The sequence below is a fragment of the Meriones unguiculatus genome, chromosome 6 (assembly GCF_030254825.1).
Source record: "Meriones unguiculatus strain TT.TT164.6M chromosome 6, Bangor_MerUng_6.1, whole genome shotgun sequence".
In the NCBI taxonomy this organism is placed as follows: Eukaryota; Metazoa; Chordata; class Mammalia; order Rodentia; family Muridae; genus Meriones; species Meriones unguiculatus.
The window spans coordinates 42,235,461-42,516,038 of NC_083354.1; the positions used below are offsets into that span (position 1 = coordinate 42,235,461).

At 49.4% G+C, this 280,578-nt stretch overlaps 10 protein-coding genes and 2 non-coding genes across 32 annotated transcripts in view; 1 reads left to right on the forward strand and 11 right to left on the reverse strand.

The window, feature by feature from the left end:
• Positions 1-809: 809 nt before the first annotated feature.
• Positions 810-47,815, reverse strand: Pfkfb4 (6-phosphofructo-2-kinase/fructose-2,6-biphosphatase 4). Of its 5 annotated transcripts, none has more exons than XM_060385246.1 (14): positions 47,649-47,815; positions 37,418-37,534; positions 37,165-37,261; positions 30,199-30,265; positions 27,602-27,676; positions 27,234-27,290; positions 26,513-26,634; positions 24,843-25,050; positions 24,461-24,607; positions 8,549-8,653; positions 5,349-5,478; positions 5,191-5,253; positions 4,069-4,133; positions 810-2,624 (listed from the first exon to the last, which is right to left on the reverse strand). In XM_060385246.1, exons 1-14 carry the CDS (start codon positions 47,674-47,676, stop codon positions 2,565-2,567), a joined length of 1,341 nt encoding a protein of 446 aa, XP_060241229.1. In that variant the 5' UTR covers positions 47,677-47,815; the 3' UTR covers positions 810-2,564. The 5 variants fall into 5 exon arrangements, with proteins under 5 accessions (XP_060241229.1, XP_021518988.2, XP_021518980.1 ...); XM_021663313.2 differs by lacking the exon at positions 47,649-47,815 and adding an exon at positions 47,342-47,439; XM_021663305.2 differs by lacking the exon at positions 47,649-47,815 and adding an exon at positions 43,438-43,679.
• A 55-nt stretch (positions 47,816-47,870) lies between these two features.
• Positions 47,871-50,395, reverse strand: Ucn2 (urocortin 2). Its single transcript, XM_021662028.2, has 2 exons — positions 50,086-50,395; positions 47,871-49,365 (listed from the first exon to the last, which is right to left on the reverse strand). The coding sequence occupies exons 1-2, from the start codon at positions 50,110-50,112 to the stop codon at positions 49,015-49,017; spliced, it is 378 nt and encodes a 125-aa protein (XP_021517703.1). The 5' UTR covers positions 50,113-50,395; the 3' UTR covers positions 47,871-49,014.
• A 94-nt stretch (positions 50,396-50,489) lies between these two features.
• Positions 50,490-81,731, reverse strand: Col7a1 (collagen type VII alpha 1 chain). 2 transcript variants are annotated; one of them, XM_021663286.2, is made up of 119 exons: positions 81,615-81,731; positions 81,421-81,509; positions 80,749-80,929; positions 80,047-80,206; positions 79,867-79,960; positions 79,615-79,776; positions 79,293-79,453; positions 79,087-79,216; positions 78,858-78,974; positions 78,461-78,607; positions 78,261-78,374; positions 78,031-78,180; positions 77,818-77,946; positions 76,721-76,864; positions 76,510-76,635; positions 76,268-76,411; positions 75,668-75,787; positions 75,390-75,533; positions 74,942-75,067; positions 74,691-74,837; positions 74,356-74,478; positions 73,856-74,002; positions 73,479-73,613; positions 73,255-73,401; positions 73,035-73,171; positions 72,611-72,737; positions 72,377-72,523; positions 72,116-72,288; positions 71,995-72,030; positions 71,884-71,910; positions 71,753-71,797; positions 71,620-71,682; positions 71,086-71,157; positions 70,958-70,993; positions 70,781-70,816; positions 70,536-70,607; positions 70,353-70,430; positions 69,963-69,989; positions 69,828-69,881; positions 69,677-69,739; positions 69,539-69,598; positions 69,408-69,443; positions 69,172-69,216; positions 69,066-69,101; positions 68,733-68,777; positions 68,601-68,636; positions 68,456-68,488; positions 68,054-68,086; positions 67,852-67,905; positions 67,713-67,772; positions 67,595-67,630; positions 67,416-67,496; positions 67,280-67,315; positions 67,039-67,083; positions 66,748-66,819; positions 66,502-66,546; positions 66,238-66,264; positions 66,014-66,043; positions 65,812-65,883; positions 65,702-65,737; positions 65,592-65,627; positions 65,419-65,499; positions 65,174-65,209; positions 64,729-64,782; positions 64,599-64,643; positions 63,702-63,737; positions 63,596-63,631; positions 63,393-63,488; positions 63,243-63,278; positions 63,115-63,150; positions 62,968-63,015; positions 62,637-62,672; positions 62,397-62,519; positions 62,090-62,290; positions 61,962-61,997; positions 61,823-61,876; positions 61,593-61,661; positions 61,474-61,518; positions 61,296-61,358; positions 61,081-61,125; positions 60,749-60,784; positions 60,600-60,635; positions 60,404-60,448; positions 60,260-60,292; positions 60,122-60,184; positions 59,968-60,003; positions 59,806-59,886; positions 59,629-59,697; positions 59,469-59,504; positions 59,349-59,390; positions 59,134-59,178; positions 59,000-59,044; positions 58,129-58,164; positions 57,986-58,045; positions 57,775-57,882; positions 57,550-57,621; positions 57,394-57,429; positions 57,232-57,291; positions 57,085-57,129; positions 56,658-56,693; positions 56,505-56,540; positions 56,378-56,434; positions 56,158-56,229; positions 55,739-55,810; positions 55,491-55,526; positions 55,163-55,243; positions 54,773-54,826; positions 54,615-54,668; positions 54,480-54,542; positions 54,057-54,119; positions 53,837-53,953; positions 52,985-53,062; positions 52,839-52,892; positions 52,642-52,690; positions 51,991-52,023; positions 51,735-51,821; positions 51,404-51,532; positions 51,112-51,306; positions 50,490-50,850 (listed from the first exon to the last, which is right to left on the reverse strand). In XM_021663286.2, exons 2-119 carry the CDS (start codon positions 81,506-81,508, stop codon positions 50,840-50,842), a joined length of 8,820 nt encoding a protein of 2,939 aa, XP_021518961.1. In that variant the 5' UTR covers position 81,509; positions 81,615-81,731; the 3' UTR covers positions 50,490-50,839. The 2 variants fall into 2 exon arrangements, with proteins under 2 accessions (XP_021518961.1, XP_021518953.1); XM_021663278.2 differs by having other exon boundaries at positions 79,293-79,456; positions 81,615-81,730.
• A 3,225-nt stretch (positions 81,732-84,956) lies between these two features.
• LOC110565565 (cytochrome b-c1 complex subunit 1, mitochondrial) lies at positions 84,957-97,375 on the reverse strand. The gene is made up of 13 exons (XM_021663265.2): positions 97,219-97,375; positions 96,847-96,987; positions 92,800-92,886; positions 90,850-90,979; positions 89,970-90,168; positions 89,383-89,462; positions 87,472-87,587; positions 87,146-87,289; positions 86,856-87,016; positions 86,650-86,735; positions 85,959-86,047; positions 85,584-85,659; positions 84,957-85,140 (listed from the first exon to the last, which is right to left on the reverse strand). Exons 1-13 carry the CDS (start codon positions 97,285-97,287, stop codon positions 85,076-85,078), a joined length of 1,443 nt encoding a protein of 480 aa, XP_021518940.1. The 5' UTR covers positions 97,288-97,375; the 3' UTR covers positions 84,957-85,075.
• A 14,640-nt stretch (positions 97,376-112,015) lies between these two features.
• Positions 112,016-113,007, reverse strand: Tmem89 (transmembrane protein 89). The gene is made up of 2 exons (XM_021661851.2): positions 112,585-113,007; positions 112,016-112,198 (listed from the first exon to the last, which is right to left on the reverse strand). Exons 1-2 carry the CDS (start codon positions 112,876-112,878, stop codon positions 112,016-112,018), a joined length of 477 nt encoding a protein of 158 aa, XP_021517526.1. The 5' UTR covers positions 112,879-113,007.
• Positions 113,008-114,546: 1,539 nt separating this feature from the next.
• Positions 114,547-125,442, reverse strand: Slc26a6 (solute carrier family 26 member 6). 4 transcript variants are annotated; one of them, XM_060385251.1, is made up of 21 exons: positions 125,164-125,442; positions 123,393-123,558; positions 123,169-123,308; positions 122,888-122,998; positions 122,188-122,336; positions 121,909-122,073; positions 121,673-121,825; positions 121,283-121,365; positions 121,058-121,205; positions 120,700-120,813; positions 120,504-120,581; positions 119,972-119,989; positions 119,784-119,890; positions 119,553-119,622; positions 118,325-118,417; positions 118,128-118,232; positions 117,628-117,720; positions 115,826-116,002; positions 115,641-115,695; positions 115,035-115,171; positions 114,547-114,819 (listed from the first exon to the last, which is right to left on the reverse strand). In XM_060385251.1, the coding sequence occupies exons 1-21, from the start codon at positions 125,183-125,185 to the stop codon at positions 114,805-114,807; spliced, it is 2,199 nt and encodes a 732-aa protein (XP_060241234.1). In that variant the 5' UTR covers positions 125,186-125,442; the 3' UTR covers positions 114,547-114,804. The 4 variants fall into 4 exon arrangements, with proteins under 4 accessions (XP_060241234.1, XP_021518917.1, XP_021518924.1 ...); XM_021663242.2 differs by having other exon boundaries at positions 119,972-120,067; positions 125,164-125,440; XM_021663249.2 differs by having other exon boundaries at positions 119,972-120,067; positions 124,533-125,438.
• A 767-nt stretch (positions 125,443-126,209) lies between these two features.
• Positions 126,210-160,002, reverse strand: Celsr3 (cadherin EGF LAG seven-pass G-type receptor 3). 9 transcript variants are annotated; one of them, XM_021663202.2, is made up of 36 exons: positions 148,683-160,002; positions 146,488-147,138; positions 145,902-146,127; positions 145,586-145,701; positions 145,181-145,269; positions 144,910-145,067; positions 144,162-144,325; positions 143,756-143,881; positions 143,492-143,661; positions 142,914-143,099; positions 141,617-141,733; positions 141,120-141,291; positions 140,826-140,967; positions 140,610-140,730; positions 140,113-140,296; positions 139,590-139,691; positions 139,381-139,395; positions 138,257-138,351; positions 137,852-138,061; positions 137,393-137,588; positions 137,030-137,185; positions 136,526-136,697; positions 135,794-135,961; positions 135,466-135,592; positions 135,172-135,378; positions 134,773-134,947; positions 134,453-134,565; positions 133,963-134,042; positions 133,342-133,465; positions 132,735-132,851; positions 132,481-132,629; positions 132,137-132,246; positions 131,629-131,787; positions 130,702-130,902; positions 129,185-130,076; positions 126,210-127,909 (listed from the first exon to the last, which is right to left on the reverse strand). In XM_021663202.2, exons 1-36 carry the CDS (start codon positions 152,779-152,781, stop codon positions 127,882-127,884), a joined length of 10,317 nt encoding a protein of 3,438 aa, XP_021518877.2. In that variant the 5' UTR covers positions 152,782-160,002; the 3' UTR covers positions 126,210-127,881. The 9 variants fall into 9 exon arrangements, 7 of the variants coding, with proteins under 7 accessions (XP_021518877.2, XP_021518870.2, XP_021518895.2 ...); XM_021663195.2 differs by having other exon boundaries at positions 133,342-133,468; XM_021663220.2 differs by lacking the exon at positions 142,914-143,099 and having other exon boundaries at positions 133,342-133,468.
• A 141-nt stretch (positions 160,003-160,143) lies between these two features.
• On the reverse strand, positions 160,144-170,719 carry Nckipsd (NCK interacting protein with SH3 domain). Of its 2 annotated transcripts, none has more exons than XM_021663173.2 (13): positions 170,425-170,719; positions 167,307-167,416; positions 166,864-167,062; positions 166,639-166,729; positions 165,899-166,389; positions 164,535-164,705; positions 164,309-164,395; positions 164,091-164,229; positions 163,924-164,004; positions 163,602-163,730; positions 163,419-163,511; positions 163,104-163,276; positions 160,144-161,056 (listed from the first exon to the last, which is right to left on the reverse strand). In XM_021663173.2, exons 1-13 carry the CDS (start codon positions 170,593-170,595, stop codon positions 160,853-160,855), a joined length of 2,139 nt encoding a protein of 712 aa, XP_021518848.1. In that variant the 5' UTR covers positions 170,596-170,719; the 3' UTR covers positions 160,144-160,852. The 2 variants fall into 2 exon arrangements, with proteins under 2 accessions (XP_021518848.1, XP_021518861.1); XM_021663186.2 differs by lacking the exon at positions 170,425-170,719 and adding an exon at positions 168,207-168,349.
• A 5,413-nt stretch (positions 170,720-176,132) lies between these two features.
• Ip6k2 (inositol hexakisphosphate kinase 2) lies at positions 176,133-202,370 on the reverse strand. Of its 4 annotated transcripts, XM_060385253.1 has the most exons (7): positions 202,215-202,283; positions 196,720-196,810; positions 187,183-187,515; positions 185,080-185,299; positions 183,959-184,134; positions 177,979-178,154; positions 176,133-176,906 (listed from the first exon to the last, which is right to left on the reverse strand). In XM_060385253.1, exons 3-7 carry the CDS (start codon positions 187,382-187,384, stop codon positions 176,406-176,408), a joined length of 1,275 nt encoding a protein of 424 aa, XP_060241236.1. In that variant the 5' UTR covers positions 187,385-187,515; positions 196,720-196,810; positions 202,215-202,283; the 3' UTR covers positions 176,133-176,405. The 4 variants fall into 4 exon arrangements, with proteins under 4 accessions (XP_060241236.1, XP_021518830.1, XP_060241237.1 ...); XM_021663155.2 differs by lacking the exon at positions 196,720-196,810 and having other exon boundaries at positions 202,215-202,370; XM_060385254.1 differs by lacking the exons at positions 196,720-196,810; positions 202,215-202,283 and adding an exon at positions 201,769-202,047.
• LOC132654947 (small nucleolar RNA SNORA28) lies at positions 189,237-189,339 on the forward strand. Its single transcript, XR_009592548.1, has one exon. It is a non-coding gene; the product is annotated as a small nucleolar RNA SNORA28 (small nucleolar RNA).
• Positions 202,371-223,071: 20,701 nt separating the features above from the next.
• Prkar2a (protein kinase cAMP-dependent type II regulatory subunit alpha) overlaps positions 223,072-280,578 on the reverse strand; it is a 62,648-nt gene continuing 5,141 nt past the window's right edge. The window contains exons 2-11 of the mRNA XM_021663144.2: positions 262,521-262,556; positions 258,897-258,949; positions 255,864-255,947; positions 246,045-246,151; positions 241,721-241,874; positions 234,594-234,695; positions 234,360-234,434; positions 230,522-230,587; positions 227,453-227,594; positions 223,072-226,543 (exon numbers count right to left, since the gene is read on the reverse strand). Coding sequence (XP_021518819.1) covers positions 226,410-226,543; positions 227,453-227,594; positions 230,522-230,587; positions 234,360-234,434; positions 234,594-234,695; positions 241,721-241,874; positions 246,045-246,151; positions 255,864-255,947; positions 258,897-258,949; positions 262,521-262,556 — 953 coding nt within the window. The 3' untranslated portion in view covers positions 223,072-226,409. The remainder of the gene's footprint in view (positions 226,544-227,452; positions 227,595-230,521; positions 230,588-234,359; positions 234,435-234,593; positions 234,696-241,720; positions 241,875-246,044; positions 246,152-255,863; positions 255,948-258,896; positions 258,950-262,520; positions 262,557-280,578) is intronic.
• On the reverse strand, positions 251,341-251,465 carry LOC132654943 (small nucleolar RNA SNORA24). The gene has a single exon (XR_009592544.1). It is a non-coding gene; the product is annotated as a small nucleolar RNA SNORA24 (small nucleolar RNA).

Sequence of the window (280,578 nt, forward strand, 5' to 3'; positions counted from 1 at the left end):
CCAGGCTTGGTTAAGAAATCGTGGGCCGGAGAGAGATGGCTTAGTGGGATGAAGAGCACAGGCTGCTCTTTCCGGAGGACCTGGGTTTGATTCCCAGTACCCACTTGGTGGCTCACAATTATCTGTAACTCCAGTGCCAGAGAATCCAATGCCTTCTTCTGGCCTGTGTGAGCACCAAGCATGCACATGATAAACAGACATACAGGCAGGCAGATACCCACACATAAGCTAAAAATAATTAAACTTTAAAAATTAAGAGAGATTGTGGAGTTTGAATAAGAATGGCGCCCATACACTCATACATTTGAATGCTTGGTCATGAGGGAGTGGCACTATTTGAGAGGGATTAGGAGGCGTGGCCTTGATGAAGGGTGTGGCACTAGTGGTTGGTTTCAAAAAGCTCAGAGCCCAGAGCCTCTCCCTTCCTTCTTCTTTGTGGATCCAGATGTGGAACTCTCAGCTACTTCTTTAGCACCATGTCTGCCTGCATGGCACCATGCTTTCTGACATGATGAGAATGGACTGGACCTCTGAAGAATTGTGGTCATGGTGTCGCTCCACAGCAATAGACTGCTGACTAAGAAAGAGATTCTCCTGCCTCTGCCTCCAGAGTGCTGAGGTTAGAGATGTGTGCCACCACACCTGCTGTGTTTTTCTCGGGGGGCCCCTGGGCAGAAGCTGACTGAAGAATTCCAGTACACGCCTCTGAGAAAGCCTACAACACCAGGTGACAACAGAGCAGAAGAAAGACCACCATGCACCTACCCACCCACCCACACAGAGAACTAGTTACAAAATACCACCTCAGATTACTGTTTTTTAAAAATTATTTATTGCAAAGAATGCTGGACACAGTGCAATGTACAACTGAAGCCCGCTACCATACATTCTAGGGAAAGCAGGACAGAGTCGGCAGTTCCTCCCATGAACCATCTCGCTAAAATGGCAGCCACTCCCGCATGCAGCTGCCTTGCAGAGGCCACTTCTAGGTGCTTGGGGCAAGGGGCCGTTCCAGCACACATCCTGCCGCAGACATCCTTCGGCCTCAACCCTCCACTCTTACACCTGAGTCCAACGCTTCCTGTCTTCCCTGGGCACAGAGGAAAAAGGCTTTGGTGGTCTTCGCCTCAAGTGGCATCCAGCTTTTATTAACAGCTGCTGATCACAGGGATCTGCTATGGCTGACAAGTGTGTCCAGATAAAACGACAAACATCACTCAAACTCTGAGAGACATGGGAGCAAAAGCCGTAGGCCCCATGTCCCGAAGGCAGTGGTATGGTCTTCCGGCTCCGGGCTGATGAGACGGGCCCCAGAGAGTCCTGTCCCAGCCCCACCCAGACAGCAGTTTGTCTGGAGCTGCTGGCTGGGGGTAATGGCACCGAGTTCTCCGGGCGGGTGGCATCCGCAAGCTACTCAGCCCAGGGCTGGCAGGGCTGGACTGCTCTGCCACATTTGGGGCTGGAAAGGTTCTTAGGCGCAGGGCCCGGCTTCCCCTTGGCAAGAGCACCAGTTACTGTCATAGGAAGTTTCTTGCTCTGCTTCCTAGCCTGCTTATCACCCTGCTGGGCAGCTGAATTTGCTACCTGGACCCATGAGAAGTCGGAGCATGAGAGGCACCGGGCTTCGTAAGGCGGTTTTTCACTAGGGCTTAATTTGTATACGGAATCAAAACTAGAATGGGGCCGGGGACTCCTCCCCTGGCCAGGAGCTGTCTCTGAGTTTTGTCTTCCTCTTCAGTCCTCTACAGGTGGAGGTCAACAAACAAGGGGACAGCTTGACAGGACCACCAGTTCTGAGCCATTTATCACATGTCCCCTTGTACAGCCCTGTGTGGACAGTGACGGCCAGGGAGGGGAGACCAGCTTCCTTAAGCACTTGGGTGTGTGCACCAAGAAGGTACTTGATGAAGCTGCCCTTACAAGGTCCCCTGTGAGGCAATCCAGGACAAGGCAGCCTGGGCCACAGCTATCCTGGATCTCAGTGTACAGCTTGGTAGACATCAGGAAGGGGCGGCACAAATGCTGCCTTCCACGCTTTTCCAGTGTTTACACCAAAGAGAACATGCTGTTCTCGGTGAGCGCCCACAAATGTGGGTGACAGCTCCTCTGTTCCACGTCGCCTGGGCAGCACCCACCTGAGGTCCCATTACGAGCTAGCCTCTGCCTTCAAGAGTGGCCACACAGAAGACGGCAGGGCTCTTCCAGGGGTGGCCGGGCCACGGTGGGGATGTCCTAGTGAGACTTTTTGCCTCAGTGTCACATGGAAGGTTGCAAACGTCAGGAAGCAGCCAGCCTGGTGAGCGCACTGCTTGGGAGCTGTCACAGAGGGGCTGGCAGCAGGGCACACGGCCAGGGATTCACAGCAGCAGGTCAGCAGCCATACCCAACCCTGTCGTTAACAAGGGGGTAGGTGGGCGAGGCTGAGGGTCGGAGTGTTACCAGCCCCCCCGGGGCGTCAGGAGTGTTCCTGCCTGGTGACGTCATCAGCACAGCAAACACTGAGGAGGCCTGTAGTGACCCCTCTGAGAAGCCAGGGCTTGCCAGGGGTCTTGGATGAGATGTGGTCATTGGTGAGCAGGGACTGTGACAAGAGCTTCCTCTGAAGGCCTGGATATGTCTACATTCTGCACAATAAAGACAAAGAATGTCCCACCTGCACAGGAATAGATGGGGCGCCTCACCCCTGCTGCCCTGATCACAATGGCCAGACAGACACGCTCACCTCAGCTACAGCTGAAAGGCCCTAACTTGCCACCATGTGATGGATGCTCAGATGACAGGACAAGACTGGGTAGGATGCTACCCACTTCCTGCTCCACTTCAAGTAGGTGCTACCCAAAGCAAGGCTGCGGCACCTCCCAGCTGACTGTCAGCTGGGGAGGGGCTCAGCTCCTAAGTGCACCTCCTTCCTGCCTCTAGCCTATGGATATCTCCTAGTCTGTAGCATGGTTCATCTTGTTGGGACTGAGCCACAGGGCCCAATGAAACTCCTAAAGCTCTCACTGTGAATGATCCCTTCAAAGCATCTTTGGCCTGCTGAGCTTCGGGTATCTCAGGCCGAGGAATGGGAGCTTCAGACTCGCCTCAGCCTCATGGGCCTGTCCTGTGCTCCCTCAGTGGCTTCCCCTAATCCCAGCACCTGCAGGAAGGCATCAGGAATTGTAGTGCCATGCGGTATGACGGAGCCAGACCTTTAGGGACAGAGACTTGTTCCTCTTGGCTGACCCCAGGAACTGCAGGAGTAAATAGAATCCTCCCTTTGAGTCAGGGTTGGTCTGTTACTGCTTTGTTTTGAGAGAGTGCCTAATGTAACCCATGCAGCCCTCAGACTCACTATGTAGCTGAGAATGACCTCTAACCTCTGACCCTCCTACCTCCATATGCTAGAATTATAGGCATTGTGTCACTATGCACTCCTGGGGACCAAATCCAGGGCTTTGTGTATGATGGGCAAGCATTCTACCAACTCAGCCACAGTGCCAGGTCCATGATCCTTTTTAAAGTTCAAAGGTGCCCAGCTTAAAAAGGTGCTCATGGGGCTGGAGAGATGGCTCAGTGATTAAGAGTACTGACCGCTCTTTCAGGGGACCCAGGTTCAACTAGCACCCACATAGCAGCTTGCAACTGTCTATAACTCCTGTTCCAGGGGATCCAACACTGTCATACAGACACATGCAGGCAAAACATCAATGTATATAAAATATAACTAAATAAATTGTTTTATAAAAGATGCTCATGATACCTGGACTGGTAAGGGAGTTAAGAACCATTACCTGCCATATGTGGGCAGCTAGCCTTTCCTTTACCTGGGACAAGCTCTGGCAGGGCTGCCTAGGAGCTGTCAGGGAATCAAACACACCCAGCTCTGGGTGCTTCCTGCTGTGGCTCAGCTCCAGGTACCTCCCCAGGCCTGGCCTTGGGAGGCACCTAAGGAAGCCACAGCCCTACCCTGGCCCCACGAGGCCTAAACAGCAACCAGCCCCAGGAAGAGAGTCACTCTCACCCTAAGCTGGCCAGGGACCCCCCCAGGGGAACACATCCACCAGCCCAGTCACCAGCCCGTGCTACCTGAGGCCTTTCTCGGTGTGTGTTCACAGCTGCCACATTCAAGAATATGGACTCCACTTTACAACCTGCCAAAGGAAGAGACCAAAGCAGTCCACACACAGAGGGCAGCCAGAGCCCCACGGCAAAAACTACTGAGGAGGCTAAAGTGCACAGAGCTCAGCTTTACTCTCCTCCTTCCCCACACAGGTCCAGGGACCGTCAGGATGCACAGGAGCCCTGGCAGACTCCCGCTCAACCAAGAGCAACTGCCCACGTGTGCCACATGGGGACCCAAGCAGCCTACACAGGGACTGGGGTTGTAGTTGTGGCCGCAACAGGTCAACGATCAACATGGGATCCCTTACTCTGTTCTTGCCCCCAAGAACAGTGACACTCTCCATCCTGCCACAGAAAGCCCAGTCAGCCTGAGAGGAGGGAGGGACAATGCCAGCTCCCTGAAGCTTCGTTCTCCTCAGGTGTGACCCAGGAGAGTAGGCTGCGGCCCGAGCATCTGCAGTAAGAGGCAGGGGAGGGACACAAATGCCCTGCATCCAGGATATTCTAAGGTTAAGGATTACTGAGGAGGCTTCCTGTGGTTACGGGAACTTTGTTTAAGACAAGGACTCATTCTACCTCACGGTGGCTTTGAACTCACTATGTAACTAAGGCTGGCCTCAAACTCTTGGCAATCTTCCTACCTCAGCCTACTGATTACAAGTATAAGCTACCATAAGTGAATACACCAAGTTGAGTTTTGTTCTGTTTTTTCAAGACAGTTTCTCTGTGTAACAGAGCCCTGGATGTTCTGTACTTGCTTTGTAGATCAGGCTGACCTCACAGAGATCGGCCTGCCTCTGAGATTAAGGGTGTGGGCCAACACACTTGGCCCATACACCAAGTTTATTATAAACTAAAAAGCAACCTAGGTGCAGAATTAGAATTCCACCACTGGTGAGGGGCTGAGACAGAAAGTTCCTGAGCTAAACCCTACCTTAAGACAATGAAAGAAGAAAAACGGAAAAAGAGACTTCAGAAAGGCAATGAGCAGGGAAAGCGGATAAGTCCCGGATGGGGAGACGGGATTTGTGGACCACCACAGAACCCTACAGACACCCAAGGTCAACACGAGGGATGCTCCCTTACCATAAGCCACAGGGGTGAGCTTCAGCACTGTGTGCAAGGGGCATTTGAGGTAGGGCAGCTCTTCTGTGGACAAAAAAGGACAGGGCTGGCATGCCATACATGCCCGGATGTCCCCTTGTCACCCACACAGCCCACCTGCCCTGGACAAGGCCCCTCACCAGCTGCCTTGTCAAGGAAGTAGGCCAGGAGGCAGCGCATCACAGCCTGGTGGCAAATGACCAGCACATTCTCCTGTCTCTCCAGCTCCATGATGACAGGCTCTAGTCGCTGCACCAGGTCTTCATAGGACTGCAGAGACAAGCAAGGAAGGTGTCCTTCAGGCCTGGCTCCAGGGGAGGAATGGAGTCAGAGGTACTATTCTGGCTGGTCTTATGTCAACTTGACGCACAAACTAGGGTTATGGGTTTGTCTGAAAGTAGGTGTGGTGGTTTGAATGAAAATGGCTTCCACAGGACATAGGGAATGACACTATTAGGAGGCATGGCCTTGTGGGAGGAAGTGTGTCACTGGAGGTGGCCTCTGAGGTTTCAAATGCTCAAGCCAGGCCCAGTGTCACTCTCTTTTCCTGCTGCCTAAGGATCCAGATGTAGAACTACCTCTCCTGTACCATGTCTGCCTACATCCCGCCATGCTTCCTGCCATGACGATAATGGGCTACACCTCTGACCTATAAGCCAGCCACAGTTAAATGTTTTCTTTTATATGGTCATTGTGTATATTCATAGCAGTAAAAACCCAAAGACAGGCGGTAACCTCAATTGAGAAAATGCTTCCATGAGACCTAGCTGTAAGGCATCTTCTTATTTATTGATATGGGAGGGTCCAGCACCCTGGGCTGGTAGTCCTGGGTTCTACAAGAAAGCAGGCTGAGCAAGCCAGTAAGTCCCACTCCTCCATGGCCTCTGCATTAATCAGCTCTTGCCTCCAGGTCCTGCCTGTTTGAATTCCTCTTCTGACTTCGTTCCACAATGAACTATAATGTGGAAGTGTGAGCCAAATAAACCCTTTCCTTTCCAGCTTGCTTTGGTCATGGTGTTTCATCACAGCAATAGAAATTCTAACTAAGCCAGGGTGCTGGGCGGGGGCCGCCTGCTAACTCCCGGAGCTGCTCTCCACACTAGAGGTTGTGTTTAAGCTCCCTGCAGCCTAGTTCCTGAGGGAGTGGAGTGGACAGCTGCCCTTCGATGGCTGCTTTGGTGAGATGTCCAGCTTGGGTAAAAGTTGGGGGCAACCTGGGGGGGGCCACCTTCTCCATCCAGGGCTAGGTCCTGGGAGGACTGAGAGAGCTAGGCTCAGACACACCCCAAGAGACCACTGACAGATCCGAAAGAGACCCAGGACAAATGGCTATCCGTAGTGCCCACTGGCACACCAAAGCACATGCTAGCCACCAGGCTCCCTTGTATCAAAAGCACCTGTGGCTCTTCCTACCCCACCTCCACCCTAAACTTCTCCAGCTCATGGGCTCCCCTCCCCCCAGTTTCCCATCCTTATAGTGCTGCTACTTTGGCTATGTGCTCTCTTGATGCCCTCTCTTGCCTGTCTCTTGGTCTTGTCTCTTTCTCTCTCTCCCCAGCCCCATTTTCCTCTCATGGCCGGGTCTAGCCTGCTGGCCACGGTCAGTCCACTGCTTTCTCTCTCTGCTCTGGACTCTTCTAGATGACTCTCCCTCGCATCTACAGTGAGAACTTTCCGCTGAACCCTCCTTGGCGCTGTCATGTCCTCAGTTTATACCGCTACCTCCTGCCGTCCACGGGGACCTCCGCAGCCTTCCAGGACGCAGTTGCTGGAAGCTGTGACTGCAGAAAAGCCACTACCCTCCTCCAGTCCACAGCCCTGAAGCCCACGGGGAGGGCAGTGGGTCCCTACAACTTCCTGGAGTATGACAACTGTCAGGAACCCGAGCTCCCCAGGAACAACCTTGTGGTTGCCTGCTTGCCTGTTCCCCCCCTCACTGCTGCAGGGAACCTTGGGCACCCGCTGGCCCCTGGGGCGACGCCTAGATCCATTTTTACCTGAGAATTAGGCCTGGGGTGGGGACAGTTTCACTTCTCTGCAGTTATCCGTTTTTCAAAACCCTTCCCCCAACAGAGTTTGGCCCCTGCTGTGACTGGGCAGGGGAACAATGCCCTGCCCTGTGCTGACCTCTAGGAGTTCTGGGGTGATCCTGATTAATTCTTTTGGTAATTAATACCATAACCAATTTCCCCTACATTCTCCATGTCTGAGAAGCTGCCTTCTCTGTCTCTCTTTATTATACCTTTATGTGTGTGTGGAAGGGCTTATGCCCAGTGATTATATGGGTGTGAAGGCTTTGAGGCCAACCTCGGATGTCATTTGTCAGGTGCTATCCACCTTACTTGAGGCGAAGTCTCTCATTGGCCTAGGGCTGTGTAGCCTGGGCTGATTGGCCAGCAAGCCCCAAGGATCAATCAACTTGCCCCTACCTCCTCAGTACTGGGATTGCAGGCCTGCACGCCACGTTGGATGTTGTTTTGTTTTTAGGTCCTTTTTGCAAGACAAGCAACTGACTGCACTACCTCCCAGCCTTGTGTTGTTTCTTGCTACTGTTATCTGGGGTTCTGAACCTGAGCTCCGCCTCACAGCACAATGTGAGAACTATTCTCATCACCCAGAGCTACACGAGTCCACACATGAGGCTCAGGGCTTATTTAGTCACCATCCCAGGACACATTCTTGAAGCAGGAGATTCTTCAGCCAAGGTGATCCCTATTTTCTGACCTGGGGCCTGAAATAATAACCAAGGACTCTGCGAGGAAAGGGAGCAGTGTGGCTGCTTTGCCAAGTCTCTCTGGAGAAAGTCTCCATGGGTCTAGAAGCATGGTTGGGGCTGGCACATATAGCTGTGTGGAGGATAGAATCGCCTGCGACAAGGGGAAACATCCAAAGAAAGGATAACGGTCCAGGGCTGAGAAAAAAATGAAGCACCTTGAAGAAGGCCTGGCCACATGAGGTCTGAGCCCATATCACTTAGAGCACTCTGGGAAAGAGTTAACAACTCCCCGAGAAAGGAGCTGGTCTGGGCATCCCGGGAGACCATGACTTAGCTACAGAAGTCCTCAGATGCCAAATCCAGCAGAGCCAAGGACACTCAGCTCAGGCTCTGCCCTTGCTGGGTCTGTACCCTTAGGAAGGGGGAAAACAAAGAGAGAGAGATCAACATGGCTGGTCCCTTTTTTCTGTAGCACTGTCCCCCACCACCCAAGGAAAAACAAAGGTCCGGGGGACAGAGCTGGGAACTGATGGGAAAGAAACCTATGCCTAGGCTGCCCGCTTCCAGGCCAAGTCTCCAAGCCTGGCCACAAGCAGCCGTGCCAGGTGCCCAAATTCCACCTACCTCACCCTTCGGGTACCGGTACCGGTACTTGTCCTGATCCCTCAGGGCAAACTCCAGTGGATAGTGACTCTGGATTTCTTCGTAGGTCATTTCCTCACAGACACCCTAGGAAGATACAGAAGTCATCACACCACCCATGCCAGGCTGGAAAGACCAACCTTGGGTTGGAGGAGCAGAGGAGAACAGCATTTCCTGGGCCAAGGGGACCCTCCTAGCACAAAGCTTACACTGGAAAAGCAGGCCCTCTGCGGACACTGAGTGTGGCAGTGGCCACATTTGTAGGAAACTATTAGAATAGTCCTCACCTATTCGTCACACATCTCTCCAGTGGACTACTGTGTGCCTTTTCCTAAGTCTTAAAAATTGTTTTTTTTGAGGCAGGGTCTCTCTCTATGTAGACCTGACTGTCCTGGAACTCACTATGTAGAGCAGGCTGGCTTCAAACTATACAGATAACTATCTGTTGCCTCTGCCTCCCAAATGCTGATGTAAAAGGCATGGGCCACTTCACCCAGCTTAAAATTTTTTTTATTGCATGTGTGTGCCTATGTGTTCATGACATGGCATGGTTATAGAGGTCAGGGGGCAGCCTGTAGAGGTTAGTTCTGTCCTTCCATTGTGTGAATCCCAGGACAGGACTTAGGCTGACAAGCAAATGCCTTTGCCATTTTTTTTTCCAGACAGAATTTCTTTGTGTTGCTCTATAGAACAGACTGGCCTTGAACTCACAGAGAACCACCTGCTTATGTCTCCCCAGTGCTGAGAATAAAGATCCCACTTGCTGGCCCTCCTGAAGTCTTATCTATTATTTATTTGTGTCCTGGTGGGAGAAAGCAGGTCAGAATGAGTGAGAAAGAGAGACAGAGACAAAACACAAATATACACTATCTATACAAGTGTCAAAACAGATCAAGCCAAGCTGGGCACACTGGGAGGTGGAGTTGTGGGTACCAGGAGCTGAGGTGAAGGTTGAGGTCAGCCTAATCTACATGAGACCCTGTCTCAAAAAACAAAGTGTGGCTGGAAAGGTGGCTCAGCAAGTGAGAGCACATATTGCTCTCGCAGACGACCTGAGTTCAATTCCTGGCACCCATGTCAGGCATCTTATAGCTGCACGTAAGTTCCAGAGGATCCAGTGCCCTCTTCTGGTCTCTGCGGACAATGTGTTCCTGCGTGAACACAGACACACAGACAAAAACACACCCACACACAAACACAACAAACCATTAGCCACCAGCATAGAAGAAGGTGACGGAAAATATCAAAACGTTATATTTAAGGCCCCGAGAGGCACTGAAGAGATGGAACCGTCTTATGAAGTGCTTCCACCTGACTGAGCCACCACCACCAGAAGTGGTATCATGGTGGCCTTAAGAAACTAATACATGTTTTGATATCAGGAAGTGAAACGGTGTTGTAATAAGTCCCTAAGAATGTGGAAGTGGTTACAGAGGCAGGAAGAATGTTTTCGGTTACCTTGAAGAGCTTGTTGACAACAATGAAGATGTTAAAGTTAAAGGGGATTGCGGGGAGACTTGGAGGGAAGCAGGGGATAGTAAGAAAGCCCTGGTCAGGCTGGGAAGATGGCACTCTCAGGAAAGTGCTTGCTGACTCATGAGAACCTGGGTTGGAATCACCAACACCCATGCAGAAAGCTAATATGGCAGCACACATTTGTCACCCCAGCACTGGGGAGGCCAGACAGGAAAAACCTCAGAGCTTCCTGAATCAGTAAGACAAGGTTCAGCGCAAGACTGTCTCAAAAAAGTCAGATGCAGAGTGATTGAAGAACACTTAACACCCAGGAAGACGGACACACACACACACACACACACACACACACACACACGCATCACCATAACCATGCTGTTGATGTAAATGTGAGTTTAGCCCATCATGACAGCAAACACTTGCAATCTCAATACTCAGGAGACTGAGGAAGGAGGATCATAAGATGAGCCAAGTGACAGAGCAAGAGCCTGTTTCAACAGGAGAAAAGAAGGAAATGTCGGGGCGTTTCTGTGATGTCTCAGAAGGAAACAAGGTGCCAGTCACAAAAAACTACACAAAAGGTGGTCACTGTTTGGAAGTGGCAGAGAACTTGGCTCAACTGTTTTCTGGTGTTGGAAGCTGTAACCTGACGCCCTCTTCTGGCCTCTGCGGGCACCTGTACCTGAACGTACACATACAAATACCGCCACCAGAAGTGGTGTCACGGTGGCCTTAAGAAACTAATACATGTTTTGATATCAGGAAGTGAAACGGTGTTGTAATAAGTCCCTAAGAATGTACACATACACACTTAAAGGAAAATACACCAAATGTTGGCTCAGCGGGTAAAGCACTTGCTGGACAGGAATGAGGACTGGAGCTGAGATCCCAGAAACCCACTCACTGCCAGGCGTGAGTGGGTTTCGCTTTCCTGAGAGTGCCTGCCTACAGTCCCAGCCCATGGGAGGCAGGGACAAGAGGATTCCCGGAGCAAGTTGGCTGGCCACATTAGCCAGATTAGCCAAATTAGCAAGATCTGGATTCAGTGAGAGACTCAGCCTCAAAATATAAGGTAGAGAGTGGCTGAGAAAACACTGTGTCAACCTCTGGCCTTCCCAGGCCCCACACGGGTGAACATGCAAACACACATGGATGCAAACTATACATGCCAAAAAGCTGAGAAAACAAGGTACATGGCAAGTAGAAACCATTTCGTATTAAGAAAAAAAAAAGGGGGTTGGGTGGGTGGTGATCCAAATGAACTCAACCCTGAGAGGAAGCCGGTGAGCCTGAGACAGCAGCAAAGAGACAGGAAACAGAAAAAGAGAGGAGCTCACATCGCTAGAACGTCAGAGGGCACCCTCTGACATGAAAGGCTCACTGCCGCCTCCTGCCTGTCTTTCAGCCCGGGGAGGGGCCGTCCTAGCTATATTTCTGCAGTGGATGGAGAGTTGGAATGTTCCTGATCAAGTGGGACAGACAGACCTAGATCGCTGAGCCCTGCAGGCTGCACCTCCTTCCGCTGTGCAGAGGTGACTCACAGGGCTTTGAGACTGTGGCTGGGCAAAGAGTCACAGCAGAAGCCAGCAATGGCGAGGGAGGAACCCACACTGAGGGCCCCAGCCACAAAGCAATAGGCAGCCTGACTCTCCAACGCAGGAATAAAAAGCAGAAGTAAAAATGAACTTAAAAACACAAAGAGCAATAGAAACTATCCACACAGAAGCTCAGTAAGAAAACACAGAAACCTCACCATATCCTAAAACAAATCAACCAGGGGCATGAGGCGATGGTCAGTTGGTCAGAGTACTTGCCGCACACACAGGAAGGCCTGCGTTCCAGACCTCAGGCTGTGGGGCAGAGACTGGAGGATCACGGGGCCTTGCTGGCTGCCCACTTATTCAGTGAAATACCACCTCAAGGGAGGAAGGCAGAGAGTGATGGAATAGGACACCCAACTTCCTCCTCTAGCCTCTGGGTGCACCCATGTGCACACATACATGTATATAACACACACAAACACACACCATCACCCAAACACATCACAGGACACATATTCCACCCCCACCGCCAACACTGAGCTCAGAAACCACACATACACACCCCTCCTACACACAGAAGAAATATTAAAAAACAGAACAGATGCCAGCATGGTGATGTACACCTTTAATCCCTGCTTGGGAGGCAGAGGTAGATCTCTGTGAGCTCCAGGCCAGCCTGGTCTACACAGACTCCATGTATGTCATAGAGAGTTCCAAGATGGCTAGGGCTACACAGAGAGATCCTGTTTCAAAAAGCAAAAATAAAACCAAAACCCCTTGAAGTTAGGTGGACTATGAGATAATGCCAAGTATGAGATAATTCCAGGATGGGAAAGGCTATAGCAGAAATATGTATTGGAGGAAACAGACAACAATAATTTTTTTTTTTTGGACAGTTTCTCTGTGTAGTCTTGGCAGTCCTGGAACTCAATCTGTAGACCAGGCTGGCCTCAAACTCAGAGCTCCGCCTGCCTCTGCCTCTCAAGTAACTGGGGTTAAAGGCGTGTGCCATGTCCAGCTTAGGTAAAATATTTTTAAGACTCAGTTATACGCCTGTAAACCCAGCCTATAAGTTCCGGGACAGCCAGAGCTACATAGCAAGTAAGCATTCATTAAAAAAAAAAAAAAAAAAAAAAAAGTAGAAAAAGAAAGGTTTTCAAATTTTCTATTTAGACACTCTCAAATCAAAATCTGTTTTTACTTTGGAAAGACCCTATTACAACTCCAAGCCTAATCCTGTTGGAAACAAGCAAAAGAAACTTATTCTTAGAACTACCATTTTGTTTTCAGACGCCATTTAATCATAGCAGAAAACTAAGTTCAAGGTCCCAGGACCTAGAGGAGCTGGGGACTTCCCAGTGGCTGAACAGCTTCTGTTGTAAGGAGACGGTTGCCTGAGCCCAGCTATCTCAAGGATGACTTCTCCATCTTGCTGGCAAAGTCAAACTAAGTTCAGGTTCCCAGGCCCAGGAACCAACTCCTCTCCTGATTGGTGGAAAAAATGTAACAATAGCTTGGCACAGATGTTTGTGTTTTGCAAGCTTAAGTATTCTGTGCTATTCTGGCTGGTAGTGGGTAGGGGGTGGGGGTTTGCAGTTCAGTTCCTGAGTCTGTTCTGCAGCCATGACGCTCAGTAGCTGCTTGATTACAATAATTTTTTGTCATCTGCATTGACCTGGTGTTTGAGTTGTTTTAGATCTGAGAAGACCCTATTGCATAGAGATAATCAACCACTGCTTATGGACAGTTGATTAACTACATGAACTCTACCCAAAAGCTGAATTCTCGTCGCCCATGGAATCTAACTTATGGTTCCCAGGGATTATTAGGTGAGTGAGCGTGTGTAAGACACTGAGAAAGCAAGACAGAGACGCTGGTCTTCCTATTACAAGTATTTTTGCCCTAAAGCTTCGCTCGAGGGTTTGTGTGCAGGTGGTGGGGGTGTGACAATAAATGGGAAAAAAGCTTTTAAATTTATAAAAATTCAGGCTAGGGGATGGCTTAGCTGCTAAGAGTACTGGCTGCTCTTCCAGAGGTTCTGAGTTCATTTCCTAGTACCCACATGGAGGCTCACAACCATCTGTACTGGGATCTGATGGCCTCGTCTGGCCTGCAGGTGTATGTGAAGACAGGGCTCTCATATACCCAAGACATAGAAATAAAAAATAAGAAATTATAAAAATTTCCTGCTCTCCCCTAAGTGGGAGAGCAGCAAATTTGGGGTCAGCCTGGGTTACATAATGATTTCAATGCTGTTCTAGTGTTACAGGGAGGATAGAGATTGCCTCAAACAACAGCAAAAATCAAAATAAAAAACAAAAACCCAAAAAATGATGACTGTTGTGTAACAGTTCCTTCCAAGATTAAAACATTGCATCCAAAACACACACACAAAAACCAAACAACAACAACAAAAACAAATAAAACTTTTTTCAAGGAACAGGAAGGTAAATAGCTTCAGGAAGTCCCTAAAACCCACCAGATTTACTAGGCTTCTCCCTGCCAAAGGAAACAATTAAAGTTGCAAAGACTCACCCCTGGGATTGGTGGCAGCACATACCCATAATCCTAGGAGATGGAGGGGAGGCAGGGGCAGGCAGATCTCCATGATTAAGGCAGCCTGGTCTACAAAGTGAGTCCAGGACAGCTAGCGCTACACAGAGAAACCCTGTCTTAAGGGAAAAACAAAACAAAACAACAAAAAATGCTGCAAAGACTCAGACAAGCCAAGATGAAGACTCAGACCAAGCCAGCTGTTGGAAGAAGCAGAAACAAGCTGAGCTGCTTAGAAGAAGAGGCAGAGACCAGCCAAGCTCACTCTCCAAACTCTTGCTCCACCTGCAGGCTGTGCAGCATGCTCCAGGTTCCCAGCTTTTTGAGCGGTCACCCACGCTGGGGTGGGCCTTGGTGACGCAGCTGTCTTTGAATCACTTTTGCTCCTGTAAGTGACCCCAATAAAACTCGTGGTTTACCAAGTTGGCTTTGGTGGTCCATACTTTGGTCTGTGGACAACTCTATATCTGGCTGGAGTAGACACGTGTTTGTGTGTGTGTGTGTGTGAGAGAGAGAGAGAGAGAGTGTGTGTGTGTGTGTGTTTAGTGTCTTCCCAGGAAAAGTTCTGTCACACGACAGTGACCCCCAAGCAAGATATATCACGGTGAAGTCCATATGAAGATAGATCAGAATCAAACCCTGACAACCATCATCAATGAGAATTCAGAGAAGAGAGGAACAAAAGAGCGTGACATGAAGCTTCTCCAACAGAGGCAACCAGGGCAGGAGACAGGCCTTCTAATAACTAATCAATCAATCAACCATTATTACTGTTATTATTTAAGATAGGGTTATGAGTTGAGACAGGGCTTCTCTTTTTGTAGCCCTGGCTGTCATGGGACTCACTCTGTAGGCCAGGCTGGCCTGGAACTCATAGAGTCCTCCTGCCTCTGCCTCCCAAGTGCTGGGATCACAGGCGTGGCCCAGCACACTCTGCTGAAGCGGCAACTTTAAAGTGCTGGGAGCTGACAAGATGACTCAGTAGGGAAAGGCACTTGTTGCCAAATCTGGTGACATGAGTTTTGTCCCCAGGACCTGCATGGAGGAAGGAGACAACAGCAAGCTGTCTTCTGACTAGCACACAGTGTGGTATGTGTCACATACACTGAAAGACAGACAGACGGACAGACAGATAGAGAGATAGATGATAAAAAGATGCCATTTTAAAAACAAAATAAAACAACTTTAAAAAGAGATGTTGGGCTGGATGTAGAGGTCACAGCTTTAATTCCAGTGCTTGGGAGGCAGAGGCAGGTAGATCTCTGAGTTCAAGGCCAGCCTGGTCTACATAGAGAATTCCAGAAGAGCCAGGACTACACAGAGAAACCCTGTCTCAGGGGTGGGGTGGGTGGTTATGCCGGGCTGGGCCATCTCACCTGCACCACCAGATTCCTCTTCCCTCCCCACCGCTCTACTGCAGGAAGGCCATGAGGCATGAGGGCACAGGAAGGGAAGGGAGCTGGCCACTCCCAGGCCAGGTCTTCTCCTGGGCCATCCTATCCCACAGGTTTCCTTTCATCTCCCCTGGACAGCGACAGCAATGGACATGGTCCCTACTGTTCGGTCAGCTCGACACAATGTGCTTCACAGCCTCCACATCGCCTGCCCTTTCCTTCTCGAGCAGTCCTTCAATACTCCCTCGGATTACTGTCACTGCGAAGAAGGGACCAGGTGTCAGCCTAACTCACTCTGTGGTTCTGGTTTGCTTCTTTGATATTTTCCCGCCTCTCTTCTGCCCCTCTCCTCTGAAGCTTATTTTGGAATCCAGAGACAAGACTGACTATGGACATTCTTATGACAAGATTGTCACTACCCCAGGAACAGTGAGCTGTGCAAACACAGTGAGGTCACCTGCCAATGAGGCCAGCGGGGGTGAGGTGCTCCCTGCAGTGTTGACCGGCTAACTGCTTCTCCCGAACCCCTCGCAGAACGCAGAACGAGAGAGGAGCCAATGACCAGACCACTGGCCTGACCAACCAACACTTCCTGCTCCAGCAGTTACGCAAGCCCCAAGCCCTTCCCCTTTTGTTTCCCCTTTTTACAAAATCTCAGAGTTCCTCTCAGTCCCTCGAAGATGGACTTGGGGTCAATGGACCCTGTATCTGTCCATCTCAACAGCCTCACACTGATTGCATCTCTTTTCTGGTTTTCGCCTTATCTCTGATTGTCATATTACAGTGGGTGAGGAAATCCTGTCAGCTAAGACTGCCAGAGCCAGGGCTTTTGCTTTTGTTGAACAAGCAGAAACAAGTATCTGTTTCTTTTTATGGACCACAGACTCCTATCACTAAGTTTTCCTTTTTAGTCCAGGTCTCAGGTAGCCCAAGATGGCCTCACCCTGTAGCCCACGGTTGACTTGAACTTCTGTTCTTCCTGACTCTACCTCCCATGTGCAGGAATTACAGGTGTGTGGCACCATGACTAGGTTCCGCACTGCTGGGGAGTCCACATTGGGCCCTCTGCACTAACTAAGCTATCCCCAACCCACAAGGTGTAAGACTTACATCATTTCATATTTAAAAATTAAAATATGCACAGCAAACAGTAAAATATAGAGCAAAAAATGTGGGAAAAACAAACACAATCCTAATTATAGTTTAAACACTCAACTCTTACTTTATAATGACCTAAGTTCACACACACACACATACACACACACACACACACACACACCCCTAAGGACACACAGAATTTGAAGGATATTATTACAGAAGCTGAAATTGACGCATTGGAGACACAAACTTTTCTTATGGAAATTTCAGCCACAGGGAAAATTAAGAGAGCACAGTAAGATGGCGCCTTGCCTGTAGCTGTTAGCCATCAACAGTAACAACACACAGCAAATGGGTTTCAACTGAAGTTAGAACTGCTTCCTTCCCCACTGCCTACACAACTGGGTAATGGTGAAGAAGATGGCAGAGGGAGAGCGGAAAGAGAAATGGACACAGATAAAGCTCAAGGGCAGAATCCTGCAAGTACCAAGTGAGTCCTGAGGGCCTCCTTGCTGAGATCCCTGCGCACAGGATGCACAAGATCCGAGACCTGTTTCTAAGCCAACTGATCTCAGCAAAGGTGATACCACAGGTTACATTGTATTATAAAGTTCTATTTTCAGGTGCTGGAGAAATGGCTCAGAGGATAAGAACACTGATTGCCCCTCCCAAAGGTCCTGAGTTCAATTCCCAGCAACCACATGGTGGCTCACAACCATCTAAACATGAAATCTGGTTCCCTCTCCTGGCGTGTAGGTGTACATGCTAACACACATTGCATAAGTAATAAATAAATAAATCTTTAAAAAAAAAAAAAGTTCTATTTTCATCAACCAAAGAGACAGAGGTTTCTTCTTACTGACTCTTAAAGAAATACGTTCCAAAAGGGGCTCAGACCCTGGCAAGGGGCAGCTAGGAAAAAGGCCTGCCTTCTCCTACAGCCTTAAGGAGATCCGTTCTGATAACAAGCACTAGCCTTGAGGAGAGAAGAGACAGACTTCCCAGATGACGCCATAACTGCAGACTGATCAACTCCAGGCAGAAAACCAGCCACACCACACCAGGCTCGGAACCACAGCAGCACTGAGGTCAGGAATCCATGCTGTTTGAGGTGACTAAGTATGTGAGGGTCCTTTAGAAGGCTCTTTTTTGGCCTCCAGGGACAAACACACCTTGGTATACATTCACACGGGCACACAAACGCACATGAGTAAAAATAAAAACTTTTTATGGTTGTTGTTGTTTCGAGACAGGGTTTCTCTGTGCAGCCTTGGCTGTCCAGGACTTGCTTTGTAGACCAGGCTGGCCTCAAACTCACAGAGATCCACTTGCCTCTGCCTCCTGAGTGCTGGGATTACAGGCATGCGCCACTGTGCCTGGCTCAAAATAAAAACTTTTAAATAGTGAAAAAGAATACAGAGCTCAGGGGCTGGAGGGATGGCTCGGAGGTTAAGAGCACTGGTTGTTCTTCCAGAGCTACCAAATTCAATTCCCAGCAACCACATGGCGTCTTCTAGCCATCTATGAGATCTGGTGCCCTCTTCTGGTGTATAGGTGTATGTGCAGACAGAACATTGCACACATAATATTTTCAAAAAGAATGCAGAGTTCTACCCAGCCCTAACCTCAGAAAAAGTGGAAAACCCACCAAATCCCTATTGAAGTATCACTGATTCAGACTTCTGCCTCTACTGCTCAGATTCAGGGAAACCCTCCTCGGTCTCTGGTGCTGTACACTCCTCTCTTTTTCTGTGTAATTAACTCTTTTATCCCGTACACCAGTAAGACCCAGTAGCATTTGTCTTTCTGTGCCTGCCTTTTTTCACTTAGCCTAATGTCCTCCAGGCTCATCCAAGTTGCTGCTAATAATGGAATTTCTGGTTTATATTCTGATTCAACCAAAACAACTGAAGAAAATCTGAGACAATTAGTACACTCTTAACGTGGACCAAGTAGCTAACGACCTGCCTTTCTTTTAATTGATTGATTGATTGACTGATTTTTCAGATTGGTTTTATAATATAGTTTCAGCTGGCCTGAAACTCACTATGTAGACTGTGCTGGCCTCCACATCACGGACAGCCACCCACCTCTGCCTCCTAGGTGCTGGGATCAAAGGCATGGCCACTATGCTTATTTCTGTTTGTTTGGTTGATTGGTTTCAAAATTGGCTTTATTTGGGATAGGAGAGATGGCTCAGAGTTAAGAGCACTGGCTGTTCTTCCAGAGGTCCTGAGTTCAATGCCCAGCAACCACATGGTGGCTCACAACCATCTATAATAAGATCTGGTGCCCTCTGCTGGTGTGCAGGCAGAACACAGTATATGTAATAAACAAACAAATAAATAAATAAATGGTTTTGTTGTTTGAAATGGGTCTCACTTTATAGCTGAGGCTGGTTCACAAGTGGGGAATTTACAAGTGTGAACCATCATGCCTGGTCCTAATGACTATTTTTTAAAGACTCCTTAACGAAGGCTGGGGAGATAGCTCAGCGGTTGAAAGCACTGGTTGCTATTCCAGAGGTTCTGGGTTCAATTCCCAGCACCCTCATGGCAGCTCACAGCCATCTGTAATTCTAGTTCTAGAGGATCTGACATCCTCACACAGGCATACAAGCAGGCAAAACACCAACGAACATTAAAAATAAGTAAAGCTGGGGGCTGGAGAGATGGCTCAGAGGTTAAGATCACTAGCTGCTCTTCCAAAAGTCCTGAGTTCAATTCCCAGTAACCACATATTGATGGCCCATAACCATCTATAATGAGATCTGGTGCCTTCTGGTGTGCAGACAAAATACTGTATAAATAAATAAATCTTTTAAAATAAAAAAAAAAAGTCTTAAAAAAGAGGTTCCTTAATGAGGATAAAGTTTTGTTGATAAGAACACAGTCATTAGTTATTTCCAGAAGTACAAATACAAATGATATATTAAGCTTGAATTTGCTTGAAAATAACAGTAGAAAAAGAGACTGTATAGTTAAAACAAGACCAATGCAAGCTGAGCGGGTTGAAGTCAGTACTTCAACTGGGGACAATGATATATCATAATATTTTTTCCTTTTCAATTTTTTAGACAGGGTCTCACTATGCACCCCAGGCTGCCCTGGAATTCACTGGATCCACACCTGACATAATATTCTAAATGAAATTTTCTATAAGAAGCTTTGAAAATGAGCCAGGATCCGCCCAGTGCTGTCACCATCCTGGAGGACGGAAGCCTGAGAGACAGACCCTTTCAATTAAGAAAAGAAGGACATCCCGTCTGCCCATCCTGTGTCCCAGCTAGCACAGATACGAGACAGAAACACAAAGAGAGCTGGAAAGTTGGACCAGAATCACCCCCATTTCTGAGGCTAGCTCCTCAGAAACTTCAAGAGATAATAAACTGAAAAACTACTAGATAAGAGAGTCCAGGGGCTGATGGCGTACAGCTTGGTGGCACACATCTGACACAACCGAAGCCCCCAAGGGGAAAAAGATTCTGGCTACAGGTTTTCTATGGACCTCAATCTATACAATCAACCTCATGGAGACAGTTTCTGAAAGAAGAGAAACCAGATAAAGTTCTCTGAACGCACTTTCACCTCAAACCCCTCCTATACCCAAGAATTTGGGCCCCAGCACCTCTCAGAGCACCCTAAAACCTTATTTCCTCCCTTTCTGCCAGCTACACTTAGCTCACCAAGTGTTCACCCACTCACTGCCAAAGGGCGCCAGGCTCGTGTCAAGAGCACCAGTAATACTGTTATGATATCCCAACAGTCAGCTTGGGCCTGGCCTCAGGCCACAGTGTGCAGCCACCATGCCCCACTGACCACAGGCTTCTTCTGTTCCTTAACTTCCAGGTTTCTCTTCCACCTTAGCAGAAGGCCATCTAAGGCCTCCTACATGACCCTTCAATGCTGGGGGATCCCCAGGTTTGGACCTTCCCCCCCCTCTGCCAGTCACCCGTTCTGCAGGCTCCAGAGCCACGCCTGCGTAGGCTGCCCAAACTCTACCTTCCTCTTGCAGATCAGACTGTTCCTGAATATCTGCTCCTCAACCCCTACTAGGGAAGTTCCCCTCTTACATAGCACACACTTACTGAGCAGCTCCTGTCCTCAGGTGACTCATCATCTTTGCCCCAGAACCCAGCCCAGTGACTGGAAACTATCTTAATGCTACCTGACCCTTTTGTCTCCACCAGGATCCTGGTCCTCAGAACCTGGTCCTAGTTCCTGGCAGAGGGTGGATAAATGGTAAAATAGATAAATCCACCTGCCTCTTTCTTTCCCACTGGCACTGGCCAGGCTCTGGCTGTCGTAACCACTGTGAGCACACCTATTTCTCTTCTGCAACCTGTCCCCTCAAGTAACAAAACTGTTGAAGGAGGCTTAGGATTGTTGGGAATGAACAAATGAAACTTATTCTAAGTACTGCCATTTCCTTTTCAGACTCCATTTAATCATAAGGAGAAACTAAGTTCAAGGTCCCGGGCCCTAGAGGAGCTGGGAACTTCCCAATAGCTGAACGGCTTCTCTTGTAAGGAGACGGTTGTCCGAGTCCAGATGTCTCAGGGACAGTGTGTAAGGAGACAGTTGTGTGGGTTCATACATCTCAAGGACAACTTCTCCATCTTGCTGGCCAGGTCAGCTGAGTTCATGTTCCCAGGCCCAGGAGCCAACTCCCATCCTGATTGAGAGAACTCCCCTGCTCAACCCCTCACGTTGTATATGACTGTAATATGATTAAACAATGCTACAGCCCACCCTGCTCCCCCTTGCCCTATGGTTTCACCCTTTAAATGTGTTGTGCGGTGTCCCTTCAGGGTCGTAGTTCGTTCCCAAGTCTGTTCTATAGCCCTGATCAATCAGTAGACACTTGATAACACTATCTGCATTGACCAGGTGTTTAAGTTGTGTTGGATTTAAGTGGACCCCAGAGCAGGGTGACTGAATATTCTGAGATTCACATCCAACCCATTAGAGACCTCTGCTTCTGGCATTGAAAACCAGCTTGTTTCAATCAACAACCCAGCGGTAGTCGAGTCCACGACTAGACAAAGGCAATCAATCCACCACTGGCTGCCCACCAAAAGCCAAAGCACTCCTCCAACACGCCCAACCCTCACTGAGAAGTTACCAGGCTTGCACTGGATCCAGAATATGTTAACGCCCCCTAAAAACCAGCAACAAAAATCCAGTATGAGGGGACACCAAATAAGATGCTAAGAGAGAAAAGAGCTGTGTGGTAGTTCATAGCTATAATCCCGGCACTCAGAAGGCTGAGATGGGAAGATTTCCATGGTTTAAGGCTAGTAGAGCTAGTAGAGCTAGTATGCAATGAGTTCCAAGGGAGTCTGGGCCACAAAGTGAGAGTTATGTTCCCAAACTTAAAACAAAACATAAAAAGATGATTGATCGATAGACAGACAGACACATCCAATGACTTATAAATAGAGTGAAAACTCCTATAACTAAACCAACATGATACCAGTATGTAAATAGATCCGTATGTTGCATTTAATTTAATATAAAAAGAAAGTAGATCCACAGGAAAAAATATGGAGGGATGTTTAAATGAATTAGCTGATGAAAGATCAGATATTTAAAGTTTCTGTCATAGCATCAAAATAAATTTGGTTGGTCTAGAGAGAAGATGTGTGGGATGAGGGATACAAAAGAGAAACAAAACCTAGATACTTTAAATGCAAAAGAGAGGAGAGGGTGGGGCTAAAAAACAATGAGACGACTCAACAAGTTCTGGTAAACCACCACAAGCTACTTAAAGCTGCCATGCTTGCCAGGAAGCTGCTGTCACAGCGGGGCCACCCTCCCCGCCTTGGTTCAGCATGTTTGTCTTAAAGCCCCCTACAGTCTATGGGTGGCTGCCCCCAGACCTAACAGGGAGGAAAAAGAGCAGCAAAAAACACTGGTAAAAGCACAGGAAGAAAAAAAAAAAGGGTAAAAACACTGTGCCCTTGAGAACAGCTTTAAAGGTCAACTATTTCCAACTCTCTTTACTTTTTTGTTGTTTCCTTGAAACAAGGTTTCTTTACACAGTCCTGGCTGGCCTGGAACTCACTCTGTAGTCCAGGCTGGCTCACAGAGCTCTACTTGCCTCTGCCTCCCAAGTACTGGGCTTCTAGGCATGCGCCATGACACTAGGCCTGCTTCTGTTGTTGTTGTTTTAATTATTTATGGGTACTTTTATCTGCATATTTGTCTGTGCACCAAGTGTGCGCCTGTGGCCCACAGAGACCAGCAGGGGGTGTGAGACCCCCGGGCACTGGAGCTACACACGGTAGAGGGGCTCCACGGGAGGGGGGGAAGGGGGGATGAGAATCAAGCCCAGGTCTTTCTTAAAGATTAGTTTTAAATTTTTATTTTTAATTATGTGTGAGTGCTCGTGTGCATGTGTGTGTGTGCCTTAAGAAGCCAGAGAGGGCCTGGAGAGAGATGGCTCAGTGGTTAAGAGCACTGTCTGCTCTTCCAGAGGTCCAGAGTTCAATTCCTAGCAACCACATGGTGGCTCACAACCATCTATAATGTGATCTGGTGCCCTCTTCTGGTGTGCAGTGTACATTCAGACAGAATACTCATACATTAAACAAGTAAATAAGTAAATCTTAAAAATAAAGAGTCCAGAGATATTGTCAAGTTCCCTGGAGTTAGAGTTACATACAGGTAGTTGGGAGCTGAAATCTGAACTCTGGAAGGGCTGAACCCTCTCTCCAGCCAAGAGGTTACTGCTGTTAATCTTGTGAAATAAAAATGTCTACAGTGGAAAAGGAAAGCCCAACCTTCGGCCACGAGAAGCTCATTCACAGAGAGAGAGAGCTCAGAATGGGCAACCCTAGTTAACTGCCTCAAGTTCCCTGGTCAGTTTCCCATAGCTCTCTCAAACGCCTGATCTGGTGATATTACTGCTATCTGTTGCTGTTTGTTCTTTTGTTGTTGTTTTGAGACAGGGTTTCTCTGTGTAGCCCTGGAGCTCACTTTGTAAACCAGCTGGCCTCGAGCTCAGAGATCTGCCTGCCTCTGCCTCCTGAGTGCCGGGATTAAAGGCACGAGACACCACACCCACCCAGCTTGCTATTTGCTCTTTTCCATGGAGGCTTCGCCTGAGGAGACTAGGGCCCCGCAGCTGACTGCTAACAGGGCTCCCAGACTGCTGGAGCCTGAGCATTCTATTGATGATGATGATGGAGCACTGAGCTTCATTCAATCTGTCTCTCACTTACTCTTTATTCTTTTGCTCTTGGCTTGCAATGTATTTAATAAACTCACTCGTGGGCTGGAGAGATAGCTCAGAGGTTAAGAGCACTGGCTGTTCTACCAAAGGTCCTGAGTTCAATTCCCAGCAACCACATGGTGGCTCATAACCATCTATAATGACATCCTGTGCCCTCTTCTGGCATGTAGGTCAAATGCAGGCAGAATAATGTATAAATAATAAATAAATAAATCTTTAAAAAAAAAAAACCCTCACTCATTTAAAACTGAAAGAAGGTCCAGGGTCCAGTAAGGGCTCAGCAGGTAAAGAGGCCAAGGACCCACACACGTGCAATTCCTGCATGCTGTCCTCTGATCTCCACAAGGGGAGAAGGGAGGGGACTACAGCTGGGATACAAAGTGATTAAATTGTAATAAATAAAAAATAAAGAAAATTCAAGAAAAAGAGCAACTGGCATTCACGCGTGCAGATACACACACATACACACACACACACATCAATTTTTTAAAACCCTCAGACTATGGCTCCCTTGATTACTCTGCAGACCACCCTGAGCACATGTTAAGGAAGGCGGCCCCCCGCCCCTGCGGACGGGGGGGAGGCGGGACAACAATTACCGCATCAATCTCGTTGAGGACTTTCCACTGCTCGTAGGGCACACTCAGCGCCTCCGCTGTCTGGATCGTCCTCTTCATCTGGCTCGTCCAGATCTTCAGATCCCGGATGTTCTGGTCACTGATGAACTGAGCCAGATGCTTGGCGAACTGAAACCCAGCACAGCACACTCAGCCCCACAGGTCCCGGCTGCCTCGCAGGACCCCACAGCACGGGGTCCCGAGTCCTGCCCAACCTCAGGAAATAGGTTTCAAAAAACCACGCTAACTTCCCAATGATGCAGATATGCTCCCAGGGCCCCAAGAGCAACCCCAGATTTGCCAGGGTCCCCCCAAAGGTACCAATGCACAGACACACGCCTGTGCGCATCACGCACACACTGACCTCCCTGCCCCGGGGAGACAGTCCCGGGTCCCCACCGATCCGGCCCTTGAGGTTGAGCTCACTCTCCCCGTGCCGGCAGAGGTAGATGGAGCGGGGCGTCACGTGGATGTTCATGAGGTAATAGACGATGCGGCTCTGGATGTGGTCGGCTACGCGGTTCACCACGTAGCTCTGGCCCACGTCCATGATCTTGATGTAGGACAGATCCCTTGCCAGAGAGAAGGTAGAGAGAGCCTGTGAGGGTGGCCGGGCCCTCGGAAGCACATCCGCAGCCACGGGAACCAGCTGCAAAACCTGCAGCTCTCACCACTGGAGCTGAGATCACAACACACAGGACTGTGGTCAGCTGGTGTGCAAGTGATGGTGTGTGTGTGTGTGTGTGTGTGTGTGTGTGTGTGTGAGACGGTGTCACCGCGCCACAGTGACACACAGTTCGGCACTCATCATGCCGCAAAGGTGACATCTAGGGAAGTGGTCTGTCAAATCACGTCATGACCTTCCTGCACGTGTATGCCCAGACCCTTCCTCCCTCTCCCCGTGTTCTGCAAACAGAGATGGCTTTTCCAAGGCCTGACCTGGTAGTGGCTGGCAGCACTCCACTCCCCAAGGTTCCCCGAGAGACCCTCTCCCCCAGAACACAGTCCAGGTCATCTGTGCCAAGGAGCTGCCGCCCTCCTCATCGGGCAGCCAATGCTCAGGAATCACAGAGGGCAGCACTGGCCACTGCCTCCACTCTGCGCTTGTGTGACGTTTCTGTCTGGAGAGCGCACTCAGGTTGGCACACCCCGGGAGCCATCTCTCCAGCAGCTGCTTGTGGTCCTTGGTTCATACGCATTGTATGGTCTTATGTAATTATAAACACCCAAACGTATACTTATAGTCCAGCCTTTCCCTTGATGCCGTGCAACCTACACACCCACATCTTTCCATAATTATGATTTATGGTGACTAAGATTTCACCAAGGTCTCGCTGCTATTTACTTAACTACTGCTGGTTACGCTTATGCCAAGAGGCCGGAGCTGGCAAACTACTGCCAGCTATTCAAAAGCTGCTCACAGGCTGTTTTCCATAAAGTTTTAGGAGAACACACCCATGGCCGTTTGTTTACACAGTTTCTTTTGCAGTACAATGGCCCAGTCAGTAACTGCAGCAGGGACTGTGAAGCTTCCAAACCCTAAGCAACCGTTCCCTAGCTGGCCGTTAGCTGAAGCTGCTGCTGATCCTAGCTCTAAGAGCCTCATCTGGGCACCCACTTAAGGTCCTGCCACTCAGCCTCCTGCTTGCGCTTCACTCCCAGGGGGGAGGCAGACCTGACAAGCATCTGGCCACTGACTGCTCGTTCACAGGCATGAGCTGGGCAGCCCCGTCAGCTTCCCCAGCTGCACACTGAAACAAATTCCTGAAGTCTTGGCGAATGTCTTTCGGAAAGACACTCTGCATAGAAATTAGGCTTGATTTTATGGTGGGACAGGAGAAAGTCCTGACCCATAGATTTCCACACAAGGTAACAGGTAGATTTCTGCCCCAAGGAAAGAAACAGAAGAGGTCAAGCCACCTCTGCCTTTTGTGCGTCTCCCCCAGCCGCCAGCACAGGGAGCCGCAGGGAGGTGCCTGCATAGACCCCACCACCCACTCCCTGCGGCTGAAGGCCAGGTGCCTCCTCACCCACCTGTCCTGCTCCTCATCCAGTGACTCATACGAGTTTTCATAGCATTCAATGCGCCTCATGAAGTCCTCAGTGGCCTCGTCGCTGTCCCGGTTGACATAGTCGGGGCTACCCAGCTTCACTTGCTGCCAGAGACAGGCGTAGAGCAAGAACACATCTTGCTGGAGTACAGGCAGGGCCAGAAAGCGAGGACCCAGCTAGGCAGGGGTCAGGGAGATAGGGCCAGAGGCCAGGCCAGCGCTGGGGGCCTGAGGCTGGTGCCCAGCTGGGGACTGCTCCATCAGGAATGACCCCGAGGCTTTCTGCTCTCAGTCTCTCCCCCTCAGTGGGGAGCTTAGGGCTCCTTCTCCATCCCAAATTATCTTTCAGACCAACATGGCCATTCTAGATAAGTAAGGAGTGCGGAATAAGAGCGGCGGTGGGAAACAAATCTGGGTATTAAATAGAAACACCCCAGCCCACCCCTGGCTGAGGCTCCTCCAGACTATGGGGGAGGGGAAGGGGAAAGAGAAGGAATGTGAAACGTGCAAGAATGAAGGCCCATGAGGCACACAACCCTCCACACAATAGTCTTTCCCACTCCAGGCTCACCCACTCCTCACCCCCACAAAATTCAAGATCAATGAAGGACAGCTCAAGTAGTGGCCCGAACCCGGAGAGGGACCTCACCGTCACAGGTCACCTGTCCCATTACCGTCCCCAGGAAGTCAGATGAACCACTCACCACAATGTTGGCAGCTATGACTTCAGGATCCACACAGATAGATTCAACAAAGAAGGTCTACAGCAGGGGAAGGGCAGAGGAAGCAGGGAGAGCAGGCACAGGACGGCAAACACATTAGCGACATGCACTTCCTCCCAGGGTCCCACCCTGCCACCCACATGCCCACCAAGCTAAAGCCTATATCCCGGGCTCTCCCACTACAGCCCTAGAAAGCAAGCTCCGGGAGGAGAGGAAACTACCCCTCCGCTCAAGTTACACTCAGCAACCCTAATGCCCAATGCCCAGGGACACCAAGAGGTGCAAAAGGGGTCTCTGAGGGCCCAGATATACAACCACCCCACTAAGAAGAGGTACCCAGGAGACCTCACCTTGTAGCCATTCTGTTCCCCAAAGTTTAAGATCATCGCTCTCCGTTCCCGGGTGGTATTTGTTGCATCAAAAACCTAGGACCAAACTGGGGTGAGCTCAGGTCTCTGGTGCTATGGAAGCAAAAGGCTACCCAAGGCTGCAGCACAGGCATTCTCTGGAGAGTGGGCTTCGTGCCAGGGTCCTGCTGCCCAGGCCACCAGCCTGGCCTGTCTCCTGCAGACTTACATAGAGGAATGTACTCAGCAGAGCTCTGCGCTCAGTTCATGTGTGACCAGCGGATTCTAGCAAAACCGGTTAAGCCTGGAATTATGGTTTGGATGAGGTTTTTCTCCTAAGGTTCATGTTCAGTTTCTCCCAAGAGAGGTGCAAGTCTGGCCTGCCCAGCTCTGTGCTTTCCTATCTCCAGATATGGTCTTCTCCTCCTGCGAGGTCTCCTGCCATGATGCTATGAGATCCTTAATATGTGAGGGTACCCAATCTGGAACTTTCAGCCTCAAAACTGTGAGCTAAAGCCTTCTTGTGATGGGCCAAGACAGGGTCAGGCTAGCTTTGAACCTGTGATGTAGGACAGACTGGCCTCAAACCTGCAGCAATCCTCTGGCCTATGCTTCTCAAGTGCTGGGATTACACATGAGTGCTACGGAACCTAGCAACAGCTTTTCTTTTCAAAAAATTTTTATTACATTTCGGGGGAGGGAGAGAGAGAGAGAGAGAGAGACTCTGTGTGTGTGTGTGTGTGTGTGTGTGACTAAGCCAGATGACCTGAACTCGGTACATGAGACCAACCCCTGCAAGTCATCCTCCGACCCCTATACTTGGCCTGTGCCACACTCCCACACAAATGCACAGAAAAAAGAAATATTGCCTGGCAATGGGAGCGCATGCCCCTTATCCCAGCACTTGGGAGACAGAGGCAGGCAGACGTCAAGTTGGAGGCCAGCCCGGTCTATGAAGTGAGTTTCAGGACAGCCAGGGCTACACAGAGAAACCCTATCTTCAAAACAAAACAAAACAAATGGAACCACTGAGAATTGTAGAAAAGGAAGTTAGGAAAATGGGAAGTGGAGGGAGTTTGAGCTACCAGAAAGTGGTAAAGACAGTTTATTAAAGAAATAACTTTTGGCAATTTCTATGTCTGGAAGATGAATTTCCCTAAGGAGGGTCCCCTTGGACATAGCCTGAATCAGGGAGGATCTAGCTCAAGCCCAAGTGGAAACAGCACAAGAAGCCCCAGCTCCCCTAGATGAAACTGGAAAAGACCAGCAAATCAAAGGCATCCAACTTCTCTGATGGCCAAGCCAGAAACCATCAGCCAACATAGCTGGGGAGTAGAGGGGTTAGGGGTGGAAGGTGGGGAAATGGGAGGGGAGAGGGGATCCATGTATCCCACATCCAACCATCAGACACTCCTAAGACAGGTGTGATGGCACACACCTCTGATCCCAGTACTTTGGAGGCAGAGGCAGGCAGGTCTCTGTGAGTTAGAGGCCAGCCTGGTCTATAGAGTGAGTTTCAGGACAGCCAAAGCCACACAGAGAAATCTTGAAAAACACCTAACCAGATAAACAAAAAAACATTTCTGCTGGGTAAGGTTTCACCACAAGTATTTCCCAAGCACTCTGTTGTTTTTAGAAGTGGGTCTCATGCATCCCAGACTGGCCTAGAGCTCCCTAATAGCCAAGGATGCTCTGATTCTCCTGTCTCTGCCTCCATAGGATTGCAACCACAGGCACAGGTCAACATACTCAATTTATTCCATGCCGGAGGTCAAACCCTAGGTTTCATGGCTGCTAGGCAGCACTCTATCTATCTACTGAGCTACATCTCCAGTCACTTTACTGAAGAAAACGTATCTGTGGGGTTCACTTCAATAAAACAGTCCAGCCAGTGCTGGACGTTGGTGGCACAAGGCTTTAATCCCAGCACTTGGGAGTCAGAGGCAGGTAGATCTGTGAGTTCGAGGCCAGTGTGGTCTATAGAGTGAGATCTAGAACAGCTATGGCTACAAAGAGAAAAAAAAATCAAACAAACAAATAAATAAAAATAAACAAAACAGGTCAGCCAAAAAAAGAAAGAACCTGGCATGTGGTGCTGGCAGTGCAGAGGCAAAAAATACAGACTAGAGCTGGGGGTCAGTAGCTTCAGGAGGCAGGACTCCAGGGGGAACATGGTAGAGAGGAGACAGCCCTGAATGCACAGGGCTGGGCGAGGCCCTTCCTCGAGGATTCCGAAGCCCTGCCTGGTCACACCTTATCTGACTGCAGGAATCATTAGCCCCAGGAATCCCCTCCCCAGGCCTCAGGTGCTTTCAGTGAACTCTGGGCAGGGCTCCCCACGCCAGGAGAAGTCGGATGTGTGGAAGACTGGTCTAGGCTACTGCCAGGCCTCACTTCTAGAAGGAAGAACTGCAGGGGGAAACGGCCGGCCCAGACACTTCCTCCTGCATGCTTCTTCCCTTGGCTGGCACCCTCAGGCATCAGGGGCACACCTACCCCACCCTGCTTCCCTTCCGAGTGCCCGAAGAGCAAACAGTAGCTAGGGGTGGGGTGGGGGAATCCTACATCTCACTTGGTTGTTTTTAGGGCGTCACACTCACCGCCACGTGTCCGCCCTCCTCAGTGAGAAACTTCCGGACGTCATGGAGGGCCGCCAGCGCACACTGCCTTCAGGAGAGAAGACACAGAGTCAGCCTAGTGTCAAGCCTTTAACCCTACCACAGACAGACAGACAGACAAACAGGAGAGGGGCCAGCTCTCCTCTGACTGTGTGTTCCTGGGTATCAGGCCTTCTGGATGCCACTTTCTGTATGTTCCTTCATCACCTCATCCTGGCACGGCTGTCGCTTTGCCATGTTCATGATTCCTAAGTGTCATGCATGTTCAAGCTAAGTGCTTTTCTTGAATTAGTTGATTTTTGGTTCACTTATTTTATGTATATCAGTGTTTTGCCTGCATGATGCAGACCATGTGTGTGTGCCTAGTGCCCTCAGAGGTCAGAAGAGTGTAGAGGGATTTTAATCCAGCATGGCTACTCTGGCAGGAATACAGACAAGCCCTTAGCACACATCTTTAATCCCAAACAAGGAAGGTAAAGTTAGTTGGTAGAAGGAAGCAGCCAGGTTGGATTTCGTTCATGAGTTCAGTGCAGGTCAGAAGAGGCAGCTGAAGGCTGAGAGCAGCACAAAGAGAGAAAAAGAGGAAGCAGTTTTTACCTGGAGAGTTTTATGGAGAGAGAGGTTGAAGAGAGAACACACTAGACACAGGTGAAGACAGAATAAGCTGCAGAGTGAGAAGGAGCCAGATTAGAACAGATTCTAGAGTTAGTTTGAGGCCAAGCAGAGCAATTCAGTGAGAAACTGAGTGAAGCCAGTTTGAATCAGTAAGCTTGGAGAGGAATTTAAACCAGAACAGCTGGGTTGAACCAGCCAGCCAAAGTTCAGAAAGAACTAGAAAGGGTGAGCTTATTTGCAGTAAGTCTCAGAGGCTGAAAACGTTCTAGGCCTAGATTAGATTGTACAGAGGCTAGAAGCTTCCAGGATTGGGCCTAAGTTAGCAGATGGACTACATCAGAAGAATGAAGAATACTGTAACAGGAGAGGGTATTGGACTCCCTAGAACTAGAGTTACAGATGGCCATAAACCACCATGTGGGTGCTGGGAATCAGACTCCGGTTCTCTGCAAGAGCAGCCAGTGCTCTTAACCATGGAGCCACAGCTCCACTCCCAAGATGGATGCTTTCCAATCAGCCATTCTCTGTGGACCCCAGGGTGGGGCAGCAAAGAAGGACACAATGGCAGCATTCTGTCCCGGAGGAGAGAACGCCACAAACCGCCTCCTGATGGAGCACAGTGCCGTGTCCCCAGGACATTCAACTCTAACCCCCATGACCGTGTACCACACTGGGATGGCTCGTTTGCTTTGAAATGAACCGGCACATGCAGGGGCCGTTCCCACTTTGTCTGTTTCTCCTAAAGCTCTGGAGGAGAAACAAAGCTGCTTTTATTTTGTTTGAAACAGGGTCTCACTATATTGCACCAGGCGACCTAGAGCTTGCTACATAGACCAAGCTGGCCTTGAACCCACAGGGATCCACCTGCCGCTGCCTCCTGAGTGCTGTACTTTTACTTTTTATCTATGACATCCTTGCTTTTAAAAAAAAGTGATGCTGGAGATGGAACCCGGGCAGTGCCCGCAGCAGCAATCCCTCCCGCCTGTCTTCACGCACTGACATAGAGTAACGCTAGCCCTCCCATCTGTGATCCTAGAGTGTGCACGTAGATTCCCAGTGTGTCAGAGTCAAAGGCCTATGTAGGGATGTCGCTGCGGAGCCAAGTCCAGGCCACTAAACAGCTGTGCCCTCCTGTCTCCTCCTGACCCCCTGTGCTCTATGGGTTTCTCAGTTAACCCTTCAAAGCTCTTTCTTCTGGGAGTCTTTCTTCTGGAGAGAGGGCACAGCAGTTAACAGCAATTGCTGTGCTTTTAGAGGACCTGAGTTCAGTTCCCAGCACCCATCAGACAATGCAAAACGAGGCAGCTCAGGAGCTGGAGAGATGACTCAGTGGTTAAAGAGCATTGGCTACCCTTCCAAAGGACCTGGGTTCAATTCCCAGCACCCACATGGCAGCTCACAACTGTCTGTAACTCCAGTTCCAGGACATCTGATGCCCTCACACACACATATAAGCATGCAGAACACCAATGTACATAAAACCAAAATAAATAAATTATTTTTAAAAAGTAGGCAACCCCAACTCCAGGAGATCCCATGCCTATTCTTGTCTCTGTGGTACTTCATGGCATGCACACGCATGGATGTGCACACGCGCACGCACACGCACGCACACACACACACACACACACACACACACACTTAAAAATTAAAAGAAAGCGGGGGTGGCGGCAGCGCACACCTTTAATCCCAGCACTTGTGAAGCAAAGGTAGGTGGATCTCTGTGAGTGTACAAAGTGAGTTTCAGTACAGCCATGGTTATTACAGAGCAAGTCTGTCCTGAAAACCCTACATAGGGCTGGAGAGATGGCTCAGAGGTTAAGAGTACTGGCTGCTTCTCCAAAGGTCCTGAGTTCAATTCCCAGCAACCACATGGTGGCTCACAACAATCTATAATGAGATCCTGTGCCCTCTTCTGGCATGCAGGTGTACATGCAGACAAAACACTGTATACATAATTAATAAATTTTTTTAAAAGAAAACCCTAGATAGATAGATAGATAGATAGCTCAGTGGTTTAGAACACTGACTACTCTTCTAAGGGCTCAAGTTCAAGTCCCCAGCACCCACATCCAGTTCTAGGCACTCTGGCACCCTCTTCTGGTTTCTGCAGACATGCAGGTAAAGCACTCAGACACATGCAAAAATAATAAAATGAAAGAAAATTTAATCTTTAAGAAATGTTTTTGGGGAGCTGGGGTGATGGCTCAGTGGCTAAGAGCACTGGCTGCTCTTCCAGAGGACCTGGGTTCAATTCCCAGGACCCACATGATAGCTCAGAACTGTCTATAACTCCAGTTCCACAGGCTCTGATACCCTCACACAAACAAACATGCAGAGGAAACACCAGTGCACATGAAATAAAAATAAAGAAAATGTTTTTAAAAAATTTAAGCAGGTAGAGAGAGGACCCAGTGGTTAAGAGCACTTGCTGCTCTTGCAGAGGACCTGGGTGCAATTCCAGCACCCACACGGCACCTCACAACCAGCATAACTCCAGTTCAGGGGATCCCACACCCTCTTCTGACCTCAGAGGATACAGGCATGCATGCAGCGCACAGGCACACATGATCAAAACACTCATACATACAAAATAAATGCTAAAAAGGAGTTTGTTTTTTTTTTAAGTGTTTTCTTTTGCCAAAACCTCTAAATTCTGAGTCTAGAAAGTCAGCGCTGTTGGGTCTTTTTACTACCTGCCTGTAGACCAGCACGTTCTGAGCTAAGATCTTTGTGAGCTGTCCTGATTATGGATCTAGAGTGTAGGAGGAACCCCGGGGCTCCAAAGGAAACACCAGAACATCTTGGGAGACATTAGTACTTGCATGCCTGTGTATGGGCAGGTCTGTGTGAGTGCACTGTAGCCATTTTGGGCACGCCAGCCTATCAGTGCGTGTGAGAATCCCCTGGACCCATGCTGGAGGAACGGAAGGCATCCTGGGGGCTCCAAGGAGACAGCTCGCCTGTCTGGACTGGACTTCACGCCTTGAGTCTTTCCCTGCTTCCTGTCACTCTGCTGTAAGAAACCTTAGCCGTCAGCCGTGGGAGTCACCCTGGAGATCACCAACCCGCAGGTAGTGCTAGGATCCAAGTGTACTTGCTAGGCAGATGTATGCAAAGGCTGAGCAAGGGTGTGTGACTCTGAGTAATGCACACGCAAGAATGAGGCGCCAGCGAAGATTCACACATGTGCGCACACACTCCCACAGATTCCCACATGGGCACACATGCTCCCACAGACAGTGTGGCTGTGTACTCGTGCCTCTCAATGACTGTCACATTCTTGTTGACACCTTCCTCTCTGCTTTCATATATCTGGATTCTGTATAGTTTTGAGACCTCAACAGCAGATATGTAGCCAGGCCTCTAATGCAGCCCTTTCTTCTCAGGCTTCCCTTTTTGTTGTTGTTTTGTTTTTGTTTTAGGCAGGGTTTCTTTGTGTAGCCCTAGCTGCCTAGGAACTCTCTTTGTAGACCGACTAGCCTTGAACTCACAGAGATCCCCAAGCGCTGGATTTAAAGGCATGCCTTACCAACGCCTGCCCTCAGGGTTCCCATTTTTAAGACTTCTGGTCTCACCCATATAGTGGCAAATGCCTGTAATCCCAGCACTTGGAAGGTAGAGACAGGAGGATCAGAAGTTCAAAGCCATTCAAGTTCAAGCCTGAGCTACATCCTGCCATCCACCTCAAAACAAACAAACAAAAATTCTTTCTGCTCCGGGGCTGGGTGCAGTCAGTTTATCATGAACAAACACCCCCATCCCCCACCCCACCCCCAGTTCAAAAGGCCTCACCTTCCCCCACGGGCTCCTCTGTACCTGCAGGTGACTTTGGGCTAGTTCCTCCAACCTGTGTCTGGGTTTCTCCATTTGAACTACTCCCCAGATTCTGAGTGAAACGGCCAGCAGACTGGGAACACCAACACTACCAGTCTTCCAGTTCAGACTCAATGGCCCCAAACAGACTCATAGGTGGGAAAGGCACTGATCAGACAGGGGGGGCCGGACCTTGGCCTTGCTTTAGATTTTGCACTTGAGACATTCTTTGACCTACTAGCCATGGGTTCCTTGAGTGAGTGGATGGTGGAAACTTTTTGTTGCCGCTGTTTTGTTTGATTGGTTTCTGGTCTTTTGAGATGTGGGCTCATGCTGCCCGAGCTGGCCTTGAACTATGTAAGAGATGCTGACCTTGAACCTGACCCTCCTGCCTCCACCTCCCCGGTGCTGGCACAGATCAAACTCAGCACTGATGCAGTTTCTAGCGGTAAGTAGATTTAGGTTCAAAATTATTCAGCAACCCACACAGAAGTGTGTGGGACCCTGGGAGCCTCCTTGCCTATAAAATGGACATCAGACACCAAGCACACAGGAGCTTCTAATATCAATGTATCTCCTGGCCTCCAGTTTTACCAGAACGTCCGGTGACGCACCCGGTCTCGCACACAGTGCCGCACTCCTGCCCCCTGGTGGCCACAGGGGGAATAGGTAGCTTAGTGCCCTCTAACCCTGAAGCTGGGCTTCATTTGAGGAAGTTACAAAAGCTGGGGCAGCCGCTGGCACTGTCCTACCAAGATGGCTGAGGGAGGGCAAGTCTGTGCCACCTTAGGCTGATAAGGGGCATGTGGTGGTTAGTTTTAATTGTGAAACTGACACAATCTTAGCATCGCCTGGAAAAGGTTTCCATGACAGATGGTCTGGGTCAGGTGGCCTGTGGGAATGTCTGTGAGAAGTTTCTTTTTCTTTTTTTAAAGATTTATTTATTTGGGGCTGGGGAGATGGATCAGCAGTTAGTTGAGAGCACTGCCTGTTCTTCGGAAAGATTGGGTTCAATTCCCAGCACCCACATGCTATCTTACAACCTGTAATTCCGTCTGTAATTCCGGCTCCAGGACCTGACACCCTCACACAGACATACATGCAGGCAAGACACCAATGCATGTAAAAAAAAGTAAGATTTTTTTTAAAAATTATTTTTATGTGCATTTCTGTTTTGGCTGTATTTTGTGTCTGTGTGAAAGTGTCTGGTTCTCTAGAACTTGAGTTCCAGACAGTTGTGAGCTGCCATGTGGGTGCTAGAAATTGAGCCCAGGTCCTCGGTGGAGCAGCCAGTGCTCTTAGCCAGTGAGCCATCTCTCCAGCCCCCATTTTTTTTTTAAATTAGGTTAGTTGAAATGGGAAGACCCTTGAACATGTGGGTGACACCTGTCATGGCCTGGTCCTGGAGGTGTGTAACGAGTGAAAAGGCTAGCTGGGCAAGTGGTGTGCACACAGTTACTGTGTCTCTGAGCTGCGGATGTCACTAGCTGCTTAAGTTCCTGCCCTGACTTCTCTCAGTGGACTATAATCTGGAATGGAAAACAAACCAGCATTTCTCCCCTTCATTTCTGTCGGGTGTTTTTGTCTGGTGTTTTCCCACAGCAACAGAAATGGAAATGGGACAAGGCTTGTTTCTGTTGTCCTTGTTTTGAGACAGGGTCTCACTATGCAGCCCTGGCTAGCCTAGAACTCACCATGCAGACCAGGCCGACCTTGAACTCCTAAAGATTTGTCTGCATCTGTATTCCAAGTGATGAGATTAAAGGCGTGTGCACATGCCTGGGAGGGCAGGGCTTCTTTAGCATCCGAGCCAGTCCCCTCCAAGGAAGGGCGTATCATCACTTAAAAAGTTCACATTGGAATTGGGAGGGGGAGAAAGGTCACATGGAAATTTCTGTCTCATGACTGTCAGCTACTCATCCCAGAGAGCACCTAAGACACATTAAACTAAAACCAAGGCCTAGCTGCTACATGCCAGAAACATGTCAAGCACATGGCAAACATACTATAGTACTCATGAGAGCGCTTAATCTTGGGCAGAAGAGGAAATGACGGGCATCTTCCACGGCAGCCTGGGACAGGCAGGACCTGCATGCCATGCAGTGGTCCCTGATATGGCCTGCCAAACCTCTCCCCTCCCTGACGCTCCGGCCCCCCCTTCCCACAGAATGTCCTTACCTAAGGTCCTCAATCCTAGGGGAGGAGAGAGATCATCAAGGCTACATACAACATCCCCCTAAACCCATTATATGCCAACCTTTCCATAACAGGCAACACAGTAAGACCTTATGAAAAATAAAAAGAAGAAGAAAGAAAGAAAGAACAGAAAAAACGAAGATGCCGCTTCTCTCTGTCACACAGCATCTGGACCGTGCCGCTGCAGCTCAGGAGCAGCTCAAGCAGTCTCCGGCAGCGAGGCTCCAGAGGTTGGGAGAGGGGCTGTTTCTCAGCAAAGGGGTTGTCACTTATCAAGCCTTCCCTACAGCGCTGCCCCGCCCCAACCCTCACCATACTTACTTCCTGATTTTCAGGCCTTCTTCATTGTCTGGGAGGAAAAACTCGAAAGATTTGTATGTCTTGACCGTGTCCCGGCGATACTGGCCAACGTTGAATTCTGGGGGAGGAGAGGCTCAGCTTTCACAGGGTAGTAACCTCACAGACCCCTGCCCAGGACCCTTCCCCAGGCCCCGCCCACCTCCCAGAGAGAAGCCTTCTCTCCCCCCCTTCCTCAGCAGGGCCGCCAGCCCCCACGAGCCCCTTGGAGCCTCACCCCGAGTGGGCACACCGATCCAGTTGAGGTAGCGGGTCAGCTTCTTGGAGATGTAGGTCTTGCCCCTGGCGGGCAGGCCCACCATGACGATGAGCGTCGGGCAGTTGGTCATGCACACTGGAAGGCAAGCAGCACTGCGGTGGTTAGACTGTCACCAGGATTCGGAGTCACCCTGGAAACCAATCTCTGGGCTTGTCTATGGCAGGGTTTCTATTAGGTTAGCGGAGGCAGAGGCCCACCTTAAATGTGGGCAGCGCCGTTCTGTGGGCAGGGATCCTGGGTTGAGAAGACAGACAGAAGAAGAAAGCCAGCAGGAGCACCCACCCACTCTCTGCTTCCTCCCTGGGGCTGCGATGTCAGCAGCTCGCCAGCTTCGGCCCTGCCATGGCGGGCTCTCCCCTTGAACTGTGAGCCAGAAAAAACATTTCCTTCCTTACGGTGTTCTGTCAGGCATTTTGTCACAGCCGCAAGGAGAGTGACTCCTTCGGGCACACTGCACTGTGGCACGCTGCTGATCAGCCTCCCTCTCTTCCCGGGTTACAGCAGCCTCGGGGCATAGGACTGGCACCAGCTGTACTTCTGACTGCCTGGCATCAGGCAGCTAAGTAACCCCAGAGCCCATCTTAGGCTGACCCGTGCTCTGTCCCCAGGTCAGTCTGGGCTCTGGAACCTCACCAGCCCCTCTCATCACAAAGCACACACCAGTTTATAAGGCACAACGAGCCAGGCCAGGAGCTGACGCTGCTGAGGAGCGGCCCACTGCCCAAAGGATGGAGCCAGCACTTGCCTCTCCATACCCTAATCTCCATCTACCAGAGCCAGCTCCACCGTCATCTCCTCGTGAGCTCTGGACTGATTCCTTGGAGTAGCGCTTATGCATGACTGTCCACTGAGCCAAGCAACCAACTGGGCCCTTCACGAAAGCATTACCCCGGCAAGGCTTGTTGATTGTTTCCCTCATGGAGCGGTGAGGAGACCCTTACCCGAGTGGCCAGCTGCTTCCTACCACCCGAGGTATGGCCCCACGGCCATGTTGGTAGCCCCTCACCTATGCTCTGTAAGGAAACCCAGGAAACTCACTGGCTCTTCAGGCTGAAGTTGCGGAACTGTGACTCCGTGTGTCACTGGGACCTTAGGAGGATCTCCTTGAGCTGCAGTGGCCGGGGACAGATGCCAAAGCAGCAGGACTGCCTGTGACTCAGCTCAGCTTCCAATGAGGGCCAAACGTGATCCCTCCCTAGAAGCCATGGGAGTCTTCCTTTTCATCACCCCTAAGACCTGGCCCAGTAAAACCACAGGAGACAGGCTTCGAGCAGATGTGGGGAGCTGTGCAGGCCTCTCCTCTGCCCAGCCATCTGCCCTCCTTTGCCAGACTATTAGGGCCCCCTAGCTGTCTCTCTAGAACACACAGGCCTCATGAATACCTGTGCCTGGTATCCGCAGCCAGGCACCAGGGTCCTGATTTTGATTCTGACTCCTGGCAACTCTGGTGTCTTGGTGTCCCCATTAGCTAGCACCTCCCCTAGGGAAGGCTGGAGCACGCTGGGAAGCTGTGCCCTTTGCCTTGCCCTCGAAGCATCCTGGACTATGGACACAGGTGTATTTCAGCCCCAGCTGCACTTAGGACTTGGGATGGAAGCAGCATCACTTCTGTGCATGACTCAAAAACCGTGAATCCCAAGATGGTGGAGGAGACACGGGTTGAAGTAAGAGTGAGGACGCTTGCAGAATAACCTCAGAGTTGGCTAAGGCGAGAGGAAACCGCGTTAAGCAAGGCCTCGCCTCCTCTGCACACTGCTGGAGTCTGTGGTTTGCACAACTCCTGCCCAGGCTGACCAGGAGCCCTGAAGCAATTTAAAGTACATCAGCCATTTATGAGGGCAATCCATCTGCCTGCCCCTCCCCATGAGCACACACACGCGCACACACGGGCACCATTAATCTCTCAGGGACAGTGCTCAGCACTTCAAGGCTGAGGTAGTGTACTACAATTTACACCTGTCTTAGGGTTTGTTGCTTTGACAAAACATGACTAAAAGCAACATGGGAGGAAAGGGTTTATTTGGCTTACACTTTCACATCAGTGTTCTTCATCCAAGGAAGTCAGACAGGAACTCAAACAACACGGGAACCTAGAGGCAGGAGCTGATGCACAGGCCATAGAGGGTGCTGCTTACTGCCTTGCACATCATGGGTTGCTAAATCTGATCTTTTCTTTTTTTTAAAAAGACTTTATTTATTTATTATACAATGTTCTGTGTGCATGTATGCCTGAATGCCAGAAGAGGGCACCAGACCTCATTATAGATGGTTGCGAGCCACCATGTGGGTGCTGGGAATTGAACTCAGGACCTTTGGAAGACTAACTAGTGCTCTTAACCTCTGAGCCATCTCTCCAGCCCTCAACCTGCTTTTTTTATGCACCTAGGATCACCAGCCCAGGAACAGCATCACCCACAACGGGCCCTCCCCCATCAATCATTAATTAAGAAAATGCCCCACAGGCTTGTCTGCAGCCTCATCTTCAATTGAGGTTCCCTCCTCTCAAGTAACCAGAGCTTGTGTCAAGTTGACATGAAAACTAGACGGCTCAACATCTATTTTCCCAGAGCTTGACATGGGGCCTCCTCCCACACTCTCTTTTGACAGGGCCCTGTTCTTCACTCCCACCAATATGGAAGGTGGGCAGGCAATAAGGACAGCAGATTGAATCTGGGGACAAAACAAGGCAATAAATTGGTGATCACCTCTGCTCCTCAAGATAAGCTTCCCAGGGGGAAAAAAATCAAAGCAAACCAAAGTTCAAGACCATTTGTGGCAGTCCTGCTTACAACAGCAAGATGTGGAGATAGTCCCTAGAGTGAAGAAATTATACTCAAGGGCAGAACAAGGGAGGGCACAGCACAGACCTTGAGAGCTGTAGAATAAGGTGGGGTGTGCAGCCAGAGCCACATCCCTGAGGTACAAGGACCCCGACATCTAGCCGCCAGGACAGCAGAACACATCAGCTCAGCCCTCTGTGGTTCCCGTTTCCATATATTTACTGAAGGCTTACTACAGAGCCCTAGGAGCCGGAAGGCCTGAGACATCTGTGGCAATCAAGAGCGCCTGCCTCCTTCCAGGCACTTCTGCCAAGAGCTCAGCCGCAGTTCCTGGAGCAGGTTCCAGCAAACTCCTGAATTTCTTGTACCTGCTCCCACCGCCTTGCCCAGACTGAGGAAGGAAAGGCATGACAGCCCCCCTCCCAGAGGACAGAAACTGTCCTCCTGTTGCCCTGTGCACAAACACAGCCGTGTCACACCGGAGGAATCATGCCATCTTGCCACTCTCAGCTAAAAAAAAAAAGCCATCAGGAAAACAATATTAGGGGCTGCAGAGATAGCTCAGTGATTCAAAGCACTTATTCTTAGTCTGCCGTAGTGGCACACACCTTTATTCCTAGCACTCTGGGGACAGAGGCAGGTGGAGCTCTGAGTTTGAGGCTAGTTTGAGGTCTAAAGCGTGAGCCCAGGCCAGCCAGGACTGCACAGAGAAGCCTGTCTCGACACTTGCTGTTGCAGAGGACAAGGTTGGATTCCCAGCACCCACACAGAGGACCACAGGAGTCCGTAATTCCAGTTCCGGAGGATCTGCTGCCCTCCCCTCACTTCTCAGGACATCAAGCACATACCTCCATGAAAGTGCACTGACATACATGAAAGAAAAATACTCAGACATATAAAATAAGGGAATAAATATTCAAAAAAAACTTTAAAAAATAAAGAAAAATGGTATTCTAGCACTGAGGAGGCAGGGGCCCATCCACAAGCCAGTTCCAGGCCTGCTCCAGGAGACTACAATCTCAAAAACAAAGAAAAAAACCACGTCCTCCCTGTCATGGCCCTAGGGTCCCTCCTCATGCCCTGTCCTACCTCCTCAGAGCTCCTGAAGGCCTAAGCTGGGATTCTAATGGTAAGGAAAGCTATTAGCTTCCAGACGTTTAAGTATGGCTCTGAATTTTATAAACATATCAAATTTTGTCAGCTGTTTATGGCGTTGAGCATGGAGAACATGGCTTTGTCAGTCGGCCCCAGCACCTTGAGGGGCTGTGGACTAGACAACGGAGGAAACCCACCGTCAGTCCCAACTAGAGAAGCAGAAGCCACTTTTTCTTTCCTGTAAAGTCAGGCTAAGCTTCCCTGCCCCAGGGTCTTTATTGTCCTTCCCACCTGGTCCCAGCTCCCTGCGCAAAGGTGCAAACAGAGGGGCTGCCTGGCTGTGCTGTGACATCTGGGATCCCTGGCTGGGGCCCAGACCCCCATCCCCAGGCACACACCTGAAGTTTCATCTTTGGCCATGTTACCTCCTAGTTCAGAAAAGTGTAAGTCTACAACCCAGACCATTCCAACACAAGAGTTACTTGTTTGTTTGTTTTAGGGTCATTTTTTTTTTTTGAGGTAGGGTTTGTCTGTGTATCCCTGGCTGTCTTGGAACTCACTACATAGACCAGGTTGCCTCAAACTCACAGAGAGTGCCTCCTGCCTCTGCCTCCTCAGTGCGGGGATCCAAGGTTTCTGTCACCACACTCGGCTTGCTTCCTCTTTTCAAGTAGTCACTCCTTAGTAGAGACAAAGACGATAATGGTCTCATCCTACGCTGAGGTCTAAGGGTTAGCTCCTTGTCCAAGATCACACAGCTGGTCCCGGAGGTGGCTTGAGTGTCGCTGTCCCCAAAGTCCAGGTTCCGGCTCAGTGCAGCCACCCCTGGTTAGGACCACACTCCTCATAAAGGCTGGCAAGGAGCTTCTAAAAGGACGACGGGCCAGGCTAAAGCCACAGACTCTGGGGACAAACAGTGTTTCTGGACAGCTACGGATCCCCCAGTACCCATATTGTGGTCAGAGCCTCCACCCACAGGAAGACAGGCAGCTTATGAACAACAGCCAGCCTAGCAGGACCTGAGCTGTGATCACAGACACACACCTTCCCCGCCCCCACCCTACTAGGACTCTCACTGAGGTAATGGTCAAAGTCATGGCCTCAGGCTGGCCTTGGCAACAGAAGCCCAGGGGACCCTCCCCTCCCTTATCACACACACAGCAGCCTTCGGGAATGCACAGAGACCCTGGGACATCACACAACAGCCATTTCCATATCTGCGCCTCCAGTTGGACTAGATGTTCTCTGAGGTCTTTGCCAAGCTGCAAATTCATTACAATATTTGAATCACTCCTAAAACAAGTTTTTCCCCCCTTTTCCCTGTTAATGAAAAAGTTGCAGATTCATTTAAGAACAAACAGAAAAACCAAGGAAGCAGATGAAAACACCCAGGATCCCAGGAGTGAGTTACTTAGCAATTCAGAAATTTCAGCACGTCTCCGCGATGTTCCGTCCTCCCGTGCAGTCATTTACACATGAACTCGTTCGGTGCCTCGAGGTCCAAGGACACTGAGATAGGCCCCAAGGTGTGCTGTTCCCCTGACTCAGTCCTGACCACTGCGCTCCCCTGAAGGTCCTCCAAAACTTTGGGTTTAAGACCAAGGGGTACCTGTCTTGCTGAGGACTACTAGCCCATTGCTAGGCTTTCAAAAGTTCTCGGCTCAGAGAGGCCAAAAGCCGTGTCTGGAGCTCAGTCTCCAGCCGGACTACCTGCCAGCCCGCTCTGTGGCCAGGAGAGAGGAAAAAGTAGTGCCCACGACCACGAAGTCCTCCCTTGTACCCAGGCACTGGAAACAGCTTGGGTCAGTGCCCTCCCAGGGTAATGGTGTCCAGACCCAGTCTCCAACAGACTGAGCTGCCCCCTCACACCCATCCCCACTCCCGCTCCACCACCCTTAGCTCCTGCGGGCCACCGCCACAGCACCACTGTCACCCACGATTCACCTGTTCCCAGCCTCCCGACTCCGCCCATCAGTCACAACAGCCTCACCTGTGCCTGCTTCTTTACCTGTCTTCCGCCTTTCCACGTAAGACCCTCGCCCAGCCATCTACCCACCCATCCGGGTTCTCCTCCTCCTCCTTTCCCCACGGACCCCGTCTTACCACCACGCTGGCTGGCGTGCAGAGCGGGCCGCCCATTGCTGTACGGCATCCAGATCTTCTTCAGGGGATTCTGGGTCAGTTCCCTTGGGGACGCCATCCCCGTACCGGGATGAATCGGACTGCGCTGCTTCTCACCCAGCAACCCGGCCACCTCGGGCCACCCGAGGTCCCGCCCCTCGGGCCCCGCCCCTCCTCTAGCGGCTCCTACTCTTGTCCATCTTCCCGCAGGCCCGCCCCAGCACTAATAGGCTCCACCCAAACTGAAGAGGCGCTGGCCTACGACTACGCATGCCCAATTTTCCTACCGCCTCTTTTTGGACTAAGCACGCCCCGTCCTTCAAACTAGAGCTGATAACACGCATGCTCAGTTTCCAATGAGCCTGACACCCGGATTATGCAGGCCCCGCCCCGGATGTGAAGTTTACCGCACTCGGCCGGATTCGTATTTGCATAGGCCCCACCCACGTCCCCGCCCAGGGCTGTGCGGCCCCGCCTCAAAGCGTGTACCGCCTCTGCTGCCTGGGAAATGGGACGTCACGGCTACCGGGTGAGAGGCGTACGAAGCTGGGCGGGGCCCGCGTGACCCTCAGAGCCAAGATAGTCTAGACCCGCTTGGCAGTTGTCCCTGAGTGGCTCTGGTGACTGGCCTGCTGTCCTGGCAGTCAACCACCGCTGCGCCCTCCTGGACCTTCTCCGGCCTCCTCAGCTGCTCCCACCCTCGAAACTTCCCGCGTCCACAAGAACAACTTGTTCAAACACGCAGAAAAAGTCCCCTTATCTCAGGGACATAGACACAGGATACATCTCAAATTTGACCCTGTTTTGGCATGGCTACTGGGGAACTTGGGCTAAACCTCAGCCCAGTTGGAGCAAATACATGACCAAACTATCTGGGGACTCACAAGCCCTAGCAGTTTCTTTTATTCTCTTCCCAGGATTTACATTTTACCAATCACCATACACACCAATTGTTGTTTCTTTCTTTCGGGGAGAAAAAGGGCAGGGTCTCATGAAGCCCAGGCTGGCCTGGAACTCAACGTGTAGCTGAGGATAACCTTGAACTTCTGATTGTCCTGCTTTCACCATCCAAGTTCCACTGTTCTCACACAGTGTTTATACAGGGCTGAGAATCGAACCCAGGGCTTTGTACATGCTAGGCAAGCACTCTACAGACTGAGCTACACTCCCAACCCAATTAAAAGTTTTAATAATGAGTTTATGAATTTTTAAAATGAGCTTCCGTCTCTTCATCAAGAAAATGCGAGGCAGACATCGGTTTCACAAGATTGTGGCGCAGATTAAATGTATCAGTCTCAGAGATCTGTCCCAAGACTACAGGCCTTCATTCATTATATTATCCCCCACTCTGCCTCTGAAAATGTACCGGGGGAAGGGCCAGGGGCCAGGCCTCATAGCTCAGGCTTAAAGGCTAAGGCGGTGCCATATGAAACACTTCCCAAGCCGGGTGATCCCCGGTGAACAGGACCCCTGGCAGGCCTGTGAGGGGCTGCGTGGGGAAGCCAGTCTTCTGTGTCTGATCTCCACCACGGTCTTCTGAAGAGTCTCCTTTCTGCCCAGCTCCGCCCTCCAAACTGTATGCTTGCTTTCTGCTCTGGGTCCCAGCAGCAGGGCTTGAGTCTCTCTGCCCTATAGTGATAATCCTCCACCAAAGCCCTGGCAGGTCTCCTGACTCATATATGCCCCGCCAGAAGCCAGGGACATAAAAACAAGGTTGACGTCATTCACAATGGATGCGCCAGGCCCTCCTTTCACATCTCTGCTTTGGATCAGCTCACCAAGTCCCAACCTAACTCTTCAGAGTCTGGCAACAGACCCTTCGAATGACTGTAACAAAGATATCTTAACTACTTCCCAAGGGAATAAAAGGTCAGAAGCCCACCTGGGGCCTCCCTAGGACCAGCTCTGGCAGGCTACTTTGGGAAATACCCTGCTCTGGGCAGATATCCATTTCCTCTTTCCTCATTCTACAGTCGCAATATCCTCCCTCCATGCCCGGAGGGAGGTGGGCAGCTTGGCACACACCCACTGGTGGCTCATAATGAGCAAGGCTCCTCTTGTGAACATCAGCAGCTCCTCCTTCTCCAAAACCATTCATTCTGTTCCTGTTTGTGTCCTGGCCATGACCAAGGCCATTTTGGGAACACATTTGGCCTCAGAAACCTCATTGCCACTCACTCATACACATCACCACATCACAGAGGCTCCCACCTCTAACATCCAGGGGTTCCCAGCACCTCATCAGGCCTGTGCATTCTCTTCCCCAAAACTCCTGGATGTTACTCAAGAGCTGGTAGCTAGGGCAGCGTAGGGCAGGGAAAGGGGCCAAAGCCATCTCCACACCCAGCCTGAGCCTGGTTTCAGGAAATGTGGCTCCATACCTCCCACTCTACTCAACTCACCCTGGGCTGACCCAGACACGCCCTCTCGAGTCCATACCTCCAGCTAGGAAGTCATGGGTCAACATCAGGAATCTAGGCGACCTTCCCAATGCCAGGGTCTACGCCTGTTCCGAGGATGTAGACACCTTTCCTTCCACGGCCTCCTTTCTTAGGTAAGAAATTGAGGATGCACCAGGGAGGAGTGCAGAGAATGGGGCCAGCCCGTGGTGCTCGTCTCCCAGCAGTCACAGCTTCGCCTCCTACATCTCGCCTTACTGTCTCGCTTCTCACGGGGAGCCTCTGGCTTGCTCCCTCCGCTGAAACGCCCTCCAAGCTTTCTGCTTCCCCAACATCAGCAGATGTTCAGTAAGCCCTCGTGATGTCTCCCTCTTCAGGGAATCTCAAAGCGCACCAAGGCACAGGAAAGGCTGAGATGCCAGTGTGCACTCACGTATGAACACGACTAGCTCAGCCCTTCTCTACCATGACCCTGGTTGGCTCTCTGGGCACCTTAGGTACTAACCTCCTAGTATCCCAGTATAGAAGCCATTCGATCAAAGTCCTCTAAGTTCTCAGGGCTCAGACTCTTCCTACTCTCTCTGTTTCTTCTGCCTAGTCCTGGCTGTACCAACAAGCCACCGTTTACAACATAAAGATCCAGTGGCCTCAGCCCTGCCACACAACTGCTCAGGAACATGCTCACGCACATACACAGAAGCATGGATATTAATTAGTCCTGGACCCAGGCACGCGCACGTGAACAAAATAAGGTCCAGGGCCTGCTGCCCTGCGCCTTCTCTTCCTCTTTATTCTCTGACCAGAGGCTGCTTTGCTAGATGGAGAGAGTTCCCAGGAATCCCAGCTTCCTCTGGCCACTTCCAAGAACTGCTCCCAGCATCCCTTCGAGCCCAGAGTTCACAGCGTGAGTCTACAACTTGGAGGATATACAGCCATATGAGTAGCAGCCTGTAGTTCTCTTCCTGATTCCAGCCTGGCACGAGGCACACAGTAGGTGCCTCAAGTGACCGCAAGCTAGCAAAAGTGCAAAGAAACTGCTCAGAGAGGCCAATGGGGAGGGGGGAGAGTACACAGTAGATGAGTGGAGAAACTCAGAGCCAGCATAGAACACACAGTGGGTGCCCTAGGAATACAGGCTTAAAGGCTAGGATTGATCTACACAAAAGACTTCCCAAACTGGGCGACACTGATGAACAAGACCCCTTAAGAGGCCAGCAAGGGGCATAGTGGGGAGTGCCTTAGGCAGCTCCAGCTGGCTCACTCTCCTTCTTGGCTAAAGGAAGACTATTTATAGTCCTCCCACCTTGGTCCAGGCCCCTCTTCCCTACAAGGCCCCAGTTTTCCCTCCCCTTCAGGCCACTGACAGATTGATGCCCTTTCAGGGTACTCTGAGAGACCCCCAACACCCCTGGGCTTCCTCCAACACCATATTCGCTACACCCAGATCTTTTCCAATGCCCACCCTCCCCACGCTACCCAGTGCCTACCCTGGCCGTGGTTCTCCTGCCCAGGGTTGGTTAGAGAGGTGCCTCCTGCTGTACCTCTGTCCATCATGCTACCGAACCAGGGCCGCCGCCCCCTCGTGCCCCCCCCCCCCAACCCCCACGGCTCTGCAAGGGTAAGAAAACCCCGCCCCGCAGGCCCAGAGGGAAAACGCCCCGCCTCTCCAACCGTCCCAGACCCGCCCTCCCCTACCCAGGGCTGATTTGTTCCCTGGGGTTGCCAGGCCCCCATCCAGGCAAGCAGCTGCGCTCAGCGCTCTGGCCGCTTTTTTCCAGTCCGAGCTGCCCATACCTCTCAGGGGCTGTCTTCTCTCCTTCATGAATTCTCTACACCACTGGGAGCGCCTGCCTTACCCACAGGCGAACAGGATCACACCTCCAGAAAGTCAGTCTCAGCCCCGGCTGAACGGGGCATGTGAAGGAGGTGAAGCCTACTCTTTTCGAAGTGTGCAGGTCAGAGGGTAGGGAGGGAAGGTGAATGGAAGGGCAGGGAAGCTAGGTATGACTCAGCCCTCATATGCCACTGCCTGGGTGCACATGACTGTGTGATCTGGGTGCTTCCCATCCTTCAGTCATCTGACGTTTATTATACGAGTGCCTCCGGCAGCCACAACCTTCATGTACACCCTGTCACTGGGTGCCGCAAGAAGCTGGTGGCATCACTCTGCTTTACAGTCGAGGGAACTGGGGCTCGGAAGATGCGAACAACTTTGCTTAGGACAATTCATGAAGGAAGGCCCAGAGTCGGCTGGGAGCACTGGCAGTACCCACACCCTCCACCCTGAGCCATCTGTGTCCATGGACCTGGTGGGGGTGCTGAGGTGTGGCTAGGACAATGCTTGGCTGTGTGTATTTTGTGTAGATTTGGGAGTCAAGCACCCTCTATTCTATTTCCAACATTTGGTCACACACACAGCTGTCAGAGAGTCTCATATCAAGCAGGGACTCAGCATGTACACACACACAGGCAAAACTACCAGGGCCAGATTTCCTGTGTGGCCATCTGTGCCAGTGCCTGGAGATGTCTCTGATAAGAATATCTAAGTAAGTGGGTGCTGCCGAACAGAACACAAAACCAGCATGTCCTCAGGTGTGATGACACAGGCTTGTAACGCTGACACACAGAAGGCAGAGGCAGTAGGATTGCTACTAGCAAGTTCTAGCACATGCAAAGTTTCCATTGCAAGACTGTCTTGAAAAACAAAAACAAAACCACAGGACAAGCCTTGACATCAGTCTCTGGTGTAGCAGCCCCAGGTGGGGGAGGGGCCCGGGCCTATGGCCGTAGATGGCTTTCAGGTACAGCACTGAGATCCTGGCTTGATTCTCCTTAACATTTAGTGATGGAGCTTTATGTGATGGCATCAAGATGCTCTGTGCCTGCCAGGCACAGTCATACACAACAAGATTCCATGTAGCAAACATACATGCTAGTGTCCAGGATGCCCAAACAGTTAAGAGTGAGGGCCACAGAAGCATGGTAAGACACCATATGGCTGTACAGACATACTGCAGATTCCCGGAAGCTATGGCAGCGGTCCACGATGGTGATGCCTGGCTGTGTGCTCTGCCTAGATGCAATACTGTCCAGTTTTGCCGCTGTCCTCCAGGACTTGTCATCCAGAGTCACCCCATCTTTAGGACCCCCTTCGTCAGTCTCAGCGGCGGCCAACACGGGCTAGTATTTGGGCATTGGTGGCAGCCTGATCCCTGGCAGCCTTGTTCCGGGCCTGCTCCAGTAAGATCCGCAGGAGGCCAATGGGGACATCCAGGGAGAGTGTGATCTGTGTGTCCCGGTGAGGGTTGGCTTTAGAGTTGCTCCAGGAAGCTGAGGGCCCTGTGGTAGTGGCTGAAGGGCTCTCTGGAGCCACAGAGCAGGGAGTTGTCTCCAGATGTTTCTGAGAGATGAGCTGGAAGGTGGGGATGGGGGTCCCTGGGACCAACAGGACCCTACCCAACATCAGGACCATGAACATCACCCGTGCCCACCTGGTCATCATGTGGTAAGGCTGTAAGGAGAAAAGAGGCTCAGGGTCTGGGCTCTGCAGCTGCGGTTCATTGGAAGGAGACAGACTGCAAGAGACAAAGAGGGGCTGGAGAGTTTACAGAGGCCAGCCAGGGACAGAGGCACAGGATCAACATTGAAGAAAGCCAAGACAGGACCAGGCAGAGGCAGGAGCCAGACAGAAAGGATGAAAACATGGACTTGGGCATGGTGGCATATGTCTATAATCCCAGCACTTGGGAGGCTGAGACAGGGCCTGAGTTTGAAGCCAGACTGGGTTACATAATGAGACCCTGTCTAAGACCTCCAAAGGTAACAGAATGAGAACAGGGAGCTAAGGACGCAGCGACACCCGGAGGCAGAGAAAGAAAGGGATTGGCAGGGGGAGGAGCAGAAGAGGAGGAGAGGAAGATGGATGGGATGGAGACAAAGCAAGATAGGGGAAGACAAGAAAGAAAACAAGGCAGAAAGAGACAAACCATCCAGGAGGTGGCTAGATGGAAAGAAAGATTCAGAAACAGATGACCCCACAGTGACAAAATGGAGACAGGTTCTGAGCACATGCTAATTAAGGAAGGACAGCAACAGGGACAAAGAGGACAGGTGAAGTAGACAGAGCAATCAGAGACCCCAGAGTCTCCCAGGTCCAGGGGTCTCCATTCACCTAAAGCCCAGGCCCCCTCAACCCCAGACCTTTCCCATCCCGACCCAACGCCACTCATACCACAATGCCAGCTTCCTCAGGGGTCATCTGGGGCTGCTGGGGCTGCTGGGGCTGCTGAGACTAGGGCCACGCAACACGGTCCTACGGCCTGATCCTTTACTCTACCTCAAGGCCCATTTATGTCCCCCAGCCTCCTGGGGTAGGAGCTAGGACATGTTTCCTGGCATGAGGCAGCCCCCCACCTATGACTCATCCCCTCCTAGGGAGCAGTAAGGACACCTCCTTAGTTCCCCCCCCATTTACTTCTTTTAGGGGGACAAGTCAGGGGACTAAGAGCACAGAAAACTAACAAGGGCTAGGCATGAGAATTCTATATCATGCAATATGATGCTGACTACCCCTTCCCCCAAGGGAAATTTGCCTCCTCATATCCCCATCTCATTCAAACAGTCCACAACAAGAGCCTTTTAAAACAGCAGCTTTAATGACCTCCCCCCCACCCCGAATCAGCACCATGGCATCACAGCCTTGGGTCAAGGGGCAGGTTGGACACCAGTCACATCCATTCACTACCCACAACCACCCCCAACAGTGAGTCATCTGCCAGGAAAGCAGGCGCCACAATGGGTATTTGTCCACAGGGGGGAAGGCTTGACCCACAGGACCAAGTCACTGAAACAGTGGACACGCACACACACACACACGCGCGCGCGCACACACAACTCTAGCACCAAGTGGAGAACAGCAGGACCCTGCCGAGCCCAGCCACCTCCTGGGACTGCTGACCATCAAGCACGCCGTCCGGACCTCAGCCCTAGGCAGCACCTGTGTGGAGCACATCAGAAAACATTCAGCCCTCTGGACTTCTTTCCCATCATAACGTCTGCATAAAAACATGGCAAAGCAGCCATGAGCGATGGAGTGTGGGCTCTGACTCAGAGATGGACCACGCAGGCTCCACAGCTGGGGATATGTCACCAGTTCTTTGATCTGGGGTCTGCTCCAGGTCCCCAGTCCCTGGGAACTTCTTGGCCAGGCATTTATATATATAGGTACAGCCTTCACTGAGAGAATCTAGGCCCCTACCTGTTTTCTGGCTGTGGACCACTTGGGGTGGGCAGCGGCGCTCACATGCCTCACGGGTTCCAAATCGGTTGGCATTCCCTCCGCAGCCACCATAGACAAAGGGATGACAGGCCGTGCCACCAGGCACAGCCCGATGGTACCAGCGCAGAGTGTAGGCAGTACAGGAACCCTCATCCAGTGGTAGGGAGCAGGGATCTAGTGTCAATGGCGGTGAAGTCATTGGGGATAACGGGATCAGAGGAATCAGAGATCACAAAAGAGCAGCAGTGGGATGGGCTCTGTCTGGCACTACCTGAACCTCTCTGGTCCAAGCCCTTAATCTCGCCGTCACCATCCCAAGGAACCTCAGGGTCCTGGTAGTCCTCCACAGAATACACCGAGTATTCAGAGAAGTCGTCATCATCTTCAGGGGGCACCTGGCCTGCAGGCAGGGAGGGGTATGCTGTGAGGAGACTCCTATAGGCTCTGGGACAGGGCAGACAACATCCACCTTCCCCCACATGCAAATCTCTGTGTGTGTCCTGTGTGTGGACTCCGCACACATGCCCTGCGCCCTGGTGCATGAATAACCATATGCATATCTGTGCCCTGCCTGTACATGGCCCACGGGTTATCAGCCTCACCTTCCTCCTCTACATGAGAGACCCGGAGGACAGGCACACGGTGGGGCTGGGGGCCAGCTGTGTCCGCAGCATAACCAGGGAGGGGTCCTGCAGCACAGAGCAGAACAGCGGTGATGACACCGTCCGTATCACAGTCAGCCACCCTAGCTACACACACACACACACACACACACACACCCGCAGAGAGGACCCGAGTGATAGGCAGGGCAGCCAGTGCCTTGGATGGAGAAAGTTCTAGATACAGAAAGCTACTCACGTGATCCAGATGCAATAAACTGGCCCTGGCAGGCTGGAAGGAACAGAGAAAGTAGAATGAGATCATGAAAAATGGAGAAGAAGAAACAAAAAGATGGGAAGATGGAGAAGAAAGAACGAACATACAGAAGACACGTGCATGGGGAAGGGGGTAAGATATACACAGAGACAGCAGGAGAGCCAGTGCGAGACAAAGGAGGAGAGAGAACCTGTGAGAGGTGAAGAGGAGGAAGGAAGGAGAAAGACAAGAAGAAACATAGTGGAAACGGACCAGGAGGGATGAGAAGTTAGGAATAGACCAGGGAAGCAAGGGCCAAAGGAAGTCGGGGGCAGGAGGCACAGACATGAAAGCAGTTGTGACAGGAAAAAACAGGCCCCCAGAATCACCACTCCCCCACCTGTGTCCCAGCTGCTGCTGGGACCAGCTCTGCTCCCTACTCTACCCCTCCACACACAGAGTCATCAGAACACTATGCAGCTGACCACATCTGTCTGCCTCCCTCCGTTAAGGAAGCCCTGTTAGCATGTTTGTCCTGTAGCATTTGAGGCGCACATAGCTTGCCCTCTGTAAGTTCTGGGGACCTGCCAGCCCTCATCTAGGTGTCCTGGGATGCAGTGGGGGGGCAGGAGTCGCCACGCCAGATTCACTCACCACAGTGCTGACTCATTTCCTGACGCACGAAGCCCCGAATGTCATCCTCCTGGGAACACAAGACCACAAGGTCCGCAGGGAACCCATGAATCATGGGTCGCATAAATCAGGAATCAAAGACAAGTCATATCAAGTCAAGGGCCCTAGGACGAGGGATCAGGGTGCTGGGTGCTCCATCCCACCCAGGTTAAACTCACAGTCAGTGCAGGGTCGCCCTTCTCCCCACGGGGGCCAGCAGGTCCAGGTCGCCCCTGCGTGCAGCATATGTGACCAGGTTGTGATAGCTCTCAGACACCAGAGATCATGCTAATCTCTGACTCCAAGCCCAGGAAGCCACACTCACCTGCTCCCCTCTCTCACCGGGGGTGCCGGGAGCACCAGGAGCCCCCGCCACGCTCTCTCCAGGGGGACCTCGCTCACCCTGTCAGACACAAGGACCAGGTTGGCAGGGTCAGTGACAGTTTGGGTCAGAATACAGGCAAGTGGAGGACCATGGCTTCAGAGATTGGAGCATGGAGACCTGAGCATGGGCTGTTAGGTTCAAGATTTAGAGGGGCAGGAAAGGTAGGGTGCTGGGAGCCTAGTTCAGCAATACAGCCTTTGAGTATCATGTGTGGGGCTCTGGAATTAACTCTCAGCACTATTAAAAACAAACAAGCAAGCAAAACAAAAAAAAAAAAAAAAGAAAGCCAGGCTGTAGATGCTCCTATAGATGACCCAGGCTTGGTCACCAGCACCCATGTGGCAGCTCCCAATCATCTGCAATTGCAGTACCCCAGGACTGATGCCTCTCTGGTCTTCTCAGACACCAGGCACACATATATGTGGAAGACATGTGTTCAGACAAAATATCCATACACATAGAATGAAGATAAGATGTATCCGGGCATGGTGGCACAAGCCACTAATTCTAGCACTTGGGGAAGCAGAGGCAGGCAGATCGCTGTGAGTTCGAGGCCAGCCTGATCTACAAAGTGAGTCCAGGACAGCCAGGGCTACACAGAGAAACCCTGCCTCCAAAATAAACAACAAAAAGTACCTGGGAGGCAGAGGCGAGCAAAACTCTGAATTTGAGGCTAGCCTGGTCTACATAGAGAGTTCCAACCTCCCCGGGGCTACATAGTAAGACCCTGTCTAAAATCAAAAGCAGGAAGGGTAGGGACAAGGGTCTGGTATCACAGCTAGGGATCCTTGCCTTCTGACCCTGGAGTCCTTCAGGGCCTTTGGGACCAACACCACCAGGTGGCCCGGGGGGACCACTAGAGCCATCATTCCCTCTGGGACCCGGGAAGCCCGCAACTCCTGGGGGCCCCTGTAGATAGATAGAAAAGGGTTGGTGATTAAAACTCCTTTAAGGTGAAACCACTACCAAAGACAATGCTCCCCTCAGATCACAAACCCTGACCTCAACTTACCCTCTCTCCTTTCTCGCCTTGGTCACCCTTGGGCCCTGACTGCCCATCAAAGCCTCTGTCACCCTGGAAACAGAAGAAGCAGGAAATACCTTCAGTGCTGCTATCCCTCTGCTCTTGTATGTCTCTGAGCTCTGTGAGCCTCCTGGCCCAACGCCCTCTACGGTGTATGAGCCAAGTATCTGTTATTGCCCCAACTATGATCCCATGACACCAGCTCTACCCAAGCCCCATCCCGATACAACATGACCCCCTCCTTCCCCTTCTACCCTCTCACTCTTAACTCTCTACTGTGACCCCAACCTCTCCTGGAATCTCAAAAGCAGCCACACAGGATCCCCAAAGTCACAACCTCCCTTGATCCGATCATGACTTTGTCCCATCTGGGCTCCATCCCACCAAGTTTAATATCAAGAGCCCCTGTACCTTGGGACCGATCAGGCCTTCTTTGCCAGGAGCCCCGGACTGACCTGGCAAACCAGGTTCCCCCTAGAGGAAAGAAAATGTGAGGCTGGATCTAACCAACTGCCCTCTTTATGTAGGGTGCACCCTGATGCTCACCATGTCTCCTTTCTGTCCTGCCAACCCAGGGCGTCCAGGAAACCCAGCTTCTCCCTGCAGGTATCAGGCGGAGGAGTGAGCCTTGGGCCCCAGCACCCACAGTCCCCATGGCCCCTGCGGCAGCCCCACAGCCCCAGGATCTCCCAATACATCTATACCTTATCTCCCTTTTGTCCATCAAGGCCACAGGCTCCCTTTATTCCTCTTTCACCCTGTGGTAAGGAAAACAGATAAGAAAGCAACTTCTCAGTTGTGAGAGCACACACCTGTAATCCCAGCACTTGAGACGTAGAGGCAGGAGGGTCAGGAGTTCAAGTCCAGGCTTGGCTACATAGCATGAGTTACATGAGAACCTGGGTTCAAAAAATTTAAAACGAGCCACTTCTACCTCACTCCGATTCTTTCACCTTCAAACCAGCTCTTACTGTTGGCTCCAGACATTCCAACCTGAGCTAACACTGTAATCTGAGCTCCCAAATCGACCCTAGGCCCCTTATTCTCCAACACCAGGCCATCTTGGCCAGGAAAGAAAAAAGATTCTTTCTCACCTTGAGGCCCCGGGGACCCGTGAAGCCAATATCTCCTTTGTCTCCTCGGAAACCAGGGGCTCCATCCTTTCCTGGGGTTCCCTGGGGAGAAAAGGTGTCGACATGGCTCAAGAGGGGAAACTGAGATATCAAAAGGAATCACCCTAGATGGCAAGAGGACAAGGGTCACCATAGGCTGGGGTCACCATCATAGAGTTCACTGTAGGGCTAGGAGCTTCTGGTAAAAGGAAGATCAAAATTAGGTCCCCAAAAGGCTACATGGGCCTGCCATCATGAGAATGGGGGCTTTGTGAAGACAGGGGCTCTCTATGGCATTGGGGCATCTTACTGGCTCTCCAGGGATCCCAGCGGCACCGGGCTCGCCCTGTGGGAAACAGATTGAAGCAAGCCCTTCAGTACAGCCACGCCCCATACTGGCACGAGTAGCCACTTGGTGACCCAGTAAGCCAGGCCCAGTCTGCACACAGATCCTGTGTGAACAAGTGTGACCAAGGAAACCTAGATCCCCCTGGCATAAGACATCCCCAAGGCAGGTGTGAGCTACGCGTGCGTGGCTGAGCCTGGGGTGGAACTTGCCTTTGGCCCTGTAAGTCCTCGAACTCCAATTGATCCCGCTGAGCCTTTGTCACCAGGCTCTCCTTTGGAGCCCTTTAGGAGTGACCGGAAGAAAGGACAGAATCAAGACACCGTCTGGAGTACCCCTCACACCCACAGAGCTCCCTTGCTGTTTCCCCTGATAGAGTCACAGCCCAGGGCCCCCTCCTGTTCTCACCATGAGCCTCTAGAGCTCATGTCCACCCCTTAGAGTCATTACAGCCTAATTGTCCTGCTCACCCACACTAAGCTTCGTCCTTTTCTGACTCTCTGTGACACAGACACAGGCGCGTGCGCGCGCCCGCGCACACACGCACACACACACACACACACACACACACACACACACACACACCACAGCTTGCAGGACCCACGAGGAGAACCCACCCTCTTCCTTGTACCTTATCACCAGGATTCCCACTCTCTCCCCGAGGTCCTTTGTCACCATCTATGCCTCGAGGTCCTCGTTCACCCTAGGGCAAAGGTCAGAAGTCAGGGTCAGGAGCCAGATGCCCCTCACATTCTGGAAAGCTGAGCTCTTGGATCACCTGGGCCAGCCCCTCAGAACTCTTCCCTACAGCCGAGGGAGACCCGGTTTACATCTGAACTCGGACCACTCACCATGTCCCCTTTGGCACCTCGTGGCCCTGGAGGCCCCTCTATCATGGCTGAATCACCCTGGGGGAGGAATCAGAAGAGTCAGGAACACCCCAGGCTCCTGCTCCAGCCCTCCCTGATAACCACTTACCTTGTCACCCTTGACCCCTGCGGTTCCAGTGTCACCCTATGAGGTAGAAGAATGTGAACCTCAGTTAAGCTGGGGGATAGGGTGGACAGACCTTAATTACAATATCCATTATCACCCCCACTCACCCCAGGGGCCTCTCTTCCGCATTCTTACCTTCTCCCCTCGGTCTCCCCGACTGCCAGGGGGGCCCTGTGTGAAAAAACTGATTATGAGGGGCTGGAGTGATGGCTCAGTGGTTAAAGACACTGACTGTTCTTTCAGAGGACCCCAGTTCAAGTCCCAGCACCCACATGGTAGCTCATAACTGTAACTCCAAGATCTGATACTCTCACACAGACACACATGCGGGCAAAACACCAACGCACATAAAGGTAAATAAATTAAAAAAATCCTGCCCATGAGTTATGGGAATGTGGGAGCTCTATCGAGGAGGCAGCTCAAGGGGCAGAGTAAGACGGAGAGGACTAGAGAGGGCAGAAGAGAAACAGAGCCGACAGACGCGAACCAGAGGGCTAGGACAGTCTACAATCAGGCAGGGAGTCGCAGCCAGACCACTGGCACTCTCCCCACCAGGACATACCGTGAGTCCTCGGGGTCCTTCCTGGCCGGGGTGGCCATCTTCACCCTGAATGGTGACATGAGGTTCGGTGACTCAGGTTGGGAATGTGAGGCGAGAGCTGTGACTGACGGAGGGGCAGTGCCCTGGCTGTGGTGAGGGCATACATACCCGGACACCTGGCTCGCCACGCTCGCCTCGGGGCCCAGGCAGCCCCACTCCCGGGCCTCCCTACAGAGAAATGGGTATAAGTAAGGGGGACAGAGGGTTATAGAGCCCAGTGAACACTGGGGAGTGACAGGCACAGGCGAGAGCCGGCAGCATTTCACCTACCTTGTCTCCTTTGAGTCCAGGGACGCCAGGTGCTCCCTGTGGAGCAGAGAGCAGGAACCCGTGGGCTCGGAGTGTCCACGTACCCAACCTCATGGCTGAGTCCCCACCAATAACCCTCACACGGGCAGACCCGGGGCATCTGGCAGTTCTACTCACCACTGACCCTGGTTGTCCAGGTGGTCCCAAGGGACCTGGGGCACCTTCCCTCCCTGGAGGGCCCGCCAGACCCTATAGGAAAACAGGACAAGGGGGATAGGGGGTGACTCAGGAACCATTCTTCTCTTCCCCTGAAGACTGGACATCACCAAGGAAAGGCGAGTCCCTTCCCCCTCACCCACTACCAGATTCAGAGGGCCCTAGTGCCGTTCCCAGCCCTCTTACCCGCTCTCCAACAGGCCCCGGCTGCCCCGTCTCGCCTCGAGGTCCAGTCTGACCAGGGAACCCAACAACACCAGGAGCACCGGGAGCACCAGGTGGACCCAAGTCTCCCTGAAACAGATTAGAGAGGAGAGTGGTCACAGAAAGACACCTTCCCAGGTCAGGCCCTAGAACTCTCCTCCCACCTCAGGAGCCATGACGGACACTCACTTACCTTCGTACCTGGAGGACCAGGTGGCCCAGGGGGTCCTTGAACCCCAACACCTGGCTCACCCTTTGAGGGAAAGAGAGGTCTTATCAGGCTAAAGGAGTCATAAACCCATGACCCAAAGCAAAGACCCTTCCACATAAATGTACCTTGAAACCTTTGAGTCCTGGAGCCCCTTTTTGACCCTAAAAAATATATATAAATAAATAATTCAAGCTAGAGAGATGACTCAGAGGTTAAGAGTGCTGGCTGCTCTTCCAGAGGACCTGGGTTCAGTTCCCAGCAAACACACAACTATCTACAGCTTCAGTCCCAAGAGATCCGATGTCCTTTCTGGCCTCCAAGGGCAGTAGGCAGGCAGGTGGTGCACAAATAAACATGCAGGCAAAACACTCATAGACATTTATATACATATAAAAAGTGTAGGGATGTGAACATGAAGCTTTTATATGGAGCAAAAATATTCCCAAGGGAACTCAGATAATTAAGAGCCCATGGGAAGTCAGACAGGACCTTAGGCTACTGAGGGCACAGGCCAAGGGAGGCCCAGATGTGGCCACAGACACGTGGGAGTCCAGCCGTGACCACAGGCACACAGAGCTCACACATGAGCGTGCAAACACAAAGAACCACAGATGTGGTACTCAATGGAAACTCCATCAAGGAACTTAGATGTGACCACAGATGTACGCTCAGACAGACGGGGGAGGGAGACACGATTACAAACATATGACCAGGGAGAGGCCTGAGGAAAGTCTGCTATGTCCCGAGACCTGGGTGCTGAGGCGGTAACAGACACACATGGGCTCAGCCACGGTAAGGGACCATGATTAAGGGTGGGCACACGGAAGCCAAGCTTGAATCCACAAGTCTGAGAGCCCAAAGCGTGTGGCCTTGTGCGCTCCAAACACAACTTCCTGACAACAAAGGCATAGAGATTCAGAGATATGAACAAGCCCAAGAACGGTCTTTGTTTTCATGGTCAAGCCAGGCTTGCTCCTGCCCAGGCCCCAGACTTACATCTTCCCCGGGGTCCCCGGGCTCTCCCGCACGGCCAGGATCACCCTGCAGAGAGAGGATGGTAAAGGCCCCTGGCCTCCCAGGCCCACCCCTACTCTGCCCAACACTTACGCTGGAAGCTCACACCCACTCACTTTTTCACCCCGTGGTCCAGGCAGTCCCCGGTCACCTTTGGCTCCCTAGAGACATAAGGGTCGTATGACAACACAGGTGTCCATCACAAACAAATGAATCTTAAGGAGGTAGTCCCGAGGCCAAGGTCAAATGTGAAGGATATGGTGAAAGCTAAGAGTCATGGGGATAGAGAACCTATGGGTCAAAGGGCCCTTGCTGTCAGGGTGTCACTCACCGGCTCACCCAGCAGGGCCCCAGCGAGGTCTCCGGGCGCTCCCTGACAACAGAGGACGTCAATGGGTTTCTTTCCCCTCCCATTCCTTTGCCCTCTCTCCCAATACTCCTGCCTACTCACCTTCTCTCCTTTTGCTCCAGGGGGCCCAACCACCACCTGTGGGGAACAGCTTGTGAGTAGCTTAGCCGCTCTTCCTTCACCCCATCTGGACACCCCAGATGGTAGATGGAAACTGAGGCTTAGGGGTAGGCAGGGAGTAGGGAGTAGAGCCAGCTGTTACCTGGCCAGGGGCCCCCACAGGCCCAGGTTCTCCTTTAGGTCCAACGGGGCCGGGCTGTCCTGGTAACCCCTACAAAAGAGCAGTGTGGGGAACTGAGTCTTTGTCACCCTATCCCCAAAACCCAGCTGAGCACCAGGCCCCACAACAGACCACCACCAACCCTCCTAAAACACCTACCGGCACGCCAGGCCCTCCCCTGTCTCCATCCTTTCCACTGGTACCATCACGACCTGGGGGTCCTGGCTTCCCTGTCTCCCCCTGAAAAGAAGGGGCTCAGATAAGGACCTGCATAATGACCCTTAACCCCCTGGAACCCAGGCCAAAATCGCCAGGACTTACCACTTGTCCAGGCAAGCCTGGTGACCCCTGTGGACCCTGGTTGGGGAGAAGCAAATACAAGGGTCAAAAAGGTGAGAGACCAAGGGCGCAGGAGAATGTGGTCCCGGTGGGACATGGGAGCTGGAACATTGTACCCCTACTGCAACTCACTCACCACAAGGCCGGAAGGGCCAGGGGGGCCAGGAAGTCCCACGGGTCCAGTAGGTCCAGGCAGACCCTGGAAGAAGGAGTTCAGAACAGTGCCAACCCCATGAGTGTCCTTGTAACCTATCCCAAGGGCTATACCACTCACCCGTCCTGGGGGTCCTGTCTCTCCAGGTTCCCCCTGGAAAAGACCCAGAAACCATGTGTTCAGTGCCATCATAAAAGAAGGCATCCTAGAATCTCCCTCCTTCTTCATCTGCACATCCCATTCCCCTTCCATGCCTATACTCACCTTCAGACCAGAAGGTCCCTGGGGCCCTGCAGGGCCAGCAAGACCCTAGAGAAATGTGGAAAGGCAGAAGACAGGGGTCAGCGTTGTCTGCCTGAGCCCCAGGATTCTCACAAAGTAAGTCTGGTTCATCACCAGTGACAGATGACCATCCCCTCCCTCCCCCACCCTCGCTAGGCAGTATTTCTCCATCACTCACCGGGGCACCAGGTGGTCCAGGGTCTCCATGGCTACCCTGTTGGGGAGAGTCTGATGAAAGGAACCTGTCCCACCCAGAGAAAGTAGGCAATGCTTTTCACTGGGGCTTGGCACAGGATAGGAGTGGAGTGAGGATTCTCCTGTACTCACCCCTGGACCAGGGGCACCCCTCAGGCCCTGCAGACCCTGCACAAGGAAGGAACTGATGAACCTTGGTCCAGGCCTCACTTTGGCCTGTTCCCACCTTCTGAGGGCCTTTGCCTGGGCTTTATACTCCCCACCTCTCTAGCATAGATGAGCATATATCTGTGGACTACTCTTACAGATAGCACATGGATGCGCAGACATACACACAGCAAACCTGCCAGACACCATACACCTGGGTCTACAGTTTGCACGTGGGCATAGCCTTCCTCCCCTCAAGTAATAAACACACAGCGAGGCTCTGAGATCCCAGGCCAGCTACTCCTGTGGCCACTCACCGGCTTCCCTTCTGGCCCAGCCACGCCACGCTCTCCTGGCAGACCCTGAAAAAAAAAAAAAAGTCTAGAGCATCTCGCCCCATGCCCAACCCCATCTCTGATGGCCAAGGATGGGACTTATGCTCCTAAGCAGTGCGGACTCCAGCCCTGCAAATGTGTCAACACATGTAAGAGTCACATCCTTGCACACATGTGGTCTATGGGGCAAGACTCACCGGGTTGCCGTCATGACCCCTCTTTCCAGGCTCTCCCTGGTCTCCTTTGATGCCCGGTACGCCCTGCAAACAGAATGTCCTGCCCTGAGCCCCGTTCTCTGCCATGTGTGCACATGTATGTGCATACTGCTCATGGTACGAACCATAGAGAGGGGGCAGAAGGGGTAGGGAGCCTCACCCTGTCTCCTTTGGGTCCAGGGTAGCCATCACTGCCCGGCTCCCCCTGTTTAGATGAGATGTCAGGTCAGGCCCTAGTGTCACAGCTGGGCTTGGGTCACAAGTTGAGCCCACACTGACCTTAGCACCCTTGAGTCCAGGAGGTCCTTGTTCTCTAGCGGGTCCAGGACCTACGTCTTCAACGGCCACCTGTAAGTCCGAAATCATGGAGGGAAGATGAGTCTCATATAGATGCGAAGGCGTCAGCACAGGTCCCCGGACCGCATAAAGTTACGGGGTTGAAAAAGCCACTACATGGAGCCTCTGGGGCCCAGTCCCAGGGTAGTATCATCAAAAGGCTGGGTGTTCACCTTGGGGCCAGGAGGGCCAGGTGGTCCAGGGAGGCCGGGAAGGCCGTCTCTGCCCTGCAGAAGGAAGGAGAACGGGAGGCAGGGCCAGTCAGCACAGGCTCCAGGCGGGCCTGCTTCAGGGTGCCTCCCCGACACGTACCTGTTCTCCGCGTTCTCCTTTCTCTCCCCGTTCTCCCTGGACACAAAGAGCTGGGTAAGGCCAACAGCAGCTGGGATGCCCGTCTCTCCAGCCATCCCCCCTCCGCTCCCGGTCAGCCCCAGGCTTACCCTCTCTCCTGGTCTTCCTGCCTCCCCTGCACCACCAGCCCGGCCTGGGAGTCCAGGAATGCCAGGCTTCCCGGGTTCCCCAGCAAGGCCAGGAGGCCCAGCTGGGCCCCTCTCCCCAAGGGCCAGACCAGGAGGCCCCTGAGGGCCAGGGTCTCCACGTTCTCCCTTCAGCCCTCGTTCTCCAGGAAAGCCAGTGGGGCCCTGGGAGGGAGAAAAGGGTGAATGTTTGTGGCTTTAAGAATACTCCCGCCCTCCGCCCGCCCTGCCCTCCTCAAGGCATACCCACTGGGAGCCCCCAGTCTCTCACCTCCTTGCCTGGAGGGCCTCGCTCACCCGGGTCCCCCTTGGGGCCAGGTCTCCGATCAGGCACAGGCAGGAAGCTGCCAGAACTCTCATCCCAAGTGTCCACAATCTCCCGCAGGGCTGTCACCTGAGGGGCAGTGAGGGTCCAGAGGAGCAGGGCCTGTAACTCATCCACAGGGCCTCGGGAGCTCTGCTTGTCTCCCGGGGCCCCACTTGACTCCACCTCAGCTTCTAAACAACCTACCTTGATGCCAGCCATTTCCAGCAACCGGTCAGCATTCTGGGAACACAAAGATGGTAAAGACTTATCCACGCAAGAGAAGGCCCCACCTCCTGCCCCACACTGCCACCTGAGAAAGTTTCTCCACCCTCTTGCCCTCTGGAGGTCAGACATGAGACCACCGGAAGCCTCTCCTCGGCATTTCCCCATCACCTATGCCTCCCTTGAATAGAAGCTACAGGAACCCCAGGAACCCCAACAGGGCAAGGGACTGAGCACAGAGGGCAGAGCCAGACAAGGGAAAAGAGGAGTGGCCGCGATGGGTATGCAGACAAGGGTCAAGGGTCTGACTCACCGGCAAGCTCCCAGGTTCCCCTCGCAGACCACGTTCTCCCGGAAGGCCCTAGAGACAATTGGCTACTGGGACCCAGCCTGTGGGGTGGGTATACGGCTAAGGGGAGGGTATAGCTCTATGGGCAGATGAAAAAGGTGGGCTCCTCACCTGTTCCCCTTTGGGTCCAGTCTCTCCACGGTCACCCTGGAACAAAGAATGATCCAGGGAGAACATGTCCTCCAAACCTGCTCAGCCCCTCATTACCCACCTTGCCCACCATAGATACACGCACTCACCTTAGGACCCATAACTCCTGGGACCCCGGGGAAACCCTGAAATACGGTGGGACAGAAAGGAGTCACGTGGGTCAGGGCATCCGAGGAAGGTAGCCCAGGAAACACAATGGGCTACTGATCCCAAGTCCTAGAATTACCCTGGACACTCACCTGGCCAGGAGGACCAACCTGCCCTGGGAGACCTGGAGGACCCTGATGCCCAGGATTACCAGGAGCTCCACGGTCACCCTTGGGGCCAGTAGGACCCTGTAGAGAATACAGTCAGCATCCAGGGTCCCGGGGAAGAGTGGAAGCATATTGCTCATAGGGTCATGACCAGGGATCACAGGATATAGAAAAACGCAAGCACTCACTTCTCTTCCAGGGGCACCTGAATCTCCCCTTTCCCCCTAAGGAAGAAGAGCGTTTTTAGACATGGTCCAATCTGAGGCCACAACATCCTCCAAGGGCGGGGCTTACCTTCCTTCCATCTTCTCCCGGGTCTCCAGGTTCTCCCTGTGGGCAGAGGACTCATAAGCCCAAATGCTCTGGCTTTGAGACTGTCTGTATAGATTCAGATGACTCTAACTAAATCTGTGCCCATAGCTTCACGGCTGTGTGTCTTAGAGTGACTGTGTCCTTCCCAGCAGACTGCCGCATGTCCACAGGTATGTCTAAGTGTGTCTGCATTCACGGATACATGCTCACGCCCTCCTCCTTTCGCTCTCTATATGTAATTCACATCCATGCAGACCTAGTAAGTGTCCATGTCCTGTGGGTGTGCACATAACCATATGTTCTTAGAGGAGTACACAGGGCTCCCTATGTCCTAGAAGGAAACTGTTTCCCTGTCTATATATGAATTTATGTGTTACGAATTTATATACATGCACTTGGGTCCCCAGTTCCTTAGAAACTGTATGTTTTGACATGTGTCTGCAAATCTTACATGTATTTCAACATTTATGGTCAGATGCTTGTTGGTGACTATTGCTATAAATGCAAGCCAACATGTCCTCCCATGTGTCACGGCAGGGCCATGGGACTTTGTCTCACTACATCTCTAAGTGTTAACATGTCTCCACATGTCACATGTATAGCTTGATACCCGCCTGTTTTTGTGGCTTTTTGACTGGACAAGTGGCTGTGGCTTAACTTGTCACCCCCTGGCCCTCTCGAAGGGACCCACACAAAGCTCTAACTCACTGTGTCCACAAGGCTGCCTAGGTGTGCCCTAGAACACACTTCAGATGCATTGCCACATCTGTATGTCTACATGTCAGCACACGTGTTTTATGTGTCGTCTGTGTTTCTGGGCTATGTGAACACGTGGGCCTTTCTTGGCAGGTCTGGCAGCTGTGCCGTAGACACACTCACATTTTTCCCATTCAGGCCAGGTTTGCCGTCCTCGCCTGCCTTTCCCTGTGGAACAGAGCACTGGTTAGCTCTCGGGGCTCAGTTGGCAGTAGGAAGAGGCTAAAAGCAAGGCATGAAAGCCTGGACTCACTGGTGCTCCAGGAGGGCCAGGAGGGCCATGTTCTCCTCGAAGGCCTGGGAGCCCCTAGGAAAAGGAATCATTGCTATGACTGAGACGGTCTCTGAGATAACTCTTGGGGCTTGGCGCCCCACAGTCTAGAAGGGACCCCAGTGGAGAGATTCAGAGGTCTTGTGGAAATCCTCTGAGGCCCAGATCCCACGAGTTAAGGGGACTTCCAGCTTTGATTCCTAATCGAAGAACTCCAGAACTGCCCAAACCGCCCTGCTAAGATGTGCAAGGCGGAGGTCGGCAAGGGGACTCAGATGACCCGCTGACCAGGGACTGAGACCCCCACCCAAAGACCCAGCAGGACCAACTGGCCCTGTTCTCTTTGATGATATGATCGGGACGGCGTGGACGGGACAGCTGCTGGAGACCCAGGCCACCCTCCATCCTGGCATCTCCCCTAACTTACATCTCTCCCAGGGTCCCCAGCTTTGCCTGAAGTACCCTAAAAAGAGATTCAAAGTTAGGCACATGGAATGAGAGTCCCCGACCCCTGACAGGACAGCACTAGTTCCTGTGAACCCATAACGCTGCTATGCCCCACACAGGAAGGCTCTAAGAGGATGCACGGAAAACATCGCTGATGCCAGAGCTCAAGGTCAAGACCAATCAAGTGAAGTGAAGGACCACAGGAATGGGCCAAGTGTTACTCACGTGTTGCCCTGGCGGCCCAGGGGCTCCTGGTTTCCCATCCAGCCCACTGCGGCCATCCAACCCCGGGGGTCCCCGGTCGCCCTGAGGAAAACAAGAGTGGCAGGAAGCCTTGAAGACGGAGATGGGTCTCAGAGAGACAGCTGTATCTCTGGAAACTAATTCCATCCTCTTACCTTGTCCCCCGCAGGCCCTCGAACGCCTGGCTCTCCCTGAGGGGAACAAGGTCAGATAAAAGATGACAGTATAATGGTGATCCAGGGAAAGGGGCAGAGCACACACTCACCTGTGGGCCTGGGGGTCCCCGGAGCCCATCAATGCCCTGAGGACAAAGGACAGAAGAATCAGAGTGAGGTTTTCCAGGACTACAACCCCCACAAGACCCATCACACTTACCCTTTGTCCAGAGGGGCCAGGAGGGCCAGCGTCACCCTTGGGTCCTGGAGGACCTTCCTGTCCAGGCTCTCCCTGTGGCAGAGACAGGCTTGCTGAGGGAACAGCTCCTTGGCCACTAGGCACACTGGAGCCTGGTCTTGTTACTAGGGCCACCGGATCCTTTCCAGACTTGCAGCTCCTCTCTACCCACAGACCCCAGTACCTTGTCTCTGGAGCCAATTCCTGTATCCACCTATGGGGGAAGGCTCAGTTAGAATGCTTCAAGAGGAAATCTGAGGCTGGAAAGCGGAAATGGGGACAGAGAGGGGCAATGAAGATCAAGAGAGGAGTCAAGGGACTGGGAGGAAAATGGATTGGTGAGAGAATACAGGCGTCAGTGGGGCTGGGAAGGGAGATGACAGAGGTCACGACGTAACTCAAACCTACCAGCCGTCCAGGGGGACCCGGCAAGCCCTGGAAAAGGAATTACTAGGGTCAACAGGAGCCCTGAGGTTATCAGCCATCTAAGTTCAGAGTTTCCCAGGTCCAACTCTGCCCCCCAATTCCCTAAAATGCCCCAATGCCAACTCCCAGAAGGCAGCTAGGCCTGGCAGTGGCCGTTGCTGCTTCCTCCCTGTCACTTCCAGGCCTCTTGTGTGAACAAGGCCCACCGATGGCGGCCCACACTGGTCCAGGACCAGCACTACTCACCGGCTCCCCACGGTCACCCTTGGGTCCTGATGGTCCAGGGCTGCCCTGCAGAAGGCAAGGGAGTCACTGAGGGAAGACAGCAATTAGGGAGTGATTTAGCAGTACCATGAGTGCTCATGGGATCCTTACAAAAGAGACACAGGAGGTGAGGACCGTGAGAGGGTAAACACTGAAAGGGTGGGGTGGGAACTAGATGGATGAGTGGAGACTGAAGTCAGGGGTAAAGGACCAGAAGCTGAGACTCACATCCCGTCCATCTTCTCCAGGATCTCCTGGGTCTCCCTTCTCACCTGCAGGCCCCCGGACCCCAGGTACCCCCTGAGAAGAATGGCAGGTTTGAGATAGACTCTTCGGGTTTCCCATGAGCTTCTATACTGCTTATGTTCCCCATCACCCCAAAATCCAGTTTTCTATCACCCCAAACCTCCCTGAAGAATCTCCTCTCACATCTCACCCACCCAGAACCTCTTACCACCGTCATGTCTAAGTCTCTTCCTCCCTCTTACTTGATCTCTTATTTCTCCTGTGGAAACTCACCCGGAGGCCACGTTCACCAGACTTTCCAGGCAAACCTGGGTCGCCCTGGTGATGGAGAGAAAAAGTCATTCTGTGCAGGTGGGTGAGGATCTAACTGACTCAGCAAGCATAGACAGAGATGGTCTGGGTACTGACTGGACAGACGCCAGAGGATAGACAAAATGATCTGCCGGGCCCCAACATCCTTGGGGTCCTGGTTCTAGGGTAGAGGATCAAAAGCCACAGTGGGGAGGAGTCTCACCTGGGTACCCTCGTCACCTTTCTCTCCAGCTTCACCCTGTGAGACACGAGAGTCAGTCTTGGTCCTACGACCCCAGTGATACAGGCAAACACCCATACCCCCTATTCCCCCATGACACTCCCAGCTCCAGCCTCACATCTCTTCCTCGGGGGCCAATGGGTCCTGGGGGACCAGGTCGTCCAGGATCTCCCTTCTCTCCAGGAGGCCCCGAGTCACCCTGTCAGAGAGGTGATGTAGAACTCAGAACGCAGAGAGCCTCTGAGAGAGGAGGGAACTCCAGAAACCCTGGGGTCCCCCAAGGTCACAGATACTCACTGTGGGTCCTGCTCTGCCAGTGAGGCCAGTGGGACCCTGAGAGAGGTAACAGGTAACAGGTCAGCCAGAGTTCTAGGTACCCCCCCCATCACGTGCCCCAAGCCCCACATCCATTCACCCGCTCTCCAGGGTCTCCTTTGGGGCCAGGGTCTCCAGGAAGAGCCAACCCAGGTGGACCCTACAGATGGAATGATTAGAGTTCAGGAGTGCATGAGCTCCACCTGGCCCTACCCCCAAAACACTTCCCCCTCGCTCACCTGCTCCCCTTTGATTCCAGGAGCTCCTCTGGGCCCAGGGGGCCCAACATCTCCCTAAAGGTGACAAGACTATCAGTACTAGGACCAGGCTCCATGCCCTCCCACACCCAGCAATAGTGCTTGCCAGGCTTGCGCTCTCTAGGTAGGATCCAAGACAGACCCTGTGACCTTGATCTCACCCTTTAACAGTCTCCTGACATACCCTTTCTCCTTTGGCTCCAGCGCCACCAGGACCCTGCAAACAAACAGGACAGACACAGCTCAGCCTTGACTAGGGATCATAGGACCAGTCTCCATGGGGACGGAGATCTATGGTGCTGGATATCACAGAGTTCTGTCTCTGCCTGTAGGTCTCAGACAGGCTCGCTAATAAGAACAAGATAAGGGCTACACAAAATGGACTAATGCCTGATAGCACGTTCACGACTACATAGGGTCAGAGGGACACAGCTAGATGTCTGAAGGCAGATTACAGCATAAAGGGACTCACAAAGCTGGGCCTACTCAGGGCCAAGGTTGTGGGGTCACAACGTATGAGCAATAGTTCATACGTCACTGCTCCAGGACTAGGCTGGGCTCAAGACACCATCTGGCCCTCACTTACCACTGCAGGATCCCCAGGGCGACCAGGCTCTCCCTATGGAGAGAGGATGGGGACAGACACAGGTCAAAGGGCCACCTGGGAACCTAAGTGTCCCACCTGCCACATCCCTGTTGCCAGGAACTATGACATCCAGCCTGTAACCCACCTTTTCTCCTCGGCGGCCAGCGGGTCCTGGTGGCCCCTGTACACAGAGAAATTGTGAGGCCAAACAAAGGGAAGGAACACGGGAAGGCCCCATGCCTGGCCCCCCAAACACACCAAACACACACAGACTCACCTCAGGACCCTCCACTCCAGGGCGTCCAGCAGCCCCAGGGAGCCCCTAAGGAAGAGGAACATACGTGCTGCTCCAGGTGGGCGGGGCAGGTTAGAGAGGGGTCACAGGGGACTGGGATGGGCAGGAGTCAAACTCAGCAAGAGAACAGAGGTCAGTTCCAGTCAAAGCTGGGTCCCTGCAGCTGAGAGGGCTGGAGCCTACATCCCTAGGGAGTAGGTGTCATGTGCTAATGGGCAGAAGGGCAAGGGGTGGACGAGACTAAGAGTAAGAAATCAGAAGTAGGAGGGCACATAGTGTCCGCAAGTCAGCTAGCACTGAGGTCAAAGGGCTTACCTGGGGTCCCACTGGACCAGGTGGTCCCCGTTCACCCTAGTAGAAAAGAATCGATCAGAACTGAGACTAGCCCCAGATGCTCCCAAGCTTCCTCAGGTCCACATACCTTTTCTCCAGGCTCACCCGGGTTCCCTGTCTGTCCGCGGTCACCCTAAGGAGGGAGGAGAGAGGGCCTTTCTGAGAACCCCGAATAGAGCCTATGGGTGTCCAACTACTAAAACCACAGCCTCTGAGCTCCCCAGGCCCGTCTCTCCTAACTCTGCAGTCTCTGCTACACTGTGGGAGGGTCCCAGACTGTAACACATCATATCTGAACGCACCCCTGCCATAGTTGGTACTTACTTTGGGCCCAGTAACTCCAGGAGCTCCCCGCAGGCCCTGGAAAGGGTGATTCGAGAATTCAGAGATTTAGGTTTGAGCGTAAGGATGAAGTGGGAGTTGATGGTTAAAGGCAGAAACTGGAGCTAACTCACTGGTTCACCTGGGGCCCCGGGTTGTCCTGGAAGGCCTGGGGCTCCATCCTCACAGTCACCCTGAAGGAGAAACAAATGACGGGAAGACCCAGGGGGCACCCTACCTGCCTATTGGCTACCGAGAGGTCAGACTCCTACCTTTTCTCCCTTATCTCCAGAGCGGCCAGGTGGGCCTTGGGGTCCAGGGCTGCCAGGAAGGCCCTTGAAGGAAGTAAACAAACTCATAAGCAAAAATCTAGAAAGGCCAGCACTCAACCACTGCCCCACTAGAACCCCAGCGCCCCCTCACCGGAAGCCCAGGCTCTCCTTGTCCAGTGCCACCAATACCTGGTCCCGGGGGACCCTGAGGAAGAACAGTAGGTCAGGGGATAGCCATGAGGCCCAGACTCTAAGCCATCCCCAGGACTCCTGGCCACCCACTTACCTGTTCACCACGATCACCTTTGTCACCCTGGAAGACAGATCATGACCCCATGACTCTGGGCCATACCTTCCTCCCCAAGATACAAGGAGAATCATTGGGTCAAATATGATTACACAAATAATGGGGCTGGATATGGTGGAGTACACTTTTAATCCCAGCACTTGGGAGGAAGAGGCTGACAGATCTCTGTGGGTTTGAGGCCAGCCAGGGCTACATAGAGAGACCTTGTCTCAAAACCTACCCCACCCCCCCAAAAAAAAGAACAATGGGGAACTGAGGAAAGGGAGTTAAAGGCCAGAAAAAACAATACGGTCATATGGGTTCCAGTGGGATCACCAAGTCTCTGAATCACATGGCATTCAGAAGACTATTTGGTGATTATGCTGTTACCTTCACCGATGTTCCAGGAAGCCCTGGAGGGCCACGGGGCCCAGGATCTCCTAAAGGGCCACGAGGTCCTGGGGGTCCCTGATAGAGGAGAAAACACAGAAGGTGCTTTAGACCCGACTGTCGCTTCCTGTCTGGGCTTCTCCCACTCAAATATCACTTGGGGCCCCTTATCCAGGGACTTACGGAAGGTCCAGGGTCCCCTTTCCTTCCAGGAAGCCCTGGCCCTTCACCTCCAGTGGGTTGTCCAGGCTCCCCCTGTGTGGGACAAGACACGTTGTTAGGGTAGGGAAGGGAGAAGAAACAAAACGGAAACAAAAACCTAGCGGTGTTCCAGTTCTCCCTCAGCATGCCTCGTACAGGGTCTAGCCTGGGGCATCCTTGCTCCTCCAGGGAATATCTGGCCCTCCTTCCCTTTCCCTTTCACCTACCGGCTCCCCCTTTGGGCCTCGAGGTCCTCGCTCTCCCTGAGGACAAAGCAGAGTGGAGGGGAGCACTTAGACTCAGAGTCTCAGAGAGGTCCTCATGAGCCACAGCTGACCCCAGCCTTAGACTCTTCACCCTGGAAGAACCCTAGAAAGTACTGGGGAAGCAGAAACAGCACTTACCGGTTCCCCGCGAGAGCCGGGCCACCCTGAGGAGCCCTGGAAATGAAGGTCAAAGGCAGAACAGTCAAAATGACAGCGCCCACACAAGGAATTGTCCCCTGTGACCAGCAAAGGCAAGGCCTGCCCACCTTAACACCAGGAGAGCCAGGAATGCCAGGAAGGCCAGGACTGCCAGGAGGCCCTTCTGGGCCAGGAAAGCCCTACAAAGGCAAAGAGGTCAGAGCAGGGAAAGAGCCTCCCGCTCCAACCCCACAGGCTCCCAAGTGCTACCAGAGGTGAGGAATAGGGCAGAGAAGCGGTACCACCTGCCGGATGGAGCCTAACCTCAGACAAGATGCCTGCCTCTCCAGGGATCTCCAAGCCCCTTTCTTTCCACTCCAGAACCTCCCCCTAAGTTTCTAATCTTCACTCAGGCCTCTAAGACTATTCTGTGGTTATTTATTTATTTGTTATTTACTGAGATAGGGTCTTGCTGTACAGTCTAGGTTAGCCTAAAAGTTGTGGCTCCTCCTACTCTGCTTCTTGGATGCTCGGGTTACAACTGTGACCCACCATGCCCCCCGCATCCTGTGCCTCTAACTCTGCTTCTTCCTCTTGCCCCCACACCCTCCAGGAACACTAGTGGGAGCACCCTGAAGATAGCCGACGACCACCACACTCACCCTCTCTCCTTTTGCTTGGGCACTGCCAGGAGGCCCTGGTGGGCCAGGAGCACCGGTCCTGCCCTGAGTGAGGACAGCAGGTAAGGAGACTGTATGCCAGCCAGGAGAAAGGCAGGTGTGGGGAGGCACTCACCGGGAGACCGGGGGGACCAGGAGGCCCAGCCTGTCCTTGTAGTCCCTAAAAGGGGCAACCAGTAAGTCCTGTGCTGCTGACCACCTTTGCCCCACTGAACCCAGCCTGTTCACCAACCCAGGGTCGCTTACCGTCACTCCAGCTTCCCCCTTCTGGCCCTGGGAAAAGATACGTCAGAAGAGCGTAAGAATAACCAGTCCTAGCCATGGCCTTTGCCCACTCATTCAGCCTTGACCACCTACCTTTGGACAGTGCACAACACAAGGCTCAGGTTGTGGCTGTGGACAAAGAGGTTCTCTGAGACCAGGAAGTTCTAAAAGAACCCCACGGTCCCCTGTCCACCACCAGAGGCCTTGTCCAAACCTGTGTGGTCACAGCTGCCTGACACAAAGCTACTGCCAGATCACTGACTGCTCGGTCCAAGCTTGGGCCATTATCCGTCGCAAAGAAGTTCTGGATGGGGTCCACGCCTGGTGCCAAGCGACGCAGCTGCTCCGGGTCAGCTCCCGCCAAACCCAACATCATCACCTTGAGCCCTAAGAAGAGGTCCAGTGACCTACATGACAACCTCATTGGGACCACCCCCTCTTTCTAAAGCCCCCCTCCCACAGCCCCACAGCTCACCAGAAGCCTGGGCTTCACGAATGGGGCTGACTATGTCCCCTCTCAGAGGCTCATCCACTAACAGGACCATCACCCCTGGTACTTGCTGGCGACGACCAGGAGCATTGGATGCCAAGAGGTGGCTGTGAGCTGTGATCACAGCTGTGCCTGGGGAAAAGCGGTGCCTCAGAACTCTGAGACCCTGAAGCTCCTGGTGGGGAAGGCCCAGCAGTCCTCACCAATTGCAGTCCTCACCTACGTTGCTTCCGCTTGGGTCCATGTAGGGGATGTCACGGATCTTTTGCAAGATGATGCCAAGATCATGGGAACCATTCAGTGGGGACAATGGGGAGGGCTGGTGACTGTAGGACAGCAGGCCAACCTGGGTGGAAACAGACAAAGAGACACAGAACATGGAGGAATGATGGAAGGGGACAGGGACGAGCCACTCTGGATCTGGAGGAAAAAAAAAAAGACCTGGGAGGTGTGACCAAGCCTGAGCTGCTAGCCAGGGACTCAGTGATGATGGTGGGATAGGGAGTCACCCAGCAGGTGAGGTGATCTGGAGCTTGGGGCGGGGGTGGGGCAGCCAGGTAAAGCCTGAGCCTACGAGCGATGGAGAAATGGTGGCTGTGGAGGGACAGGGACAGGTGGAGTCTGACTGTCTTTAGAGCCAAACCTGAGCAGCCTGTGGACCAAGAGGCCCGAGGGCTATCACGAGCCTCTCCAGGACCCTCCTCACAGCCCCTGCATGGTGAGCGTTGTCTCGGGTAGCACGTAACAGGAACACCACATCCACCTGGCCGTGGGGACACACTGCACAAAAGGACTGAGTTACTTACTGGCACCGTTAGCCACTTCATGGGCCCCTCAGGCTTCTCCTGCCGTAGCTTCCATACCTGGTGTTTGTGTGACGGAGACCTCAGGACCTCGAATGCCTCTCTGGATAGGTGTGAGAGAGAAGACATAGGAAACACCAGGTTCCAGGCCGGTCACTCTGTGGGAGCTTGTGGTCCCTGGCAGCGTCTGTGGGGCCCCAGGCACGTCTGCAGAGGACAATTTGGTTAAACAGGAGCTTCTCTATGGAACCCCCATTACCACCCACCTTTGGCCTTCCTCTTACCCCGGCCAGTTCCTCTGAGTGGCCGCCAGGACAAGATATAGCTGGATGCCCCAGGCACTGGGGTCCAGGTCAAAGTCACTGAGTCGAGAGAGGTGTCCACCACACGTAATTCAGTGCTCGGGACACGAGGGGGCTCTGAAAGAGGAATCAAAGACCAAAGGATCTGAGGCTGGAGGCAGAGAGCAAGACAGAGATATGGGATCCTAGAGAAGGTTCATTTTAGCAAAGCATCATGAGAGCTCATGTGGGACTCTCCCCCACGACCTTGGAGGAGGGGCTGCAGGAGTCCCTTAGAGCCTGGAGTGCAGAAAATCAGGGTACGTCATCAGTGGGGGGACAGGCACCCCACAGGCCGGTGGGCACTTTGGAGGGCTCACCAGTGTACGCAGTCACCTTCTTAGGGGGCCCTTCTCCAGTCTGACCCAGCACACTCAGCCACAGGTGGTACAGCGTTGCCGGCTCCAGTCCGCCCAGGGTGTAGCTGTTGGTCTCAGGTCCCACGATCAGGGACTGCTCCTGGCCACCTAAGATAAGCATGAGAGTGAGGATGAGGGCCAGGGGCAGCAGGAGGGTGGTGGCTGGTCACCGAGAAGAGTGTTCCCATCTCACTGACTCTCGACAACCACACCGAGCATGGCTAACCACAGGTTCGTCCTCCTGACGAATGGCCCTCGGTCATCTTTACTCTGTCCTCGTCCCTGACCCCAGCAGACGGGACCCTCGAGACCGAGTGCCCCGCCTCCACCATGTTGACTAAGCCCCCTGCCGGTTTTGATTCTGCAGACCTGCCTCCCTACTCCTTCCGCCACCTTTGATGACTCTGCCCACAGGCCCTCTCCTTTAATTGGTCCCAACTTCTTACGAGGGTACCGCTCACCCTCAGGTTGCCAGTGCAGACGGAAGCCGGGCGCCCCGGGTACTTGCTCCCAGCGCAGCCCCAAGGAGTGTTCTCCACGCTGCACTACTTGAAGGGTTTCCAGAGGTGCTGGAGCCGCAGGCGCTTAAGAGAAAGCACTACTGTCAGGGAGGCCCTGCCCCTTAGGCCGTACTGATCCCACCTACCACACCCCTCTCCCCAGACTTTACCCACACAGGCTCATTAGAAATCCTTGATCCCTTCTCCAATCTCCAGCGCAAGCCCCGCCCCGTAAGCCCCAGCCCATGAACACAGGCTCCAACCCAAGGCCCCTTCCAACCCCCAAAACCTCCTACGTGTGGTGACGACAATGGAAACGGGGGCACCCTCCCGGTCGCCAACAAGTGCTGTCACCCTCACGAAGTAGCTCACTCCGCCTTCGAGCCCCCGAATCTCGGCAGAGTCTTTGTTTCCAGGGAGTATCTGCTGTTTCAACGGGCCACCTGGCCGGGCCAGTGAAGAGTAAGGGTTAAGGGTGTGGGGAGCCAACCGGAGAGGGCAGTTGCAGCCAGGAAGGACAAGGATCAGGTCACGGAGCCATCCATACCTTCGCTACGCCCCCACGCCAGTCTATAGGCTGTGGCTCCAGGGACACCTACCCAGGTGACCCGCAGAACATCGCTGGAAGCGTTAAGGATCTGCAGTTTTGACACACTGCCCACAGGCTCAGGAGCTAGGGATAAAGGCAAGGTAAGGGTCAGGGGCCACCGGCTATCTAGCAGAGACAAGAGTGGCAAGGCAGGCGAGCTAATGAAGGCTGGGCAAGGCGTGGGTCAGCGGGAGGAACCTTAAGAGGGAGGAGGTCAGTGTCTCAGGGGTCATGGGAAGTGTGTCCAAGGTCACCAGCGTGAGTGGACACTCAGGCCCCGTGGCTGGCTCAGCTTGGTAGGAGAGTCACGGAACAGCAATGGAACGGGCAAATGGAACTGGCAGAAATACCTAGTGGGGTGGGTCAGCCAATGAGGTGTGAGAATAGCTGGCCAGGGTCCACTCACCAGTCTTCACAACCACAGAGGCAGGGGTTCCATCCACACCAGCTACGTGGGCTCTCACACGCACTATGTACTCTGTGTTTGGCTCCAGCCCATCTATTTCAGCCACCGTGGCTTCCCCAGAAACCAACTGCGATTTCTCTGGACCTGGGATTGGGGACAGAGGTAACACCAGGACTTGCCAGATTACCTAGTGCTCCTCTTGGACCCCAAAATAATCTCCAGCCTCCATTCAATTCAGAACTGCCTCCCATAACCCTCCTTAAACCCCTGCCTCCTACCATGGCCTGATTGCCAGGAAACCCTGTATCCTGTGGCACCCGGAACCCCAGTCCAAGCAATGCTGATAGACGAGCTGCCAGCCTGCGTCGAATAGACTCTCCTCACTGGGCCCAGTGGGTCTGGAGAGAGATAATGCGCAATCTGGTAAGGTAGGCAGGAGGCCTGACGGGAGAAGAGCGGGGACTATTTTCTGGGGGAAGGCTGAGTGGTTATAGGAGGCAGGGACCTCACAAAGGAGGGAGCGAGGACTCCACAGAAGGCACAGTAGGGTGCTGGCTGGTGGCAGCAATCTGAAAGGCAAAGTCTGACAGAGAGGGGTCTATGGGAGCATTAGGAGACAGGGAGGGCGTCAGGCAAAGGACAAAGAAAAGGTCTAAGAGGAGAGTTGGATCCAGCAAAGGAGGAGGAAGTGGTGGGCTCTGAGGGATGAGCAGCAGAAATAAGAACAGAAACAGTGGGAGCTGCGGGAGAGGCACAGGTGCACATGAGGGGGAAGGCTCGAGAGTAGGAATGGGGATAGGATGGGGTGGAGGTAGTGATTAAAGGGGCCAGAGAAAAGGCACTGGAGGCAAAGAACCAAGGGCGTGCTGGGCACTGACCGGTTCGAGCCATGATGACCACAGGGGGGCCCTCTTCTCTCCCCCGAAGCGCTGACACAGCCACATGATAAGAGGTTCCAGGCTGCAGCCCCAGGATGTCTGTGGCAGTAGAGTCTGGGGTGAGTGTCTGGCTGGACTCCGGACCTGGGAGCAGAGAGAAATGACAGCCTGGTTTCTGCACGGCCCCTTACTTCCACACACCCTGCTAGCTCCCCTAAGCAGCCCACACACTCCACACTGACCACTGCCTGTCCTCCAGCTAATCCGAAATCCACTGGCCCCAGGGACAGGTCCCCAGGCCACTCTGATTCTGGTTGTATCTGATGCCACAACCCGCAGTCCTGGGACGGTAAGTGGGGTCTCCGGATCTGGGGATTAAAGGCAGGGGTCAAGGGTCAAGATGGGGACAAGAGCAAGTGAGTGTCGTCCCTGTAAGCCTCCCGAAGTGCTCACCTCTGTGGATCGTGAGGGTGCCGGCGTCACCCTCACGGGCACCCACTCGAGCAGACACCCGCACCGTGTAGGTAATCCCAGAGCGGACGTCATCCAAGTCAAAGGCTGTCTGAGTCCCAGGAAGCAGCAGCGTCCGCTCAACCCCTGGGAAAAGCCAGGGTGGGCAGGCCGGGGTCAGCATCACACAGGGATACAGAACAGCAGTCAGCGATGAGCAAGGATACGAGACAAGGAGTCTCATGGGAGGTGGGGAGATGGGATGGCGAGGGGCAGGGAGAGGTGAAAACGGTGAGAGAAAACGATGTGGGGTTAGGGGTCCATGGGACAAAAGGACAGGACAAAAGGAGTCATCGATGAACCGGGACACTGGACGATAGGGGTTAGGACAGTATGCTGAGAGTCTGTGACAGTGATGTGAGTTCACAAGCCACCGACAGACACTAACGGAGGATGACCAAGGTGAGTGTTGGGTGAGGTCATGAGGTGAAGGAGTAGTATTGGGGGACCCTTAATGAGGAGGTGGTGGGAATGTGAGGAACTGGGGACCATGGAAGTCTGAAGAGCACTCAGGCAAAGAATCAAGAGACTGAGCCAGGTGGCTGGAGGGATGGCTCAGAGGTTAGAGCACTGTCTGTTCTTTCAGAGGTCCTGAGTTCAATTCCCAGCAACCACATGGTGGCTCATCTGTAATGAGATGGCCTGTCTCGGTGTACATGCAGGCAGAACACTGTATACATAATAAATAAATAAGTATTTTAAAGGAGAGAGAAAGTGACTGCATCAGGCTCTGGCTGGTTTGAGCCACAGTGCCCACAGGGGGGCCCTCTTCTCTTCCTTGAGAAAGACAGCAGAAGGGTGGGTCTCAGAGCCTGTGTTGATGCAGAAGGATGAGCCATGGCAGGGGTAGGGGCAGAGTGCAGATAACAGATGAGCAGGCTGGGGTAGAGGAGAGGAAAGGCAGACTGTGAGGTCATTCTGGGGTTGACAGTTGTCAGGACGTAGAGAGAAAGGAGGCTGCAGGAACCCAGCAGGAGGGGGGGAGAGCTGCAGGCTGGGACTCTGGAAAAAGGGGACTCTCCTGGCTGCTTCCGCCTTACCCTGGGTGCTTCGTACAGTGACGCGGTACTCAGTGGCGCTGGGGACTGGGTTCCAAGACACTCGCACCCGCTGCCCAGGCAGTTCTATGGCTTGTAAATTCATCAGCGGGCCCACCGGCTGCTCTGGCCCTGTGAGAGCCGTGAGGGAGGACGTTGTGAGGCTGGCTGGAGCCGCTAGGCTCTCCCAGTCACCTAGAGCGGCAGAGCCCTCACCAGTGGGAACCACAGCGGCAGGGGTCGCCACCTCGCGGCCCTCCAGCACAGTGTAGAGGGTAAAGCGGTACTCTGTGCCTGGCTGCAAGCCATCCAACTGGTGCCGGGTCACATCAGGGGGCAGCTCCACCACGTCTGGTGGCTCCGAGCCTGTAGGACGGCAGGACCAGGTTAGCTGAAGCCAAGCCCCAAGCCCCGCCTGCCTGCCTGGCTCCCCGACTTGCACTGACCGCTCTCACGACGCCACTCCAACCGATAGCCGCGGGCCTCGGGCACCGAGTTCCAGGAAAGGAGGATAGACGTGGGGCCCAAGATGACGGGGCGCAGGGTCTGCTTAACAGAGTCTGCCCAGGGCACATAGATGTCAGTGGCCTCTGCACCCTGCCCCGCCTGCCCACCCCAGCCTGAAGAAGGGACCCAGGCTTCTCACCAGTTCGGGCAGTCAGAGAGGTGGCAGGCCCCACGCTGCGGTCAAATAGGGTGCTCACCGTCACCTCATAGTCCGTGCCAGGCTCCAAGTGATGTAAAAACACTGAGCCCTGTCCAGAGCTCAGGTCCTGCTGCTGGGTCACCCCACCTGGATGGGGGCCAGAGAGGGTTCAGTGCGTCCTTTTCTTTTCTTTCCAAGACAGGGTTTCTCTGTGTAGCCTTGGCTGTCCTGGACTCGATTTGTAAACCAGGCTGGCCTCAAACTCACAGAGATCCTCCTGCCTCTGCCTCCCCGAGTGCTGGGATTACAGCCGTGCACCACCGAGCCCGACTTATAGATCCTGGGGTCTTACGGGTTCCGGAATGGATGATTTTGTCATCCCACACCTCTCACTCACCACTGAGGTCCCGCCATGCTACACGGTAGCCAGTGGCACCTGGCACCCTCCTCCAGGCCACCAGGAGGCTGTGGGAGGTGATGTTCTGGATACTCAGCTCTAGCCCTTCCTCAGCAGCTGGGGGGAGGAGGGGGAGGCCCCACCGGGGATCAGTAAAGCCAAAGGCAGGAAGGGATTTGAGGGCTGGGTGGTTAGGAGAATGGGCTCAGGGGTTGACAGAAGTGCTCACTGGTCCGAGCCGTCCCACTCACGGCTTCCCCGATGCTGTTGGCGTAGAGGGCGACCACAGTCACTTGATATTCAGTCAGGGGCCGGAGACCCTGTAGCCGGGTGCTGGTCTCCCCAGCCGGGACGTTCACCTGCCCAGGGCCAGATGTCATCTCAGAGAGCCCAGCCAAGCCCTTAGCAGCCACCAGTCACTGCTGACACCCTTACCTCCTGTCGCTCACTCGGCAGGGGCCGTCCCAGCCCTGTCAGAGGAGCATACTGAACCTTATAGCCAATCACGGGGCCACCGGCCGCCGTCCACTGGACTCGCAAGGATTGGCTAGACGGCTCCGACAGCACCAGGTCCCGAGGCCCAGATGGAGGGTCATCTGCTGTGAATGGAATTGGGGCGGTCTCGGGTCAGCACTCCCAGGCTGGGATGAGGATGGGGACCCCCGGGCCGAGGCAGCCAGGGTGGGCGGGAACTTACGAGGCAGGGGTGAGGATGGGGACCCCCGGGCCGAGGCAGCCAGGGTGGGCGGGAACTTACGAGGCAGGGCCACAGGCACGCCGCCAGCAGTTGTGCAAACCCTCCGCGAAATGAGGGGCAGCAGTGTCCTCAAGATGCCGAAGTCATTGACGAAGAAGAAGAAGTCGCTGGTTGGCTGCGAGGCAATCCGCTTCAGCTCCTCGGGGTCGGCATTCTTGATTCCTGAGGGGGCGCCCAATCAGGGCTCAGCGGCTTTCTCCTTCTCTGACCGGTCCCCAACCAACTGACCTGTCCCCTCCGCTTGGTTCTCACCCACAGCAAACAGCTTGACTCCCTGCGCCTTCAATTTCTGGGCAGCTGCGTCCACTAGGTCTTGGGACTTCCCGTCCGTGATGAGGATGCAGACCTGGGATAGATGCCGAGAGCAGTCAGGGATGCCTTGGACATTTCTCTGGGGGGCACATTTGGAGGCACGGTGGGTTTAGGGGACACCTTGGGGATGCCAGGTCTTGCTAGATGCGGCAGGAAGACACGGTCAGAAACATGGTGAAGGGCGGCCCCCGTGCGGGTGTTGCCACCCTTGTAGCTGAGTTCTCGGATGGCGCGGATGGTGTCGCCTCCGGAGCCGAGGGCATCCAGACCGAATTCTGTCCTGAGGGGAGGAAATGAGGCAGCAAAAGGCGAGGGGTCATGATCTCTTCCAGCCCTGGCCTCTGGGATGAGACCTCTTGAGAGCCCAGCCCTGGACCACTGAGGCCTCCGTATTAATAGACTCCTCGGGTGCTGAGCCCCAGCCTGGGGAGGGGACACAATTATCTGGTTAAATAATTATAGGAGGAAGGGCCCAGTTACAGGATGGTGGACACTAGCCCAACAAAACCTTTCTGGTGAGCTGAAGGGCTCAGAGAGCCCTAACATGGAGCCTCCGACAGGAACCCAGCACCTGGAGCTCCTGGACTTCCCCCCTCCCCCTCTATCCACATCAGAAAACAGAGTCACCCTGTCCCTCCACCCCTCACCCCAGGACACAGGTGTTTTAGGGAAGTGGCACTCTTCCAAGTTACCCCTACCTCTCTTCAGAGGAGGTCTTGGCTAGTGCCTTTCTGGGCTCCCCAAAGCCTGTTTCTAGACCCTCCCCTGTCTGAGGAAGGGGTCCTGGGGCCTAAGGTCCTGCCTGGCCCCACGCCAGCTCACCGTGGGTCGTCGCTGTACTGCACTGCGGCAAAGCGGACACCCTGTGCGCTAGCTGCCCCCGAGAAAGGCAGCACCAGCCCCTCCAGGAACCCTCGCACTTCTCGGAAGTTGCTGCGGCCAATGGATGAAGAGCCGTCAAGTAAGAACACGATGTCAGCGGCATAAAGGCGTGTGCAGGTCACTGAAGCAGGGAGGAGAGTTGGCAACCTTTCCCGGGAATCCAGCCACCCTCCCCTAGGCACTGAGGTCCCTGGGATTTAGGGACTGGGAGACAATAGGCCTCATCTGCGTATGTAAATGCAGCCCCAGGTAGGTGTGTGGCGGCCAGAGCTGGAGCAAGCCACAGCGGGGCTCCAAGCGGAGCCTCTCCGAGAGGGCTGAGGCACCGCCGGGGAGGGTAAGTTGCAAGCTGGGGTGCAGCTCTGGGGCTGAGGGCAGCTTAGAGGGACTGCTGCCCGGTGGCAAAGGGTTCAGTGTGCATCTAGGGTGCTAGAATTTGGGTGCCGATGGGATAGGAGGCAATCAGGGGAGCCCAGAGCGGAATTCAGGGAGTCTGGGAAGAATCAGAGGCATCCGCCAAGAGTCTGAAGGAGCCCAGGGTGGGAAGGTGTCAGGGATAAAGTTTGGGTAGATGCATGGGTGCCAGGGTGCCGAGCCCGGCAATGTGCCCACCTCTATCTCTGGTCTGGGCCCACACTCCAGGCGCCCCCACCAGGACCTCGGCAGCGCAGAGCGCAGCGACCAGGAGCCGCAGGCTCATCCTGGGTGATAGAAACCATCAGCCGGGACCCCGGCCTCTGCCCCTCGTCTCCCGAGCCTTTGGCGGGAGGAAACCCACTGGCCCCCATCCCGAGTCCTAGTCTTGCCTGAGCGTCAGCCTGCTCCCGCCGCCGCCGCAGCAAGTCCCGCCGGCACACAGGAGAAAAGTCCCTGATCCCGGGAGGCGGAGCAGCAGGCGGGGACCAGGCGGCCCGCCCTCACCCACCTCCCCAGAGGTTGCTTCCCCCACCCCACTTCTCCGGGATTTAAGATATGACACAATTAAGGGCAAGGCTCCGTCCCATGGCTTCTGGGAATCACCCAGGTTTTTGACAGATGCTGAGAGAGAACCCCCAACCTCCCTTAGGGTTACAAGCCTGGACTGCGTTTTAGTTGGAGTGACAATGAAGTCATTGCTGCTCTCTGAAGTGTGGACAGGTCTCTGCAGACCATAGGGGTAGCAGCCCGATGTAGGACATACTGCAGCTGCGGCTGACTCACCCCAAGCCGGTGGGGTGCCCAGACAAGGCCTCAGGCCATAGGTCCTGACAAACGCAAATCCTGTGAATCAGCCGTGCTTCTGTCTGATGGACCTCCTGAGCCACACCCTAACCTTTATGGCCAGCAGGGCAGCCCCCAGCAAATGGGAAACACTGGGACTACCTTAGGGACCCTAAGATCTCCCTGGGCTGGATCTAAGCAATACATTCCTGCTTTGGAAAAGACCTGTGTCGTGCTTATTATCGTCCATTCCAAAGCCCCTCACTCCCTACTAAGTTTTCAACCAGCCCTAGACAGATGCCATCCAGCTGTGTTTGTGGAGAGGGAGGGTTGTCCATATGTGGAGGGGAGGACCACCCATGCTGACAGCTCATCTCTCAGGAATCCCCCTCCTGATGCCCATGTTTTCATTAGCAGGGACCATCCATGATTCAGGCCAGGCTCCTCACCTACGTCCCTTCATTCTGGCCTGCCGGAATCCCCTCCTCCACCCTACTCTTGTAGACCCTTTTTACTCAATTCCCGGACTAAGCCGGGGTGAGCCTATGACCATTTCCTTTCCTCATTGTCTCCAGGTATCTAACTTTCCCCTTCCTAACTGACCCCCTCTCAATCCTCTGCATGGACAGTCATTCCCTATCCCCATGCACAAACCCACTTTCCTAATGAGGTCTTTAGTTATACATGTAGGTTTACTAGGTGGGTGACGTTAAGACAGACAGCCCTGAGAAAACTCGACCCCATACTGGCCATCCCCTTTGTTTTCTAGCCAGTCCTGTATAGTCCAGCACAGCACAGAAAGGACGTCTTCATTCACCATTGCCGCTGGGCTGCTTCTCATATGCCTGGTCCTGCAATCACGTTCAGGTCCACAGGCTAAGTGGAAAGATGTTTCCATTAGGCCTGCCCAGGGCTGAGAGTTTTCTTGCATGGCCAAACCTCAGGGTGCTGGGGACCATCCACCATTTCCCTGTGGTCAGGAAAACTGCAGCGTCCCTTGTTGCTGAAGACTCCCACTCCCAGGACCCTCCCAGGACATAGTGCTGTGTCTTCACAGGTCTTAGAAACTTTTCCCAATATCAGGGTCTCCTCGGCAGTGTCCCAGGCCTCCCGTCCCTAGGAGGTATGCTCCTGATGAGGGCAGTAGAGAACTAGGCAAGACAAAGATGGCATATACAGTACGGACATACATGTACATGTGGGCTTGGCCTTTAGGGAAGATAGGAGGCCCATCTTAAAAGTATTGGCACCAAAGCAAACCTCACCAGGCCTGGAGTGCCCCTCAACTAAAGACTCAGTGCAGGGTCAAGGGAGGGGACTGAGAAGGCTGAAGGCTGGAGATGACTAGGTCAATAGCAGCCAAAAGTTTCATGAACAGGGTGTGGCCCTCTAAGGCCTTGCCTACAGCACCCTGGCAAGTTTGCAGCCTTATCGACAATACAGGAGACCTGTGCCTACCTGCACCTCTTCCATCAAGACAGTGGAGTCCCCAGAGTGACCTTTCCCCTCATGCTTCCCTGGCTTGTCATGGTTAGCCAGATGGCACCAGGGTCCATATGCCATAGTACCTCCAATACCTCCAAACTCCTCACCCCAACTGGGCAGACTGTCCTCTGATCCCCCCTTCCCTCTGCCTCTCCCTATATACTGGGAATATGGCCTGCTTGTACTTTCACGTCTCCCAATGGCCCTGATCATAACCAGACTCTTGTGGACTGCCACAGAAACGCAGCCCAGTCCCCATGCTAATTCACAGCTCCTACCTACCAAGTTATTACTCTTCTCAATCGCCAGCAGGGCACCTGCCTGACATGTTTCTGGAGAAAAGGTGAAATGAATGTGCGGAATCCAAGTCCCAGCAGCTCCAGCTCTCTCCTGCCCAGCATATTTGTAGGTCAGACACGGGCTTAGAAGTCAGATCTACCATGAGTGCAATACATAAGGACTCGTCCCCTGGCCTGCTCCATCTCCACACAAACCCAGGGTTGGACCCATCTGAGTTGTGTTAGCAGCAGTTTCCTTCCAGATGGTCACACAGAAGGATGACCTGCCCTAACAACTCACAGCCTAAGAGCCAAGGCTCGTTGGCTACTTTCACCAGAGGGTGTTGGGAAGACTTCTGAATAGCCCGTCTCAACAAACTGTCCAGAATCTTGCTCACTAATTCAAAATGCTCAGGCCTCCTCAGGGATCTCATAGAAGCCTGGGGAGTACAGGAACTGAGGCACACCAGCCCACACTTTTCCCAGAGGGGTAGCAGAAGGAAAAAGCAGCTCGGAGTTTCCTTAGGTGAGGGTTAGGTCCTGGCTGCCTCTAGAAAATGGGGAAGGGATCTCTAGGACAACTCAGGACTTGCCTAGGACAGACCTAGAGGAGGGAGTGGGCTTGGGCCCCACTGAGCTCAGGGCTATTCTTGGAGCCTGAGTCAGCGGCAAATAGCGGCAAAGGATTCTTGCCTTGCCTGTCCAGACAGCAGTTTGAAAGCAAATCAGAACATTGTGCCCCAGGCTATCCTCTCTATAACCCACAGTAAACAGAAGCAGCTTCCTCTGGGACACTAGTGGCCCCTCCTAGTCCATCCCAGCAAACAGAGGGCACCCAGGGTGGCTCTGTACAGTCTTCAGTGAAGGGTTTCCCACATAAGCTCCTAGTTTCCACACTGGGACCTCAAAAGGGCACAGGCTGGGCCTGTAGTTTCCACGAACTCCCACATCCCATTCCTGGGACAGGCTCACTGAGGAATGTCCCCATGTAGCTGAGTGGAAACATCTGGGCAAACTCCCTACAAGCATCAAAGGCTTCCGGCCTCTGGTGCAGCCTCCATGCTTGCCCCTGGCTGAGGACACAAGAGACTAGGGGAAGGCGGAAGGATTCAGAGGCTGTAGAATGTGAGGGAAGTCTTTGCTGCCAATGGATTCCATGCCAATAGTAAAGAAAGGACAACACAATTCTCAATAGGACTTTATTGGTGGTAACTGGCTGCAAGCGTCTAAGCAGGAGTGGTGTTTGTGGCAGGGACCCCCAGTCCCTGGCCCCACCCTCTTGCCTGCCTGCACAGACTTCTTGCCTAGAAGCGCAGCCAGAACATGCCGCTACGGATCCGGTTGTAGTCTGAGAGCTGCTCAATGGGGCCTGTGGGGATAGGGTGGGGAGTCAGGGTGGAGTGCCTGGCCTGCACAGGGACACCTGGCCCTGCGCCACTCCCAGCTCAGAGTGGCTGCCCAGAGCAGCACAAGACAGGCTTTGAGTGAAAGAGGAAGAGCGCATTCCCCAGGGTGCAGAGCCTGTCCTTTCACGCTCTGGCCCTGGCAGCCCCACCCCACATGCAGGGTACCTGTTACCTGGTGGGCTGGGGGGGGGAGCATGGGGGTATTAATGGAAGTAGCTTGGCAGGGAGTCGGGGAACCGTTTGGACATGTTTTCTGAAAAAGAACTCCCTGGCAGCCGGGTTACTGGAGAGAGCCTCAACTTCCTCCTCGAAGTGTAAGCTGGGAATGGGGGAACAGGGGCGGGAGGGGAGGCCAAGAGAATGGCCTGGAGAGAGTGACCACGGGCAGGCCTTCCAGACTACTTACCATATCCAGCCACTGCTGGACACTGGTCATAAAAGTACTTGGAGCAAATGTCCCGCAGCATGTGAGCATCCACCTCCTGTAGGGGGAAGCAGAGAGAACCGCGAATGACAGCCACTGGGCACTCCCAGCCCGACTTTCTTGAGTCGGACCACACCTTCTGGAGCTGTTCCTCTACCCCAAAGGGTGCCTAGCGGGGTTCTCCCCATGTCCCCCAACATCAGGACCTCTATGATTAACCCCACCCCTGCAAGTGGCAGCTGCCTTGGATAACAGACATGTTTATGGGAGCATTTTTTGTTATATCAGATTTCAACTCCAACGCTGCAGAGGCCCACTAGCCTACGGCTCCAGACTCTCTTCCAGGATTCCAATTACCGCAATCCGGCTCTCCCACTCAGCCAGAGGGATGCGGCGGCCATAAGTCAGGAGGCTGCGACCAATGTCTTCACACACTGGGGTGGTGCCTTCAAGGGAAGAGGAAAAGTTTAAAGGTCTGCACAGTCCAATCCTGAACCCACAAAGACTCTAGGACCAGGCTCTGGCCCCAGATTACAACCTTTATTTCCATAGCAACCTGCTACAACAACAGTAGTGGCCTACTGACCTGGGCTACCTCCATTTGTACCTGAAGCTCCAAATACCTGCATATGGGATGGCAAGGTAGGTGTGGCCTTAAAGTCTTCTTTTCCTCCCTCTCCTATTCTCCTTCTGTTTTCTTTTAAGGCAAAACCTTGCTTTGTAGCCTTTGCTGGCCTAGAATTTGCTATGTAGACCAAGATAGCCTCTCTAAAGATCTGCTTGCCTCTGTCTCCAGAGTGCTGGGATAAAGGCATGTGCCGCCTTGCCCAGCCTCTCTTTTTAAGACATGGTCTCATGTACTATCCTCAGGCCCTGAACTATGTAGCTAAGGATAAACATGAACTCCTAATCTTCCTGGCTTATCTCCCAAATTCAGGAACTGTAAATGTGAAATACCATACATGGCCAAGGTTCTCCTTTCTAACCCTGGCCACACTATAGCTTGAGTCACTGTGGTCACTCCTCTCTCCAGGGAGGCAGGACTCACCATCCAGATGAGATACTAAGGCATTCCTGAGGATGTTTTTGCCCCGAATCACCTCACTCTCTGTAGCGCTGGTGCATAGGCGCATCCTAAAGCAGGTGGGAGTTTGAAATGATGGTCATTCTGGGAGACAGGGTGTTGTCCCTTAGCCTCCTACTATCCTGGCCAAACACCCCCATCTCACGAAGCAATACTGAGCTGACACTCACCACTGGCCTTGCAGGAAGAAGATCATGTCATCAATGTTCATTCTATCACAGACAAAGTGTGCACCCAGCAACCCAGTATCAGAGTAAGAGATGTTGAAGGTCTGAAAACTCTGGCAAAGCTTGTTAGTTACAGCCACGGAAGCCAGTGGGCTGGACAGGTGCTGCCAGAAACAAGGATCAAAAGTACCCCTCATATCTGTGGCACATAACCTAAGCTTCACAGCTCTTCAGACAACCCAGCACCCTCTCCTCCCTGAGGGCAAGTAGCCATGCCTGTTCCTGGCACTTACCACTCCACCACCGTAAGTGCAGTCATAGTGGCCTATGATGGCATTGGCCACTTGGAGGGCCACATTGTCTGGGTTATCCCAGGCAGGTCCTTCTACTGCAATGGCCACATGGGCCAAAGGCAGGGCATCATCGCGATGGCGGATCTGAAAGAATACATGTCAAGGCTGAGAGGCAACCAGACCTCCTGGGCAAACAGAAAGGATGGGAGATGCTGGACCTCTGGTCAATTCCCAAGGACAAAGACACCACAAAGACAACCATACACGCAAGGGTCCTCCCAGACGTCCCCAGCTCAGAACACCAACCCCGCAACCAGGCAGCACACCTCACTGCCAGTGAAGCGACACGGAGATAGAACAGGTACGGCATCTTCTTCATACTCCCGAGAGATGCTGCTGAAGTACTTCTGGGCGAGGTCGAGCAGCTGCCCGTGTTCCAACCCTGTGGGGAACAGAGTGCTGTTAGTGGCTGCCCAGAGTCCAGGCACTGGTGAGAGGAAATCAGAGAGAAGCAGGACTTCCACGTCCTGTCTCAGTGAAAACATGCCATTAGAACAGGTTGAGGGAAAAGGAGGATCCACTGACAGAGCTGTCTCAAAGACAAGATAGACTCCACAGAGCAAAAGAGCAGAGATGGCTCAGCAGTTAAGAACACTTGTTCTTGCAGACCAGGGACTGGTTCCTAACACCCACATGGCAGTTTACAACCATCTGTAACTCCAGTTCTAGATCTGATGCCCTCTTCTGACCTCTGTGAACACCAGGCACATGTGGTACACAGACATACAGGCAGGCAAGACACTCATACACATAAATAAATCTTTTAGAAATTATATTTGCGTGGTTAGAGCTCTTGCTTTAGGTCCAATCTCAGCACCACAAATAAGAGTGGGGCTGAAGAGAAGGCACAGCAGTTAAGTGTCTTCCTGTTCTTCCAGAGGACCTGAGTCCAGGTCCCAGCACCAACGTCAGGGAGCTCAGAACTCCAAGTAACTCACTCCAGGGGAGCTAACCACCTTCTGGCCTCCACGAGCACCCTCATGCCTGTGGCATACAGACATACACAGTCACATACATAAAAAGCAGGGAAAGGCAGCTGCTGCCAAATCTGATGACTTTGAGTTTGCTCTCTGAGACCCACATGGTAGAAGGAAAGAACCAACTCTCACAAGTTGTCCTTGGACGTCCACACGCAATCCACACACCACACACACACACACAAACACACACACATAAATATAATAGAAAAGTAAATAAGAAAAATGGACAAAAAAGGCAATGGTCCGTCATATGACACAAGTACTGATTCTCACCCCAGATGCGTCATCTCACCTGCATGAGGGAACTGGCATGCCCTGAGCCCAGGGCTACATGGCTGCTTTGTCCTTCCCTCAAGCTCTATCACACAGACATGGCTGATGGCCCTGAAGGAGGTGCTCCTGCAGGCCATGATTCACCCTGGAGCCTGGACAGCTGAGGCTGAGTACAAGTAACATCACCCATGCCTTAGAGCAGGACTCTGTGCCAGATGCCTTGTCTCCTTCAGAAGCCCGAGGGCACACCTTGACAGGTGAGCACCATGAGAGACAGCCTGCCCTAACCCTGCTAAGACTCCCCCTGCTCCTGCTGTCTCCCACTGGGTCCCTGTCACACTGTCCTAATTAGCCTGCCTTCCTCTAACCCCATCCAGCAGCAGAGCAAGCCTTAGAGTAATAGCAGGCCACCTTTCCCTTAGCCTGCGTTCCCCACTGACAACTACCACCTTTTAGAAATTTGTTTGAGTGACATGTGCTCTCCACATACCTCTAACTATAAGCTCCCACTAAAACTTCTGCTGTAATTCTGTGCCTCTCTTCTAAGGTGGTCCCAGTCACTATCACATGCATATTATCACACAGGCAGTATCTCTGGTACCCACTGGCAAGGCTCTAAAGAATAAGCCCATGTGTCTTCCACTGGCCCACAAACAGGGTATTCTAGGCCTAGGTGAGGTCTAGGCAGGAGCTGGCAGCCAAACTGAGGCACACACTACAGTAGGAACAGCCTTGTGTGGCCAGGTCCAGTGGTAGCAGCAAAATGGGCTCCTGTTCCATCCTAAAGCATAGAAGAATCACATACCTCAACGTCAGGACAAGAACAGAGTCCCCTGGAGTCCTCTGGTCAGAACCAGAGGACCGAGGCATGGATAAGCAAGGTGTGGGTCACCTGTCCAGGGCTTCAGCAAGCCCATCACTCACCTCCAGCTGCAGCCAGCACCATTCGAGGAGCTTTATAATGCCTCTTGAGGTAGTCGGTCAAGTCTGCACGTGACAGCCTCCTGTAAGACATGCAGCCAGGTCAACTCCTCTTACTCCACAGCAGGCTGAGTCACACAAAATGTAGCTGACAAGAGGCAAGGTGTCTCTGAAGAGCAGGCTTTAACACACCCCTCTCAATCCCTTCCCTGTCACCTATCTCAGACGACCCAGAGGGCAACACACCGAGGGAGGTGTGAGCAGATGCTGGGCTTTGACGGGGGGGGGACAACAGGTTCCTGCTGCTGCACACTCCTCATGGCACACTCCCCACCAGAGGACAAAGTGGTATGCAGAAGGACACCTCAATGTTCTGTTCGCTTCCCTAGACTGTCAGGACATGCAAAGAAAGTTGTCCTAAACAGAGTCCAAGATTCAAGTGAAGGGCCCAGAGCTAACAAGACCATAGAACAATTCAATTCAAAATGGTAAAATTAGAAAACCAAATAACACAGGCAGCAGACAGCCTGAAGAGTATGTGGCTGATGGGGGCGTGTATTATTTCACAGTCTCAACCAGCTCTCTCTCACCTGACGTTCTCACTGGGTCCCTCTACAGCCTGGGCTAGAGGTGTGCCCTGGAATGCTGTGGCATGCAGGTAATCGAAGACCACATTCTGCATAGACGCATCATTTTCCTGCATCTCCCGCAGGATCACGTCTCGTTCCTTCTCAATCTGCGAGTCTTCCAGACTGCAGTTCTGTACAATATCTGCCAGGAGCTCCACAGCTGGACATGGGAAGGATGTGTTAACAGAGAGGTGGTGCACACCCCTAATTCTAGCATTCAGGAAGCCAGGGTAGGAGGATTACTTAGGGCTCAAGGACAGCCAGGGCTACACAGTGAGTTCAAAGCCAACTTGGGCTACATAATGGGATGCTGTCTCAAAAACTTTAGAGCTGACTCAGTGAATAAGGGCATTTACCATCAGCCTAATGATCGGAGTTTGAGTGCCAGAACCCACACGGCAGAAAGGACTCCTTCAAGTTACCCTCTGACCAAAAACATACACCTCCACACACATATACAATTTAAAGGTTTAAAAAATGACTTATTTACAGATAATGACAGCATGAAATCTCTAAGCCTCAGTGGTTAAGAGCACTGTCTGCTCTTCCAAAGGACCTGTGTTCAATTCCCAGCATCCACATGGCAGCTTACAACTGTCTGTAATGCCAATTTCAAGAGATCTTTACACTAATGAACATAAATTAAAATCAAATAATTTTTTAGAAATCCCTAAGCCTGGCATTTCCCACTGTTGTATACGTTTGAATTAGGTGCTTTGTAACAGGGCCAGAGCCCCATGGCTAAGTCTGGCTCTATGGAAAGTCCTGCAGCTCTAGGGAGCCTGACTTCTGCATTCCTGAACACCTGCCCTCTGTGCTCACGCCTTCCTGCAGCTGTTACCTTTTGGCAGATCGTTGGCCAGCGCCTTGATGAGATAAGCAGTGTGCTCCCGAGTGCTGTAGGCATTAAGATGTGCCCCCATACTCTCTACCTCCTTCTCCAAGGCACTGCCAGGCCGATTCTTTGTTCCCTGGAATAAGATACCAAGAGGACCAATCAGAGGCTGAAAAGATAGCTCAAAGGTTAACAGTACTTGCTGCTCTTGCTGAGGATCTAGGTTCAATTCCCAGCACCCATATATTAGCCCAGAACCATCTATAACCCCAGCCAAGAGATCAAATAGGTAAATACATGGTACATATTAAAAAAAGAAAAAAGGAAAAAAAAAAAAAGAACACTAACCAGGAGTCACTGAGTACAGGATCCTGCCTTCAAAGGTTGAAACCCCAGCACATACCTCCCCCAGCAGTCTGTATGCATGTATCACATCATGTAGGCCCTCAGCTGAGTGAGAGCAGCACCGGCCAAAGGATGGAGACCATCAGTGACAGGAGAACAGTATGGTTGCAGCAAGTGTTGCCTAATAACCAGAGTTCACCCAAAAGCCTAACTTTTCCAGTACCCCATGTCTCCTTACTGACAGCCATGGTTCAAGTGACTTGTTCTCCCACCCAGAGTATTCACTCATGTATGTTAGCAGCCACTTCTGTGCATGTAAGGCATGTAACTGTCTCATGGTGCTACCTCAGGGCACACACACTCAAATGTACAATGCACACACACCTGCAACTGGCATGGTGGCACATGCCTTTAATCCCAGCACTCAGGGAGGTAGAGGCAGGCAGATGACTTTTGAGTTGGAGGACAACCAGTTCTACACAGAGAAACCCTGTCTCAGAAAAACCAAAAACCAAACCAAATAAAAAACCAAAAACCAAACAACAAAAAACCCACACCTGTGTAAGTATCTGTGACAACATAAGTGGCTGGGTCGTTCATTCTGGCTCTACATCCCACCCACACCACAGACTTGCCTCCATTTTTGTGTTATTGTTTTTAGAGACAGGGTTTCTCTGTGTAGCCCTGGCTGTCCTGGACTAACTTTGTAGACCAGGCTACCCTCAAACTCACATCGACCTGCCTTCCTCTGTCTCCCTGAGTGCTGGGATTAAAGGTGCACCACCACGCCCAGTAACTTGCCTCAATTTTTTTGCCACTTACAAACAAATGTATGTAACCTACTAGTATGATGTATGTAACCTACTAGTGTGTGACATTACAAGCAAGAAAACATGGCCATGCCTGCAAACCTGTTATTTAATGTACATGCATACATGTGCAAGTTCATTAAGTTCCTATGTACAAAGGCATGCGACAAGCCTAGTGTGATCGTTAGTCTTAACCATCACCTTGACAAAACCTAGAATCACTGGGTAGTCTTTATTTCTATGTGCACTGATGCTTTGTCTACATGTATGTCTGTGTGAGGGTACTGGATCCTCTGTAACTAGAGTTACAGATAGTTGTAAGTCGCCATGTAGGTATTGGGAATTGAACTGGGTCCTCTGGAAGAGCAACCAGTGCTCTTAAGCTCTGAGTCATCTCTCCAACCCTCCCTGGAGAGATTCAGGGATTATCTAATCAGGTTGGTCTGTGGCCATCACCATTCTCTAGGGAGCATAGCAGCAAGCAAGCAGTATCCTTCGTCTAATCCTTTCTGCTCTTGACTGTGGACGTGATGTGATTAGCTGTTCCAAGTCTCTGCCACTGTCTTTCCCTCCTGTGAAAGACTGCAACCTGGGGGTGGAGGTGGGACCTCACACAGGGCTCATCAGATAAGCACTCACTCAGAAAAAAAAAAACAAAAAAACTTGCTCCTTCTACGAAGGAAGGAGGGTAGACAAAGATTATGCCCTAAAAGATTCACAATCAGGAAACTAACTTTTCAAACTTTGGCCTTCTGGATAGGTGCCCTAATCTGCAGGAAAACATGGACTTCACAAGACTTACCTTGAAAGCCATATGTTCCAAAAAGTATCCTGCTCCATTGTTCTTCTCAGTCTCATAACGGCTGCCAGCATCAAGCCACACCCCCACCTGGACAAGAAACCACCAAATCAGCCTAGTTCCCAGTCCCAGAACACCCTGAGTAACTCAGCATGGGTTTCCTGTAAGTCCTCAGAGTTGGTATGCTCCATTAAGAACCTGACAATCAGAGAGACAGGAGGGCCCACAGACAGGGAAGGTACCGAGTGACTTATCACACTGCCTCACCTCTTACCTGCCCTATTCCCTCATGGGTTATCAGAAACAGCCAAGAACATTTTTGGTGTTTATCTTTGAGACACTGTCATGCTCTGAAGCCTAACTGGCCTTGAAAGCACAGAAATTCCCCCTGCTGTATTCTCAGCTGTGCCCATTTATTTGGCTCCATAAACTGTAATTTTTAGGTAATTCTATTTTTTTCTATACATGAAGCCTATCATTTGCAGACAGCAGTTTATTTTCTACATTCTAAGAATCATACGCAAGCTAAGTGAGATATCTGTCACACATCTGTAATTCCAGCATTCTGGAAGGCAGAAAAGAGCTCAAGGCTAGCCTGTGCAACATAGTAAAACCCGGTCTCAAAAAAGACAAAATTTTACCCCTTTGCCTTTGTTCTGATGATTTTATTCTTTCATCAGGGGAGGAAGCTATTGGCTTAAATATTTTGCATTTCATCATTTTAAAGTGGTATTGAAGCAGATTCAGAGCCAGCCTGGTCTGCACAGCAAGTTCTAGGCCAGTCAGGATCACATAGTGAGACCCTGTCTCAAAAGCAAAGAGAAGGTAACTTTCACAGCGAGACCCTGGAATGGTTCAGTAACTTTTCGACACGTATCACACCACGTTGCTAGGCTGGTCCTGAACTTCCGGGTTGAAGCAATCTTCATTGACCTCTCAAATGCCTGGGACAATAGGTACATGCCACTGTGCCTGTCTTTATTAACACTTAATAATTTTTCAGTAGTGGGGATTAAATGAAAAGCCTTATGAATTATAAGCAATTACTTTACCACTGATGCACATCTCCAGACAGACCTAAAATAAATTTTAGGTTCTTATATGGAATATACTAAGTACCAGGTGTCCTCCTACCACCCAATTGTCTTTTTAAACACAGATGTTCTGAATAGGTGCACACTGAGTAGAGGTACCTGTGGAGAACCCTTGGAGCTAGAGTTATAGTCATTTGTGAGCCACCTGACGTGGAGGCTAGGAACAGAACTTGAGTCTTCCGCAAAAGCAGTACAAGTTTTTAATCACCATCCTTTCTGCCACCCCTTCCACCATGCTCCAGAATAAGAATCTTAATATTCCTTTCAATTTTTGACGCAGGGTCTCATTATGTAGCTCTGGCTGGCCTTGAATTCAGGTCCACCTTCTTCTACCTACAGTGTACACATCTTAATATTCTTTTTGTGAGAGGGTGTCATATAGCTCGGACTGGCCTTGGAATTCATTCTGTAGCTGAAGATGGCCTTGAATTCTGGATCCTCCTACCCTCACCCCTCAAGTAACAGAATTACAGGCATGCAAGAATGATAAACAGCCTCCTCCTGTGCTGAGAAACATACTACTTACCCACACAGTCCAGCTTTTTATTATTTAGTCACTTAAGTTTTTCACATGCTTTGCAAACAGATGTTGATACACCATTCTGTATGCATTTTACTTTGTGTGTGCACCTATGTGTAGGTGCAGGAGCCTGTGGGCAAATGGTGGCCAGAAGGACACCATATCCTTCAAAGCTGGAGTTGCAGGCTTTTGCAGGACTCCCAGCTCATCACCTGGGTGCTGGAATAATACTCCTGTTCTCATCATTGTACAGTCAGTGTCTTTAACCACTGAGCCATCTTTCTAGCCCCAAAAATTCACCTTAATCTATCTAATCCACAGCATCCTTTGACTTGTAGCTAACAAAGCACAATCATAGCGTCTCAGAGTCTGTGGAATACAACAGGATTTACTAAGCTTTATTAGTGGGTTCTGAGGCTGTTCTGCGTAGCAAGGAAATTACCTTCCACCATGTCATGTGTTTAGTAATAATTTATATCACAGGACACTGTTCCTGGAAAATTGACAGACTCAGCCAACAAAAACAAATAGCTCTAGCCAGGCAGTGGTGGCACACACCTCCAAGCACAACATCTGGGAGGCAGAGGCAGGCAGACCTCTGTAAGCTTGAGGCCAGCCTGGTCTACAAAGTGAGTGCCAGGGCAGCCTGGGCTACACAGAGAAAACCTGTCTTGAAAAACAACACTTTAGCCCTACTAAATGTGTTGGGAGGATTGACTCTTGGGAGTTTTCTCAAACACCTAGTAAAGATTTCAATCTTTGACTCTATTTTGAGGGTTCTTGACTTCTACATTTACTGTTTTACGTTTGTGAGTGCTTTGTCTGCATGTATGTACACATTACGATGTATGTGCCTAGTGCCTGTGGAGGTCAAAAAAAGAGAGCAGAATCCCGTGGGACTGGAGTTATAGATGGGTGTGAGCCAGTGTGGGTGCTCAGAATCAAACCCAGGTCTTCTGAAAGAGCACAAGAACTATAAACCAGAGTCAATTCTCCAGCCAAATTTGCAATTTTAAATAAAATATGTTGTGTGTGTGTGTGTGTGTGTGTGTGTATTCCAAATGTATGCATATACACAGGGAGACTAGAAGTGGGGTAGGCCAGAAGGTGTCAGATCTCCTGGAGCTAGAGTTACAGGTGCTTGGAAGCGGGAACTGAAAGCTGGTCCTCTGCAAGAGCAGCCAGCCCTCATAACCACAGAGCAATCCATCAGACTCCAGATTTGCAACTATTTTGGGGTAATCATCGAATTCACTGTAGTCTTCAAAAGCATGTTTGTTCCTTCCTTCAGTGCTGTGTATCAAGCTCAGGGCTTTACACTCCGTAGGCAAAGGCTCCATCTCAGGTACATTCCCAGTCTTCCAGAGGCATTTATTTCTTGTATGTATATGTTTGTGCGTGTGTGTGTGTGTGTGTCCACCATACAAACTTCTATGGAGGGTGGAGGAAATTGCATGTTTTCCCTTATTACTCTCCACCTTGGTTTGTTTTCTGAGTTTTTTGTTTCTTTGTTTTTTAAGATTTTTATTTTGAGCTAGGCATTGGAGGTGCATGCCTTTAATCCCAGAGTTTAGGAGGCAGGAGCAGGCAGATCTGAGTTGGAGGCCAGCCTGGTCTGCAGAGTTCCAGGCCAGCCAAGGCTACAAAGAGAAACCCTGTCTTGAAAAAATGGGGAGGGAGGGGGGAGAACTTTATTTTTAAATATGTGTATGTGGGATGGTGAGGTGGTGAAGAGGTTAAGAGCTCTGGCTGCTCTTCCACAGGACCCAGGTTCAATTCCCAGTAACCAATAGCTGACAGCCACCTGTAACTCCAGTTCCAGGGGATCTGATGTCCTCTTCATGGCTCTGTGGGCATCATGTACACACATGGTATGGATAAACCACTCATACAATGAAAAATAAAAATCAGACAAGACTCACTAGTCTCCACCCTCCTCAGTAGCGGTTAAACCCAAATCACCACATTAGGGATCCATAATTTAGGTCCTCGTGCTTTGGTCACAAGCTCTTTACTCACTGAGCTATCTTCCTGGCCCTGGAGAGGCATTTCTTGCAGTGCATTTCTGGTTTAGCCTACAGATTACATAGCCTAGGTGGGAAGTCTAGTAGATCTGGATGCCATTCTGTAAACCACCTGAAGTCTCAGTCTCTCTGTGTCTGTCTGTCTGTCTTCATTGAAAGACAATAGTCTCTTTTCTCTTGCGGGTGGAAAAAGAAGCTGGAAAAGAATTTAGCCCGGTGCTGGTTACGTAAGCATCGTAATGCTGGCTGGCCGGCTGCCGCTGTGAAGTTAAGGCAGGGTTGAAGTCAGGTACAGCGACAAACACGGCAGTAAGCCAGTCTCCACCCAACACATAGAAGACTGGAGCCCAAGGTCACATCCCAGCCTGGGAAAACACAGCGGGCCCCATCTAGAGGGCTGGCGACCACTCACCGTGCAGGTAGGATGCTCGGACTTCTCCGAGGCCACACGCAGCCCGTTGTCCAACACGCTAACCTGTGTCTCCGGCAGGCTCTGGAGGGCCTGGGCGAAGGTTGCTGCACCCCGCAAGGCAGGTGGCCTCAGCAGGGCCGGCTAACGGAAGAAAGCGACCACAGTAAGAACTGCTCTCTAAGCCTCCTGCAGCGGGACCCCGGCTCTCACGCCCAAGCCCGAGAACATACCCATCCCCGCCCTCCACCGTGACCTTCCCACGGCCTGACCCCGCGACCTCTCCACTCCGACCCGCCACTGCTAACAGCCTGCTCCTCATTTGTGTGAAGATGCCCTGAGCCCTGCAGCCCAACGTCCTCGCCGCCACCTCACCGAGCGGCGGGTGCGAAGCAACACTTGCGTCCCGGAACAGGCCGCCCGGCAAACTGCGGACGCCGCCATCTTCTGACTCCCGTCAGCCTAAAGCCGCGCCACGCATGCGCGGAACCGGGAAGGCGGAGTCTGAGGCGCAGGCGCCGTAAGGCAGACTTGGCGCTCGGTCGCCCCCTGGCGGGCGCCAGGTCCGTCCATGAGATTTAATCGCCGGTTTCGGTCTTTGGTTGGTCCACGCGCCTCTGAGAGCTTCCGTCTGTCGGACTGTCCAGCAGCCGGCCGCCAGCGCTCCGACCGGGGAGACGGTGTGCACTGTTTCTGTCCAACTGCAGGAGCGCGGAATGCACCGCACGCCCACAGCAGCGAGAGGCCTGGGGCGCAGCGCGCGCTTCTCAAGCCCAAGGGTTGAAGCACCTGCCTGTTTGTGCTGCCCCAGGGGGACTGCAGTTAGTTTAAAAGAATAAAATATGTGTTTAAATGGTTGACCTGAAAGACGTTTAATAATACACTACCAAAGTAGTATTGAAGTCAGCACTTGGGAAATGAAGGCACAGAGGAATCCGGAGTTCAAGGACATCCTCCCCCGCACAAGGTCGACACTGGTTGTGTAAGACCGCCTCTCCAAAATGTAAAAAAAAAAGTGTGAATGAAAAAAAGGAACAATGTAAAGGTTAGTTTGTGAAATAGGAATCCTTTTTTGGAAAACAAATACTAAACAACAACAACAAAAAAGTCTTTATTTGTTATCTTTTCAAAATGTTCAGACAAAAGGTACTTAGTATTATTGAGATTTTGTGGACCAAAATTATAATTTCGAGAGGAAAATAAAGTGAAACAGAAAATTCTAAATTGCAGGATCTGGTAGCAAAAACCTTTAATCCCAGTACTCAAGAGGCAGGGGCAAATAGATCTTTTGAGCTCCAAGCTAGCCTGGTATACATTAATAGCGAGCCAAAGTTACATTGTGAGAGCCTGTCTCAGATAAAAAAACAAACAAGCAAACAGACACAAACCTGAGTTACCTGCTTTCTTTTCTTTCAGAGACAGGGTCTTGCATAGCCCAAGCTGGCCTCAAATTCACTTTGTAGCCAAGGATGACCCTGAACATGCGATCCTCCTATCTCCCCTTCCCAAGTACTAAGATCACAGGCAAGTGCCACCACCTGATTTCCATGCTGTTGAGGAGGAAAGCCAGGCACTCAGGAGCGCTAGGCAAACACTACCCACTGAGCAACATCGTTAGACCTCTTTTAGCTTTTTGAAAATGTTAACTGTTAATTTAAAAGTATTTTTATTTTCTGTTATTTGTGCGTGTGCACACGATGTCTGCACGTGTGTGGGTGTCCCCACATGTTCAAAGGTCAGAGGGCAACTTCAAGGAGTCAGTCCTCCTTTGACCTTTACCTAGACTCCAGGGGGCAAATCCAGGTCACCAGGCGCGTGTGGGAAGCACCTTTGCTGCTGCCATTCTGTAAGCAGCTTTGTGCTTAGAGAACTGCTGAGAGCAGATGATGGTGTAGAGAGCCGTCCTGTAGTCCGCGAGCACAAGTGAGCTGTTTGCTTTATTGACCTTTTGAATTAATACAGCTCATCTATTAATGTTAATGGGCCGTTATTAGTTCATTATTAACTAAAGTCCATAGTTTGCACAGATTTCCTCCAGGGTTTGTTTTCTTTTTAACCTAATATGCTTTTTCTGACTCAGGACAGTACCTCCCACTTGCCTGTCTTAGGCTTCCCTTGTTTGTAACTTGTATGTTTTGTTTTCAGCCATCCCCGATTTTAGCGTGACCATTTATAAGACTTTCAGCTTAATGCTCTGATGAAAAAGGAGTGTGCCGTTTGGAAGCCTGTGCAGGGCGACCAAACCCAGTGACCAACTCGACCTTCCTTCACAGACCTTAAACCTTGGAAGGTAAACAGTTACATCCTCCTCAGTTCTGCATTCCTCAGTCTTTCACCCACTTAGCTCACAATTAAACCTCCCAACCTGTGAGAAGTTGTGTCATCCAAATTCCAGGTACCCTTCAGATATTTCAGTATAAATGGAAAGACATTTAAAAGATCATTTTCTATCAAAATGATTTAAAATGATCTAGTGGTTTAAAATCTGAATATTTGACATTTCTTACATCATCACATACTAGGACTCATAGGTGGTTTTTTTTTTTTTTTTTAGAGGTTTGGGTTTTTTTTGTTTTGTTTTGTTTTTTGTTTGTTGTTGCTGTTTTTAGTGGGTATGAGGGTTTGTCTGCATCTATGGAGGCCAGAAGAGGGCACTGAATCTCCTGGAACTGGAGTTACAGACAGTTGTGAGCAGCCATGTAGGTGTCGGGAGCTGAACCAGGGTCCTCTGCAAGACCTGCAAATGCTCTTCACTGCCGAGCTGTCTCTCCAGCCTCTTGTAGGGTTTTTCTTTTTTTCTTTTTTTAAGATTTACTTTTCCTTTATGTGTATGAGTGTTTCACCTGCATGTATGTATGTGTGTGGCTGCTGTAATTAGAGGCCAGAAGAGGGACTCCTCCTCTGGAACTTGAGATGGTTGTTTGCTGTGACATGGGTGCTGGGAAGTGAACCTAGCTCTTCGGCGAGAGCAGCAAGTGCTCCCAGCAGTCCAGCCATCTTTCCACACCTGTGTGTGTTTGTTAAATAAATTACTGGGGCAGTGAGATGGCTAAGTCATTAAAAGTGCTTGCTGCTAAACCCAACCCAAATTCAATCCCTAGAACTCACATTGTCCTCAGAACTCCACATGCATACAAATTCATAAGTGTACACACTAATAAATACATAAAATTTAAAACATCATTATTTGCCAGGCTGAGACATGGTTTAATGATAGTTCATATAAGGCCCTATGTTCAGTCCCCAGCATCAGTAAGAAAATTGGATTTGTTTTCGACAGGTCTCAACTGGGCATCGTGTTATGTGCCTTTAATCCCAGCACTGAGGAGAAAGAGGCAATGGGATCTCTGTGGGTTCAAGGGCAGTCTGGTCTACATAGCGCGATCCAGGACAGCTGAACTACATAGTAAGACCCTGTTTTAGAGAGGGAGAGAAAAAGGAAGAGCGTGTAGGAGAAAGAAGGAGACAGACAGAGGGAGACAGGGGAGAGAGAGACGACCACTGTGTAGCTCTAGATGGCCGAGCTTGCTCTCTCTTGAGAGACAGAGTCTTGTGTAGCCCAAGCTGGCCTCAAATTCACTTTGTAGCCAAGGATGACCTTGAACATTCGATCCTCCTACCTTCCCCTCCTAAGTACTGAGATCACAGGCAAGTGCCACCACCTGATTTCCATGCTGCCAAGGAGGGAAGCCAGGGTCTCAGGAGCGCTAGGCAAACACTACCCAACATCTTTAGCTTTTTCAGCTTTTTGAAAATGTTAATTTAAAATGATTTTTATTATCTATTATTTGTGTATGTGCCTCAGACTCACAGACATCCACCTGCCTTGCCTCTTAAGTGCTGGAATTAATGGTCTGGGCCATCGTACCTGGCTAAGAAAACTATTTTTAAAGTAACCAACAATTATAATCATTTGCCATTCTACAAGAACAAACATTCCTTTGTGTTCGAATCTGGATTCCCACACCTGTGCTCATTACTTTGTAATTGGATCATGTGTGGAAAAGAGTAAAAGGATAGAAAACAAGAATCCACATGCTCTTAGCCTTTGGACCATCTCCCTCATTCAGACTTCTGTGCCATGAGAACAGAGTGGTGAACAAAGCCAGTATGCAGGCTGATGTACAAAACGAGAGCCATGAGGCAGAGGCCCAAATAAGCTGCCTTGTTACCCAAGATGCTTCAGGGCAGACACAGGGATGCTGGAGGCCTGGGACGCTGGTCAAAGCTGTCTCGGTAAATCTGAAACTTGTACCCCGTCTTCATTGCCAACCTGTGAGAGCTCCGCCTTGCTTGCACGTGGAAAAAATTCCTGTTGGTCCTCTGCCCTGGATCTCATTTGTGCCAAAGGGTAACGTGTACAATGAACTCTCTTTTGCTGTCTCAGTTGAAGAATAAAAAAATAGATATATCAAATAGATTTCTTGAGTGGCCAGTGTGTGGGCTATCATAATGATAAGAGCCTCCTAGAAATATGAAAATAGATCAATACTCAGATCCCAATGAGGGAGAAACATCTGAATGGTAAACACGAGGCTCCTGGTAGGACTATGAAATGCCCAAGTCCAGAGGGCATGAGTAAGGTAAGAGATGGCGTATGAACCTGACTAGCAAATGGGTCATGCTTCAGGTTGTCTTTGGAGAAACTGGCTTAAGCGACACCATCCTTTGCAGGCATCGCCTTCTCTTTGGCTAGTGTGGCGTTTGGCTTGGGGAGACGTTCCTTGCTGGGGTTACAGATGGTCCTCCATGCCCATCCAGCTTTTACTCAGATGCTGGGAATCTGAACTCTGACCTGAACCCCTCTCTGTTCCAGGAACTGTTTCACTTGGAACAAGGCAGTGAGGCAGGGGTCCATGTTCCAGGTCCACGGAGACAACTTTTACCAGGATTTCAGGCCTCCGCCATTCCGTTCTGGGTGACAAGCCTGGTTACCTGAGGGCTCTGCCCCATCTTTTGTTTTGTTTTGTTTTTCCAAGACAGGTTTTCTCTGTGTAGCCTTGGCTGTCCTGTTGTAGTGACAGGCAGTTGTGAGCCACCCAGTATGGGTGCTGGGAACCAAACTCCTTTGTAAGAGCGGTACACGTATGTACATACATACATACATACAAACATACATACATACGCTGAGGGAAGAGAGTATATGTTTGGACCTAGCCCTTGTGTTGGGGTTGATGTGAAACTACTATGTATTCAAATTTTAATTGCTTGCTCCCCAAGTTCCTTCTGAGCGAATCCTCAAGTATCCAAAATGATACCTAGTGTGAACCTTGCCGGCCAGATTGTCCCTGATTGGCAAATAAAGTACCTCCACCTGGGCTGGGCAGGAGAGCAGTAAGTGGACCCTAGGTTCCAGGGCTTTTGGAGGAGTCGGAGAAGGACCATGAGGGGCAGAGAGAGGAGGAAGGAGAAAGAAGGAGCAGGTCACCGTGGGTTAGCACGTGAACCAGGAGCACGTGGCCAAAAGCAGCATACTCTGAGGACTGACCTGATAGAGCAGGAACAGCCCAGGTGGAACAGGAGCCAGTAATCTGCGGGGTTTGTGGATGGGAAATAGACAGGAGAGCTTCGAGGGTGTTGACGCCTGTTAACCCCAGGTGTATTACGGCTTATTAAAAACCTAACAGGCTTCTGTGTTTTTATTTACAAAATAGAGGGCTGAGGGATATGTATAATGATATGAATCAATATTAAATATTAAGAACCCAGCAACAAATTGGTGGCCAACACCTTGTGATTCAGAAGCAGGAAAATCATTGGAAGTTCAAGGCCAGCATGGTTTACATAGGCCATCCAGAGCTACAAGATCTTGCCTTAAAAAAGAAAAGAGAAGCCGGATGCTGGTATCACACAACTTTGATTCCGTCATGCCGGGGGAGGCAGAGGCAGAGGCAGAGGCAGAGGCAGAGGCAGGTGGATCTCCGTGAATTTGAGGTCTAGTCTACAGAGTTCCAGGACAGCCAAGAATACACACAGAAGCGCTCTCTCTCTAAAAATCCAATAAAGTAAAATTAAATTAAATTAAAAACCTAAGGGTTATCCTTGGCTCCTCGCTCTCCCGTCTTTCTGAAAATTCTCTTCCAATTTTTAGAATAATTTTATTTATTTATTTATTTTTTGAGACAAGGTTTTAAACTGAGTTACCTTACAGTCTGACAACCTCCTCTGACCTCTTCAGGCATCAGGCATGGAAAAAGTGCACAGAAAATGATAATAAATATTTTTAAAACCTCATTAAAAAGTGTGGCACAATAGAGGCTATTACTTCGAGAGTAATTAACCATTTTCTGATTGGATTTGAGGTCATAAATTCATGTCCGATTCTGTAACCTGCTCACAACTCTGTGGGCTGGAGAGATTGCTCAGAAGTTACGAGCACTTGTTGCTTTTGCAGAGGGCCCAGCTTTGATGTCTAAGATCTGCATGGCAGCTCACAACCATCTGTAACCCCAGTTCCAGGGGATCCAATGCCTTCCTCTGACCTCCGAGCAACAGGCACACACATGGTACCCACGAACATACATGTAGGCAAAATGAAAGGATCAGACTAACTTTGTAACCTATGTGTCTTCTAAAGCCTATAGTTTTGAGTTTTAGGCCCAGGTTAAGCTAAAGCCTCGTAGTAACTTTCCAGAGAACGGAGGAATGTGACCCTGGCCATCTGTGAGGACAGAGATAAAAAAGTGAGCAAGCAATGACCTTCACTCAGCAAAAAGAATGACCAGACCCTTGTCTTCGAGATAGTGTTCCTTAGCAACCAACCCAGATGGCCTCAATCCTTCTTCTGAGTAGCCCCTGACCTCCGGCCAAAAGCCCAAAGCCCCAATCTTCAAGGATGAGCTAACCACCCCCACCTTTAATTGCAACTGCATCCACACTTGGCAGGACTGGCCAAGCTTGAGCACCTAAGACTAACCAATTATCTTACTTTATAGCTTCCTCATCCAATCCTGAATTGCCAAGACTGCAACCCCTAAAAATCCCTGTGCCTTGCCTTGTCCTTTAAAAACCCCAGGCCTTTGTCTCCCAGTGCTACTCCTTGCTGACCAGCAGGGGTGACCCCATCGTGCAATGGTTAAAATAAACCTCTTGCGATTTTGCATGGATGAGATCTGGTCTCCTGAGTTCTCTTTATCCCTTCTGGAAATTAGGCTCATGCTGGGCCCAACAAAAACATATATACATATAAAATAAAATAAATAAATCTTACTTTAAAAAGTCTATGGCTAAGTGGGCATGGTGGCACACACCTTTAATTCCAGCAGAGACAGTCAGGGCTGTATGGAGAAATCCTGTCTCAAAAAACAAAAACAGATTTAAAAATAAATATATCAAAAGCCCATAGCTGAGATGGTTCCAGGCCTTAAAGAACAACTTAACATTTATATTTTGTTAAATGGACCTGTAGTCAAAGTACTTTCTAAATACTGGTATTTATGCCCCTCGACTAGACTTGGCCTTGGTCAGAGAAACTTCTGTTTGCAGTGCCTAGCAGTTAAAGCAGAGACTCACAAACGGTGAAAAGTAACTCTTGAGTGTTTAGCCCTAAAGTGAGACATCTACATCATCTTCTCCAGGCTCCAGGAACATCATGGAAAAGGGGACCAAAAGAATGTAAGAGCTCAGCGGTTAGAGCAAGGCCCTGGGTATGGCCTTCAGCTGGGGTCAAAAATAACAAAGTGAAGCTCAGGCCCTGTAAGCCCAGCACAGGTGGGTCTCTGAGTGTGAAGCCAGCCTGGTCTACAAAGCGAGTTCTAGGACAACCAGGGCTACACAAAGAAACCCTGTCTGGGTGTGGGGGGATAAGAGCAAAAGGAAAGACGGTTACTGCAGGTTGAAGTATAAGCAGACAGAGGTCAAGCGGCCGCTGTAATGATTTGTCAAGTCATTAGTGACTCATTAATCGATCTTCTCTAATTTATTGGGTGTAAGGAATAAAGCAAGGTCAAATGTTCCCACATACCCACGGCAAACTGAATTTTGAAGCCCATTTCCTGACCAGACTTTCTCCATCTGTTGGTGAGGCCCACTTTATCCCCCTGGGGCTCTCAAACCCATCACCAGGTATGTTTGGGAGGCCCTGGCACTGACCTTACTCCTTTTGGAGACAGGGTCTCCTGCAGTCCAGGCTGGCCCCATAGCCAAGGATTCGGACACTGGATTCTTGCTGCTCCTGCTTCTACCTCGAAATTGCCGGGGTTACAGGCACAAGGCACTGCTTTGGTACATCGGTGTCACTCTTTCATTCACCTGTTCTAGATTTTTCTGTTAACATAGCCAGGACAGGATCTTGCAGTCCCACCACTGGTGAGGCATGCACATAACCTGTTGGTATTAAATTCATCTGCAATGTTGTGTAATTATCACCACTATTTCCGGGACTTTTTTCATCATCCCCAACAGAAACTCTGACCCATTAAGCAATCACTGTTTTCTCTGTCCCAGATGACCTCTTCTGCTTTCTATCTTTATGGCTGCCTGTTCTAATGCCTCACACAAGCAGAGTCCTTTCATGTTAATTTATTTGATTTAACATAATGGGCTCAAAGGTTTGCCCCTGTTGTAACATGCCAGGCTTTTTATTCCAGGTGTGGTAGTGCAGGCCCAGAATCTTAGCATCTGCACAGCTGAGGCAGGAGGATCACCAAAAATTTGAGGCTAGCTGAGCTACACATTGAGCTCTGTGTCAGCCAGGGCTAATGAGTGAGATCCTGTCCCAAACTAACAAGCAAGCAAACAAACAAACAAACAAACAGGAGCTGAGGATGTAGCCTAGTTGGTTTGGTGCTTTCCTATCATGCACAAAGCTCTGGGCTCAAAACCGGGCACCATGTAAAAACAGTGGTGGCACATACCTATAATCCCAGCATTTGAAAGGTAGAGGCAGGAAAACCAGAAGTTCAAGGCCACCCTCAGGTATGTAGTGAGTTCAGGGAAAACCTGGGGTCAATGAGAGCCTGTCTCAATAATAATAACAACAACGACGACTTGATTCTTAGACATAACGGTGCATATCTTTAATTCCATCACGGTAAAAGCAGAGGCAGTACGATTGTGGGCTTGAGTCTAGCCTGAACACCATAGTAAGGCCTTGTAGCAAAATATGCACAACAGAGCCAGGCATGGTGGTGCACACCTTCAACAGCAGCATTCTGAAGTTGGAGGAAGCTGAATCTCTGGGCCTTTGAGGACAGCCTGATCTACAAGGCATTTCCAACCCAGCCAGAGCTATACAGTAAGAGCCCATCTGAAAACAAACAAAAGAGCAAATGTGTGGCTGATTTCACTTACCCAATGATCTTCAAGGCTCACCCGCTTTCCCTTGCATCAGAAATTCAATATGGAGTCTGAAGCATGGCTCGAAGGTTAAAGGTATGAATGCAAGTGGGCACCCACCAGCGCACAACTGTCAGCAGCTGGTTCTCTCTACCACTTGAGTTTTGGGGATCAAGCTGGTGTGCTCAGGCTGGGCAGCAAATGCCTTTGTCCTGTATCCATGTCACAGGACCCTTTCCTTTTTGGAATTTTTTGAAATAGAGCATTTTGTTTCCCTTTTTTCTTTTCATATGTCCTTAGTGGTTCTCCCCCAAACTGCGTGCACAGGCAGCCCTGAGGCAGCTGATCCCTTGATCACGCTTTGCCTTATGTACTGACTCCAGAGTCCACCCCAATACAGTCGAGTCTAGTGTTGCCCTGGAGGTCCCTGTGGGTCGCCTTGCTAGGCCTGCATTTACATGGGTTCTGGAGATGCAAACTCTGCTCTTCATACAAGCGCTTCATCAGTTTCCTTTAAAAAAAACATTCTCCCCCCATTTCTATTTATTTGGTTTGGTTGAGGCAAGATCTCGCTGTACAGCCCTGACGGGCCTGGAACTGACAAGGTGATCAACCTGTGATCACAAAGCACCCACCCAGCAGCCCTCTTTAAAATAAAAGGCTGCCTTGTTTACCCTCAATAGGAGAAGACGCACCTAGTCCTACTGCAACTTGTTAGGCCGGGGCAGGTGGTGGTGGTGGTGGTTGATATCCATGGGAGGCCGCCCCTTTTCTGAGGAGAAAGGGAGGAGGGGATGGGGGAGGCGAGAGAGAGGAACTGGGAGGAGAGAAGGAAGGGAAGGCTGCTATCGGGATGTAAAGTTAGTGAATTAATTAATAAAAAAGAAAAATATATCTTTTCTTTCTATGCGTATGTGTGATGTGTGTGGATGTGTGTGCGCGCATACGCAAGCGAATGCAGGGGCCTGCTGAGCCCAGAAAAGGGCGCTAGATTTCCTGGTGGAGTAGTGGAGCTACTGACGTCGGCACTGGGAACCTCACTCGGGTCTTCTACAAGAGCAGAATATGCTCTTAACCACGGAGCCATCACTCCAGCCTGCACTCCGGCCCTCTGCAGGATTTTAGTTCTTGGCATCAGTATTCCCAGAACTGGCATCCTGAATATCAGGTGTCATGCTGCTGGTCCTTAAGGGCTGCTGCTTTCTGCTTGTTAAGAGCTGGCAGCACTTGTGTGTGACTTTCCCAGTGCTCGGATTATAGGCATGAGCTGACACCCCATCCCGCGCCATCTTTCCAGAGCGCATACTCTCTGTTGTGTGTGCCTGCAGAAACTGTTCCATTGTTTGAGGTTGCTTAGTGACCTGGGAAAGAAGGCTGTCCTTAAATGGCTGACGTGGAAGAGGATGGGGGAGAAGTATTGTTTCTTTAAACTCCCTGCACCTGCGAAGCATGTAGGGGTGCAGCTGGGGTGAGACTTTGAAACAGCTGAGCCTCACAGATTTACCGGCTTCATCGCTCTCCCCGATGCTATAGTGCTCTTTGAGACGACAGGGCCCAAAAGAAGCCCTGCTATGAGGCCTGGAGGGATGGATCCCAGTGCTTCCTAAACTACCGCCTGTGGTTTAGTTTTGTTTAAGATAGTGGCTCATGTAGCCCAGGTTGACCTGGGACTTTGTTTTCAGATAGTCTTGCTAGGTAGCCTGGGCTAACAAACTCTTGATCTTCCTGCCTCTGTTCCCCCAGTACTAGGACTAAAGCTCTGCCTGGCTCGTATCCATTACTTCCCTGTTGCCGCCTTAGTAACAAGCTGGCCTTGGGCTAAGGGTGGAGATCGGTAGTAGTGTTTGCCTACATGCATGAAGCCCCAGATCCAGCCTCTGGTGCTGGAGAAACAACAACACAAATTTATCACCTCATAGTTTGTTTGCCGTCTCACCATCCTGTAGTGATTTGATATATAGAGAGATTTGATATAGGTTCCACTGAGCTAAGATCAGAGTCCTATTTTCCCTTCAAATAAAGAGCAGGCTTCCCAGGGGTAGCAAACTGAATATGATGTCACAAGTTACAGTAGACGAGGCACAAACCCGCATATCAAGCTGGGTGAGGCGAACCAGTAGAGAAAAAAGGGTCCTAAGAGCAGGCAAAAGAGCCAGAGGCAGCCCCACTCTCACTGGTAGGAGTCTCACAACCGTAACATACATGCAGATGGCGTAGCTAGGACCCATGCAGGCTCCGTGGTTGTTGCTTCTGTCTCTGTGAACCCTTAAACCCTGCTCAGGTGATTCTGTGGGAAGGTTGGCACATTCTAATCTAACGTGACTGTTACCAGGCTGTGACCTGATTGCCCCTGCTTCTGACACCGATGCCACCTGAATTCTTTGGCTTGCAGTACAAAACAAAAGACCTCTAACTCTGAATCACTCTACCTCCTACTCCGCTCCCCTGTTGTTTTGTTGTTGTTTTCCATTTTATTTTGGATCCACCGAAATTACCCATAATAAACTCCTTAATTTAACTCGATTCTCTCTAATTTCATCTGTAAAATTCCTTCTGCCACATATTGTGCTAGGCGTTAGGACGTGGATGTTTTTGAGGGGCTCTTTATTCTGCCTGCCACACGCCCTCTAGGAGCCACTGATTCCTGTCTCCGCTTCCTGCTCTGCACAGCACCATCTTCCCCTTGAAGTCGGGGTACCTTAGACCCAGCACAGGCTGAGGTCTGCGTCTCTACCAGTTGCTTGTATGTATCTGTCCTTCCGACCGGAGCCTCTCCTCTGATCATCCCTCTCAATCCTTGAGGTTCCAGACAACAGCCGGTCAGCATTCTCTGCAGCAGGGTATTTGCATTTTCAAGTCTGTTTCACCTCTTCCACTTGTGAGTAGGGTCCAGGTGTGCCTCATACATTGGCGTAGCACTCATGCCCGCTGTGAGTGTGCCGCTGCAAGCCCCAGGTGTTCCTTAAGCCTTGTGGGATGCACTGGTGGCCCACCCAAAAGACCCAGGAAGCTTCGTCTTCAGTGCCCGTCACTTTCAGGCCTTGAGAAAAGCCCAAGGAATGCGTCCTCAGGAAAACATAGTTGTGGAAAACCTGCAAAACTAAGATAACCCAGGGACCAGCAAGATGGCTTACTGGGTGGAGGGGCTTCCAGTTAGGCCTGCTGACTTGGTTTTGATCCCTGGAATCAACACGGTGGAAGAAGAGAATCAACTCCTGCAAGGTGTCCTCTCTCACACGTACACACCATGGCAAACGTACATTAGCACGTGTGCACTCTGTATGCACACACACGCACACGCACACTCACATTCTCAGAACAAATGAATCAATTTAAGACTGTGTTTGATCAGGATCTCTGTGATTCCCAGACTCCTCTCCACCCCACTTCCTCCTCTCAAAGTATCAGCTGGAGAGCAATGGAGGAAGACATCCAACACTGACCTCCTGCCTCCACCTTTTCCTTTGCACAGCTGCACACCACATACACACACACACACACACACTCATACATTAACAATATTATAAGCAACCCATGTGTAGCATTTATGCAACACTGTCAATAATTGGTTAAAGAAAACAAAATAATTTTCCTAAACAATCAACAACTAAAAAGAAAGAGAAGGCTGAATTATCTTCCTACTCTCAGTATGAAAAAAATGCCAACCCTCCCCCCCCAAATTACAAGTTAGTTATTCCATTTTTAAAATATGCCTTTAAAGAAAAGGACTATTTTAGAGACTAGAGAGATGTCTCAGTAGTTAAAAGCTGGTTGCTCTTTCAGAAGCAGAGCTCTTCCTGGGTTCGATTCCCAGCAGCCATCTGGTGGTTCACAACCATCTGTAACTCCAGCCCGACACCCTCCTCTAGCCTCTCTAGGCATCAGGTATGCATGTGCTTCATAGACAGGCAGGCAGGCAGAAAACCATGCCCCTAAAATAATAAAGAATGGAAAAAAATTCAATTCGTTGTTATCTATTATTGATTTATTTAGCGTTTGGTACAGGACCTCACGATGTAGCTTTGGCTAGCCTAGAACTCACTCTGTGGACCGGACTGACCTTACATTCGTAGAGACCCACCTGTCTCTGCCTGCTGAACGCTGGTCTCAAAGGCCTGCACCATCCTGCCTGGCCAAGATTCAGTTTAGGTTTGTTGTTTGTTTGTTTGTTTGTTTTGTGGCTTTTCAAGACAGGGTTTCTCTGTGTATCCAGGCTGGCCTGGAACTCACAGAGATCTGCCTGCCTCTGCCTCTGCCTCTGCCTCTGCCTCTGCCTCTGCCTCTGCCTCTGCCTCTGCCTCTGCCTCTGCCTCAACTGCCTTCCTGTTCATAGTTATCTTATGTAGAAGCCATCATACCTTTAATCTCAGCACCTAGGAGGCAGAGGCAGACAGAGTTCAAGACCAGCTTGGTCGACATGGTGAGTAGGTCACCAGAGCTACTCACATACCGAGACCCTGTCTTAAAATCAAACAGAACAAAGCCAGGTGGTGGTGGCACACACCTTTGTTCCCAGCACTCAGGAGGCAGAGGCAGGTGGATCTCTGTGAGTTCGAGGCCAGCCTGGTCTACAGAGTGAGTTCCAGGACAGCCAAGGCTACACAGAGAAACCCTGTCTTGAAAATCAAAAAACTACACAAAACAAACAAACAAAATATAACAACAACAAAGCCACAATAAACAAAAAGAAGCCATAAACTATAAGAGGAAAAGCATTACAGGAATGTGTCAGGAGTTGCCATGGATGTTATAATTTCTGGATCTACTCTCACAATATTTGTCAACTTAAAGCCCCTTTTGAGGCCAGATGTTGGGGGCACATGCTGTAATGCTCACACCTGGAAAGAGGAAGCAGGGAAGAGAGCGAGGACAAGTCCAGGTAGGACTGCATTGTTAGACTCCATCTCGACACACACGCACGCACGCACGGCCTCTTCTCTCTCTTTCTCTCTCTCTCTCTCTCTCTCTCTCTCTCTCTCTCTCTTTCTCTCTCTCTCCAGGGTTTCTCACCGTAGCCTTGGCTGTTCAGGACTTGATTTGTAGACCAGGCTGGCCTCGAACTCACAGAGATCCGCCTGCCTCTGCTGGGATTACAGGCGAGTGCCACCACACCTGGCTATACAGCCCCTTTTTAAACTTGTGATTTTTCTCATTTTGTTTCTTGTCAGAAAGATCAAAGTCAAGGCCTCATGCACGCTGAGCACACACTTCGCTGCTGAGCCCCAGTCTCACAGCCCTTTTCTCATTATTTTGATATAATTCTGTTTCTCTTTGAATTTGTAATTGGAATTTCCTTTTCTAAAACACAGTACCCTAAACATGCCTATTCCCCGGGACCCACGCCACCTGGATCATCCACGGTAGAGAAAGGGAGGAAAAGAATGAGGGTCCTTTGAGGTAGTTCAACTCTCACTCTTCTGACAGGGACCTTGGAGTCACTCTGGCACCAGACAATGTCTGAAGTTGTCACACAAATAAAGGCAGCTAGGGATACCTGAGCGGCCTGAGCTCAGGGCTCTAAGGGCCTGAGCTGGGAGTGAGGATGGAGTTAGAGTCTGAAAGCTGGATAGGAGTCAAGGAAGGATCTTAAGGAGTCCCAACTACTGGGGACCCAGAGCAGTGACCCCCTCAGGGAGAGATACGCAAAGCTGGAGAAGGAACCCAAGCCAGGTGCTTTCTGGTGGTGGGTCTTAAGTCCTGAGTGAGCCCACCCACCTCCCTGAGGTGAGACAAGGGCATGGCTGGAAACAAAGGAGTAGGTGCTGCCCCAGTGGGGGGGGGGGGCAGTGATGCCAGGGACCACCGCCCAGCTGCCCCGCTGCCTCCAACAGTGGAGAGAGAGCGCAGGGCCTAGACAGTCCCACAGACACACAGAAGAAGAGAAGCATGTACGGGATCACTCAGACTGGGCGGGAGCCCCTTTTATTTGGAGTTGCTGGGAAGCCAGCCGTTGCAGGTGGCTCTCAATGTGGAGCAGGATGGCATCCAGCATATGGAGGACCCTGAGGACCAGGGTGCGGTCTGAGACAGTAGCCTGCCGTTTCCAGTGTCTGCAGGAGCCAGAGGTCACCTGTGGGAGCTGAGGTAAGGACCAGCATGAGAATGGAGGAGGCCAGGGGGTGCAGCCATGGAGCCAGAGGGAAGAGAGATGGGGTAGTACAAGAGAGGGTGGGGAGACGGGGTAATGTGGATCTACCAGAGGCTGGGTGGTCCTGGGGTCCGTGGAGGCTTGAATGAAGAATGGGAGTATGAAATGGGGTCAGGTGGGTCAGAGTACTGACCCTAAGAAAAGGATAGGGCTGGATTGGTTGTAGACATAGGTTCCATGGAGATGCAGGGGTGAGGACAAGGTCAGGCAGGAGGCCCACAGGGCCGTAAGCCAGGCTGGTGGGAGGGAGGCTGAGTGGGGGCATGGGGCGTGAGCAGAAGCAGGAACGGTAGGGGACAGGACAGGGCTGTGCTCACCTGACCCTTAGGGTCCTGAGACCGCCACCGGTGCATCAGCACACGGCTGACGACCAACATCATGGTGGTAGTGATCGTAATCCCAGCCACGGGGTAGATGCGATTTCCTCCCAGGGCCATCCAGTAGCCAGGGCAGCCCAGAGTGGAGGTGCAGCCATCCAGGCTATTTGGCTGGCAGCCCCAGGGCTGCAAATCCAGCCCTACTTGGTACCAGAGGGGCCGTGACCAGGCACGGCTGGGGACAGGCATTGCCAGCAGAAACAATGATGGCACTAGGAACAGTGAGTACAGCATGGCTGTGGCCACTGCGAGAAGTCGGAACCCGGGTACCTTGGCAACCGGCAAACACCCCTCCCCCAAGACTAGGCCCAGCTCTGAGGCACCAGGTTCCAGCTAGGCCCACAGCCTTTCAAAATACAGCTTGGCCAGACGATGGGATGTGGGGTCTGATTGAAATATTGCAGGCCTAGGGACTGGGTCGCATTCTCTCGGGAGGACTAGGTCTGAAGGGACTTGACTTGCAAGCAACATGCTTGACTCCAACTCAAGCGTCATTCCATCCTAATCTGAGCGCCCCGTTGCCTTTAAGGTCAATGTTCTCCACGGGGCTAGCAACTGCCAAGCTGGTAAAACAGCTCAGGGCAGCCTCCCACACGCTCTGCTCCACTCAGTACTGTGCTCAGCAAGCACTCGAAAGTGTGGCTTCCTTGAAGATTCCTGCTGACTGCTGCCCCTGCCTCACCCAGACCTTCCTCAGCACCCTTCCTTGTTCTGGGAGCATGGCTTCCCTTCTAGAAAGCCACCTTTTCAAGGTTAGAGAGAGCTTTGTGTACAGTCACCCCTCCCATGACTGCCTTGGTGATACAGGCTGCTCTCTCTAGTATGACTCTAAGTTATTTTCTTTAGAGCGTTTCTGGCCACCTACACAATCATCCTTATTCTCAGGCTATAAAAACACACCACCTTCCTCCTAGCACCTATCCAAAGCCAGCCTGACAAGGTTTTGTTTGAAGTCTGCCTCTGGCTCCAAGTCTTCATTCAAACAATATTTACCAACCACTCCAAGCCAGTGCCAGAATGGAGCGTGACAGAACCAACAAAAAGCTCTGCCTTCCTAGGCTGAGGTTTTGGCGGGAGCAAGGGAGGCATGTAAACACTTTGGTGCCAGGCATGGGCACAGGCCATGATAAAATAGGGCCAGGCAAGGGTGCCTGGGTGACTTGGAGGGCAGGGAGCCTCTGTCTACTGTTGGGAACTTGCCCAGTGTCTAGGACTGGGCCTGGCGCCTGGAGCATGGCCTGATGAATAGTGAAATTCTCGTGTTCTGGGCAGGTGATGTGAATATTGCATTGTTCTAGCCATTTCCACGTGTAACTCACCAAGCAACTCAAGAGGCTGCCATCGCTTTTACTGCTCAGGAGCCCACGGCCCTATCCCTCCTCCCATCACGGCGTCAGTGGCCCACAGGACCAACATGTGCTCTGTTGATGTCTCATGCCAGAAACCAGCCGCGTCCTGGCTGACGGTGTTCTGCCGGTCCCCACTCTCTAATACTGCGAGCAGGCAATTTGTAACAGTGAATTTTAAATCCAGCAGCAGACCCCGTGGAATGGCTCTGATCTTTAGCTGGGGGCTCAGGGGTTCACGCTACATCCCTCAGAAACACCAACTCTGCCTTGCCTCTTGATCAGGTTATCTCTGAGTCTTCCGCTACCCTTTTGTTTCCATTTATTTTTCCAGCTAGAGCTAAAGGGCTGTCTGTGTGAAACTGAAGAGAACCTTGAGCTTGTAAAATCCTAACCTGGCTTAGGCTTTACCTCTGCTCCTCTTCCTGTCCCTGACCTCCCCAAATCCTACACCCCAGTTCTGTCTATCTTAGAGTTTATAAGACGGATTGGGAGTCTGAGCTGAGGACCACCTGACACCCCACCACGCCCAATCATGCCACAGCGGAGCCTGAAATTGGACAAACACATTTATTCCCAAAGTTGTAAACTCATCATCTCCCCTCCAGCACCCAGCCAAGGCCAGCCTGACTTTAATACCCTGCCCCAGGCCTGTAGCACTGAACTTGGAATCCCAGGGCATCCATCCATGAGTTGAATGTGCATGTACACAGACTGGAGTCCTAGGCAGCACCTGGAGGTGGCCCAGAGGCAGGGGGTTTCATGAGGGTGACCTGTCACGGCCTCCAGAGGTAGGCAGTCTCTTGCAGCAAAGTCAGAGTTTGGTGGCCTGCAGGAGAGAAGGTTCCTGTTAGTTTCCAAGGGACATAAATGAATCCCTGCTCCCGCCCACAAACGACTTTTTCTTCCAGGCAGGGGGGAAAGAGCAATAGGTTTAATGTGGCCAGAGCCCTGGGCAATAGCCCGGGCTTCCTGGAGTTGGGGTCAGGGTGGGGATAAGCAACAGATTAACAAAAACTGCTCAGTGGTCCAGAGGCAGCTTACCAAAACAGGGCTGTTAGAGCCAGACTTCCGGTGGTGGAGGGCAAAGGTCACAGCGTCGTGAACAGAGGCAAAGAGATGCTGCTTAGTGATAGAGTCATCAAAGAAATTTCCAGCCTCAAGCTGGGTGACCACAGGACCTGTGGGCAAGGAGCAGGTGCTGACACTCAGAACCACCAGGACACTTAGTCCCTACACGCCCCTAGAATTCTTTGACCCCTGTGGCTACTTACTAGAAACCCGGTTGCTCCTGTATGTGTGTCTATTGCTTGCACCCAGAAGACGCAGCAGGACATCAGATGTTCTGTTCTTATCACTCTCAGCCTTATTCCCTTGAGACAGTTTCTATTTTGGCTACGCTGGCTGACCAACTACCTCTTGGAAACTCTGCACCCAACAGCATGCATAGTCAGTCTGGCTTATTTTATGTGGGAGCTGGGGATTTGAACTCAGGTCCTCACATGTGGGCAGCAAGCCTTCTTACCCACTGAGCCATCTCCCTGGCCTTACTCTTGACTCCTGCCTCCCCTTATGCTGTTTGACAAGCCCCTTGACCGGAAGACTCCCACCCTCTGCCTGGATCGTTACTGCCGTCCCCGGTCAACGCACTGTAACAGGCTGCGATGAACACCTCCACTTCGATCTCCCGGAAGTCACGGAAAATCTGCAGCAACAAAGAGGGCTTGCCTCAGGGGGGCAGCAGTGGGGGGAAACGCAGAGAGCAGAAGGTGCATGGCAAGCGATGGGGTCAGCGTGAAGGCTGGAGGGGTCCTAGACTGCCCACAGCCCCTTACGTTCTTCAGGTTCTTAATGCACACAGTGTCCACAAAGGAGAGGGGGCTCAGGTCTAGGACGAGGCTGTGGAAGCCTGGCTGGGGCAGGCCCAGGGACTTCAGTGTAATCACGGTTGCGGCCTTGTCGTCTTCTTGATTGTTGGCGACTACATCCTGCAGCGCCTCCCCTTGGTGCACCTGTGGAGAAGAAACTCTGTATTGGCCTGTTTCAGCTGTTGTCTTGGAGGATTATTCCCTCTGTCTGCTAACCTAGGCCTGGTCCTGGAAGCTTCTAGCCTCCATACAATCTAACCTAGGCCTAGACTGTTTCCAGTATCTGAGACTTACTGCTGAATAAGTTCACACTTTCTTGTTCTTACTGAGCTCTGGGCGGGCTGCTTCAACTCAGCTGTTCTGGCCCAAATTCCTCTCCCAGATGATTTATTCAATCTGGCTTTTCTCTCGGCCTCTGAATTGCTCTACTTGGGCTCAAACTAACTCCTGGAATCTGCTCTAATCTCCCGACTCCTTCTTCTCTGGCTCGTTATGTCTTCACCTGAGTTCTCTCTCTGCAACCTGTCTCTCTATTACTGTCCTGGTAAAGCTGCCTCCTCTCTCTGCATTGCTCCTTAAGTAGCTTCCCTCTCCTCTCTCTTCTAGTGAGAGTTGGGAATATCCTATTCCATCAAACCTGTCTTTGATTAGTCACTTCTTCTGCCACTCAGTTAGACATCACTTTCAAACATGGGTGCTTCCTTCTACAGATTAACTTTATTTTCATTGTTTGGGATTAAAAGCATGTTCCACTGGAGAGATGGCTCAGTAGTTAAGAACACTGGCTGCTCTTCCAGAGGACCCTGGTTCAATTCCTAGCACCCATATGGCAGCTCACAACTGTCTGGTCTGTAACTCAAACTCCAGTCAATCCAACGCCCTCACACAGACATATATGTATGCCAAATACCAAATGTACCTGAAAAGGAATAAATTAAAAAAATAAAATAAAAGGCATGTGCCACCACACCTGGACCTAAGCTTTTCTTTACCTGAAACTTGCTCCATACCAGGCTGGCCTTGAACCTGCTTGTCTGTGTCTTCTGGATTAAGGGCATGTTTGTATTCCAGTCGGATCACATAGACCTAGAAGGTCTTCGGATGTGATCTCTTGCCAGAACAGCCATTAAAATTAAAATTCCTTCAGGGGATCTAGATATGCTAAAGGGCCATCCATGACAGAGCAAAGGCAGCCACATAGTATACAGGGACACACAGAGTCAGGCTGATACATGCATGTAAATATGCAGATATATGGAGACATGCATGAGACACTTAAAGTCATGGACATGGTATGATAGGAGAGACATGTAGGGGCACAGGAAAGCATACCCCAACATGCACAAACTGTTCTATTACTTCCTGGACCAAAGATTAATAAAGACACAAGAAGGGAGGGTGCTGGGAGATCATGCTTAGCCAAACAGAGTAGAGTGGAAGGCGCCTAAGTACAGATGAGATGGCCACAGGCATCCATGCGTGCTCACACTCATTCATACACACCTTAAACCCGGACCCATCTGGACCTTTAGTTGAACTTGGTATCCCTCTCAACCCCTAGAGTTGCCCAACGTGCCCAAGCCCTTCCTTCTCTCCATGAGCATAGACTGTGAGGTCTTGTTACCTGTCTAACAGCTAGCTCAGTCTGAGACTATAGACAAGAGCCAGGGGAGCTCGACCTTCAAACCTGCAGGTCACGGCTTTCCTCACGTAACGTACCCACACCCCTGCAGTTCTTGGCTGGCCCCTCCTCCCACTTCTAGCCTCACCTTGGCCTCAGAGCCCTCCACGTCATTGCTTTTGATGTCTTCAAAGCTGGTCTTGACGTTGACAGAAACTGAGGAGATGTTGGAAGAGGCAGCCTGGGAGGAAAGAGGGATGATGAGAGAGCTATCCCCAAGTGCCATATGACAACCATGCCAGGTAGACCTGGGATTGTCCTTGGCTTTAGGCAAGGAGACACATCAGGACCTAGGCTGCAGGCCTGAGAAGTTATGACAATGAACGAGATCTGTTGTGGTTCCCTGTGACTGACACGGGAGGAATAAAACATCTCCAGAGCTTGCCCTTCCCACCGCTGGAGCAGGGTCCCTGGGGTGCTGAGGGAGAGAGAGAAGGGGAAAAGAGCGGGGAGGAGAAACGACAGGGGTGAGGAAATGGGACAAAGACCAGAGTGGGAGAAAGGCCAAACGATCAGAGAATGGCTGGGGTCAGGGTTGGGTTCACAATAAGGCTGGGCCAAGAGGGAGCTGCTGAGAGAGAACCCCACCTGTTTCTGGGACTTCTTGGCTTTCTTCATTCGCTTCATCTTCATCTGCTGCTTTTTGATTCGTTTCCTTTTCTGGGAGATGAGGCGGTCAACATCCACACCACACTAGAGACAGGGTCAGAGGCGGAGGTTGGTACACTGGGGAAAGGGTATTTGGAACCCCGCACATAGACCAAGCAGGGACACCCCGGCCTCACCTTCTTTTTCAGTGAGTCACTGTAGAACTCAGCGTTGGCAAAGTACATGGTGGCCGAGGAACGGAAGACCATCACGCCAGGGACCTCTTTGGCCTGGAGATGAGGTGCAGCCAAGGTGGCTGAGCCTTCCTGGCTTTCCACTGATATCCTCTCCACTCAGCTTTCCTCTCTTAGGGATCCTGCTACCACCTGCCCCAGCCTGTGGCTGATACCCCTCCAGGAGTCTGGGCCGAAGCCTAGCCACATCACCCTTGCTCCCCACGTGTGGGTCCTGCCCCTCCCCGCCCGTCTTCCAGGTCTCGCGGTTTGGCTCTGTTCTGGGGCCATCCACCCGTCATACGCTGCCTTCTGCACGCACGCAGGAGAACCGCGCTAAGCTGCCATTCTACACACTTTCCCCCAGTTCTCGCCCCATCCCAGCCACAGCCCGGAGCTTTCCTGGGCATTTGGGCCTGTACCACATGAGGCCACCTCCCAGCCACACACAGCTGGCTCCCTTCACATCTTCTCCCACACCCAGGGCCCTCATTCTACTCTTCATTCTACTTATACCTTCAAGGCCAAGGTGAGAGCTTATTTTATTCAGACCTTTACTCCCACAACATGACACAAGGCCTTTGAGAATGTAAACTAGCAACTGAGGACTTTGTATTACCACTGAGCAGACCAGGAAACCTCCCTGCTCCTCTGGTCTCTTGACCCAGGGTTGAGCTTCCATCTCCAAGACTGACCCCATCAAATCATGCCCTGAACAGGGTCACAGATCCAATCATCTCTCTTCAGATTCCAAGAACCAAAGCCAAAGCGCGTTCAGCCCCTTGTGTGCGTCTGTGTGTGTGTGCATGCGTATGGGTGTGCACACGTGTATGGAGCTGTGCGCCTTGCATGCAGAGGTCAGTAGGTGACACTAGGTACCCTCTCTATGGCTCTTCCTCTTTGAGACAGGGCCTCTTACCGTATCTGGAGCTTACCATCTGGCTAGACTCACTGGCCAGTGGGCCCCAGAGATCCTCCTGTCCTTGCCTTCTGAGCATCGGGGTTACGGATTCCTGGCAGCTTATGTGGGTGCTGGGGACCCAAACTCAGATCTTCACATTTGCATAGCAGGTTACCCACTGAGTCACTTTCCCTGTCCACCTCCCAGTGTTCTGGCTCATGTGAAAGGGAGTAAAAAGGGCCCATTTGTCTCAGCTGCCCCACCCACCTCCATTTAGCCCCTGCCACTCACCCCCGAGTATTCTGCCACGTCTCTATAAATATCCGTATCTGGCACCTGCCCCAGGATAGAGTAATGGGGCCTGAGGAGAGGGAAAAAAAAAAGAGGAGGCAAAGGAAAGACCATGAGTGGGGAATGAGGAACCTGGGGTGCCCCCAGAGATGTAAGGAAAGCTGTGGACAGCCAGTGAAACTCACACCCTCACCAAGCTGGAATTGGGAGTACCAAAAATGGTTGACTCACAGCTGCATTCGGACCACCACGAGCAGCAGGGAGAAGACTATGGAAACTGCCAGGCCAATGTCCAGGTTCAGCAGAATTGTGGCCACAAAGGTCACCAGCCAGATTAGCTGATAGTGAAAGGACAGGGGTCAAAGCGTCCACTGGCGTGAAAGGCCCCAAGCCCAGGCCTGGGCTCCTAAGCTTCTCACCAGGTCCACTCGATTGGCCTTCCAAAGATAGCAGATGTCAGAGAACTGCTTCATCATGCCCTTTAGGTTCACAATAATAACGGCTGCCAGGACGGCCTGAGGCAGGGAGAATGTCACCAGGGTGGTTGAGGGTTCCTAGAGGCTTCAACCGCCCAGGCACTGCCCACCCAGACCAGCCCCGCCTACAACCAACTACCACCTACACCAACCTTAACCCCTAGGAGTTGATTAGGAAGTTCTAATCTAACCGGATGTGGTGGCGCATGCCTATAGCTCCCAGCACTCTGGGACGCAGAGGCAGGCAGATCCCTGTGAGTTTGAGGCCAGTTTCTGGAACTCAGTCCTGTGAGTTCCAGAAGAGCCAAGGCTACACAGAGAAACCCTGTCTCGAAAAACAAACAAAGACACAAACTAAAAAAAGTTCTAATCTTTGACCTCTATCTAGTTCCAGATTTTATCCCCAAAAGCTCAACCTTGTATCTCTGAGCCTCTGACAGGCCCTGAAGCCCGGCTGGGAGGGGTGAAGGCTCACCTTGGGCAGGTCCCGGAAGAGTTCCCCAAGTTTGAGGATAATGAGGAGGATGAAGAGGGAAGATACGGCTCCAGCAACCTGCAGGGTAGGGGTCAGCAGGGGGTGAAGGTCAGCAGTGATGGGCCTCCCGGGCAGACACAGCATTCGTATCCAGACGAACACAGGCCGGCACATGCGTGCTCACACCCAAGCCCACCTGTGTGTTACCCCCGGTGCTCTCCTGTACCAGGGTCCGAGACATGGAGCAGCTCACGGGGAAGCATTGGAAGAGACCTCCAATGAGGTTACTGAGGCCGAGGGCCACCAGCTCCTGTGGGGAAGTGTGGCGTGAGGAGTTTTGCCAGGGATACCAGGCCACTCTCCCGGCATGCCTTGGCTGACACACTCCCAAACCCCGTGCCGAGTCAGCGGCCTCCAATATTTGGCTGTTGTCCCAACACCCTGTTCCCCTACCATCACTCATTTACAAGGCCAGCCTGTCCCTTAACTCTAGCTCATTCCTACCATCTGGGCCCACATACACCTGCACGCCCCTACATAGCCTCGGCACAGACCTGGTTACTGTCCACGCGGTAGCCATGCCTCAGGGCAAAGATCTTCCCGAGAGAGATGGCAATGGCGAAGCCGACCACAGCGATGGCAAAGGCATTCCCCACAAGTGTTTCGAACAACTCTATCTTGGGTGCCACTGGCGGTATCAGCCTGGGGGACACAACTGTGAGGTCAGAGCACGGTCCTGGCTCTAGCTGCCCCACGTCTCTGACAGAACCAGAGCTTACCCCGTGGTGATGTTGCCCACAATGTCCACCTTGAATCTTTCATTCAGTTTCACACCATAGGAGATGCCAGTGGCCCCGATGAGCTGTGGGGACAGGACAGGGTCAGGGGAGGGAGGTACTGGAGGTATCACAGGGAGAAAGGTAAACCATTTTGGGGGACAGAATCTTTTTCTGAGGAATGGGAAGTTGTAGGTAGGGTGAGAGATGAGTTTTACTGTTTGAAGAAGTGGGCACACTGCCACTATGGCTTTCTGTGCAGTCTCTCCCCAACACCCCAGAACCCTGACCGAGCTCACTCCAGCTGTCCCTCAAACACCCTGAGGCTGTAGACCAGCCAGCTCCACCCTCACTCGCCCGTCTGCCCCGTCCCCCATCCCCCGGCTCCCGAACCGTGAGCAGTTCCCCAGGTATGGGTAGGGGCAGATGTCGCTGCAACTTTTCATTCAACAGTTTCACCAGCACAAGCACCACTCCTGCCACGAACGCCGTGATCACGGTGCCGGGCACAGTCTCCGGCAGCTGTGCACAGACCTCCAGCACTGTCTGAGGAGAAACGTGTTACGACCAGCATTTGAGGTCACGGGGCACCGCCTGCCACCCCCCCCCCCGCTCCCACCCTCACTCACATAGATAACGGACAGTGGCCCAGAGTGACTTCTCGGTTTGACGCCAAACACATACTTGAGCTGTGAGATGAGGACTTGCATAGACGCCGCCGTGGTGTAGCTGCGGACCAGAGGCTCGGACAGGTAGGTGACCACGAAGCCGAAGTGAACCAGGCCCAGCCCCACCTGTTGGGAGGCCAGGGAAAGTCAGTGGGGGAGGCTGAGGTCATAGGCACAGCTAAGGGGAGGTAGGATTGGAGGGGGATGTAAGTGACGCCAAGGGGATGGCTGTTTCCCTACCTGGAAGAGGCCAACCAGGAAACTGAGCGTGTAGGCCACCTGCACGCGGGCGTCATCAACTGTGGCGTTCAAGCCTTGCAGGAAGGCCTCATCTTCAGTCAGGGATTCTGTCACGCTGCCCACCATCACAGACATTACAGCAAAGGTCCCTGCAGGGGCAGGACAGGGAAGGTCTGGAGGCAGGAGGGTGCTGTTCTGCCCTGGAGCCCTGGCCTTAATTGAGAGAGGCCAGCAGACATCCCATTCTGAATACATACCCTTGGACTCTAGCTGTACAGATGGCTAGGCATGGCCAAGGTCAGAAGTTAACCTTGAGCTCACCTGCTCTTAAGGCTAGTCAGTAATACTAACCTCATCTCCCCATCCTGCCTCACCAGTGTCCAGTGGTCTGTGACACAAAGGCTCTCTGAGAGCAAGAATGGGATAAGGGTGGGCAGGCTGGACAGGCCTGTGGAAACTTCCAGGCTCCATGGACTGCCTCGTTCGCCTCGATCGCCTTGAAGCCAGGGCTCTGAGAGTCCCTAAACCTCCAAGCCTCATGGTCAGTTTCCTAGTACTGCTAGGGGCGATCCATAGGCTATCCTCAGCGGCCCAGCACCTCCACTGCCCTCTCCCCACGCTGCTCTGCCCTACCCAGCCTGCCCCTTCCCTCCACAGGGGATAGAGACACTCTGTGACAGGTAGGCCTGACTCCACTTACCCACAGAGATGTGTCGAGAGGTACCAAACAGGAAGTACACGAAGACCGGGTAGAAAGAGCTGTACAGGCCAAACATAGGAGGCAATCCCGCCAAGAGGGCATAGGCCAAGCCTGGAGGAAGAATGGTAGCAATGCTGACTTGGAGAATACGGTCTCAAAACGGTAGGGGAATCCAAACCCTGGGCTCAGGGGCCATAGTTCCAAGAGCAGAGGTCACGGCTCTTGGTTTGTCGTTTCACAGACCACCGAGCTTACAGTCGAGGCCATTGAAGGCAGCTCACCCTGCGGAAGCTGCATGATGGCGACACTCAGGCCCGATAACAGATCTCCCAGGAGCCACTCACGCACGGGATAGCGGGGTAACCAGCCCAAGACTGGAATGTGCTGGAGTAGAAGAGCGTGGGCCCGAGCACGGGAGCATCTAAGAGCACAGCCAATGTGTTACAGATGGGACCGTCTGTGCCCTAACCCCGAATCCCTGCCAGACCTCTACCCTCATCCATACTGAAACCAAGTTCGCCACTGGTAGGTCTTGGGCACCGGGCCCCAGTGCCCCAGGTCCTCTAGTTGCTCCTGGTTCAGCAATGGCCTCTCCACATGGTAGTCTCGTCTTTGCAGCTCCATCTCTTGTGTTGCAGACAGAAGTGCCTGTGTCTGTTGTGGGCCTTGGTCTAGAGGGGCGAGACCACAGACATCCAATGAGGAGCCCCCTGGGCCAACCTTTCCTACACTTCTACCAGCGACCACAGAGTCACATACCTGAGATTTCTGGCCTCAGAGATCAAGGGTAGATGTAACCCTGCTGGTCCCTGAGAGCCCCGTGTTCACACCCAGACAGGGGCAGTATCTGAACCTTGGCTGCTGGAAGACTCTTTCTGGGCCAAAGTCTCTCCGGAACGGAGAGCGGGATGAGCATGGCCTGCACATCCAGCTCAGGTGTGGCTGCCCAGCCCTGAGTACCACTGCGAGTCCAGGTCCAGGTCCAGGTCCAGGCTGACTGCACCTCCTAGCCCCTGCCTCTTGGCCCCTTGCCTGAGTCAATTCCTGTCCACTCCCTTTTCCAGCTGCACCCCAAGCCCTGCCTAGCTGGCTGAGAGTGTGTTCACAGACCTAGCGAACCAGGGGTCTGTAAGCAATACTACCTAAGCTTCAGGACAGGCTTAGGCTCCAAACCCTCAGGCTCCAAGCCCTCACCTCCACCTAGACCTCAGGCTCCAAACCCTCACCTCCACCTAGACCGCAGGCTCCCACGTGAAGTAGGGAAATTTCCTGTGGGAACAGCAGCTTTCAGAAGCCAATCCAACCTAGAGGGAACTTAAAGCCTTTGCCAGCCAGGCATGTTCTGACCTGGGGCGGGGGGAGTGCAATGTCTCATCTGGCCGGAGTGGGAGAAAGACTTTCCCAGAGACTAGGAGGTGGGGAGGGAAACAGTTCTCATCTGGAGAGTTCTCTCAGAAGAAACTCTGATCTGGGGGACACTCCATACGGAATACAACTCTCTTCTGCAAATACATTTCAAGGGGGGCAAATGTAGAAAGGGGGAAGGACTACAACTAGACTCTTGGGAAATATTTCACTAGTGAGTTCTTATCTAGCAGAGGCTATCACCAGAGGAGAGGACCCCACCAGAGGGGTAGGGACTCACCTGGGAAGAGCCTCTAACCTGGGTGTCCGAGTTGAAGGAGGGAGCAGAGCCGGTCCAGACAGATCTTCAGAGAGTCTCTGCACCGCAGACTCCGGGAGACCTCAGAGGCCCCTCTCCCCCTCCTTCGAGAGCGCTCAAGTCTTCTTAAAGGGCTCCCCACCCCCCCAGGCAGCACGCGTCTGCGGGGCGGAGCCTTGATGTTTGGCACCTCCCAAAGGGAGGGCACAGGGGCCCGCAGCGCCAGAGCGCTCATCACTCAAGCGGCTCATCCACAGCCTGGCTAGAGCCTGTCTGCAGCGGTCTGTCTCCCGGTCCCAAGGCGCCCAGCCGGGACACCTCCTGGACCTGGACTCAACGGCAGGCAGCCACCTCCCTGCGGCCCCTTTATTAGCACTCCAGGGACTCTGAGTACAGCCTTCGAGGGTCGCGCCGGATCCCGCCCCCATCCCTCGCTGCTGCCGGACAACCACCAGCGGAACCACCAGCAAAGCGGTAACACCGAGGCTCTGCGGGCGGGAAATGCCTGCTGGGGATTTGGCAGTTCCCTTTCTGAACTGACCCCAGGCCGGGAGTCACAGGACTACTAGCGTTTGGCGGACACACGGAATTCGGGCGGCGCCCTGAAACTCACCGGACCCATCGGGCAGCCCCATGGCCCTCAGAGGGCAGCTAGAGTGCCTCTGTCCGGACGGCCGCCTGGGAGGCCACCATCAGCTAGAAGGTGGCGCCCTGGGGAGAACGAGGCCGGCATCACGCTCCACCGCCAGGATGTGCATTTGCTCAGGCCAATCAGAATTCTGGGGGTGGAACCTAAGTCACACTTTCCGGGCGGTTGCGAAGCGGGAGAATAAAGATTTAACCCTTTCCTTCTCAGCGGCCTAGCTTCTCTCCCCTTGTTGTTAAGTGGCTTGCCGGGAGCTGGGGCACCGCTGGAGGACTGGAACGAAGGACCTGTGCTTGGCCAATGTTGTGCCTCCGTACCCCTGAATGGATGGACCTGCTTGTGTGTTCTAGCTTTGTAGAGGGTCCCCATGTAATGCAGAAGAAAAATTCTTGAATGATCTGGACGCCCAGGTGTGTGACCAGGGGCCTCAGCCTCAACAGTGGGAGAGTCCCTCTGAGACACTCTGTAGAGCAGGCTAGCGCACAGAGATCTACCTGCCTCTGGGATTAAAGGTGAGATCAATTGGCGTTTGCTATCACTACTGATGGTTCTGATTGCCTAGACTGGACATGGAGCATTGAGGGTCCCTTCCCGCCCTCAACAACCCAGTGATCTCAGAAGGGCCCCCTTGGGGAGGTTTCAAGCTTCTGGCCAGATCCAAGTCAGCTTCAGAGTCAGGGTCGGAGTGTGGGTGGTAAAGCAGGAACTGCACCCCCAGCTCCAAGGTCTGGTTGGACAGATGGGCACCCCATGTTGAGTCAGCCCTCATGTGGCTGCTTAGACCAGGAAAGTGGCTTTTCTCTGTCAGCTCCTGTACTCCAACTCCAGGATCCAATCACAAGGTGAGAGGCCGTATTTCAGAAAGAAATGGGAACCTGGTCCAAATCTCCCATGAAATGGGCTAAAAATAACTGGACATTTTGGAGGGAGGAGGGCTCAGATTCCCTCCAAGGTCATTCTGGGTGAACCATTCATAGCAACCATCCTACATCTGAAACAGAAGGAGGGACAAGTGTTTTCTATAGAAGTTTATTCCCAAAACAGAGCGCGGCTTCATGGAACAATTTACACAGACAGGAAAGAGGGCCACTGTGTTGGAGGGGGACCCCAGAGATGGGCATCTACAGAACCTAGGACATAGTAAAGAAACTCTCCCACCGACAGGCCACTGAGCCCTTCAAGGGCAGGAGTCAGTCTGGGGAAGGAGATCGGGGACCTGGCTGATGGGATTTGGCACAGGCAGTGAAGTGGGATTTTTGAATCTCAAAAACTGCCAAGAGTATGCACAGGGTAGAGGTGGGTGGCATTTGCACAGAACCCCAGGCCTGAGCCACCTTCGGGCGAGCTGTTAGGCAGAAGAATCAGCCGACCTCTGACCTGGGAAAGGTCAGGTTTGGAAGCCCACCTCTAGATCGCCAGGTCCAGGGCCGTCACAGGTAGGTCTTCTCGGCCCCTCTCCCACTTTTCTACCTTTCACTTGTAAACAAAGGGGGGGGGAGTTAACATTCTCAACTGTAAACAAAGTGTGTAAATTCCATGTTTTAAGCTGTAAACAGTAAATAAAACCCAACAGTTTTAAAAAATAATCTTGACCTGTAAACAAAGTAACAAAAATGTAAAGTCCCCAGTCCTGGACATCAGACAAATAACACAAGGGAGCTTTGTGAACAGGATCCCAGCAGTCATTTTCCTTTATAAGGAACCAAGGAGGTGGGACAGTGGCTGCTGCAGCCTGGTGCCGGGGAGGACCCTGCAAACAGCCGGAGGCTGTGGCACCTACATTCTGGGTCTTGGATTCCCTTTTTCTGCTCCCTTTGTTCACCCCCACCCCACCCCACCCCGCAGGGGACAGCTTAGTGAAGGAATGGCACCATAGACTAGTGTTGCTCTGGCAGGGGAAGGAGGGACACAGCGTCATCTCCACCCAGCCCCACAGGAATGTCTGATTAGAGGCCCGAGTCCCTCCCCAAGGGAGAAAGGGAAGCCTTGATCTGTAAACATGACTTCTGCTGCTCCGCCAGCACCCGCAGCGTCAGTCCTCGGTCTTAAGGCAGTAAGTGGCAGGGACTCCAAGTAACACAGAGCCACACCCACGGGGAGGGAGGAGTGGCACGAGTGTGCCATCAGGAGGCGACTGGAGGACCCCCGGTTTCCAAAGCCAACCCCCAAACACAGGGGTTTGGCCTAGGGGGCATCAGAGAAAATGCAAAGAAGATCAGATTTGCACTCTGGACCCCAGCAACTTTCAGATCAATGTGGGGAAGAGGGGAAAAGAGAGGATCTGCCCCACACGTCTGCTCTACTCTAAGATGAAAGAAAAGAGCAGATGGTTTGCTAAGGACCCAAAGGAGGCCAAACTACGCCTCTCTTCCATCCCCTTCCCCTCCCAGCCCAGTCTCGGACCCCTGGGAGACAGAAAAGCTGAAAAATAACATAAGCATATCTCTCTGGTTACAAAGGTACAAAACGTATAAAAGTCCTCCCGTAGCCCCGCCCCCTGCACCTGTCACACCCATGCTCACAGGTGTCACATGCATGCTCACAGATGCGCATGGGACCTCCACTGCGCTGTACTGAGCTGAGGGGAGGGCTTGAAGAAGGCTGCCTTGGGATCAGTCCTGGAGTCTCTTCTGTCAGCCCAAATCCTCCGCTGCCCTGGTGGCTCCTCCTCTGCTGGTCGGCCCCTCAGGAGTGACCCTCGCTTCTGGGAACTCTGTAGAGTTGGACGTGAAACGAAGGCCATGGCTAAGGGGAGGTTTGCCTCTCAGTGCTCGGCCCCTTCACGCCCACTCCAGGATTCTGAGCCCTCCACACACCCGCCTGGACCTCCGCTCTCTAGACTCATTAGCAAGGCTACTTGACTACCTAGGTGTCACAGCACTTCACGAGCCACCTTCTAGGTAGAGATGCTGCACCCAGCTCCTCTGCGATGGATGGTGTCACAGAGCCTCACATTTTAAGGCGTTTGTTCCTGTAAACTCCCTCAGCAGTTGCAGAGACTACTGTACAGCTTGTACTGGGCCGAGGTCACAGCAGATGAGAGACAGAACTCAGACTCTGTGACCCTAAAGCCCAAGTCCTTACCCAGGCCTTCTGGACTTGTGCAGACCCGAGGCTAGACTGCAGGGACCCAAGTGGCCTGTCTCTTTCCTGTCCTTACCTTTCAGTATCCCTCTAGAATCCAGGCTCCCAAGTCTCTGCCCCTCCCTCCTTTCTGTTCTCTCTCAGCACTGACCTTTGCTCAGTCCCTGTGCCATCCCCAGAGACGCGAGACCCCCTAAGTAAGCTCTCCTCCTGAAGATAGCCCAGAACTTGCCCTGGCAGTTACCCCTTGAGAGACAGTTCTATTGGCTTATAAGACCTGGTAACTCCCTAGCTGGGCCTTGCTCACTCTGAGTCTGGGCAACACTCTCCCTGCAGTACCCCCCCCATGACTGCCTTCTTGGATTCCTGTGTTTCCAGCTGGGTGTCTCTGACATCCTCAACCTCACAGATGCCCTACAGGTACTTGAGATATGTGTGCCTACCCCCCGCAGGAGCAGCCTCACACTGAGTGAATGACGCACTTTCGAAGTTAGCACTCAAGCTGGCCTAATAATCAGCTATTCCGTATGAACTCCTAGGCAGGGCCTCCTGAACAAGGATTCCTCACATTGCCTCACGCAAATGCCGGATTATTTCGTACTTCAATGCCTTGCCTCCTGCCTGCTCCCTCCACTAGCACCTCCAGCCTTTGGAGGTACTTTTCTGGGCCGAGCAGGGCAGGGAGGCTGCCTCTAACCATACAGCCAGGGGATTCTATCTAGTCCTGTTTCCATTTTTTTAATAGACCAACCGTAACACGTGGCCTCCCGCCTTGCTGAGCCTGGGGTGGTGCATATCTAGGGGCCAACTCTCACTTCTTTCTATGGTAGCGCTCAGGGATGGGTCCATTAGGAAGCTGCCCTAATCTGACGAGAGTGTGACCAAGTGGCCGGGCCCTGCTTACTCTGAATCAGGTGACAACTCCGAGATGCTGTGAGATGTGGCTGAGCGAGGTGTGGAAGGGCCGAGGGCAGAGGCTGTGGCGGAAGGCGTGGCAGTTGTCTGAGGGCCCGAGGGTGTGCTTGAGGACTGCACAGAGGAGAGGGCTGAGGAGTTGAAAGAGGCGAGGATGGAGGAGAGGATGTCCAGTTGCTCTGTGGAGGGGCCATGGCTAGGGCCGCTGGCTGGGTCCTCCCTGGCTCTGAGAAGCTGTGGGGCTGGTCCCAGGGCCTCCCGTGAGGGATGCCGACTAGGCACCCGGTCCAGCTGCTCCCGAGAGTTCGAGATCCTAGATAGAGAGTCCAGGGGCCGAGATGGCAAGAGGGGGTCCCTTGAGAGTTGCCGCTGTGGAGACAGGGGCAGAGGCGGGTGCTGGGGGTCAAGGTCCCTGTTGCGGCGGGGCGGAGGCAGCGTGCTCAACCATTCTCGGGGTGCCCCTAAGTCCAGAGCATCCCGCGACCCAAAGCCGCCAGCCATGGTGCCAGGGTAGTCCCGGGGTGGCTGCCTCCGCGGTAGCGTGCTGCCCCGATCTCTGGGCTCCAGGCGGGCCGGTGCAGCCTCCAGGTGCTCCTGGGAGCCTGGTCGGCTCAGGGGGTGCAAAACAGGGGCAGGGGCTGGGGCCTCTTCTAGCCGCTCCCTGCTCAGCTGTCGCCGTAGGAGCAAGTCCAGCTGTTCTCGAGAAGAGTAGCGGCTGGCTGGCTGTGAGAGGCTGCCTGTGCCCCCACCAGCATAGATGCGGCCGTAGGACGCGGCTGGCACAGCACGGTGGCCCAAGGTGGCTGCCCGGCACCAGGACAGCTCAGGAGTGCCTCGAGTCTGGGGCACCAGTGGGTACTGCAACCTGTTCTTCAGGATGCCTGTGGAAGGGACAGAATTGGGAACAGGCTGTAGGTCAAAGAGCTCGCTGGAATCTAGCTAAGGAAGGGCCAGCTCCTGGGGTCCTGGAGCAGAACTGAGGTCAGAGGCAACTCTAGAGGTCCCGGACAGTGGAACAAGAGTCAGAGTGGGAGACAGTAATCCTGCAGACTAGGCTAGGACAGTCACTATGGTGCGGGGCGGTCAGGATAGACTCCCAAGAAGTCGGAGGAGGGATAACTCCAAGTCCCGGAAATTCAGGCCTAGGTCAAAGGGTAGGAATTCCCTGGGTTGGGCAGGTAGTCTCCAGTGTTCCTGCCATGCAAGACCGAGGACAAAACCCTCTTGTGCTGGAGCAAGGACAGCCTCTGGGGCTCTCATAGCGTAAGAGGCGAAGACCTAGACCAGAGCAGGAGCTCAACGGCTTCTGTGATTTCGGAAAGTGACTGGGAAGGCGGCTCCTAAGGACCCAAGGGTACAAGCCAGGGAATGGAGGAAGCAGGAACTCCACAGATCAGGCAGCCTCTGGGGACCGTGACACAGGGTTGAGCAAGCTGAACTCTCATAGATCTGGGCCTGAGCAGCCCCGAGGGCTCCTACAATGAGGCCAAAGGGTCAGGGCCATACCTTTCCTCTGTCGTTGGGCCCGGCCCAGGGAGGTTTCATCTCCACTGGTCAAGGCCAGATCTGGCTGGTTGTTGTTGGCTGCATCTTTGCTGGTGTCTACTCCTAGGCGCCTTTCAGAGCCCCATGCCTGCAGAGCACATGGCGCTGCCTCGCATTCTCCCAGGGCCGGCCAGTAGGACAGGAGGTCATTGCCATCCACATCTGCGAAGCCAGAGCACGTTACAGGAGCCCCTGGCTTGACTCCAGTGTTTCCTGACACTTGTGATCCTGACTCCGTGACCCTTGGTCCTAAGGACCCTCCAAGCCCTGGCTATCTTCCCTGAGAAATAGGAAAGGGAGAGCTGCCGAGACAGCTCAGCAAGTAAAAGCACTTTGCCACCAAGCCTGTTAACCTGTTTGATTCCCAGGACCACCTGGTAGAAAGACACAACTGACCCCCACAAGTTGTCCTTTGACCTCCAAAGAGTACTGGAGCACACATCTGCTCACAAACGCACGCATGCACAGAGAAGGAAAGTAGTTTTTAAAGGAAATAGGAACAGGAGAGTGTCCCTTCTCAGATCAATGCAGCCATTGAAGGAAGGCTTACTGATAGCCGTCATCCTTAGCTAGAAGCGTATAGACGAGATGGAAGTTTGATGTCTGAGGTTAAAAAGATCAAGATGAACTCCAAACCACAGGGAAACCAGGGGCTGAAGGGACAAGTTACTCTGTAACGTCTCTGATGTCATTACCATTTCCTAGGTTGCTCCTGGGTGCCCAAGCGTGCCTAGAAATCTGAATAGGAATGGTACATAGGGTCCCAGTGGTGCCCCAGAGGTGCCCTGTGGGTCAGGCTCAGGAGTCCTGAAGAGATGGTAGGGTCCCTCCATCACATCTAATATGGGAGTCCCTCGATCACTCATGGAATCGGCAAGATCCTGTCACCTTTGGGGTGGGCAAGGAGCCTCTCGCTCTGGGCTGCCCTGCGGAGTGGACGCTGGAAACGCCCTCGTGTCCGGCCATTGTCCTCACTCTCTGACGATGGGATGGATAGGCTCCTCTCCTCCTCTAAAGACAGGTCGCTGTCAGAATCAGAGTCCGCACCTGGAGTGGCAAGGTCAGGGGGAAGGTGAAATGGCAGGGAACCGGAAGGATAAGGAAAGGTCCTGAGCCAAGGGTCTGCATGTAGGCAGGCAAGACAGCAAGGAGACGAAGGTGGGGTCTGGGGGGAGCTTGGGGTGGAGGGGTGGGAACAGAAGGGCTTGAATTAATCAGGGGTGAGCTAGGTCCGTCAGGGGTGGGTTTGGACACTGGGATGGGTAGGTGCTTTCTGAGGCAGTGACCTGAGGGGAGCCTGTCCCACCCAGTCAGCCATGGCCCCCAGTATGAGGCAGAAGGCAGGTCCTAAAGACACCCTCCACCCCTCCTCCCCGGCCCAGGGCTTCAACTCCACCAGCATCTCGATGGAACATAGCCACATCCAGGTCAGTGGGGCCAGAGTGAGCCTGGAGGCTGTGCTCGGTGTGGTCAGCAGTCGAGCCATGATGAACCAGAACATTGTCCCTGGAAATGCAGAATCCTCCATCAGAGAAGAACGTGACAGGGTGCTTTGGAGGCTGGGGAACCTTTGAGTGCATGGCCTGCTGCACGTGGCATGGCTGAGGGTGCCTCTGGGTATTTAGCAGAGACGTCCGGGTGAGGCTGCAGCAGAGTTCCAGGTGGCCACCCTCCCTAGGATCTGGTAAGGTCAAACCCCGGGTGAAGAATGACTGAACTAAGCTACATGTGGTCACTTACCTGAGGTAGCTGCGGCCCCGCTGGCTGTCCTGGTCCTGGGCTCTGCCAGAGCGGGCACTGCTCACTGAAGAGACAGTGGAGGCACCAAGCGTGATGCGGATAAGGCCACTCTCCTCAAAGAGGGCCGTGTTGTTGTAGGCCCCAGAGCCCTGAGGGAGGTGGGTGGGACAGGGGTGTGAGCTAGTTCTGAAGAGGCCTCAGATCCAGGCTTCCTAGTGCTCCCATCCCCACCTTCAGCCCTAGCAGTCTCTTACCGTCCCAGGTGCTGGCCTGGTTTCCTCAGGAGCTGCCTTCTTGCCTAGACAGGCTGGAGTCCAAGCAGCCCGGGCATCTGCATTCAGGACACAGAAGAGCAGCAGGATAGCCAGGCCCTGTGGGTCAGTAAGGGTCAGTGAGGGTCACCGAGAGATACGAAAAGACTTCAGTCCAGACTACAGCCAACAGGGCATCAATCAGGGACCAGTAAGAGTCTCTGGGTCAGCAGAGAGGGGAGCATCAGCTCGCACAGGCCCCTGTGAGTCAGTGAGGAGTCCAAGGGAGGGGGGAACAGAAGGTAAGTCAGGGCAAGTCTCAGGACTGATAATGAGAAGGCAAAATGGCAAGAGGGGCTGGAGCCCAGGACGGTGTCAGCAACAGGTCAGAAGTCGCAGTGTTGGCGAAGGTCGACCCAGGATCAGCACCGAGACTGATGTCAGTGATTAGCTGGATGTCACTCTAGGTCTGGGGTCAGCAACTAGGGTCAGTGTCTGGTCTAGGATTAACTTATCATACGCATTCAGTCAGGCCTGGTGGCAATGCCACGCCTAGGGCGAGTAGGGGCTGGGTTGCTGAGGCCCCATCAGGCTCTGGGACGGGAGGTACCTGGAGGCCACAGAGTCCAGCATGGAGGTAGTGGAAGGCCAGAATGCTGTGGTTGACTGCCAGAAGGCCAAAGAGCCAGGAGGCACTGACCAGCAGAAGGAGCAGAAAGGAGCTTCGAAGGGTCCTGCTGTAAGGACACGGGAAGACATGGGGGGACACACCAGGGTCAAGCAGGGCTTATGTAGGGGATACAGGAGGACACATAGGGATGGAAGAAAACACGCCTCACACAGGAACATGAAGGTTTCAGGAGGACACTAAGGAAGACGGGCAGTCACGCAAAGAACCGGAAGAGCATTCAGGGAACCATGAGGGATCATGGAAAAGACAATGGAGTAAGGTAGCCATGGGAGAAACAGAAGATAGGCAGACACATACAAGGTGGGGAAAAGTGAATCATTCAGGCCATGGGAGATTCCAGGACACCCAGGGGACTAGGAGACAGCAGAGTGAAAGCATGCACAAAGCCAGAATGTGGCAAAGTACCAGAGAGGGAGGAGTGGCTTCCCTTCATGCAGAATTTGAAGTCCAACCTCTACAAGGTATGCTGAGGGCCCAAACCCCACCCAGGAGGAGTCTGCCATCCTGAGTACCCCTACTTCCCTCCACTAGCCAACTCACAGCACAGAGGTCTTCTTGGCCTCCCTCTGCCCTGTGGAGCAGGATGTGCGGGCAGCGAGGAGAAACATGGTCCCATTCATCTGCACCCACAGTCAGGTGGAGAGGAGAGAGAGAGACAGACAGAGACAGTAAGAAACAGAAAGAGACCAAGACTACACACCCAAGCGCGGAGAAAGAGAAAATGGGAGGGGGGGAAGCGGAGAGCATGAATCAGAAACAGAAAGATACAGAAGAGCTGGAAAATCGCACAAAAGAGTCAGAGGCGGAAGAGAAGAAAGCTAAGCGGGATTACAAGGATGGAGAGAAACGGAGATCGAGCAGGAAGAGTAGCCAAGGCTTTGACCTGTTAACCTCCCACTGCCATGCAGCTGAATGGAGGTTCCCTCTGTGACCAGACATGAGATGGAAACAGCCCGGGATGACGCTCCAAGTCTCCTCCCTCCTTCCTGAGAATGAAGCACACAGGTGGCACCAAGAGCCAGACACTCACCACAATGACAAGGACAATAGGGCCAGCAAAACTCCAGATAAGAGGTTCATGGATGGAGATCCAACAGAAGTCAGGGTTTCCATAGCCCTCCGGGTCCAGCCCAACAGCAAGGCCTTTGAAAGAGAAGAGGTTGAACCAAAGAGGTGTATTCTAAATTTTGACCCCCTAGGAAGGAAATGGAGTAAGGGCAAACAGGACCCTCCCAGAGGAGGTAGCATGGGGGCTGAGGCTAAGAGATAGGGTTTGGGAACATAGCCTGGGGTCAGGTCATATGGCAGTCAGAGGTTGGGGATCACAGGCCTGAGTGGGTGAGACCTCACCCAGCAACACGGCAGGGACGCCCCAGCCCAGGGCATGGTAGAAGCGCATAGCGCCACGATCCACATTCCGAGGCTCAACCTGCATCCGGTAGAGGTGCAGGCCCTGCACCAGGAGCCAGGCAAAGGTGCTGAGGAAGAAGTAGTGCAGGAGGATGGCGACGGCAGTGCACAGCAGCTGAAGGCAGGGCGGGGAGACCTGAGTCATGATCGCTCCTGCCCACCGTCCTTCACTCCACCCCAGACATCTCCTCTCCGCTCACTTCCCCAATAACAGCACCCTGCCCCAAAACGTGACCTCAGCTTGGGTTTCCTTGATCTTAGTTCCCAAGCTTTGACCCTACACTTTCCACAGAACAGTGGAGTCACTGGGACACAGTTCCCCTGGCCCTGAGCCTGCACCTGGTTGTGGGTTCTGTGGATTCCCAGCAAGAAGAGAAGCTCTGCCACTCCCAGGGCGGCCGCCACGTTAGCGTGGATCCCACGCACATTGGACTTGAGGCTGCGCAGGCTTAGCAGGACAGCCGCAGTCAGCACGAGGGCAGCCACGGACACTGCTACGACCACATGAGTGAACACTGCCAGCAGCTCCAGGTCTCCCTCTAGCCTCTGTGGAGTTGAGGATGGTCACCGAGGTGCCAGGCAGAGCTTCCCTGCCCCTTTGACTCCCCACTTCTTTGGGTCATTAAACTCTACCTCGCGAGGAGAGGCATCCATAAGGACTCCAAAAGTGCCTGTCCGGCTACAGCGACACCGTGCATGGGATCCATTCCTGTGTACCAGCTCGCAGTCCCTCGCTGTCCACATCCCATGCCGGTCTGCCCTGTATCCAGAGGAGAGTTAGGCCCCCTTTCTATCACACACAGAGATTTGTGAGGTGTGTGTGTTTGGGGGGAGGGTGCCTGGAGTTAGGGAACAGCGTGGTCCTAATTTGCACAGTGGCATAGATAGGGACCTCAGGGACAGGCTGGGGCACCTCCTAGAGGTTGATAGGGACAAAAGGTTCCCAGAGGGGGGTCCTCACGGGCCGGGTGGGTCCCACTGCACACAGATGGCCTTGCTCCGATTCGCTGTTTGTAGTAAGCGGAACTCAAGGTTGATTGGGGACACCAGGACACCCCTGAGGAAGTTGCGTCCATGGAAAACAGCCACGCTGACCACCGGGGAGTTCATAACAGGGTTCTGGGGGAGCCTGAGGAGAGACCCATCTGGTCTTGGACACTGCTGACCAAAGACCCATTGCCCACCTCGCCTGTCTTCAAATCACCTGCCAGGGTGTAGGATTCCCGCAGAGCACAGGCTATTTCTAAGAATGCCAGCCAGCCTCTGCTGGCCTGCCAGGGACTTCACACTCACTGCCTAGGCTGGGATCTGAGGCCTGAACAGCTCCAGACTTCTGTAATGGTCAAACCTTTCCTTCTCCCATCTCCATCTGACCTCCCCAACCAAACTGTTTTTGTCTTTATCAGTCAGTCAGTTGGGTTATCTATACCTGGATCATATACCCTTTGTGTGTGTGTGTGTGTGTGTGTGTGTGTGTGTGATGGTCCCGTATGTGTCTCTGTCTGTCACCCTGCACCTTTGCCTTTCCTTATGCCAAAGAAAATTCACATGGAACCCAGTTCGGGTAAGCTCCCTGATCGTCTGTTTCCCTGCGGACCTGCACATCTGTCCACGGAGGAAAGGAGTACCGGGGGGGGGGGGGCTCACAGAGGATCAGGGCTGAGGGGACCGCAAGCAGCTCTCTGCCTGGTACCTGGCGCCCCGGCGCTCAGCCTGAAACTGGGCAGGGAGAAGGCCTCCCAAGGTGCGGTACACCAGGAGAATGACAATGGAGATCCCAGGCTCAGGCTCAGGCTCCAGAGGGGAAGGTGGGGAGACCACACTTGAAGCTGTGGCGTTTTCTGCGTTGCTGCTTGTGGGCAGAACTGCCAAGGGAAAGGAAGGGGCCACAGTGACTTCTTACCATGAGTACCCACAAAACTAGTTTTGAGCCCAACCTAGCACCAAGCACAGAGACCTCTTCCACACAAATCCAGAAATTGGGGAGTGGAGGATGCAGAGGCCATGAAGGGCACATGGGAAAGGTCAAAGACCAGGCAAAGTATACGGAGGTGGCCTGAGGATGATCTTACATAGGAACCATGAGGTGGGGGAGGTCTGGCAAGGAAAGAATTGGTGAGAGGGTGTCATGGCACCAGGCTCTGGGAGGAGATAAGGAGATAGGGCCTGGCCCAGAAGTCACCCAAAGGGCTCCTACCTTCAGATGGGGAGGGCTGTGGGGACTGGGAAGGCAACAGCACGTGTGTATGAGGATCCCAGGCATCCTGGCCCCGGAAAAGGTTGCTGTGGTAGCGGGGGTAACGACGGGCTCCCTGAGTTGAACTAGGATGTTCCATGCGGTCAATGCTGAGCACTGCCCAAGAAAAAAGAGGGGTAGCCCTTGTCAAGGACTTCCCTCCTCTGCCAAGCTTCCCACCTATGCCCAGCCTCCACTCAAGCTTCACAAGCCGTGTTTCCCTTGGTGTCTGTAGAGCCCTTGGGGCCGCAGGAGTGGTGTGGCAAGAAGCAGAATGAGCCCCAGAGCTCCCCTTGCCCTTCTCCTGCCCCGTCTACCACTCACTGATATTGGGTGTGACTAGGCCAACAGGATTCAGGTATGTCAGTTCCATATTCCTTGCGAGGGTGGCTGCATATTCTTCCAGATGCCGCACCAGCCCTGCGCTGCCTGGGGAACCGCCAGGGGCTCGCTGCCCCAGGGCTGCCCACAAGTCCCCTGTCTCTGGGGCGAGCAGCGCAGAACCAGCCCACAGCAGATTCTGGAAGGATGGAGAGAGAGCTGTATTCACCCAGGTGGTGAGACTGTACAAAGGGTTGGGGGAGGCATGAGGGAGTCTAGCCAGGTATTAGTTGGGAGTCCAAGAGGCAAGAGGGCAGGACAGGAGTGGACAAGGAAAGGGTGAATTTGTAGGACCTTTACTTCTCCAGAGGTCAGGAGGAGAATAAGCTGGGGATCCAGGACTAGGGAGGAGGAGCCATGGAAGTCAGGGCTACGGGACAGGGAACACAGGGCACAGCTCACCTCATTGAAGTGGGCATCTTGTGTGGCTGTCAGCCCGAAGCCCTGCTGATGGCTTTCAAAGGCCAGCAAGTAGGCCAGCAGGCGGGCAGTGACTCGGACATCTTGGCTAAAGTAGTGCTCAGTCTGGCCAGTCACCTCCCGCAGCCTCTGAGCCAGCTTCTTGGCCTCTACAGTATCCAGTGCCGTCTTGTTCAGCTCTAGGCCATCCAACTGCCAGGACAAGGATGGCAGTGGTTGCTCTGTGGTCCTGTAGGCCTTTCTCAAAAGCCTTACAGGGAGAAAGCTTGGACAGATGAAAGGGCAACTAGGAAATGACTGCCCAAGAGGTCAAGGGCTGAGGTCTACATTGGGCCCATCACAGCCTGAAGGTCTTGGGTGTGGGGTGCGATCTGGGCGGGGTCTCACCAGCAGACTAAGTTCCCGGAAGGCGGGGGAAGTACAGTTGAAGAGGTCAGGCTCCAACCAACCGTGCTCCTCATCACACAGCCGCACCGCAGCACCTGGGGGCAGGCAATCCCTGGTCAGGCCCGAGGCCTGGAGACTGTTGCTGATAGGTGGCCACAGCACCCTCTTCTATCCCGTAAGGAACTTGAGGTGGGGGCCACAGTGATGAGCATCTATGGCTAGTTGCCTGCACGATGCAGCCTAGGCCTGGTTGGGTCCCAATAGCTTGTTGGCCAATTCCCCCGAGAGGTCTGTGAGCCATTCTCACCACTAACCGCATAAAGAAAAGCATAAGGATGTAGACAGATACACACACGCAACACACACGCACGCACACACACACACACATTCATACACACACACACACACACACACACACACACACACACATTCACTCACTCATTCACACACATGGACTTGAACAAGCCAACATGGCAACATTCGCAACTCTCTTGTGTATCACAAGCATGCCGACACAGACAAGATCTTCCAGGAGTACCACACGACCCAGGTGAGGTGGGAGCAGGATTCTCACACAAATTTTAACTACCCCAATAATGACCTTCCTACCATTGCCTTTCCTTCTCTATGGGGTTGGGATAGAAGTTGAATAAGTTGTGTCCACCAGCGAAAGAGACCCTAACTTAAATTCAGAACCCCATCCCTTCAAGACAGACTCACAGACACATGCACAGGCACAGAAGGACACGCTGTGAGCATGCACACACAGACAATCCCTGTGCAGCCACTGCAGAGACCTCAAGCAGCGGGGACACTCTCGGGCGGCAAGGAGAAGCTGGTGGGTGATGCTGGCCAATAGGGAGAGCCCTACAAGGACCTCAGGAAGTAGGGAGAGTTTGCAAGGTCTTGGGAAGTGGAAAAAAGATCTGAAGGGTCCCCAGGTGATGGAGAGGGATCCTTCAGGACCTCAGGCACCAGAGAAATTCCCTACGGTTCTCAGGTCGCAGGAAGGGGTCTCTAGGAGACGAGGAGTAGGTTTTAGAAACCCAGGCAGCAGGGAGGGGTCTGCAAAAGCTCTGGCAGTGGGAGGGGGCAGCGCACCTGAGCAAACACGTACCCCTTACCTGTACCCCGCAATCCTGCCCAGAAGCCAAGAGAAACAGATGGAGGCTTAATGAGAGTATAGGAGGGGAACCAAAGCCACTGAGAATAATAAAAGGCCCACGTGACTCTCCACCCTGCTCCCAGCTCTTCACAGAGACCAGACCACCCAGCTCGGTGAAAGAGGTGCCTGGCCCACCCTCAGCCACAATGCTGTCCACCACATACTCACCCAAGGCCCCCCGGGGACAGGGTACTGTGGCCAAAACACCAAACTTGGTCTGAGGCCACCATACACCAGATCTCAGGGACTTGGGGCAGGCATCGTAGAGTACTAGGGAGAAAGGCAGTGTTGAGCCTGGTGGCCGGGTTCTAAGGCAAGTGACACAATATCTATTATTCTTCTACCTTTCCCATACATGGGCCCAGACACTACACTCCCCTGACGGCTTCTTAAGCGCTGGTCTGGCCTGGAGAGATGGCTCAGTGGCTAAGGGCACTGACTACTCTTCCCGAGAACCCAAAACACCAACGGACATAAAATAAAAGGTAAATTAAAAAACAAAACAAAACAAAAAACAGCTGGCCTGTTAGAGCCCATGGCACGTCAGCCAAGTGTGGTTGGTAAACGGAGGGCTCCCCTGATACATCTGGTCTCCCTCAGGAGAAGCTTCCCGGGGCCCTCCACCTCCAGGAGATTCTTGAGCATGCTAGAACCAGTCCTCTGTGGGTGGAGGTGGGTGGAACTTGCTTACCTCGGCAACCACTGGCTGTCACCTCTGCAAAGGGGCTGTCACAGCTGTTACACTGGCGGCCAAGGGCTCCCGGACGGCAGGGGCACTGCCCGCTGTGGGGTGCGCATGAGCGCGAGGTGGAGCCCACAGGGTAGCAGTCACACGGGAGGCACGAGTCACTGCCCCTCGGTCGGTAGTGGAACTCCTGTGTAGGGATGGGTCAGGGGCCTGAGGTCAGAGGTCAGGCTGAAGGGAAGGGTCTCAGGTGAAAGCTTGGGGAATGAGCACAAACAAAGGCAGAAGTTTAAAAAAAAATGAAAAAGAGCTCATAGGCTAGAAAGACCTGCCTCAGAGGCAGACGGAGAAGGGTTTAGAGGTCAGGGATGAGAAGAGGTAAACAGATTGTAGGGGAGAGATTAAGAGGTTAGGGCTCAAGTCAGGCATTTGACAAGAGTCACAGATAGCAGCCGAGGGGAAGTTAGAAGGTCAAGGGTGAATGAATGAGAGTCTAGGCGAACCTTGCAGTGGCACTGCCCATTGGTCTTGTTGCAGTTGGGGTCAAAGCCCTTGTGGACATCACAGTTGCAGGGACCGCAGGTTGGGCTTCCCCACCAGCCCCGAGGGCACTGCTGGTCCATCCTGGGATGAGAGGAGAGAAACAGCATCCACACCATCTCAGTGACCCCGCTTGTTCTTATAAGGTCTTCCCATCGTCTTAGTCCCGAGCCTCTCACCTGTGCTCACAGTGCTGACCAAAATAGCCACTTGCACAGTCACAGGTATAGCCATGGGGGGCTCCTTGGAGGTGCCGGCATGATCCCTGGTTTTGACAAGGGTTCAGGAGGCAGGCGTCCACACAACCTGGGCCGTAGTAACCTGCAGGTTGGGTCAGGAAGCTCAGAACACTGGCTGAAGAGCATAGCAAGAAGCAGGGTGCTAGCCCTCTCATTTCCTCCCTGCTCCAGGCCTTCTAGTCCCGAGCCTTCTCTATGGCCCCTGGCTCCTCCCCTAACTCTCTCAACACCCACCTGGCCAACAGGTACAGGAGAAGGTCTGCCAGAGGTCTCTGCAGTCAGCATGGGGAGGACAGGGCCCAGATGCACAGGGGTCGGTCACTGCACAGCCAGGCTCCACATTCACTCTATGGCCCGGAGGTAGCAGGGCCGAGGGCCCGAAGGGCGTAAAGCCAGTCCACACCCCCTAGGGTCAGAGAGCAAAGGGCGAGACTGAGACTCGGGTCAAGGCCGTGCTGTGGGGCCAGCCACCCAGTGGGATGATGAACCCTCACATACAGTCCCTCTCTACTACTTCCACATAACCCAAGGCCTCCCTAAACGTCCCCATCCAGGCCCCACCAGGCCCCCTAATTGTGCTGTTTCTGACACATATTCCAGACAGTCTTTGAATAGTCTCTGATCTCTCTGGGTCATCTAGCAACTCCCCCCCCCCCCATGCCAGCAGGTACCTGAATGCTATTTTTCTGGTCCCTAATGAGCCCACATCATGTTCTCATGCTGATCCTCACCTGGACACAGCCAACCAGACCCCGAGGAGCCTCCTCCTTACTGCTGGGGGGCAGGCCTCCCACATGGAGTTGCTTCACTTTCAGGCCCTGCAGCTCACCCCCCACGGCCATGGTGTCCTAGAAGAAGGGGATAGTCACCATCGAGGGAGGGCTACCTCTTAAACCCCTGTCATATCCCAGCGTCAGAATGGCTTTCTCCTAGCCCTGCAGGATCATGTTTTGTCCCCTGTACCAGAAGAATGGTTTGGGAATGAGTAGCTCCCAAGTATGGAGAACTGGCTGCAGCATGGGTGACATGCTTCAGTTACGAGCTGAGCTCAGGGCTGCCGGAGAGATGGCTCAGTGGCTAAGAGCACTGCTCTTCTCGAGGATCTGGGTTTGAGTCCTAGTACCCACACGAAAATTCACAACTGTCTATGACTCCAGTTCCAGGGACTCTGATACTCTCCTGTGGCCTCCCTGGGCACTAGACATGCATATGATACACACACCTACATGGAGGCAAATACTCACATACATAAATTAAAAAAAAAAAAAAAAAGAGTTATGCTCAGACAAGCCCCTCCCTCCTGGACCCAGACCCAACCTTGAAATTCCATGGTCTTATTTTTTTGGTGTGTGTATGAGTACATGGTGTACCTGTGTGTACATACATGTTCATATGTGTATGGGTATGTGATGTGTGTAGGTGCAAGTGTATGTGTGTACATGTGGAAACCTGAAGATGACACTGGATTTCTTCCTTGATCACTCTTCACTTCCTTAATGGAGCTTGCTAGACTCGGAGCTCATCAATTCTGCCTAGTCGAGCTAGCCAGTTTGCTCAGGGGCTCTCCTGTATCTGCGTCCTGGGTGCTGGGATTGCAGGCAGCTGCTGTTCTTGCCCAGCTTTTACACATGTTCTGGGGACTGGAACTTGAGTCCCTGCAGTTGTAAAAGCGGGTACTTTATCCTTTGAGCCATCTCCCCATTACTACGATAGATTCCAGGATTTTAACCTGGTGTGGTGAGATATTAAGGAAGACACCATAAGGGGCTTTCAGGGTCAGGCAAAGGCAGAGTCCTAACTACAAAGGTCCCCCAAGGTCAAGCCAGAAATCTAGGTAGCCTACACAACAAAAGTGGGGTTGCCTAACAGACCAACCTGGCTGGTGGGGTGGGATCAGAGCAAAGGGCTAGGAGATTATCTGATCTGGGAGTTGGAAAAGCAGAAAGGAGATGGACAAGAGATGTGGTCAAATAAGGTACGTCTGGTTAGAAAGCTGAGAACAGACTACCCTGGGGTCAGAGGTCAGACCTGGAAGAGGCTGAAGTCCAGTGAAACCATAAAGATATGATGGCCCCTTCGGCCACCTGGCTCCTCCTGCAACTCCAGCCGAAGATCATGCCACCGGCCATCGCTGACAGTCATCTGGTCCAACAGGAGGTGGACAGTGTGGCCTGAGGCCCTACTTAGTGTCACAGACAGCAACCCCCGATCTAGCTGTAGATAGAAATGCACAGCCCCCGGGTCAGATTGGGATGAGGTTCAGTGGTGAGATCAGAGGGCTTAGTGATTATGAGTTCAGAACAGTAGAGGCAAAGCTATGCCAAATGCATAGAGGACTGTTCGGGAATATCGTGTTGATACGGATTGATACAGAGCCAGGGTTTATGGGTCAGTACGGTTACAAGAAAGAGCTATGTGTGTGCCCTGTGCATACAGAGAATGCTATGGTAGGGGAAAAGTCAGGGTCTGGGGTGCAGAGCAGAGGCCAGCATGGTAAGACAGCTGGCAGAGAAGTATGCTATCTAACCAGGCCTGAACCCAGCTGTTGGGGAGCATCAGAGATGAGCAGAAGAGGGGATAGTGACGGCTTGGAAGGACAGACATACCCGGCAGAGGAGCACAGTATGTGGCCCAAGCTGCACATGCATCAGGACCCCTTTCGTGGCTCGTGTTCGAAATGCTAGTCCCAGGTACCACGGCACAGACACAGTCATGTCACTCCCAAAGTCCCAACTCAGCGTGCCATTGCCATGGAAACAGTAGGGATGGGCCATTGCTGAAGAGACGGGAGAAGCAAGGTTACAGATCCTACCCCGAGAACAGACCTTACTTACGCTCTGTGGCCCTCCTGCCCCATGATGCCCACTCACTGAGCCGACAGTCTTTGCCACCAAAGCCTACAGGACAGTCACAGATGAAGCCACCCCAGTGCTCTGAGCAGACACCGTTGTTCTTGCAGGGGCCCGAGGCACAAAAGTGCAACTTGGCCTGACAGCCTGGAGATTAAGGGACAAGGAGGACATGAGAACACTGGGTGAGGGGCTTGAGTGCTGGGGAGGATATGGGAGTCCAAAGGGGCTGCAAGCGAACGTGGTTCCAGCCTCACGTTCTCAGGAAGGACACAGAAAGGCTCTACATGCTGAACTGCAGTGGGCATCTTGCCATCTAATACTGGATCGGGGTCAGATGCAGAGCCATCCCATGCAACCCTCCACCTCCTCCTTATGATGGAGACAAGGACATGAATGGGGACAAATAGGAGCTTTGGGGGCCTACCTGCCATAGTGCCATTGTTTGCAACAAAGGCTGCCATGTCCATTCGGCGGCCATCGATGTGCAGGTCTCGCATGCAGCCAATGAAGTCCTTGTGGGACACTGGGAAGTTCTCGGGAAGGTTGGGGACACCCCCCAAGAGCAGAGGGCCCGTCAGGTCCAGGGACCTGGGGGTCAGGAGCCTGGGTCATTGGTGGGTCTAGAGCCAGAGTGGGGTTGCTCCTGGGGGCCTCAGGAAGTAGGGGGTGGGACTAGAGCAAGGATGGTTGGGTGAAGAAGACAAGGCCAGGCTGGGGAAAGAGTTCAGACTGCAGTTGTGAGGATGCAAGGAAGAGGCCATGACGGGAAGATGGTGTGGGAATGATGGGGTACTCGAAGACCATGATGAAGAGTGAGGCATGTGGGTGGCTGGGGTGGGGGTGGAGCAGAGGGCCTGCAGGGTGACATCAGTACGCTCAGTGTTCTCAGGGTCAGTTTATGAGACTCATGGAGCAGAGGCAACGTGTGACAGTAGAGACCTAGAGAGTGTAGAGATCTTAGAGGACAGACTGCCTCGGGGCTTTCTCTGAGGACTGTGTGGAAGCCCGGGTGGAGTACAGAGTATAGGGTTGGGAGCTAGGCTGAGGAGGCTTCCGGGGTCTCTGATGTGCTGGTTTGGGAGGAGAACAAGGGGGTTGGCAGGCTATGTGAAGGGTGAAGGTGGGGGCTCTGGTCGGCAGAGAACATGAGGATCAGGGGGTGGGGGCCTCACTTCTTGGAGCTTGTTTGCACACCAGCGGCTGCACACGAGTAGTTGCCAATCTCAGCACCAAACTGCAGAGCCACAGCCACATTGCAGTCATCCACACTCAAGACAGCCACCTTGTCCTTCGAAGGGCCCTGAGCACCCCCTAGGGCATCTGTCCGGGGCTAGAGACCGGGCACACCAATCAACAACGCCCCTGTGGTAAGTCCTGAGGAGAACGCAGAATCCTGACTCCCCCACACGCCCCGCTCACAGCATGCCAGGGGGCAGTGCCCACCTTGTTGTAGTATCTCAGATGCACTGTGTGCCACTGTCCATCACTCAGGCCTCCGGGGACTGTGGGGCTGACCACTGTATTGGATTCACCTGTGGGGAGTGGGTAGGTGGAATGTTGTCCGGGGTTCCTGAGCGGCACCACCCTGCCCCATTTACATAAGTAGGGACAGACACTCTTGGGGTCATGCTGGATAAATGGATCATCATATCCACTGGTGACCAAACTGGCTGAGCTACAGTGTCCTTGAGCATGGGACAAACACAGGAGAAACACAGACTTCCCTCAGGATGTCGCCTGGCACTGAAAGGTGTGCTCAGGTGCACGCCTGAGGGGAATCATGCTTCAACTCTGCCAGCCACCCCAGGAACACATGCACCCACTCTCTGTCACAAAAATCTCACCCACCCGTGGAATACGTAAGCCGCACTTGGCCAGCCACAAGCTCTAGAGCCAAAAAGTCATGCTTCTCATTCAGGCGCCCGTTGTAGAAGAGTAGCCCGCTGGACTGCACTGTTGCAAACCTGAGTGAGGTGGAATGGGACCATTAGGAGCAGACATTCGAGAACCAGCTCAAGCTGAGCCTAAAGAAGAGTGTGGGAGATGCCAGCAGGGGTCGGGGAGAGGACGCTGCCCGGTGTCCGGGGAGGACCTCAGGACCGGGCAGTCATCGGTCTGGGTCAGAGTACGTAGGTAGGGACAGTGACACGGGGCGGGCACCTACGAGAGGGACAGCGTGAGGTGGAAGCGCTGCCGCAGGCCGCGGAACATGACGAAGGAACGGGGAGGAAAGGAGCGTGCTGCCACCTCACAGCGCGGGCCCTCAAAAGCGCCGCCCGCGGGGCATTGGCAGCGAAAGCCGCCATTGGGTGCGTTGGTGCAGGTGCCCCCGTTGCGGCAGACGCCCGGCACGCAGCGCCCAGCTTCGGTGTCCAGCTCGCAGTCTTCCCCTGGAGGGCGGGACCGGTCAGAGGACGCCCCGCCCACGCCCCGCCCACCCTCGGTCTCTCCGAGAGGCTGGAGCCTCGAGGCCCAGCCCTCCGCCTCTGAGTGGCTGAGCTGTCTGTGGGCACGCCCTCACATGGCCCTCACGTGGTCTATCTCCGCCCCGCCCCCGCCCCGCCCCTGGCTCCTCTTGCCTAGCGCTTCCGTTCCAGTTAGAGCTTTGCAGGCTTTGGGCGGGCCCGGCTCAGCCGCGCCTCTACCGGATCCCCGCGGCTACGGAAAAAGACGCCGGCTGCTCCCTCGCACCCCCGCAGTCCCTCCGCTAAGCTCCGCTAGGGCTTCGGCCAGCGTTGCGGCCGACTTACCGGTGAAGCGCGGGCGGCACACGCAGGTGTAGCCTCCCTCGCGCCGCGCGCACGCGCCGCCATTGCGACAGGGGTTCGAGTAGCAGAGGTCGAGCTCCGTCTCGCAGAAGTCTCCCGTGAAGCCCGGCGGGCAGCGGCAGCGCAGGCCGGCGATGGGCTGGATGGGTCGGAAGAGCGTGGAGGCCGAGGCCAGGAAGGGCGCGGACGAATCAAAGCGGAGCACCGACACGCACTTCATGTAGTTCTCGCAGGGCTCGCGCAGGCACACGTTGTCGTCGAAGGGCAGCACGTCGAGCAGCGAGCGGGCGGCCAGGGCGGCGCGGCGCACGTACAGCTGCTCCTGCAGCTCCTCCGAGCTGAACCAGGGCCCGGCAGCGCCTGCCGCGGCCCCGCGAGGAGCCAGCGCCGAGAAGCTCACGTTGAGCACGGTGCCCCCCACATCCGTGTCGTTCTGGATGTTGAAGATGAAAACGTCCTCGGTAGGGGTGGCGAGCACGGCAGCCACGCCCTCGAGAAAATGACCCAGCAGCGGTGACAGGAAGCGCTCCTGCCACATGTTCTCCAGGCGCACGGTCAAGCTGTTGGCCAGCAGCTCCTCGGTGATGATGACCACGCGCAGCACGCACTGTGCCGTTACGCTGTGCAGGCCATCTGCAGGCAGGGGCAGGGACAGTGATCAGATTCGGGTCAGTAGCTGCCTCTCCTTGGAACACAAGGGGTCTGGGGCCAGTGATTAACCTAAAGCTCTGAGCCAACAGACAGGAGAGGTGGTGAATCGCCACCTCTCCCGGCTTCAAGGCACTACAAGGGGCTGCTGCCCTACTCGGGCATCCCCAATATGGGGAGAGGCTTGAGTCAGTAATTAACACAGCTCCGTCCTTGTCGGGCGTTTCGCACCAGGGAGCTCCACCAGCCCTACCCTCATAATTACTCGTGAGTCAGTAAGTCAGTCTACTAACACACAAGAGTTGCCTAATTGCTCAGTAACCCATACTCCTAGTCACTGCGATCAACAGGCTATCCACTCAGGATACAAGGAGAGAAGCCAGGACCACCGGCCATCCAACCCTAGAACCCCATCTTTCCTCAGTGTAGTAGGAACAGCAGGACACCCCCTGCAAGAGACAATGTGGGGGAAGCCGGGCATGTGTTGATACGTATCATCGTGCCTTTAGTCCCAGGAACTGTGAGTCTGAGGCCAACCTGGTCTACGTGCTGAGTTCAAGTCAGAGCTACAGAGTGAAATGAAAAAGAAAGGCGGAGGAAAGAAAGAAGGAAAAAGAAAAGAAAGAAGGGGGTGGCTCTGGGCAATGATTACAGGGTCCTGGATCTCGGACACTCAGAGTATTTCTCCAGAGCTCCAGGAACAGCATGGACCTTGGTGTAGACCCACATTCTGCATCTCCCTCAGCACGCTTTACTTAGCAAACTGCCCAACACTTAGACTTGGGTTTTGTGGTTTCAGTGCCCATTCAGTGCCCATTCTGAGGTGAAAGTAAGAGTCTTATCTGTTTTGTTCATCTCAGATTTAGCATGCGTTCGGTGGTCCTTAAGATTGGCTGTTGAGAGGACTGAGGGTAAATGAGGACCATACCTTCTGTGGTAGTGCCAAGAGCGCCAGCTCCAGGGCTGAGACAAATGAACCTCTGACACCTTTAGAAGGTGGGACTTCGAGAGCCTTTTCCACCCAATCCCTTCTACGAGGGAAGAGGGGCTTGTGAAGTCCCCAGGGAAAGGAAGGCCGTCAGATCTCTGGACATTTCCCAAAAAGGTCCCTGGACTGCTCTTTGGAGAGCAGGGTGGGCCCACTTCCTGTATGACCTGCCTGAGGCCGTCGAACTAAGCTGCTTTCCCTGACCACCGAAGTAAGGGACAGACTAGACCCAAAGTAACCTTTATCTAAACACAGGCATGGGATGCATGAACTGCCATTCTGACTGTTCTTAGAAACACAAGAGCATAAAAAAGAACCGCTGTCCCCTCCCCCCTTAAGGAGAGAGGAAAGCAATCCCTATAGGAACAGTTACTTATGGTTCTTACATGCCCTAGAATCTTTAGTGTTCTGTCAAGACTGTCCAAGAACCGCTGGGGTCTGAGGTCTATGGGTGATCTTACTGGGTACAAGATGGGACCACTTTAGGGATTCTGGTTTGACCCCTGACAGGATCATTAGGTCACCTTCCTGCACCCCTCACCTGTTACAGTCACCAGCATGGAGGCCACTAGTGGGCGGTTGTTGTCCAGCTTTCTGCTGAGCCGAAGCTCCCCACTGGTCTGGTTGACCACTAGCAGTTGCAGTTCATTGCCCCTCTCAAAGGAGTAAAAGAGGTGGTCAGAGACATCAGGGTCATAAGCCGGGATGCGCCCAATGATGCCTGAGGGGAAAGTGTCAGAGCGGTTGGACACATAGTTGTTAAAGAGGATCTGGAAGTTGTTGAGCACAGGACTGTTGTCATTCTGGTCAACCAGGCGCACATGTACAGTGGCCCGGCTGACCAGGGGAGCAGATGTGGCCTGCACCACAATCACGTACTCCTGACGAGCCTCATAATCCAGGTCGATAAGCGCCGTGAGCTCTCCGGAGAAGATATCCATTTGGAACAGCTCCGGGATGTTCCCTTCCACAATCTGGTACATTATCTGAGCATTGGGGCCGTCGTCAGGGTCCACCGCGGTGATCTGAGCCACCACTGACCCCACAATGCTGTTCTCCTTCACCCTCACCTCAAACTCCTCAGCTGGGAAGACAGGCGCATTGTCATTCACGTCCTGCACAGTCACCTGGATGCTGACCGGAGTCCTCAGCGGGGGCACGCCTCGGTCCACCGCGTAGGCAGTCAGCTCGTACACCGGCACTGCTTCCCGGTCCAGCCACCTCACGGTCCTCACAATGCCAGAGGTGGGCTCAATGGTAAAATCTCCGTCCCCGTCTTCCCCATTCTGGAAAGTGTACTGGACCCGGCCGTTGGCATGAGCATCCCGGTCAGTGGCTGAAATCTGCAGAACACTGGTGAAAGGTGGGGCATCCTCAGAGACCAAGCCTGTGTAGTGGGAGGCCACGAACTGCGGGGCGTTGTCGTTGACATCATTGACCATCACCTCCACATACGTGGTATCTGCTTTCTGCGGTATACCGTTGTCCCGAGCAGTGATGGCCAGGGTATAGGTCACCTGGTCCTCATAGTCCAGGGGAGCTTGTAGCGTAATAGCCCCGGAGTCCGCATCGATGCGGAACTGGGGCAGGTTGTCCTCCAGAAGGTAGGTGATGCGGGCATTTTCGCCCACGTCATCGTCAGAGGCGCTGATGACCACCACGGTGCTGCCCACTGGGCGATCCTCATTCATGCTCACGGAGTAGTGTGCGCTCTGAAAGACAGGCCTGTGAGTGTTGGCGTCTGTGATGTTGATGTGCACATAGCAGTGGTCGTGAAGCGCGCGGTCAGAGGCAGTGAGCACCAGCTTGAAGTAGCGCTCCTGCTTGTAATCCAGCGGCAGGGCCAGCGTCACCAGGCCCACGCCGCCTTGGGTGCTGATGGCAAACCGGTTCCGCGTGTTGCCGCCCGTGATTTGGTAGCTGATGGCGCTGTTGGCATCTCGGTCTACCGCAGTCACACTGACCACACTGGTGCCCACGGCTGCATCCTCGTTGAGCCGGAGGTGGTACTCTTTCATGGTGAACTCGGGCCTGTTGTCATTGACGTCCAGCACGGTTACGGTGACACTGGCTGAAGCCGACAGTGGGGGTGAGCCGTGGTCTCGGGCTTCCACACCAAAGAAGTAATGCTCCACCGACTCGCGGTCCAGGGGCCCGCTCACAGAGACCCAGCCCGTGGCACTGTTTATCACAAAGGGGGTGTCTGAGGCCACCCCCGTTAAAGAATACTCCAGCCTGGAGTTCTCACCATGATCGGCATCCACGGCCTGAATGTGAATGACCGAGTGGCCCAGGGGTGCGTTCTCCAGCACGGAGACCTGAAAGGGCGTGCTGACGAAGATAGGCGTATGGTCGTTGATGTCCACCACCTGGATGCTTGCCAGGCCCGTGTTGTTGGACAAAGGCGGCCGGCCTGCATCTTGCGCCCGGATGCGCAGAGCGTACTCCCTCTCTGCCTCAAAGTCCAGAGGTGCCACGACCTGGATCTCCCCCGTGAGACTGTCGATGGCGAAATGGCCACGGCTGTTGCCGCTGATGATGTTGTAGTGCACCAGGCCGTTGGCGTCCTTGTCCTTGTCCGTGGCCGTGACGCGCAGCACCACCGTGTGAGGGCGCACGTCCTCCCGCACCTGTGCCACGTAGCGCTTCTCGCTGAACTGCGGGGCGTTATCGTTCTCGTCCAGCACAGTTATGTGCACTCGCACCGTGGCCGAGCGTGGCCCGGGCTCCTGGCCCTGGTCGCTAGCCTCTACCACCAGCTCGTAGCTCTCCATGTGTTCCCGGTCCACTCGGCCGCTGGTGCTGATCAGGCCCGAGCGCGGGTCAATCTCGAAAGCGGCGGCCGCTGCGGTGCGCGCCGCTGGCGAACCCACGAAGCGGTAGCGCAGGTTGGCGTTAGGCGGCGCGTCGCCATCGGTGGCGCGCAACTGCAGGATGGGGTAGCCCTCCTCGACGTTCTCGCGAAGTGTTTCCCGATACTGGGCCTGCTCAAACACCGGCGCGTGATCGTTGCGGTCGGCTACGGTCACCGCCACCATGGTGGTGGCTGAGAGGCGCGGCGAGCCGTGGTCCTGGGCCGTCACTCGGAGGTAGTGGCGCTCCATGCTCTCCCGGTCCAGAGCGGCTGCCGTGCGGATGAGCCCACTGTGAGGATCAATGCTGAAAAGCTCCAGCGAGCGGCTGTTCATGAGCGCCGCCAGAGAGTAGACCAGGCGCCCGGCCTCGCCCGGGTCCGGGTCCTGCGCCACTACACGCAGCACCGCTGTGCCCGCTGCCTCATTTTCGGGTACCAGTGTCTGGTAGTTGTATTGAGGAAACTGCGGGTGGCGGTTGGCAGCACGACGGGGACGACCCTGGTTCGTCGAGAGCGTTCGAGGGGCTTCGGGACCGGTGGGGAAGCCGGGAGGGCGCGGCCCAGGGCGCTGAAAGAGGAAACCGCGGCGGAAGAGACCGCGGGGGCGCATGCGCTCGGGAGCCGGCTCCGGAGCTGTCCGGGGCTCGCGAGGTGCTGAACCCGGCGTGGGAGCTGTCCTCGGAGCACGTGGTGCTGAATCCTCCCCTGGATCAGATCCCCAGGAGCCGGGAAGGCAGTCCCGCCGAAGGGGCCCCCTCTCCACTCGGGAAGTGGCGGGTCTCCCACCCTGACCCTGGCGTCCTGGCTCCCACGGCTTCCTGCAGCAGCGAGAGGTTTCCACCCTCTTGCGGACCCTCCTCCTAGCATCACGCTGGAAGGACACGGTCCTGGAGCCATCACGCTGAGCCAGAAGGTCCGAAGGGTGGGGAGAGCTGTTCCCCAGACCTGGATCCCCTGGGGACAGAGCCTCGAGGGGCGGACTGCCTCCTCGTAAAGGCCCTGTCCGCCCACAAGAGGAGATCTCTGGGTGCCAACATAACAGATACCCTGGACCCCGACCTGCTTCTTGTTCACGAGTACCCAATGCCGGGGCCACCAGCTCGGCGTCTGGTTGCTCAGGGGGCCCTCGGCCGTTCCGGGCGCTTTGCCTACCTACTCGGAGCCTCATGAAGACAGGCTCCCCGACTCCCAGGCCGGGATCTCCATCGTCCCAGACGCCGGGAGACTCGGGACAAAGAGCTGCGGCTCCGCTGCCGATCTGCGCTCCTGGCCCAGGAGCAGCAGCTACCCCTGGGTCCCAGCCCTGGTCCCCGCCGCCCCCCAGCTCCTCCCGGCTAAAAGGGAACAAAGAGAGGAGAAGGAGCAGTAATATCGGGGTCGACGGTCCCCGGAGACCCCACCATAGAGGCCGCCTCGCCATCACCCCCCGCCTCCCGTCACGGCCTCCGTCGACCCCCGCCCGGGTCCGGGCCTCGGGCCCGCCCCGCTGCCCTGGCCCCCTCCTGGGCCCCCGCCGCCGCCCCGGCCCTCCGCCCCTCGGCCTGTCGCTCCGCGCCGCCGGTGCTCTCCGGGCACCATCTACTCCGCGGCCGGAGCCCCTCTGGCCTACGGCCCCGGCTTCTGCCGCCCCCACCACAGCATCCCCGACGCTGCCGCCGCCTCCCGACGCTCCAACATGGCTCCCGGCCGCTCTGATGGTTCGCTCCACCTCCGCCCCGATGCTCCAGGCCCGGTGGTAGAGCCCGTCGCGCATGGCAGTTCCGGCGACCGAAGCCGCTTCCGCCATCTTTATTGAGGACAGAAGTGCTGCCCACGGTGCTGAATGGAGCGGAGAGTTTCTCCGCTACTCCGCCACCGCCCTCCCTCTTCCCCGTACGCTGCTCCGGCTTGCCTTCCCAGCCTTTCTCCTGGCTGGGAATCTCGTCTCCTTCCAGAGCACTAGCTCCGAGCCCCGACACCCAGTTTTGGTCTGAAAACGTGTTGTCACGTGATGTTCTGAGTGTCCTCACCGCTCTGGGCAGGGTTACCGTGCAGAATCCCGGGGGACAGGGAGGATAACGACCAGAAACCAGCCTGCATCACCAGCAGTTCAAACATCAGCCCTGACCGTTTATTAGCAAGTTGAGCTCATGAAACATGTCGCAAATATCTGCTTGTTCTGACGCTCCTGAGGCAGGAGGAGAAGCCAACTCTTCTCTGCCTCGACAGTGGCTGGCAGTCTCCCGGCCTGGGGGCTCCAGACGCCACATTCCTCCAGGCTGTGGTTCTGTCCAGGGCTCTGAGACGCCACGTGGAACCCAGGGTTACACCATAGCCGCGGGCCCAGCTTCCGCGGGTCCCCGCCCCTCGCCTGCGACAACTGCATCCTTTTAACCCCTTGAAGAGCCTGACAGGAGCTCAGTTCTCCCCCGTCCTGGTCCAGTCTAGCTTTCCGTCCAACTCCTGGCACGCGCGCCTCTCCACTGACCAATAGCTGGACGCGGCGCCACAGACGTCACGGACTACCGGGGAAAGGCGGCGCATTCCAATCAGAGAGTCATTGTTTCTATTGGCACAATGGGAGGCCCCGCCCCTCTCGGAGGACTCCATTGTATGCGGGAGGAAGGAGGGCCCCGCAGAGTTCCGAGCTAGCCCGCAGAAATCATCCACAAGGCGGGCTCCCCCGGCGGGCCCCGAGCGTAGCGCCGGTGGAGAGCTCCAGTCCAAGGTGCAGCGCGCTCCGGCGTGCCGGCGCCGAGACAGGAGTCAGCCCGGGACCCCCAACACCGCCCTGGGCGCGGCTCCCCTAGCTGAGTGGTTACTGCTTCAAACAGTCCAAGAACTCCTGGCCGAGACCTCTAGCCCGCTCCCCACCCCCCCAGATGGTAGCTATGACATCACCAGCAACCAATCAACGCACTCTCGCCCTCCTTCGCTTCTTTGCTTCCGGGAGTCCGGGCTCACGCGGGTGGCATCCCTTGTGGTCGCAAGGGTCTGGCCCGCGGGCTTCGGGGTTGGGGGTCTTTGAGTCTTGAGAAGCTCTTCAGGGCCAGCGTTCAGTGTCAGGCGAACCCCTGTGCACGCAGGGGGAGTATCAGCAAGGGCACTAAAGAAGTTACTCTGTAGGACTGCGGTTCCCGACCGGAGGAGAGAGGAGCGGGACCTAGTTTTGACAGTGCCTGCTGCCCTTTGGGTCCGCGGGCTAGTTAGCGGAAAACACAGATCTGAGGCCAAACAGGGAGGACGAGAGCTGGGATCACAGAGGAGGCGCCTGAACGAAGACCAGGACTCCAGGTGTACCAGGTGCCCGAGCAGCACTTTAGGGAGCCAGGTGGCCCCTGCCGCGTGGGCAAGGCGCCACTGCTGAGGAAAATCGAGTTCGGTTTCCTCCTCCCTGTAGGGCTGGTAGCTGGCCTTCACCCTTGAGCCGTGGCATCCGGAACGGACAGCGTTCGGTGCGGCTCCCTGCCCGGGCTGTCTGCGCTCTTCCTCTGTTTTCCGCTGCTGCTTTCTGGAGGCTTCCTCACCTTGTCTTCTCATAAGCACTCGCTACTCTGTCCAACCCACAGTTCCTAATAATGGAAAGACAAAAACGAGGAGCCTGCAAGATGGTTCAGCCGGGAAAGGTGCTTGATGTCCAAGTCGGAACACCTGAGTTTGGCCCCTAGAACCCACGTGGAAGGGGAAGGAGGGAACGACGCCACAAACGCGTCCTCTGATTTCCCTCTACGTACGACTCCACTCCAAAATAACACATCCATATTTTCAAATGACACGTTAATCCTCCCTCTGCTTCCAAGTCCAGCTTTGGCCCCACCATGTGGATTATCTTCATTCTCAATAGTTCCAATGACAGGGTTCACTAAGGCTCAGAGACCTAGTTTTTTGTTTTGTTTTTTCGAGACAGGGTTTCTCTGTGTAACCTGAGACCTAGATTTGATGGGAGGCAAGATAAGACCAGACAGCAGAGGTCTGAGCTCCACCTCACCTTTCCCGTTAGCCTCAGAGGATTCAGTGCTACCCACATGTTCTGTGCACCAAGACCCTGTATTCGCTCTCCAGCACCATAAACAAAAGAATTTTGCCCTGGTGTGGCGTCACTACATCCGAGCACTCAAGAGACAGAGGCAGGAAGAGCCCTGAGTGTGAGACCAGTCTTGTCTATGCAGTAAACTCCAGGCCAGCCTGGGCGACCCAGTGAGACTGTCTCATAACAAAACAAGCACACTCAATCCTAGCACTCAGGAGGCAGAGGCAGGTGGATCTCTGTGAGTTTGAGCCCAGCTGGGTCTACAAAGTGAGTCCAGGACAGCTGGGGCTCTGTTACACAGAGAAATATGGTCTCAAAACCAAACCAAACCAAAAACCTGGCTCAGCTCTTCACTGGGCTATAACCAAACGGGCTTAAAATAGAGTGTGTATCTCTCATATCTGGAGCTGCAGAGCATGACTGGAAAAACACACAATCCTGATAATTAGTCTCATCATACATTCATGACTACAGCCTCAGTATGTTTAGAGGACATAGACAACTCTGTGGTAAGGCAAGGAAACCAATTTTACAAATATGGAGTTTAAAAAGGAAAAATTGTATCATCAATAAGATGCTGTAGGCAAAAAAAAAAAAAGGAGTGGGCATATTTCCTAGTTGGTAGAGTGATTGCTTATTATGTATGAAGCCCTACGGTAAATCCTCAGCCTTGAGGCACAGTGGTGAATGCCTGTAATCTCAGCACTCTGGAGGGAGAGAAGAAAGGAGGATCAGAAGTTCAAGGTCCTCAGACACATAGGGAACCCAGGACCAGTCTGAGATATATGAGACTCTCCAATAATAATAATAATAATAATAATAATAATAATAAATCCAAGGGAACCTAGGGGTAAATTGTCTTTGTTTGTGTATTAGATTTATCTTACGTGTATTTGTGTATTGCCTGTATGCATGTGTGTGCACCACATGTATGTTTTGTGCCTGCAGACGTCAGAACATGTTATCAGATGCCCAGGAGTTACAGGTGATCGTGAGCCACCATGTGAGTGCTGGGAATTGAACCTGGGCATTCTTCATGAGCAACAAGTGCTCTTAACCACTGAGCCACCTCTCCAGCCTCAGTAGGAATAAATTGTTTTTGCTTTTTTCCAGACAGGCAGGGTTTGTGTTGCTTTGGCTGTCCTGGACTCACTTTGTAGACCAGGCTGGCCTTGAACTCACAGAGATCTGCCTGCCTCTGCCTCCCTGAGTGCTGGGATTAAAGACATGCACCACCACGCCCAGCTGGCACTTTATTTTTTAATTATTTTAATTACTATTTATGTATTTTATGCATTCCCATGTCAGAAGAGGCACCAGATCCCAGTATAGATGGTTGGGAGCCACCTTGTGGTTGCTGGGAATTGAAGTCGGGCCCTCTGGAAGAGCAGCCAGTGCTCTAACCACTGAGGCATCTCTCCAGCCCTACTAAGGGTAAATTGTTAACGTGGACTTAACAAAGTTGTTGGACATGGGCTGGAGACATTGATCAATTGTTTAGAGAATCTACTACTTTTTGTTTTGTGTTTCGAGACAGGGTTTCTCTGTGTGGCTCCAGCTGTCCTAGAACGTGCTCTGTAGACCAGGCTAGCCTCACATTCACAGAGACACACCTGCCTCTGCCTCCCAAGCCCTGGGATTAGAGGAGTGTGCCCCAACCACCCAGCTAAAGAAAGGATTTTTTAATACAACATAAAGATGCATGAAACAAGTGAAAACAAACTGGACCATGTTGTACCCTTCAAATTCTTATCCAATGGTAACACTAAGAAGGAAGCCAGATCAGTGTGAACACGCCTGCCGTCCCAGCACTGGGCTGAGACAGGAGGACGCCAGTTACCCACAGGCCAGGGCTGAGAGTGAGACCCTACGTCAAATAACAGTAACAAAAATCAAACAATACAAGAATGGCAACCAACTTACTCAAGTCCAGTGAGCTTACAGACTCAGCCTCTTTGAAGACTGAAATAGAAAGATTATTCAAGCTGAGACAACATAGCAAGATCTTGATAGATAGATAGATAGATAGATAGATAGATAGATAGATGGACTATAAGTATAAAATCTAAGGAATCATATGTCAATAAAAGATATACAGATCAGTAGATATATGGATAAGAGGTTTGAATAAGCATTAAAACTGAAAGTAATTGAACAAGACAGTAAACTAATGAAAAGGTGCAAGTCTTGTTCTTTGAATACCATACTTTTGGTGGTGTGTTATTCTTCTATTCCAAGGGGAAAAGGCTGGGGTTGATGGCTCAGCAGCTAAACACGTGCCATATAAGTGTGAGGACCAGAGTTCAGATCTCAGTATCCACATGAATATGAGACGGCTGTGGCACCCTGCTCAGTTTTCGAGCTAAGGGGGCTGGCTGGTATCCTTGAAACATTTGGCTAATCATAGCAGATGTTCTGCTGAGCTCCGGGTTGGATTGAGAGACCCTGCTTCAATGAACAAAGTGAAGAGCTATTGGGAGGAAATGCACATTGGCCTGGGCCCCTCCCTGCACACTTGTGCTCACACATACACACCACACAAGGATGCAGTAAATGTCAATGTCTTTTGAGGACACAAGTGAGATTCCCATCCCTCACAAGGCTGTACATGAGTGTCTTGGGGTCCAGTGTGTGTGTCCCCCATGGACCAGACCTTTAGGCATCCACTTTAGGTGCCATTTCTGGTCAAACTAATGTTCAGCCTACAGAGTCCTACCTCTCCCTTTTGCTTCTCAGTCCCATCCAAATGCTGTCCTTTCTCGGCAGAGCTAAGGGATCTCTGTCAATCATTCTTTCTCCAGCTTATTCACATCCCACATCCACTCTTCCAAGCAGCTGGAGAGGTGTTGTCTCAAAAACTTCCCTCCCTGAGAGGAATCTTTTGGCTGAAGTAAGTTTGGGAACATGACCTAGTATTTATGTAACTCTTGGCTAGGTCTTTTGCATCTCTTACAAACATGTGCAGCGCCTCTTGGATGATCCTACAATTTTAGTGTGGGCTTCCTAGAATTATACATTGTTTACCTAGGAGCCAGTCCTCAGACAACAGAACAGCCAGCTCGTCCCACAAAATCAGGGTGTACATCACAGCAAACAGCAGACGCTGTCCCGTGTGCCTGCCTCAGCTTCCTGGAAAACTTCTGCTTTTCACCAAATGACATCACCTTCCGAGAGCAATGATTTCCTGCTTGCAGCACTTAGTGAGAGCAGTTATGGCTGGAAATCAGTGTCACTGACTCTGGATGTGACAGGGAGGCAAGCTATCTCAGGGCAGAGTAGTGAGTAGGTCGTGTCTCTCCAGCTGGAGCGTGAGCTCAGCATTCTGACAGAGCCAGTGACTACGGAGGGTGCTGCCTGGAAGACTCTACCTCAGAGGCTTCGTCTGAAATGTCCCCGCCTCACCTTCCTGAGCTGTGGAGGCCACACCCTTAGCCTCTCTTCTGCCTGCTGCATTTATTTTGTGTGTTTGGGTGTGTGTACATGGCAAGGCTAGAGGGTGGTCTCGTGTTTTTCTCTACTGCTCTACACCTTTAAATTTTTATTTACACTTTACATGTATGAATGTTCTGCTTGCATGGACGTATGTCCACCACACGTGTCTGGTGTCTGCAGAGGTCAGAACAGGGCACCAGATCCCCTAGAAGTGGGGTGCAGATTGTAAGCCACTATGTGGATGCTGCAACAGAACCTGTGCCATTTTCAAGAGCAGCTGGTGCTCTTCCTGGTTGAGCCACATCTCCCCCACTCTACTTAAGGAAAAAAAAGTTTTCATTTTTAATCACGTGTATGTACAGGTTTGAATGAGTTTGTGTAGTGCCTGAAAAGGCCAGAAGAGAGCAAGCAACTGGATCCCCTGGAGCTGGAGGCGTTAATAGGTGGGCTGTGAGCTTCCTGGTGTGGGTGCTGGAGTTGAACTGGGGTTCTCCCCAAGAACATAGGGGGTCCTAACTGCTGAGCCATCTCTCCAGTGCTCTCCACCTTCCTTTTTTTTGTTGTTGTTTAAGATTTATTATGTATACAGTATTCTGCCTGCATGCAGGCCTGAACACCAGAAGAGGGCACCAGATCTCATTATAGATGGGAATTGCACTCAGGACCTTTGGAAGAGCAGCCAGTGCTCCTTACCTCTGAGCCAGCTCTCCAGCCCCCACCTTCCATTTAAATTACATCTTACTTCCGTGTGTGTGAACGCACACGGGGACGAAGCACAAGCACATGTGGAGGACAACTTGCAGCTGGTTCTCACTGCCCTGTGTGGTGATCCCACCACACCGGCCTCCATGCTGGGGTGGCGAGCACTTCAGAGACTAAGCCATCGCTCCAGCTCCTACCTTCAGCAGCCTGATGTAATGCTGGGTGTGTGGGTCTGTATGCTGACGGGGCTGCAGGTAAGAAATGCCTGAGGAACCAGGCTTTGCTGCTGCCCGTGGGCCCTCACCTTTCCCTGTGCGTTTGCTGACGGCCCCTACGCTGGCCAGAAAGAGAATGACTCTCTAGCCTCTGACAAAGCAAGAGTGCATGCCTAACCCCGGCTTTGTAACAGTCTTTCAGAATACAAAAATTACACAATCTCTGCTGAGGTTATGAAACGAAGGAACGATGGTGGACCAAATAACGAGGGAGCTAATCTTGGCCAGCCTGCTCAGGGAGTGCACAGCTGGGAGAGGGGCCTGCTCCACTTACGACTCAGGGAGGTCTCAGGCTCAATCCACAGCATGAGGGAGCTGGAGAACGAAGGTGAAGGGAGGGGCCGGGAACGGCTCTCACTGTAAAGGACTAGATACCTGTTTTACTTATTTTTTTTTCAGTGAGACAGTCTCACTATGCAGCCCTGGATGGCCTGAAACTACATAAACTAGGCTGATTGTGGGTATCAATTTGTCTCTGGCTCCCAGGTGCTGGGATTAAAGATTACAGGTGTGCACCATGGCCAGAATGAAGAAATGAACAAAACCCCAAAGACAGAAAGACCTACAGGTGTGTCCTGGGCACTCGATTGTGGCTGGTCCCTAGAAGGGGAAGCATAGTCAAGGTCTATCACCTCTTTGGGCTGCAGATATCAGTAAGTTCGAGCACTGAGGTCCTGAAGCCTCACCACCCCACCCATCCTCTCCCCCAGGATCATACAGGGAAGCCCAATTCCTGATGCCTATAATTTATTTCTGAAGGTAAGCTATAGCATATAGGAAAATACACATGGCTTTCGGTCTTTTTTTTTTTTTTTTTCTGAGAGAAAATAGATTCTGTCATTGGCTTTCTTAGTACCATCCTCCTGTTCCACAAGGCTCCAGGATGGATGGCCTGTCTCTAGGATCCCGCTTTCAAGGCAACAGCCTGGCCTAGGCCTCTGGGGCTGAAAGCAGGAGCGTGGGGGGAGAGCGGTCCCTAAGGGGGTAAGGGCTGCACATGAGCAACACTCACTGAAAGCTAAGGCAAAGAACAGAGCTGGTGGAAGGCGCCTCCCTCACCCTAAAAACATGGCTTGCTGAGGCCCAAGACTCAGACCAGGCAACAGGTGGGGGTGACGGTGGCCCAGCCTGGCGCAGCAGCAGGACTTTGGGTATGCACATGGGTATAGGGGTGGGTGGCATGCTGAAGAGGCAGCCTACCAGCAAATAGAGGATCTTCAGCTTGCACGTGTCCTCTGTCCCAACATTATTCCCAGACTGTGGTCCCCACTCCTACACTTGGCCCCTCACAGTGATTCTACCTCAGGTAAGGGGCCAGGCTCAGGTACCTCCAAATCCTTTATCCCCTCACAAACATCAGTGCAAAACATCCTTAGAGCAAAGCCCCCGGGTTCCCTGCACCCTAGCCAGGGCTGCAGAGAAGGGAGAAAAGAGAAGTGCTAGCTGGGGACCTCTCCCAGCTCCGGGAATTCCTTGTGCATCTCTTGGACAATCATGCGGTCCATCTGGCACTGGGGTGAGGCCTCTTCCTCAGTCAGGATGCGCCGCAGCGTAGCCTGAAGGTCTGACAGCCGATGGCGGTGCTGCAGGTAGGGCGTGGAGCGGACCACGGCATGCATCAGGGAGAGGTACTCCATGCGCAGCTGTGGGAAGAGCAGGCTGGCTCAGCCGCCCCAGAGAAGTACTGCAATTTCTCCCAGGGACGGACTGGCCTCTACTGCTCCATGGACTCCGGGACAACAAAGCAGCTGGCACTCCTCAAATACCAGCTGCCTCTCCAGGACCTAGGATGTATCTAACACTAAATTGCTCTCAAAGTGGTTGAGTGAGTGAGTGAGTGAATGAGTCCTTCCAGCCACACAGCATCACAGAATATGGCTGCCCAGGTCCTGTCAGGCCTTTGGTGCTACCCTAGGTACCATGTGTGTCAGGGCCTTTGGCTCTGTCTCTTGTCCCAGAAGAGCGTAATTATACCCGCAACCTGAAACAGCAATCTACTCTCATACATCTCAAGCAGATCGGTCCTGCGAGCGTGATCACCTATAGAATGTCAGCTCCCCCAGATATACCACTGCCTCCCATCTTCCCCCACCATGCTTACGGTAAAAGGCTTCCCATGCTCTTTTCTCTAGGAAAGAAACATGGCTTTGATCCAAAAGTTCAGACCCGAAATGCATGTGTCCTTTGATCCCGATATCCAATCCTACCGACTTCCTCTGCTTCATCTGTTCTGCTCAGAGCAGCTGTCTTGTGCATGTCTTCTGCTCTCAACAGCCACCCTTCACCTGTCCTCAGAGAATGTGGAGTGGGGTCCACCGCTGTCAGTCCCCTGCCTCGTCTGCTCGTGCAGTGCCCCATTCTCTCCAATACTTGCTCTACTTCTATGCTTCCTGGAGTGTCCCCCATGTCAGGCCGTGCACCACACCTCTCACCTTTGCAAGACCATTCATGATCCCACAGCTTCCTTTTAGCACCTGCCCCATTTTCTGTTTCCCTGTCCAGAAAGTTGGTTTCCTTCAGTGACTGCTTCCAAGCCCTTCCTCATTTCCACTCTCCCAGTAACTTAAAATTTCCTCCAACTTTCCATGCAGACTTGATTCCCTGCACCCACTGCTGGCTAGTTACTGCCGATTCCCAAATGGCAAACCCAAAGACCGATTCTCCCCCCACCCCCTTAGGCTCCTAACAGTGTGGCTCTGCTCTTCAAACACATGGTCTGTGGTTTGCTCTCGCTCACCTGGTTTTGTTCCTTGGTTTCTCCTTGGCCTAGCCTGCTGTGTCACAGCAAACACCCAAGCTTCCTTGTTGATTATAATTACCTAATGTCCTAGGTGGCCACACCGTCATAGGCTTTCTGTCACATCCCTGCACAGGCACCTCCAACACCTCTCTCTAGTCCCAACTCGCTCACTGCCTCCCTGAAGCCTTGGCACCTGGATGTCTCCTTTATTTTTTTTATTATTTTTGCAGGTATCTCCAAATATTTTATTTTTTTGGTGCTAGGGGCTGCAGTCAGAGCCTCATTGTGTGCAAGGCAAGCACTCCATCAACTGAGCTATGCCCTACCCCTTGATCTCAGTTTTTGTTGTTGTTGTTGTTTTTAATTTGGCTTTTTGAGATAGGGTTTCTCTGCGTAACAGCCCTGGCTGTCCTGGAACTCACAGAGATCCACCTGTCTCTGCCTCCTGAGTGCTAGGATTAAAGGTGTGCACCACCACACTGCCTGGCTTGTCCTCAATTTCGATTCATTCAAAACACAATTCTATCTTTCCCTAAGTTCCTTGGGCCTCCTCCATTAGTCGCCAGTCCTCCACCTGCCTAACTGCTCAAAACCACACCAGAAGCAAGCTCTGCTGGGCCATTTCCAACACACCCAAACCTGACCTACTTCACCCACCCAAACGGCCTCTCCCCAGCCACTCAGGCCACAGGCTTCCTGGCTCCCATGTTGCCCTCACAGAAAGGCAGTGAGTTACTTTCTCTAGTGAAAAGCGATTCCAACTCTCTCCAGACAGCCTGCTCCAGTTTGCCACAGCTGGCTGCCATGTCCTGGTTTCCGAGCAGCCTTCCACACTTACCTGGCTCTGGCAGCAGAGCCCTGCCCCCTCATCTCCACTCAATGTCAGAAGCACCCCACTTTGGTTAAGCTGCCTTCCGGCTCCCATCCCCACTCCAGCAACCTGCAGGCACCTTGTCTCCAGGTGACAGGTCTGCAATCTGCCGCACGGTGATGTCAATGAGGGCCATCATGTCTGTGTGGTAGAAGATGGCGGCGGTGGCAGGGCTGCTGAACACATCCTGCAGGAACTTGAGCACAGAGTGTGGTGGCTGCGGCTCATGTTTGAAGATTCGTACAGGATCATCTAGAAGGCAAGGGTTCACGGGAGTCAAGGAGGTCCTTGTCGGAGTCCCAGAGTCATCCCGGAGGTAGAGGACTCAAGCAGGGGAGGTTATGGAGTGAGAGCAGCACTGCAGTGGCACCCATGCAGACTTCTGGACTCTTACCCCCTCTGTTCAGAAGCAAAAGCAGCTTCTCAGAGAAGATCTTAACATTGTTGTGTTTGCCCAAGGCAGCCATGATGACATTCTGGTCAGGAGCTGAGGAAAGACGTGGAGACGAGAACAGAGTGGGTACGGAGCCTGTGAAGGTTCACTTTGGTCAGCCACATTCCAGACGGGCCCACCCACCTGTCAGGTGCAGGTTGAGAGCCAAAAGCAGGTTCATGCAGAGGTCCGGCAGCTGCTCTGTGGTATCCAGTGGAAGGCCGTCTTCAACGATGCTTAGCAGGAACTGGGCAAAGGGTGTGCCCAGGTGTTCTGAAAGAGGAGCATAAAAAATCTACAGACCCAACTTTTCCTCCTCATATAATCCAACCTCCTCAGCTTTCTGCGAGCCTTGGGAAAACCTTCTTCTTGTCAGGCTGTAGTCAGCAGGTCTCCTGGCCCTCGCGTACGCACAGATCCTACCTCTGGGACCTGTCCTCTGCTGCTCAGCGATCTGCACTCTTACCATAGTGTGCGTAGGGTACTGCCTCTCCCATGGAGAAGACCATGGCCAGGACGAGGGCGGAGTAACAGAGTTTCTGGTGGTCTGAGGGGTAAGGAAGGCAGTCAGCAATCCCCAGCAGATGCTGAGAACACTCTCCAAGTGACGAGGAGCATCCCACCTTGCCTCACCCTGCGTGTCAGTCTGCATGTCCCGGGCCAATTCCACAGGCAGCACGGAGGACACGAGTGTGGAGATGACCGCGGCATCGAGGCTGCACATGGCGCCAAAGCATTTGAGCAGCAGCAGCCGGAGTGACGCTCGGTGTTCCTGGCAGAAGGAGCTGCGTGCTCAGTGCCCTTAGCCCTACCCACATTCCTCTGTGCCCCCTCCCTTGTCTTGTACGTACCATCTGGTAATAGGCCACCAAGGCGAGGACAGACTCAAAGTCATTCCGTTTGCACATCTTTTTGCACACTTCAGGGTCTGCATCGGTCTGCAGAGGAGAGGAGGGAGAGGCAGCCAGCATGAGATGAGCAGGTGCGAGCAGAAGCGACCCAAGCATTAAAGATGGATGGTACAGGGTAAGGGTAACTCTCCCATGCTCACAGACCCATGAGTGTGCCCACCCATACCAGGATGTGCAGCAGCTCTTCCAGATAGCAGCGGATGACATCCTCATCCTCATACAGTGCCCAGCTGCGCTGCTGGGCATCATCCTTCCTCCGAGCCAGGTCTGCAAAGATCACCTCGAGTCTCTGCTGGTCATGGCAGACCTGTCCTGAGGGCAGGGCTGTGCTCAGGTCCTGGGGGAAGAGGACAAAGCGTGACTCAGTAACATCCTGCACCTCCCCAGCTCCGGGAAGCCTCCAGGGCCTGGGCCCCTTGGCCTAACATTCTCTGGACTGAGGTCCCACAAGATCCACACTGGGTAGGCCAACTCCAGGCCTGACCATGGAAGACTCAGCTGTGGGAACTTCCAACATCTGCCTCTCACCCTAGGTCAGGCTGTGCAGCTCCCATGAGGCAGGCATGAACCCTGTCACTCCTTGGATGTGACCCAGACTCCTCGTTCCCATTCCACACAGTGGGACACTGGGCCTGCTGTACTAGATGCTGCTGCTATGCCCAGAGCAGGCACGTGTACCACTGGCCTACTGCCCCTCTGCTCACTCTAACCAAAACCATAGCTGGAGCCTAAGGAAGAGCCTTTGGCCTACTCAAACCCCCTCATGCAGTCAGGACTCACTAACCCATTCTTTCTCCACTGACCTCAATTTTCCCCCCCCAAGACATGGTTTCTCTACGTAGCCCTGGCTGTCCTTGAACTTACTGTAGATCAGGCTGACATCAAACTCAGAGATCCACCTGTCTCTGCCTCCTGAGTGCTGGGATTAAAGGCATGTGCCACCACACCCAGTACCGGTGCCCTAATTTTTGAATGAGGCCATAGCCACCTTGAAATGCCCACATCTCACTCACTATCACCCAAGTTGGCACCTACGCCTCCATCAAAACTCACCAAGCACCCTTTTTTCTACACTGCCAAAGCTGGCAAGGTACTGCTTTCACTCAGTCCTGCGTCTGTTCCGTCTTGTAGTGGGAAACCCCTGTAGGTGGCTGGAAGCTCCCCGTTCCCACCTTCTCCTGCTCTCCCCTATCACCTGCCTCAGGCTCATCTGCTCCCACACCACCTCCCATACTGCCTGTGCCCCAGCCATGCCATCCGTCTTCTTCCAGCTCCTCCTTCCTGACAGCCATGCTGGTCCTGCCTCTTGGTCCTTATCCACGCTGAGCCTCTGTCTAGAATGTTCTTCCTCCCTTCCTTATTTCATGGGTCAACTCAAATGACCCCAATACCCAGCACTTGAAAACCAAGAGACAGAGCTCGACAAATACCTGCCACAGACAGCCTGGACAAACGTGAGGGCAGGAGCGGGGTGGACTAGCAGGCTGGCTGAGGGTGGGAAGGCTCCTTGGCCGTGCTGCCCACCCTCACCTTGCCCTCTACCAGCGAGAGGAGAACCTGCTCCATGACAGGCGAGCTGGCTGGTACAGAGGCCTGGATGTGCCCCACCACGACACCAATGGCCACGCGACATAACTCATGGCTCAGGCCGGTGTTTCTCCGCACAAGCTCCATCAGCTCTGCCCCAATGGTCCTTGGCACAACTGTCTCCGCAGCTGGCTTCTCCTCTGTGGTCTCTGGGCTCTGGGCATCCAGAGCTTCCAGGTCATCAGGGGCTGAGTTTGTATCAGCTGCCGCCTCCTCTGCAGGGGGCTCAGGGGATGGTGCCTTGGAGGGAGAAGGCTGGGCCTGGGACACAGTGGTGTGGGCACCTCGGCGAGGTACGGGTGGGGGTGTGGGTGAGCAGCTGGGACCTAGCTCAGAGGGGCTGGAGCCAGTACAGAGTGTGTCCATGGAGGTGCTGCTGACTGATGAGCCACTGGACACAGAACTACCCCCGGAGGGTACTGTGGTGCGGCCACCTGTGGAGAGAAAGTAAAGGCTATGCTGGGCCAACCTGTTGGGGAGCCCCGTGCTTCCTGGCCTAGAGGCCCTGACCCTAGCACAGGACCCAGTTCCTCTCCTCACCAAGCCGGGAGGCCCCAGCTGCCCAAACACGGGGACTCTATTTTCTCCCCAAGTTCAGAGCTCCCATTTGTCTAGCGCGGGCAGAGCAAGTGTTCCAAGCACACTGTACTCCCATCCCAATTAACCCCGCCCGGCCCGCTCACCGCTCCCAGAGATCACCAGGGCCTCTCGATCTCGGCGCTTCACTGGGGGGGGAGGCGTGGCAGGGGCTGCTCTTCGAGGCTGTGGTGGGACCTGGGAGAACAAAAGTGGGATCTGTGGGGAGGACAGGCTGCTAGCTGCACTTGGGGCTCGAGTGGACCCCTTGAGTCCCTGGATGAAGCCTGAGTCCCACACACCTCTTTCTAAAGGACACCCTCGCTCCGTACCTGGTAGAGGACTCCATCTGTCCCAAGATGCTCAGAACTGGGCAGGCTATGCTGCCGTTCAAAGCCAGTTCGACACATCCCATTGGGCTGCCTAGATGCATCCAAATGGTGGTCACTGGTGGACGGGGTCATAACTGAAGCACTGGAGGCTGAGGTACCCCTTCGAGACAGGGTCTCTTTCCGGTGATGGATCAGCTTCCTGATAGAGAGACAAACAGACCATGGTGGGGAGGTTCCTCCCTACGCCCAAAGTTCTTATTCGGTACCTGTGGGATGCTGGGATCTAACAGTACAGGCCTCTCATCTTTCCCATGATCCATTCCATTCTGTGGTACTTCCTACTAACCCTAATACTGCCTCTTTAGTATCTCTGGCCCTAGTAAGGAAGCTCACCCACCACCATGCTCAAGGGAAAGTATTACCTTCATTTCCCAGATACTCACTGAAGGACTCCACGCTGTTCCAGGCTATACTTGCCACCATCTCTCATGGCTGTGTTGTGCACAGCCTCAATGGCCCGGTCGATAGCTTGGAGGACATCTTGCTCCATGCCCTAAAGGTAGGTGGGCAGTTAGATCTGGTGGCCAAGTGGGGTTGATCAGCCCAGACCCAGCCCAGGCTGGAACTAGCCTAGAATTCTGGACAAGAGCAGACAGCCAAAATAGAATATGGAATGAAGCGCTCAAATTGTGTTGCTCAGGAGGCAGGGGCACAGGGCAGCCTCTGTGATGGCACTTTATATTCAGAGGGCCTCTCAGGACTTTATCCCATACACAGACTCTTAGCAAAGACATTTCTGGAAACTACAGCATGGTGGAAGTTTTGGTGTCTTTAAAAACTCAGTTATGTTATGTAAACTGGTTTTTGTTTTAATCCCAAGTGTAGGATATGGGACTGCTTTTAGTCCACAGCTGATGGCCTAGTGCAGCTCAGAGAGGGGCATGGCCTTTGCCGGCTGCAGCTAGTTTTATTCTGAGGACTCCGAGAGGGTATAAATACCAGAGCCCAGACTGAGAGGAAGAACGCTTTGAGGCGATGGGCAGAGGAAGGAGGCTGCTTGTTCGTCCTGCTGTGTTTCCCCTTTGCTGCTGCTGGACTGCCGGATATCCTGACGACTGAGACTGGTATTTTCCCAAAGGCCCCTACAGCCTTAACCAACCAGAATAAGTCTAAGTCTGCATCCCTGTCCCTTCCAACCTTCTTTTTCTCCTAACTAGGGTCTAAGGGTTGGAAGGGAGGTAGAGGCTTAAGAAACCCCAAATAAAATAGCTTAAAAATAGCACCTACACTCTAGGTCTAGAGCAAAACCATAGGGATCCCAGATTGGGACCAGAAGTGCATACCTAGCCTATCCTTGGGCTTGGCTCAGAGCTCAGAGGGCGATGCCAAAAGGAAGACAACAGTGACTGGAATCCGTAATCAGTCACTCTGGATGCTGACCCTTCCGGAGACCAAGGTCACACTCCCAAATGGCCTTGTCTTCACAGGGACCTTCCCAAGCACTGGAAGTTAACAATGTGTCAAAGGACCTCCCCTTACATCCTCCCAAGCTGTCCTACCAGTTTTTCAGACCACCTCTGGGAGATCACTCTGTACTTGTGGTAAAGGAGGGACTTGAAAGACAGGCCGGATCCCTGGATGTTGTCATCCTCAGGAACCCAGGACTCTGGCGCTAAGGGAGAGGCAGATTACAGCTGTGGGATCGGCCAGCACACATGTTCCACAGGACCCCAGAGCAGAAGTGAGCACACTCTAGGGTAGAGTTTTGCTGTCTGCTTTGATCAGCTGGATGGCTGGGTTTTTTGTTTTTATTTTCTTTTGTTTTTTCAGATGAGAATCTCTGCAGCCCAGGCTAGTCTGGAAGTTGCTAAGTTGTCCAGGCTGGCCTAGAACTCATGATAATCCTCCTGAGACTGTAGGCATAAACCACCATGCTTAGGTCCAGAGTGAATTTTAGAAGTTTCCCTGATAGGGGCTGATGAATACAGAGGTCAGCAGAGTCCTTTAGGTGGCAAAGATATGCCGGGTTACAGGTGGGGTCAGGGAGATCAAAGACAGAGAGATGGGGTGGGAGGGGAGAGTAAAGCAGATGGGTAACAGATAATATGACATATGGAGAGACAAGGCTCCAGAGGCAGATAGTAAGAGACAAAGCAGGAAGACACAGCTCAGGGACAGAGGGGGAAGGTTTGAGAAAGAAAGGCAAACACCAGGCAGAGTGAAAATGAAACAGAAATGAACAGAGTTGGGGTGACTGAGACTAGGAGTGTGCAGAAAGAAACTGAGGAAGTAATCAGAGAGAGGAGGGACTTTTCTTTCCCTCCCAAACTCCCAGCCCCTTGGTGCTGGCTGAAGCAGGGGCTCCACAGGCCTGGAGGAAGAGGCAAGACTTCCCAATGAGACCCCACTGCTCCAAAGGCTAGACGGGGTGTGACATTGTAGCTTCAACTTGATGTCTCTCACCCCAAGCACCTCTAGGTAAGATGAGACTGAGGGTCTATAAGGAATCCCCTAGAAACAAGGGTCCTTCCCTTTGGTAAGACCAGATGACATTTCCAAAATTGATAGCATTATTTCCATGCTTAACAGGGCTGGGACAGGATGTTTCTGTAGCTGGGGACTAGGGCAGGGCAGGAGTCTGGCATGGCCCAGACTGCTCTGGGTACCGGTTCCTCCCAGAACTGAGACACTGCAGCAGGACTCCTGAGGAAACAGGAACTGGAGCCGCAGCCTCCAATGGAAGGAGGCAGGGCCATCTTCAGAACAGGGGAAGCTATGGAGGAGGCTTGCTTCCTCAGTGTGGATGGCTCCCAGGCCAGGACAGAGCTCCCAGGTTCCAGAGGAAGGAAATCTGAGGTGTTGGGACTGAAGGCTTGCGGGAAGTGAAGCAGCTCCTGAAGCAGTGTCAGCAACGGCGAGGGGCCTTGGTGCCAAAAGGATTGGGGAAATAGTCCTAGGGGCAGAGCTTGAAGGGTGGGGGAGTTCGGGATTCAGAGATATGAGAGGAATTGGGAGTCATATAAAGGACAGGAATGCCTATGGCTCTGGGGTCCAAATGTGTGGGTGGGGTTTGGGGGCTGAGAACCTGGAGGGTGGTTAGGGAAACAGGTGGTGTATGAGATGGCAGTGTCAGTGGAGGGCACTGTGGCCTTACTGTATAGGTGGAGGGTGGCAAGGGTGTGGAATCCTTGGGGCTCAAAGAAGGGAATAAATAACAAGGGTTTAGGCCTAAGGGACTTGGGTATTGGAGTGGAGTCTTTGGGTCTGGCTCGAGAATTCTATTCAGATGGAGGCTCTGATTCTGCATATGGGGAAGCCTGAAGTACCAGTACCAGAATTAAGCTTCTCATAGGCTTGCGGTGAGATGTCAAAGGCCTAGTCTTTGGTGGGTGCTGGTGGCCCCTGGGGTCTCAGTCCTTAACGGCTCTTGGGACCTAAGGTCAGATTCTCAACTCCTGGTCTGGTAGAAGTCCCAAACAATCTGGCCGAGCTTCCTGGATGGGTTCTGCGCGCCGGTAAAGGGGTTCGGCCCAGAGGCCTGGGAAAGAGGGACACACTCACCTGCAGGCGATGCAGGTAGGCAGGCGGCACGTACCCCGTCTCGCCACTGCGCGCCCGCGCTGCTAACCACCAGTGCGTGCTGCTGCGCTCCAGCACCAGGAAGGTCTCGCCCGCAGCGAACGCCATGGCGTTGGGCTCCGCCGAGCGGAACGCGTACAGCGCGCGGTACATGGGGCTGGGCTGGGCCGGTACCGAGCTCGCGACGGAGGCTGCTGTGCCGGGAAGCCAGGCCCTGGGTGCCGTGCCGCGCCGCGCCGGGCCCCGCTCGCCCCGCCCCGCCCCGTGACACGCCACGCGTGCGCACGAGCGACCGCCGGAGCCCCGCCCCCGGAGCGAGCCGGCTCCAGCATCGGAGCGACGCGCCCCCTCGCGGCCCCGGGAGTCGGCGGGACAGGGTGGTGCCCTGGTCCCTCCGCCCCTCCAGGCCTCTGACTGCAATCAGGTGATTTCGGGTCCTAGCTACCCCGACCCGGCCTTCGCCCTCCTTTCCTAACTCCGGTGTGAGCGCCGCGTTCCTTCCCGCCTCCCGAGGAAGGCGCGCCGGGCTTAGAGCCGGTGCTTCCCCAGGGACGAGGAGATGGCGGGCTTGAGGACTACTGATCAGCTGTTTGGAAGTCCCTCCCAGGGAGGGGTGTCCTCAGCGCATCTAGGTCTCACAATGCCTTAGCACCAAGTCTCTGCTCTGTCGCTGTGGTGGAGAAGTGTGGAGGACAAGGGATAAAATCAGGTCATTCAGTCCAAAATGCAGCTTTGCTCCCCACCACACACACTCCCTTCCACCACTGTCTTCCTTCCTTTCTATCCTGAGTCTTTTGCATCTGTTCTATTTGAGCACTGCCTTCTGGACCACACTCAAACTTCTTTCAATCACTATCTTTTTGCTCTTATGTTATCACAAAGGATTAAAAAAGACTATAACTTTAAGGTCATATTCATTGAAAGACCCCCAGAGGGTATCTTCCGTCAGGGAGACCCCGTGCCCAGAGATCAGCGAGACCAGTTGTTCGGATGCAAACAGCAAGAGGCTTTATTGGATACACGGGTACCCGGGGCGACAAAGTCTCTCGGAGGACTTGCGCGCCCTCTGGGTGGAAAGCTGGGCTTTTATAGGGTTTTAGAGCAGAAGCGCGGGTACAGAAGCGAGAAGCATGGTTACAGGGAGCTGATTGGTGCATTCAAATGAGGCTAGTTCATGCGCGGGACTTGACATCAGGCCCCGGAACAGGGAAGCTGCAAAGGTCATGACCTTATTTCTGGCAGGCCATCTGGTGTTCTTTCTGAGAACTGATAGGCAGATATGCTACTCTCGGAAGTCCCAACTGCAAACATCCTGCTTGGCTTAGATAGCTAACGGGTGTTTTTCCACTCAGGAGCCAGGCCTCAGGTTGGGGGTCTTTCATTCCCCCATTTCTTTTCTTACTTGGAATGGAATCTTTCATTCTAGGGGGAATCAACATCTGTTTCCTGCTGGCGGAGTCGATGGTACTGCTGGGTCAGCACCAATGCCTGTATGACCTAGAGTCTGTCCTTCAGGAACTGGACCAGTCGGTTTAGAATGCAAGGCCCAAATAGCAGAATTAAGAGAATTATGATGAGAGGGCCCATGAGGGAGGAAACGAGAGTGGTGAACCAGGGAGCCTTATTGAACCAACTTTCATACCAACTTTGTCTCTCATTGAAGAGTTTTTCTCTCTGGTTGAGTCTTTCTCTAAGCTTGGCCATATTGTCTCTAACTAGTCCGGTATGGTCGGCATAAAAACAACATTCTTCCTTGAGAGCTGCACATAACCCCCCTTCCTGTAGGAAGGGGATGTCTAGGCCCCTTCGGTTCTGTAGGACCACCTCGGACAGAGAGGTTAAGGATTTCTCTAGAGCACTTACTGATTCCTCCAATGCCTGCAGGTCGGCATGCATAGCCTGTTGGAGTTGTAGGAATTGACTGGTTGCTGATAAAGCGGTGGCCCCAGTCCCAATTCCTGCAGCAATGCCCCCGACTGTTAGTCCCCCTAGCATTATTGCCAAAGTTAAAGACAAGGGTTCTCTATGGTATCGAGCTCTTCCCTCAAAGTGTCTATAGACATAGTCTGGTTCATGATAAACTATTTTAGGCCATAATTCAATGAGAACACAAAAATCAGAACTATCATTCCAGCTTTGGGCCGATATGCAGGGGGTTAGGCCAGTATTGCAGGCCCATAAGGTACTATTGGGGCCAGCCAGGTAATAGCTTCCTGGGTTAAGGCTGGCAGTGGAATTGCAAAGTGGCTGATTAGCAGTAGGTATTGTCCCGACACAGAGTCCCTGCCCAGACACCTCGGACAGGGTCAGTTTATGCTGAACGGAGGGATAGCAGCTCACGGGTGGGCTGGTATGATTAGAAAAGTTACCTAATACAGCCAGTCCTTCGTAATAGGGTGGAGTTGAAACCAGGCATAACCAACATTCTTGGGTCAGGTTGGGATCGGAGCGATTTAACACCTGATAGGCTCCTGCTATTAAATCGAGGAGCCTATCTCCCGATCCGGGTCTCTAAGGCTGCATTGTGGGGCTTGTAGCTGGTAGGCCGGAGCTAGGGGAAGAAACGGAAGTATTCGGGGCTTTTGGCTGCAGGGGTGGAGGTCTTGGTTGAGAGGGCTTCTTTCCATCTAATAAGACCTGGTTGGGGCCCACAGGTGTAGTAGTAGGTAAGGCCTTCTTAAGCTTAATTTTAAAAGTAAGGCCTATATCCCTTCCATGCATGTAAAGTCTAAGGCCCCACTCATATCCTCTGGTAGCAGTTTCCCAAGAGACCTTTTTCCCTGGCTCAGTGAACTGGATGAGCAAGGGATTACACCAACCCCCCGTAGTTTGATTATTGGCAGCACATCTTTTTTTCAATTGGTCTGGGATGTGACTGGGTGTCGCACCTGGATGGCGATCTTTTCTTTTAACAGTTATGTAATCCCAGCTGGAGGAAGGATTCCAATATGTATCCCCTGTAGTTTCACAGCCCCAAGAGGCACAGAAGTAATCATTCGCCCATCCACATGTATAGTGGAGACTCCTGCTCCTGTGACTTCCTGGGCAGATGTAGATTCCTGCCTGGCCATGTAAATCTGCTCTCTCAACCTCATTGCGGCAGCCAGGAACTATAGGGCGGCGACCTTCTAACTGGGGGGCTTTTGACCTCAAACTGTAAAGGATCTCAGGCGTTCCCCAGTCGGGGTTGGCCCCAAGGGCAAGGGCACAGAGATCCACTTCTAAATTCGGCCAGTGGGGTTGGGCCCCAATAGAGGAGCTGGTGTTAACAGTATCCCCAGCCTGGTTTTCAATGACCCAGGTATAATTATAAACCTGATGTGGGGAAGCATGGGCTACTCCTAGACCTAGAGCGAGCCACAAGTATATTAGGGCTCCCCACGAGTCAATCTTATCTTTAAGGGATTCTGAGTGCGGTGAAGTTTCCATCTGGCTTTCGGATCTGGGGTGTCGGGGTGGTGTTCGAGGTTAGTGGCCTTGAGGTGGGAAGCGTGGACCCAGGTGGCGATGCCGTCTACCTTTAGGGCTGTGGGTGTCGTCAGCAGTACAGTGTAGGGTCCCTTCCAACGCGGTTCCAGGTTCCTGGTCTGATGTCGTCGCACCCAGACCACGTCCCCAATCTGGAATTGATGTGGTACCGCAGGTTGATTTAGCTGTTCTCGGTGCGCAGCCGCCAGTGGTTTCCAGACCTCCCGTTGTACGATTTGCAGAGCCTGCAAATGACCTTGAAGAGAAGGTATATCAGCAAAAGAGGCTATGTCAGAGTCAAAGAAATGGGCAGCTGGCGGCGGGGCACCATAAAGGATTTCAAAAGGAGTGAGTCCATGAGGGCCCGGTGTATTTCGAGCCCGATACAATGCCAGAGGAAGGAGGGTCACCCAGTCTCTAGTGCCAGTTGCCAGCGTCAATTGGGCTCCGCCGAGCGGAACGCGTACAGCGCGCGGTACATGGGGCTGGGCTGGGCCGGTACCGACCTCGCGACGGAGGCTGCTGTGCCGGGAAGCCAGGCCCTGGGTGCCGTGCCGCGCCGGGCCCCACTCGCCCCGCCCCGCCCCGCCCCGTGACACGCCACGCGTGCGCACGAGCGACCGCCGGAGCCCCGCCCCCGGAGCGAGCCGGCTCCAGCATTCGGAGCGACGCGCCCCCTCGCGGCCCCGGGAGTCGGCGGGACAGGGTGGTGCCCTGGTCCCTCCGCCCCTCCAGGCCTCTGACTGCAATCAGGTGATTTCGGGTCCTAGCTACCCCGACCCGGCCTTCGCCCTCCTTTCCTAACTCCGGTGTGAGCGCCGCGTTCCTTCCCGCCTCCCGAGGAAGGCGCGCCGGGCTTAGAGCCGGTGCTTCCCCAGGGACGAGGAGATGGCGGGCTTGAGGACTACTGATCAGCTGTTTGGAAGTCCCTCCCAGGGAGGGGTGTCCTCAGCGCATCTAGGTCTCACAATGCCTTAGCACCAAGTCTCTGCTCTGTCGCTGTGGTGGAGAAGTGTGGAGGACAAGGGATAAAATCAGGTCATTCAGTCCAAAATGCAGCTTTGCTCCCCACCACACACACTCCCTTCCACCACTGTCTTCCTTCCTTTCTATCCTGAGTCTTTTGCATCTGTTCTATTTGAGCACTGCCTTCTGGACCACACTCAAACTTCTTTCAATCACTATCTTTTTGCTCTTATGTTATCACAAAGGATTAAAAAAGACTATAACTTTAAGGTCATATTCCTAATAAATCAATCTCTCTATGTGTACACACGTATCTCCCGTTTTTTAAAAGCAGCCTGTTATGTAACCCTGTCTTCCCGCCTCAACCTCACAAACGGTGCTTCTGGAAAAAGGAGGGGGTGGTGCAGAAGGCTGATAGGGGTAGGGAGTGAAAGCACGGGGTTTAGAGAACAAGTCCTGAGTCCTGAATGGTGGTGTAATCCCAACATACAGGAGGCAGGCTGGAGAAAGGTTAAATTCGGATCAAAGAAAGAAAAAGCATCCTTGACCTTCAACTTAATATTTAGCCCAGACTTCCAAATCTTTGGCATCCTTGCCATCCTGAGTCCCAGTGAAGGGCCCTGAGGAGGTGCAAACTCTCCACTGAAGCCTGAATCTAGGGGCACAGACTTTGCTCTCCCCCCACCCCTAAGGCAAGGTCTCACAATGTAGCGTTGGCTGTTCTGCAACTACACAGACCAGATGCAGGGATCTACTTGCCTTTGCCTCCCAGGTGTTGGGATTCAGAGCATGTGCCACCACACCTGGCCTTCTGTTTTGTTTTCTTAAAAAGACTGGGTCTCACCTGCAGCCCCGACTGGCCTGAAACTAACCAGAGTAACCTAGCCTTCATTAACCTGTTCTCAGGTGTGCTAGAGGTAAGCCCAGTACCTAGTTCAAATCAAAAGCTGGACCCCAGGATCGGAGCACTTGTCCAACATTTCCTTAAGCTGCATAGGAACATGGGGAAAGCAATGCCAATTGTACTTTTTTGGAAGGGTGGTTGAGACCCAGCCAGCACAGCCACAGTTACCTGGCTAATTAAGTGTATGGGGGAATATCCGCTTTTGATGACTGCAAGGTAGGGATACTCTAGACAATGCCAAAACTTTGTGATGACTGGGTGCAGGCCTGGGTGTGGCACAACACACGCTAAGGCTTCTTGCACGGAGGGAGGGAGTCTGCACGCTCTTAGAAAGAATGACAGCATCACTGTATACAATAAACAAAAAGACCTGTATTAGGACATTTACACTCAGGGAAGAGGTATCTGTATCATCAAATATGGAATGTTGAAGAAATAGTTAAAATAAATAAAAGACTGAGCATGGCTGGGGCTGGCTCAGGCTGGGGGGGGGGGGGTCACAAAGGCCACTGTTTATCAGCTCCAGGCTGCAGAGGCCAACACCTGGCCTTATTGGCCTCCTCCCCGACAGCACAGCTGTAGGGGGACACAGAGAGTCTCTCAAGTACTGGAGTAGCCAGCAAGCTCACTCCCCACTCTCCTCACTTATCTCTGTGACAATGTCTATCAGGCTCTGGAGCCCAAAGATATAGCCAGCATCCTGGCCCTCATGCACCACACTGTCCTCGCCATATAGCCTGCAGGTGGTGTGTGCAAAGTCGATCATGCGCACATCCACTGAGCTGGCACCGATGGGCTTGTAGGCATAGGCACCAGCAGACTCATCAGCCGACTCTTCAGAGAGGTCCTCCAAGTCCTCGGCATCTGAGTCCAGCGTCACTTCTGGCCATTCTTTGCCATCATAAATGACCAGTAGGGAACTTGAGTAGAAGCGGTAGGATTCCTGTCGCTCCAACACAGCCTTGAGCTCAGTTAGCTTCTTGAGCACAGGGCCTAGGAGCTCCCGGCGCAGGTACCGCCCATTGTGGAAGAACTGGAAAAGTGCCTCCTTGAAGCCCTGCACCGAAAGCTTCCGCCCATGGTACTTGTTCATGAACATGAGCTGCCCAGTGACTGCCTGGTACACCTGTGGGAGAGACCAGCTAGTCAGGGTCAAAGAGCCATTTCAAGATGTAACACTGGGTGACTGAGGGTGATATGACTAGCTGATGAGATAACTTGAGTGCATCAGTCACACAGGAGCACCTACCAGGATATGCCCCATCACCTAGGTTCAGTCCTGTTCTCAAGCTCCCTACTCTGCAACCAGATCAACAGAGCTGGCTTAACTTTGTATCCTAGTACATGGACACATACATACAGACTCAGTCATCCAGACTAGCCTCTGAGAGCTCAAGTAGGCATACATGCTTTCCTTTTTAACCAGAAAGCAACAAACTCAGGTAAGGCCAGACCTGGATCATTCATTCATTCATTCATTCATTCATGTTTTTTTGAGACAGGGTTTCTCTATGTAGCCTTGACTGTCCTGGAATTTGCTCTGTAGACCAGGCTGACCTCAAACTCAGATATCCACCTGCCTCTGATTCCCAAGTACCGGGATAAAAGGCATGTGCCACTACTGCCAGGCTAAATCTGTTTGTTTTTGTTGTTTTTTAATTGTGTGCGCACACATGCTGGAGATCAAATTCAGGACCTTGTGTATACAAGGCAAACACTATCACTGAACTGTTATCTTCAGCTAGCTCAACTGTTTTGTTTTGGGTACCAGGGCATTGAACCCAGAATGTCACGTATGCTGGGTGCACTCTCTACCAGCTGAGATGTATCCCTACAAAAGCTGTTTTGTTTTGTTTTTTTTTAGATTTATTTATTTATTATGTATACATTATTCCGCCTGCATGTACCCCTGCACACCAACCTCATTATAGATGGTTGTGAGCCACCATGTGGTTGCTGGGAATTGAACTCAGGACCTTTGGAAGAACAGTCAGTGCTCTTAACCTCTGAGCCATCTCTCCCGCCCTGTTTGTTGTTTTAAATAAAGCAGACTGAATGTATTACAGGAAAAGTGGGAGAGTTTTAAAAGTTCTAAGGGAAAATTACCCCAAATTTGAACTCTTCAGCGTTTCAGAATGCTATGCCACATGAAGTGACAGTCACTGGATACCCTAGAAGTATCTGAGCTCACGCCTCACCTGCATGCCACACACACGCACTCCGATGACCGCAGACGTGCTCTGCTGACATTTTCTGATCTGGTTGGCTGCCTTCTCCTCTGAAGCATCATCGCCATGCTGGCGTGTGCCCATCTTGAGGTCCAGGACACAAGGCACCTCGTAGCGGGAAGTCAGATTCTCTAGTAAGATAAATTCTGAGTGGTTAAGGACAATACCCCAAAAGTATCTGCACATAGAACTCAAGAAGCTTGGGCCCACAGGGCACGGCCACTCATTAGCTCCCTTCTCCCATGGAGGGAGTTCAGGGCTGAGGAGAGAGCCGAGGCACCCATTGCTTGGTTTGTCAGGAAACTAGCCTAAGTACAGGAGCCAGTGTGTAGACTCAGCACAGGCCCATGGCCTCCAGCCAGGGGTACACATACCATTTTCCTGAACTCAACTTTGTAAAGGATCAGAATCTAACAGCACACTGTCTTCAATTATAAATATTAACAGCAAGTAAAATCAATAAATCCTGTAGGCTGAAAAAGGAACTATGAATAGGAGTATGAAAATATATTTTAAATTATCTGTTTCCTAGCCAAGTCTAGAAGGAATGAGTAGCTCTTGATAATTTGACATAATGTGTAGCTCTGGCTGGCCTCAAACTTACAGTGATCCTCATTCCTCTGGGGTCACAGGATGTACGACCATGCCTGGCTAGGAGTACCTAGACTGCTGCTCCAAGACTCCCTACTTTTCAGAAATCAGTGCTTCCCAGAATAGAAATCAGTAAATTAGAGCCCACAATTGCATACCTTACAACCTAGGAATAGATTTTATACTTTTGGGGTGCAAAGGTTGGAAGCAGAACCTTGTACCTGCTAGGCAAGTACTCTACTACTGAGCCACAGCTTCAGTTTCCCTTTTCTTTTTTTGAGATAGATTCTCACCATGTAGACCTGGCTGGTCTGAAAAAAACAGTTCCACTTATATCTGCCTCCTTACTGCTGGGACTAAAAGCACATGCTACTGTACCCAACCTAATTTTTTTTTTTTTAAATCAAGATTTCTAGCCATTATGGTGGCACATACCTTTAATCTCAGTCTTCAGGAGGCAGAGGCAAGAGGACCTGTCTGAGTTCAAGGCCATCCTGACCTACATAGTGAACTCCAAGACATCTAGGACTACATATAGAGACCCTGTCAAGAGAGAATGAAAGGAAGGAAGGGAGGGAGGGAAGAGGGGGAAGGAGGAGGGAAGGGGTAAAGAGGGAAGGAAGGAAGGAAGGAAGGAAGGAAGGAGGGAGGGAGGGAGGGAGGGAGGGAGGGAGGGAGGGAGGGAGGGAAGGAAGGAAGGAAGGAAGGAAGGAAGGAAGGAAGGAAGGAAGGAAGGAAGGAAAGAAGGAACGAACTTATTTTTGTTTTAAAGTCTGTGCATGTGACTACACACCTAAAGAAGGCAACTGATTCCAATTCCCTGAGCTGGAGTTACAGACAGTCATAAGCCAACTAGTTGGATGCTGGAAAATGATCTAGTGAACTCCGAAAGCAGTGTGTGCTCTTAGTCACTGAGCTATCTTTTCAGCCCAAGCTTGTTTTTTGTTTATTTTTTTATTTTTTGTTTTTAAAGACAGGGTTTCTTTGTGTAGCCTTTACTATCCTGAACTTACTTTGTGGAGCAGGCCAGCCTCAAACTCGAGAGATTTGCCTATGTCCCTAAGCGCTAGGATTATAGGTGTGCGACACCACAGCCTGCTAAGTTTTACATTTACATATATAATACTTTATCAAATATATCAAAATATACAATTACTTATGACCTAGGTAAGTGATGGTCAAGAATGGGGAAATGGCTTGTCATGGAATCCTGATGACCATGTAAAATTTGAGTATGACTGCATACATTTGTAATCCCAGCACGTTTAAGGTGAGATGTGAGGTGATGGTGAAGAATTTCCTACAAGTTCCAGGGCTGGACAGCCTGGAGCAAGTACACAGAAGTGTCAACAAGACACTGCCTTAAATACGGTGCAGATGAGGGCTGACACTTGAGGCTGTTTCCCAATATCCACATGTATGCCATGGCATATACTTACCCTCACACACAAGCAGGTACATGTACATCATACATGAAGATATCTTTAAAAGAAAGGCTTGTTTACAGTGACTAGCCTTCAAGTTTTATTAGAACATAGTCACACTAATTCATTTTTATTAACATCCATGGGTGTTGCTACAGTGGCAAGAGTTGTGACAATAGATTGCATGGCCTACAAAACATGCAATATTTACTAGTTAGCCCTTTACTGAAAAGGCTTACTGATTTCTGCCTTTAAAAAAGGTGTAAGTTAATATCTGGGAAGCAAATATACAGGAAGAAAGACAACTAAAGATTGTCTGTTGGGGTAACCTTTTGTGCGTTGTGCGAAGGTTGTCTCTGGATATTCAATTGTTGACTGCTGTACCGGCAGAGAACTGAGTAGAGGCCTTTGGTACTGTTATTCCTATGGCCCATCACTAGTCTCATCTTTTATATCTGTCCCTTCATCACCTGCCTAACACAATCTAGAGCTGTATCTCACTGGCTTTAGTGAAGAGCTAACTGACGGTCAATGACTGGGCAGAAGGGGAAGGCATAAATTCTGGACAGAGAAAGGGTCTCTAAGAGAAGAAGGAGCCATGGAAAGATTCACCTGGGAAGGAACAGACTTACTGGGGCTGGCCATGTGGCAGGATGTAGGCCAGGATTAGTTAGGTCATTTAGGTTGAACAACCTGAGAGTCTGCCCAGCTAAGACCTGAGCTTTTAAACATTAATAAGTCTCCATGTCTTTATTTAACACTGGACATTCCAAAGGAAGCCCTGCTATCACTGTCAAACTTGAGACATTCAGGTAATCAGTAAAGACAACAGCTGTAGAGCTAGAGATATGGCTCATGACAGAGAGAGAGAGAGAGAGAGAGAGAGAGAGAGAGAGAGAGAGAGAGAGCACTTCCCTAGTATGTCCAAGGCCCTGGGTTTGATCCCCAATACTACAAGCAAGGCTTAAAACACCTCATAATTGATAAAACTACATCTAATATGCCTAACTCATGCATTCAAAATGATGTTAGCATCTCACTGTGATGGACACCTTTGAAGGATTAGGATCCACTTATTCATCATTCCACAAACATCTAGTAATTACAAAAAACCAAACACTTAATCTCTCTTTCTAACTGTACCTCAAGATTATTCCTTGTAGAATTCCAGCTAATGACTAACAAAATTAGAAGACTGTCTGATGAAAAAGGTGGATCTAAAACACCAATGACTGAAAAATAAAGTTAAATACCATGCTCCCGAATGGACAACTGGAATCCCCAAAAGTTTTGCTCATAACCACTGAAGAACTGAACCTGAATCTGAACAAGCCTTTAGATCCAAATATCTACTTACTGTAAAAGACACCAAAGAGATGTACTCAGTAAGATCCAGGTCATGGGAAATTCTATGTTCTTTCTTATGTGCACATGCTGTGTTAGTGCAAAAGGAATCCAGATGTCAGGTACCTTGCTCTATCACTTCTCACCTCATATTGTGAAATAGGTTTCTTCTTTGAACCTGGAGCTTACTGAGTGGCTAGACCAGCTGGATAGCACATTCTAGGGGTCTCCCTGTCTCTGCCCTACATTGATGGGATCACAAACCTGTGCTGTCATGCTGATTTTTCTGTGGGTGTTAGGGATCCAAACCCAGGTCTTTGTGCTTAGATAGTGCAAGCCCTATCTGTAACCACAGAGACGTCTTCCTAGCCCTGACCTTGTTTACTCATTCTGATAAATTTCTAAGAGAGAGAAATATTTTAAAAGTCTCAAACACTTCAAATCCAACGCTACACATGAACTTCTGTCCTTAAACCAACCAATAATAAAAAGGCACTTATGGGCTGGAGAGATGGCTCAGAGGATAAGAGCATTGGCTGTTCTTCCAAAGGTCCTGGGTCCAATTCCCAGCAACCACATGGTGGCTCACAGCCATCTAAAATGCGATCTGGTGCCTTGTTCTGGTTCACAGGCACACATGTAGGCAGAATGCTATACAAATTTAAGAAATAAATCTTTAAAAAGTCATTTACTGAGACAATTAGTGAAATAGGTATCCCCCTCCCCTTTTTGAGACAAGGTTTCACTGTGTAGCCCTGGACTAGGCTGGCCTCAAACTCAGAGATCCACCTGCCCCTGCCTACCAAGTACTGGAATTAAAGGTGTGACACCATGCTCAGTGAAATGGGTATTTTACAGTGAAGAATTACCATCCACTTTGAGAAGTAAAATGGTATTGTTTTAAAATATCCTTATCTTAAAAAATATTTTTGTGGATGTGTGTAAACATGTGCATGCATATACACATATGTGTGGAAAGCAGAGGTTGACACTGTTGTCTTCTTTAATCACTTTCCATCTTACTTTTTTGAGACAGGGTCTTGCACCAAACCTGGTCCTTAAGATTCAGCTACAGTGGCTGGCTACTGAGCCTCAGGGATCCTCCTAACTCTGCTCTAATACTGGCCTTACAGGTGTGTCTAGCTGTCAATGGATGCTGGAAATCAAACTGATTCTCAAGTTAAAATATTTTTACCTTTAGGGATACATGATAAGGTATAAACAGATAAAATGATGCATCTCAGACTTGCTTCAGAATCAAATTTAGGGGGAGAAAGACTATATGAACAAGGGTAGGTTACCTAAGCTAGCTCAATGGTAAGAGGATTTGTTTAGAGTACAATGCCCTGGGGCTGAAACCTCAGCATCAAAATATAAAAATGGTTAGTGGCTCACAACCATCTATAATGAGATCTGCTGCCCTCTTCTGGCATGCAGGTGTATATGCAGACAGAACATTGTATACATATTATAAATAAATCTTTTTTTAAACATGTCTATTGTGAGGCACTGGGTATATGTAGATAGTCATGACACGAGATTGATTCAAGTAGGTTAACTGCCAATTCTGAGTGACATGCACTGAGGAATTCTATTTTTTAACATTTTTTTCCTACTTAAAAAAATTCTGAGGAATTTCAACCCATCAGCTAAAAAAAACAAAAACAAAAACAAAGAGACCCAGAAAAGGGGAGCAGTGAGATGGTTCAGTGGGTGACCCACAGGAGGGAAAGACTCCTCCAAGTTGTTCTCCTACCTCCACACACACTGTGTGTACCCCTGAATGCAGCCAAATCCAACCCCAGGTTGGATTCCCAGAACTGCAAAAAAACAAAGTACGAGGCCAACGAATGATAATTTAATGGAAGGGGGAGGGGAGAGGATACTGGAAAAGAAAAAAGAAAAAAAAGAACTTTCCTTGTGTACAGCTTGTATGGCAGACTCTCAACTGATGCAGGTTAAAACCTGGGATACATTCTGCAAGGGTCCGTAAACACAGACACAGCAGCCTCCTAGCCACAGAGGCTAAAGCCCGTCCAGTACATGATGGCTTCTTCATGAGGTTCTCACAGAACCCTTTACTCTCCCTCATCTGTACTCTGACACCAGGTTTTATTCCCAAGGGAGGTGACAGCTGCCCAGTTACCACACTTGGTTATCCTGGGCACAACTCTAATACAGGGAAATTAACCATAGCTAATACAAAACAAAACCAAGGCCCATTAGATGGCTCAGTGTCACCAAGGCACCTGCCACCAAGTCTAATGATATGAATTCAATCCTTGCACCTGTTTGGTGGAAGGAGAGAACTGACTCCTGCAAGTTGCCCTCTGACCTTCTCATATGTGCTGTGGTACACATGGGCACGCACATACCCCACACTCCCAAATGGAGCACTTTAGGCAGGTTGTAGTGACAGATACCTGTACCCAGTAATCAGAAAAGAGTGCTCTAGTCCTGCTGGGCTGTACAGAGAAACCCTACTATCTCAAACCAACTGCCTAACCCCCTACCCAAGTTCTTTCTTCACGCCCTCCTTGCTTCTTCTCCGCCCTTCACCCAGGGTAGAAGTGCTTTATAACAAAGGATACTGTACTGGTTTCGATGCTTTGCGTTCTCCTTCATTCTCTGTAACTGTTGTTGATGACATTTCATGCTCCAAGGGTTATAGTGTTTAAGCTGGGAACTTATATTTCCTTTTTTTTCTACACTGTAGTATAAGACTTCAGATTTCTTTAGCCACTCAAATTCTTCTTCTAACTTATGGCTATAAAGAAATAAAAAAATCAATAAATCATAATATATTATCAAAATTAAATATGGAAGAATAGTGAAACAACTTTTCAAGAGTGATGGAAATTTATTTGTTGTGCAATGTATATATGCTGTCCAAACTCACTGAGTATTTTAAATGGGTGCATTTTATCATGTGTATACTTGCAGAAAGTTGATTAAAAATTTTAAAGAGGAAAAGCCTACTACCCATTTCTATAACAAGATGCAATAATGGCCTTTTCTCCCCAACTTATGAGACAGGCAGCTTCATTCCCTCTTTCCAGGCAATATGGCTCCTCATCTGGTACATAAGGCCTCCTGACTCTAGAGACTGGAAAAGTGAATTGATATTGTGCCAGAATCAGCTAAGTCTACCTAACCACATTACATACACTTTACACTTTCATTTTGTATTTTCTCAAGTTCTACCAACCTGTGGGTCTTTTTTTTTTTTTTTTTTTAATGTGTATTAGTGTGAAGGTGTTAGATCCCTTGGAATTAGGGTTACAGACAGTTGTGAGCTGCCATGTGGGTGCTGGGAATTGAACCCGGGTCCTTGAGAAGAACAGACTGCTCTTTACCACTGAGCCATCTCTCCAGCCCCCCCTGTGGGACTTCTAAGGTCCTGCCCACACGAGGCCTAGCTTTTGTAGAGGCTAACTGATCATTCTGTCTCCCACCATTAAGCAAGCAACCTGAGGTGAAAGCATGGCCTCCGTCTGCCTGTGCCCTAGCACAAAGCAATTGTGGAAAGAATGAGTCAATTTCTTTTATAGCTGCCACTTCAGCTGCGTATGCAAAATGGCAAGTTATAACCCAGAGCCAATTAGAGACATCAGATATGTGGAACCAGCCGCCTAGTCACTTACATGAGTTCCTGGCTTCAGGGAACCAGGCTATAACCAACCCCCAACACTTCCTCTCAGTTTTCACCCACCTCTTCATCTTCTCTTCTTTCCGGTGCTGGCGCACCCAATCCTTGGAATTCTTTTCTGTTTCTAAAACATGTTTTTTGTTTGTCCATCTTAGCAGCTTACTTTTTGGTTCACAGTCTGAATTGTCTACAATGTCCACAGTTCCATGGTCCCCCTTTACTGGATACGCTATTAAACACAAGTTTCGGTCTTCATCTTCTTCAAAGCGCACTGATACCACACCTGAAATGGGGGTGAGGAGCATAAAGGACTTTTAATCTACAGAAAAATGCATTCTAGACGACATGATTGTAACATTTGTTTTGTTTCTTACCCTGTTCCTTAGTGTCTATGTTGCCAGAGGCCCCAAACTCATCTGCAAACCTAACAAATATCAAAACAGCTAGAAAAAAGTGACACCATACAAGACAAGCAATTAGGGAGCAAACATGGCCGAGAGGCTTCCTCTCTAATGCATTCAACAAGGGAAAGCAAGGGCCAAAGAATTACAAGACACATTTTTCCATCATTGAAAATGTTTATTAATTTTTATGTAACTCTTCTAATCCCAAGAGAGACACAAAAACATTGTTCTATATAGCTTATGAAAATATTTATGCCCTAAACAGAAACTCCGACAGTCTGGAGGCTTGCTTTAAAGCAGAGCCTGAATACAGGGAAACACAGGTGTGACCTCAGGTAAAGGCGCTGAGGGGTGAGGGAAGACTGGGCAAGCAAAGCAAAATAAATCAGCAAACAATCCACACAGCACAGACGCCCTGGCAAAGGCTTCCAGTAACACCTACATGGTGGGTGAGCCAAGCCTTTGTCCTTCTCAGTTATGCTTTTATTGTTTTTGTAGTTTGTGTCACAAAAGAACAAAATGAACACCAGCAGATGAGAGGGAGGAACACAGACACATGGTAGCCTTGGAAGCAGCTCTCCCTTTTTGAGTCTCTAGGACCTGCCATGTGTAACTGGACAGTCTTTGAGGAAGGGGCTGTCAGGTGGGAGCACTTCAGCGGTGCCGACGAGCGCCTTACAACCGACTGGCTGAACACCTTTCCTCCTAGGCCTCTCTGCCCCACGATCACTCAATCTGCTCAGTCCTTGCTGCCCGCCCGCTTGCTTGCTGCAGGGGAATGCGTGCTTAGAGAGAGACGACACTTCTGAGGTGGCACCAGCTCTGGGCGCAGAGGAGCGGGAGGGGGGGTGTCAGGGGACCACACTTCCCTGTGGGCATAAGGAAGGACCATGGGGGTAAAAACGGGGCAGGGGTAGCCAGCTAACAAGGGAACTTTGGCTTTGTCCTGGAAAAAATAACAGAAAAGGACCAAGTGAGGGTCCCCAACACCCCCAGTCCCACCACATGCATTTCCAAAGAGAGAGAGGTAACCCAGTCCACCCTGTCTTTAAAGAACAATGTTTCAGTTGTCCCAGAAGAATCTAAGTAGTTCTAGTCTTTTTTTACACTTGGTAATGCACATTTTAAATTAATGTCTTAGTGAGTTCTCTTCTGATTTACAAAAGGTTTCCCCCCACTCCCCAGGAAAGACCACACCACGCTGGCAGTTGCCAGTCCCTCAAAGTGTATCATTATAAAAAGAGAAAGTCCCTACATGTGAATCAAAGGGTTGCCTTCACACAGCAATTCTGGGGACATTCCGTAACAGCAAAGGGCTTGAGCTAATCAGTACAATCCTCCCACTCCTGCATTCCATCTGACTCAGCCCCACTCCAAGCCTACCTAATCACCAGGGCTTCTGGCTTCCTGGAGGACAAAAAGCAGGCAGGAAGAATTCTGGGTAAAATCCTTCTAAAGTCTTCCCCAACTGTCCCCGTATGGGGATTATGGGATACCTTGAGCAAGAGACACCTGAACATAAAAAATGACTATACTTCCACCAAAAATACTCAAAGCAAAACAAAACAATTGAGCAATCTTACCAGGGCTTGAAAACTGAGGGTGTGAGGTGCTGGGCTGAGGGCCAAGAGAAGGAGGAGGGAAAACAAAAGGGTAAATGGGAAGGGGTGAGGGACTCCCAGGACTGCTGCCAGGGCCTTCCACTGCCAAAATCCCTTACATCTCACCAGCCTGTCGACCCCTCTAGCAGCTGGGGGCTCACCTTTGTACTGGGGAGTGAATTTGCGCATCTCCGCTGGGAGGGTCTCGTAGAACTGATGCTCCCTCGGAACCAGGGGCTTGCACAGGGTTGTCTCGTTGAATCGGAGAACACATGAATGGCCCCCAACCTGGTGGACAAAGGGCTCCAGCAGGACGCCCTTGGTGCGGGGCTCCACATCCATGGTCCTGAAGGCTGGGCTCATCCTCCGGACACAGGCAGCAGGGAGAGAGGGGAGGCAGCGGGGTCCAGCGGCCAGTGCGTCCTCCGTTTACTGTCTGTCTTTACGTTCGTCTGTTTGATCTCTGCTCCCCGGTTTGTGCAGGCCAGGACACTCTGGTGGAAGCAAAGACAATGATGACATGAGGTTTGGAAGTAGCCTGGGAACTGCAGTCACTGGCCTCAGCAGGAAGACAAACAGCCTGAGCTTACATAGGGTTCCGCCCACACTGCCTAACTCTGCCCCGCCTTCTTCCAGAAGAGACAAACATTGGGAGAAGGAGGGGGAGTAGGGGCGGGACAGATACTGACAGGCAGTCTGGGCTCCAGGGGCCCCTAAACTGCCAAACTCGACCATCACAGCATTAGAAAGCCACAACAGCAGGCAAAACACAAAGCCACGATGGCGTAAAAGCACAATTTCTAACACAGTATTCAGATAAACCATACCATTTTCTAATTAAGGTTGTCATGCTTAAAGGTAAATAATGTCTAAGTTACCCTGCTAATTATATTTTTATAAAGTGCATTTTAACACAGGGAAAACCAACTTACGCACTGTTTAATAAGACTCCCTCCCTCCAGGATGCCCACAACACTGCCCCTTTGCCAAAGCCAAAGCCAAGCCCCATTAACCTTATTAGCAATGGAGCTCTGAACCTGCTTTAATGATTAACGTCCGTATCTAAAAACAACTGATTGAAGCTCACTAAATCCATTTAAAAAGATACACAATGTTCTAGGTCACCAACTATTTTATCAGCTCTATCCTGACGGAGCTGAGGCACAGCTTTAAAGCAAAGCTGTGCTCCTGGAGCAGTCAGGGCTCTCATCCACCTCAGAGTCTGCGTTCTCAGAGCACCCACAGCCACAAAAAATGCACACACACTGTGTGTGTTCAGCTAAGTGTTTGATGGCAGGTCAAGCTAGTTCTGTTTCCGGACTGTAACTTACAAAGGCGGTACCCTCGTGACTCTGTGACACCACCTTTCAGTGGCCGTTCAGAGAGCTCACTGGTTAAGAACTGCAGTTCCCAGGGCTTCTCACGGAGATGGGGTCCTGAGAAAGAGCCTGCTGCAGGTGAGCCAGCTATGCTTTACTATAGTAAGCACCTACCGTGGCGCAGGCCGTACCATGGCACTTCTGACTTGGCCCTCAGGACATTTTGTAAGGCAGACACCACCCTCTTCCACATAATATGGGGAGGTTAGGAAACCTCCAGAAGGAATGTCCAGACAGAGAGCCCCAGCTCCCAGGCGAACCCTAGACTGTTACTGCCTGACATCCCGATACAACCTTCTCTAGGACCTAAGGCCAGATTTGGCATTTCAAGTATTCACACGGGACATTTAACTTGTCCAATGAGAGGCTCTCATCCAAAACTTCTACCTTTTTTTAAAAAATAATTTGTTTTTATTTTATATACATTGCTGTGTTGTCTGCATATGTTTGTATGAGGGTGTCATCCCCCGAAACAGGAGTTACAGACCAACCATTATGAGCTGCCATGTGGGTGCTGGGAATTGAACTCGAAGAACAGCCTCTGAGCCATCTCTCTAGCCCCAAAATTCTTATTTTCTACATAGGTAACATCTCTCTGGAGATGTTAAGTTGGTATCAATATATTTTTCCCTTTCTGTTGTTGCTTGGTGGTCATTTCTTCTTTTCAGAGAGAACCTAACTGAGAACTCAACAATGATAAATTCATAAGCTTTCCTGTGTGTAAACAGAGTCCTGATCTCACCTGACATTACCTTCTTTCTTGTCTCTACTATGTCCTCAGGAGGACATACCCTGAGAAAAGTCCCAAAATCACATAGGCAATCAGACTAAGAAAGCATACATTCTCTGACACAGTTTGAGCTTGCTATAGCAAAAAAGTCTAACCTATTCCAGTGCTCTCTTCCCCATGAGGCAAGCTGTTATACAGTCTCAAAGAATAGAAAGAATCACACATTCTAGTATACCAACCACCTCTCCTCTCTTCAAAAGATGAGGCTCTGCTATGCCTCAGCCCTTAAGCTCTTTCTGTTCTACAGACTTCCTGAGAAAGCAATGCCAAAGGAAAGCTCCTGACTCATGGTCAGCCTGCTGGTATCACACAGGTCAAGGACCATACTTACTACACAATCACAGTACAACATGCTCCCCAATGCCCAGGCCTTGGAAATATAATCCAAAGTCTTTGTCAAGATATAAAACTGCCTTTGCTCTAGCAGCAATGCTAGGCACCAGGCATGTCCCACGGCTGAGAGGCTGGGGGCAGAAAGACTGCTGCAAATTTAAGGCTAGGTTGAACGAAACAGTTTTTCAAGTCCCTTGAAACCATTTAAAAAAAAAAAAAAATGACTCAACACCGGCCCCATAAGCCCAACATACAATACAAATGACCTGAGTTTGGTGGAAGGAGAAACAGATTCCACAGAGTTGTTCTCTGACCTCGACATCTGTGCCTATACAAATACACATACACTAATAATAATTTTTAAACACTGCCCCCAAAAAGGACTGCAGCAATAACTAAGTCAAGTCAAGCACTTGAATAAAACCCCAGAACCTAGTGGGGATGTGCGGAATCATGCTTGTAATCCCAATGCTGGGGAGGCTGAGACAGGATGGTTCTTGGTGCTCGATGGCCAGACAGCCTAGCCTTATCAGTGTGCTCCAGCACAAAGCCCTGCTGTGAAAAACCAAGGTGGACAATCCCTGAGGAATAACACCGAGATTGACCTATAAAATCTGTACTCACATGCACCTGTACATACATATGCATTCATATAAACACACATGCAAACATGTGAGGCACCAGTGCAACACACACACACACACACACACACACACACACTCTGCATATATACTCCTTAAATGTATTCAACTAAGAAGAATATCTTTCCAGGAATCTCTCCATCTATCCCTCCAATGAAAACTTTCAAATGGTTCCAAAGCATCCCTATACAGTGTAATCCATGGTGTAGACAGAGGCTGAAAGGCCCAGCAAGACTCCTTACTTCCTCTCCAAAGTGTGCATTAGTTGCTAGACATAATATGACAACTTTGCCATGTTCCTCACCCAAAAATTTCTCTCTCTTTCTATGTCTCTGTCTGTCTGTCTCTCTCTCTCCAGGGTTTCACTGTATAGCTCTGGCTGTCCTGGAACTCACTATGTAGACCTGGCTGGCCGTGAACTCACAGAGGTTCACTTGCCTCTGCCTCCCATGAGCTAGGTGTATGACAACATGCCCAACTTCACCTAACTCTTGAAGTTCATGTACAGTGATATTCCCAAAAGAATCATCATCTTGGGTAGAGGTGGGAAAAATAAGCCTCATTCTTGCCTGAGCCAAATCTAGTGACAGAACAAATTCCCAAGTGTGAGGTGGAATAAGGAAAGTGGTTAGCCTTTGGTGAAGGGAAGCAGACTTTGCCACTCAACTGCTTGTGGAAAGACTCCAATCCTTGGTCCTTTCCTCTGTGGGGGATCATTTTCCGGTCTGTGAAGTAAGACTTCCAGTAGTCCTCTGCCCCTTCAGTTGTAACCGAACAATGTGCAGAAACTGATAGGGTTTGCTTGTTTGTTTTGTTTTTGATAAAACATTCCACATAAATTCTGTTCTACAGTTCTTTTGCTCCAGTTATGTTTAACTTTGAAACATGAATTTAAGAACGACTTCACTGAGCACAGGTCTCGCCTTTAGAAGCAGTAAGAAGGGTGCTTCTGTTCTACCGTGTACTTTCCCAAGCAACACAAAGCCCACCAACTTTCTCTCCTGAGACCTCAGAAGGCAGAAAAGCCCAAATGAACCACTTCTCTGCTTCACTTGCTTCTCCCTGCTCCACATGCAATCTGAGCAGGATGTTACTAAATTTTTTTTTTCTGATAAAGCAGAATCTTGCTGTATAACCTAAAACTTCCAGCAATCTTCCTGCCTCAGACTCTAAAATGTAGTTAAAGGTATGTGCCACTGTGCCCAGCCTGTTAGTGCTTTAGAAACATCCAAAGACTAAGGTCAGGTTTTTGGGAGCCCTGGATTAGCAATGGTTACTGTACAGCTCTTCCACTCTGGAGAGACCAAGAAAACCTACAAAATGCTGGCTTCTGATTTAGCAGCTCTTTTAGCTTTCCACCTTGCTCACAGTTTTGTGACAAGAAAGTAAAAGCAGAATATGACCATCCTAGAACAGGACAGACAATAGCTCCACAGCCCACTCCGAGATCAATTAACCATCAGTTTAAGAACCTGCTTCAGGCTGGAGAGATGACTCCAGAGGTCCTGAGTTCAATGCCCAGCAACCACATGGTGGCTCACAACCATCTATAATGAGATCTGGTGCCCTCTGCTGGGCAGGCAGAACACTGTATACATAACAAATAAATATTAAAAAAAAAAAAAGAATCTGCTTCAACAGTGCCTTATCATTCTTTTTTTATTTTTTTTACTATTAATTACATGCCTTATCATTCTTAATGAGGCTTTTTTTGTTTTGCCTTGTTTTTCAGTACTGCAAGTTAAACACCTGATACTGAAGCCCCTGGGCTCTTAGCTCACTCCTTCAGAATTTACTTAATGAGACAACAATGGGGCCCACAGGCCCCATTACTCCACCTCAAGAAAAGCCCCAGGGTCAAGTAGTCATTGGGGATTATGTGAGATACCATAGCCTCCTGGAAGAAAACAACCCTTTCCACTCAAATGTCTACAATGAGCCCTGGGGGAACCACTAACATCTGCTCCATACCTGGCACATAGTCCACAGCTAGCTACACTAGCAGGGCCAGTCACCACAACTCTTCAACACTGGCGGTAGGAGTACAAAGCTACACAGACTGCAGTGACAGAAAACAGGTAAGCAGCAAGCACACAGGCCAAAGCAGAGGACAGGGTTGACTGAGGCCCCAGAAACTTTCAGGGGTAATAACTTGAAGAGTATGTTACTCAAATAAATCTGCTAAGAACTCATCAAATCATGGACTTAAAATTGGCTCTCTGCCTGGTAGTGGGTGGTGCAATACCTTTAGTCCCAGCACGTGGGAAGCAGAGGCCAGCCTGGTCTACAGAGTGAGTTCCAGGACAGCCAAGGATACACAGAGAAACCCTGTCTCAAATAAAATAAAAAACTGCCTCTCTTTGAGCAGCTTCAGGCATACACACCGTCAGCCTTTTTCAGACTGTGTGTGAGTGTGTGTGTGTGTGTGTGTGCGCATCAAGATGCTGCCCAGGCTAGCTCTGAAGTCACAATCCTCCAGAATAGCTTAGCCAGTATCAGAAATATATGCCATCACATCCAGCTTTCAACTCATTATTCAAGGACCACATACTGGTTTTTCCTACTCACAATATCCACAGTCACATCTGAGTCTTGAAAGAAAGACAGGGAGGTCCTACTGTGCTACCCATGCTGGCCTCAAAGTGGGCTCAAGTGATCCTCCTGCTTAAGCCTCTTGAATGGATGAGACTAGTTCAGATGTCACCTGAACCCTTTCTGAGCTACACTACCCCAGACATACCCAGTGATGTTTTATTTTCTCCTCCTTGCTTGTCACCACATAACATACTATATTTATACTGTCTGTCTCCTTTTCTCACATCTGCTTGAAAACAAATTTCATGAACAATTTTTTAAATTGTTTTGAGATAGTCTCTCTATGCAGCCTTGGTTGGCCCAGAACTCGATATACAGACTGTCCCTGAACTCTGAGATCTCTGTTTGCCTCTGCCTCAAAGTGCTAGGATCAAACGTGTGCACCACCATGACAGCCCAGAATTGGTTTTAAAAAATATTTTCTATGTATGAATTGCTTGTGTGTCTGTGCATCACATGCAAGCACAGAAGCCACAAGAGTGTGTTGGATTTTCTGGGACTAGAGTGGAGTTACAGAGGGTTGTAAGCCATAATGTGGGTAATGGGAATTGAACTTTGGTCCCGTGGAAAGCAGCCAGTGCTCTTAATTGCTGAGCCATCTCTCCAGCCTCAGACATAAGTTTTTGGTTCTTTGGTTTCCTCTTGAATCTTCAGAATACCAAACAAACAAGACAAGTAACAGCAAAACCCACCAGCATAGAATAGGTGCTCCACAGAACTGCCTCAAATTACTACTATATCACATGTACCTATCACCACAGATCATAGGATGCAGAAGGCCCCAGTGAGTGTATCATCTTAGCCCACACCAATCACACAGTGAGCACAGCTGTTAAAGTACGGCATGCTACACATTTTACAAATCCATTCCAAACACAGACCAGTGCTTTGCATGTATTATTGCCACCTTATCAAGTCCAAATTAACTGAAGTATAAATGCAGACACTTGCACCTGAATACTCATCTAGGACTTGCTGGTATGGAAACCTTCCATGGAAACAAAGCCTAAGCTCTCGGGGTTTTGTTTTGTTTTGTTAAAGACAGGGTCTCACTTGTAATTCTGGCTGGCCTCACACCAAAACCCACTATGTAGACCAAATTGGGCTTAAACAAGATCTACCTGCCTCTGTCTACCCCCTGATCCCCCACCCAAGTGCTCAGATTAAAGGCACCTGGTTGGTTTTGGGTTTTTGGACTTTTTATATATATTTATTTTGTTTTTGTATTTTCATTTTGGTTTTTCAGGACAGGGTTTCTCTGTGTTACAGCCCTGGCAGCCTTGGAACTCACTTCGTAGACCAGGGTAGCCACAAACTCAGAGAATCACCTGCCTATGCCTCCTAAGTGCTGGGACTAAAGGTGTACACCACCACTGCACGACAAATTTTTTATTTTTTGAGACAGTCTCACTGTGTAAACCTGGCTGGTGTTAAACTTGCAGGGATCTGCCTGTCCCTGTCTTCTTTGTGCTGGGATTATAAATGTATGCTACCACACCTGGCCAAAACTCAAGATTCTTAATGTTATGACAACTAATCTTTTAGAAAATTCTTTCTTGTGGATCAAGCAAGACAACTGTTGAATAGAATCACACCTTAAAATGTGACTGTGGTGTTCCTATTCTATTATACTTTAACACAAATAAACTAGAATTCAGAAATTCTTTATTAATCACAGAGACTCAAGGATATCAGGTTGTTCTAATGTCACCGAAAGCTAATCATATTTTGTGGGTAAACTAAAGCAATGCCATGAATTGTTCTCAAGTACATACAACAAACCTCTCTAGCATATACTGAGTCTGTCATGAAACCTTAGACTAGGTGTCTCATCTCATTACCTAAGTTTCCATGGAGGCTAGTCAACAAATGGTATACAATCCATGATAAAAAGGAATATAAAGAAGGAATTTCAGCAACCTGTAGGCATGGTGGCACACACCTGTATCCCAGCATTTGGGAGGCAGGAACAAGAGGACTGACACAGTTGAAGATCAAGCAGAGCTACAGAGTACAGAATGAGACTTGTTCTCAAACAAAACACACACACACAAGCTATGTAATCTCTATTGTCTGAACTATAAAGACTTACAAATAGTACTAGCCAGCAGGTGTAGTGGCACACACCTGTCTAATCCTGACTCTCAGAAGGTGAAGGCAGGAAGATCTAGAGTCAGCAGCCAGCTTGGGAGTGAGTGGCCAGTCTAAACTACATACCAAGACCCAATCACAAAAAAAAAAAAAAAAAAAAAAAACAAGAAGAAGAAGAAAGGAGAAAAAAGAAGAGAGGCAGAATAGGTAGGTATCAGCTCATGTCACAACAAACTGTCCATTTAAAATGTTAAAATGGAGCTGGCAAGATGGTTACGTGTAGGCTGGAGAGATGGCTCAAGCAGTTAAGAGCAGTGCTACTCTTCCAGAGGACCTGGGTTTAATTCCCAGTCATCTTACAACTATCTATAACCCCAGTCTCTGGGGATGGACACTCTCTTCTGGCTTCTGCAGGATACACACATACATACAGAAAAAACACCCATGCACATAATTTTTTTTTTAAATGTTTAAAAGGTGGTTCAGTGGGTTAAGGTACTTGTAGTTACAGTGACTACCAAGGTTCAATTCCTGGAACCCAAACAGTATAGACTGACCTCCTTAAATTGTCTTCTGACCTCCACATGCGTGGAATGTTTAAAACTCCTTGAAATTCTCTCCAATTCTGAGTATACGTTACCTTTTTACATCAGGAGTGATTGTAGCCAAGGATAGCCTTGAACTTGCTAGCAGCTGAGGATGACCTTGAACTTCTGAGCCTCATAAATCTACCTCCTGCATGCAGGGATGATACGTGAGTACCGCTATACTCAGTTTATGCGCACTGGGGGCTGAATCCAGGGCTTTACACACTACTAGCAGAGCTACATTCCCAGACACTTTCTGTTCTTGAAACAAGAGCCTCCCTACATCACTCAGATTGACCTTAAAATCACCATTTTCCTGCTTTGGCCTCCAGAGTGCTAAGATTATAGGCCTGAACCACCATGAGCTCCTGTTTATCAACTATTCCCACAACTCTCTGGGAGAGGCACTGATTACTGTCCTTACAGGTGTGGACATGAGGCACTTATCATCCAGGTCTCATCACAGGAAAACAACAGGTACCTCTAATCAAAGACTCGCTGTTAAGAGCAGAATCATTCTACCCTCAGTGGAGTCACAACTTCTTGGCTGGCTCTAAGGTTCTCCCCATACCAAAGCAGGCCATGAACCTCCAGGAGTGACAGAGACAAGGTTCCAAAGTCCCATATAGACTCTTCATCTTGGGCTCCAAAACTGTGTATTAATTTTTACCATTGATACCATTTTCTACAAGTTTTTTTATTAAAAAAAAAAAGTGTATACCTGTGCCACAAGCATGTGCACCTATGCATGGAAGCTAGAGGACCATGGGTGACATCCTAAGAATGCTAGCTACCTCCTCTGAGATATGGTCTTTATTGGCTGGGAGCTTATGAATTGGGCTGGAATGGCTTAGCATCAAGCTTCAGTGAGCTTCTGTCTTCATCTCCCCACATCAACCTGTGTGCTGGGGATCAAACTCATGTCCTTATGCTTACAAAGCAAGTGCTTTAACAACAGAGCCACCCCTCCCCATCCCTTATCCCAGATTTAATATTCATCTGAGTCACCCAACAACAATGCCAAGGGGCAAATAAAACTGCAAGACCTCAGGTGCCTCTAGAGGTCCTCTAAAACCACAAGCAAAAGCCAGTCACTCTATTTCTGTTTTATCAGACCAGTCACTGGAACAACAGACAAGAAGGCTCCAAGACTGAGACCAAGAAAAGGATGAGCTTTTTGACCTTCCTATGATGTTTATCAGAGTAACCTGCTGGAATTATAGACGTTTAGCAACTTTAAAAGCTCTATAAATCCATGTAAATAAATTTAAGCCAGGCCTACCTGCTGCTGTACACCTGTGATGTCGCACTCAGAAGGCAGAGGCAGGAGGACTGCCACAAGTTCAAGGATAGTCAGTGTAGACAGTGAGATTCTGTCAGAGGAAAAATAAAAAAGCTAAAGCAATGTTCAGCAGTTAAAGCACATAATACTGCCCTTGCAGAGGGCCTGTGTTTGTTTCCCAGCACCCATAACTAAGCAGCTCACAACTGCCTTTAACTTCAGCTCCAGATCTGACATCTGTGACCTCCTCAGGCACCACCCACCCAACCTCCAACACAAGTACACACAATTAAAGAAAATAAATCCTTAAAAATTAAAAGTAATATTAAGAATTAAAATTTTGTTTTAATTTTAAAAATTGACTTCTGGCTTCTAGAACTGTGGGGAAGTATGTTCCTGTGAGTGTCTTCAGTTGTTTAACCAACAAAACCAACAACTTCCTTTAAATACCAATTCTGTAAATACCAATTCTAAATTATTGATTGTGGTGTATGAATGGCCCCTTAACCAAAATATCAAACTTTCTTATAGCTATATGTTGTTTACACCAAGAACTTTTCAATCTTAGAACCAGTTACTCCCTCTGAAAAATTCTTGTGGGATGCTGAAAACTGCTGTGTGCTCCACTACTGAGCTGCACTGCACCCTCAGCCCCAGTTAGCCCTCTTTAAAGGCAATTCCCTGTCTCTAATCGCCACCTCCTTGGTGACAAACACAGCTGTTACCATCTCCTAACAGAAAGTGTACAACACAGGAACACAGACATGGAACCTCTCAGTCATCAAAGTTGCTCTGAGTCTCAAGCTAAGAAAGTTTTGTAACCTGGAGTCACTGCTCTCTCATGTGCCCCTACGTGACAGACCATTAGCTTCAGTCAAGACTCTGTGCTCTCTGTCCTCAGCACTTCCCCTTGTCCGAAATCTGAAATGGGTACCAAAATGATGTAGACTTCACGGAGAGTAATACAACCAGGGCAAGCCAATATGCTTCAGCCAGCACCCCAGTGAACAAGGGCAAGCCCTGCGCTGCACCTATGCCCTAAACAGCTCTAAAAACCTTGTCTGGGTCTTCTCGAGACCTCCTCTAGGCAAATTCTACCTGAAGTTCTCTGTCCAGTTGTTTGTTTGTTTTTAAGCTTAAAGCACCCACATTCCCAGTCAGTCTCCCATCCAAACATTAAACAGGCCAGACCCTACTTAGCTTCCAAGATCAGGCACATTCACAGTGGTATGGCTATAGACATCGGTCCAGTTTTTATTACTCATTCACTCTGCCTGAGGGCAGTCAGTTTTCTTCCAGGAACAAACCAGCAAAAAATGAGCCAGTCTTGTGAGAAAACTCCTAAGACTGTACCAATCACAGCACTATGTCCTAATACAGAACCTCCTGCCAATCATCCTTCACAAATCCTGAGACTTCTAAACCATCTGTAACATCTACTCCAAGGAAATAAAATCCAACTATATTCATAGTTTGAGTAAAGGTCACACTGATCAGCTTCAAATCATCTCCCTGTGAGGACAGCAGTGGGTTCCAGTCAAGAAAACCAAACTTGAGGATGAGGGGCGATTAGCAATAAAGCACTTCCCCTTTAACACCTCACCACTCAGTGTCCATATGTGCTCCCTTATTCATTCATTCATCCATCCATTCATTTACCCATCAATCCCCGTTCTCTCATCACAAAGGAGCTTACATAACTTCCAACGTAAAAACACTCTTTGAGAAACAAATACCATTTCTGTCCTTCCTTTTCTAGGCCTTACTTGATCTATTAGCCACATCTATGGATATCTAGGCCACTGAACCTGTGAGCTGGTACCCTATAAGGTTTGTACTCCCAAGATGGCCCAGGACCCTTTACCCTGGGCTTAGAGTTTTTAATATAGATGTAGCATCCCAACTAAGCAATGATGTCATCAAGCACGAGGCCTTGGGAAGGTGCTCTGACTTTGCCCTTCACAAATCTTACAAAGAGCAAAGGAAGCAGAACTGGCACCCCACAGTCAGATATGGACACACAGGAAGAAAGCTGCAAATGGTGAGGCATGGTGCTGCATGCCTTTAATCCCTTTAATGCCCCAGCACATGGGAGGCAGGGGCAGGCAGATTGCTGTGAGTTTGACGGCAGCCTGGTCTACAAAGCAAGTCAAAGACAGCCAAGGCTACACAGAGAAACCCTGTTTCCAAATACAAAACAAACAAACAAACAAACAAAAACCATATTTAGGTGACAGGAAGTATAGTGGTACACGCCTGCAGTCCCAGCACTCAAAAGGCTGACATGATCTCTTAAGTGAGACTTCATCTCAAAATAAAGTGCTGGGTGCGGGTGCATGGCAGGCAGATCTCTCTAAGTTCATCCTTCCCGGTCTACATGGCAAGTTTAGCCAGGGTGACACAGTGAGACTCGGTCTCAAAACGCTCAGCTATGGTAAAAACTTTTATTGTTTCTAGCAACCTATTTCAAAAAATAAATAAGTAAAATTAAAATGTGAATAGGGAGAACAGTTAGAGAAAGCATTGCTATCCAATGTTCATTTTATACTTGCAAAACAAAAAGTCTATTACTCTCATAAAATAAGCAGTGAAGGGTGATGCAATATTTTTCCATTTCTCAATGGAGCCGAAACAAGTGCTTGCAGCCCATAGGGCATCACATTTCTGTGTGTGCAGCTGGAGTTTGGAAAGGCTGTTGGCCCTGAAACAGTCCCAGCTAGAAGAGAAACATGAAGCTCAAGACAAGGAGTGGTGCTGTGGGCTGGTATGGAGGGGTTTAAGACAGAGTGATATGGCCCACAGAGTTGGAGCTGTAAGTACTACAGGGTCAACAGAGAAAAGGGAGCACCACTCATAAACCCAGCCTCTTGAGACCCAGCCCTGAAATCAGCTGCACTCACTACCAGGCCAGGGGTTCTGCTTTTTGGTCTATAACATATTTTATTCTATTAAAACACAAGCTTTATTCTTCCTTCTTTAGGTTTGAACTTCAACAATTTTTTTCTTCCTTTCCTTATCCCTTTGTCTGAGACAGACTCGTGTTACATAGCACAGGCTGGCCTTGAATGCAAGGCAATTTTGCTGCAGCCTCAGCTGAGAGATTATACTGAGTGTTAGTTACCACCACATCTGGCTTTAGACAGAGTGGTAAAAAAATTTTTTTTTATTGAGTGGTAAGATTAATGGATACATAAATACTAATATTTTCTCATTTTAATCAACTGTGAATTTCTGCTCTAAGTATTAAAACTCCAAAGTGAGCAGAAAGTTTTGTAAACCTTCCATGAGAGAGCAGACAGAAAAAGTTGGTCTCCATGATCCCAATTCCTTATGAGGTAGGAGGATGAGAAACTCAAGAGCTGCCTAGGACAGAGAAGTCAAGACCAGTCTGAGCAGTCACCAGAGTTGTTACCAAAAAAAAAAAAAACAAAAAAAAAAAAAAAAGCAGGGACTAGGCATCTAGTTCAGGGTCAGCACATTTGTCTAGCATGCACCTGGATTCCATCTCTAAACCTCAAAGAAAAAATGTGGTCTCTTTGTAAGATAATCATCCCATGACATAAAACAATTTCCCTTGCCAACAGAGGGGGAAAATGCCTCTAATCCTGGCACACAGGAGGCAGAGGTAGGCAGATCTATGAAGCTTAAGGCCAGCCTGATCTACACAGTGAGTTCTAGGCCACCCAAGACTACAGAGTAAAACCCTGTCACATACATACAAACAAACAAACAAACTTTCCCTTGAGAGGAAAAATTCTTCCCTAGTGAATCCTCTTTATGAGCCAACAATGGAAAATTTTCACCTCAACAAGCTAGCCTCAGGAAGGCTCAAGCTCATCCTTGTTGCCTAGATACCAGTGACATCTCCAGGGCTTACAGAAAGCCCTTGACATCTTCTGCAAAAGAAACCAAGTTTCATCAGTTAGCAATTATTCCTCCTGGCACATTCCAATGTTCAGATACTTGACTGTAAAGACCAAAATCTGTCTTCTAGGAAATCCCAACACACCAAAGTCTATTACATCTGATGAATTGTTTTCTACAATTGTAACAGGTCTAGTCCTATTTCTTATGCACTTGAATTCTACTCTTAAAAGAAAACCAGAGTGCAGGTAAACCAGTCTGAGTAACCATCAACAGTGCAATCAACTTGATCTCCAAAAAATCATTTCGAAGGCAATCAAATGGCCTGTTCACGCCAAATGTAAGCATTCATTTTGTATTTCTATGTGTGATAGTGGCTAAGATTAACAATAACAAAACCCTGCAGTTACACTCTCCACAGCAACAACTTAGTACATAAGCATCTTCCTTCTCTTAAAAAATGTTATCCCAGGAAAAACGCAAATATAGCAAACATTTCAAGTACTTCAATCAAGACTGCTATGAGCAAGGTCCTTTAAAAAAATTTAAATGTGTTTCTGCAACTATTTGCTGTGTTTCAAAACTTTCAGTACTTTCTTTGAGTCTTCTGATTTTGATGAATATTTATTCTTCGACAATTCCAAACATGTATACAATCTATTTTGATCCCATTCACCCCCCTGGTCTGCTTTATCACCCTCCCACTTTCCCCTGCAGTATTTTCCTCTTACAACTATTCTAAATCATTTTGTTCTTGCTCTATGTACATTTTGCTAACCAAATGCTTGCTTACATTCGATGACTAGCTCTATGTTCTCTGGCATGTAAGCACACTAGATTTCGCTGGTTCCTACCCTTTCCACTCATCTTTCCGTTGGTACAGCTTTACTTGATATTTGAGGGAAATTAAAATCCTAAAATTAAGCAAGTCATTAGGAAGGATGCGGAAGGCAGATGCAGTCTTGCTGGCAAATGTGAAAGAAAGAAACATCCCACTCGCGGTAGAAACACCAGTCTCTTTAAGAAAGTATCTTCTGGATCCACTCTACGATCTTAAAGGGGGGAGGGGGGAGCTGGATTCGCAGAGCCTCCCCCCCTTCCGCCCCGATCAGACACCAAGTGACTGGCACAACTGACGTTCAATACCCAAAATGGCTGCACGTCACCGGGCGCAGGTAACAGTACCTGAGCATCTGGGCTGACCCCTTCATCCAATGATAGAGACCCCATCCTCAACGACCTGGGGGGGCGCGGCCGGGGACCTCGATGAGGCAAGGGGCCCTGCCGACCCGGGGGACCGCCTCAAACACGAAGGCACACACTGTCCTCGCCCCCTACCCCCGTTCCGGCAGCCCCTCTGCAACGCCGGGGGAAGGTCCCGGCCTCCCCTCAGCGGGACACCTTAGTTCCCCCAACGACCAGCCGGTACACTGGTCCCCCCTAAGGAGGAGGGGAAATGACTCCACAAAAAAAGGGGGCGACAGCTTCACAATGACAGCGAGAGGAGCCCTCTTCCACATCATCTGGAGAGCCTCCCAGGGACGAGGGAACCCGCCCGCTCTCGGCACCCAAAACCTCTCCCCTCAAGCCCCGGGACCACAGGGCCACGGGCCCGGCGGGGCAGGCGTTACCTGCGCCCCACAGCCCAGTCCCGCGACGCTTCCGTCCTATTGTTTCTCTTCGACCAAAATGGCTGCGGCCGCGCTGGGCCCCGCCCCCCGAGCCTCGCTCCCGGCCCCCCTCGCTATTGGCTCGCACCCGAAGCTACGCAGGCGGGCTGGGCGGCCTGCAGGACTGTTGCTAGGGCGCCGGGATTCGCTTCGGTGGGCTTCCGGAATGGGCGGGGGGAGGGGGACAGGCAGGAGGCGGAGCGTCGTCCTAGGTGGGCAGAGTGACCCCATCAATCTGTTGCGTAGTTGAAGTGACTGGTGGGCTGTGTGCCAACCGGTCCGTTGCAGGATGCCTAGGATACGGAGAGCTGGGAGGACAGTCCTGGTTTGCCCTGTACTGGGGAGCTTCCTGGGATAGAGGAATGTCAGAGCCAGCCTTCACTCTGGGACGGATGGACGGAGCTGCATGCGACTAGTCGCCAAGATGGATAAAGGGATAGCTGTAGGGCGCGAACAGAAGGATGACCACAGAGCACTGTAGACAAGTGGCTATCTAGGGGCCAGTGAGATGGCTCAGCGGCTGAAAGGCGCTGGTTTGAGTGCAGTCTCTGGGACTCATACGGCGGAAGGAGAGAACCAACGCCTGAAAGTTATCTTCTGACCTCTGCAAGAGCATTGTGACAAGCTTTCACGCTCACTCATTCTCATACACACACACACACACACACACACACGCTGTAATAATTTTTTAAAATGGTTATTTAGACAGGCTAACAGATGAGTGGTTAGGTGGGCAAAATAAAAGCCGTAGAGAGGTACCAGGGGAGTGGGTAAAGAGTCCTTGGTGGGTCAGAAGACGAGTCTACCAGGCGCCAGAGCACAGAGTTCATCCAAGACTCCTTTGTCCTGGTGCCTGTGTTATTCCGAAGGGCTCCTGCCTGCGTGGATGGGTCAGTGTAGCCAGGAAAGGTATAGGATGTGACAGGTACCATTGACAGTGGGATGAACCTCCTTCTTGGCCACTGGCCTTCCCGTAAAGGAGGCCGGTGTTGCAATCCTGCCTCCTGGGCCTTTGCAAAGGCGTGATTCACAGGTTTTTAAAAACTGAAGTATTTATTAAGCACTCACACTCTGTAGGAAACACAGTAAGCAGAAGTTAAGACTCCCTGCTCTCTGAAGGTGGGCAAGAGAGACTCCTATTACCAATAAACCCCCCTTGGAATAACCTTCCCTGCGAGGCTTTCATGGCTCTACCTACGGTCACCGGGTTTCTTCTGAGTTTTCATTTTTGCACCCTTTTTCTCTCTACACATCAACTTACTGAGGCTCATGGTTTTGTTTTTAAAATATAGATCCACTGTATTTGAGTTGGGATCCCGCTCAAGCCCAGGCTGGCCTCAAAATGACAGCAGTCCTCCTGCCACAACCTCCCACTTGCTGGGATTCCAGGCATGAACCAAGGCCCGGTATTCAGGCTCATGACCTTAAACGCCAACGTCATGTTGATCAACCCCAAGAGCATTTGCCGGGTTCAGACGCTTCCTGACTCCGTGTCCAGCCGTTGAGAGACTACCTGCTTTGTGTGCCCGACTGTTTTGTTGTCACTGCTGCTGTTCTTTCGTCCTGCACTTACCTGCTGGACCAGGAAGTTGCGCTGGCTCAAGAATGAGATCACTTTTTGACGTGACCGTGACTTAAATATCTGAACCCCCACGTCTCTCTAGCTCACAGCTCCCTCCCAGGCCCTTGTGGTTGTGCTTGCTGCCTTCAGCCCACTCACAGTCCACACACAAGCCACTCCCCCAAAAGGAGCCAGCCAGGCTCTCAGGACTCTCCACTCCCTCAGTGGACCTCCTCCGCTGGCCCGCAGTGTCAGTGCTCTTCACATACCCTGCTCTGGGCAGCCTGTGGCTCAGTGGCTGGCCTCCAGTTCCCTTCAGGCCTGAAAGCACAGGTTTCCACGGGCGGTACCCCAGCACTCACATTCTCTCATTGTAGACTGTAACTTCTCTTTGTCCCCAGCACTGGGGATTATCTTCATCTTCTACCCTGTTCTACTTTCTTTTCTCCATAGCAACTATCACCTTATGGAATATTTTTTACTTTTTTTGTGTGTGTGTGTGTCTGTCTGTTTCTTCAGTATTGGGGATTGAATCCTGGACTTCAGATATACCAGGTTGGGACCTGGTCACTGGACTATATCCATAGCCTCACATCCTTTTTAAAGTAGGTGTTTAATATCCTTGCATAGGACTGTAGGGTTGGGTGTATCTTTGTTTTGTTCGTACTGTATCCTGAGTACCTCAAATACAAACGAAGTTCCAGAAGTACTTGCAGATTGATTTGCCTTAAAGAAGACAACTATTCAGTGGTTAGTATTGTAGAAAAAAAATGATAGCAGAAAGTTGGGGTAAGGGGAAATATGGACGCCGTTCCAGGAGTGATGGCTGTGCTGTGGTATGCCAAGCTCAGGACTGCTTTTACCTCAGCCTAGGCTGGTGTCAGAACGAGGCTCCTTCTTCCTCCGAGCAGGACCAGAAACCGTTAGTTCATCCTAAAAGCCCTGGCCACAGTCTCTCTGGGGGCACTCCGCACAACTGTAAGGAATTCCATTCTCTAATGAACACACTTAGGCACTCACAGGTTTGACCCCTGGAGCCCCATGCCTGCCTTGCATAGATAGTCATTCCCCAAGGAGAGACAATCACATGCTATAACGTATTCCTCAGCAAAATAATGAGATAGGTGCCACCCAGCGCAGATATGGGCCCTTCACAGCTGTCTGACTGGATAAGAACGAAACAAGCAGACACGGAGACATTAACACACTTCCTGAGCGGAGCGGTTGGTAGAGCACTTGGCCGGCATGCCTGGTCCAATCCCCAGCATCCAGAAACTGAACGTGGTGCCACACACCTGCAGTCCCAGCACTCGAGAAGTGGAGGCAGGAGGATCAGAAGTTCAAGTTCAGGGACATCCTTGTCTATATAGAAGGTTGGAGGCCTCAGCTACAGGAGACTTTGTCAAAGAGAGAAGCCTGCTTGGCTGCCTACATAAAAATCCCACCAGAAAAGCAGCACCTTTGAATGTGTGTACAGTTTCTTTTTCTTCTATCTCGCTCTTGTTCTGCCCAGTTCACAAACCCCAAAGACAAGGAATAACTAGACTCCGCTGTAAATACATGAGGTTCTTTTTATTGTAAATTACAAGCTGCAGCTTGGGCCCACACACACCCACCGCCAAAGCGGTGGGAGCCGAGTGCCCCGTGCCCAGGTTAGTTGGGTGATTTAAAGATTCTGGTCCATCCCAGCATGCCCAAGGCAGGGGCGATTCCTGCCTGTCAAGCATCTATTTGTCAAAATGCTACATTTTTAATCGATTGGCTATAAGAAGGTTCCCAGACCATAATAACCTGGTGGTGTCCCTCCCTAGGGGGATGGTCCAGTTTCCTAGCAACTGTGTCTCTAGTGGGTGGGGAAAGAAGTGAGGTGGCTCTTCCCCTCAGGGCATTACTAGACTTCTTTACATACCTACTTCAGGTCTTAATAATAGCTGCTAATTTATCTTTTGGTCTCTCACTCTCTCACTTTTTTTCCCCCCAGAGACAGGGTTTCTCTGTTTAGCCCTGGCTGTCCTGGACTCAATTTGTAGACCAGGCTGGCCTCAAACTCACAGAGATCTGCCTGCCTCTGCCTCCCTGAGTGCTGGGATCACAGGCGTGCACCACCGCACCGGGCTCACAGGTACAGTTTCTGCATCTTGACTACTGTGCTTATATACCTTCAGTGTATGTGATAAATTTTCTATCACTGCAGCTGCCACTGCCTCTTCTTCCTCCTTTTCCTTCTCCATCCTCCCCTCTCTCTTCCTTCCCCTTCTTCAAAGTTAGTCAGCAGAGATGATAAGAGACTCAGTTTGACCTCAAAATGACAAGAGCAGACTTTTATTGGTCTGAGAGGTTGGCATTTCCAAACCCTGTGGCTTAGTATCTAAGAAGGGTACAGGAGAATAAGCCAGCCTGGGAGTCAGTTTTTGTAGTTCAGAAGAGGGAGAAGGAGGAACCAGTAAAGTCAGGCCCAGAGAGTACTTTTTAGGTAAAGAGTGTTTGAAACTGCAGGATGGGAGACAGATGGCCTGTTTTTGTTGTTGTTTTTAACATCTAGGTGATGAGGTTTGCAGTGGCATTGGCTGCTTTGTGGAATTCTACGGGCAGCAGATTTCCTGAAGCTGGGGGCCTGATTTATGGCCCCCTCTTTTTTGGGGGGTCTTTACTACTTCTTTGTTTGGATTTTGAGTCAGGATCTTACTCTGTAGCTCAAGCTGGTCTGGAACTCACTACCTAGCCCAGGCTGGCCTGCCACTGGAGGCCATCCTCTTGCCTTAGCCTTCTGACTGCTGGGATTACAAGCGTGGGCTACTATAATGAAGTCCTTCTCCTTCTGCCTTCTTCTGTCTTTGGCAAATTCTTTCATAATCTAAACTGCTGCCAGCTGTCAACACTATCTCGAGCACAACAAAGACTAGCCCTAGGGTTGGGCTCAGCAGTCACCACCCCAACCTAGCCAGATTGCTAGAGAGCCTAGCCCCGTTCCTGCCCCCGATATAAGACAGTGCATCAGCACCTTTGACAGCTGAGGAGAGGCACCAGGCGACAAGCATTCAGGTCCTTACAGACCACTGTTCTACCTGCTCTCCATCCAGGCTTCCATTTCAGAGCTCCTGCATGTGGAAAGCTGGACAAGGTAGCCCAGCATAGCTAATTCCTTCTGTTAAGTGCTTACCATGGGCTGACATGGACTAGACCCTGGGAATGTGGCAAGAATGGCTTTAGCAAGAATAATTATTGAATGATGAGATTTCCACCCTGTGAGATGACGGGAGATGAAAGACAAGGGGTGGGTGGGAACAATAGACAGTAAAAAAAAAAAAAAAAAAAAAAAACAGATGTTCATCCCGAGGCAACAGGAAGGTGTTCTGAGCCAGTCCTGGAGCTGATTAACTGGAAGCTATTTTGCTGCACAGGGAACTACCCTGGGAGCACAACATAGAGCACGGAAGGTGTAAAGGTGCCAGAAAAGAACAAGTTTGGCAGGATGAAGGAATGTGGTCTAATGGGGAAAAAGTAGCTCAGAACTCCATGGAAAGATGCACATTGCTCAAAGGCAGAAGGTATCAGTGACCTCAAGGCTAAGCCCAAGCAAACAACAGGCATTCCAGAAGGAGAACAAAAAGGACTGCCAAAAGAGAGGCAGCCAACTAGTCAAATTACAGGACCAAACCTCTGTGGTAGGAAGAAAAGGCTGCCTCAGCTAAGGTGAAATAAAAAGATCACAGTAAAACTCTCTACGTTTTTAAAAATTGTCTTTTTATTTATGTGCATGTGCCTGCTTGTCAGAGTGGACCACATGGAAGCAGGAACCCACTGAAGCAAGAGGAGGACCGAGGGTTCCCAGAATCAAACCTAAGTCTCTACAAAAGCAACAAGTCCTCTTAACAGATGAGCCATCTCTCCAGCCCCACAGTAAAATTCTTAAACTCCAAAAAGAAAAAAAACTGTAGGTATTAGATTAGATAAAACAGGTCACATATCGAGGAAAAGGCGCCAGGCAACCCTAAACTCCTCTCTAGCACAGGCACAATATGGACCCATGCACGACCAGCCAAGGATAGTCCTGTCTAGAAAGGGACAGTAACTCAGGCTGGACAGAAAGAGGGAAAGTCTGTGGCCAGACCACCCTGGACAAACTCATCTGATCTCAGAAGCAAGGCAGGGTCAGCCCTGGGTGGGAAGGACAGAGAAAATCATAACTTGGGAAGAGGACCCGCCTTACTGCAGAGGGCCCCTGGAGCTGAGAGCCGATTAACCACTTTACCTTTCTCCCTTCCCAAGCTAAAACCTACAGATTTTAGGAATCCCACCCCAAAATTTTTTATGGTAAGAGGAAATGTCCTAACTTCTTTGTGGTATTTTAGTGGACTCTGGTTTAACCTTGCCCAACTGTAATCTTCTCCACAGCCCTTCCAGAGCCAGGCTATAATCTCAATTATTGAAAAGGAAAACAGAGATAGGGGGTTAAGAGGTAACTGTTGGTGTGTATTTTTTTAATCTATGTTATTGGGTTTCTTATAACTCTACATCCCTTCACCCTTATCTCTTCCCACACCCCGGCACCAGGTAGGAGAGAAGGAGGGTTAGTGGGGAAAGGGGACATAGTTCTCTTTAGCTACTTCCTGCAGGTTAGGGTCCGTGGGTTCCTTGGGGCAAGTCCAATCTTCATTTCAGGACATCTGCAACTTCTTGTCATCAAACTGCAACAACAGCAACCAGGAACATCAGCCTTCTTCCTTGGAGGGCCCTGTCCCTCTCTGGGCTCTGCCAATTATACCCTCTCAGAGCTCCCAGAATTAAACCATCAGAAACTGGCGAAGATCACCAGCCTCTCAAGAGCCCTCGAAAGGCAGAGTCTGCTGCTGTGGGCAATCTAAAACAGCCTCATATCCCACACCTGGGATTAAAACAAAAATGTTTACATAACTGAGTTTTTAAAGAAGCCAAAACTCCCACTACAGTTTAACAGTGAAATTCCAAAGGCTTCCAGAATCCTTTATACAATCACCATTAGTATACAATTCCCAAATGGCGCCGCCAGCCAGGCGGTGTTCAACAATGGCAGCCCACGGGAACGCTTCACATTTAAGGCACAGCAGGCTGCTCGCACCCTCCACCCTGGGCTCATGGCCATTTCATGACACAAAATACACTGGTTCCGATTTTTAGGTCTCCATCATCTTTAACAGTCCAAACCTGTTTTAAAATCCCAAATGTCAAAAACAAACAGATAAACAACAGCTGGACGTGCTGGCGCACACCTTTAGTCCCAGCGCTCGGGAGGCAGAGGCAGACAGATCTCTGTGAGTTCAAGTACAGCCTAGTCTACAAATTGAGTCCAGGTAAGCCACGGTTACACAGAGAAACCCTGTCTCAAAAAAAACAGTTTCAACAACAACAAAACCCCACATGTCGTCTGAGACTCGACAGTCGCTACGCTGTGATCCCTGTAAGGCTGGAGCTGAGGCTCCCTGCCACCCTCAGCCCCCTGCAGCAGATGCCCTGGGCTGAGGCAATGCTACGCCACCCGAAGCTGTTCTGGCGCCTCCCAAGCTGCGGTGACCCACCGCCGGCCCTGCCCCACGGCGGCAGCTCGGGCCGGAGCACTGCACCCTCCAAGAGCCATGCTTAGATGCCAATTTAGCACGCAGTGGCGAGTGGTTCCTGCCAGGTCCCCTTCCGGCCCCTCGGACGCAGGAGCCACGATAGCGGCTAACGGAGTCCTCAGCTAACGGAACCGGACACCACGGGAGCTGTTCATGATAGCGCAGCATTTCCTGCTCCAGGCCACTGGCTTCACAGCGAACTCTCCGTACACTCCGGAGCCCTTGCATTCTCCCCTCAGGGCAGGAAAGCGGCCAGACCCGTGCCTGGGAGAGCTCCGGCCCAGCCTCTCCCACCCCACCTCTGTAACTGTCATCTCCGGCCCTCAGCGGGACTCATCCCAACTACGCAAAGCCCTGAGCAGAAAAGCCCACCAATCCCTGAGCGTCCCATAGCTCAGGACTTGAAATCTCACCAATCCCCACTCCGGAAAGCCCTGCCCCGGAAAGCTCCGCCCCTAAGAATTACTATTTAAACGCTGTGTTTGCTGCAGTTCCCCGCTGTCTTCTCCTAACTGCATCAGAGGAAGAAGAGAAGGAAAAAGGAGCGGAGCTCAGGCTCTTCGGGGTTGGGGCAAGCCTCTCTTGGGAGCTACGATATCTCTGTTGAAGATGTGAGGTTCCTGGGCTCCCGTGCCTCAGGATACCCTTGGGACTCTGTCCCCTCTCGGAGCTGGGAGACTTTCACAGTCCTTGTGGCCTCGGAGCTGTGGGTTTCCCGGACACCCTGCCATCTGAGTACCGGAAGGCTGGACACCTTCCCACCTGATCAGGAAGGCAGGCCAACAAAAAAATAACAATTCCTCCGAAAAATCAAAATATAGATTGCATACTTCCAACACACAGTGGCATGGAGGAAATATTTCCACTGCTAAGAGAGTGGAGGCATAGCTAAGAAAGCTTGGACAAACCCAGACTGAAACCCACCAGGACAAAAACTAGATCCTACAGCTCACATCAGGCATCTGGAGCTCAGGATGGCCCCTCTGGCCTCTGGGCCTTAGGTTTCTCAGCTCTGCTGCCTACAGTATGTATACACAGCCTCTTGCTTGAGTGAGTCATCTAAAACTGTTTAGGGTTAGGGTCACACCGCTACAATCCAGCACGCAGGAAAAAGAACAAGACGTTCTCGATGGACTCAAGACCAGTCTATAGGGTGAATTCCATGCCAGCTGGGGCTGCTCCATCTCAAAAACAAAGCAAACCAAACAGGCCTGTGCGCTCAGTTGTGCCTTTTCCTTTCCTGAGTGCCTCTATTTTCAATTAACTTCAACTCTGCTCCACACTGGCTTATCTCGAAATTATTTTCTGTGTCCAAACCAAAGATCTGGTTCTACCCAACCTGAGTTACCTAACAGATCAGTGGAACATTTTAAACAAGTGCAGTGACAACGTGGAGTCACGCCTTTGTTGCGCTGGCGCTGACGTAACCACTAATGGAATGGAAGGAAGAATTGTAGAATTTTCAAGCTGGTAACAGGAGAAAAAAATTAGACAAGGAAAATACTGAGTTGACCCAATGAAATTATGAATATTCAACTATTTTTATCTACAAAAATGGATACTTTCACACAAGTAACTGAATGAAAAGATAAAACCATGAACAAAAAGTAAATGTGGAATGAGCGGAGCTAAACATCTTTGTCAAAAGCCAGGTGTGGTGCCATCTTTAATCCGAAGCCTTGAAGGCAGAGGCAGGTGAATCTCTGTGAATTTGAGGCTAGCCTGGTCTACATAGAGCGTTTCTATCAGCTAGGCATAGATAGAGACCCTGTTTCAACAACAACAATAAAGTTTTTAAAAAGAGGATAAATTGCTTTTTCAGTCTTTAGTTAATGCCATAATTATTAATCTAGAAAGCCTGAAGGATTTTCCTTAAAGTTATCATAATAAAAAATATTATGGTGATAAATAAAATTGCTACAGTTAGGCCCCTTAAAAGACATTCCATAAAAGAAAGCTTTTTAAAGTAACAGCCCAAATTATTTAAAAAAAAAAAAAAAAGGAATAAATTCAGTAAGGAAAGTACCAGGTAGGAACTATACAACTCAACGAACCCATCAAATCTGATGAGAGAACGGAGCACCAAGGGCTAACCTGTGGACGAGCCGGAAGGTAAACCAAGTTCATGATGTAGTGAGAGGGCTAGACAGCAGCTCTTGGCTGTGTGTTCTCAGGGCAGGGTGGCGGCCGGGAACTGCGCGTGGGTCCTTGGCATGAGGCTGCTGGTTTCTTGAGCGCTTAGTGCCTAAGAGCATGCCCAAGAGGGCGAGGCCCTCCAGCGTGGGCAGCCTACCAGTGGCCACACCCACAAAGAAAAACAACTCCCCCCCCCCTTTTTTCTTTTTTAAAGAAATGGGCAGTTGTGTTGCCCAGCCTGACCCCAAACTCTGGGAGTCCTGAGATCCTCCAGTTTCCCAAGAACCTGGGACCCTCCCGGGCACACGCACGCCTAGCTTAAGTTTCCTTTCCGCATTCGTTTATTTATTGTGTGTCCGTGTGTGCACAGACATTCATTTATTTATTGTGTGTCCATGTGTGCACAGCAGAGCTCGGGGGACATCCTGGGGGAGTCAGCGCCCTCCTCCCACCATGTGGGCTTTGGGGATCAAGTCACCAGGCCTCTCTGCAGGCGCCCTCGTGGCAGAGCCATCTCCCTGGCCCCAAATCTAGCCTTTTAAATTCAGCATTACATCTGCCATTTCCTCTTTTTTATGTATATGATGATAGGCTTCTTTTTTAGATGCTAACTATTATAGCATTCCATCAGAACATGACTGGTCCACCTGTTCACCTCCTGGTGGGCCTCTGGGTGGATTTCAGATTTTGGGTGTTATGGATACGGCAGTCACGGATGCTCTCTTACAATAGAACTAGTCTCTTCGTGCTTTTCCACTTCTGTCCTTAATATTGGCTTCTGAATCCACGTTCAAGGTTTCAGTATTACAAGATACCAGCATCCTTCCACAGGTTACCTCAGTACCCAAACCCCAGCGTAGGCTGACAGCCACGCCTGGGCCTTTTGTCCTCCCAGAGCCTCCCGTAGATAGGCAGGCATTCTTGCTGACCAACCTCGGGTCACCTATGGCGGCTTCTAGAGGCCGAGAAGTCAGGGAATGCCTTTCGGTTTGTCTGTGACTTGAAATAGGACATTTGATATTCTGGGGTTTGTTAACTGAAAAAAAAGGGGGAAGGGGGAAGAAATAATCACCTCACAAGAAAAGGTGTGCAAAGTCAACAGAAGACCAGGAATGCAAACCAAGTAAGAAATGACACAGCAACGAAGGCTGGGAGACAGCTTAGTAGGTAATGTGATTGCCGTGAAAGCAGGAGGGCCCAAGTTCGAGTCCCAGAACCCATGTAAAGTGCAGGGCGTGGTGGAGCACTTGGGTAATCCCAGGGCTTGAGGCAGACACAGGAAGACTCCTGGGGCTTCCTGACCAGCCGGTCTATCTTGATTGGTGGGCTTCAGACCAATGGGAGGCCCTGTCTAAAAAACACAAGGTGGGGGCTAGAGCGATGCTCAGAGGTTAAGGGCTGCTGCCCTTCCAGAGCGCCTGGCTTTAGGGCCAGCACCTACTTCAAGTGTGGTTCACAACCATCTAACTCCAGCTCCAGGGCATCTGACACATCCTTGGGTATCTGAACACACTCAAACGGTCAACAAGGTGGATGGTTCCCGGAAAGGGACACTGGAGGTTGACCATTCGTTTCCACACGCAGAGGTGCACATGCGCACACACGTACCTGCACGCACACACACGCACACACACACACACACACACACACACACATACATATATGCATAAGTGATCAGTTAACAATAAATAATTAAAAAATGTAAATGCAACCACGAACGGCTATCAGCCTTTTGGCTAAGATCATGTATAGAAATGTAATAATGAGTCAGGCAGGTGCATGAGCCCAGGAACTGAGGACTTTATCTGAGAACAAACAAAAAATACGTGACAGCAGAAAAGCTGCAGAGTGAGTGACCTAAGAATGCAGAACCCAGGAATGGGAGGCAGTGAAACTGTCCGGAAGGATGCTGTGACAACCAGCGCCCATCCGAGAGCTCACGGGCTGTATGCTGTAGCCTGCACGTCTTTCTCCACACAAACGCCTCTGTTGAAACCTGATTACCTAGGGATGGTATTTGGAGGTAATTAGGTCACGAGAACTCTTCGCGCACACGATCGGTGCCCTTAGAAGAAAGGCCCGTGCGCTGCTTCAACCTCCGGTCATTTGGCGGTGAGGCAAAGGCGCTGTCCGTGACCAGGAAGAGCGCGCAGCTTAGACAGCAAGTCTCCAGTGCCTAAACCTCGGCTTTCTCAGCCTTCTGAACTGTGAGGAGTCCTGTTTGGTTTGGTTTTTAAAGCATCTCTGCCCATGATGTTCAGCAGCCTGAACAGACACAGACAACGGGCGACACAAACAGGGAACCCATGCCAACCGCGGATCGTGCCGATATGCCAACCGGTATTGCCTCAGTCACTGTGTCGGGAACTGACTGTGGGCGTGGGTGTGGCTAAGGCCATGGGAGGGCTCTGTAATTGGTTTCATTTTGTTTTTGAAACAGAGTCTCGTGTAGCCCAGGCCTCACACTCACAGCGTCACCAAGGCTGTCCTGGAATTGGAGACCCTCCTACTTTTACTTCCCAAGCCGAGTGCAGGCACGCACCCTGCCACGGCTGAGAACTCCTGTTACTCCACTCCATCTTGCTGTTTCCTGTTGTTGTAAATAAAATGGTCTTGGACTAAACAGTATCCCTAAGTTTTCGTGGGGCCGGAGGCACGGGTCAGCAGCCAAGAGTGCACCCGAGTTCTGATCCTCCTGGCACGTACCTGTGCTGAGCATTGAGGGCAGCAGAGACAAGAGGACCTCGGGGGCTGGTTGGCTGCCAGGCTAGCCTAACTGGTGAGCTGCAGCACCAGCCCAAGGCAAAAGGGTATTTAATTCACTTACAAAGCTGCCATTTGAGTTGGGTGTGGTGACACAAGCCTGAAATCTCTGCTAAAAATGTGAGCTGTAGGTCCAGCGAGAGACCCTGCCTCAAAAGAAGAAGGCCGAGAGCAATAAATTGTCACACTCCTCAAGCCTTCCTGAGAGAGCATGGGTACACCTGCCTGCACTTACACCTCGCAGGCAGTTGATTAGAACCCTCTAACGGTAGAGGCTATTCAAACAAACAAACAAACAAACAAACAAAGAAAAGATAACAGTAGCCAGGCCTGGTGGTATGCAGAGGCAGGCAGATCTCTGTGAGTTCAAAGCCAGCCTGGTCTACAAAGTGCAGAACAACTAGGGCTACACAGAGAAACCCTGTCTCGAAAAACCAAACCAAACAAACCAACCAACCCAACCGGGTCAGTGGTTAAGAGCACTTGCTGTTCTTCCAGAGAACCTGACTGTTTCTCGTTGCCCACACCTGGAAGCTCTCAACTGCCAGTAACTCCAACTCCACAGGCTCTGGCAGCCTCTTTTGACCACACACACACACACACACACACACACACACACAGAGCCTACACTCATATGATACACGCACAGAAATAAAAATAAATCTTAAAAGAGCGATAACGAGAAGTCAGTCAGCAGCCAGCAAGCAAACATTGACGAGTCACACCAACTTGGCGTGGTGGTGCCAAGTTAGTCCCAGCACTGGAGAGGCAGACAGATAGATCTCTGTGAGTTCGAGGCCAGCCTGGTCTGCTCACTGCGTTCCAGGACAGTTAGGGCTACATAGAGAGACCCTGTCAAAAAAATAAGTAAAAAAAGTGAAGAAAAAAAAAGTTACATCAACTCTTGTATTCCGGGATGTGAGGAAATGGATGCTGGACAGGGGTGCAACTGCCTACAGCAATTCAGCATACTCAAACTAAAGTTCAGAAAGCCCTTGAGGCTGGAGAGATGTCTCCGAGTCTAAGAGCAGGTACTGAAGTTTTGTTTCCAACACCCATGTCAGGCAGCCCTGAAACTCCAGGGCCAGGAAGCTCTGAAACCTCTGACCTCCACAGACATCTGCAAATATGTACACACACTGAAAAAAAAAAAAACAAAAAACAAAACACACACACACACGCACACACACACACACACAAAAAAAAAACCACTCCCAGCACTTGCAAAGCAGAGGCGGGCACATCTCTGTGAATTCACGGCCAGCCAGGGTTACACAGTGAGACTCTGTCTCAAAAATAATTCAATAAGTCAGTAATCCATTCAGCCCAGTGTGAAGGGGTTTCAAGTCTTGAGGCCAGCCTGGATTACTAAACCAGAAAAACCAAGTAAGCACATTTGGACCTCATTTTTGGGTTCACATTTACAGAAATGAAAGCACTGAAGGTGGTGGAGGTGGAGGGATCAGGAGTTCAAAGTCATCCTCAGCTACATAGCAAATTTGAGACTAGCTTGGACTCTATGAGACCCTGTCTCAGGAAAAACAAGACGAAGGAGAAGAAAAGCAGGAGGAGGAAGATGAAGAGAGGGAGGAGGAGGAATTAGCGAAAGTACTGAGAAGTGGTCTATAAGGTCAGTTTATTTGTTCTTCTGTAATGTAGAGTAAGAAAGGCTTCTGAAATGACTGCCAGCCACAAGAACACTGTTGGAGACAGCTTGAAACCTCCTCATTGTAATAAGTTATTCCGATTTAGTTCTTACAACTGTACTTGGGGTCTTACCAATTTATTGACCTTATTTGTGTGAGTCTTTTGCTCACAGGTATATCTGTGAGCTGTATAGGTGCCTGGTGTCTGCAACAAACGGTGTTGGATCCCCTTCAACTGGAGTTACAGATGGTTGTGAGCCACCACATAGGTGCTGCGAATTGAACCCAAATCTTCTGAAAGATCAGCCAGTGCCCTGAACCACAGAGCCGGAGCCATCTCTCCAGCCTCAGTATTCTAATTTTTAAATTCAGTTTTAAATTAGACTTGTTTTTTTTTTTTATATGTGCATGCACACGTGTGTATAAACTTAAGCATGGCACGAATGTGGAGGACAGCCCAACAGAGTTCATTCCGCCCTTCCGCCAGTCGGGTCCTGGGAATTGTGCTCAGATCACGAGGCTCGGTGCCAAACATCCCCAACAGCTGAGCCATCTTTCTGGCCCTGGCATTTGTTTGTTTGTTATTTTTGAGACATGGTTTCATTTATGGTTTTGAGCGTCTCCTTTTGCAGGGAAGAATGGAATGGGCTTAGCCCCCTGATCCTCCTGCCGCTACCTCGTGGGTGCTGGTATGAAAAGCATGCCTCAGAGACACAGTTTATGGGGTGTTGGGGCTCCGTGCATGCTCGGCCACTACCAACTGAGTCCAAGACAGTATTTGTTCTTCTTCCCCTTTCGGGTGTGTGTGTGTGTGTGTGTGTGTGTGTGTGTTCTTGAGACAGGGTTTCTCTGTGTAGCCTTGGTTACTCACTCTGTAGACCCGGCTGTCCTCGAACTCGCAGCGATACACCTACCCCTGCCTTCCAAGTGCTGGGATTAAAGGCCCCCAACACCATCACCCCGCTTGTATCTGTTTTTCTTGCAAAGCTGCAGTTTGAATTGGATGTGGCCACAGATCTCAGCACTTCCAGCACTTGGGATGTAGAGACAGGAGAATCAGGCAAGAGTTTGAAACCAACATTGGTTACATAGAGAGTTCGAAGCTAACAAGGTATTTAAGATCTCTCGAGAAAGAATGGCCTTGGTGGCTGGAGAGATGATTTAGTGGTTAAGCATAGTCTGACCTTCCAGCTGACCGTTAATTCCCAGCCCCCACACGGTGGCTCACAACCTTCTGTAATGCTGGGTCCAAAAGATGTGGCGCCCTCTTCTGGCCCCCACAGGCACTGCACACATGTGGTACACAGACATAATTTCAAAAGAATCAGTAGACACACAATAAAAACAAATCTTAAAGTGTGCTGGCACGCGGTGTCTCACCGTCGCCAAATACATAAATCTAATTTTATTTTTCAAGACAAGGTTTCTCTGTGTAACAGCCCCGGCTGTCCTGGACTCGCTTTGTAAACAAGACTGACCTCGAACTCACAGAGATCCGCCTGCCTCTACCTCCTTCCTGAGTGCTAGAATTACAGGTGTGGGCCACTGCACCCGGCTCATAAATGTAATTTTTAAAAGCAAACAAAACAAAGCAAATAAGCAAATCAAAAAGCGAAAAGCCAACCAGCCCCAAATCTGCCGCACTGTAAGACGGAGCAGACACAAGGTCTCTGTGCATCCCAGAGGCATCTGGAAGCTAAAGCTGAGGGCCGCTCCTGCTGGCTTGTCATTGGTCCTGCGGGTGATGGAGGATGCTGGACAGGACATGAGATGTGGCATCTACACTGACGGCCCCTTGCTGCCTTCAGCTCGAGCACACACAGGCGCACTGATCATTTAAGCATCGTTTGGGGACTGAAGAGACAGTTCAGGGCTTAAAGCACACTGCTCTCACGCAGGCCCTGAGTCTGGTTCCCAGTGCCCACTTCAGGTAGCTCATAATGACCTATAACCGGAGCTCCAGGGGATCCAATGGCTTCCGAGGGCACCTGCGCTCTCACGCACAGGCGCCACACACAGTTACAAATGAAAGTTAAAAAAACATCTGGTGGGCTGGAGAGACACCTCCGTGGTTAGGAGAGCGTGCTGCTCTTCTAGAGACCCCAGTTCAGTTCCCAGCTCCCATGTCGGATGGCCCACAACCACACGGGACTCCAAGGTCCAGGGCCTCCAACAGTTCTGGCATCTATGGGCACACGTATTCACATGCACACATACATAAAAGCATAATAAAAAAAATCATTGTCTCACTATGTAGTCCTGGCTGACCTGCAACTTACTAGGACCAGGAGTTCACGGTGATTGTCAGTTACATAGCAAGTTCAAGGCTAGCCTGTGCTTCATGAGGCCCTGGCTTTGAAAACTGTGTTTTGCCTAAGACTAGATATGGTGCAACTTTAACTTGCCTCATTGTCTGTTGGGGCTGGAGGGTTTCTTGTGTCCTGTCTTTGTGTTTTCTTTCAGAAGCTCAGACACTAAAAATCCCAGGACTGACTCCCAAGGCCAGGGGGTTTATGCAAGAGGACAGTGTGGGTGTGGAGATGCCTTGCTGCTCTTGCAGTGGACCTAAGCTTGGTTCTCAGCCAGTGGAAAGTTGCCAGATTACAGCAGCACCAACCGTGGCTCAGCAACCACCCTGGTCTCCTTCCCAAGCCAGTCCAGTCTCTGCTTCCTGTTTGGCCTGAAGTCCCAACTCGCTTTTGCCTGTCCTCTCTTCTAGCTTGGTCTCGTATCTACCGTTTCTGGGCAAGAGATGCCATCACTGGCAACAACAGCCTGAGACCTCGCTTAGGCCTGAACGGCCACAGTAACTTCTCCCTGCACCCTGGGCTTCGTCACAACACAGTGGCTAGGCTCTAAAGACGGCTGGGAGGGGAAAGTGCAGTCAGAAAGTCATGCCTGAGAGAAAAACCTTCTTATTGTGTGTTTCTGTAGGTGTAGAGGGGCGTGCATGTGTCATGGTGAACGTTTGGAGGCCAAAGGACAACCCTGAGCAGTTGCTGCTCACCTTTTCCCTTTCCCTGGGTTCCAGGGAGAAGGATGGATGGGAGATACTGAAGCAGATCCTCCTTCAGAGTCTGGTGAGATCAAACCCGGTTTCTATGTTAGCCTGTGTTAGTCCACTGCTCCCTGCCCTTCATTGGCTGTAGCTGGGAACTTAGGAAGCACCCCTCTTTGCTAGTATCGAGGTCCAGAAGCAGACAAAAATGACTTGGGACCAGTCATATATATATATATATATATATATATATATATATATATATATATATATGTATATCAGAATCCCCTTCTCTTTATGTGTGTACATTTGCTACCCGTCTCCTTAGCTCCTTAGTCCCAGTCCCTGTGGCTTAAAGTCTGCCCTGGGACCCTGGGACCTGAGATTAGACACACAACTCAAAACTAGAAACATGATGTTCTCATCAGGACTGGAAGCAGGATTCATGTCTCCTGTGACACACACACACACACACACACACACACCCCATCCCTACCCACAGCTGAAGATCCTGGGTCGTTCAGGAAGGAAACTGGCTGCCACAAATCATTGCTAGGATCTTCTCCCAGAACAAAACACAGGAAAATTACCGAGAAAAGGGTTTCACAGGGCCAGGGTGGAGGCGGTTCCCAGTACGCCCTGGACACGTACACTCTGTCCCCAGTGCTTCCAGGCAGTACACAGCCCCGAGGGGCCAGCTGAAAGATTCTCACTGTGCTGGCCGGCTGCCCAGCCAGTGGGCCTCTCCCACCCACACTGTGTGCCCTCACGCACTGTGAGCCAGACCTTTGTGATTTTTTAAATACACTTTTATGGTTTTTAATTTTGTTTGGGGGGGGGTACCTGAGCTGGTGACAGCACACACACACATACACACACACAAAGTGAAGGAGTGAGGGTCAGATGACAATTAGCAGGAATAGGTTCTTTCCGAGGACAGAATTCAGCTCATCAGGTTTGATGGCCTTTACCCACTAAGCTATCTTGCTGGCCCTGAGCCTGGCCTTCTGGGTAAAGTTTAGCAAGACTAGCTTTGTTTGGTTTGTGGTTCTAAGGCCTACCCCTGTCAGGGCTTGGGGGCTGGTTTTGCTATGAGCCAGAACATTCCAGTGTTGGACTGAGGCACACGAGAGTGAGCACAGCCACTGGACCCTGAACCTCACTAAAGCTCCTAGCTGATAGGTGGGGGTCTTTCAGCAAAGCCAGGGGCAGGATGGATGGGTGCCCTCCATTTGTCTGTTGCTGTTTCGCAGAGGGACAACCTGAGTCCCAGATCACAATTCCAATCTGTCCTCTGGGCAGCTGCCAGCAGGAGCTGTCAGCAGAATGGAAACATCTTGAGTCCCAAGGCTGAGGCGGTGCCCTAAACACCAAGGTCTGTGGGACACATTTTCCCCGCTCAGTTGTGCCCTGCTGAGACTGTAGCTGCCTGGGGATCGGGCCCTCATTTGGGATCTGGGCTGCGATCTGGAGGCTGATGAGGTTTTGTTCCTCCCTTGAGACTGACTGCAATTCTGGGGTTGGTGGCCAAGAGCCCAAGGCAGCCCAGGGATGGCCTGGCCCTGCTGACTAAGGTGGAGAACCGCAGTGCCGCCACTGCTTACTTCCATTGCCTGCTGATTTTTGCAAACCGTCTTAACAGAAAACAATCTAGGCCAAAAATGTATCTCTGGCCAACCTTTCTCATGTTTCAAGTGACGTGAAATGAAGATGAGATTCTCTGAATCCGTATCTCACCAATCCAACCTTTTCTTTTGGCTCTCCTGGGAGCCATCTGTACAGAATCACAAGAGAGGAGGGAGAAGGCATGGGTGCTGTGTGCATGCATGTTTATACCACTTGTTCAAGAAAGAGGCAAGAGCCCCAGGATGGGGGCACTTGCCTTTAATCCCAGCACAGAAGCAGGCAGATCTCAGAGTTTGAGGACAGCCTGATCTACAAAGTGAGTTTCAGGACAGCCAGGGCTACACCAAGAAACCCTGTCTATAAAAACCAAACAAACAAAAACAACCGACCAAACAAACAAAAGGCAAGAGGCAAGAGAAAATGAGAGAGCGCTTTAGATCTCAAGGTAGGAGACACTAGAGGCATAACCCTTAAAGTGGAAAGGCCACAGCTGCTGTCCACAGGAGTCCAGAAAAATAGGCAATGAACTCTATCAGCATTGGTAGAAAGGTCTAGAACCTGCTGGTGGACTAAACTACTGTACTGTTGGAATCCCTAGGGCTTAATGTCAAGAACAAGGGATCAGGATTTGCCCAATAAACCAAGGAACCATGTCACACCTGATACAAAATATTTCAACTCAAAACTTGGCCATTTTCATCTGAATTCAGAACTGAATATTCATTATGTTCCTGACTAACACTCCTATTCTAGCTGTGTATTCAAAACCAGTAAGGAAGCAGTGCGTACCATTCGCCATATCTGTAATGACGCAAATTTGTCTTTGGAGACAACAGATAAAGCAAAACTTTAAATTGCCTTGGGGGTGCAGCCAATGGCTCATGCTGCCATCCCAGGAGGCTGAGGCAGGATCGTCACGAGTTTAGGCCCAGTGTGAGCTACAGCCTAAGGCCTTGTGGCAAAAAAAAAAAAAAGGGTGGGGGAAGGGAGTGTACAGCCTTACCAGGCCACAGAGGAAGATGATGCAGCCAGCCCTGATGAGACCTGATAGGCTAGGGTCAGATAGAAGGGGAGGACCTCCCCTATCAGTGGACTAGGGGAGGGGCATAGGGGGAGAAGAAGGAGGGTGGGTGGGAACAGGAGGAGATTAGGGAGGGGGCTACAGATGGGATACAAAGTGAATAAATTGTAATAAATAATAAAAACAAAACAAAAAAAGACAAAATCTACACTTTTCATCTTGCCTTTATTTTTGAAACAGTCCCTATTTCCCTGTATGCTGCACTGAACACTGACTTTATTGTTATAAAACTAAGTAACTCACTATGATTACTGGGATATAGTCAAATATGATAGGATAAATTTTTAGCCTCTTGTTTACACATACTAGCACAGAAACCCCTCTTCCGGGTTAAAACTATGGATGTGATACTGACATCCAGCTGGAACCTGACACAGACACAATCAGCCAAAACAGAGAAAGAAAACATTTAGTTTTTAAAGCCTTGAAACATGGCCAATTTGGCTTTTAGAGAGTCAGCTATCAGTTTCTTGGGTCCTAGGTAGGTAATTCATATGTCCCTATCATTTGGCCCGTTTATACAGACAGGCATCTCTGTCCAGTGAAGGTAACACCCAGTGAGCTTCCTTTGATCTCTGGGAAAGACGGTAGAAGTTCACTAGGCTGTCATCCTTGTTAGTCTAGCTTGAGTAATACAAAGAAGTGATATCCTGGCAGACAGGAAATGATTTTCTGCTATGACTGATATCTTCCTGGCAAGGAGTAGAATGCGTACCCTTGCTCTTATCTACAGGAGTATACTGTTATTGCTGCTCATTTTGTGTGGCCACTTGCCTGGGTTATGGGATATTTAGTCAGTCATTATTACGGGTATTCTTGTGAGTATATGTTTTAGATGAGATTAGCATTTTACTTGGCAAATGAAATAAATCACTTTGACCTGCGTACTGTGGTTAGGCCTTATCTGACCGGTTCAAAACAGGTGAGCTGGGAGTGTAGCTCAGTGCTAGAGTGTTGTTCTAACATGTACAAGGCCCTGGCTTTGAATCCTTAAAGGAGGAATTCCCTTCTGGCCTTTGACCTGGCACATGCCTTTTCTCCAGCTGTCAGTCTCACACTGAGGCATCAACTTTTCCCAGCTCTTGATCCTGCTGCCCTTTAGACAAGAGCCACACCACTGGCTGTCCTGGTTCTCAGGCCACATATTCCTCTGCATCTCCAGCTTGCTGACTCCCTGCAGGTCTTCACACTTGCCTCAATAACCCTGTGACCAAACTCTCAAAGTACATCTCAGAATCCTCCTCTCCCTGGCCACCCCCACCATGGAGGGCTTCTCTGTAGAACCTAATTACTACAAATGCCCAGGCTCTTCTCCGTAATTTTCAAGTCCTACCAATGCCAGGTAAATGCTGAGATGCTGTGGGACCCTTGAAAGAGAAGACAAGCAAACAACACAAGACTGCACGAGGAAAGTCACACATGATTTGTCAGCCTTTATTAGTCAAGAGTGAAGCCGAGCCCTAGAGTTTCCTTTAAAAACTAAACAAAACAACCCAACCTTGTTTACAGCAAACAATGGCTAATTCTTAGTGGCTTTAAATTATATGTTCAATACCATAGATCAAGAATTGTTTGCTTTCCAATCCTATCTTGAGATTAAAATACAAGTGTAAAACAAGTTAAAATAAGATTCACCCCGATTTAAAAAATAATTCCAATTGAAAGACATTTCAAACAGCATGTATAGAACTCAGGACCAAAAGATGACCTTAGAGTATTTTTACCTTTGAGGTAGCACAATAATGCTTAATTGGTTTTTTAAAATTATTATTACAATGAGTTAAAAACAAAACAACAACAAAAAACTAAGGAATCTAACCTTTGCTCAAGGTGGGCTAAATAGTTTTCTGCAAATCCCCCATGAGGTGAACAACCATTTTCATTCTTTTTTTTATTTTTATTTTTTATAAAGATAGCCCTGCAGTGTATAGTAGGAAACCCATGGGAAGGCTGTTTCCCATAAAATAGACATTAGAATCACAAAGGAACGTCAGCAGTCAAAACAGGAGGAACAAGAGGTAATTGTAGTGAAAAATTAAAACAACCCATAACTTGGCAAGATTGGTTTACAAGTATGTATCAAAAACAAAAATTTCAATATCAACTGGCTGAGAAAAATGAAGGATGACATTCAGGGGTCCTTTTCTTTCTCTGTGCAAAATGCTTTCTTTTTTAAAATGAAGACTGTGACATGCCACAAAATGCTGTGTGCCCATGGTGCCAGGATGCCAGTGGCACGAACCAACTCCACCATCATGAGCAGAGAATCTGGGCAACAGGGATGAACATAACCTCTCCGGCTAAATAACTTTTTTATTTTTTATTTTTTGCCACTTTGCTGCTGAATTTGCTTACTAAACTGTTCAAAGAAAAACTCAATGCTGATTTCTAAGACTGCATCAGGAACATATAATTTTTTTTTTAAGAAGACTATGAACTCAGAGGACAAGAACACAAGTAGCTGTCCAGAGAATTCAGTCAAGAGAAAACAGTAAACGGGCTAAGCTGGAGACAGAGAGGAAGGAAAATACTGCAGTTGGACCTCAGAGCTCCGAGGAATATTTTCTATCATCCAAAGTCAATAGCAAAGCCAGGGAATAGGGAAGAACAAACCCTCAGAAGAGGGGAGCTAGCAAAGGAATCCTTCGGACACTCCTCCCCGTGGGGCCTGACCATTCGCTGGAGGGGTTGCCCGGCACAACGGGACACTGCAACCTTCTGTCACCTTTGGCTCTCTAAGCTGCAAAGAGAACCGGAACACTGTCAGGCCCTGGCACTGTGGGAACAACTGTGTCTTTCATCACTCACACCAGCTCTTTAGTACTGTCTCCGTCTCCATGACCCCATCACAGGGTCATGTTGCAGTGAGGATTGGATCAGCTGCTAGAGTAGATCTCGGACCTGATGCCGTCTCTGTAAGAGCACAGCCACCAGTGAGGCAGGCAGGGCGACAAGGAGGACTCTGAAGATGAGACTGGGGTGTGAGGGCAGACTGAGAAGGCCCACCCCGAGCAGCTGTAGGAATAACTCTAGCATGAGGTTCACAGCCAGTCCTAACCAATGCTGGCATGGAGGGTGGGGTGAGGTTCAGAGTCCTTGTAAGGTCTGGGTGGACTTCCAGGCTACTTGTGAGCCCAATGCACCTCTTACCTTTGCAAGAATCAGGTATTATTCTGTCAAAGTACAAGGTGTGATTTATTTAATAAAGCAATACCATAGAAAAGGACCTTAGGAAAATTTGGGATCACCACAAGGGTTTTCCAGTGCTAGCTGCCTGCTTCATAGTAGTTACAATGGTGCAATTCCCAGAGCTGTAACATAGGCTATGTAGAGCAGTCTGAAGAGTCCTGCTTTAACTTCATGGAACACACACACAAAAAAGTGAGTAATTAACAAAATTGTGGTGACTCATCTGCTCTGGACGTTTCTTGGCTACAGTGACCATGGCAAAAGTCGAGACTGTTAGAAAGGCCTTCACAGTAATTCTGTTTATAAATGATAACCTTTCTTTCTGTGGTTATTATAAAGCTGGAGATTAAACCCCAGAGCCCTGCACATACTCCATAAAGGCTGTGCCACTGAACCATGCCCAACCCCTACCCCAATGATACAGATATTTAGGACAAATGCCTGAGTCAGCTGACAAACTCCATGTATATGAATATGTCCAAGATGAGTTCCCTAAATAAGAAACAATTTCCTTTAAAAAAAAAAAAAAGCTATGCAACAATGCTGGAAGGAAACGATTCTCTGTGCAGCACAACCTCCTGTCAGCCTATTGTCATCAGCCAGTGAACAAGACATGGCAGGGGTTGCTCAGGAAAGTACTTAGGTCAGAGAAAATGATGACAGCTCCAGACCCTGGCTCGTTGTATCAGCACCATGCTTTAACCAGCTGAGCTAACCAGCCACCCTGGGCTCCTTAGAAATGGATAGCAATTCATTTATGTGAACTGCACAGAGATTAAACAAAACAAAACTTACTGAAAACAAACAACAAAAACCTTAACCCAGATAACCTTTCCTGGCTACTACTGACAAGAATGCTGAATCCAAGTTTTCTGCTAATGTGAGGCTAAGTAGTATTCAGATACTCTGCTCTGCATGGACCTGCTGGGCCTTCAAGAGAGTCTTTTTTTGAGCATCATTATGGGCTTGGACACAGATACATGATGTGTGGCTGCCAGCAAATAGTACAGGGCCACTGGGGCACAGACCTCCATTATAACTGCTACCATCTTCCACTATAAGAGCAAAAGCAGCAATTGTGAACACATTGTGGACTTTCTCAACAGACAAAAGAGGAGACTGAAGGCTCTACCATTTCCTCCCTTGAGGAGGACTATGGAGGTGTCTACAGTTATTCACAGGTTTCTGCAGACCTCAGGGGAACTTTCAGAAGCAACATTAGCAGCAAGAGAGGAAAGGAGGGTGTTTACACTTTGGACTTTGTATCAGGCACTTAAATCGCTGGAGAGACATGCCATTCTGAACCAAAGATGTGAAAACTGGGTTATGAAAGTGGTCTAATGATGGGCATTCAGAAGCAAAGTGGAGGTGTGGGTATGGGTGGAGCCTCTGTCCATCCTTCAGTGCTGACTTTCAAGATTTCTAAATGCCCTTAACCACAGCAATGGCAGCGGCGGTGACAACAGCAGGAACGGTTCTGTTGTGTCTGTTTTCTGTGTGTGTTCTGTGGCTGACTGGAAGGTTTTGGTGTCACATTGAGAAGGCTCTGCAATTCATAACATCTACTGCCCAGGGTCCATTAGATCCAAGGTGGAGCCAAACATCTTCACCAGCTGTTCTTCGTAATGGGTGATGTTTCTCTTCATGATGTCCATGCAGGGTCCCAGAAGCCTCTCAAAGGCTTGAACATCCATAACTGCATTAGAGGTGGGAGAGAATGATTTGTTTACAGTAACAATTTAAGTAATTTCCTGCATGTAACCCTTTTCCTAAACATACTACTCACTCACGTTATAGGAGACTGAACTTTAGGAGACTGGGCACTTGGGCAAAGAGATGTTTCTGTACAAATGCAGCAGCACTGAGCCTGTGCTAAAGACTAGTGGTGGGTACAGCAGCACCCACCTGCCTTGTTCCGCCACAGGCCTGGCCGCCTGCCGCCATCACTGCTGCTCCCACATGCCTGGGGCCTGTCTTATTCTCAGGCTGTGTTCACTGCTCAGAAATGACTGCTAGGCAGCTGGCAGTAAAGCTTTAGTGGCACAACATGTGCTGAGAACGTGCAAAAGTCTAAGTTCAATGCCCAACACCTCCCCCCATATATATATATATATATATATATATATATATATATATATATATATATGAAAAAAATATAAACAATATATTTATATTTTACATATAAAAATATAAATAATATATATATAAATATATTTCATATATATGAAAAATTAGTAATGCACAAAGGATTTTCTTTTTCATTTTTAAAGTTTTATTAGCACATAGTAATCATACATAGTGGTTTTTATTATCTTCACACATCAAAATATATAATTATGATAATATTCACTGCACCCCATCTGTTGTCTCACTATCACTCCTATCCATCCCCTTCCTCTTCCTACCTAGCTCCCTTCCTACTCTTCTAATTTTATGTCTTTTCTGGGGGAGGAGGAAAATAATGTTTAATTAGGATTATATCATAGGCGACTTACCACTTATCAGTGGCTACATTATGGAGACAATCTTTCCCTCCCCCAACAACCATTAGCTGCCTAAAGTTGGAGTAGGGCTTCATAAACCCCTCACAAAGAATTGTTCTTACCTAAGCACTTGACATCTCCAACCGCGTAAGCAGAAGCAGCTCTGGGTTTGTTGGTGACTAGTGCAAGCTCTCCGAAGTACTGCCCTTTATGGCAGTGGGCAATCTCAACTTCTTGGTTACCATCATTCCTGCTCGATTTAGTCTACAACAGTAAAGAAGATGATCCTGGCTGATTCTAAGATCACAGCTGGGCATGTCCAATTGCATACATAACTACTGAGGAATTCACTCTGCAGAAACTCTTAACTATACCCATAAACTGAACAGTTAGATCTTCCTGGTCTGGTTCAAATGAAGAGTTGTTCCAGTTGAGGCTCCGCCTAAGCCCTAACACGTTTTAGGGAAAGGCTAAATATGAGTCGGTCAGGCCCAGCATTTTCTGTGGAAGTGACAAATTCTGGGAGATGTGACTGAAGCATGGTCTTCTGCTGACTCTTCTATTAGTGATGAGCAAGAGCACAAAACTATGTGTTGGTTGAGACAGTATGGACTGTTCTTTTAAAGTACAGTCTGCACCTACACCAGCGATGGTCCCCAGTTTGTGAGACTCTGGTTAGCCTCATTAGTTATGTAGACCAGGCTGGGTCTATCTCTGCCTCTTGAGTGCTGGGATTACAGGTGTGTGCTACCATTCCTGGCTAATCCTTTGTTATTTTTTAAAGATTTTTTTTTCACATGTGTGTCTGTGTGTGCATGTTTGTGTACACACACATGCACACTCATGGCTGCCATGTGGGTGCAGGTGGCCATGAAGTCCAGAAGAGGGCATTAGATCCCTTGGAGCTAGAGTTATAAGAAGTGAGCTGTCCTGGAACTCACCCTGCAGACCAGGATGGCCTTGAATTCAGAGATTCACCTGCCTCTTCCTCCCAAGTGCTGGGATTAAAAGCATGCATCACCATACCTGGCTTTTCTTTTCTTTTTGAGACAGAGTCTTATGTAGCCAAGGCTGGCCTCACACACTTTATGTACCTGAGGAAGACTTTGAATTTCTAATCTTTCTACTTTCACCTTGCAAGTGCTGAGATTACAGGTATGCTCCAACCCAGGTTCTGTTTCCAACTTCTGAAGCATGCTTTGGCACTGCAGACATACTTGCATCCACTTAGTACATTTTCCAGAACAGCACTGACCACACTGTCACACACAATAGCTCTTACAATGCAAAGTCAAACTCAATACTGTTAGATTCTGAACCTGGGACCCTGACCCTGACCCTGCTACCCTGTTAGTACACAGGCAATCCCACGGCCTGCTCTCAGGGACCTGTCACCTGCTTATGCCATCGCCTGCCACTGCTAGGGGCAGATAAGGGGCCTCCAGCCACCCCTGATCTCTTTCTCTTCTGTGCACCCTAGCCTCTCCCTACTCCAGTCTTCCTGTCTGCAAGCCAACTTCCCTGGATTCATTTTCTGAGACCAGTGAACCCTACTGAAAGCTGCCCCCCAATAAACCTGATATTATACTTTTAATTTGGTTTGAACTAGCTTATTTCCTCAGAGAAGAAAGCCTATGAAATTGGTCTAATGCAGGGCCCAAAACTGCAAATTTTGACAAGCTCTCTGACTCCTGAGGGCCACAATGCTGTTGGTCCACACTTCAAACACTACACTGTGATGACACACAGTGTCAGTGAACATTTGAGAAATGTGCAAATATGTATCAGTAGTTCAAAAACTGCAAATAAAAGAACACAAATAAACACAAATAAAAGAACAACTACTACTAGGTGAAACAATAGCTCTATTTAAAAACTTACTGGGCTGGGTGGTAGCGGTGCACACCTTTAATCCCAGCACATGGAGGCAGAGGCAGGTGGATCTTTGAGTTGGAGGCCAGCCTGGTCTACAGAATGAGTACCAGGACAGCCAGGGCTACACAGAAACTCTGTCTTGTGAAGCAAAAACAAACCAACAAAACACAGTATTGCATTATTATTATTGTATGTGCCTTAGTGCACATGTGGAGGTCAGAGGTCGACTTGTAGGAGCTGGTTCTCTCCTTCCATCGTGTGGGTCCTGTGGATCAAACTCAGACTGCTAAGTCATCGACAGCCCAGCCCTCTATTTGAAAACTAAGAACTGAGCTATCATTTAGTCAGTAACAAACATACACGGTTTGTTTTTCACATAGTTTAAACGGAATGAAAGCCTACTTAATATACTGCATGGCATCAGGCTGGGCAGTAACAGGAGTGCTGCCTTCAGCTCTTTGAGTTTTGGGGTCAGGATCTCACTATGTAGTCCAGACTATTTTTGAATTCATAGTCTTCCCGCCCCCGTATCTTTCCTGCTCATAGCTTAAATTTTTGCTAAATATATTTGGCAATAGGTCTTATACTAGATTTAGTGTATATATCTACATCTACATCTATATCTATATCTATATATCTTACTATTTCAACAAATTGATATATTCAAAAAAGAAAAAAAAGGAAATTGGTAAGAAGAACTCCCCACTATTGGGTGTAGCTCTGTTGCTACAATGATGGCCTAGAGCTCACACAGCTCATGGTCTGACCCCCAACACCAGATAAAACTGGACATGGTGGCACATGCCTATAATCATAAATACAGGGGAGGTGGAGTCAAGGGATTACAAGTTCAAAATCACCCTCAGTTACATACACAGTTGTGTTTGAAGCCAGCCTGGGCTACAGGAGACTCCCTCTCTCAAAAAAAGAAAGAAAAAAAGAAAAAGGGAGCATTCTTCCCAGATACAAGCATTAATTATCAACATCCCTCTATCCATAAACACCATAATAGTGCTAAAATGGACACTTTCCCTAGGGGTGTCCTAAAATCAGGGATGCTTTCTTCACATCCAACCTTGTGTGTACTGACTAAATGATATTTATTAATGTTCCTGTATTTATTACTGTTTTTATATTTCTTACTTATAATTCACATTCCTCATCTCTTGTCATTAACTATATGACAAGATAAGAGAACATATACTAACTGTATTAGTGATGGTCACACACCTCAAGAGAGCAGAACTCTAAAGGACATGTTACACTGTACAGAGTGAGCACCAAGAGGACATTGGCACAGAGCCACCCACACTCACCTTGCTTTTAATCAAGATGCTCACTTCTCCAGACTCTATAATATAAAAGCTGTCAGCCTTTTCACCCTGAAAAAGAGGTTAGGTCAGAATCACATCCAGCACTGAAGAATGTAAACACCGCTAGTGTGCTGAAACCCATTCAGGGAGCAGTAAACAAGAATACTGCAAGTAGTGTCAAAGAAAGGCCTAGCGTATGAGATCTCCATCTGGTGTGGTAGTGCACACTTGTAATCTCAGTACTGGAGAGGCAGACAAAAGCAGATACCTGGGGCTGTCAGCCTGCCAGCCTAGCCTTAGCAAGTTCCAAGCCAGTGAGAGGCCTTGGGTTTTGTCTGTTTGTTTGTTTTGTCTTTCCTGAGATAGATTTCTCTGTGTAACCCTGGATGGCTGTCCTGGAACTTGCTGCGTAGAGCCCAGGCTGGCCTGGAACTCAGAGACCTACCCGCCTTCTGAATGCTGGGATTAAAGATATGCATCACCATGACCAGCAAGACCGGGAGTTTTCTTTTTTCTAAAGTAGATTGTGCATGAGCAATGATATTCAAGGCTGTCCTCTGCATTTCCCTCGTATACACAGAGAGGACAGCATGGATCCACGTGTCTCCACCTGATGCGGCAGGTGCTTTAACATCACCTTTCTAAGCTTTAGGCTCTCCTTTTGCTTGCTTCATTATTAAAATTTCCTGGCTCAACAAGTCATTCAGGTAATTCAACAATGTACTCTGTAGTCACTGCATGCAGGGCACTGCCCAAGGGACATGAGAGATGCATCAGTGAGTGGGTAAAACTAACCAAGAAATATGGAATCAGTAAATTACACAGTTCTGTTGAAGAGTGGCAAGTGCTACAGGAAAAGACAGAACAGGGACCATGGCTCTCAGATGCTAAGAGAGGGCAGGCTACTGTGCATAACAGTTTCCGTGAAGGGTAAAATCTGAGCAAGAGCTGGAAGGAAGTGAGACTCAGGCAAGTAGACAAAGGAGAAGCAGCTTCTTGCTCATTTCACTCTCTCATTCCTCACAATTAACTTCTGGAACAAGCCATGGATAATTCAATAGCAACCATGTGCTTTTCCAGTTGGTTGTTTGGTTCTGGCTGGCCTGGAACTCACTGTGCATGCAAGGTTAGTCTCAAACGTTGATCAGCCCTCCTTCCTCTGCCTCCCACTCCCAGCGTGGTGTGCCTTCTGTCTCAATGAGAGTCTGCCCTACTGATCACTTCAAACCCCAAATGAGCACCATTTGAGGCTGACTTGCCTGATCTAGTCCCAGGCTGGGCATGATAGCTCATGCCTATAATTATAGCACTCAGTCAGCTGAGGCAGAAATGCTGCTGTGAGTTTGAGGCCAGCCTCGGCTATGCAGCCAGACCTTGTTAAAAACTGAAAAAGAGTTCCATACTGCAGTCTGGATATAAAATGTGGCTGGAAGGCTCATGCATATGAGCAGTTGGTCCCCAACTGATGACACTTTCTTGGGAAGTTACTGAGCATCTGCAAGAGGTACAAACATAGGAATAAAAAAGACAGCAGTCTGTACACATGCTACTGAAATCTCAGAGCTCTAACAGGCCCAACTCCAGGCCAATCACCTGAGCTGAGAAGGTAAACTCCTAGGGATGGCCACATCCCCAGCCTCACTGGCTAGCATTTCTATGCAGACGGTGCGTCACGCACACATCGTGGTGCAAATGTGCAATGATGTGGACAATGGTTTATGCTACGCTTTAAGCAGAACAAATGTGGGGTTTTTTCCTATACAGTTCATTGCCTTAATAAGTATGTACTATAAATGTAAGCAAACTTTTATTTTATAAAGTGAACATGAACATTTCATGGTGTTTGTATTTTGTATATTCAAGGTGAAAATTGAGGACTTTTTTGTTTGTTTCTGAGACAGGGTTTCTCTGTGTAGCCCTGGCTCTCCTGGAACTTGCTTTGTAGAGCAGGCCAGCCTTGAACTCACAGAGATTGGCCTGCCTCTGCCTTCCCAGTGCTGGGATTACAGGCATGCGCCACCATGCCCAGATGAAAATTGAGTTTTAAATAAACCTGTAAAAAACAAACAAACAGTTGCACTTTATCTTAGGGCCAGCTCAAATGGCACTTCCTTTACAAAATAACATGTATTAGTACTTCCTTCTCCGTGCTCCCACCTCTCTCATATACACCATCACAGTGCGTGTTTCTTGAGCCTTGTTCACCCTTATCTTTAACTAGAAAGCAAAGTATTCAGAGATGTAACCTGGAATGAACATCATCCTTTTGTCAGTGCCTTATCCCTTCTGGTGGGCTTTCTCCCCTTTCATCCTAAGTTTGATGAGCTCTATGCACAGGACCCAGGCACACAGGGACTGACACTGATCTGAACTACTCTCCTCATCCCAGCTGTGTTCAAGGGCAGACACACTGCCCAACTCAACTCAAGCAGGTACCTTCCCAGTGCTCTCATCAGACCCACCAGCAGAGCTTATATTTAGAAAAGTCCCTAAAGCTATGTGTATGTAATTAAAGATACAAGTATAACACACAAAATTATCACATAATATTTTTAAAGACATTACATGTAGCTAGACCTGGTGACATATGCCTGTAATCCCAGCACTCGGGAAGGTAGAGGCAGGTGGATCTGTGAGTTCAAGGCCAGTCTGGTCTACAGGACGAGGATGGCCAGGGCTACACAGAGAAACTCTGTCTCAAAAAAAAAACAAAAACAAAAAACCAGACATTCTATGTAACCCAGGAGAGCCAAAAATTTGCTATGTAGCTGAGGGTGGCCCTGAAATCCTGATCCACTTGTCTGCACCTCTGACATGCTAGGGTTCTAGGCATGCATCACCATGCCCACCTTGCAGTCTTCTTTGGTTTATCACTGGACGTTGAGGATTCTGGTGTCAGCACACAAATAATGAAGAGCATAAGCCCCCAATCTTCTCTAGATTCTAGTACAGATTAATAATGCTTACTTAAGGTCAAAAGAAAATAACATCTGATAGAACGAATAACAGAAGCCCACCCCAAAATGAATGGAAGCGTGAGCCTAAGGGCCCATGCTTTAATCACAGTGACTCTGGAGGATTCTAAGTTTAGAACAACTTAGTAATACTCTGTCTCGAAACACAAAAGGGCTAAGAATGCAGCACAGTGGCAGAAGACTTTGCTTAGCATGTGAGTTCAGTCTGTGTACTTCAACAAAAAGAGAGCGGCAAGAGATCTCCACGTACCAGGGGTGAGCATCAATGAGGTCTCTGCGGGAGGGAGAGTTTCTGTGTGTTTCCAGTAGTGGAGGCCACACACATTTTTGTTTTCCTCCTCCTTTTTTTTTTTTTTTTTTTTTTTTTGAGATAAGGTTCTCTCTACATAGTTCTGATTGACCTGGAACTTACTATGTAGACCAATTTGTTCTCAAATTCATAGAGCCCTACCTGTCTCTTCTCCTGAGTACTGGGATTAAAGGTATGTGCCATCATGCCTAGCTGAATCTTTGTTTTCTATTGGAGTCACAGTAACACAATGTGGACCAGGCTGGCCTTGAACTTGTGAATTTACTACCTTAGCCTCTTTTTTTTTTTTTTTTCCTTGTTTTGTTTCTCAAGACAGGGTTTCTCTGTGTATCCCTGGCTGTCCTGGAACCTCTGTAGACCAGGCTGGCCTGCCTCTGCCTCTCGAGTGCTTGGAATAAAGGCATGCCCCACTACCACCCAGATTACTGGCATAGCCTCTTAAATACTGGCATTACAGATGTGCAGTATAACACAAGCAATCCAAGCCTGTAAGTGATACACTATTCCTTCAGATGAAGGACTTCCAGGAAAGGGGCTGTGTGAGACCCCAACTCACCTGAGTGATTATTCGTTCTCCATCCTTATAGACCTTTTCTCCGATCACATCCACAATCTTCATTCGTTCTGACACCTAAATAACAGTTATATAGTATAATACAGTATAAAGAAAAAAACCTTGATTGAATGCCATTGTTACAGAACTAGATTAGAACAGTATTATTTGAAAACCTAAGAGTAGTTTTAACAGCTTTTCCTAAACCACATAAACAGACCCTTATTCAAAATTTACCTCTAGTGATTTAAAGAGTGGCACAGACTCAATAAATGATTCAAACATCTTCCTCTTTTTTGCATTGTTTTTCACTATGATTCTTCTAAAAGTCACCCGGTCCTACAAGAAAAAATAGGAAAATTCTAGCATATGTCTGTGTAAGATAACATCTATGGTTTAAATAGTTGAATCACTGCTAGAGAGCTAGGGAAGTCACTGTATCAACAGAGTTTAGTGATGCTGGGAGAAAAACCCTCTAACCCGTGCTGGGCCTCCACAGCTGTAGCTTGGCATGCTCATTGAGTGCCACCTGTGGGCCATAAACAGAACACATTTTCCCGTTAAATATCTGGGTGCTCATAGTTATTACTCAATGCCAAAGGACGCCCTTCAGAAAAGGCAAAGGTAAAGCCAAATAATGCCTGCCACCAGGGGGTTGTAACTGTAGAGAGGAGTACCTGTAAGGCAATATATACAGGAGCCATTGCCTTAATCAACACTTAGGAGGCTGAGGCAGGAAAAACAAATTCAAGATGGCTCTGGGCTACATGGTGAGTTCTTGGCCAGCCTGGATGATAATGAGACCCAACTTACCTCTAACAAAAACAAAAGAAAACGTAAGGTATGTAAGTTTTTTTATTGATATATGCTGGGGAAAATTTATAGTTCTGTTTCACAAGAAAATAAAATGGTTTTGAAATGCAGCTCAGTGGTAGAGCACGCCCTTGGTTCAATGTTCAGTGCTGTCCAAAAAAAAATTTTTTTAATTCTTAAAAACAGAAATTCCAAGTGGGGAAAGAGCAATCACAGCAGGTAAAGGTAATGGAAGAATATTATGCAGCAAAAATATAAATTTTCTATTTATATCTAAAGGATATAAAGGAGGTATCTAAAGGAGGGATGAGAATTAAATTAATGAAAAGACAGGAGGATAGGTACTCAGGATGGAAAGCAGGCATGTGAAAGACGAGTGAAAAAGGACCCTAATACCAGCAAGCTGGACTTCTGGAAGACAGTCAATCAAGCTACAGTTAGGCCCTTCTCAGCTATCAACTGCACATAAGCCAGAAGAACTTTTTAACTTGTTTAGTTTCCTAAACTACTAAATGGGCAAGCAGTCATTCGGATCTAAGATAGCAATACTTTTCTTCTACCTCTGGCTGTCAGAGATGAAATGTTTTTCATATACAGTAATGAACGACCTAAACGTAAAGGCCGACAGGAGGAAGATCAGAAGCCACAGTACAGACACGTGTAGCTGTACCTGCTTAGCATCTTTGAGAAGAGGAAGGAGCAGGTAAAGACTATACATTAGACAGTGTGGTTTCCCTCAGCTCTTCTCCATTAGCCCCAGAACTCCAGGCCCTGTCTCATGCCATGACTCATTTACGTTATCAGAGGCATCACTTACACTCCAGTATGGCTGATGCTGGGTTCCTCCTCCTCCACTGCCCTAAACTACAGTACACTATTTTACAGCTCTCTCTCTGGCATTTAGTTAAGTTGGTCTCCATGTTCTTCACCATCTATTTGCTTGACAGGAGCTACTCAGTCTGACTGTTCTCATGGGCTGCATTATCTCTTTTGATTTTTGAATTCTAAGGTTAAGAATTTATCACGTAAAAAGTTACTTTCATATTTTGGAATATTATGACATCTTTAAAATTCAATTTCTATATATATTCTAAACTAATCTATGCCAAGAATACTGTAGAAAGAGGGCAATTAAGACTGAGACACTGTTGCTGGGTACAGTAGCATATGTCTTTAATCCCAACACGTGGGAACCAGAAGCAAACATCTCCAGAGGCCAGCCAAGGCTACACAGTAAGATCCTATATTGTGGTGTGCATACCTATGATCACAGGACTCAGGGAAGCAAAGTCAGACAGATCTCTGTGAGTTCAAGGCCAGCCTGGTCTACAAAGTGAGTCCAAGACAGCCAAAGCTACACAGAGAAACCCTGTCTCAAAAAACAAGAAACATCTTTCAAGATCCTATTTCAAAAGAAAAAAAAAAACAGACAGAGAAAGCCGGGCGTAGTGGCACATGCTTGTAATCCCAGCACTCTGGGAGGCAGAGGCAGGTGGATCTCTGTGAGTTTGTGGCCAGCCTGGTCTATAAAATGAGTCGAGGACAGCCAAGGCTACGCAGAGAAACCCTGTCTTGAACAACAACAACAACAACAATAAAAGAACGGATACTTTCTTCAGTGACTTATGTACTAGGCTTCCTGCCCCTTTAAATTACTTATTTACTGACAAGATTTCATGTAAGCCAGGCTGCTCTTGAACTTACCATGTAACCAGAGAACATGCTCCCATGCCTCGTTTTATGCAGAGCTGGCAGCTGAATCCAGGGCTTCCTTGTACTCCACCAACTAAGCTACATCCCAGGCTAGCCCAATCCTCTGTGGGCATGCCTTTGTACTTCCCAGGGCTCTCATTTGATGCTGTGCAAGGCTAGCACTTATAGCTGTCAACAGCATAAAAGAAGTCTAAGATGCCGACCTAAATTCTGAGTAGCAGCCCAACAGAACAGTGAAGAGGAAAGTCCCACAGGCAGCAAGCGCACAAGAGGGCAAACAGCCCTGGAATTCAAATGAGAAAAGCAATGCTACTTTCGCTCTTGACTAACAGGAATTATCTTCTGACTGAGTGCTCATTTAAGCAGGAATGTAGAATCCAGTGAAAGGAACTTTGTGATACCATCATTCTCCTTGCTTATCCTCGGCAAGTATTTCAAAAGTTTTGTCTTTGAACTTTCTGGGAGTTCCATTTCTGGACATAGGACTGAAGCTCCAAGACAGACTGAAGCAGGAGAAAAGCAGAAGCCCAGAGGCATCTTCATGGGTCAGTAGCTTCACACCAGCGAGAAGAAAAGAGTGAAGTGGCTTCAAACAGGACAGCAGAGCTGGGATCCTAGAAGAGGATCTTTAAAGACCAGCACCATGTTCAACAGGCAGCTACTAGTATTCTCTGGGCATCCAACTTGTGTCAGGCCCTGACGCAGCCACTTTTCTTATGTCCATAACTCTTATTTCAAGCCAGAAGGGAGATTATTTTATAGCCCACTATATCCTTAAATAATTTCCATTGCCTTTACTTTTTACTTCTATTATTCACTTATACTAAGAGTGCCTTATGTATATAGACGGGCCTCCGATGTGGGTTTTTTTTTTTTTTTTTTGAGTTAATTTTGTATCCAGCCACTTTACTGAAGGTGTTTGTCAGCTGTAGGAGTTCCCTGGTAGAATTTTTGGGGTCACTCATGTACACTAACATATCATCTGCAAATAGTGATACTTTGACTTCTTCCTGTCCGATTTGAATCCCCTTGATCTCCTTTAATTGTCTTATTGCTCTAGCAAGGACTTCAAGCACTATGTTGAAGAGATGTGGAGAGAGTGGGCAGCCCTGCCTTTTCACTCAATTCAGTGGGATTGATTTAAGTTTCTGTTTAGTTTGATGTTGGCTATAGGCTTGCTGTATATTGCCTTTAGTATGTTTAAGTAAGTGCCTTGAATCTCTGATCTCTCCAGGACTTTAGACATGTTCTTTGATCACTCACCCTTGATGATGCAGCCTTGCCAGGCCACGAAGGAAGAGGATCCAGACAGTCCTGACGAGACTTAACAAGCTATGGGCAGATGGTAATATTGGAGAATGTTCCCTCTTTCAGTGGACTAGCGAAAGGGGATGGGGGAAAGAGGGAGGAGGGGGAGTTGAGGAAGAGGACTTCAATAAGGATATATAATGAATAAATTGTGAAGAAAAAAAATTAAAACATAAAAAGGTGGGTATTATGTAATTTTCAAATGTTTGGAGATTTTCATGATCTCCATTTTTTATGGCTAAAGAGTAAATACTGATTTCTATTTTTTTTTTTGTAAGATTAATTTTATATTCCAGGACAGGGTCTATTATGGTGGCCACCCATGTTCTTTTAAAAAGAATATATTCCACTGTGTGTCATATACAAATTTCAATTTGATCCTGCTGGTTCGCATAGTTAAGCTCTTCTATATCCTTGCTGATTTCCTGCCAAGCAGTTCTATCAGTGTCTCGGGACAGCCTCCGTCATCTGTCATGAAGATCTGTCTGGATCTCCTATTAGCTTAATTACCCAGAAGCTCTGTTGTTGTTCGTTGTACACACATTTGGGATTGCTCTGCCATCCTGGTAGACTGCACCTGCAGTGTTTGCTCTTCTTTGTCTCTGTAATTTTCTTTGTTCTGAAGTCTGACATTAGTACGATTATCCCTTTTTATTGACATTTGCATAGTGTATCTATTTCTATCCTTACTTTTATCATTGTATTTGAGTTTGTTAGACAGCATATGGCTGGGTTTTTTTTTGTTTTTTTGGTATGAAGGGGAATGAATGACTTGAGACAGGGTTTCTCTACGTAGCCCTGGCTGTTCTGGAACTCACCCTGTAGACCAGGCAGGCCTGAAACTCAAGAGATCCAGCTGTCTCAAGTGCTGGATCACAGGTGTGCGCCACTATGCCTGGCTAGATCATTTCTTAAATCCAGCCTGGTAGTCTTTTTAAATTGGCATATGTTTACTTTTTGTTCTTTCTATTTTTAAATTTTATGTACATGGATGTTTTGTTTACATACAGGTCTATATAATCATTGTATCCGGTGTACACAGAGGCCAGAAGAGGGAACTGGAGTTACAGATAGTTGTTGAGCTGCCATGTGAGTGCTAGGAATTAAATCTGGTCCTCTTGAAAAGCAGCCAGGGCTCTTAACCATTGAAGCTATCTCTCCAGCCCATTCTTATTCTTGCAAAATAGACAAAAGTTGTATTTCTCACTATTGTGTGTGGGGTGTCCAGTGCAGGTGCATTCGTAACGGTCAGAGGACAACTTTCAGAAGTCACTTCTCTCCTTCCACTGTGGGTTCTGAGGACTGAACTCAGGATGCCAGACTGGTACAGAAAATGCTTTTAGCTAGGTGCAGTGGCGCACGCCTGTGATCCCAGCACTCAAGGAGGTAGAGGACAGCCAAGGCTATACAGCAAAACCCTGTCTTGAAAAACAAAACAAAATGCTTTTATTTGCTAAGTCATTTCATGGACCTTGTTGTTTTACTGAGACAATGTCTTGTTTTGCAGCCCTGTCTATGTAAAAAGTGGTCTCAAGTTTGTAGCAATACTCCTGCCTCTGTCTAAGTGATGGGATTATGACTATACCACCACTGGCCCATTTAGATTACATATTAATTACTCACATTAAGGTTTGCACCTACCATTTTATGTTTTCTTTTGTTCCTTGTTTCTTTGTTTGTTTGGTTTGGTTTGGTTTTTCGAGACAGGGTTTCTCTGTGTAGCCTTGGCTCCCTTGGAATCACTTTGTAGACCAGGCTGGGTCTTGAACTCACAGTGATCCACCTGCCTCTTTGTCCCAGAGAGCTAGGATCATAGGCATATGCCACCATAACCAGCTTGTTCCCTGTTTTTTTTGTTGTTGTTGTTCTGTTTTATATTATTTATTTCACTTTTCCCACTTTCTTATGGGTTATTTGAATACTTTTTGGAATCTGGCTTATAAAATTTGAGTACATCTTAATTTATAAAAAAAAAAAAAATCAAACTTTTTTTTTTTTTTTTTTTTGAGATGGGAGTATCACTATGTTGCCTAGTTTGAACCTGAAGTGCTGGGCTTAAGTAATTCTCATTTCTCAAGCCTTCTGAGTTTCTGGGACTAAGAAACACACCACTGCATGCAAACCTTATTATCTTCATCGTTTTACTTCAATCTGGCCTCTCTTCCTTTAGAAAATGTAATTGTCTCAAATACTACTTACTGCACAACAACCATCCCAGTTATGCAAAAACTCTTACTTAAACTGTCTTACACTGAAATAAGGCTGGGCACTATGTTTAACAACGCTTACTCTTTGTTGTTCTTTCTTGGTTTATGGTATCTTTACATTTCCTCCTTTTTTTTTTAAGATTTATTTATTTATTTATATTTATACAGTATAGTACTTACATACCAGAAGAGGGCACCAGATCTCATTATAGATAGTTGCAAGTCACCATGCGGTTGCTGGGAATTGAACTCAGGACCTCTGGAAGAGCAGCCAGTGCTCTTAACCTCTGAGCCAGCTCTCCAGCCTCCTAAAGTTCCTTCTTGTACTGTTTCTCTTCTGAATTGTCTTTGGCCATTCCTTTATCCTTCAAAGGAGAATGTCCTAATTCTTGTAGGCTATTTTCAGGCCTGGTTTGCATTGTGAAATTCAGACTGCCTTTGAACTCATAGAGATCCACCTGCCTCTGCCTCCCAGGTACTGGGATTAAAGGCGTGTGCTACCATGCCTGGCAGAATTCACTTATTCTTAACTAATATATATGTTATATATACAAATACACACTTATATACTTACATCTTTTACCAAGTTTAGAAAATTTTGATTGATCTATTATTCTTCCATTAATAAAAAAGATATTAATTCTATGACATAAATTAATACTTATAAAATAAGTATAAATGACTACAGATATCCTTAAAGGCAAAATATGCAACTGTACTATAAGATACTTTTGAAGAAAGAGTTGCAGATTATAGATACATAACAATGTATAAAGAAACAAGACAGACAGTGAACAACATGATACTACAGTGTTTTACTGAAGACAATGTGTTCCCTAAGATAATGCAAAATCCCATTTCCCTAAATATGGTCATTATTTCGCCTAATGACCTAAGTCTTTTGGATACAGCTATAGAGAAAAGGACGAGTGGATGGCTGAACAGAGAACCAACTGTTATTGATACAACTAGAGACGGAAAATGATAGCCAAGGGCTTCATGACACCACCATTACTACTACTGTTCCTCTTCCTCCTCTTTCGTGTGTGCATGTCTGTAAGCGACAGGGTCTCACTCTACAGCCCTCCTGAGCTACTTAGTACAGAGGTTTACCTCCTCTATCTTTAACTGCCTAATAAAAACAAGCAAAAATGTAGCAAGAGCTCTGTCACTACAAGGATATAGACACTCAGGGTCCTTTAACTTAAAAGATGTGTTGCTAAATCACTGAGGAAAATGGAAAAAAATATACATTTACATTAAACCTTTGACAGCTGGCTGTAAGAGACAGTTAACACTACACCATGCATTTCTCTCACTCACCAATCCCCAAAGGGCGCCTTCTGAGGTGGCGACAATGGTAGCAGCTCTCGGGGTATTATACATCAGAGCTAGTTCTCCAAAACTGCCACGGTTGTCATACTGACCAACGGAACGTGTTTGATTATCTTTTGTTACTAAAATGTCATAGGTTCCCCTAGAAGAATGACAAGACATAATTAATTACTGCTGATAAGCTTGAGAAATTACTAATACATATAAACCATAACAGGGGCAGAGTGGGGACGTGGCTCAGATAATGTTTGCCTAATATGGAGGAGGCCCTGGGTTTGATCCCAGATCTAGATAAACCAGGCATAGTGGTGCATGTCTGTAATTACAGCAGTTGAGAGTTGGAGGCAGGAGGATCGGAAGTTCAAGATCATCCTCGGCTCTATAGGAGTTTAAAGTGAATCTAAGATACATAACATCCTGTCCCAAGGGGGGGGGAGGAGAATAACCAACATACAATGATTTTTACATTTGACTTTGTTATTATTTTTTTAATTTTATATGCATGGGTGTTTGCTTGCATGAATATTTGTGCCATGTATATGCAGTACCCATGGAAGTCAGAAGAGGGCATCCAATCCTTTGGAATTAAGAGTTACAGATGGTTGTGAGCTGCCGTGTACATGTTGGGAATTGCACACACACACACACACACCCACACACACACACCCTCTATAGGCACAGCCAGTGCTCTTAACTGCTGAGCCATGTTTCCAGTCCTGCATTTGACTTGATAAATTGATTTACTCAATTCAGTAACTTTTGTAGTACTCCTAAGGATTATTCCTGTAAAGAGTTTTACTTCTTTCCTAGTCTATAAGGAAATCTTTCTTCCTTACTTTTGCCTTATTACACTGGATAAGGCTTTCAGCACAATACTGACTGGAAATAAGAGAGCAAAGGCACCGTTTCTTATTCTCAGTCTTTTCTGGGTGGATGGACGGCGTACAGGGTCTTTTAGCCTAACCCAAGTACCTTTGAACTCTGTTGGCCTTAGCTTTCTGAATGTTTGCAGGGATAAGCCACTGTATCTTGTATCTTTATTACACAAAGATGTTGAATTTTATCAACATCTTTGAATTTTATCAACAGAATACTTGAATTTTATCAACTATTCTGTGGAATATTGAGCTGACTGTAAAGGCTTTTTTTTTTTTCATGGTTTGTTGAAAACAAGAATAGAACTAGTTAATTTTATAATTTTCTACCTATTATTTGCAAATGATTGCTCAAAAAAAAAAACCAACTCAGAACTAACATTTAGAGAAACAGACATGTGCAATGTACCACAGAAGCAAACAATCCTTTCAGAATTTCTGTAAGACAACTAACAACACATCAGCAAGTGACTCAAAGAGATCCTTTGAGGGATGGGATGATGGCTCAGCTGACAAAGTGCTTACATACTTTCCCAAGGGTGGTGGCACACCTTTAATCCCAGCACTTGGGGAGGCAGAGACACATAAATATCTGGGTTCCAGGACAGTCAGGACTAAACAAAGAAAGAAACCCTGTCTTGAAACAAGCAAGCAAACAAACAATCAAACAAAAAACAGTCATGGTGGCCTGCAAGTCTAATCCCAACACTAGGAAGGCAGACAGGCAGATCCTGAGCTTGCTGGATGGCTAGCTTATGCTAATCAGGGAGCCACAGGCCAATGAGAGACCCTGCCTCAAAAAGGTGGACAGTGCCTGAGCAACAACACCTAAAGTGTCCTCTTACCTCTTAACACTGGTGGAGCAACACTAACATGTCAAATCATAAACACACATGAACACATATGCACACATAAGTCCTTGTGAAATCACTCCAAAAAAGATAAAGATACTGAAAATATTTGACTTCAGGACTACCCACCAGACAATATAACATCAAAAGTTACAAACAAACAACACCAAAAACAACTATTCTGGGGCTGGAGAGATGGCTCAGGTGTTAAGGGAGCTGGTAATTCTTCTAGAGGACCAGGGTTTGCTTCCCAGACACACATGATAACTCAAAACTATTTGTAACTCCAGTCCCAGGATGTCAATTGCCCTCTTCTTGCTTCAGTGGGCACTAGGTACACATGTCATGGCGCATAGACATACATGCAGACAAAACATCCATACACATAAAAAAAAGGAAAATTTCCTTTAATTATAAAAATTAGTCACCAGTATCAAAGACCCAAAAGTTAACAAGGAAATTACAAATTTTTCTATTTAAATTTTTGAACAGGGGATTGGAGAAATGACTTAGTGGCTAAGAGCACTGGCTGCTCTGCCAGCAGACCCAGGTTTAATTCCAAGTACCCATATGGCAGCTTACAATTGTCTGTAACTCAAGCCCCAAGTGATACAATGCTGTCTTCTGGTCTCTGTGGGTACCAAGCATGCACGTGGTACACACACAGGCATACAGGCAAAACATCAATACATAGAGATCATTTTAAAATGTAAAAAATCCAGGAATGGTGGCACACATCTCTACTCCTAGCACTTAGGAAGCAGAAATAGGTCTGAGACAAATTTTGTGAGTTTGAGGCCAACCTGGTCTACATAGAGTTTTCCAGGACAGCCAAGCTACAAAGAGAAACCCTGTCTCAAAACAAAACAAATCTGAATAGGGCTGGAGGAATGACTTAGCAACCACCTGTCTGTAACTCCAGCTCCACAGCTCCCACTGCTCTCTCTCTTCTGGCCTTGACCAGCACCTGCATATATGTGCCGCGTGCACAGACACCCAGATATACACAGAAATCAAATAGTTAAAACTTCCTTTCTCAGGGCTCAGTGAGATGCCTCGCTGGTACAGGCACTCGCCGTCAACCCTAGCAATCTGAGCATTTTCAGTCTCTAAGCTCCACATGGTAGAGACTCGACTCCACCCCACAAGCTGTCCTGATGTCCACTCTCACACACATGTACACAAAACAAATGAATAAATGTAAAAAGATAAAATAAGTAAAAATTTTCATAACCTAAATTTATAAGTTACTTGACGAAAACCAATGAAATTATCCCAAAACTCAGGAAAGTAATTAGGAAATTCTAAATAAGGCCTGCATCTTGGTTGCAATAGCATAAAAATATTTATTTCTGATTTTAGAATTGCTTTGTACTGAAAAGAATTCCCTTGCTTTTAGAAAATGCAGGAGGAGGTATTCAGAGATTAAAAACAAAAACAAAAACAAAAACATTATGTTTGAAACTTACTTTGTGTTGTTTTGAGACAGGCTCTCAAATGGCAATGGCGGGCTTTGAAGTTGCTATGTAGCTGAGGATGACCTTGAACTCCTGAACCTTCTGCTTCGACATCCCTGTCGCACTGATTACAGGTGTAGACTACCATGCCTAGCTTTCTTTAACTTATTCTGAACAATCTGATATTCTAAATATGGCATTACATCAACCTGGGGCCTGAGCTTGTAAGAATTTTCTATGCCGTTTGTCCTAGGGTTTTGTTTTGTCTTTTGAACTTTGAAGTTACTTTAAAAGGAAAGGAGAGTTGAAAAGCCAGCTTAATGGTCAGAAGCACACCCCGCCTTCTTTTCTAGAGGACTCGATTTCAGATTCCAACACCCAGGCCAGGCAACGCACAGTCTTTAACCCCAGCTCCAAGGGACCTAAAGCCCTCTTCTGGCTCCCGTGGGCACTGTACTCAAATGAACAAGCCCCACTCCCCAACACCCCACTACCCCATTACACATACATTTTATTTTTTTATGCATACACACAAACTTATTTATGTAAATACGCATATACATAAATAAAAATAAATATTTTAACATTAAAGAATAATTGAAAAAAATTAATGTATGGTAACATTTTATACCTTAAACTCTGATGAGACTCTTCTGTTAAGACTGAGAAGGAGTCAGAAGGAAGCCATATTCTTCTTCAGGAGAATACATTCAACTCAATACGCTAAGATGCAGCTAAGTTAGGGAGGTAAACCCAAATACTTCATTTTTCCCAATATGGCTTACACTTGGTGTTGAAGCATGGTGGTTAGGGAAGTACATTCATAAAATCAGACTGAAAACCAAAACTTCACACAACAGTAAAGTCACAGATACTCTTCAGGGGATCAATTCAATTAAATGCTGGCAAATGACCCATCTGCAGAGTGCACCATGCCATTCTTTGTCTAACTAAAAGAAAGATTTCAACTGTGCTATCTCCCCCAAATAGGGGTTTTACTCAGGACTCTCAGGATAACAGTAGAGAGACAGCTGTGGTCCAAGAGAGGCTTTGGGAAGCTTCTTCACTTGGTTCTAGACCTCTCGGAATTCAAGGAAGTGTGACCAGATATCTACAAAGGATCTCCTACCGTTCTATGACATAAAAGTTGTCTCCATCATCTCCTTGTTCAATGACGTGCTCTTCAGGTTTGACTGTCTTTTCAAACATGGCATCCAAAACTTGAGAAAGCTGCTCCTAAGATACACAAAGAGAACACATGACTTTACATTTGCTGAGAAAACATGAAGGTCATCCTGGTATGGTGGCACACATCCATAATCCCAGAAAAAACACACAAAGGTTGTATTTATCCCAATTTATGTGACTATATAAGGCTCTATACCAGACCACAGACAAAACTTCAGCAGAAACCTAAGAACTATCGGAAATGAGTTTTGCACTATTTCACTTTGGACCTCAACAGAAGACAGCACAATTGTTTTTTTGTGCTCTTTGTTTTTTGAAGCCCTCCTTTTGTTTTTTGACAGGGTTTTATCCAGGTGGGTCTGGAACTTTTTTTTTGGGCGGGAAGGAGCTGTGTTTCAAGACAGGGTTTCTCGTGTAACCTAGGCTATCCTGGAATTTACTCTATAGAAGAGGCTGGCCTTGAACTCAGAGTTTTCCCTGTCTCCGCCTCCTGAGTGCTTGGATTGAAGGCATGTACCACCACAAGCAGTGGTGGAACTTTTGATTGTACTGTCAGCCTCCTGAGTCTGGCTTGCCAATTTGTTTGTTGGTTGGTTGCTTGCTTTTTCAACAGTTTCTCTGTATGACAGCGCCCTGGCTGTTCACGACTAACTTTGTAGATGAGTCTGGCCTCAAACTCAGAGATGCACTTATCTTTGCCTCCCACATGCTGGGATTAAAGGTGTGCACCACCACACCCAGCTCTGGCTTGCCAATTCTTTTAAGGTAGTATTGTCTTTAAAAAGCTTTCTAACTTATTTGACAGAGAATCCATATCCAAAATACATAAAGAACTCGAAACAAACAAACAAGCATCAGGGCTGAAGGTGAAGTTCAGCCACAGAGCACTTGCCTGGCATGTGGAAGAGCCTAGCATGTGCTCAATTCCTATCACGTCAGAAAAGAAAGATCAAACAAAACTTTCTAGAAGTTTCTGAAATGAACTCATGAGGGAGGAGCAGCCTTGCTAGGCCACAAATAAGGACATTGCAACAAGCTAGGGCCAGACAGAAGGAGAGGAGGACACCCCCTCTCCGTGGACTCGGAAGGGGGCAGGGAGGAGATGAGGGAGGAAAGGGAGGACTGGGAGGGAAAGAGAGTGGGCTACAGCTGGGATACAAGTGAATGTATAAAATTATTTTAAAAAAATTAAAAAGCAAAAAAAAAAACACAACTTGCTAGAAGCTCAAAATCATGTTAAAAATAAAGAAAGGTTATCCATTTAAAATAACACTCAATGATCTGAAGAAAGATTCAAAGAGGCACAATGCTAGACAGGGCACTGCACACCTGTAATCCCAGCACTCGGGCGGCAGGGGCCTCTGTGAGTTTGAGGCCAGCCTGGTCTACACGGAGAGTCCTAGAAGTCTCATAAAAACGTACAGTGGGCTGGGGACATGGCTCAGCAGTTACAGTGCCTAGCCTTCAAGAAGCCCTGGGCTTGATTCCGATTGCTGTAATAAATAAACACTTTAATTCCAGCACTGGGGAGATAGAAGGATCAGAAGTTCAAGGTTATTCTAGGTAGATTTCAAGGTGATATGAAGATATAGGATTTACTCTAAAAAAGAAATGTGGGAGCCTCAATATCAACATTCTTAGTCATCAGGGAAATGCAAACCAAAATTATATTGAGATTTCATGCCATCCTAATTAGAATGGGTATTATAAAAAAAATTAACAAATCCTGGTGAGGAAGTGAATAAAAGGAACCTTTGTATACTGGAGTAGAAATGTAAATTAGTAGGGCTGATATGGAAAACAGTATGTAAGCGCCTCAAAAGACTAAGAATAGAGCTGCATATGATCCTGCTATATCAATGTTGGGTAGTCATCAAAAGGAAATGAAGTCAGAAGACAAAAAATACATATTCATAATTTTATGTTACTATTCATAAGAGCCAAAATATGAAATCAGCCTATATGACCACCAACATGTGAGAGAGTGAAGAAAATGTACATAGTGAGGCAAATAAAGAAAAATGAAATCATGTTATGTTTGTATGGATGAAACTGAAGTGAAACAGACACAGAAGGAGAAGTAGTGCGTGTTTTCTCTTACTCGTAAAAACTGAACGACAAAAAAGATAACCGGAAAATGAAGGACTATGAACTGTAAGAAAAGGAAAAGAAAAATAAGAGAAAAGTTGAAAGAGATATTTCCATATGTGGAATGTCACAGTGAGACACATTCATTTTCATAATTAACATCTCATAATAATCATTATCTAAAAAAAAAATAAAAAAGCTTTCCTACAACTTAGACCAAAGCTGGCTATCTAAATCATGGCTCCAATTTCCTTAGTTGTGCCTACAAGACTGTTATCTACCTGGATGGCTCAGGGTCCTGTATAGAACCCTGTGTGGTGTCACTTTCCTAAAGGTGAGGACGTGAACAGGCTTACTAAATCTAAAGAGCAGAGATGTCTGTTGTAGACAGATAACATCTTGCAGAGTTGTACGCTTACCTCTGCTTAGGCCAGCATAACTTAAAAAATGGTTTAATTTCAACCTCATCAATTTATATGACTAAACGAGGCAAATCTAAGGAGAATATTTTACCACATAATGTTATTTAATAAGTGGTATCTAATGAACAAGTAATACAGCTTCATTTACACATAACATATGATTATATATCATAACCAGAAAGCAACTATATGAATAAATATAATACAAAGGAAACAATACTGATCAAACACTGGTCATAGCCTTGAGTTGGAATCCTTCTGTTAGACAAGAAGATTAATGAGTGGCAGGAAACACAAAAAACATCAACTTTACACTGAGGTTAAAACAGGGAGAACAGAAGTTCAAGGTCATCCTTAGCTACTTAGTAAGTATGTAAGTAAGTAAGTACTACTTAGTAAGTAAGCTACTTAGTAAGAATGGGCTACAAGACACCATATCTCAAAAAAACAAACAAAACAAAACAAAAAACTACACAGAGCTGGGCATGGTGGCAAATGCTGGCAGTCCTAGCACTCAGGGAGGCAGAGGAAGGTGGATCTCTGTGAGTTTGAGCCTGGTCTACAAATTGAGTCCAGAGAAACCCTGTCTCACAAAACCAAAAGAAAAGAAAGAAAAAAGTACTCGGTATTTAAAGAATGGCACATAAGGCTGACCTCTGGCCTCTACGAGACCCCCTCCTGCAACACGCATCTACACAAAACAGCTTAGTCATAGAATGCATATTTTGAATACGTGAGGCCCTATATTCAATTCTCAGGACCAGAAGATGGGAAAAAAAAAAAAAGAATACTAACTTTAACTTAGAGAGGGGAATGATTTTATTTCTGTGAAACTCCATGTAATTTCTGTCATTGTGACTATGCTTCCTAAAATAAAATGCCAAAAGGCATCTTTAATTCCTAAGTCCCATGGCTGTTGAATACCATACAAACTACCAGACACTAAAAAAGAATGCTTGCTACTGTGTGCCATCCGTACTCCTGTAAAACGTGGACCAACATTCCCTGAAAATTTCCAGCTAAATGCTGGCCCCTCCCCCAAAAGAAAAAACAAACTCTAAAAGGAGAAAAAAAAAATACTGGTACTACATTCTAATTTTCATGGATAACTCAGACTAAACAACATCTCAGGCCAGGTCTGAGGATGGCTCTTGTTCTGAGTAGTTTCTCTTGTAACCTGCTTCTCCAAAAACTGTTATGAGATGTCAGGGAAAGGGGATCATTCTATGCTAGAGGAAACAAAAATGACATAATCACAATCAAACACAACATGTGCCTCAACTGAGAAACAGAACAAAAAGCTGGGAATATAGCTCAGTTGTAGAGTACTTGCCTGGCAGGCTCTAGGCTAAGAGGTCAATCTCAGTACCGCCACAAGAAAGACAGCAGTAATTGCTAGGCTGTGTGTGGTGGCATATGCCTATAATCCCAGCACTTGAAGTCATTCTCAGCTCAAAGGGAACTTGAAGCCAGCTTATGCTACATGATACTGAAATCCCCACAAGACAAAATTAAAAATGCATAATTAATAAGTTATTTTCATTCTTGAAAAATATATCCAAAATAATTTTGTGGTTACTTTGTGTTACACATGGATAAAAGCTCAGAACATAAAAAGTTCTTTTCCCCTCTCTGTCACAAACTTACACATGAGGAGAATAGTAAATGATGGAAACGTTAACTAGCTGGGACAGCTAAAAGGCATATGGGGGCTGAGGAGTGGGCTCAGCAGGTAAGAAAACTTAAAAGTGTAAATATGAGGACTTGAGTTCAAATCCCTAGTACCTACATAAAAAAGCTGGATAAAGACTGTAACTCCAGCAAAAATAAAGGAGAAAAGTAAACACAGGAGATTTCTCCGGCTGTAGTTTCAGGCTCATGAGACCCTGTCTTAAGGTCATGAGGCTGAGGACGACAGAACACGACGGCCAGATCACTGCACTGCCTTTTACAAGACACGGGCACATACACCTAGATACACATGTGCACACGCTGCATATATGCCACACGCACTGTCTGAAAGATGTTCATGGTGCTATTCCTTTGACTTTACTGTAAACTTGAAATTAAAATATTTGACTGCACATTTGTACTTGAATGTGTATGCGTACACGTGGAGGCCAGTGTCTTCCCTGGATTGTTCCCTACTTTACCTGTGAGTCAGGGCTCTTACTGAGTCAAGAGCTCATAAACTGGCCAGACTGGGAGGCCAGTGAGCTCTGAGAATCTGTAGGTTTCCATCCCTACTATGCTCCAGTTATAAAGGTAGGGGGGCCATGTTTGGTGCTGGGGACCCAAACTCATGTCCTCATATTTGCATAGCTAAGTCATGCTCCCAAGATTAAGCATATAAAAACAAGCATTTCACCAGGTACAGTGAACATGCCTTTAATCCCAGCAAGCAGGATGCAGAAGCCAGACTATCTCTGAGTTCAGGGCTAGTTTACCTAGGGTGTTCCAGGCCAGCCAATGCTGAAGGAAAAAAAAAAAAGAGGGAGGGGGAAATTTAGGAAACAAATTTGACAAGTAATCTAAAAGAGTAACTAAAATTTGGAACACTAGCAACTGAAGATGTTAGGAAGGGCGTGTAGAATCCCTTGTTCGCAGAATTATAAAATGGTAAACACTTGAAAAGATGTGGCGGGCTGACTTCATTGCTTTTTTCCAGAGACATTTTAATAACAGCTTAGAGAAGAGCACCCAGCAGCCTGGCATCCCACATCCTCAGAGCTACGTGTGCAGGTCAAAACCTGCTATCACCAAACGGTGAGCTCTGCCAATAAATAAGGAATGCTCTTCCATGGCTAGAAAGGGTGACCGCCACAGTCAACTGGTCCCAAAAATGCATCGAGTAAAATGAAAGTTTAACTACATATATTTACTTGTGAAGGCATAGGGTAAATATGCCACAGTGTGTATGTGGAGCTCAGAGCAAACTTGTGAAAGTCAGTTCTCTGCTTGACAGCAACTGCTTATACCGACTGAGCCATCCTGTCAGCCCCAAGCAGACTGTTTCAAATATAAAATCAAATGCATACCTACTCTATAATATACTCAGCAACCTTTAAGAAGTAAGTTTTTAATTTTTCACATTTAATCTGTGTAATGTACGTGCATATAGGTCGAGGGACTCAAACTCAGGTTGTCGGCTACAGCAGCAATTATCTTTAACCATCTCAGTAGCTCACCCACAGCTCAGCAATTAAAAAGAACATTTTAGATTTAATTTTACTTTAACTATATAGTGGTCTTGCCTGCATGTGTATCTATGCATCATGGGCCTTCATGGGCCAGAAGAGGATGTCAGACCCTTGGAACTGAATCGTGAGCCACCATGTGGGTACTGGACTTGAACCTGGGTCCTCTGGAAGAGAAGTCAGTGCTTTTAAACCACTGAGCCATCTCTCCAGCCCCACAACTCAACAATTTTGCCCTTAGCGATTTTACTAAATAAAAACAAAAAATAAAGACAACAAAGACCTTACTTCGATATATATGTGGCAAAACCACCTATACACTTAAAGTAAAATTTAATCTAAATTGTTCTTTTTAAATGCTGAGTTCTGGCTGATATATATACATGAATGCAACCCAAAAGTATGAATGAGAAGAACCTCATATTAAGAATACATGCCGTGGGGCTAAACAGACAGCTCAGCAGTTAAGAGCATTGGCTGCTCTTCCAGAGGATGCGGGTTCAATCCTCAGCACCCACATGGCAGTTACTGTCTGTAACTTCAAGATCTGACACCCTTACACAGACATGCACGCAGGCAAAATACAAATGCACATAAAATAAAAACATGGTGGCTCATAACCAACTATAGATGAGATCTGGTGCCCTCTTCTCTTCTGGAGTGCAGGCATACATGCAGACAAAACATTGTATACATACTAAATAAATAAATCTTAAAAAAAATACATGCTGTGTCAGGCGTGATGGCACATGCCTTTAACCCAGTACTCCTAAAGCAGGGACAGGAAAGTCTACATAGTAGGTTACAGGACATCCAGGGCTATGTAGAAAGACCCAGTCTCAAAAAAACAAAACAAAACAAAACAGGGGCTAGGCGTGGTGGCACACGTCTTTGGTTCCAGCACTTGGAAGGCAGAGGCAGGCAGACTGCTGTGAGCCTGAGCACAGCCTGGTCCACAGAGTGAGGCCAGAACATCCAAGGCTACAGAGAAAACCTGCCTCGAAAAAAAAATAATAATAATATTATCAATTCATGCTGTATAATTCTATTTATATGAAATTCTAAAATAAATGAAACTAACCAATTATGAAATAAATGGAAGGTAATTGCCTCCAAAATGGGGAGGAACATCATTAATCATAGAAAGGCATCTTGAGGTTGAAGACAATTAGATTATCTGATTAGATAATTACATGGTATTTAAATAGAGTGAAGATCACCTGGATGTATAGTAAAGATTAGTGCATTTTACCCTCAGGTCTGACAGTGCAGGCCTGTGATACCAGCTACTCGGGAGGCTGAGGTGTAGCTATCCTCAAGAACTACCTGGGCTACAGAGTGAGCTTGAGGCAGCCCAGGCAACTCATCGAGATCTTGTCTCAAAATGAAAGACAAGAAGGTCGAGGTTGAGCATGGGTACACACAGAGGCAGGTGGCTGAGTTCAAGCTTATCCTGCTCTACAAACTGAACGTCAGGGCAGCCAGGAGACCTGGAGCACTTCGGAGTGTATGTGAGGTCCAAGGCTCAACTCCTAGTATTGTGCGAAGAAAAAAAAAAAAAAGACTAGAACCATAAATTGAACTCTAGTTATTAATATGCACATCAGAGAATTGAAGTCAAGGGATTATCTGCTGATATCAGATTGTAGAGCTAAAGCCATGACATATGTGATTACTGTTTGGTTCTTTAGGAAGGTGTATGTTGAGCCCTTTGGCAAAGGATGGGTATATGCAAGTGGTAGATCAAGAACAGCTAAATATAATTCTGTTAAAAGGTTGAATATGGAAAATGACTATAAAAATGGGAGAAAATAAGGCTGAGGAGATGGCTCATGGATGGACCACTTGGCTGCAAGTACAGAGACCTGGATCACCAGCAGCCATAGAGAAATGTGAGGTGGGTGTGGCAGCTCTGTTATAACCCCAGTGCCCATGAGGCAGGATGGGGACCCCTGGGGCAAGCTGGATAGCTAGAGCAGGCAAACTGAGCTCTAAGCTCAATGAAAGGTCGCACCTGTACATGGAGTGGAAGCAATACCCAGCTTCTGTTCCGGATCCAAACACATGCAAACATGCATGCCACGCACACATAACATGCTCCAAACGACGACTCTTCATGGAAGAAAACCATAATATAAAATGGCAGATCCCTTCTTTTCCTCTCTTCTCCTTCCCTAATCCCTTTCTTTCTTTTATCCTTCCAACAAGGTCTTGCTGTGCAGCCCAGATCAGCTTCAAACGTGAGATCCTCCCATCTCAGCCTCCTAGTGTTTCACCACGCTCAGATCAGTTAGTTTTCAGTAAGAAAATGGTAAAAGTGTTTCCAATACCGGGAAATAACTTTCCTACAACTCTGACAGTACAAAATTGACAAATGATTTTATTAACAATAAGAAAAAAGAAAGCCCCTCGCCATTTATATGGCTGGGTCATTCTTTTTTTTCTTTCTTTCTTTCTTCTCTCTCTCTTTCTTCTTTCTTCCTTTCTTTCTTTTTTTCTTTGTTTTTTAAGACAAGGTTTCTCTGTGTAGCCTTCTCTATCCTGGACTTGCTTTGTAGACCAGGCTGACCTCGAACTCACAGAGATCCATTCACCCTCCTCTGCCTCCATAAGCTGTACAGCAGATTATGGCTGGATCTTTCAGGGAAAATAGCTGTCACAAGTCTTGTACTCCAGGTAAACAGGTCACTCCCTCAGTTCACTGTCCTTGTTATATTCAATCTCAGACTAAGAAGCTCTAAGCAAAGTTTTGGGTAGTCCTATAAGCTCTATGGCTACTAACAGACAGGTCGACCAATACCAGAAATGGTTGACTTCTTTTATTCAGAGCAAAAATCAGTCAGACACCTAGAAGAGCTGTGGAGACGCTCAGTTTTCCCTAAGAGCTCAGTCATAAGGGAATTCTAACCACAATCTTCCTACCTCCGCATACTCTGGAATCCCAGAAACGGGTCTAGTGCCGCAGTCACTCCTGCTGCTTTAGTACATGGCCTTCCAAGCAGAGGAGAATAGCTACAGACAAGATATTAAAAACTGGTGCTGTGGAGACGGCTTGTGAGTAAAGTACGTATCACAAAAGCACGAGGACCCAAGTTTGAATCCCTAGCACCTGCATCAAAGCCAGGCACGGTGGTGGATCTCTAACCCTAGCAAGGGTGGGCAGAGACAGGTAGATTCCCAGAGCTTGATGGAGGCCAGTCTGACCAACTGATAACCAGTGAGTTCCATGAGAAACCTTGTCTCAACAGACAAAGCCGAGGGCCAGTGATGTGGCTCAGAAAGTAAGGACATTTGCTGACAATCCTGATGACCTGAATTTGATCCCCAGGATTCCACGCAGCACAAGGAGAGAACTGATTTATGTATACTGTCCTTTGACCTCCACATGTGTACCATGGTACACATACACACAGTTGAAAGGGACACTTGGCCACATATCCTGTGTGAAACCCTACAAGTACACAAATCTTGAAGCCATTCCAAGAGGAGTCCCATATGTGAAGCATAAGACACAATCACTACTTTGAGTGGATTAGTTGCTATGGTGATAAGAACCACATAGCAGCATCTCTATGAAAACCAATTCCTTTGCCAAATAAATGTAGACCCTCTAAACTAAGACAGGATCATGTTACCTTGACATTTCTTAGCAGCATAACTAAACTGCATGGTTTCTAAATTACTGATATGTTTCTAAATTATTGGTATTACTGAAGGCATTTAAAAACCATGTCTTCAGTAGGTGTTGTAGTGTATGACTTTAATCCCAGCACTCAGGAGGCAGGGGCAGGTGGGTCTCTCTGAGTTTGCAGCCAGCCTGTTGACATGGGGAATTCCAGTGCCAGTGAGCTATGTAGTAAGACCCTGTCTTAAAACAAAACAAAACAATAAAACTGTGTCATTGTTGTAGTAATCAACAGAATAAAGGCATTTTTTATAAATATATCTGAAAATGTATGCTTAAACTACAGCTTACATAATAAAAATTGATTAAGTGCCAAATAGGAAAAGAGTTGAAATATCATAACAAAATATTTTTGAAAACAATATTACCTGATCAAGGTTTTTGAAAAGAAGAATATCTTTACAAGCTTCCTGAAGCCTGCATCTCTGCTCATCAGTTTTGGGATAAACCACCTGTCAATTGAAATAAAGCCAAGACAATATTTTATCCCATTTGAAAAATGTATTTTTCCCCTAAAAAGTGAGAAAGAAAAACCCAAAGAATATATACATACACCCCCACACTTTACACATATCACATATATTTACAACTCTAATTCTACAAGAGCAGCACGCTTTACGCTGCTATGGAGAAGCAATGTGATACACAGGATATACAGGCGTGAGATGCACGACTCCAGCGCAACCTGCTGTCTGTGTGGCTAGCAATCATCAGCTGTCCCCTGGGAGCCTCCAGTTTCTCATCTGGACAGCAGAGAGCTATAGACTGTCCCTTCAATAAATACTGAACATCTACTAACCTCTAGGCAGTCTGCTAGCTCTGGAGAAAACAGTGAACACAGAGATAAAACTGTATGCCTTTATGCTCTAAGAACACATAGAATATGATGGAGACTGACAAGATTAAGGACAGTGAGTAGGCAGGGAGGTAAGTATGAGAGTATGTTTATGCCTGGCTAGGTGGGGTCCCACTGAGGAAGTGACAGCTGCACAGAAGCAACAACCTGAGAGAGTAAGTGCTGAGGTTGCCATGGGAAGAGCAAGGCATTGTATGGTGTGAGAATGAAGAGCAGGTCTGACAAGTAACTAAGAAAGATGAGACTGATGCAGACAGGGAAGGTCAGATTGGGCCAGTGCTGGAGGGATGTCCACATTCATAGAGGACACTATACATAGGTCATAGAATGAATGGAACTTTCTATAACAACTTTGGAGTAGTTTGAGGTTATCAGTTCAGAAAGAGAGCTAGTATTTGAAGGATCACACCGGCTGTTAAATTAGGGTTAGGATTACAGTTGGGCCTAGAGGAAGGTAAGGGTCTAGGAGAAGCTGGGAAGCTTACACTACTGTAGTCCCATATGGTGGTGGTTTGACCCAGGGTGGTAACCACGTAGGTCTGAAGAAGTGGAAAAGTTTGGATATATTTTGAACACAGTGATCACTAAATTTATTGAAAAACTAGATGAAGTGATAAAAAAAAAAAAACAAGAAGAGTCAAGGATGACTCCAACTGAACAGTGATACTGCTATGATCTACGATGGGAAAATGTACGGGTAGAAATTATTATTATTATTATTATTATTATTACTATTATTATTATTTTCCCCAAGATAGGGTTTCTCTGTGTAGCCTTGGCTGTCCTGGACTCACTTTGTAGACCAGGCTGGGCCTCAGGCTCATAGAGATGCATTTGCCTCTGCCCCCCCCCCCCCGAGTGCTGGGATTACCGGTGTGCACCACCACGCCCATCTAAATTATTTTTATTTTTTAATCATGTTTATGTGTGTCAGTATATAGTTAAGCGCATTGAGTGCAAAGGCCAGAGATGCGCAGTCCCTCAAAGCAGGAAGTATAAGGTGGTCAAGACCACTTGTGGGGTGCTGGGAATTGAATGTGGGTTCTCTGCAAGAGCAGCAGGTGCTCTTAACCACTGGAGCCATCTCTCCAGCCTAGAAAGAATACTTGAAAAAAACAAACAACAAAAAAACAAGCCAGGATTTCATGTCGTCTACTTCTAATGGCGATGGTAATTAACAACAGCTATATAAGCCACAGTTAACAAACTAAAAACAAGCCAGCGCAGAAGTGCACGACTATGATCCTAGCACTCTAGGAGGTAGAGGCAGGCAGGTCCCTGTGAGTTTGAGGCCAGCCTTGTCTACAAAGTGAGTCAGAACAGCCTAGGCTACACAAAGAAACCCTGTCTTGAGAAACAAAACAAAAAACTAACAAAAATATTATTAACAGTAATAGTGGTATTTACAAACTAGTTATCATAAGAATTAAATAATACATAAGTCTCCAAAACAGTATCTTAAATTCATTTAGTAGGTGCTTTAAAACTATTACTATAAGCTAGGCGTAGTGGCACATGCCCGTAATCCTAGCACTCAAGGAGTCAGAAGCAGGCAGATCTCTGTTCGAGGCCAGCCTGGTCTATAAAGTGAGTCTAGGACAGCCAAGAGAAACCCTGTTTCATAAAAACAAAATAAAATTAAACAAAAAACCCATTATTGTTATAAATAAAATGTTTGCTGAACTAAAAAGAAATATTACAATCTAACATTGATGTTATAGTTGAGAGACCTATTCCTAAACATGGTTTTTACCAGAAACAAATACGTTAAATTTGCAATATGAAGGGTGGGCTCAGCAGGTAAAGGTGCTTGCTGTGGTAGCCTGGCACCCTGAGCCCAATCTCCAGACCCATATAAAAGTGGAAAAAGGGAACCAATTTCAATCATTTGCAATAGGAAATTAGGGATTGTAGGTGACAATCCTTCATTAAGAGTCATTAAGTTTTCCATTTTCACTATTATAACAATGTAATGACTCCCATTTGTGCACCTTTAGGAAGAATTCTCCCTGGTAACTGCTGAGTCTGACTATGTCCACTAACTAAGTCTAAGGCTTCTGCAAAGCCAGTGACCAAACTGTCAAACAGGGCTGGTTTCAATCTATTGAAAAGTGGCATCCCATAGATACTTTAAAATTTTATTTTTATTAGTCATAAAACATTAAGTTTCTCTTTGGTATTTTTCATACAAAATTTATTTTTATTCTTTCTCTTCCTTCCTCTGTTCTCCAATTCCCCTTCATTCCCACCCCCAACTTGGCCTTTGTACCTCCTTTTCATTTTTATATAGCAGATGTCCTTTTGCCCTCCTCCTCAACTTTCCTCTACACCTCTTGTGGCTCTCTTGTGGTTGTCTGCTTATAACCACTCTCACGCAGGCATACAAATATTAAAAGTTAGGGTCTGCATATGAGAAAGAACATGTGACCTCTCAGAGATTTCAATTCATACTTACTTCCACTATTAGTGATTTATTTGAGGAATGTAGAAGAAGAGAATCAACAGGAAACACAATTCTACATATAATTTTAGCATTAGTTCTTACCTTTGGATCATTATCGTCGTCGTCTTCATCAGGGTTAAAGGTTTCTGCACAGACTAAAATTGGAGAGGAAAAAAATGGAAGTTAAAAAATGTATAATCTTAGAAGAAAAAGGAAAGCATGGGAGTCATGTGTATGCACATGTTCACACATGTGAGAGGATACCTTTTCATTCACTCTAATCCTTAGTTATCTAATATGTAGCATATATGAGACGGGGTATCACTATGGATCTCACTATGTAGACCATGCTGGTTTCAAAGATCCCCCTGCTCCACCACCCCAGGCCGCTTTCTTATTTTCTGAGATGGTCTTTAACAGAACCTGTAGCTCACCGCTTCAGCTAGGCTGACTGGCCAGTGAGCTGCATGAGTCCACTTGTCTTCTACCTCCCTAGCACTGAGATTCCAGATGTGTGCTGCCACACTTAAACTTTTATGTCAGTGCTAGTGATCCAACTCAGTTCCTCAAACTTTCATTACAAGCATGTTCCAGGAGGCCATCTCCCCCATCTTCTTCTTTTTATAAGGACAAATGTCCTATTTTCTTATAACCTTATTACCCTTTAAAGGTTGTACTTTCAATTATAATCATATTGGTATGACTTCAACATATAATTTGGTGGGGAGGCATAATCCAGTTTATCACTGGATTTATAAATTACATTAAGCAAACAGCTAGTGACATTTCAGTTTAAGGTAACTATAGAAGAAAAAATATAGCATACTATTTTAGTACATTGTAAGCACACAAGCCTTACATAGCAGTGATAATAAAGCAATTATCACTTAGAAATAAAAGACTGACCCAGTACCAGATTCCCAATGAACTAGCATGTCAGTTATCACCAGTCAGAAACTCACTGTGTAGACCCAGATGCTAACAGATTTCTGCTTAATGTACTTTAAAGCTTCAACATATATATAAGAAGTCTGTTTTATTTTCCTTTTATTTTTAATGAACAAAATCTTGAAATTGATACATTTCAAAGACAGTTAAAACTAAACTGAGACTGTATCAAGAAAGCAGCACTTAGGTAGTATATGCTTGCATTTTAGAACCTGGAAGGTTGAGGGCAGGAAGATTGCCATGTGTTCCAAGACAAGCCCAGGCTGTGTAGCAAGGTCCTGTCTCAAAAACAAAACAAAAGAAAGCAATGCTTTAAAAATTTATGAGTGCAAGCCAGATGGTGGTGGCACATGTCTTTAATCCCAGCACAGGCAGAGGCAGAGACAAGTGCATCTCTGAGTTTGAGGCCAGCCTGGTCTACAGAGTGAGTAATAGAACAGCTAGGGCTATGCAGAGAGAACCTGCCTCAAAAACCACAAATGAACAAACAAAAACAAAAATTCATGAATCCTTCCTCGGATACATAATAAGTCCCTGTCTCAAATAAACAAAACCAAATAAAAATACCAACAACAACAAAAAAAAAACTTATTTAAAAAATAATCTGGGGCTGAGATCAGAGATTAAATTAATAAATAAATGAAAAAAATAATTTGGAAATTTCTCCAGACATTTCTGGAGAAATGTCTCAGTGGTTAAAAGTACTGGCTGCTCCTCTAGAGGAACCAGGTTCAAGTCTCAGCACCTGCATGGGACATTATTCACGTTGGTCTGTAACTCCAGTCCCAGAGGATCTAACACCCTCTTCTGGCCATCTGGTGCACCAGGCATGCATATGGTTTACAGACATGCACGTGGACAAAACACCCTAACACATAAAATGAAAATAAAAGAAATTTCAAAAATAATAATTTGGGATTCTTATTTTCATAGTCCGCCCCTCCCTCTGCTTTGCAGGGATCTTTCCCTTTGCATGCCTTGTTGTGTGTGGTTCTTCAGCTTTTATAAAAGTATTTTTTTTTGTCTGCTGGATAAAATACACAATACATAAAAGAAAAAAAATCTTATCAAGCTAGTCCCATAAAGAAAACAAAAGGGCTGAAGAGATGGCTCAGAAGTTAAGAGCACTGTCTACTCTTCCAGAGGTCCCAAGTTCAATTCCCAGCAACCACATGGTGGCTCACAACCATCTATAATGAGATCTGGTGCCCTCTTCTTATATTAAGGCATACATGCAGATATTATATGCATAATAAATAAATAAATTTTAAAAAAGAAAGAAAGAAAACAAAAAAGCCAGGTGCAATGGTGTACACCTGTAATCCCAGCACTCCAGTGGCAGGCAGATCACTGTGAGTTCAAAGCCATCCTGGTCTACAAAGTGAGTCCAGAATAGCCAAAGCTACACAGAGAAACCCTGTTTCAAAAAACAAACAAAAGACCAAATAAATAAACAAAACCTGGGGATTTAGCTCAGATGACAGAATACAGTTTCATCCCCAATGCTGAATACATGGTGGCACATGCCTATCATCTAAGCACTGTGGTAGGGTGGCCAGAAGCTCAAGGTCATCCTTGGACACAGAGGGTAGTCAGGGGCAGCCTAGGATATGTAAGAGCCTAACTCAAAAAGGGGAGGGTGGGGAATACAAATACAAATAGATTTTCTGTATTCTGAAAGCATTAATTTTTGCGAACAACTACAGGAGCATCAAATAAAATGAGCTAAAGTTCTGTTTGTAACTAAATTGCTTATTTTTAAGATAGTAGTGCAGAAGAAGCCTATCTGGGACACCTTTCCCTGGCAGCCTATCTGTACCCTGCCTCTAAAAAGAGAAAAGGCGAGACAACATTTAGTCTCTTGCCAGAGAATATTACTTTCCATGTAATAACTAAAGACATAATTCAAGTGACTCAAAAACTCATAAGAAAATTTAATCGCAGCATAATCTAGAATGCTAAAAATAATAACATGGTACACCAAAAGAAGCTAAGCAAGGAGGAGGACCCTGGGTAAGATGATCAATCCTCACTCAGAAAAGCAGATGGGACAGACATCAGAAGAGGGAGAAAACAGGGAACAGGACAGGAGCCTTCCACAGAGGGCCTCTGAAAGACTCTATCCAGCAGGGTATCAAAGCAGATACTGAGACTTATAGCCAAACTTTGGGCAGAGTGCAGGGAATCGTATGAAAGAAGGGGGAGATAGAAAGATCTGGAGGGGACAGGAGCTCCACGAGGAGAGCAATAGAACCAAGAAATCTGGGCCCAGGGGTCTTTTCTGAGACTTGATACTACAACCAAAGACCACACATGGAGATAACCTAGAACCCCTGCACATATGTAGCCCATGGTAGTTCAGTGTCCAAGTGGGTTAAATAGTAATGGGAACAGGGTCTGTCTCTGATATGAACTCAGTGGCTGGCTCTTTGATCACCTCCCCCCTGAGGGGGAAGCAGCCTTACCAGGCCACAGAGGAAGACAGTGCAGCCAGTCCTGATGAGACCTGATAGGCTAGTGTCAGATGGAAGGGGAGGAGGACCTCCCCTATCAGTGGACTTGGAAAGAGGCATGGGAGGAGATGTGGGAGGGAGGGTAGCATTGGGAGGGATTAGAGAGGGGACTACAGTTAGGATACAAAATTTTCTATTTGTAAATATAGAAAAATATGAGATACAAAGAGACCAATTATAATAACATATGTACACATTTACTCAGAATGAAAGAATCATAGATAGTTTTGTATTTATCATAATATATACTGTTAGTTTATCTTACCTGATACTCGCCTAGCAAATCTGTTGGGAGCCGGAACTGTTAAAAGGGGGGGGGGGAAAAAGGCAACAATTAGTCATCATTATCTCACATGCCTCTATTCTTACCCCTGCTTTTTACAAACACAGAACTAAGTACCCCAGAATCAATGGTGGGTCCACACTTTTCTATATTTGACTATAAATTATTGTTACTCAACATGATCATACAAAGACAATACAGAAAATATTTCTATCAGGGACCACCAGACATGAGCCAAGCTAACTGTCCTCTGAAAGGCTCCACCCAGCAGCAGATTGAAACAGATGCTGAGACCCACAGCGAAACATTAGGCAAAGATCTGGGAATCTTGTAGAAGAGTTGGTGGAAGGCTAGAGGGACCCAAAGGGAACAAGAACTCCACAAGAAGACCAACAGAGACACCTAACCTATGCCCATGGGGGCTCACAGAGACTGAACCACCAACCTAAGTGCATGCATGGACAGGACCTAGGCCTCCTAAACTCATGGTGCTTGATGGACAGCTTGGTCTTCATGTAGATACCTTAGCAACTATAGTGGGGTGGGAGTGATGAGGGCTGGGGAGGGGTGGGAGTGGCGCTGTCCCTGACATGAGCTCTGTTGTCTGCTGGTGGATCACTTAGCCTGGTTGGATCCCTCAGTGGAAGAGGCTAGACAAGGCTAGTCCTGATATGTCATAAAGTGTTGGGGTGTGTGGGGGGGATGCTTTCTCTGAGAAGAAGGGGAATGGGGGAAGAGGGTAGGACTAAGAGGAGAGGAAAGAAGGGGGCTGTGATTGAGATGTAAAGTGAATAATAAATTAATTAAAGAGAATAAAATATTTCCCTAAAAAGAAAAGCTCTTTATAACTTCAGTGTGCCAGAGGACTCAAGTTTGGTTCCCAAGACCTCTGTCGGTCAGCTGCCTGCCTGCCCTCTTCCAGCCTCCATGGGCACCTGAATATGTATATAGAGTGTATGTAGCTAAGGAAAACCTAGAACTTACACTTACATATACTCATTCAAAGACACACACATACACATAATTTAAATTTTCTTTTGAGTTTTATGTTTTATGTGTGTAGGTGTTTTGCCTGACTGTCTATCTATGCATCATGGCTACCAGTTACCTGTAGAGGCCAGAGAGGACCCTGGAACTAAAGTTGCAGACAATCGTGATCCACAAGCTAGGTGCTAGGAAGTGAACTCAGGTCCTTTGGAAGAACAGTCAGTGCCCTTAACCACTGAACCATCTCTCCAGCCCTGATTTGAAATAAAATAAATCTCAGTAAAGGTGCTTGCCACCAAGCCTGATGATCTGAGTTCCATTCCTATAACCCACAAGGTGGAAAGAAAGAACTCTTGGAAGTTTTTCTCTGACCTTCACACACATGGACACTTGGCCCTGACAATAAACAAATTTGTAACTATAAAAATTCATATGGAGCTGGGTGTGGTGGTGCATGTCTTTAACCCCAGTACTTGAGAGCCATAAGCTGCGATCTCTGAGTTCAAAGCCAGCCTGGTCTACAGAGCTAGTTCCAGGACAGCCAAGAGCTATTAAACAGAGAAACTGTCTCAAACAAACAAACAAACAAAAAACACCAAATAACAAAACAAAACAAAAAATGGCACTGGAGAGATGACTCAGCTCTTCTAGGAGCCAGGTTCGAGTCCCAGCATCCACAAGACAGCTCACAGAAACTTGTAACTCTAATTCCAAGGGATCTGACACCCTTTTCTGGGTTCTGTAGGCACCAGGTACATTATGGTACACACATATACAATCAGGTAAAATACATAAAAATAAAATGATTAAAATATATCCAGGTGTGGTACTACATGTATGTAAACCCAGTGCTTGAGAAATTGAGGCAGGAGTGTTAGAAGTTTGAAGCCAGACTGGATTACATACAACGACAAAACAAAAACAAAAACAAAGAAAGCACAGATCTTTAACTAAGGGGCCGGGGCACTTGTCCTGTATCTGTGAAGCCCTGTGTTCAATCCTTAACACAGGGGGGAAAAGGAAGGGAGGCACAAAAATGGAAAAATACACTAAAAAGACCAAAAAAATTCCCACTTTCTAAAAGGAGAAACTAGGTCTGGAAAAGCTTAGCTGGTAGAGTGCCTGCACAGCATGTGTGAAGTTCTGGCTTGATCACTAACACCTCCTAAACAGGCCATGCAGCTCATTCTTATAACCCTAGTACTCAGAAGGAGGAGAAGTTCCAGGTTATCCTTAGCTACACACTGCGTTCAGGCTAACTTGAGCTTTATCGAGATGCCGTCTAAAAAATAAACAAAAATGAGGGGAGGAGAGAGGAGAAAAATGTAGGAATTAGTGAGGGGGAAAACTGAAGGTAGATCTGAGAGCCTAACAAAAAGTTACTTGAAGGGTCTTGTCGTCCTGCCCCACCTCCATCAATCAGTCCTGCAGCTCTGGTTGCTAAACTCGATTCCTGGAGGCACATGGTACCTCCTCAAGCAGACAGCATCTTCTTTGTTCTCAGTTGCTCTCTACTCTACACGCCACCATTATGAGTGTCTGTAATGCTAAATGCTAGAACACAGAACCTGATAAAATGAACCGCATCTGGCTTCACAAAATAACCAAATTAAATACTGTATCTCTTGTGGATTTTCCTGGCCTATCTCTGCTTCATTGCTGAGGAGGAGAACAGAAGAGTGTATGTAGGCTATATCATCACAAAGGAGAACCTGAGGACCTGATGCTGTTTCCCCATGGACACACTTCCCAACTGATCACGAAGCACTCAGAGGTACCTTGGCCTGACCCAGAAGCTGATGGACTAGACCTTACAAGCCCCAATTAAAAACTTTAGTGCTAGGCCAGGTATGGTGGCACACATCTTTAGGGAGTTTGCAGAGGCACATAGGTAGTTCTGAGTTCAAGGCCAGTGTGGTCTATATAACAAGTTCCATGCCAGATGGGGCTACATAGTGAGACTCTATCTTAAAACAAACAAAACTTTTAGTGCCATGTACGTTCCCGGCATATCAGAAATAACAAGTGCGGGGCTGGAGAGATGGCTCAGTGGTTAAGAGCACTGGCTGTTCTTCCAGAGGTTCTGAGTTCATGGCAACCACATGGTGGCTCACAACCATCTATAATGAGATCTGGTGCCCTCTTCTGGTGTGTGTGAAGACAGAGCATTCATATACATGAAATAAATAAATCTTAAAAAGAAAGAAAGAAAGAAAGAAAGAAAGAAAGAAAGAAAGAAAGAAAGAAAGAAAGAAAGAAAGAAAGAAAGAAATAACAAGTGGCCTTGCACTATACTGGTTTCTTTTCTGCTGCTGTGACAAACGCAACTTTTATGGAGAATGGTTCACATGGCTACAGTTCCAGTCCACTGCTGTAGAAAAGTCAAGGCAAGAACTTGAAGCAGATATTCACATCCACAGTCAAGACTGGTCAGAGTGAAACCAGGCATGAGTGATTCAGCTCACTTTCTTCTTCTTCTTCTTCTTTTAATAGTCCAAGATCCAAAACCAGGAAATCTTGCAGCCCCCTTTTAGGCCGGGTCTTCCTGTATTAATTAAAGCACCCAGACCCAGAATAGTTTGCAGGCCACTATGATCTCATTTAGACCCTTCCCAGGTGATTCTATGTTGTCAAGTTGACAATCAAAACCAACCATCACATTCTAACACCCTCAACTTTCAGACAACAAAAAAGCTGACATGAACTAGTGCTGAAGAAGGATGGATGTGTGGTGCTGGGCTCCAGGAAGAGTCAGGAGGCCCAGGGCAGCACACTTCTTGTTCAGAAAAGGCTTGTCCACAGGAAATTTGCCAATCTATATGAGCCCTGATGCCAAAAACTGCTCAAAAGACTTGGATTCCACTACCTAGAACCTGCTTGAACATTCAAGTTCCTCATGTCTTAGCTACATCTTAGCCTGGTTTGCTCTGCAGTATCCACTCTGGGTTCATCTCAGTGACATGAAGGCTGTTCATGAAGAAATACCTGGAGACCAGAGACTTGTGCAAGTGCCAAGGAGCTTAAGGCCAGTCCTGATCAAGTTTTCCTCAGTCTGTTCACACCATGCTGCCACTGAAATTTTTATGAAAACTAATATGAATTTAACTCTTCATTTGACACTGTGTGAGGACATGAGATAACTGTACTCTGTAATCAAAACCTGCACTTAGCACAGAGCCTGGAGAGATGGCTCATGGTTAAGAGTGCTTGTTTCTTCTCTTCCAGAGAACCTGAGTTCGATTCCCAACACCTGGCAGCTCACAAATGTCTGTGACTCCAGCTTCAGATGTTCTGACATCCTCCTCTGGCAGGCAAACACTCATACACATAAAATAAAAATAAATTAAAATAAAAATCTACCCAAGCACATTTAAAGAATTGATAAATTATTGTCTAAAGCTCATACAGGTTTTGTTTTCCTAAGAAGGATTTATCATTTTTTATGCCAATGCAAACCACTCATCTATACCTATTTCGTTTTTTCAATATCCCTTCCTTACTCACAAACTATTTCATTGTAGCCTTTCTAGAATGTTTACTCTCTATTTTAAAATACTGTAACTTTCTAACATTTGCACCTCTTCATGCTGACAGCTCAGCAGAGAGAAGCAGAAGCAGCCTCAGGTTACTTGAGAGGTTTCTTTCCAGCATTCGACACAGTCCCTGGTAGCTTAACAGGCATGGAGCAGCGGGAAAATAGAAATGACACCTCACTTTGACAGTGTTATTTTATAAATCTATTGGCTGCTCTTCTTGTTACTAGGAGAGAAAAAAATTATAGCAACCTAATTTCAGTTATGCCTTTTTAGATAATAAAGGTAAAACAATAGATCATTGTCAGAAAAAAAAAATCTCAAATGCAAGCCCATTAATGATTGCCAGAAAAAATAAAGCTTTAATGCTATCTTTCTTGTTTTTATTCATTTACACCACATGCCTTGGTCTCTCCCATATTTGCAGGTTCATTCTCCTCTGCCAGTCCTGTGGTGCTGGGTGTTCTAGGTAGATCATGTTTGTCAGTCAGAGGCCCTCACCTTCTCACTTTATCACTCTCTTGTCCTGGATGGTGTCAGTAATGGTTTTAATTTCAAACAGAGGCTCACTTTAAACCTCTGAGATCTGTCCTGTAAAACCCAGACAAGAATATCCAGCTGTGATGTGTAGGCTGCAGGAAAGAGAATTAGGTCTAGCATGGGCTTTTGAAACCTCAAAGCCCAAACACAGTTTAAGACACTTCCTCTAACAAATCCACATCTACTCCAACAAAGCCACACCTCCTGGTCCTTCTCAAACAGTGCCACTCCCCAATGACTAAGCATTCAAATACATGAGCCAATGGGGACCATTCTTAATCAAACCAACACACTGAGTGAACACCTACTGGAAACTTTGAAACTAAGATCATCAGAGTCATCAAAAGAAAGCTTTAACTGCCTTTCCAGATAAGGTCATATTCCTGTCACAGGCTCTGAGAAAACCAAGTACCTTCCCATCAAAGCAGTGATGGCACAGCATAATGCTAAAATCACCTGAGTCATTTATTTAGTTGATCATGGCCTCCCTTCCTAATTGCCTCAAGAAATATAATTAGGTCTATCTTTGTTTGCCCAAGTAGTCTCAAAGCTGGGCATACTACAGAACTTTCTGTGTGTTTGTGTGTGTAAGTTGGGGGAGGGGGGAGTCAGAGGACAAGTCTGTGGAATCAGCTCTTTCCTTATACCTTAACTTAGGTCTGAGAATCAAACTGAGGTCATCAGGCTTGATGACAGGCACATTTATCCTCTGAGCCATTACTACTACAGATATTTTGTATATATTTGATAGATATATTCACTTTAAACCATACTATCACACATATGCATCAAAATACTCACCTTTGGGGTAGGCTAGGACTCAATATATATATTCAACCACAGGTTAGCTGAACCCATGGGTACAGAGGGCTAGGTTTAAAGGGAAGCTGATTTTGCTGGATGTGGTGACTCAATCCCAGTACTCGAGAGGCAGAGGCGGGAGGATCTCTGTAAGTTCAAGGCCAGCCTGGTCTACATAGTGTGGTTCGGGACAGCCAGCGTTATATAGTGAGACCCTGTCCCAAAAGACAAAATGAGTAAATAATAACAAAAAGAAGCTGATTTAATAACAGGAGGAAAACAACCCATGACCTTTTACTCAGCACCCTACTGTCTGTTAGACGCTTGAATTCAAGCAGAAAATGAAGCCACCTGCTCTTACGGTATTCACAATCTAACTGTGATAGCAATAAACAAGCACAACCTATAATACAATAAAAGATTTAGCAGTAACCAAAAGAAAATAGTAATTTGGCATTATGAGCAACTAAGAACAGAATAGTTTTTAGTACTCTACCTGATGGTTATATTCTACTTAAACTTAAACTGGAGAGATGTTCTTTCAGAGAACCCAAACTTAATTCCCAGTACCCACATGGCAGCTCACAGATGCCTGTAATTCCAGTTTCCAAGGGATACAACATCCTCTTGAGCCTCCTTGGGCAACAGGCATGCACATGATGCATGGACATACATGCAAGCAAAACACTCAAACACATGAAAAAAAATCTGAAATTTTTATTTGTGTGACAGGAGTGACATGTGTCTAATCCCAGCACTCAGAAGCTATGGCAAAGGATCATGAGTTCCAGACCACCTGGGCTTCATGGCAAGACTGTATGTCAAAAAATAAAACCAAACAAACCAAAAAAGATATAAAATGTTTATTCTACTTATGGGGCAATGACTACTGACACAAAACCCAGAAACAATGAAACAATATGACCCACCAGTGAAAAGAATTCCCAGCATTGAGGATGCACCTCAATGTACAGAGCTTGCCTTATACACATCCATCTCCAGGACTGAGAAACAACAACAAAACTCCAAACAAAACCTCCTGCCAGCCCATTGTTCTCTCTAGTAACCCAACCTGCAGCTGCCGCTCTACAATCTTGGGATACTGTTTATAGCATTTCTGTTTGTACTGTACTTTTAATACAGAAATCCTCTTTTCTGTTCTCAAAAAGAAAAAAAAATTAGTTCTGAAATATGCATGAATATTTTAAACTCAAAACATGTAAAAACAGCTGTCACCTATAAAAAGCAAAAACCTGTCTAATCTTATGCTAGTCATACTGGGCAAACTGGACAAAATACTCTTCAAACAATTAAACACAAAAACTAAAGATAAGATACAAAGACTAGAAAACTGGAGCTTGGTGTAAGACTGTAATCTGATGCACTCAAAAAATTAAAAATCTATTTAGGCTACCAACAGAATTCAAAGGCAGCCTGGGCAACTTAACAAGACACTGTCTCAATATGAAGTACAGGCCCCGCATCAGATAGCTCAGTAGATGGAGGCAGTTGCCACCAGGCCTGACAACCTGAGTTCAACCCTGATAGGAGAGAACTGACTCTCATGGGTTAGCGTCTAACTTCCTTGTGGAAGCCCTGGGATTCTTCCCCAGACTAAATGAACAAATGTAAGTCAAAACAATAAAAGTACAAAATTCTCAGAGCTGTTATCTCACCCTGTACAGCCTGCTCAAATATGGTTAGATTTATTGTATGTATTTTATGTGGGCTGAGTGAACTCTGCATGTGCACTGGTGCATGCAGATGGCAGAAAAGGATGTCAGATCTGGAGGTGGAGTTACAGGTGGTTGTGAGCCACAATATGGGTGCTAAGAGTCAAATCTGAGTCCTTTGGAAGAACAGTAAGAGCTCTTAACCACTGTGTCATCTCTCCAGCCCTGCTCAGAAGCTTTTTGTTAGTTATAACTTTTCTTATCATTTATTTGTGTGTGTGTGTGTGTGTGTGTGTGTGTGCGCGCGCGCGGCGCACGTGTGGATGTCAGAAGACAACTTGCAGGACTGAGCTCTCTCCTTCCACCATGTGGGTTCTCAGGACTGAACTTGGTCTTGAGGTTTGGCAGCAAGCCACACTTACCAAGCCATCTCCTCAGTCCCTGGTCCCTAGTTACACTGTTAGATCCGCCTGCCTCTGCCACCCTGGGTGCTGGGATTACAGGAGTGTGCCATGGTACCCAGCTCCTAGTCACATTTTTAAAAGCCTTATTGTGAACAAATATTATGCCAGATCTTTTCTTTCTTTCCCTTTCTTTCTTTCTCTTCTTCCTGTCTTCCTTCTTTCTTTCAAGACAGTCTCTCTCTGTAGCCCTAGCTGTCCTAGAACTCACTATATACACCAGGTGGCCCCATACTCACAGAGCTCCACCTACCTCTGCCTCCCCAACGAGAGGATTAAAGGTGCGTGCACCACCACACCTGGCTGGCCAACCATTTTACAGGTATCGCTACACATACTCCTCACATCTCTTTTTTCATCCTATTCTGAAGCAGAGGAGACTGAAACTCAGATAACTGCCCTTTAAAAGTGATTTATCTGACTCATCTAAATCTGACAACTGAGGGAAAGTAAAGATATGATTAAATTAAATACTCATATAGATATGTGGGTCTTTGTTCTTGTTTTTGAGACAAGGTTTCTCTGTGTAGCTCTGGCTGTCCTAGAACTCTCTATGCTTTAGTGCTGTGATTAAAGGTGTGAACTACCATACCTGGCTACATTTTATATTTTTAAATAAGAATAAATTCTGCTATTCTGTTATTCTAATTATGGATCCAAAGCAAATTAAAATCCCCCAACTTCTGCTGTTCTTACAGGATTAGAAGCTCTTACAGAGAGGAAGGCTCCTGTTGCCTAATGTTCTAGCCCAAGCAGAGTAAGATCTGCTCAACTAAAGCAGCTTATCAGAGCAATGGGTCTGCACCTCCTACGGCGTCACTGCCCCTCTTCTTCAAGCTAGGTCACGGTGGCTGTGCTTCGGAAGTCACCTGTCAGTCTTTTGACCCCAGAAGTGGTCGTTGCCAGGGTTGCTGCCCACTTCTAACTTGGCTGCAGGACAGTGCAGGACAGGTCCATACTGGGAAGACTGCACACGACCACCATAACACACACTGCAGAGGAACTGACCCAAGCCAAGCCAGTCACAGTTCTTTCCTGGAATAGATCAAGCAGGGAGCAAAAAAAGCTTGCTCTCCAGCCTGAATCAGAAACTACACAAAGTACTGCGGAGCAAATGGAAATCTTCCACAAGGGAGTGAAAGGTCATAAATGTTTATCACAGAAAGAAAATGCAGTTATAGCATCACCAAGGCAGTAGGGCACCCAGAGGAAAGACCAATAACACTCCTTATGCAGTAGTCCTAATAGGACATGAAAAAAACAGTTACCGAGAACAGAAGAAAAGAACATATAATAATCGTTTGATGTTTCCTTTTTCAGATACTGTCCTAAGAAAAAAAACCTTTGTTATCATATCTCTTTAAAAAAAAAAAATTCCAAAAGGCCAGGAGTTTGGTTAGATGGTTAAGTTCTTGCAAAGCATGCAGAAGGTCCTGGGTTCAACTCCTAGAACACTTTTTATTCATACAGTATTTGCCAACTATCTAGAAAGCAGTAAGACAAAAGTGGTTTTGAGTATGAAATCTAAGGCCTCAGCGTGGGTTCAAATCCCAGAACCACCTCAAATACTTGCAGACTTTGGGGAATAGAGGAAGCCCTGAATGAATGTGTATTGTCGATATGGACAAGGCTGTGTCATGGACTAATGACATAGACCCATGGGAAACTGGCAAAGCCTTTCCCACCCATGCCAGGCTCAGAACTAGCAAAGCCTTTCTCTGGTCCAAGTGTGAATGTTGAGATTGTGTACAAATACAAGTTCATGAACAACTGGACCAGTGTGTGTAAAAACTAGACAGCTGGCCTGGGACTGCCAGCTGCCTCCTCCCCGTTGTGCTGTACTTAACACTGAGGTTCAGGCTGCTGCAGCCCCAGAGTGTGGCAGCACAGCTGCCTCAGCTTTGTGTCCCTGTCCTTCTTCACTCCTTCTCCACCCCTAGTTAGGTCAGGGTGCCAAGCTGTGCAGATGGCAGAAGCAGACCTTGAACAGGTTATTTAACCTCTGAGTCTCAATTTCCTCATCTATAAAAACAGGATAATAATAGCACCTAGCCTTCTACGGTTGTTGCTTGGCAGAAAAAGGACCTTTGAACTGGTTGATTTATTAAAAAAAAAAAAAAAACAGTTCACAGACAAGAGGGAAATAATAATAAGAGGTAGAAGGCAGCTTCTAGGCATAAAAGAAGGCATATACCAGGGAGGGGAAAAGAAAAAGAAAAAGATAAGCTTCACTCATGACTTTTGTCCTCTCCAGACTCACATTCCCACAGTTGGCTGAATGTCAGCTGGAATTCTAGCCCTGAGAGCTGGCCCTGCAATTCAACAAGTCCAGAATAGAACTAATCAGCTTTACAACCTCTGATTCTCTGGGTCCCTACATCTGGGGCAGTCATATCAGAGTCTCCTACCACTCCTCAGAGCCTCCTAAATGCACGGTGGAGACAGAACACTCTTCAGAGCCTACATATAGAACCTGGCTGGTCAGGGCAGAAGCAAGGTGTAGTAAGGGCTAGAGGTTAAGTCAGAAACAGCAAAAACACCAACTCTAGGAACAAATTTTTTTTTGTTGTTGTTCTATTTAGCAGTCTCCAAATAATCATTTTCTGTTGTATGGTGAAGACCAGCTCTTGAGGGAGAATCCAGGAGAATGCCTCTTGTTGGCTACATCCATTCCCTTCTGGCTACTGGTATTTTGCTGATCCCAACCCTGCTTGGTTTGCTTTGATTTTTATTTATTTTATGTGTATAGATGTTTTGTCTGCATATATGTCTGTATACTACAAATGTGCCTGGAGTTCCAGAATTTAAAAAGTAGAGACAAGAGGTAGCCCAGGCTACCTCTGTGACACAATCTCAAACAAACAAACAAACAAATAAAAATAGAACTGGGAATTATAGCACAGGCCTATAATCACAGTGCTTAAGAGGAAAGATACGGAAATCACCTACAAGTTCTCCATAACAAGTGCAGTCTAAGCCTGCCAGGACCTGTCTCAGAAAATAAAACAAAAAATATACTGGGAGTGTAGTTCAGTGGAAAAGTACATGCTTAGTGTGTGTCAGACTTGAGATTCAATTTCCAACATAAAACAAAGCAAAAGAAGAACAAAAGACTGAAGTTAGGTGGCTGTGAATTCAGAATATAAAGACAGATCTATGTCTTTTTTTTATGTAAGTCAATATTCAGTGAATTTAATTAGCTCAAACCAATCATCAGGATCAGGTAATAAACATATAAGGACCTACTAAGTACTGTTTGTTTTGGTTTTTCGAGACAAGGTTTCTCTGTGTAACAGATGTATTTACTTTCTAGGCAGACTTGGAGGCCTATAATCCCACCACTAAGGAGGGCTAAGAACAGTCTGAGTTGCAGAGTAAAACTGTCTTTAAAAAATTTTTAAGTACATACATATATAAACTGGACCTTGAAAACTGACAAGCTCAACATTCTTGCCCACACGCTAATCGTTCAATTTAGTTTCTAATCATTTCACAGTGTGAGTGAGTACAAGGTGGTCTCCCAGCCTCCACACCGTTTCAGACAGGCTGCTCATACTGCTTGCCCAAACAGTACAAACAGGAGGGTGTCCTCCCTTCATAACGCTTTTCAATTTGTCCCCAGCTGCTAGTAGCACTTCCAGAACTAGTTTGGACACAAAACTGTTTTAAATTAATAGTATGCCAGGAGGTAATCATAGTCCCTCCTAAATGCTTAGATTAGAGCACAAAGGAAAAAAAAAACCACACACACACACAAAACCTCACTAATGTTTTAAAATTTATGTAAGTCTGTAACAAAAAAAAAAGGAAGAAATAAGCCATTTTCATTTTCTTAAGAATAAATTTTCAGTTGGGTGGTGGCGGCATGCGCCTTTAATCCCAGCACTTGGGAGGCAGAGGCAAGCAGCCTTGGCTACACAGTGATATGCATTTCACATATTTTGTAATTAAAGCCCGAGGCACACCATGCACAGTAATCCAAAGGAAATGACAAGCAAGCTAGTTAGTAAATCTGAATCACTCAGTTACATGCAGGGCCTAGGCACATGTGTACTCACGGTGCCTCGGTCCTCTCAACTTCCAGATGGTATGAATACATAGAATGACTTCATTTACATCAGTCAATCATAGCTTTAAAGTTTTCCTAACTCCCATCACACACTGACACTCTCTAGCTCCAGTGGGTGGAGAATAACCTGGGAACCTGTTAAATGCACACTGTATGACAGCTGCTCTTCACATACGGTTGTGTAGACAAGAGCTCAGTAGTATACTGCCAGGCATTTATAAAAACCAAAGAGATTATATGTCATCTTTTTTGCTTCTTAAGGGGAAATTGTTAAAACAAGCACACAAAAAAAATCCATGTCAGTAGTTCTTAACTTTCTTAACAACCACAATTATCTAGGGACCTGAGTATCTTTTTTCCAGGTTCCCCTTTAAACCATGAATTAATTGCTTTGTTGCTGTTGTTCAGGGTTTTGAGACTGGCTCTCTGTGTGTAGCCCTGGCTGTCCTAGAACTCCCTGTGTAGACTAGGCTAACTTCAAACCCATGGCGATCCACCTGCTGAGATTAAAGGCATGAACCATCATGTCTTGACTTTTTTTTTTTTAAGCTTCAAAACTGAAAATCACTGCTATCAATTAGAAAGGGAAGAAAAGAGTGAAAGCTGTAAGTATAAGCCAGTCTTCTGTAACTATATCTTGGTCAGGGCAATTTTAACATTATATAGAAAAGTAATTCTTGGTCTTTTGATAAGGAGTGGTTATAATCCTAGTACTTGAGAGGTAGAAGCAAGAGGAGCTTGAGATCTGACTGGCCTACACAGTCAATTCCAAACCAGCCAGAGCTACATAGTTTTAAAAGTCTATTTAGAAACAAACACAAACAAAAAACAAAACAAACAAACAAACAAAAAAATACAACAGAAAAGGAGTGTGATGACACTCACCTCTAATCCAAGCAGTCAGGAGGCAGAGGCAGGAGGACCTCTGAGTTCAAGGCCAGCCTGATCTACAGAGCTAGTTCCAGGGCTATACAGAGAAACCTAAAAAAAGAAAAGAAAGAAAGAGAAAAAGAGAGAGAGAGAGAAGAGAGGAAGGAAGGAAGGAAGGAAGGAAAGAAAGAAAGAAAGAAAGAAAGAAAGAAAGAAAGAAAGAAAGGAAGAAAGGAAGAAAGGAAGAAAGGAAGAAAGAAAAGAAAAAAAGCAAGCAAGCAAGTAAACAAACAATAACAAAAAAACCAGAAACCAAGGAGGAGTCTGGGAAATCCCTCAGTAAAGCACGATCACTCAAGCCTCCATGTTTTAGCTCCAGAACCACATAGTCAGGTATGGTTGCTCATGCTTCAAGTTCTCTGGCTTGCTCTCTCAGCGAGTCCCAGGGCTCAGTGGGAAACGGTCTCAAAAAACAAGGTAAAAGGCCCTGAGGGACACCACCAGAAGCCTCCAAACGCATGCACAGAAATCCATGCTTGTGTACTCAAAACACATGTGCACACACATTCACTGACACATACACATAAGAGATAGAAAACAAGCCGGGCATGGTGGCACGCACCTAGTCCACACTTGGGAGGCAGAAGAGGGTGGTCAACTGTGAATTGAGACCAGCCAGGTCTACAGACTGAGATCCTGGGCAGCCAAGCCTACACAGAGAAACCCTGTCTCAAAAAAAAAAAAAAAAAAGTTAAAAACAATTAACGGGGGGGGGGGGGGGCGGCGCTGGAGAGATGGCTCAGAGGTTGAGAGCACCAACTGCTCTTCCAGAGGTCATGAGTTCAATTCCCAGCATCCACATGGCGGCTCACAACCATCTATAATGAGATCTAGTGCCTCTTCTGGTGCACAGACCTACATGCAGGCAGAACACTGTATACATAAAAAAAAGTCACTGCCCTCTCCCCGGCCCTCGTCAGTCTCTTGATGATTCTTTCCTACTCACGCACATTCAGAGCAAGATTTAATACTGGAGCTTTGTGCTGCTAAAACAAAACCCTGCACTCATGGATGCTTAGGGGTTTCAGACACTTTTTTGGTGAGATCGGAAGCATAGCATGGAACGCATAATTTTAGGCAAACAAGCTAACCCCTAGTCTATAAAACACACTGCACTCTTCAAGGCCATCTCTGATTTCTCAGCAACTTCGTAACTGGGCTACACGACCTCCCCCCAACAAAAAACAATGGGGTTGAGCACCTTTAAATAGTGGTGGCAGTATCTGCAGCCCAGGTTTCTGGGCTGTTAGGCTGGCCTGGCCCATGGCTGAGCAGCCCGCGAGAAGAATGGCATCCACAGCCAGGGGCCTGAGCTTGCCTGTTTAAATTCCTCACCTACTTCATGGCGCGGAGTGGTGTGGGAGTGAGTGTGCTCAACGTTTTCCTGAAGTCTCACCACCATGGAAGGTTTCAAAGACCCGAGTTCATTGCAAACACCCATCTCCACATTATGACCAAGCCCTTTCCCTGGGGAAATAGTAACCATTCCCTCCTCTTCCTTAACCCTCGGGTAAATCCGTTTCTGACCGGATATGAGGACAAACAAGGGAGCCTAGACCATCACCTAGGCAACAGGGTCACGTACTGGTGTGGACGTTACTCTGCAGTGAGCCAGAAAGGTGTAAGGGACGTTAAGCTCCTGGGGTTTTTGTTTTGTTTGTGTTTGGTTTTGTTTGTATCAAATGATAACTACCATAGTTATTTTCCACCCTTTTATTCGTGGCAGGAGATATCTTAAACAAGAAATGAAGTTAAAACACAAGCGTACAGCCATGCGCAGTGGCGCACGCCTGTAAGTCCAGCTTTTGGGGAGGCAGAGGCAGGCGGATCTCTGTAAGTGAAGGCAGCCTCGTCTACAGAGTTTCAGGACAGCCAAGCCTGCCTCTCTGCCTTTGTCGGGATTAAAGACGTGCGCCCAGTGTACTTTTTTTTTTTTTAACTTTTAAACAAGTTTATGTAAAGAGGTTTGACTGGAAGAGAAAACTAGGGCTCATTTTTATAATAATTTACCCCAACTCAGGACCAATTCTCGTACATGTAACAGCTTTGTAAACAAACAAACAAACAAAAAAAGCCACAAAATTGTCCTTGCTTTTACAATGATAAAGGACATGTGAACGTGTTTTGTAAGAATTTTTTTGGTTGAACAAAATTATTACTGGAATATAAAAAGACTTGACTGAGCATTCCACTAATAGAAAAGGGAGAGATTTTCAGAGAACTGGTATTTTCTCCATATTGTCTCTATTTGAAGTCAACCGAACACAACACTGACCATTTAAAAAGAAAAAAGTGGCGAGCCAGTAAGATGGCTCAGCAGGTATAATAATAATAATAATAATAACAACAACAGGAAGGTGATGGGGTCGAGCACTTTTAATCCCAGCACTCAGGAGGCAGAAGCAGGCAGAAAAAAATATATTTTAAACCCTGGAAAAAGCTAGATGTGGTGTCATGCACCTTTAATCCCAGCTCTCAGAAGGCAAATCTCTGTGAGTTCAAGGCCAGCCTGGTCTACATAGAAAGTTCAATCACAGCCAGACCTATTGGTAATAACTGAGGCTTTTTGCTGCTAAATTATTAGTAAGACATTGTCTCAAAAGAGAAAACACACACACAAACCTAAACAGCTGTGTGTGTAGTAGCACATGCCTATAATCCCAGTACTTGGGAGTCAGAAACAGGAAGGTCAGGAATTCAATGCTAGCCTAGGATACATGAGACAGGTTTCAAGCAAAACAAAAAACAAAAACCCTGAATTGAATGAATGAATGTTTCTCCGACTAGAATAGACCAAAGGCTGTGAACACTACTCTCTGGTATCCATCTTCTTAGCTTACAACGGGTCTCCAATTTAAGAAGAATTGTTACAGGGACTAGACAGATGGCTCAGCAATTAAGAGCACTTACTGTTCTTGCAGAAGACAGAAATTTGAGGAGGCTGGAGAGATGGCTCAGAGGTTAAGAACACTGACTGCTCTTCCAAAGGTCCTGAGTTCAATTCCCAGCAACCATATGATGGCTCACAACCATCTATAATGAGAACTGGTGTTCTCTTCTGGTGTGCAGGTGTACATGCTGGCAGAATAATGTATACATAATAAATAAATAAATAAATAAATCTAAAAAAAAGAAAGAAAGAAAGAAAGAAAGAAAGAAAGAAAGAAAGAAAGAAAGAGAAATTTGATTCATAGCACTCATATACCACCTCACAACCCTCTGTAACATCAGTTCCAGGGGTTCTAATGCCCTCTTTTGGCCTCCTCTGGTACTGCATGAATGTTGTACACATACACAGGCCAAACACCCATACACATAAAATAAAAATAATATAAAATATAAATACCAACTGGGGGGCTGGGAATATAATTTGGTGGTATGACACCTGGCTGGCATGCATGAGGCCCTGAGTTCAATACCCAGCACTGAAAACAACAGTAACTCCCCCTACCCGGAGTATACCTCAATACAGTCCAAGGCTACCTCATCAGTGTTAGCATCAAACTCAAAGGTATCATGATGCTGAATCTCCACCGTCAACTTGACTGGACTGGAAGCACCTACAAGACAACTCTGGCATGTCTTTTCCAGAGGGGCTTAACTAATGAGAGAGGATTTTCTCTAAATAGAGGCAGAGGAGTAAAAAGTCTAAGGTTCCCAAGTGAATAAAAAGGAAAAGGGGGAAATCAAATAAGCACCCGCACTGTTTTCTTCCTGCTTTCTGCCTGTGGACACAATGTGAGCTGTGCCTTCATCATGGCGATGGGCTGTACCCTTGGGCTGTGAGCTGAAATAAACTCTTCCTCCCTACATAGCTTTTGTCAGGGATTTGGTCACAGCAATGAAAAAAGGAGCTAGTCAGGTATGGCCCACGACAAGAGTGTCCTTACTTCAGATGACAACTACACCTGGTGGTCACAAAGCCACCAAAATTTGGTTCAGTTAGATATAAACTCTAGGGTTTCCAGGACCCTTCAAAGACTGATAGTCAGAAAAATGTAAATAAGTAAAAATAATACTAACTTTATAATTAGGATGCTTTGTGTTCTTTCAATAAAGAATCCAAGTCAAAGGCCACAGAGGAGGACATGGCAGCCAGTCCTGAAGATACCTGATAAGCTAGGGTCAGATGGAAGCAGAGGAGGACCTCCCCTAGCAGTGGACTTGGAAAGGGGCAGGGAAGAGATGAGGGGCGGGGGTGGGATTGGGAAGAAATGAGGGAGGGGCTACAGCTGGGATACAAAGTAAATAACCTGTGATTAATATAAAAAATAAAAATAATAAAAAAAAATCCAAGTCAGGATTAGCCAAATGAAGAGACACAACAACTGGGAGAGGCCCAAACACAAGTTTCTGTACTCTTTCTACCAAGAATCAGGGCACATCACCCTCCAACATATCACATGTTCTAGAAAATTTTATATTCGGAGTTTTTACTGGGTTGTCAATAACTGACTCTTTACTGACTCAATACCTTTGTTCTAGCTACAATTAGACCACCTAAGCTAGTTGGTAACACACACTTGTTATTTCAGCATGTAGGCTACAGCAGGAAATTCATAAGTTTGAGGCCAGCCTGGGTTATATACTGAGCTCATTCCAGGATTCCAGACCAACCTGAACTATATAAAGATAGATGCTCACAGAAAAAAGGAAAGAAAAAAAAAAAGGAGAGAGAGTTTAGCAATGGTGGAGGTGAGGCTGCCTTTTAAAATATGAGCTCTCCTCTAATCACATGGTTGGTCTTTCTTTTAACACCAACCCAGATAGGGCCCAAGAACTCAAGAACATTGAACACATCCATAATCATGAAGAATATTCACAACTTCAAAAGCTTCAAGAATTTTCTTCGGGGCTGGAGATGGCTCGGAGGGTAAGAGTACCAAGTGCTCTTCCAGAGGTCCTGAGTTCAATTCCCAGCAACCACATGGTGGCTCACAAGCATCTATAGTGAGATCTGGTGTTCTCTTCTGGCATGAAGGTGTACATGCAGACATAACAAGGTATACATAATAAAATTTTTTTAAAGAATTTTCTTCAAAAGAA

What these genes read in the sequence shown, in the direction of transcription:
- Pfkfb4 (XM_021663305.2), bottom strand. Translation starts at nt 43,534, where the DNA reads ATGGCGTCCCCAAGGGAACTGACCCAGAATCCCCTGAAGAAGATCTGG. An exon ending in AGGAGGGCGGACACGTGGCG is followed by an intron (nt 27,677 to 30,198) that starts GTGAGTGTGACG and finishes GTTTGGTCCTAG; the next exon opens with GTTTTTGATGCAACAAATAC. An exon ending in TCCTCAACGAGATTGATGCG is followed by an intron (nt 8,654 to 24,460) that starts GTAATTGTTGTC and finishes GTATCTTCCTAG; the next exon opens with GGTGTCTGTGAGGAAATGAC.
- Ucn2 (XM_021662028.2), bottom strand. Translation starts at nt 50,112, where the DNA reads ATGACCCCTGAGGAAGCTGGCATTGTG. An exon ending in CTGAGGAAGCTGGCATTGTG is followed by an intron (nt 49,366 to 50,085) that starts GTATGAGTGGCG and finishes TTCTCCTTACAG; the next exon opens with CCTTACCACATGATGACCAG.
- Col7a1 (XM_021663278.2), bottom strand. Translation starts at nt 81,508, where the DNA reads ATGAGCCTGCGGCTCCTGGTCGCTGCGCTCTGCGCTGCCGAGGTCCTG. An exon ending in TCGTGAAGCCCAGGCTTCTG is followed by an intron (nt 72,289 to 72,376) that starts GTGAGCTGTGGG and finishes ACCTCTTCTTAG; the next exon opens with GGCTCAAGGTGATGATGTTG. An exon ending in GAGGCCCAAAGGGGGAGCCG is followed by an intron (nt 70,608 to 70,780) that starts GTAGGTGAAAGG and finishes TGTCCCACACAG; the next exon opens with GGGGAGCCTGGACAACCCAC.
- LOC110565565 (XM_021663265.2), bottom strand. Translation starts at nt 97,287, where the DNA reads ATGGCGGCGTCCGCAGTTTGCCGGGCGGCCTGTTCCGGGACGCAAGTG. An exon ending in TGGAACATATGGCTTTCAAG is followed by an intron (nt 90,980 to 92,799) that starts GTAAGTCTTGTG and finishes ATCTTATTCCAG; the next exon opens with GGAACAAAGAATCGGCCTGG. An exon ending in TCCAGCAGTGGCTGGATATG is followed by an intron (nt 85,141 to 85,583) that starts GTAAGTAGTCTG and finishes CTATCCCCACAG; the next exon opens with GCCCCATTGAGCAGCTCTCA.
- Tmem89 (XM_021661851.2), bottom strand. Translation starts at nt 112,878, where the DNA reads ATGCTGTACTCACTGTTCCTAGTGCCATCATTGTTTCTGCTGGCAATG. An exon ending in CTCAGGACCCTAAGGGTCAG is followed by an intron (nt 112,199 to 112,584) that starts GTGAGCACAGCC and finishes TCCTTACCTCAG; the next exon opens with CTCCCACAGGTGACCTCTGG.
- Slc26a6 (XM_021663242.2), bottom strand. Translation starts at nt 125,185, where the DNA reads ATGGGGCTGCCCGATGGGTCCG. An exon ending in CATCATGCAGCTTCCGCAGG is followed by an intron (nt 122,999 to 123,168) that starts GTGAGCTGCCTT and finishes TTCTTCCTCCAG; the next exon opens with GCTTGGCCTATGCCCTCTTG. An exon ending in GCACCGGGGGTAACACACAG is followed by an intron (nt 120,582 to 120,699) that starts GTGGGCTTGGGT and finishes CCTACCCTGCAG; the next exon opens with GTTGCTGGAGCCGTATCTTC.
- Celsr3 (XM_021663195.2), bottom strand. Translation starts at nt 152,781, where the DNA reads ATGGCGGAAGCGGCTTCGGTCGCCGGAACTGCCATGCGCGACGGGCTC. An exon ending in CACCTCACGCTGTCCCTCTC is followed by an intron (nt 145,702 to 145,901) that starts GTAGGTGCCCGC and finishes CACCTCACTCAG; the next exon opens with GTTTGCAACAGTGCAGTCCA. An exon ending in CGGGGCCGCAGCTACCTCAG is followed by an intron (nt 132,247 to 132,480) that starts GTAAGTGACCAC and finishes CTGCATTTCCAG; the next exon opens with GGACAATGTTCTGGTTCATC.
- Nckipsd (XM_021663173.2), bottom strand. Translation starts at nt 170,595, where the DNA reads ATGTACCGCGCGCTGTACGCGTTCCGCTCGGCGGAGCCCAACGCCATG. An exon ending in CAGATGGAGTCCTCTACCAG is followed by an intron (nt 166,730 to 166,863) that starts GTACGGAGCGAG and finishes TTGTTCTCCCAG; the next exon opens with GTCCCACCACAGCCTCGAAG. An exon ending in AGTACCCTACGCACACTATG is followed by an intron (nt 163,731 to 163,923) that starts GTAAGAGTGCAG and finishes CTCCTCTTTCAG; the next exon opens with AACACCTGGGCACACCCTTT.
- Ip6k2 (XM_021663155.2), bottom strand. Translation starts at nt 187,384, where the DNA reads ATGAGCCCAGCCTTCAGGACCATGGATGTGGAGCCCCGCACCAAGGGC. An exon ending in AAAGAAGAGAAGATGAAGAG is followed by an intron (nt 184,135 to 185,079) that starts GTGGGTGAAAAC and finishes ATTTCTTTATAG; the next exon opens with CCATAAGTTAGAAGAAGAAT. An exon ending in TGCGTGTGTGTGGCATGCAG is followed by an intron (nt 176,907 to 177,978) that starts GTGAGGCGTGAG and finishes TCTCTCCCACAG; the next exon opens with GTGTACCAGGCAGTCACTGG.